We start from the raw sequence: 245,466 nt of genomic DNA, 5'->3' as shown, positions 1-245,466 counted from the left end.
ACTTCTATTTTCGGCCTACAATCTCTTCAACACAACTCAACCCCACCTGAGGACGGGATATAAGGATGACATATGAGAACAGGATATGAGTGTGGGATATGAGTGTGGGATACAAGGTCAGGGATACATGGTCGGGGATATCAGGAAAGGAATACAAGGAAAGGGACACGCAGAAAGGGACATGCGGAAAGGCAAATGAGGACAGAAAGGGAGACGTGGAAAGGGGACACGCGCAAAGGAACACGAGGAGAGGAATATGAGGAAAGGGACATGAGGTCAGGATATGAGGACGGGATATGAGGTCCCTTCCTCCTATGTTTCTTTCCCCCCCCCCCCCCCCCAAGGATTAGGTAGGAAAAACAAGGCAATACCGGGTATTAGCTAGTATATATACTGTTTATACAGTGGGGATCAAAAGTTTGGGCACCTCAGGTAAAAAATTGTATTAATGCGCATAAAGAAGCCAAGGAAAGATGGAAAAATCTCCAAAAAACATCAAATTAAAGATTAGACATTCTTATAATGTGTCAACAAAAGTTAGATTTTATTTCCATAATTTACACTTTCAAAATAACAGAAAACAAAAAAATGGCATCTGCAAAAGTTTGGGCACCCTGCAGAGTTAATATCTTGTACTGCCCCCTTTGGCAAGTATCACAGCTTGTAAATGCTTTTTGTAGCCAGCCAAGTGTCTTTCAATTCTTGTTTGAGGTATCTTTTGCCATTCTTCCTTACAAAAGTCTTCCAGTTCTTTGAGATTTCTGGGCTGTCTGTCACGCACTGCTCTTTTAAGATCTATCCAAAGATTTTCAATTATGTTGAGGTCAGGAGATAGTGAAGGCCATGGCAAAACCTTCAGTTTACGCCTCTTGATGAAATCCCCCGTGGATTTTAAGGTGTGTTTAGGATGATTATCCATTTGTAGAAGACATCCTCTCTTTAACTTCAGCTTTTTCACAGATGGCATCAAGTTAGCATCCAAAATTTGCTGAAATTTTATTGAATCCATTTTTCCTTCTACTCCCTGTGCCACTGGCTGCAATACAACCCCAAAGCATGATTGATCTACCCCCATGCTTAACAGTTGGACAGAGGTTCTTTTCATTAACCTCTTAACGACGCAGGACATATATTTACGTCCTGCGCCGGCTCCCGCGATATGAAGCGGGATCGCGCCGCGATCCCGCATCATATCGCGTGCGTCCCGGCGCTAATCAACGGCCAGGACCCGCGGCTAATACCACACATCGCCGATCGCGGCGATGTGCGGTATTAACCCTTAAGAAGCGGCGGTCAAAGCTGACCGCCGCTTCTAAAGTGAAACTGAAAGTATCCCGGCTGCTCAGTCGGGCTGTTCGGGACCGCCGCGGTGAAATCGCGGCGTCCCGAACAGCTGATCGGACACCGGGAGGGCTCTTACCTGCCTCCTCGGTGTCCGATCGACGAATGACTGCTCCGTGCCTGAGATCCAGGCAGGAGCAGTCAAGCGTCGATAATGCTGATCACAGGCGTGTTAATACACGCCTGTGATCAGGATGAGAGATCAGTGTGTGCAGTGTTATAGGTCCCTATGGGACCTATAACACTGCAAAAAAAAAGTTAAAAAAAAGTGTTAATAAAGGTCATTTAACCCCTTCCCTAATAAAAGTTTGAATCACCCCCCTTTTCCCATAAGAAAAATAAAACAGTGTAAAAAAAAATAAAAATAAACATATGTGGTATCGCCGCGTGCGTAAATGTCCGAACTATAAAAATATATCATTAATTAAGCCGTACGGTCAATGGTGTACGCGCAAAAAAATTCCAAAGTCCAAAAAAGCGTATTTTGGTAACTTTTTATAACATTAAAAAATGAATAAAAAGTGATCAAAAAGTCAGATCAAAACAAAAATCATACCAATAAAAACTTCAGATCACGGCGCAAAAAATGAGTCCTCATACCGCCCCGTACGTGGAAAAATAAAAGTTATAGGGGTCAGAAGATGACATTTTTAAACGTATAAATTTTCCTGCATGTAGTTATGATTTTTTCCAGAAGTGCGACAAAATCAAACCTATATAAGTAGGGTATCATTTTAACCGTATGGACCTACAGAATAATGATAAGGTGTAATTTTTACCAAAATATGCACTGCGTAGAAACGTAAGCCCCTAAAAGTTACAAAATGGCGTTTTTTTTTCGATTTTGTCGCACAATGATTTTTTTTTCCGTTTCGCCGTGCATTTTTGGGTAAAATGACTAATGTCACTGCAAAGTAGAATTGGCGACGCAAAAAATAAGCCATAATATGGATTTTTAGGTGGAAAATTGAAAGGGTTATGATTTTTTAAAGGTAAGGAGGAAAAAACGAAAGTGCAAAAACGGAAAAACCCTGAGTCCTTAAGGGGTTAAATTCTGTTCCCCTTCTTCTCCAAATGTACCTTTGCTCATTGTGGCAAAAAAGTTCAATTTTAACCTCATCGGTCCACAGAACTTGTTTCCAAAATGCATCAGGCTTGTCTATATGTTCATTTGCAAAGTTTAAACGCTGATTTTTGTGGTGAGGACGTAGAAGAGGTTTTCTTCTGATGACTCTTCCATGAAAACCATATTTGTACAAGTATCTCTTTATAGTGGAATAGTGTACCACAACTCCAGTGTCTGCCATATCTTTCTGGAGGGATTGTGCAGTCAAACGTGGGTTTTGAATTGTTTTTCTCACAATCCTGCAAGCTGTTCTGTCTGATATTTTTCTTGGTCTTCCAGATCTTGCTTTAACTTTCACTGTTCATGATGACTGCCATTTCTTAATTATATTCCGAACAGAGGATATTGACATCTGAAAACGTTTTGCTATCTTCCTATAGCCTTCTCCAGCTTTGTGAGCGCCAACTATTTTCAGTTTCAGCTTTCTAGACAACTGCTTAGAAGAACCCATGGTGCTGATTGTTGGGGCAAGGTCAGAAGAGTCTGGGCATTTAAAACCTTTGAGATTGACATCACTTGGTCTTCACAGATGATGATTGTGAACAATCCATGATACTGGCAGGTCTCAGCTTTGCAAAGGGGCAGTGCATGCTATAAATTCTGCAGGGTGCCCAAACTTTTGCAGACACCATTTTTTTTGTTTTCTGTTATTTTGAAAGTGTAAATGATGGAAATAAAATCTAACTTTTGTTGACATATTATAAGAATGTCTAATCTGTAATTTGATGCCTTTTGGATATTTTTCCATCTTTCCTTGGCTTCTTTATGCACATTAATACAAATTTTTACCTGGGGTGCAAAAAACTTTTGATCCCCACTGTAACTCAATGGAGGAGATTCATCAATATCAGTGTATGGTAGAGTTTTTTTTTTTTTACCCCTTTCTGCTGCGTGTATTTGTCATTTTGCTGTGCAGTATTTACTAAAATAGCACACGAGTCTCTGGAAATCATGCGCAGTAATATAATCCATCCCATCTTAGCTCCTTTATACTGGTTTCTATTCCCTGTGTATAGTACGCAATACTTTTGTCACGTGACTGTTTGCCTCCGTGTAGCCCCTGAGTGAACATCTCCTCACAGAACCTTTTTCCTCTGGCTTCCTGATGTACCGCATGTAATTTTCATTATTTCGCTGTCAAAAGGTGGGTTGTCAAATGTATTTTGAAAGTTTATCACCGAACAAGGGTCCGGCTGAGTAACTGCCCCACCACCGCTGCACATTTTAGTCCACAAGGTGGGACAAGCACTACCTAACAAATTAGCAATGAACCCCGCTGGACTCCTCTCAGCAGCATCCTTATATATTTAGTATAACATTTAGCCTGTTATTTCTTGTCCATACTACTGCATTCGTCCGCACCATTGATGAACATGAAAAAATCACCTGGCCACTGTTGTGCACACCAATATTAAATGTATAAAATTTTTGAAAATGTTGAATGTAAAAATAAGTTAGTGAGGTCAGTGCTAGTTAAATGTATTAATGTTAAAGATTTCCTGAACTTGGTGCCTCAAGATGTACTAAAAATAGAACATCCACAATTATACATATAAAAAAATAAAATGCATAACATGATCTTATGTGGAATAAGGCGCACAGAAATGATTAAAGGGTAAACAATAAATGTAATGCATTATTTTTGTGTATTAAAAAAATGCTACATCTGGTGTCTTTTTAATTGACGTCTAAGTAATTATACACTATTATAAACTATAAACTATATTATAAAAAATTTTGGGTTATAAGTTTGGGAACAACTTTTCCCCTCCCATGAGAAAGCCCATAAGCTTAATTAATGTTACATTTATACCTCATTTTTTTTTATATGAGTATGCCCAAGTAATAACATATCAAACCAACAAAAAAAATATTTAGGAAGCATTTCTCACATTTTACCTTGTTTTCTTTAGTTTGTAAGAAAAAAACTAAAATAAAAGCATTTGAAACATGTAATGAAGCTAGAATAAAGGATCAGTGAGGAACATACCATATTTATCGGCGTATAACACGCACTTTTTAGGCTAAAATTTTTAGCCTAAAGTCTATGTGCGTGTTATACGCCGATACACCCCCAGGAAAGGCAGGGGGAGAGAGGCCGTCGCTGCCCGCTTCTCTCCCCCTGCCTTTCCTGGGGTCTAGAGCGCTGCTGCCGGCCCTTCTCACCCCCTGGCTATCGGCGCCGCTGCCCGTTCTGTCCCCCTGACTATCGGCGCCGGCGCCCCATTGCCGGCGCCGATAGCCAGGGGGAGAGAAGCGGCGCCGACAGCCAGGGGGAGAGAAGGGGCAGCGGCACCCATTGCCGGCGCCGCTGCCCCGTTGCCTCCCCCCATCCCCGGTGGCATAATTACCTGGGTCGGGTCCGCGCTGCTGCAGGCCTCCGGCGTGCGTCCCCTTCGTCGTTGCTATGCGCTGCACGGCACATGACGTCAGTGCGCCGCGCCGTGCCCCTTCTCTCCCCCTGGCTGTCGGCGCCGCTTCTCTCCCCCTGGCTATCGGCGCCGGCAATGGGGCGCCGGCACCGATAGTCAGGGGGACAGAACGGGCAGCGGCGCCGATAGCCAGGGGGAGAGAAGGGCCGGCAGCAGGGCTCTAGACCCCAGGAAAGGCAGGGGGAGAGAAGCGGGCAGCGACGGCCTCTCTCCCCCTGCCTTTCCTGGGGGTATACACGCACACACACGCACCCTCATTTTACCATAGATATTTGGGTAAAAAACTTTTTTTACCCAAATATCCTTGGTAAAATGAGGGTGCGTGTTATAGGCAGGTGCGTGGTATACCTCGATAAATAAATGTCAGTCTAATCCAAATTGTTGTCGGTTATAACAGTCAAAAATAATGGCTAAAAAGCTTGAAAAAAATATAAGGCAGGCTTATGAGAGCTCTGTACGTGTGCTTGGAGCTGGTGTATATTTGCGCAAAAAAAATGACATTTGCGTTCTTTTTGTGCGTAAAAAAAAAAAAAAAGCAGTTAGTAAATCGATGTCTACCAGCTAAAGGGCTCTACGGTACACCTGCAGGAAGACTTCGCTAGGAAAAGTTCCACCAAAATAAACGCACACAAAAGAACGCAGAAAATATCATTGCGCAAGATTTTGTGTGAGAAAATACTTAAAATGACTCTATATACGTTGATGAATATCCCCCAATGTGTGTATGTGTATGTATGTATGTGTGTGTATATGTGTATGTATGTATGTGTGTGTGTGTGTGTATGTGTATGTGTGTATGTATGTGTGTGTGTGTGTGTGTATGTGTGTGTGTGTGTGTGTGTGTATGTATGTGTGTGTGTGTGTGTATGTATGTATGTGTGTGTGTGTGTGTGTATGTATGTGTGTGTGTGTGTGTGCGCGTGTGTATGTTCCAGCATCACTTCCAAACCGCTAAAGATATTAACATGAAACTTGGCCATGTGTTACTTATGTCAACAACAAACATAGGATAGGGGATTTAACCCTAACTCACCCCCATTTGTGAGGGTCAGGATTTTTGTTTAAAGTCCAATACAAATATATGGGAAATATACGTTACTGCATAACTTCTGTACGGCTGGAGATATTTTGATAATACTTGGTCACATGTTACTTATATGTCAAATAAAAATATATAAAAGTTAAATGAACCCTAACCTGCAAGTATGTAGGACTTCTGGTACCTTACTCCACAAGCTTTGCTCTGGATCTCCTGGTGAATGCGTCAGTCCGGCTGGCAGGCCAAACCCTCCCCACATTCCATGCCCCATCTTGAAAATACACGCCCACCATTTAAGCCACACCCCTTTTATTTTCTGCTTACAATATCTTCACCACAACTCAGTCCCACCTGAGGACGGGAGATGAGGATTAGAAATGAGGATTAGATATGAGGACAGGATATGGGGACGGGATGAGGTCGGGATATGAGGACGGGATATGAGGATGGAATATGGAGATGGGAAATGGGGACGGGATATGGGGACAGGAAATGAGGACAGGATATGAGGTCAGGATATGGGGAGGGCATATGAGGTTGATTATGGAGACGGGATATCAGAATGGGATATGGGGATGGGATATGAGGAAATTATATGAGGTCGGGATATGGGAACAGGATATGGGGACAGGATATAGGGATGGGATAAGAGGAGGGGATTTGAGGTCAGGATATGAGGACAGCATATAAGGTCTGGATAGGAGGAATGGATTTGGGGTCAGGATATGAGGACGGGATATGGGGTCAGGATTTGAGGATGGGATATGAAGACAAAAGCTTCCTCCTTTGTTACTTTTCCTCCCCTACAAGGATTAGGTAGGAAAAACCAGCTAGTGCCGGGTACTCAGCTAGTATATATGTTACTTATATGTCAACTACAAACATAGTATAGGTAAATTAACCCTAACCAGCCCCCATTTGCGACGGTCAGGGTTTTTGTTTAAAGTCGCATTCAAGCGTATGGAAAATGTAAGTTACAGAATAACTTCCAAATAGCTAAAGATATTTTGATGAAATTTAGTACACGTTACTTTTATGTCAAATAAAAATATATGAAAGTTAAATTAACCCTAACCTACCCCTTATGTGAAGGATGGGGTTGTTGTCTTAAGTCCCATTCAAGCATATAGGACTTCCAGTACCTTTCTCCAAGCTCTGCTCTGCATCTTCTGATGAGTGCATCAGTCCAGCCGCACCCCATCATGCAAAGCCACACCCACCATTTAAGCCACACCCCTTTTATTTTCTACCCTTTTTGTGCATTTCTCCGGCTTGCAAGTCATACCCAATACCACAAAACCACGCCTCCTTTTTTCGGCCTACAATCTCATCATCACAGCCCCACCTGAGGACAGGATATGAGAGCGGTAGATGAGAACGGTATATGAGGTGGAGATATGAGGACGTGTTATGATAAAGGAATATGAGAATAAGTGCTTCCTCCTATGTTAATGTTCCTGCTCCTCAAGGATTAGGTATGAAAAACCGGGAAAAGCCAGGTACTCAGCTAAGATTTTATATATATATATATATATATATATATATATATATACACACACACACTCACTCACACACACTGTCACATACCCCCCCCCCCCTCTGCTCAGACCACCGGGAATGTTCAAAGGACAGTGCACACATGACCATGCATCTGCCGTCCTCTTCAATCGACCCAGCTGAAGTTTGTTCACTTTTTGCAAACAGTTGAGGTGGCAGTCCAGTAGAATGGTTGCCTTAGTGAAACATTCCTTTGTGCCCAGGAATACAAAGGGGGCCACTCCCTTGTCTTGGAAACTCTTCTTATCACTCGCAACTCTAACTCTAATAACCGCTGACTGGTCGACAATCTTCTTAATGTGCCTTCCTTTCTTCCCAGTGACTTTTCCCATCAAGTTTCGGGGAACCCAGATTACCTCCTCGGCAAACTCCAGGTAACTTCTTCACAGCATCTTGGTTATCACCATACACATAACATGTACATGTATCTTTATCAAGAACAACAGCCGTCACCCCAGGGATCCTCCTTGCTTGTTGTATATTTATGCCACAAGTGCCTATTACTAAACCCATCCAGTCTTCTCGTACATCAAATTGCACATGGAGTCTGGACACTGAAGAACATAAGCTTTCCAGATGCTTTCAGGCATCTTTGATTCTTAATATTACAGACAATTTTGTCCGAAGACTTTGGAAATGTATGTCACTCAACATGTTCACCCTCTTAATGGTAACGTTATTGTCAGAAAAGATGACTAGCTGGGCATTCTCTGAGTCATAATACACCAAATAGGACCCCACTGTCTTTGTAAAGTCTTTATGAGTAGATTCCTTTGTGCACATCTGCGGTATGTCTTCATGAACTTTCAGCTTTACTTTTTAGAGAGGGTTCCATGTAACTTGTGTTCCAAAGACTCCCTTGGAGTCTCTCACCTTCTCCCTGTTGCTCGGGGCAATGTCCTGGACACTGGCTGCCAACAAGATGGTCCTTCCAGGCCTCTGCCTTCTCTCACCAATGGCTGGACCGTAGTGTGAGCTTTGCTGGGAAGGACCGTCTAAGTGTGTATAGCTTTTCTTTTCCTGATCACGGACTCTGCATCCAGACTCCAGAGCTTCTTGTGAGTCTCGCTTCAGCTGCCCTGTTTCTTCAGTCCATTGCTAAGAGTCTGCCACTTTTAGAGTAAGCATCTCCGTCATCAGTTTTTTCTCTACAAGCAATTTTGCCTTCAACACGAATGGTTGCTTTTGCCTCAGTTTCACTCTGAGAAACTTTCAACCTTTAGCCAGTTGCTAGCAAACCTCACTGTAATCCTTTACGCGTTCAAGGCGCACTTCCACCTGACTGGACCTGTTGGCACAGTTTTTCCACGTGCTCACTCCCTTTGCGAGTTTGTTTATCTCTTCCTCTCTCTGTAGGAACCTTCATGTCCCCTTCCAGTGTAAAATTTTTCTGCTGCTAACTCTTGAGCTTCACAGAATTCACCTTCTCGCATTCCAGCAATTCTGTCAAGTTTTTGACAGAATCCTCCAGGGACAGCAGTTGTTCTCTCATCTGCGTCTCTCATCTGCGTTTTAGCTGCTTTCCCAATGAGTCCAAGGTAGCTGCGTGAGACTTAATGTGCATTTCCTTCTGCGCTTCCAGGCTCTACACCTTATGAGCCATTACCACTTTCTCCTTCTCCAGCTCTTTCATGGCTACCAATCTAGCCTTGTGATCACTTTGTAGAGCCTGATATGCCTCACACAAAACATCCACTTTTTCCTCCTTGAATGAGATCTGCTTGGCCAGATTCTATAATTCGCTCTCCTGTGCTGGTCACAAGATCCTGGGAGCGGGACAGTTTGTCATGCAGAGCCACAAACTCACTTTTGTGGAGCTCCATATCTTTCTGCAGCTGTAGCTTCGCTTCCTGCTCTTTCTTCAAGTCTGCAAGCGTTTTTTTTCTTTTTCCTCTGACAGGTGATGATTGTTTTGATGTTTTTTTCAGGATTCTGGATCTGCTGCCTTTTCTTACCAAGACCAGCTCATTTTTTCCGAGATCTCTTACTTACAGCGGTCTCCTCATTCTCGCTGCTGGACCTTGAGACATTATCTTGTCCTCTGACAGTCACCTGTCCTTGGCCTGTCTCTTCCTTCAAGCCAACTCGTTCCAACTCTTCTCCACCTTTAGGAGTAGTCTCCCCCTTTGTAAGGGTCTTGGCCACTTGGACTTCAGGGTAGTTCCCAGACAGTCTCTCTGGACTGTGTCTCTGCTCACTCACTGACTTCTCTGTTACTTCAACATGAACTCTCTGCTCACTTGCAGACTTCTATTTCACTTCACCACCATCTCTCCGCTGCCCGGCAAAACATCTAGGGCTCCTTGGTCTGCAACAACATCTGGTCCAGTCGTTCGACCTTCCTGGTCACGATCCATCTCTGTTCCAGACATCACATCTACTTCACTCAGGACTCTGTGACCGTAAGCGCAGCACCCAGCTCCACATGAACTCTCTTCAATACTTCTGAATAATTCACAGACATTTCTGTAGCTTCTTTTCTTGTTACCTCTTCCAGATGACTGTGCAATTTCAACCCCCCCTTTGGGCTCATCTTTATTCACAAGGTTCAGCATACCTTCCTCTTTCTTGGTCTCAGTCAGTTCTTCCAGATGACAGTGCAACTCTAGCCCCACCATGGGCTCATCTTCAGCTGGCGGATGGAACCCATGTTTCTGCGCCTGATCTGTTTCTGGTTTTACTGAAGATTCTGTTTCAGTCAGAGGCACACTTGTCACTAGAGATGAGCGAATCAAAGCTGACAAATCCAAATTCGTAAAAAATTTCATAACAAATTTGATTTGCAACTAATGCGAATATCGCCACGATTCTATCGCTTCATTAAACTCCATTTAGTGCAGTCCAGGCTCCAGGGCATCTAAAATGGCGGATCGACATGTGAGGACATGGGGCAAGGTACTCTGGGAAGGGTGGAACAATGGTAGGCGGGATGATCCTGATTCACATGCAGGATGCAGCCTATCAGCAGCCAGTAACCCCTGCGATGTCACAGCCCTATATCATCAGCAGCCATATTGCGGCCAGTTACTTCATTCATTACACTGCAGAGAGATAGGACGGATAACCTGTGCATGTGTGTTACACAGAAAAGCTTTTTCCAGCAGCGTTTCACCTCCTATTCCCATTAGCGTTCTGGTGGACAGAGAGCAGTGCTTTTTTCATTGAAAAGGATTTTTACTGCAGCCATTAACCTCCCAGTCACTTTCTACAGCATTGTATTACAGACAGTGGAAAAAAGCTGTGTGTTGCCTCATACATTTCAACAAGCTTCCTCAACTTCATGAACCTTAGCAGAGGAGGCAGATATAATTTTTCAGCACAATTTGGTGTCTTTGTTCCACAACAAATCATCTGCTGGTTATACTAGTCAGTAGATGGTATAATGCCCAGCAGTCCATTCATAATAGTCTTTGACAGAACTGTTGTGTACTGCTGTTGTGTACTGCTGGCTTTTTTTTTTAAGCGTAAATTTTTCTGCCCTCATAAGTGCATACCACATACCTACTATTTTGTACCTGTTAATCCGTCATGGGCCTAGATACTGTGAAAGTCCAGACAAAAGTAATCACCGGCTGGTGTTTTACTCCAATAAGTTTTTTTAAGCGTACTGTAGCATACATAACATATACATACATGTAAGTAGTGTACTATTTTGTACCTGTTAATCTGTCAAGGACCTAGATGCTGTGAAAGTCCAGGCAAAAGTACTCACCTGTACTGAAGCACATTTTTCTGCCCTCATAAGTGCATACCACATATCTACATCTAAATAGTCAGGAAAAAGAAGGATCGTCTAGCGCTTGACTTGGGGAACAGGTACTTTATAAGGATATTATGGAGAACAAACAGGTACACGGAGACATCTGATGCGTTTCGGCTCGAGTCACCGAGCCTTAGTCATACAATAAAAATGTCTCAAAGATTGCTTCTTATATGTGGGTTGGACAGGTGAGTCACGCCCACCAAGGCTGTCTCACCTGACCCAAACCACACACAATTACAAAGTGCGACAGAGTCCACAGGTGAATGTGCCTTTCATAATTATAATGCAAAATATGTAAAGGTCTATTAGGACACAGACACTGGGAGAAAAGCGCACTGGATTCCTCTACTGTGGAAAAAGTAGCATTTAAAAATCACACATTAAAATCAATAAGTTATCACTGCATGTAAATATCTTCATAATGCAAAAATATAAGTCACAGTATAAATACACGGTATTTATCGGATACAGTCGAAAGCATATAGTTAAAATACAAAGAAAGCCGATTGTTCTAAAGAGGAGAAACAAGAACACTGGGAGGCATGAGGCTGCAAATGCTTTAAGAGACTACTCCTAATGACCCCTGACAGCACAATATTCTATACATAAGAAATTGGCCTAGTAATGCAGAATGGTATCGAGTAGTGATGTCGCGAACATAAAATTTTTGGTTTGCGAACGGCGAACTTCCACAAAAGTTCGCGAACCGGGCAAACCGCCATTGACTTCAATGGGCAGGCGAATTTTAAAACCCACAGGGACTCTTTCAGGCCACAATAGTGATTTAAAAGTTGTTTCAAGGGGACTAATACCTGGACTGTGGCGTGCTAGAGGGGGATCCATGGCAAAACTCCCATGGAAATTTACATAGATTATGCAGAGTCTGGTTTTAATCCATAAAGGGCATAAATCACCTAACATTCTTAAATTCTTTGGCATAACGTGCTTTAGCCCCCTTTAGGCAGCACATAGAGCCCCCCTTTAGGCATCACATAGTTAGATCCCCCCTTTAGGCAGCACATAGTTAGAGCCCCCCTTTAGGCAGCACATAGGTAGAGCCTCCCTTTAGGCAGCACATAGAGCCCCCTTTAGCCATCACATAGTTAGATCCCCTCTATAGGCAGTACATAGATTCCCCCATGTTAGGCAGCACGTAGTTAGAGCCCCCCTTTAGGCAACACATAGTTAGAGCCCCCCTTTAGGCAGCACATAGTGAGATTTGAAACCAAGGCCCCAGCGCTGCAAGGCAGCAGTGCTAACCTCTGAGCCACCATGCTACCCTTAGCATACATCTAATATGCACGGTTGCTAAAATGGACAGAGATGTCAGCAGAGAGTACCAGAAAAATTAGGCATGTACACATGGCTCAAAAAGTTGGTATTGTTGCAGCCGCTGCTGTAGCAGCGGCCATAAAAATTGCAGCAGCATAAAAAGTGCAGCACCAGAGGCCAGAAAAATTAGGCATGTACACATGGCTGAAAAATAAGAACAAGCACATATCCAAGAGTCCAGAAGACTCTACAATGCAGGACAGAGAAACACACAAAGAAATTATTTTCTAAATAAAATTTTTCATCAAATAAAGAAACAGAGTTCTTCCCTTTCTGTATTTTACTTTTGAAAATTTAAGTAAAAAAATCACACGCAACAAGCGTTCCTTTGTGTAATGGTTAGTACTCTTGAAAATTCAAGTTTAAATTATCATAAAGTCCAGAAGACTCTATAATGCAGGACGGTGAAAAACACAAAGAAATCCTTTTCCAAATAAAAGGGTCCCTCAACAGGTACGACAGCATGAAAGACCCCATTTGCTCAAGGTTGGATGCCGAGCTACTCATGTCCAGTTCCTCGTCCTCAGTGATGTCAGGGAAGGTATCATCTTCTTCTCCCCAGCCACGTACAACACCACGGGAACTAGATAGGTGACAATGAGCACCCTGGGATGCCTGTTGTGGTTGGACATCCTCCTCCTCTTCAAAGCCACATTCCTCCTCTGATTCCTCTTCCTCACAATCCTCTTCCAGTGTTGCCGCAGGTCCAGCAAGCAATGCTGATAAGGCTGTTTCTGGTGGTGATGGTGACCACAACTCTTCCTCTTCATGCTCATCTACTTCCTGATCCAGCACTCTTCGCAGGGCACGCTCCAGGAGGAAAACAAATGGTATGATGTTGCTGATGGTGCCTTCGGTGCGACTGACTAGGTTTGTCACCTCCTCAAAAGGACACATGAGCCTACAGGCATTGCGCATGAGCGTCCAGTAACGTGGCAAAAAAAATTCCCAGCTCCGCAGATGATGTCCTAGCACCTCGGTCATACAAATATTCGTTAACGGCTTTTTCTTGTTTGAGCAGGCGGTCGAATATTAGGAGTGTTGAATTCCAATGTGTTGGGCTGTCGCAAATCAAGCGCCTCACTAGCATGATGGACAGAGATGTCAGCAGAGAGTACCCGAAAAATTAGGCATATACACATGGCTGAAAAACTTGGTATTGTTGCAGCCGCTGCTGTAGCAGCGGCCAGAAAAGTTGCAGCAGCAGAAAAAGTGCAGCACCAGAGGCCAGAAAAATTAGGCATGTACACATAGCTGAAAAATGTGGTATTGTTGCAGCCGCTGCTGTAGCAGCAGCCAAAAAAATTTCTGTTTCCCAGCCAGAAAGTGCCCTAAAACATTGCGGCTTGAACCATAGTTGGTGGCGGATAAGTCATGCAAGTCACCCTTGGTCGCCACCTTACCCAGACGGAACGTGATTGGGCGGATTCTTCAAAAAAGAGTTGCCGCCGATGCCTCTTGGAAATCTCCAAAGAGGAAATACATGTCTCATCCCTTATTGGTCGCCGCCCAGACCTGCCCAGCAGCGATTGGTCTAATTCTTCAAAAAAGATTTGCCGCCGATGCCTCTAGGAATCCCCCAAAGAGGAATTATACGTCTTTAACCTGATTGGTCACCGCCCGGACCTGCCCAGCAGCAATTGGCTGAAAGATTTGAAAGACATTCTGCCGCCACCAGCGGCAAAGACTTGCAACCTGAACTCATACATCCCCTCTCACTCGACATCCTGAACAGCCAATCAGAGTTAAGCCTACCATCCCCATGCCCATGTTTGGATGACATCCCCTCACCGACTTTTTCCTATGACAGCGTAACTGTACACAGCCATGTACGGCACGTTCCTGATTGGTCGCCCCCATACCATCCAGCAGCGAGCGACCAATCAGCTTCAAGAGGCCCGTCTTCATTCAAAATCCACGGCGGCAACCCTGCACAGTGTCACCAGGTTTACCCAATGCGCAGTGTAGGTGATATACCTGCTCTGACCATGCTTTGCAGACCAGGTATCAGTGGTCAGATGGACCCTTGACCCAACACTGTGTGCCAGACATGCCATTACTTCCGGTCGGGGATTGCCTTTTGTGCAAAGAAATTTTGGCCGGGTACCTTCCACTGCGGTGTCCCAAATAGCTAAAAAAAAAAAATTTTAGTAATTTTTTTACATTTTTTTATTTTATTTAATTTAATTTTTTTTAAATACATTTTTTAAAATTTGGCAGGCTATTAGTTCAGACAAGCCAACTGTCAGACGCCAGGCTAGGGGGTGACCTTGTGACATTGGCATCTTATGCTCAAACATGTCCTTGACAGACGTAGACATAGAGTAGACGCTGTAGGCCCGACACACGCTTGCAGACAACTAACCTCTATTCAACGCAATTCAATTTTTTGTTAAATTTACACAACTGTCACACCACATATGATTTGCACTAGTGTGACAATGAGCCCAGCAGGCCCAAAAACTCCCAAGTGTGAAGTGAACTGACTGATTTTATTTCACAGCCAAAAAAAGGATTTTTTTTTTTTCAAATTTACACTATGGTCGGTCACAGCAAAGATGATTTGCACTAGTGTGACAATAAGCCCTAAGGGCCAAAAGACTCCCAAGTGTGAAGTGAAGTGACTGATTTTATTTACCAGCCAAAAAAGGTATTTTTTTTCTAATTTACACAACTGTCAACCCCCATATGATTTGCACTAGTGTGACAATGAGCCCAGCAGGCCCAAAAACTCATAAGTGTAATGTGAACTGACTGGTTTTATTTCACAGCCTAAAAAGGTTTTTTTTTTTTTTATTTGCACAAGTGTCACACCAAATGTGATTTGCACTAGGGTGCCACAATTAGCCCTGCAGGCAAAAAAAAACTCACAACTGACATGAACTGACTGGTTTTATTTCACAGCCCAAAAAGTTTTTTTTTTTTTTTTTTTGAACAACTGTCACACCAAATGTGATTTGCACTAGAGTGACAATGAGCAAAAAAGGTTGCCAGCGGAGTTCCCCTTTTAAGCAGAGGTCCCCAACCAGGGTGCCTCCAGCAGTTGCAAGATACACGGACGGAACTTATAGCCCTTTTAATACTGTAGTTTGCTGCTTGAAGTAACTTAAGTTTTACACTGGAGTACCCCTTTTAACTAGCGATTCCCTCCCAACCAGAGTGCCTCCAGCTGTTGCAAGACACACGGACTGATATTTGAGCCCTAAAAAGGGCTTTTTTTGGGTGCTGTCCTTAAAGCAGATGTTAGACTAGTGCTTTAGGAGTAAAGTGGACTGAATACACCACCTAGCAGCAACCTAGCTATCGCTTTCCCTATTACAGCAGGAGCAGCTTCTCTGTCCCTCCACTTTCTAAGCCTGCAGCATGCCGAATTAAGGTAAAATGGCATCCGTGCAGGAGGTAGGAGGGTCTGGAAGGGAGGGACTACTGCTAATTGGCTGTAATGTGTCTGCTGACTCTGACTCACAGGGTCAAAGTTTACCGCAATGTTAAAGTATAGGGGGGGATCGAACTTCACATATGTTCGCCCGGCAATGCGAACTCGAACATGCTAAGTTGGCCGGGAACTGTTCGCCGGCGAACAATTCGCGACATCTCTAGTATCGAGTCTCCTTTTAAGACCGTGAGGAAATCTGGTATTCAATTTCAGAATCTCAAAGACCTCACGATCCAGGATATTTTGTTTGAGATTGCCACCTTTTGAAGACAGTCTCACTCTCTAGATACCCTGCAACTGTAGGGAGGATGTATTACCACCGTGGACTTCAGCAATGTGTTAGGTACCATAGACACGTGCCTTGACTGAAAATGACCTACATCAGACAGATGCTTGCGTATCCTAACCTTCAATGGAATTGTGGTACATCCCACATATTGAAGGTTACAGTCACGGCACATGAACAGGTCAATTACTCCAGTTGTGCTGCAGTTAATGTATTGTAATGTTATTGTTTCATGGTAAATTTACTATGATTACTGCATGATGAAAAGCTACTGGAGTTTTGTACCACTTAATCTGTCAAGGACCTAGATACTGTGAAAGTCCAGGCAAAAGTACTCACCAGCTGATGTTGTACCCAGATACTTTTTTAAGTGTACTGTAGCGCATTTTTCTGCCCTCATAAGTGCATACCACATACATAGATCTAATTAGTGTACTATTTTGTACCTGTTTATCTGTCAAGGGCCTCAATACTGTAAAAGTCCAGCCAAAAGTACACACCTGCTGCTATTCTATACAAATACTATTTTCAGCGTAGTGAAGCGTATTGTACTCCCGTCATATACGCACTAAGTATGTCAGGCAAGGACGTGCCAGAGTAGTGCCAGGACGTGCACAGAGGGGTGGCAGAGCCCTAAAGTTATCAGGTGCATGCAGAGGTCAAAGCAGAGGGCTGAGCTCCCGGTATCAGCTAGTGGTCGTATCTCGACCAGCTACCCATCTGCCGTAATCGATTGGCTAACACGGTCATCCACTCCATCACAAGTGACATCTAATACCCCCAGTCAACAGTTGGTGGGTTCCTCATACACAATCCTCAGTTGGCATGGCCCGGGAGCAGTCCCTGTCATCCCATTGACTCTGTCCTATGCTGTCCCCTCCCTACAGAAGTATCTTATGCTGTGGGTTCAGCTCCACTATTTACTGAGGATGATCTAATAGAGGACAGTCAGCAGCTACTGCCCAGCCAAGAAGTGAAGGAGACATCCGCCGCTTCCTGCACTAGGTGGGCAAGTAGTGATTATGAGAGTGACATGGGAGGTGGTGTTGTCAGGGTTCAGGACCTGAGGAGGACATCAGTGACGTGCAGACACTTGTTGATGATGATGAAGCCGACCACAATTGGAAGTTGGATGCAGAAGGGGCTTCATCATCATCAGGAGAAGAGGGTTGCAGGTTGCCCTTGAGGCCCCAGCTGAGCCAGCAAGGTGGTAGCATGGTTGGCAGTCAGCATGGTTGCAGAAGTGGAAATTCTGGAGCCAAATGTGCCTGGGGGAGACCACCTGCTTCGTGGCAGCCTACCTTCCCAGGAGGTAGTGGAACAGGGATTCCTGGAGACAGCAGCAGTAGCAGTCTATTAGTGTGGACTGTTGGTGGGAAAATCAGCTACTCAGCGGTGTGGCAGTTTTTCATCAAACATCCGGAGGAGGTTAACATAGCCACATGCAAGATGTGTCGGCAGAAGGTGCAGCGTGGCCAGGATCCAAAAGGTACCACCATAAAGTGGCCTGGGAGAACTGTGGCTCCGATGTAGTGGTCCAGCCTGCTGCACCCAGTGGCGTGCCGCTTCCTCTGTCAGCCAGCAAAGGTTCCATCACCTCAGCCAAAGGGAGCTGTGTGTCATACACATTTTCTGTCGCTCCAGATGCTCCTGCTCCTCCTACTTTTAGTCAGTCATTCCGCCAACAATCCATCGGAGAAGCGATGTCCAAGAGACAACAGTATGCGCCCATTCATTCAACGGTGCAGAAGCTGAATGTGCTCCTATCTAAGTTGCTGGTGTTGCAGTCCCTCCCTTTTCAAGTGGTGGAGAGTGCAGAGCCGTCATTTATTTGCGAAGAAGGCAGTACCAGCCCTGTACAATTTTGGCAAACAGAAGGTGGGCCAGTCCTTGAGCCTGTCGGTGTGTACCAAAGTGCACGGCAGCGTCGATGTCCGGAGCTGTAACTATGGTCAGGGACAATACATGTCCTTTACGGCTCACTGGGTGAATGTGGTTCCTGCACAGCCACAACAGCAACTTGGACAGGTCACGCCGCTTCCTCCTCCATGCTCTCAGGCTGTTGGTCCTGTGACAGTGTGCATCACCACCTCCTCATCTTCCACCGTGTCCTCAGCCTCCACTGCCCAAACAAGTCTAAGTGACCCTTCAGCATACCATGTGTGCAGGGCACAGCGGTGTCACGCTGTTCTTCCCATGGTTTGCCATGGCGAACGGAGTCACACAAGGGAGGAACTGCTAAATGCCATTCATCAAGAAATCGGAGCATGGCTTACTCCACAAAAACTGGAAATGGGAACCATGGTGACTGATAACGGGAAGAACATCTTGTATGCACTGCGTCTGGGAGGGCTGAGCCATGCACCCAGTATGGCACACGTGTTCAATCTGGTTGTGAAGCGGTTCCTGTAGGGTTCCCCCCATTTGCAAGACATCCTATCAATGGGAAGGAAACTTTGCATGCACTTCAGCCTTTCGTACACTGCAAAGCACACCCTCCTTGAGCTGCAGCGTCAGAACGGTATCCCCCAACATAGTCTGATTTGTGATGTTGCCACACGTCGGAATTCCACTCTCCATATGTTGGACCAACTGTACGAACAGAGAAATGCCATCACCGATTTCTTGATGATCCAAGCGGATAGAGGTACTTCACTGTGTAACTTCAATGTAAACAGTGGCAGCTCATAAGAGACACCTGCCGTTTGCTCAGGCCCTTTGAGTAAGCCACATTATTTGTAAGTTGCTAGGATTACGGGATGAACAATGTCATTCCACTGCTTCATTTATTACAACACGTGTTGGAAACGATGACTGGTCAGGGCACTGGAGACGTGGCGCCTACATTTCATGGCCACATGAGCTCTGTGGGGGCTGACCTGGAGGAGGAGGGGCACAGTGGAGCACAGTTTAGGTTTTGCCAAATGGGCGGTTTTTCTAGTAATCTGACAGGAGAGAAGGGGCAGGAGCAGCCAGAGGAGCTACAGGGTTATTAGGAATGTGAGACAGAGGACCCAGACACACACCGTGGCAGTATGCAGAGGAGATGGAGGCAGGGAGTCCCTCCAGTCACTTGCACAAACGGCATGATTCATGTTCACTTGCTTGCGTAGTGACAGCCGAATTGTCACCATTCGGCAGTGGGATACGTTCTACGTAGTCAGTTGGCCGATGCCTATTGGCGCCATCGTCCATCCTCTCGCAGGTCTGAATCGGGAGGCCCTCTGCGCTCAGACGCTGAACAATTTGAGTCCTACCTTGCCCGGATCCGCTGCGCCGTTTGCCCGTTACAAGTCTTTTTCTGTGTATTAAAATTAGCACTTAACTGGCAAAGGCGGGGTTACTGCCTTCAACTGCCACTGTGTTGTAACCGCTGCCCTGCCCGCAGCACCGCCCGGCTAATGAATACTCATATATTGCCTTACTATGTTGTCTCATATCGGCCGAGTCCTGGACGCTACTGTGCATGTGCAGAATTTCTCACTACACCCGGAAGCGGTCTTCAGCGCTGCTTCATTCGTCCGAAGCAGCGCTGAAGTAAGGGTGTAGGCAGTTTGAGACTCGGCCGATATGAGACAACATAGTAAGGCAATATATGAATATTCATTAGCAGGGCGGTGCTGCGGGCAGGGCATCGGTTACAACACAGTGGCAGTTGAAGGCAGTAACCCCGCCTTTGCCAGTTAAGTGCTAATTTTAATACACAGAAAAAGACTTGTAACGGGCAAACGGCGCAGCGGATCCGGGCAAGGTAGAACTCAAATTGTTCAGCGTCTCCCGCACTATCCACAGGTACCTGTGGATAGTGCGGGACAAAACATGTGACAGTTTTCCTTTAACCCCTTAAGGACCAAGGACGTACCGGTACGTCCTTGGTCCTGCTCTCCTGATATAACGTCATATCACGGTGGGCCCGGCGTCATAGTGAAGCCGGGACCCGCCTCTAATAGCGCGCAGCGCCGATCGGCTAAAAGCGAAAGTGAAAGTTGCCGGCTAGCTCAGTCGGGCTGTTCGGGATAGCCGCGGCTAATCGCGGCATCCCGAACAGCTGACAGGACAGCTACCTGCCTCCTCGCTGTCCGATCGCCGAATGACTGCTCAGTGCCTGAGATCCAGGCATGAGCAGTCATGCGGCAAAATCGTTGATCACTGGTTTCTTATGAAAAACCAGTGATCAGCATAGGAGATCAGGGTGTGCAGTGTTATAGGTCCCTATGGGACCTATAACACTGCAAAAAAAAAAAAAAAAAAGTGAATAAAGATCATTCAACTCCTCCCCTATTAAAACTTTCAATCACCCCCCTTTTCCAAGAAAAAAAAAAAAAACAGTGTAAATAAAAATAAAAATAAACATATATGGTATCACCGCATGCAGAAATGTCCGAATTATAAAAATATATCAGTTCGGTCAATGGCGTGCGCCATTCCAAAGTCCAAAATAGTGCATTTTTGGTCACTTTTTATATCATTTAAAAATGAATAAAAAGATCAAAAGGATCAATAAGTCCCATCAATGCAAAAATGGTACAGTTAAAAACTTCAGATCACGGCGCAAAAAATGAGCCCTCATACCGCCCCATACACAGAAAAATAAAAAAGTTATAGGGGTCAGAAGATGACAATTTTAAACGTATTAATTTTCCTGCATGTAGTTATGATTTTTTCCAGAAGTCCGACAAAATCAAACCTATATAAGTAGGGTATCATTTTAATCGTATCGACCTACAGAATAAATATAAGGTGTCATTTTTACCGAAAAATGTACTACGTAGAAACGGAAGCCCCCAAAAGTTACAAAACAGCGGTTTTTTTTTTCAATTTTGTCGCACAATGATTTTTTTTTCCGTTTCACCGTAGATTTTTGGGCAAAATGACTGACGTCATTACAAAGTAAAATTGGTGGCGCAAAAAATAAGCCATCAAATGGATTTTTAGGTGCAAAATTGAGAGTTATGATTTTTTAAAGGCAAGGAGCAAAAAACGAAAATGCAAAAACGGAAAAACCCCCGGTCCTTAAGGGGTTAAATGAAACATTCACACTTTCTTTGTCAGGGGGGCGCTAGCCGCGGGCTGGAACAGGTGGTATCTCGCCTGGCGGAGGACCAAAGCTACATGCTCACTAGAATTGATACTCATAAAATTTAAATAAATTAAAATTAAATTAAAATTACATAAAAAATCTCTTTATTCTCTTCAATTTTGACACCATATGGTCTCCCTGCTTCCACACTGACGCTCTGCAGCAGTGATTCCAATAGCGATGCCTGTAATCTGAATGTCATACTGAATAATTGTATTATTTCACTAACACAGCACACTCTGTATGCGTGTTAGGACAAGCCAAAATGCTCTTCACCCCAATTGAGGCTCTCTGTAGGCCAGAGATAGCCGTTTTTAATAGCGATTTTTCATAAGTTTGCTCATCTTTACTTATCAGTGTCTCTGGATCTTCTTAGACTTGACTTCCAGTCTGTTCTTCAGCTTCCCTAGCAGTCTGGCAGCCCCCTATCTGACATACATCTAGTAACTGCTTACACTCCCTATTAGAGATGAGCAAACTTACAGTAAATTCGATTCGTCACGAACTTCTCGGCTTGGCAGTTGATGACTTATCCTACATAAATTAGTTCAGCTTTCAGGTGCTCCCGTGGGCTGTAAAAGGTGGATACAGTCCTAAGAGACTCTTTCCTAGGACTGTATCCACCTTTTCCAGCCCACCGGAGCACCTGAAAGCTGAACTAATTTATGCAGGATAAGTCATCAACTGCCGAGCCCAGAAGTTCGTGACAAATCAAATTTACTGTAAGTTCGCTCATCTCTACTCCCTATCCTCAGCCTCTTTTGTGTAACTCTCAATTAGTGTGTGGTGCAAGTCAAGTGTTGTGGGCCTATCAGGTGTAACCGCTCTAGTTACCTGACAGTCTTCCCATAATTGCTGAAAAAATTGAAAATCCATCCCCAGTACTACATCATACTCAAAGGAGGGCTCTAATGCAACCTTGTGACTCATGGTACCATAGGGAGTTTAAAAACATACATTAACAGTTTTATAACCCCAAATATCTAAATGTATAGACACCATGACAGGGTCCGGCTTTCTGGTCTTTGCCAGACGTTATAGGACCCAAGGCTCTAGCAAAACAATCATCTATTTACCATCTACTATTAGCTCACACAGGTTTTTGTCCTGTGAGTTGGCAGCAGTACACATTACTTTAGAAAACATAGGCATGCATTTTTCACACAAAACAGTATCACATTGCACATGTTCAACATTTACAGGACAGTTCATAGCAACATGACCGAACTCATGCAAAGTGCCTTTTGTAAAATTTTCTCCCATCCCTGCATTCAACATTTTCTGTTCACCAGACTTTTTTAGTCCAACCTACAGAGTGTGAACAGTCCCATCAGTCTTCAAGAGGGATCCCCCACCCTCACAGGATTTCACAACTAGACATTGGTTGGAGTCGGTTTGAACAGAGTTTACACAGTCAAGTGGTGACACACCACCCATCATTACCTCAGGAACCTTTGTGTGCGGTTTCTCTGGCACACTTTCCACATCCCACAACTGCCAAGAATATGGGAAGTCTCTGCCCAGTAAAATCTCTATCTCAAGCTCGGCACACACCTCCATAACATGGCTCACTGTCCCATAACAGGTTTCAAAGTCAATCAGAACAGTCTTATCAGGCACTGGTCGGGTCTTCAAAAAGGGTATTATGTCCGGCATGACTCTTGATACAGCCTGGTGACAGTCCAAATCCACGAACAGTGGGATACCACCCACCATCAACTCACAGGTCCTCACGTCCATCTTTTCTGGCCTCCTCCTAACCAGAGGATAATAAAGTGCGAAGATGCCCTCTTGCTGGGCTTCAGCCAACTTCATCAAGGTGCTCACCATAGCATCCATCTTGGCAACAACTGGTTGTTGTCCATATCGGTTGCTCCTAGCAAAGGCATTTCGAAGTCGAACCTTCTTTGCAAAACAAATAATCCCACATGGCTTACTGTTGTTCGCTCTGCACAGGTGACCCGTCCACCTGTCTCCTCACCTGAGAGAGCGCTCACTCACTGGATCCCTTGCCCCTAGCAACACTTTCCCCACAGGCTCAGTTCTTCTCTTGTACGCCACAGCTGGGCTTGTCCCACTTGCAACATGCATGGTTGGTTGCTCCTGGCAACAAACCGTTCCGAATGCTGGAGCCGGCAGCTCGTGACGTCAGTGCTCGGCCCCCTCAATGCAAGTCTATGGGAGGGGCTGTGATGGCTGCCATGCCCCTCCCATAGACTTGCATTAAGAGGGCAGGCATGACATCATGAGGGGGGAGGGGCTATGACATCACGCTCTCCCGGCGCCGGCTCCAGCATTTGGAACAGTTTGTTCCAAACGCTGAGCAGCGGAGTACCCCTTTAAAGAGCTAAATCTCTATAGTCTGGAGGAAGGTATGGAAGGGGAGACATGATCAAAATCTTTATGCTAAAGGGTTAAATAAGTGTTTTTGACAAGAAAATAAACATGAAAATCAGGAAAGGACAATCTAATATTATCTTCCTGAAAGAGCAGAAGGATCTTGGTACAAAGACGTGGTTGGTAAATCCATAGTAAGTGAATGTAAACCTGGCCGGGATAAACATATATCTATCCTAAGATAAACATAAAGGAGATAATATGAGGACGGAGGAGATGGAGCAGGAGGTGTTGTTGCTGACAATCTTCCATGTTTCTATGGTTACTATTACTATCACATCTACTGGTTATCACAGCTAAGTACGTTCTTCTGACTGTTCCACCATAGAAGAGGTTGTTGTCTCCTCAGAATGAGGACATTGGGGGCAGTGGTGTAGATATAGGGGCCACAGCTGCCTGTAGGGCCCCTCACCACAATAAGGCTGCCCCTCCTCCATGTATGAGCGGAGCGCCCCCCAGAGGAAGGATCAGAACTGCCACATCAGGCTGTGTGTGAGGAGACTAGAGGAGCTCTGGGGATGTCATGTGATCAGTCACATGGGTGGGAGGAGTCTGACTGCTGTGCTGTGCAGTGTGTGAGGAACCTGTATAGGGAAATGTCATCATAAGAAGGTAACATATTATTATACTGTATACTACACACCTCACTATATACTACACACCTCACTGTATACTACACACCTCACTATATACTACACCTCACTGTATACTACACACCTCACTGTATACTACACCTCACTGTATACTACACACCTCACTATATACTACACACCTCACTATATACTACACACCTCACTGTATACTACACACCTCACTATATACTACACCTCACTGTATACTACACACCTCACTGTATACTACACACACCTCACTGTATACTACACACCTCACTATATACTACACACCTGACTGTATACTACACACCTCACTGTATACTACACACCTCACTGTATACTACACACCTCACTGTATACTACACACCTCACTGTATACTACACACCTCACTGTATACTACACACACCTCACTGTATACTACACACCTCACTATATACTACACACCTGACTGTATACTACACACCTCACTGTATACTACACACCTCACTGTATACTACACACCTCACTGTATACTACACACCTCACTGTATACTACACACCTCACTGTATACTACACACCTCACTGTATACTACACACCTCACTATATACTACACACCTGACTGTATACTACACACCTCACTGTATACTACACACCTCACTGTATACTACACACCTCACTATATACTACACACCTGACTGTATACTACACACCTCACTGTATACTACACACCTCACTGTATACTACACACCTCACTGTATACTACACACCTCACTGTATACTACACACCTCACTGTATACTACACACCTGACTGTATACTACACACCTCACTATATACTACACACCTCACTGTATACTACACACCTCACTATATACTACACCTCACTGTATACTACACACCTCACTGTATACTACACACCTCACTGTATACTACACACCTCACTGTATACTACACACCTCACTATATACTACACACCTCACTGTATACTACACACCTCACTGTATACTACACACCTCACTGTATACTACACACCTCACTGTATACTATACACCTCACTATATACTACACACCTCACTGTATACTACACCTCACTGTATACTACACCTCACTGTATACTACACACCTCACTATATACTACACACCTCACTGTATACTACACACCTCACTATATACTACACACCTCACTGTATACTACACACCTCACTGTATACTACACACCTCACTGTATACTACACACCTCACTGTATACTACACCTCACTGTATACTACACACACCTCACTATATACTACTCACCTCACTGTATACTACTCACCTCACACCTCACTGTATACTACACACACCTCACTGTATACTACACACCTCACTGTATACTACACACACCTCACTATATACTACACACCTCACTGTATACTACACACCTCACTATATACTACACACCTCACTGTATACTACACACCTCACTATATACTACACCTCACTGTATACTACACACCTCACTGTATACTACACACCTCACTGTATACTACACACCTCACTGTATACTACACACCTCACTGTATACTACACACCTCACTGTATACTACACACCTCACTGTATACTACACACCTCACTGTATACTACACACCTCACTGTATACTACACCTCACTGTATACTACACACCTCACTGTATACTACACCTCACTGTATACTACACACCTCACTGTATACTACACACCTCACTGTATACTACACACCTCACTATATACTACACACCTCACTATATACTACACACCTCACTATATACTACACACCTCACTATATACTACACACCTCACTATATACTACACACCTCACTGTATACTACACACCTCACTGTATACTACACACCTCACTGTATACTACACACCTCACTGTATACTACACACCTCACTGTATACTACACACCTCACTGTATACTACACACCTCACTGTATACTACACACCTCACTGTATACTACACACACCTCACTGTATACTACACACACCTCACTGTATACTACACACACCTCACTGTATACTACACACACCTCACTGTATACTACACACCTCACTGTATACTACACACCTCACTATATACTACACACCTCACTGTATACTACACCTCACTGTATGCTACACACCTCACTATATACTACACACCTCACTATATACTACACACCTCACTGTATACTACACACCTCACTGTATGCTACACACCTCACTGTATGCTACACCCATCACTGTATACTACACCTCACTGTATACTACTCACCTCACTGTATGCTACACACCTCACTGTATGCTACACACCTCACTGTATGCTACACACCTCACTATATACTACACCTCACTGTATACTACACACCTCACTATATACTACACACCTCACTGTATACTACACACCTCACTATATACTACTCACCTCACTGTATGCTACACACCTCACTATATACTACTCACCTCACTGTATGCTACACACCTCACTGTATGCTACACACCTCACTGTATGCTACACACCTCACTGTATACTACTCACCTCACTGTATGCTACACACCTCACTGTATACTACACCTCACTGTATGCTACACACCTCACTGTATACTACTCACCTCACTGTATGCTACACACCTCACTGTATACTACACCTCACTGTATACTATACACCTCACTGTATACTACTCACCTCACTGTATGCTACACACCTCACTATATACTACACCTCACTGTATACTACACACCTCACTGTATGCTACACACCTCACTATATACTACACACCTCACTGTATACTACACACCTCACTGTATACTACATACCTCCCTGTATACTACACACCTCAATGTGTCAAATAATTTATGTGCTAGGAAGATAAAGTAATAAACATTATCTCTTAAAAATAAAATATGAGGACTGCGGATAAAAATAAATTAAACTAGTGAGATGCTCATAGGCCGACACAATAAATACCTCTATTATTCATTAATATTTGGAAGATAGGAATATAGTTGCACAAATAAGATCTCAACAATAAAATATGTAAAAATAGATATACAGTTTCTTAATTAAAATATAGAAATATAAAATACAATAAAATATGCAGATCAATATGATGTCATTATACCATAATAAGTCACAGTAATACCTAAATCTGCCCACTAGATGGGAGTATACCGCCCTAGTTCACAATGGTATTCCAAACTGACCACAAGATGGCAGCATGTATATCACAGTATATAGCATATATGCAGTTGGTATACATAATAAATGAGTATATTAAATACAAGATATGTTAATACATACAACAGTGATTTTACCGCTTAGGCTGGGTTCACACCACGTTTTCTTAAATACGGTTCCCGTATACGGTTTGGAGGAGGGGGGCGGGGCTTAATCGCGGCGCCCGCACTCAGCCGTATTCGGGAACCGTATTTAATGCAAGTCTAAGAGCCGACCGGAGTGAACCGCAGCCTCCGGTCGGCTTCGTTTTCGGCCGTATGCGGTTTCCCGACCGCAGGCAAAAACGTGGTGTGAACCGTATTTAAGAAAACGTGGTGTGAACCCAGCCTTAGAAATGCTGCTGAACCTGCAGATTAAAAGAAAAAAATCCTTCTAGAGGAGAGGCACAGTCAGGCGGAGGTGTACCTATCTGTCTACGGTATCTTACCAGATAAGAAAACCAGTCATAGTGGCGACTCAAAAGAGCAAAAAGAAAGTAAGGTATAGCCAGGTTGCTGCATGCTGCCGTGACTTTAACATTAACTGAACCTTAAAGGAAAACTGTCATATGTTTTCTCTCACACTATCCACAGGTACTGGTGGATAGTGCGGGTGACGCTGAACATTTTGAGTCCTACCTTGCCTGGATGCGCTGCGCCGTTCGCCCATTATAGCAGTTTTTCTGTATATGTAAATTAGCTGCTAACTGGCATGGGCGTGGTTACTGCCTTCAACTGGCACTGTGACGTAACCGCGGCCCAGCCTGCAGCACCGCCCGGCTAATGAATATTCATATAATGTCTTACACTCTCCCTCTCATCCCGGCCGATACTGCGCATGCGCGGGATTTCCTATTATACCCGGAAGCGGTCTTCAGCGCTACTTCATTAGTCCGGAGCCGCGCTGGAGTAAATCCCGCACATGCGCAGTATCGGCCGGTATGAGAAGGAGAGTGTCTAAGACATTATATGAATATTCATTAGCCGGGCGGTGCTGCGGGCCGGGGCGGCGGTTATGTCAAAGTGCCAGATGAAGGCAGTGACGCCGCCTGTGCCAGTTAGCAGCTAATTTAAATATACAGAAAAACTGCTATAACGGGCGAACGGCGCAGCGCATCCAGGCAAGGTAGGACTCAAAATGTTCAGCATCTCCCGCACTATCCACCGGTACCTGTGGATAGTGCGGGAGAAAACATATGACAGTTTTCCTTTAAAACCACTTTAAAACTAATTGAACACATTCCTAGGTGACCCTAGCAGTGTTATACAGGGCTTAGGAAGTGTTATACACGTGTTTCAGGCTTATTTTATTGCTGACTTGCAAGGAACTTGTTAGTTGCAAACCAAAAAATTTCCAAAATCTGACACAGGAGTTTATAATACCTCACTGCTCCGTACATGATTCATTTTAACAAACATGAGTTTTTCCACTTGGCTGGCAGACAATCTTATTCTCTTAGGGGTGACAATGCTGCCCCTGCACCAGAAGCTCTTTATGATGCTACACTGGAGAGGGGATAAAGTACATTTTAGACAGTGTTATACATGTGTTTTGAGGCTTATTTCATTGCCAGTTTATGAAGAACCTGTTCAGCTGCTTTATGCTCCACAGGAAGTTCTTTTCTTTTTGAATTTCCTTTCTGTCTGACCACAGTGCTCCCTGCTGACACCTCTGTCCATGTCAGGAACTGTCTAGAGCAGGATAAGTTTGCTATGGGGATTTGCTCCTTCTCTAAACAGTTCCTAAAATGGACAGAGGTGTCAGCAGAGAGCGCTGTGGTCAGACAGAAAAGAAATTTAAAAAAGAAAATAACTTCCTCAGGAGCATACAGCAGCTGACATGTACTGGAAGGATTACGATTTTTAACCCCTTAATGACCACGTATGTAATTGTACATCCTGGGGCGGAGGTACTTAGCGCACCAGGATGTACATTTACGTCCTGTGTATGACCACGAGCATCGGATTGGTGTTCGCGTCATACACTGCAGGTCCTGGCTGCTATCAGCAGCCAGGGACCCGCCGGTAATGGCCGACATCTGTCCGCCATTAACCCCTCAGATGCCGTGATCAATACAGATCACGGCATCTGCTGCAATGCGCATGTTAAAATAGATGATTGGATCAGTTAAATTGGATGATCGGATCGGTGCACTGCCCCGGGGATCCAATCATCTGTAATGGCAGCCTGAGGTTCCCTCACCTGCCTCCGGCCGCCTCCTCGGGTCTTTTGACAGAATCATGAATAACTTAAAGGGGTATTCTAGGCAAAACCTTTTTTTATATACATCAACTGGCTCCGGAGAGTTAAACAGATTTGTAAATTACTTCTATTAAAAAATCTTAATCCTTCCAATAGTTATTAGCATCTGAAGTTTTCTGTCTAACTGCTCAATGATGATGTCACGACCCGGGAGCTGTGCATGATGGGAGAATATCCCCATAGGAACTGGATAGCTCCCGGACCGTGAGTCATCAGAGACCAGTTAGACAGAAAATAACAACTCAACTTCAGAAGCTAATAACTATTGGAAGGATTAAGATTTTTTAATAGAAGTCATCTACAAATCTAAGTCAAATTTATAGCTTTTACCTCAAGCACCTCACCATCTAGGGTGCATTATGATATGTGTGGATTATTAAATAAAAAACAGCATCACTAGTACAAAAATGTAATTGTATATAATTCAATAAAATATAATAAAATAAAATATACTACACATGTACAGGCACTAGTACATACCCCACCGGGCCCTAGTGGGGTAATAATACAGGATGGATGACTAAAATATAATAAGTGTGTACAGTCCCATAATCCGGCACCTGGTTTGTTAGTCCCGTTACAGAGCAGATGGTTAAAATGCACTTGATAAATATTGCAGAATCAGACTCCAGATAGTCAATAGATTAGATGATAAAGATAATGGAGGAACATTAATAGTTGTATTTCTCACCGCCTGTAGCCGCCTGGTTCTCACTGGAGTGGACCTATGGAATGCGGCTGTAGAAAGCTCTCCCGTGTAGCCGCAAGATGGTAAGTGGCAATCTCACGCTAGATTAGCAACCCCGATGGCAGTGGGGAGCGACGCGATGGTCAAAGCCGTTCCTGGCAGCCGCTCTTCCATGGATAGTTGGATGGTGACAACGCCAACACTCTGGCAGGAGTGTCAGCACACACGGGAGCGGCGTCCCACGTGGGGAACTGGAGGTGGGATGCCGACAAACAAAGCGGGAGGCTGGAGCTTGGATCGACTCCTCAAGTGAAGCGGGAGGCTGGAGACTAGGTTAACTCCTCAGGTGCCGGGGTTAAGTGCGGACACTGGTAATTGAATGCGTACCAGTAAATGGTGGTAAGCATTCAATTATGCATTCAATTACCAGTGTCCGCACTTAACCCCGGCACCTGAGGAGTTAACCTAGTCTCCAGCCTACCGCTTCACTTGAGGAGTCGATCCAAGCTCCAGCCTCCCGCTTTGTTTGTCGGCATCCCACCTCCAGTTCCCCACGTGGGACGCCGCTCCCGTGTGTGCTGACACTCCTGCCAGAGTGTCGGCGTTGTCACCATCCAACTATCCATGGAAGAGCGGCTGCCAGGAACGGCTTTGACCATCGCGTCGCTCCCCACTGCCATCGGGGTTGCTAATCTAGCGTGAGATTGCCACTTACCATCTTGCGGCTACACGGGAGAGCTTTCTAAAGCCGCATTCCATAGGTCCACGCCAGTGAGAACCAGGTGGCTACAGTCGGTGAGAAATACAACTATTAATGTTCCTCCATTATCTTTATCATCTAATCTATTGACTATCTGGTGTCTGATTCTGCAATATTTATCAAGTGCATTTTAACCATCTGTTCTGTAACGGGACTAACAAACCAGGTGCCGGATTATTGGACTGTACACGCTTATTATATTTTAGTCATCCATCCAGTATTATTACCCCACTAGGGCCCGGTGGGGTATGTACTAGTGCCTGTACATGTGTAGTATATTTTATTTTATTATATTTTAGTGAATTATATACAATTAAATTTTTGTACTAGTGATACTGTTTTTTATTTATTAATCCACACATATCATAATTCACCCTAGATGGTGAGGTGCTTGAGGTAAAAGCTATAAATTTAACTTCTATTTTCTCTCTGACGCCGGTGGGGACCGGTCATAGCTTTAACTACCTCGCACCTTTTGTTGTGAGCTGCACCTTATTTGTAATTTACAAATCTGTTTAACTTTCCGGAGCCAGTTGATATATAAAAAAAAGTTTTGGCCTGGAATACCCCTTTAAGGTCTTTACTGCGGAAGATGTAGAATTAAAAGCAGCCGAACAACTCTTACCTCATAATCCATCTATTCCTAAATGGTATATACTTCCAAAACTACATAAACCACAAAGAAAACCTCCAGGCCGCCCTATTGTAGCAGGGATAAGATCTCCAACAGCCTTCCTGTCCAGCTACATAGATTGGCTGATTTCACCACTACTCAGTTGCATTCCAACATACCTTGTTGACACAGGAGATTTGATTATGTTTTTGGAACATTAGCAGGACACACATACCGTGGTCTCCATTGATGTCGAGAGCCTGTACACCCGCATCCCCCAGGATGCGGGTGTACAGGCGATTGAGGAATTTCTGGAGAGCACAGAAAAATCCAAGGAATTTGTTAAATTTATTACTGATTCTAAAGCCTTCATCTTACAGAACAATTGTTTTTAATTTAATTTCCAGTGGTATAGGCAGCGACATGGTACAGCCATGGGCTTGCCTATATCTTGTGCATTCGCAAATATTTATTTAGCGATTTTTGAAAAAAGATACATTTTCTCGACATCTTATCCTTACAACAGGTACATTAAAGCCTTCCTCTGTTTCGTAGATGATGTATTTGTGATATGGGATGGGGAGAAGAAAGAATTTATGAATTTTGAAGAACATCTTAACATCATAAGTACAATGAATATGTCCTAACATAACATCATAACATCTGGTTATAGGAAGCCATTAGCGAAAAAACGCGTTACTTCACTACACATCCTCTCACCCAGTTCACACTAAAAACGCGGTCCCTCTGGGACAATTTATGCAGCTTAAAAGAATGAACAACGACCCTGAAAAGTATATACAACAAGCATCTGACTTAGAAAACAGATTTATACAACGAGGATACCCGGTGACAGTTGTAAAGCAAGCCCAATTAAAAGTAAAAGACATACCTAGGAATGAGTTGCTAAGTAAAAAGAAAAGGAAAGGTAACACCAATAGATTTACCTTTGCGTTTAAAAACACCCCAATGAACAATTGTATCAAGAGAGCCATAAATAAACACTGGTATATGTTGCAAAAAGATTCAGACTTAAGAGATGTTGCCAGGGACAACCCCATAGTGACATATTTTTCCTATAACACCATTGCCGATTACTTGAACAAACGAAAAAGAAAAAAAAAATCACATAACTGGTTAACTGATAGCCGCCCAATAGGAAATTATAGATGTGGCACGTGTTCCTTTTGCAAGTATAATGGCAAACAGAAAACTGAACAATTGAGTGGAATTGATATAGAGCTTAAAGGGGTTATCCAGGAAAAAAAAATTTTTTATATATCAACTGGCTCCAGAAAGTTAAACAGATTTGTAAATTACTTCTATTAAAAAATCTTAATCCTCTCAGTACTTATGAACTTCTGAAGTTAAGGTTGTTCTTTACTGTCTAAGTGCTCTCTGAGGATATGTGTCTCGGGAACAGCCCAGTTTAGAAGCAAATCCCCATAGCAAACCTCTTCTAAACTGGGCGGTTCCCGAGACACGTGCCATCAGAGAGCACGTAGACAGAAAAGGACAACCTTAACTTCAGAAGCTCATAAGTACTGAAAGGATTAATATTTTTTAATAGAAGTAATTTACAAATCTGTTTATATTTCTGGAGCCAGTTGATATATCTAAAAAAGTTTTTTCCTGGATAACCCCTTTTAAGCAATTTTTTACATGCAGAACCTCTTATGTGGTCTATTGCCTCAAATGCACTTGCGTTTTTTTCTATATAGGGAGGACAATACGGCCCTTATTTCATAGGGTTAGAGAGCATATGAGATCCCTAAAGAAGGGGATAGGAGCTCCGCGCCTTGTCTCCCATATGGCAGAAACCCATAGCAACAACCCAGAAGCCTTACAATTTTTTGCAATTGAAAGAGTCGAAATCCCTGAAAGAGGTTATATTAAGAACAAGACTTATTGAAAAAGGAAGCTCTTTGGATTCTTCGTACCGAAGCTACAGGCCCACTTGGCCTAAACGATAAGTTTGAAGCTAGCGCTTTGTTATAAGTAAAATTTTCAGTATTAGTAGCGCTACTTTAAGGGATCGAATGGATCCGGTAACAAAGAGCTTCCTTTTCCTTGAAAAGTATATGAAAGATCACTTGCTGGACGAAAAGGCTAGTTAAGTGTTATACATTGATGTATTGTTTTGCACAGTCACTTTGGTTAATAGAGGGTTAAGTTTAACCTGTGTATCCCTCACCTGTTATTTAACACTCCCCTTCCTTTACGTCATCATACACCGGCCTGACGAAGCGCTTTGGCGCACAAACGGCCTGCTGCGGGTGTCACTCCCGCAACCCGCTCCGCCCCTCATCCGGAGGACGTGAGCGGGTGCAGGACGTGCACCCCGGGTGCTGGGGACCCCGATCCCTGGCGTCAATGTTGGGATCGGGGCCCCAGGAGCAGTGGCGGCTGCGACGACGAGGGACTGATGTGATGCGGCTGGATCATTGGAGGTGAGTGACAGCTTCCTGCTGTTGCTTAGCAACAGCTCCCAGCATGCAAAAAGGGCATGCTGGGAGCTGTAGTTATGCAACAGCAGGAGGCAGACCACCACAACTCCCAGCATGCCCTTATGGGCATGCTGGGACTTATAGTTTTGCAACAGCTGGAGGCACATTTTTTCTATGGAAAAGTGTACCTTCAGCTGTTGTTTAACTACAACTCCCAGCTTGCACAAACAGCTAAAGTGCATGCTGGGAGTTGTAGTAGTGCATCTGCTGGTTGCATAACTACAACTCCCAGCATGCCCGTTGGCTGTCGGTGACTGCTGGGAGTTGTAGTTTTGCAACAGCTGAAGGCACACTGAGTTATGTAGCAAACCAGTGTGTCTCCAGCTGTTGCATAACTACAATCTCCAGCATCCCCAGCCAAAGTAGTATGCCTCGAGCTGTTGCATAACTACAAGACCTTCCGCTGTCCGTACATGCTGGGGGTTGTAGCTTTTGCAACAGCTGAAGGCACACTGGTTGCAAAACACTGAGTTTGTTACCAAACTCGGTGTTTCACAACTAGTGTGCCTCCAGCTGTTGCAAAACTACAACTCCCAGCATGCACTGATAGACTGTACATGCTGGCAGTTGTAGTTTTGCAACAGCTGGATGTTTCTCCCCCCCCCCCCCCAATGTGAATGTACAGGGTACACTCACATGGGCGGAGGATTACAGTAAGTATCCGGCTGCAAGTTTGAGCTGCGGCAAATTTTCTGTCGCAGCTCAAACTGCCAGCGAGAAACTACTGTGAACCCCCCGCCCATGCGACTGTACCCTAAAAACACTAGACTAAGACAAAATAAAATAAAAAGTAAAAAACACTACATATACACATACCCCCTCCCCTCCCCAATAAAAATGAAAAACATCTGGTACGCCACTGTTTCCAAAACGGAGCCTCCAGCGGTTGCAAAACTACAACTCCCAGCATGCACTGATAGACCGTACATGCTGGGAGTTGTAGTTTTGCAACAGCTGGATGTCCGTCCGTCCACCCCCCCCCCCCCCCCCAATGTGAACGTACAGGGTACACTCACATGGGCGGAGGATTACAGTAAGTATCCGGCTGCAAGTTTGAGCTGCGGCAAATTTTCTGCCGCAGCTCAAACTGCCAGAGAGAAATTACTGTGAACCCCTGCCCGTGCGACTGTACCCTAAAAACACTACACTACATTAACACAAAATAAAAAGTAAAAAACACTACATATACACATACCCCTACACAGCCCCCCTCCCCAATAAAAATGAAAAACGTCTGGTACGCCACTGTTTCCAAAACGGAGCCTCCAGCTGTTGCAAAACAACTACTCCCAGTATTGCCAGATAGCCACTGAATGACTAGGCATGCTGGGAGTTTTACAACAGCTGTAGGCACCCTGTTTGGGAATCACTGGCGTAGAATACCCCTATGTCCACCCCTATGCAAGTTACATATGCAAAAGTTGTGAAACCCCTGTGGGGTATTAAGGTTCACTTTACCCCTTGTTACGTTCCCCAAGGGGTCTAGTTTCCAAAATGGTATGCCATGTGGGGTTTTTTGCTGTCCTGGCACCATAGGGGCTTCCTAAATGCGGCATGCGCACAGAGCAAAATTTCCTTCAAAAAAGCCAAATGTGACTCCTTCTCTTCTGAGACCTGTAGTGCGCCAGCAGAGCACTTTTCACCCCCATATGGGGTGTTTTCTGAATTGGGAGAAATTGGGCTTCAAATTTTGGGGGATATTTTCTTCTATTACCCTTTTTAAAAATGTTAAACTTTTGGGAAACCAAGCATTTTAGGGAAAAATTTTTTTTTTTTTTTTTTTACATATGCAAAAGTCGTGAATCACCTGTGGGGTATTAAGGCTCACTTTACCCCTTGTTATGTTCCCCGAGGGGTCTAGTTTCCAAAATGGTATGCCATGTGTTTTTTTTTTGCTGTTCTGGCACCCCAAAAACCATTTGTCGCTCCTTCCCTTCTGAGCCCTCTACTGCGTCCGCCGAACAATTAACATAGACATATGAGGTATGTCCTTACTCGAGAAAAATTGGGTTTCAAATACAAGTAAACATTTTCTCCTTTTTACCCCTTGAAAAAATTTAAAAATTGGTTCTACAAAAACATGCGAGTGTAAAAAATGAAGATTGTAAATTTTCTCCTTCACTTTGCTGCTATTCCTGTGAAACACCTAAAGGGTTAAAACACTGACTGAATGTCATTTTGAATACTTTGGGGGGGGGTGCAGTTTTTATAATGGGGTCTTTTATGGGGTATTTCTAATATGAAGACCCTTCAAATCCACTTCAAACCTGAACTGGTCCCTGAAAAAAAGCGAGTTTCAAAATTTTGTGAAAAATTGGAAAATTGCTGCTGAACTTTGAAGCCCTCTGATGTCTTCCAAAAGTAAAAACACGTCAATTTTATGATGCAAACATAAAGTAGACATATTGTATATGTGCATAAAATTTTTTTTGGGGGAATATCCATTTTCCTTACAAGCAGAGAGCTTCAAAGTTAGAAAAATGCAAAATTTTCACATTTTTCATAAAATTTTGGGATTTTTCACCAAGAAAGGATGCAAGTTACCACAAAATTTTACCACTATGTTAAAGTAAAATATGTCACGAAAAAACTATCTCGGAATCAGAATGATAACTAAAAGCATTCCAGAGTCCTTAAGGTGAAAAAGGGCTCAGTCCTTAAGGGGTAAAACGGCTCAATATACAGAAAAATGAAAAAGTTATAGGTGGTTAAAATAGGGTGATTTTATATTACTTATTTTGTACAAAAAGTTTGATATTTCTTTAAGCGGTACAAAAATAGAAAAGTATCTAGCCATGGGTATAATTTTTTTTCCCCAACCCACTACCAGCTAGGATGCCTCCCCCCACTTCTTCCACTCAATTTCTATTTTCCGTCCCATCTTTTTTCCACGGTAATAGCCTCAAATCTTCTCATTTGTTCTATTTCCTTCGGCCACTCAACACAAAATGGACCCTCAGGTGCGAACCATCTCCTCAGAATCATTATTCTAGTCATTCTAAAGACCTTGATTATAACACTATTCTTCTCCTGCTCCCTTATTCCTATCCCTAAAATGGCAGTTTTAATATCAAACATTATCTTTATTCCCAATTTCACCTCTATTTTATATACCTCCATCCAAAACGAGCACAGTTTTGGGCATACCCACACCATATGTGACAAGTCTGCTCCTTCCATGTCACACTTTGGGCACTTTGAATCCACTCTTTTTCCTAACCTATGTAGGAACCCCGGTGTATACGGAATCCTATGTATCAATTTTATCATTGAAATTTTATGATTCATATTAAGGGATGATTGTGCGATATTAGAAAACACTTCCCTCCATTCTTCCCCATCTATCTGACCCTACTCTTGCTTCCATTTATCCCTACTTTTTGGAGGCGATTTTTCCAGGGAAAATCTAACCAATATACAATACCCAGAACCTTTATAGAAGAGGACCGAAGCCCGAATATATAATCCATTAACTCATGTCTATTTATTACCCATCTGGGATTATTTTTCTCCTTTTCAAATGCGCTTCTAATTTGTAAGTACAAAACATTATTATTCTGATTTATATTAAATTCGCATTTAAGTGTTCTCCACTCTTTTATACTAAATCTTTAACTCTAATTACCTCTAAATAACTCTTTAACTCTAATTACTAATTATCTTTCAATTTCAACATTTCTGGAAAATATCCATTACCCCACAATAGTGTATAGTACACACTCCCCTTAATACCCAGTAATCGTCTCGTGAATCTCCATACTTTGTTAAACATATTACAGGTGGGAATTCTTCCCCAGTCAGTGTGCATATATCTTCCACTTTCAATTAATTCTACTGTGCTACCTCCCTTGCTTCCCAATTTAGAGAAAAAAAACTTTTAATACATCATCTTCCTTAATGAAATATTCGATTTGTGCCGCTATATAATACAATTGCATATTTGGTATACCAAAGCCTCCACTAATCAAGGGAGGACTCAAAAATGTGTGTTTTATATGTGTCTGTTTCCCCTCCCATAAAAAAACATTGATCTCACTCTGTATTTTATTAAAGTGATGTTCCCCTAACTATTTAGGTGCTGCTCTTACCACATGCAAGACCATGGGAAAAATAATAATTTTTATCAGAATAATCCTTTCAGCCATATTCATGCGCAGTTTTTTCCATATTTGGATTTTATTTCTTACTTTCTGTCTCAATGGAACAATATTCAGCTGAACAAAATCTTCTATATTTCTAGATATTTTAATTCCTAAATAGTCTAGGGCCTCATTTTCTTGCAGCACATGTATCTCTCCCTGGCAGCCCTGGCTCTCTCCTGACAACATTAGTAGCCCGATTTCTTCCAGTTAATCTGAAAGCCAGAATATTTACCAAAATCCTTAATCAATTCAATAATACTTAATCATTTTCTTTTAGGGTCTGTTACAAATAGTACCACGTCATCCGAATAAAGCAGTAATTTCTCCTCCTCTCCCTCAACACCAAACCCATCAAACAGCCTGGAGCCCCTAATCAGCTGTGCCAGTGGTTCAATGAAGAGGGAGAAGAGGAGCGGCGTCAGGGGGCAGCCCTGCCTAGTTGCCTAGTTCCTCTCTGTAGCCACACCGCCTCCTGAGATAATATTATTAATATTAATTTTGGCTTTAGGGGATTTATATAAGGCCCTCAACCCTTGTAAGAAATATTCTGCAAGATTCATGTGTTCCACTATCTTGAAGAGGAAGCCCAACTCCACCCCGTCAAACGCCTTTTGAGCGTCAAGGGACAGGATGGAGCAGGGACTCTTCTAATGTTATTATAAATGTTTCTGCCCTGCATGAATCCTTTTTGTTCCTTCCCTATTAACTTATCAATCACTTGTTGCAAGCGCCTGGTCCATATTTTAGCTAATATTTTCTGGTCTGTATTTAGGAGCGATATTAGCCTAAAATCATCCATTACACCACTTTCCCTACTTTTATTAGGAATTAATACAATAATGGCTTCAGCCATAGTTGGGGATAACTCCCCCCTACTCAAGGATTCATTATAAACCTCTAAAAGGTATGGCAACAGCGGATCACTAAAACTTTTGTAAACTTCAAAGACCAGACCGTCCGACCCCGGGGCAGAATTATGTGAAAAGGATTTCAGAGCAAATTCCAATTCTGCTATGCTAATATTTTCCCTTATCTTATTCTTTTCTTCCTCATTAAAGGGGTTATCCAGGAAAAAACTTTTTTTTATATATATCAACTGGCTCCAGAAAGTTAAACAGATTTGTAAATTACTTATATTAAAAAATCTTAATCCTTTTAGTACTTATGAGCTTCTGAAGTTAAGGTTGTTCTTTTCTGTCTATGTGCTCTATGATGACACATGTCTTGGGAACCGCCCAGTTTAGAAGCAAATCCCCATAGCAAACCTCTTCTAAACTGGACAGTTCCCGAGGCATGTGTCATCAGAGAGCACTTAGACAGAAAAGAACAATCTTAACTTCAGAAGCTCATAAGTACTGAAAGGATTAAGATTTTTTAATAGAAGTAATTTACAAATCTGTTTAACTTTCTGGAGCCAGTTGATATATAAAAAAAGTTTTTTCCTGGATAACCCCCTTTTAATATTAGAAAGCCCAATCTCATCCAAAAATGTATCAATTTCCCCATCTGTCACATAACTTTCCCTAGAGTATAAATCCTGGTAAAATTGAATTGATACATTTGTTATTTCCTCCTGTTTCGTACATTCCCTTCCTTCTTTGTCTTTTATCCCTACAATTGTTTTTTTTCCCTTTCTGGTTAATAATCCCCATAAGTGTCTTATTTGGTTTACCTGTTTCAACATATTGGGGGAGATTTATCAAAACCTGTGTAGAGGAAAAGTTGCTGAGTTGCCCATAGCAACCAATCAGGTCGCTTCTTTCATTTTGCAGAGGCCTTTTCAAAAATGAAAGAAGCAATCTGATTGGTTGCTATGGGCAACTCAGCAACTTTTTTCTGCACAGGTTTTGATAAATCTCCCCCATTGTCTTTGTTTCCTAAAGAAGATAGTATGTTGGGCCTTTTCTAAGACAATTTAACTATACATATCTTGCGCCTGTTTCACTTGACCCCAATTCTCATCAGTAGGGTTGTTCTCATATACACTTTCAGCTACAGCTATTTTTCCCATTATAACCTTATCCTTCTCCTTACATTTCCTTTTAAACCTAGTGATATTTCTAATAAGTAGCCCCCTCAGAAAAGCTTTTAATGTATCCCAAACTACTAGGATATCTGCTGTCCGTTTATTTATTTCTCAGTGCTTACCCCCTTTGTTACATCCTCAATTTTTAACCAGTGGGGATTTATATACATACTCCTTATTGCTTCTTGTTTCTTAATCTCCTTTTTTATACAACAAACTAACATTGCATGGTCCAATATACACTTGGGTTTGTACGCCATTTTATGAGTAAAAATTATTCCTACGCTATTAACCAAAAAGTGATTGATTCTAGAAGCTGTTTTGTGAGTGGCATTATAACACGAGAATTTCCTCTATTACGGGTATAAACTTCGCCACGCATCCTCCCACCCCACCTCTTGACACCAATTATACAAAAGAGTATTACTAATTCAGATTTCTACCCTGCCAATCCATCTCCTTATTCATGACACAATTCATGTCACCCATTACAACCTAGGTCAATAAACTCCTTATCCTTTTGAAAATCCATTAACACTTGAAGCACTTCAGTTGAAAAGGGAGGAGGAATTTATGTAAATGCTAAAATAGATAACCTGCCCTCCCATTTAACATAAAGAAATACAAATCTACCTCTATAATCAATTTGGGAGTTTAACACTTGCATATTTAATGCCCTATGGATTAAAACTGACACCCCAGATGAGTATTCTGAGAAGGTAGAGTGGAAAACTTCTTTTGCCTATCCCTTACCCAGAATAGTCAGCGAATCCTTAGTTAGGTGGGTCTCTAGAAGGCATACAATTGCAGGAAGATGTCTATTTATTATTATTATTTTTTTTTATAACAATAAGTGTTTATTGATTTTTAACAGATGTACAATAAGTATCAAAGTACTAACATACATGCGATATCAAATGAAGACATGAACAAAATGGCATACGACCTACAGGACGTAACAATCGTCGTAAAAGTACAGTCATCCAATTAGCGAGTCGCCGTACATGGCCATTATCTCATGTGTATTCAGTAGTATAGACATACAGTCATACTAAATCTATGAGACACGAGGCAGCATGGGGACATCAAGGACAACTGACATAGCACTTGAAGGGTCGCTTCAATAACAGGTAAGTAAAGAACGAAAAGAGAAGGGGAAGTTGTGTTAGAGCAACGAGAGAGAAGGAAAGGAAGGGGGGATAGAATAGACAAGTGAAAAGGACAGGCGAGATTAAAGACATACCTTGTGTGGCGAGTAGACACCGGATCTCCGCTACAGCCAGGCGAGCGACGTATGACCTAAGTGACAGTCAAGGGCCACGGTGTACCTGTCGTGAATATGTCTAATGGGGGAAGCTATCGGCTATCAATTGGATAGGTGAACCTCCTCATATAGCCTAGAGGACGTGAATTGTGTCCAGGGATGCCAGATCTTGTGGTATGTGTCTATTTGGCGAAGGGATTCTGCCCTCAACTCCAACATCCTATGTAGATAGGATATCTCCTGAAACCAATTAGATATGGTAGGAGGAGTTTTGGATCTCCACAGTCTCGGTATTATTGTCCTAGCCGCCAGGAGAAGAAATGAAATCAGTTTTAAGGTGTGTTTCGGGATACCACATGGGAGGATGTTCAGTAGGAGAATTTCGGGTGTATTCTGCAGTTTATAAGTTGTGAGGTGTGCAACAACCCTTAGAACTCCGGCCCAGAATGATGTAATTGGGGGGCAGCCGAGCCAGATATGGAGAATAGTGCCTCCAGCCGCACCACATCTCCAGCAAGCATCAGAGACTTCTGGATAAAATTTGGCCAACAAAGCAGGTACTCTGTACCATCTGGTGAGAAGCTTGTAATTAGTCTTTTGCGCCCTGCAGGAGATGGATGTGCGGTGGCATAGAGAGAGAGCTTTGTTCCAATCGCCGTCGTTGATCGGGCGGCCAATGTCCCTCTCCCATCCAGCTCGATAAGCAGGTGGGGAGATAGAGGATGCAGCTAAAACGATGGGATAGAGGACACTGATCGGTCGATGCAACGTAGAGGGGGAGACACACAATGACTCGAATTGAGTGAGGGAGCGGTGAAGGTGTAAACGATTCCTAGCTGATAGATAAAAGTGTCTTAATTGAGCATATTGAAGTGTGTGAGCGGCCGTTGGAGGTGCACCGTCCAGGAGGTCCTGTAGGGGTCTGAGAGATGTGGTAGTCAGGAGAGTGAGAAGGGTAGCTCCGTCCTGGCGATGTAAGGTAAGTAAAGAGCGGGCGTTAGCTGCTGGCGGGAAGTCTGGATTGTTAAAGATGGGTGTCAGTGGTCCGTCAGAAGAAAAAAGCGATAGTCGGTTCATGTAAGTCAGTTTTGATTTAGCTATGGAATGGAGTATTGGTGGGAGGCCCGCAAGTCTCTGTGAGTTGATAGACAGATGGGGCAGCCAGAGAAGATTATGTGGAGCGATATTAGCCATGAAGCCTTCGAAAAGGACCCATTGTTTGTCTTTGGAATGAAAGAAGCAGTCGATGACTCGGGACAGTATTGAAGCCACATAGTGTGATATGTAATCAGGCAAGGCTAAGCCCCCCTCCGTCTTCCTCCTGACAAGGACGCTGCGCGCCAGTCGTGAATGTTTGTGTGCCCATACAAATCCTGATTGGAGTGCACAGAGTTCTTTAAATAAGGTTTTGGGAATGTGACATGGTATACAGGAAAAGAGGTATAGCAGACGTGGGAGAATATTCATTTTTAAAATATTAATCCTGCCAATCCAAGAGAAATCTTTACTATCCCACTTGGTCAGGTCTGATTTGAATTGCTTCAATAGTGGAGGGAAATTAAGACGGAATGTGTTTAACGGGTCAGTCGGGACCTGTATACCTAAGTACTTGATGGAGGTTGTTTGCCAGCGGAAGGGATAAGACGATTGGAGTTGGCCAAGAAGTGTTTGGTTAATGGATATGTTTAAAGCCTCTCATTTTGTGGGGTTGAGTTTGTAATTACTATATCTCGAAAAGGCATGTTTTGTGGACATTAATGAGGGAAGTGAAATGAGTGGGGAGGTTATAAATAGGAGCAGATCGTCGGCAAATGCTGAACATTTGCAATGGCCCAAAGGAGTGGATAATCCCCTAACATCCGTGTTATTACGTATGGCTGTTAGCAAGTGTTCCATACAGAGAACATAGAGGAGCGGAGACAGGGGACATCCCTGCCTTGTGCCATTGCGAATGCTAAATGGTGCAGATAGCCGGCCATTCACTATAATTTGTGCCTGTGGATTAGAATATAGCGCCATTATACGACCCAACATTGACTTACCCAGCCCTATTTGAGCCAAAGATTCCTCAAAAAATTCCCAGTTCAACCAGTCGAAGGCCTTTTCAGCATCTATTGATAATAAGAGGAGGGGAACACCACTTGCTCGAGCGTGATGAATCACTGAGAATGTGCGAAGGGTGTTGTCTCTGGCCTCTCTACCAGTTATAAAACCAACTTGATCCGGGTGGACTAGGAATGGCATATGTGTGGATAGTCTGTTAGCGATTAACTTAGCAAACAATTTGGCATCTGTATTAATAAGGGATATTGGGCGATAGCTGGAACATTGTAGGGGATCTTTGCCCTCTTTTGGGAGCACTGTAATATAGGCCTTGAGAAAGGAGGGAGGGGGGGGGCGAGACATCCAATATGTCATTGAACGCCTCAAGCAATGGAGCAGACAACTCAGGGGAGAGGGATTTAAAAAATCTAGCTGTATATCCATCCGGGCTCTTGCTGGCAGGCAGGGAAGATATGGCTGCTTCTAGTTCGTCCGAAGAGAAGGGTCTTTCCATTGCCTGAATCGTCATATCTGGAAGTCGAGGGAGAGCAGTATCACTAATGTAATGAGCTAAGGAGGGACCACTATGTGGGCGTGACGCCAACCCTGGTGGTTTTGGCAGATTATGAAGGGACGTGTAGTATTGTCTGAATGATTCGAGGATGGTGGGCGTGAGGGAAAACTCCTCTCCAGATGGGGATTTAATGCTAGAAATAAATAGGGAGGACTTTTTAGCTCTCAGAGCCCGGGCCAGCAGTCAGCCCGACTTATTACCCCATTCATAAAACAGCCGACCGGTTATTTGTTTATAGTGTAGATGTTTAGCGTTCAGTAGAGAGAGGATCTCTGTGCAAACTCGATTCAGGTCCCGGAACACAAGGTCTTGTTGTGATCTCTTGTGTAGTGTTTTGAGAGAGTGTAGTTGCTGCAGCAGCGTTTGGAGTTTGGCCGACACTTCCCTCTTGAGTCTCGCCCCATGGCTTATCAATACACCTCTTAGAACACATTTCAGCGCCTCCCATTTAACCATAGAGGAAGACGTATCAGCTATGTGGTCATTTTTGAAGTGCATTATGGTTTCCTTGAGTTCCTGCATGCACATGGTGTCCAGGAGCAAGGATTCATTTAAGCGCCAAGAGGAATGAGGCTTAACCCAAGAGGGGAGTGTGAATGAGCAATTGACAGGTGCATGGTCTGAGAATGTGATGACTTCTATGCGGGAGCTAGTTATCGAGGGAAGAAGATGATGGGAGCAGAAGATGTAATCTATGCGGCTGTACATTTGTTTTGAATGGGAGTAAAAAGAGTAGTCTCTGCCCTGTGGATGGAGGGAGCGCCAGACATCCACCAATTGAAGAGAGTGAAGTTTCCTCCTTAGAGCTCGCAATTTACTGTGTGAGAGGTACGATTTCCCAGAGGACGTGTCAACCTCAGGGAACATGGGCAAGTTTAAGTCTCCACAAAGTAGAATCGGTCCAGTAGCAAAATCAGCTAAGGACTCCAGTGTTCTCAGGAAGAAGGGGACTTGGTTCACATTTGGTGCATAAATGGCAGCAATAGTCACCGCGTGATTTGAAATGGTACAATTAGTAAAAATGTATCTGGCATCAGGGTCTAGTACTGAGGCAGTCATTGCGACTGGCAACGCTTTGTGAAATGCAATAGAGACTCCTTTGGTTCGTGAAACTGGGTTCACACTGTGGAGCCAGGTGGTGTAATATTTATTTTGTAGCTTGGGTACATGTCCTTCTTTGAAATGAGTCTCTTGGAGTGCAAGAATGTGTGTTTTTTGCTTATGCTGTGAGTAGAGAATTTGGGCCCTTTTCTCTGGGGTATTGAAGCCCTTAACATTAAGGGAGGTCAATGTGATATTAGCTGCCATTGTGGCATGTAGTGTTGAGGATCCACTTACCGCCTGGAGTGCAGATCACCGATGTCTCTCGTCCACAAGGTTGTCGTGAATAGCAAGATGATGTCCTAGGGGAGAAAAGAAAAGAAACAGAGGTATGAGCAGAGGAGATAGGGAGAGTAGAGAGCAACCATAAGGGAATGGGTGCGCGGGTACTACAAGGCTGGGCCATATGGGCCAGAAAAGTGATCGGGTCCAGCCCAATCACGCACCTAGGGTGGGTAACATGGAAGAGGCACTGGACGGAGGGTCCAGTAAAAAAAAATGCAAGGAAGGCCTCTAAAAGGGTCAAAAAGAGCCAAAAGCAAGGGCCTAACTGCGAGTGAATGGGTCCCTTCCTACAGTCAGCAGGAGGGAGCTTGTTTAACTAAGGGGTAGTGTACAACTAGCAGCATTAGGCTGCGTGATGGTTACTGAGTGGGAGGCAGTAAGATGCATAGTTAACGAACTCATAGAAAATGTAGGGGAGGGAGGAGGTAGCTAGTGGGTCTTGTGTGTAAGTCATGTCCCCCACTTAGTGTCCAAGTGAAGTGGGAGGTATAGCCACTCCCTTAAGGGGGGAATGTGGGGGGAAGGGTAGAGGGTGAGAGGAAGGGAGGTATACAAACAAGATATATACGTAACACAAGAACAAATTAATCAACAAAATCCTGTTAGATGAAATTAGTTACCCAGGAAGAGGCCACTGGGTCCAGCACCCACACTGATGGCCAAGTTCCTGGGGAACAGGGCATCATAAATTAAGTGAATAGTACATTCAAAGAAGCCAATACTTGTTGAGGCAGGTAAGCGAAAAGAATAATACAAAACCCATCACATCAGGTCTTGCGTTTGGATCTCTGGGGAAGGGGTCCTGGTGTAGGGTCGACTTGTCCTCCAGTCGGGTCACGCTGTCTATTCGGAATAGGGAGTCCAATAGGAGACAGCGGCAGATACTTTTTGTGCCAATCCGGCAGCGGCACATTTGGGAGTCTGAATGTCATTAAGAACTCAGGGAGGTCTTCTGGGCAACGAATAGTAGCAGTCACAGTTCCATGTTTAGCTGTCAGGGAGAATGGAAATCCCCATCTGTAGGTGATCCGGGCATTCTGAAAAAGTTGCAGGAGGGGTTTCAGTGTTGCCCTCAGTCTGAGGGTCCGGAGCGAGAGGTTGGGATAGATTTGAACAGTGGTGCCGTTATATGAAATGTTGGGGAGACGTCTTGCTTTACGCATTATCTCCTCTTTTAGGAGGAAATGATGTACTCTGCAGATATCATCTCTAGGTCTGGAAGGGTCTTGACTTTTAGCCTTCAGGGCTCTATGCACTCTGTCTAGCTCCAGTGGGGAATCTAGGGGCCTTTGCAGAATGGTGTTGAATATTTTTTGGAGGGTACCTGTTATTTCATGCGGAGGAACAGGTTCGGGAAGGCCCTTGAGTCTAATGTTGTTCCTCCTATTGCGGTTGTTAAGGTCGTCTAAGTGTTCGGTAGTAGCTGATTTTTGCAGCTACAGATTTTGAGTAGCTTGTTGCAAGTCTTGGAGTTGAGAGGAGACCGATGTCTGAAAGTCTTCCAATGTTTCAACACGGGTTTGTATGGCAGAGACCGCAGACTTCACCGGTTTGAGATCCTGTCACCAGGCAGATTTTAGGTCAGATGCAAGTGTTAGCATATCAGACTTGGTTGGCAATAAAGCTAACAAGGCTTGTAGTTCCGGGTGATTTTTAAGAGTGGTGGCTGCCATTTCAGGCGACGGTAAAGATGGGCATGCCGGTTGTGGGGCGAGAACAGATGGTGGAGTCGTGGTTCGTTTACCAGGCGTGCGGCATGTTTGGCCGTTAGTTTGGTATGATTTCAGGGTATCATCAGAAGATGAGTGGCCGGGACTGCGGTTAGCAGAGCGGGAGTGCTTCATAGGCGTTTTGAACAGTTTTTTCTTTGCGGGGGGGCTAGCACCCCAATATTCTGGCATGTCGCTTTCAGCGGAAGAGTCAATTGGACCCCCATCAGACTGGGAATTGTCGGAGTCCATGTCAGCTGACCAGTCAGTAACGTCACCAGCAGGTGGACCAGGAACACTTTCAGGAGGTTTGGTATATGTAGACAGACTTGGGTTGGAAGTGAGGGAATTTGGATCAGAATGTGAAGGAAAAGTGGAGTGAGAGGCATTTTCTGTCAGTTGATTCCCTGCAGGGAGCACAGCATGGTTAGTGGAGGATGTGGCTGAAGTCTGAGCAGGCAAACCAGGTAAAGCAGCCCTCTGATGTAACATTTGAGGCAATTTGATGCCAGGGGGGACAGAGAGTGGAGCCTTGACATATTTAGCAGCCTCATCTGGAGTGGGGTACTCGGGTTGTGGGCTCAGGGAAACAGAGTCTGCATAGCTCCCAGTGTGGGGATTCGGCAGTGCGGCCATTGATTTCATTGCAGGAGGCTGCACAGAAGGGGAGAAGGCCGCTGCAGCACGAGGGGGGAGCGCCGCCATTGTTGGTTACCGGTAAGTGGCCTCAGTGGGTGAAGGAGAAAAAAGTTGGCTGACCTTATGTATGCCGGCTTCGGTCCCCAAGTGCTGGGGATCAGCAGCAGTGTGGCACTCCAGAGCCCTGTGTTGTCGCGGTGGGCAGCTGCCGGCAGTCCGTGCGCTCCTGGCTGTGTGAGTGGAGTCGACAGTGTTCCGGCGGTGCAGGGAGAGAAGGCAGCGCTGCAAACTCGGTAAGAGCCGCAGCAGCAGGGACGGGCACTGTAAAAAACTCCTCTATTGTGCGGTGCTTAGCTTCAGAGGTCTTCTTAGAGGGTTTTTTGTATTTTTTCCTGCCTCCCATAGCCCGGAAAAAGCCCCTAAATCACGGCCCTTGCAGGAGCTCTCAACACACGCAGCTCATCTCCAGCGTGCCCAAGCCACGCCCCCGATGTCTATTTATTCTATCGAATATTCTATACAATAAATATTCTTACACAATAAAAATGAAAATCGTCCCTTTTTCCTATTTTACCCCCAAAATGCGTAAAACATTTTTTAATATCATTTTATAAACATATAAGGTATCGCCGCGTGCATAAATGACCAAACTATCAATATATAATGTTAATGATCCAGTACGGTGAACGGCGTAAACGTAAAAAATTTTAAAAAAGTCAAAAAATGCTGCTTTTTTGTCACATTTTATTCCAAAAAAATAAAAAATAAAAAGTGATCTAAAAGTTTTATATATGCACATGTTGTATCGATAAAAAGTACAGATGATGGCGCAAAAAGAAGCCCTTATACCGCTCAATATACAGAAAATATAGGTGGTCAAAATAGGGTGATTTTATATTACTGATTTTGTACAAAAAGTTTGATATATCTTTAAGCGGTACAAAAGTAGAAAAGTATCTAGCCATGGGTATAATTTTAATTGTATTGACCCACAGAATAAAGAACACGTCATTTTTACCATAAAGTGCACAGTGTGAAAATGAAACCCTCCAAAATGTGCAAAATTGTGGTTTTCATTGAAATTCCCTCCCTAAAAAAATAATTATTTGGATTTGCTGTACATTTTTTGGTAAAATGAGAGGTTTCATTGCAAAGTACAATTGGTCACACAAAAAACAGTCCTTAAATGGGTCTGTAGATGGAAATATAAAAGAGTTATGGATTTTAGAAGGCTAGGAGGAAAAAACGAAAACGCAAAAATAAAATTGGCCTGGTCCTTAAGGTTAAAATAGAAGTAATTTATAATTCTGTTTCAATTTCTGGCACCAGTTGATATAAAAAAAATTCCAGCAGAGTTCCCCTTTAAAAAGTTCACTCAACTTTATTTGTAATATTTTAATTTAAAGTTTGATCATATTATTTTAAGGTTACTTTTTATTCATCAAATCAGATAGGAATTGGTTTATTTAAAATGTAAATCCTAGCTGCACTAGTTCAGTGCTCGGTGCTCCCAAGTGGTTGTGACTTTTTTCTTTTGATGTTATGATTTATATCAATGTTCTGTATTTGATTTATTTTAAGGTTAAATTCATTGAATCTGGTTATATAAACCTCTCCCTGCTACAACCTCTGCAGTAGAGCTGCATGAATCCTTGTGTGTCTGTGCTGTTGGTCCTGATACATCTGCTGGGACATCGGAGGGTGCACACTGTATGCATCTTCTCTTGTCTTGTACTAACCATGTTATTATTGTTGTTTGTTCTCTGTGTGACCTTCTGCATCTCTGAGATCCAGGATCCTGCAGCTCAATGTCATCTTACAATAAAGAATTATACATTTGAGTACAAATATTCTCATGAAGGAGATATCATTATCGGAGGGATCTTCACTGTACATTCCTGGGTAAGTCAGTGGAAGCAGAAAGGAAGAACTTTCCGTATAAGGATGTGTACAGGGTAAGTACAAATCAGTATATACATATATATACATATATATAATAAAGAGCAACAGTATAAAAAATAATAATACAAATCACTATTTCTAGTGGACAATCACTCTTCTACACATCTGATAACTATGATCTATGTGTCTTTTATGCTGCTGCTAATATGACTCCAAAAAGGACCTACTGTGTGTCAAGGGTAATTGTCAGGGGGGATGATGAAGCTGTGTGGATAGTAGAGAAACATGTTGGGCTCTGTGTGTTGCTGTTTAGCAAGGTCATATATGGTGGATGCTAATCATGACCCATATTCATGGTTAAACTCTGTATTCTGATGTACCAGTTTGGGTATCATTTTTATTGTTTTTAAAGTTTCTTGTTCATGTACACATTCTCTATGTGCATGGGTTGTTTTTTTCAATTGTGGGGTGTCTGGCCATAAATTCCTCCTGTGGGTTTTTCTTTGTATCCAAAACATTTCTTCGGGCAGATGTGGCTAAAATCCGTTTTTGTCTACTTGACCTTGGCTTGGTTTCAAGAGATCCCTGGATCTTCCACTTGTTCATAAGGTATAAAACAGTACTTACTGGCGTGTTCAAGGATTTGGAAATCATTTTATTCAATAGCAAATGGTTACGCCATCGTATCCACTGTATTATTAAAGGAGTTCTCCAGTGCTTAGACATCTTATCCCCTATGCAAAGGATAGGGGATAAGATGCCTGATCGCGGGAGTCCCGCTGCTGGGGACCCCCGTGATCTTGCACGCGGCACCCCGTTTGTAATCAGTCCCCGGAGCGTGTTCGCTCCGGGTCTGATTACTGGCGACCACAGGGCCGACGGCGTGTGATGGCACGCCTCCGCCCCCGTGTGACGCCACTCTCCACCTCTCAATGCAAGCCTACGGGAGGGGGCGTGATAGCTGTCACGCCCCCTCCCATAGACTTGCCTTGATGGGCGGAGCGTGAGGTCACACGGGGGCAGAGACGTGATGTCACACACCGCCGGCCCCGGGATCGACAGAAATCAGACCCGGAGTGAACACGCTCCAGGGACTGATTATAAACGGGGTGCCGCGTGCAAGATCACGGGAGTCCCCAGCAGCGGGACTCCCGGGATCAGGCAACTTATCCCCTATCCTTTTGGATAGGGATAAGATGTCTAAGCTCTGGAGAACCCCTTTAAAGTTAGAACAAGTCCATCACAGGTAAATGATGCTATCGTTCACCATATATACAAGCTTAGTAAGATCTACCTGCATTGCATGCGGCGAGCACGTGTGTGTGTAGATAAGTATGTATTCATATGGAATTACGACCACTACGTTCAGGTCTTTTTTGCAGAATTCTTGCTTTATTTGCATGATATTCCTTACGATCACATATGATAGGTACATAATATCTATAATGGGGTACGATGGTTTACATCCCAAAAGGTAAGATGACAAATACCTCTGCTTCAGCCTACCGTGCTACGTTGCGGGGAACAACCCCTTAATCATGTACACAGGTGTGGAGCAGGAATGTGGTTAAATATGCTGGTAGGTAACTCATTCTTAACTCTTTCTGCACTGGTTATTTTTAAATGCACTACATGCATAACAACCAACATTTTTCTATAACCACAGCTACTATAAAAATGCCTTATAACTGCACACTTCATTAAGTCCTTTTCGGTTTGATTGTTTCTAGCTCTGTTATCCAATATGCCTCATGCCTCAATAATGCTTTTTTATTTTCTTCCTTATTGTTTCTTTTTTTCTACTTCTTCAACTACTTGCCATCTGAGATCTGTTACTGTGGGGGAGATTCTCGAAGAATTTTGCGCCCAAAAATAATACATTTATTAGAGTAGAGTTGTCGCTTGTCTGGGCACTACATGTTTCTGCCAGAATTTTCTGGGATGTAAAATTTGGCCAAAAAAAAACCCTGCAATTTTGGCACAAAAAAAATCCAATATGGCTGCAACAAAAAAAAATTGGGGGCGGGAAAAAAGACTAAAGAGGCACAGAAATGGATTTTCACATATTTTCAAAACAGCACAAAAGACCTTTGAAAATGTGAGGAGAAAAAAAAAGGTGTGAATAATATCGCTGGAATAGAAGTTACAGTAGTTTTGGAGAATCTCCCCCTGTGTGTCCAAACTGTTTTAAAATGACGTGCTACACTTTTTTCCCCATATTGCGTTTCTTTCATTTCCTCTTGATCCAAATGTGAATACCTTCTCATCATGGATTTATGTTCACCAAGCCTTATTTAATTTGTCCGGAAGTTTGACCCACATATGCTTTGCCGCAAGGGCATTTTAGGAGGTAAATCACATTTGAACTTAGACAGGAATAGAAACCTTTATTTTTTATTTTTGTGCCCTTTGTAGGATGATGAATACAATCACTTTGTTTTATACTATGGCATTGGGAACATGAAATTCTTGGTTTATTTTTAGGTTTTACATCGCTCCTTATCAATGTGTCACCAATAGATTTACCTTTTTTTTTAAAGGCAAACAGCGGAGGATCTTTAACCCCTTAAGGACCAAGCCATTTTACACCTTAGGACCAGAGCGTTTTTTGAACATTTGACTACTGTCACTTTAAACATTAATAACTATGGAATGCTTTTACATATCATTCTGATTCCGAGATTGTTTTTTCGTGACATATTCTACTTTAACAAAGTGGTAATTTTTTGTGATAAATTGCATTCTTTCTTGGTGAAAAATTTCAAAATTTGATGAAAAAATTGAAAATTTTGCATTTTTCTAACTTTGAAGCTCTCTGCTTGTAAGAAAAATGGATATTCCAAATACATTTTATTTTTATTCACAAATACAATATGTCTACTTTATGTTTGCATCATAAAATTTAAATGTTTTTACTTTTGGAAGATACCAGAGGGCTTCAAAGTTCAGCTGCAATTTTTACATTTTTCACCAAATTTTCAAACTCACTATTTTTCAGTGACCAGTTCAGTTTTGAAGTGGATTTGAAGGGTCTTCATATTAGAAATACCCCACAAATGACCCCATTATAAAAACTTCACCCTCCAAAGTATTCAAAATGACATTCAGTAGGTGTTTTAACCCTTTAGGTGTTTCACAGGAATAGCAGCAAAGTGAAGGAGATAATTCAAAATCTTCATTTTTTACACTCGCATGTTCTAGTAGACCCAATTTTTGAATTTTTACAAGGGGTGAAAAGGAGAAAATTTTTACTGGTATGTGAAACCCAATTTCTCTCGAGTAAGAGCATACCTCATATGTCTATGTTAATTGTTCGGCGGGCGCAGTAGAGGGCTCAGAAGGGAAGGAGCGACAAATGGTTTTTGCTGGGCATGTCACCTTTAGGAAGCCCCTATAGTGCCAGAACAGCAAAAAAAAAAAAAAAACACGTCATACCATTTTGGAAACTAGACCCCTCGGGGAATACCCCACAGGTGATTCACGACTTTTGCATATGTAAAAAAAAAAATGTTACATTTTAAAAAAGGATAATAACAGAAAATAACTCCCAAAATTTGAAGCCCAATTTCTCCCGATTCAGAAAACACCCCATATGGGGGTGAAAAGGGCTCTGCTGGCGCACTACAGGTCTCAGAAGAGAAGGAGTCACATTTGGCTTTTTGAAAGCAAATTTTGCTCTGGGGGCATGCCGCATTTAGGAAGCCCCTATGGTGCCAGAACAGCAAAAAAAACACATGGCATACCATTTTGGAAACTAGACCCCTTGGGGAACGTAACAAGGGGTAAAGTGAACCTTAATACCCAACAGGTGTTTCACGACTTTTGCATATGTAAAGAAAAAATTTTTTTTTTTCCCTAAAATGCTTGGTTTCCCAAAAATTTTTCATTTTTAAAAAGGGTAATAGCAGAAAATACCCCCCAAAGTTTGAAGCCCAATTTTTCCCGATTCGGAAAACGCGCTATATGGGGGTGGAAAGTGCTCTGCTGGCGCACTACAGGTCTCAGAAGAGAAGGAGTTACATTTGGCTTTTTTAAAGCAAATTTTGCTCTGGGGGCATGCCGCATTTAGGAAGCCCCTATGGTGCCAGAACAGCAAAAAAAAAACCACATGGCATACCATTTTGGAAACTAGACCCCTCAGGGAACGTAACAAGGGGTAAAGTGAACCTTAATACCCCACAGGTGTTTCACGACTTTTGCATATGTAAAAAATAAATAAAAATGTTTTACCTAAAATGCTTGGTTTCCCAAAAATTTTACATTTTTAAGAACGGTAAAAGCAGAAAATACCCCCCAAAATTTGTAACACAATTTCTCCCGAGTACGGCGATACCCCATATGTGACCCTAAACTGTTGCCTTGAAATACGACAGGGCTCCAAAGTGAGAGCGCCATGTGCATTTGAGGCCTAAATTAGGGACTTGCATAGGGGTGGACATAGGGGTATTCTACGCCAGTGATTCCCAAACAGGGTGCCTCCAGCTGTTGTAAAACTCCCAGCATGCCTGGACAGTCAGTGGCTGTATGGCAATACTGGCAATACTTTTGCAACAGCTGGAGGCTCCGTTTTGGAAACCAGACTTTTTTCATTTTTATTGGGGAGGGGGGCTGTGTAGGGGTATGTGTATATGTAGTGTTTTTTACTTTTTATTTTATTTTGTGGTAGTGTAGTGTTTTTAGAGTACAGTCGCACGGGCGGGGGTTCACAGCAGCTCAAACTTGCAGCCGGATACTTACTGTAAACCTCCGCCCATGTGAGTGTACCCTGTACATTCACATTGGGGGGGGGAACATCCAGCTGTTGCAAAACTACAACTCCCAGCATGTACGGTCTATCAGTGCATGCTGGGAGTTGTAGTTTTGCAACAGCTGGAGGCATACTACTTTGGCTGGGAATGCTGGGGATAGTAGTTATGCAACAGCTGGAGACACACTGGTTTGCTACTTAACTCAGTGTTTCACAACCAGTGTGCCTCCAGCTGTTGCAAAACAACTTTCAGCATGTCCGGTGCATGCTGGGAGTTGTAGTTTGCAACAGCTGGAGGCACACAGGTCGTGAAAAACTGAGTTAAGAAAAAAAAAAAAACTCTGTTTCACAACCAGTGTGCCTTCAGCTGTTGCAAAACTACAACTCTCAGCAGTCACCGACAGCCAACGGGCATGCTGGGAGTTGTAGTTATGCAACCAGCAGATGCACCACTACAACTCCCATCATGCACTTTAGCTGATTGTGCAAGCTGGGAGTTGTAGTTATACAACAGCTGAAGGTACACTTTTCCATAGAAAAAAAGTGCCTCCAGCTGTTGCAAAACTATAAGTCCCAGCATGCCCATAAGGGAATGCTGGGAGTTGTGGTGGTCTGCCTCCTGCTGTTGCGTAACTACAGCTCCCAGCATGCCCTTTTTGCATGCTGGGAGCTGTTGCTAAGCAACAGCAGGAGTCTGTCACTCACGTCCAACGATCCACGCTGCAGGTCAGTCCCTCGTCACCGCCGCCGCTCCTGGGGCCCCGATCCCAACAGGGACGCCGGGGATCGGGGTCCCCAGCTGCCGGGGTCCACGTCCCGCACCCGCTCACGTCCTCCGGAAGAGGGGCGGAGCGGGTTGCGGGAGTGACCCGCAGCAGGTGCCCTGATTGGTCGGCCGGTAAACCGGCCGACGAATCAGGGCGATCGTGAGGTGGTACCAGTGCCACCTCTCCCCTGCTGACTATGGCTGTTTGGGGCCATCAGAGAAGGCCCGATCAGCCAGTAATTCCGGGTCACTGGAGACCCGATTGACCCGGAATCCGCCTCAGATCGCTGGGCTGAATTGTCCAGCGATCTGCGCCCATCTCCGACATGGGGGGTCATCAAGACCCCCCTGGGCGATATGCCGCGATGCCTGCTGAACGATTTCAGCAGACATCGGGCACCGGCTCCGCTCCGGATTGCTGCGGGGGGCCGGGAAAGCGCATGACGTTCTCATACGTCATGTGTCCTTAAGGACTCGTAAATGGAGACATATGAGAACGTCATGTGTCCTTAAGTGGTTAAACAGTTTGCCATATCTAGTGGATTGTTAGAACCTAAAGGAACTGGGACAGAAATCCCAGCCGCTCAACGAAAAACTCCAACATTTGATCCTGAAGTAAAAATGGCTTTAGAAGCATTTACCCAAGTTGTGTTAAATGAAATAGAAGAGAAATGGGGCCAGGGTATGTTTGTTAAATCTAATCTCACAAAAGAGGAAAAAAATGCTCTTGATTCTGTCTGCAATGACCACTCCCTTATAGTAAAGAGTAGAAAAAGACAAAAAAGGAGCGCTCCATAGTGTAATAACGCCAAATCATGCAAGACGCTCAATGTAAATTTGCGCTTACCAAAGCAGTTTGTGCAAGAGCCAGCACAACATAGATAAAGGTATGTAGTAATGATCCACTGCTGCCACTCCACAAATAGGGCACTGGAAAAACAATCATCTCCAAGGAAGGGTGGAACTCAGGCGCTGAAGGACCAGGCAAATCTCAGGACAACATAACATTTATTCCCAGTATGCAACGCGTTTCGCGCATAAGCGCTTCATCAGGCATATGGACAGGGGAACAGGAAACACTATTTATACACTCCAGACAATATTAACCCTTCATTGTCAGACACAATCATCCAATGGGGGAGTAACAACATACAACAAAAATTAACCATTCACTATGTCTGGTTAACCATATACAACATACAATGGTAACATATAATGGTTAACCAGACATAGTGAATGGTTAATTTTTGTTGTATGTTGTTACTTCCCCATTGGATGATTGTGTCTGACAATGAGGGGTTAAACTTGTCTGGAGTGTATAAATAGTATTTCCTGTTCCCCTGTCCATATGCCTGATGAAGCGCTTATCCGCGAAACGCATTGCATACTGGGAATAAATGTTATGTTTTCCTGAGATTTGTCTGGTCCTTCAGCGCCTGAGTTCCACCCTTCCTTGGAGGTGATTGTTTTTCCTTATAGTAAAGAGGGCTGATAAGGTGGGGGGGGGGGGCATTGTAGTTATGTGTCCAGAGTATTACATGGAAGAGGCTTTGCTTCAATTATCAGATTCTAAAACGTATATAAAACTTAGGGGGATCCAACATGGACATTTAAACGAGAGATAGATGATTATGTGAAAGGAAGTGTATTGGAAGGTATTATTTCTGAAAAATTAGCAAAAACATTAATAAATGATAATCCGAGAGTGACTTTTTTTTACACCTTGCCGAAGATCCACAAGAATCAAGAGAGGCCTCCTGGACGTCCGAGCATGTCAGGATCGGTGACCCTGTTGCAGCCTCTATGGATTGTTATTTACAACCTGAAATTGAGTAGATGTTTATTAGATACTAATCATTTCTTGGATAAATTGGAAAAATTTTAGTTTTGAAAATGTCACTTTCCTTTGTACATTAGATGTACAAGCTTGTACACAAACATTCCCCAATATGAGGGCAAGCAATGTGTGCAAGACCTTTTGGCAAGGAACGCAAGTAAAAGTACCGTATATACTCGAGTATAGGCCGAGTTTTTCAGCACGATTTTTCGTGCTGAAAACACCCCCCTCGGCTTATACTCGAGTGAACTCCCCCACCCGCAGTGGTCTTCAACCTGCGGACCTCCAGAGGTTTCAAAACTACAACTCCCAGCAAGCCCGGGCAGCCATCGGCTGTCCGGGCTTGCTGGGAGTTGTAGTTTTGAAACCTCCGGAGGTCCGCAGGTTGAAGACCACTGCGGCCTTCAACATCATCCAGCCCCCTCTCACCCCCTTTAGTTCTGAGTACTCACCTCCGCTCGGCGCTGGTCCGGTCCTGCAGGACTGTCCGGTGAGGAGGTGGTCCGGTGAGGAGGTGGTCCGGTGGGATACTGGTACCGGGCTGCTATCTTCACCGGGGAGGCCTCTTCTAAGCGCTTCGGGCCCGGCCTCAGAATAGTCACGTTGCCGTGACAACGACGCATAGGTGCGTTCATTGCCAACGTACTTCTGCGTCATTGTCAAGGCAACGCCTCTATTCCGGGCCGGAAGCGCGGAGAAGAGGCGCCCCCGGTGAAGATAGCAGCCCGGACCACCTCCCCACCGGACCACCTCCTCACCGGACAGCCCTGCAGGACATGACCAGCGCCGAGCGGAGGTGAGTACTCAGAACTAAAGGGGGGTGAGAGGGGGCTGGATGATGTTGAAGGCCGCAGTGGTCTTCAACCTGCGGACCTCCGGAGGTTTCAAAACTACAACTCCCAGCAAGCCCGGACAGCCGATGGCTGCCCGGGCTTGCTGGGAGTTGTAGTTTTGAAACCTCTGGAGGTCCGCAGGTTGAAGACCACTGAGGGCGAATGATGAGAAGAGGATGATGAAGGGGGGGTGTGGGGATGATGAAGGGGGGTGGGGATGATGAAGGGGGGGGGTGTGGGATGATAAGGGGATGATGAAGGGGGGATGTGTGGGATGATAAGGGGATGATGAAGGGGGGATGTGCGGGATGATAAGGGGATGATGAAGGGGGGATGTGTGGGATGATGACAAGGGGATGATGAAGGGGGGATGTGTGGGATGATAAGGGGATGATGAAGGGGGGATGTGTGGGATGATAAGAGGATGATGAAGGGGGATGTGTGGGATGATGACAAGGGGATGATGATGAGGATGTTAATGACGGGTCTGGATGATGACAGGGGGGGATGAGGTATTTCCCACCCTAGGCTTATACTCGAGTCAATAACTTTTCCTGGGATTTTGGGTTGAAATTAGGGGTCTCGGCTTATACTCGGGTCGGCTTATACTCGAGTATATACGGTAACTAAAAATTTAATTTCTTGATGTCCCTGTTGTATCTAGCGCTGTCTAAAAATTACTTTCCGTTCCATGATGACTTTTTCCTCCAAATAGGAGGCATTTCTGTTGTCTCGTCAGTAGCCCCCAGTTTGGCTAATACCTGTATGGCAAATTATGAAGATGTGCATGTTTTTGGTACATATAGCCTGGAGACATCGCACAGAGATATATATATATATATATATATATATATATATATATATATATATATATATATGTGTGTGTGTGTATATATAAATACAGGACGATACGATAAACGTTCTAAAATCATACAAAATGTGATTAAAAAATTTTGGAAAATTTTGAGAGCAGATACTAAATATGACAAACTGTTTAAAGATCCTCCGCTGTTTGCCTTTAAAAAGGTAAAACTTTTGGTGACAGATTGATAAGGAGTGATTTAAAACCTAAAAAAAAACTAAAAAACATGGATTTTTTTGCTACCAAAATGAAAGGCACATATCCTTGTCTATCATGTTCCCAATGCCATGGTATTATGAGAAGTGATTGTATTCACCATTCTACAAAGGGCACAAAAATAAAAAAATCAAGGTTTCTATTCCTGTCTAAGTTCAAATGTGATTTACCTCCTAAAATGCCCTTGCAGCAAAGCCTCTGTGGGTCAAATTCCAGACAAATCAAAACATGGCTTGGTGAACATAAATCCATGATAAGAAGGTATTCATATTTGGACCAAGAGGGTATGAAAGAAACGCAATATGGGGAAACAATAATAGCACCTCAATTTAAACAATTTGGACACACAGTAACAGATCTCAGATGGCAAGTAGTTGAAGAAGTAGAAAAAATAAAAAAGCATTACTGAGGTGTGAGGCATATTGGATAACCGAGCTAGAAACAATCGAACGGAAAGGACTTAATAAAGTGTGCAGTTATAAGGCATTTTTATAGTAGCTGTGGTTATAGAAAAATGTTCGTTGTTATGCATGCAGGGCATTTAAAAATAACCAGCGCAGAAAGAGTTAAGAATGAGTTACCTACCAGCATATTTAACCACATTCCTGCTCCACACCTGTGTACATGATTAAGGGGTTGTTCCCCTTAACGTAGCGCGGCAGGCTGAAGCAGAGGTATTTGTACTCTGTAATGTACTGAACTGGCTTAATGTAGAGATGGTACAAGGTAAGTTAAGTAAAGTAAATGTAAGCAAATCTCCAGGGCCGGATGGACTACACCCAAGAGTTCTTAGAGAGGTAAGTTCAGTAATATCTGTACCCTTGTTCATGATATTTAGAGATTCTGTGGTGTCTGGTATTGTGCCAAGGGACTTACATAGTTACATAGTTACATAGTTAGTACGGTCGAAAAAAGACATATGTCCATCAAGTTCAACCAGGGAATTAAGGGGTAGGGGTGTGGCGCGATATTGGGGAAGGGATGAGATTTTATATTTCTTCATAAGCATTAATCTTATTTTGTTCCAGGAATGTATCTAATCCTGTTTTAAAGCTGTTAATTGTTCCTGCTGTGACCAGTTCCTGAGGTAGACTGTTCCATAAGTTCACAGTTCTCATGGTAAAGAAGGCGTGTCGCCCCTTGAGACTAAACTTTTTCTTCTCCAGACGGAGGGAGTGCCCCCTCGTCCTTTGGGGGGGTTTAACCTGGAACAGTTTTTCTCCATATTTTTTGTATGGGCCATTAATATACTTATATATGTTTATCATATCCCCCCTTAAACGTCTCTTCTCAAGACTAAACAATTGTAACTCCTTTAATCGCTCCTCATAGCTAAGATGTTCCATTCCCCATATTAGTTTAGTCGCGCGTCTCTGCACCCTTTCCAACTCCGCAGTGTCCCTTTTATGGACAGGTGCCCAAAACTGAACAGCATATTCCAGGTAAGGCCGTACCAATGATTTATAAAGAGGGAGTATTATGTCCCTGTCCCTTGAGTCCATGCCTCTTTTGATACATGACAATATCCTGCCGGCTTTGGATGCAGCAGCCTGACATTGCATGCTATTCTGTAGTCTGTGATCCACAAGTACACCCAGATCCTTCTCTACCAGTGACTCTGCCAGTTTAATCCCCTCTAAGACATACGATGCATGCAGGTTATTAGTACCCAGATGCATAACTTTACATTTATCCACATTGAACCTCATTTGCCAAGTGGATGCCCAGACACTTAGTCTATCCAAGTCATCTTGTAACCTATACACATCCTCTATAGACTGTACTGTGCCACAAAGCTTGGTGTCATCTGCAAAGATAGAAACAGAGCTGTTAATACCATCCTCTATATCATTAATAAATAAATTAAACAACAGCGGGCCCAGTACAGAACCTTGGGGTACACCACTAATAACCGGGGACCAATCAGAGTACGAATCATTGACCACCACTCTCTGGGTACGATCCATGAGCCAGTGTTCAATCCAGTTACAAACTAAAATTTCCAAACCCAAAGACCTTAACTTACCTGTCAGACGTCTATGAGGGACAGTATCAAATGCTTTAGCAAAATCCAGAAACACTATATCCACAGCCATTCCTCTGTCAAGGCTTCTACTCACCTCTTCATAAAAGCAAATTAGATTGGTTTGACAACTTCTATCCTTAGTAAACCCATGCTGGCTATCACTTATAATACAATTATCCCCTATGTATTCCTGTATGTAATCCCTTATAAGTCCTTCAAACAATTTACCCACAATGCACGTTAAACTTACCGGTCTATAGTTTCCTGGGGAAGACCTAGAGCCCTTTTTGAAGATTGGCACCACATTCGCCTTGCGCCAGTCCCTTGGCACAATACCAGACACCAGAGAATCTCTAAATATCATGAACAGGGGTACAGATATTACTGAACTTACCTCTCTAAGAACTCTTGGGTGTAGTCCATCCGGTCCTGGGGATTTGCTTACATTTATATCACTTAACTTACCTTGTACCATCTCTACATTAAGCCAGTTCAGTACATTACATGATGTGTTACCAACACTGACCTGGCCAATGTCAGCTCCTTCTTCCATAGTGTATACAGAACTAAAGAACCCATTCAGTAGCTCCGCCTTCTCTTGATCGCCTGTGACAACCTCCCCATTATCATTATTAAGGGGTCCTACATGCTCTGTCCTTGGTTTTTTTGCATTTATATGTCTAAAAAAATATTTAGGATTAGTTTTGCTTTCTTTGGCCACCTGTCTCTCATTTTGAATTTTTGCTGTTTTTATTACATTTTTACAGATTTTATTAAGCTCCTTGTACTGTTTAAATGTTATAGCTGACCCATCAGATTTGTATTTTTTGAAGGCTATTTTTTTGTTGTTTATTGCTCTTTTAACATCATGTGTCAGCCATGTAGGATTTAGTTTTAATCGTTTATATTTGTTCCCCTTTGGTATATATTTAGCTGTATAGTTATTTAGAGTTGATTTAAAGATGTCCCATTTACCTTCTGTATCAGTATTTGACAACACCTCCCCCAGTCTATGTCCTGTAGTGCAGATCTCAGCCCAGGGAAATTTGCCTTTTTAAAGTTATATGTTTTTGCCTTCCCCGCCTGTCTTTGTTTTCTACATTTTAAGTCAAAAGTAACTATATTGTGGTCGCTATTCCCAAGGTTTTCCCGCACAGTTACATTACCAACCAGCTCTGCGTTGTTGGAAATGATCAGATCCAACAAGGCATCACTTCTTGTTGGGTCCTCCACAAACTGGCCCATAAAATTATCCTGCAATAAATTTAGGAATTGTCGCCCCTTTGTAGTTTTAGCCAACCCCGGACCCCAATCTATATCTGGATAGTTAAAATCTCCCATTATTACCACTGTACCTGCCCGGGCGGCCCTCTCTATTTGTTTATGAAGCTGAACTTCTATCTCTTCAGTGATATTAGGGGGTCTGTAGATTACCCCAAATATTATTTTTTCAGTATTTCCCTCCTTTTGTAATTCTACCCACAGTGATTCCACATCCTCAGAATCATCACACACTATGGCATCGTTCACACTGACTTTCATACCACATCTTACATACAGACAGACTCCACCACCTTTTCTGTTCATTCTATCCTTGCGAAACAATGTAAACCCCTGCAGATTGACAGCCCAGTCATGCGAGGAGTCCAGCCATGTCTCAGTGACCCCAACTATATCAATATGTTCCTCCAGTATCAAGGCCTCAAGCTCCCCCATTTTATTTGCTAGGCTTCTGGCATTTGTGAACATACACTTTACATTTCCAACCTTTATGTTATTGGGGTTAATGGGATTCAAGGGTGTAAGTTTTATTTTCCTATGAAGCTTATTCCTATTAACTATTCTAACCCCTCCCTCCGCTCCACCCCCAGGTACATTTATAATTCCCACCTCTCTATCTACACTATCTTCCCCCTCTTTGCTGTAGGTTCCCTCCCCCCAAGTCCCTAGTTTAAACACTCCTCCACCCTTCTAGCCATCTTCTCCCCAAGCAAAGCTGCACCCTCCCCATTGAGGTGCAGCCCGTCCCTACGGTAGAGCCGGTAACCGACAGCGAAGTCAGCCCAGTTCTCCATGAACCCAAACCCTTCCTTCCTACACCAGCTTCTGAGCCACTTGTTTACCTCCCTGATCTCCCGCTGCCTCTCTGGTGCGGCTCGTGGTACTGGTAGTATTTCAGAAAAGACTACCTTGGAGGTCCTTGCCTTAAGCTTGCGGCCTAAGTCCCTGAAATCATTTTTAAGGACACTCCACCTACCTCTTACTTTGTCATTGGTGCCAATATGTACCATGACTGCTGGGTCCTCTCCAGCCCCGCCCAACAACCTGTCAACCCGATCCGCGATGTGCCGAACTCGTGCGCCAGGCAGACAACACACTGTTCGGCGATCCCGGTCTTTGTGACAGATTGCCCTGTCTGTCCCCCTAATAATTGAGTCCCCCACCACTAGTACCTGTCTGGCCTGACCTTTACTCCTCCCTCCCTCCTTACTGGAGCAGACACCCCCCTGGCGGTCAGAGGTGGTATCCTGCTGCAGTTCTGCTAGCTCTGTAATGGCATCCCCCTCATCTGCCAAGCGGGCAAACTTGTTGGGGTGTGCCAGTTCAGGACTAGCCTCCCTGACACTTTTTCCCCTACCCCTCTTTCTAACTGTAACCCAGCTAACTGCCTGACTGTCCTGCAACTCCATCCCACTGTCCTCCCCCACCTCTACTCCCGAGAGTGCCTGCTCAGTGAGCAGGAGACTCCTCTCCATGTTGTTAATGCTTCTCATTGTTGCCAGTCGCCCCTCTAGATGCAGGATCTGGGCTTCCAAACGGACAACTAGCACACATCTCGCATAACAATATGCACCCTCAAACTGTTGTTCAAGGATTGCATACATTGAACAGGATGTACATTGGACTGCCTTTTCCAACATGGAGGCCATCTAGTAATGGGGATTTCACAAATGTATAGGAAAAAACAGACAGTCAAAATTACACTCAAAAATTTTTTGTAGACCTTGTGGGTTCAGAATTTAGCACTCACAGCGATCTCAACCTCCTGCTTTCAAACTCCAGTTTTTGAAACTCCTCTTTCACGCCCCCTCTTACACAGCAACACTCAGAAAGCGCAAGCTCTCAATAAGAGTCCCAAGCTAAGATTTATACACCTGTGCCCAATCTACTCCTCCTCCCCCTAGAGGTGGAACAGAGAAAAAAAAAAAAAAAAAAGGGTGTTTAAACTCTAACAGTTATCCCACTATGTGCAAAAGAGAAAAACTTACCCAAAATATGAATGTGGGCTATAGGCAGTCGCACCCACTCCACAGATTCACTCCGCACAACAGATAATCACAGTTTTTGAAACTCCTCTTTCACGCCCCCTCTTACACAGCAACACTCAGAAAGAGCAAGCTCTTGCGCAAGTCTAATGTGGTATCAATCTTCAAGAAGGGCTCTAGGTCTTCGCCAGGAAACTATAGACCGGTAAGTCTAACGTGCATTGTGGGTAAATTGTTTGAAGGACTTATAAGGGATTACATACAGGAATACATAGGGGATAATTGTATTATAAGTGATAGTCAGCATGGGTTTACTAAGGATAGAAGTTGTCAAACCAATCTAATTTGCTTTTATGAAGAGGTGAGTAGAAGCCTTGACAGAGGAATGGCTGTGGATATAGTGTTTCTGGATTTTGCCAAAGCGTTTGATACTGTCCCTCACAGACGTCTGACATGTAAGTTAAGGTCTTTGGGCTTGGAAACTTTAGTTTGTAACTGGATTGAACACTGGCTCATGGATCGTACCCAGAGAGTGGTGGTCAATGATTCGTACTCTGATTGGTCCCCGGTTATTAGTGGTGTACCCCAAGGTTCAGTACTGGGCCCGCTGTTGTTTAATTTATTTATCAATGATATAGAGGATGGTATTAACAGCTCTGTTTCTATCTTTACAGATGACACCAAGCTTTGTAGCACAGTACAGTCTATAGAGGATGTGCATAAGTTACAAGATGACTTGGATAGACTAAGTGTCTGGGCATCCACTTGGCAAATGAGGTTCAATGTGGATAAATGTAAAGTTATGCATCTGGGTACTAATAACCTGCATGCATCGTATGTCTTAGGGGGGATTAAACTGGCAGAGTCACTGGTAGAGAAGGATCTGGGTGTACTTGTAGATCACAGACTACAGAATAGCATGCAATGTCAGGCTGCTGCTTCCAAAGCCGGCAGGATATTGCCATGTATAAAAAGAGGCATGGACTCAAGGGACAGGGACATAATACTCCCCCTTTATAAAGCATTGGTACGGCCTCACCTGGAATATGCTGTTCAGTTTTGGTCGCCTGTTCATAAAAGGGACACTGCGGAGTTGGAAAGGGTGCAGAGACGCGCGACTAAACTAATATGGGGCATGGAACATCTTAGCTATGAGGAGCGATTAAAGGAGTTACAATTGTTTAGTCTTGAGAAGAGACGTTTAAGGGGGGATATGATAAACGTATATAAGTATATAAATGGCCCATACAAAAAATATGGAGAAAAACTGTTCCAGGTTAAACCTCCCCAAAGGACGAGGGGGCACTCCCTCCGTCTGGAGAAGAAAAGGTTTAGTCTAAAGGGGCGACACGCCTTCTTTACCGTGAGGACTGTGAATTTATGGAACGGTCTACCTCAGGAACTGGTCACAGCAGGAACAATTAACAGCTTTAAAACAGGGTTAGATACATTCCTGGAACAAAATAACATTAATGCTAAAGCAACATTTGATCAGAGCCATTTGATTTCTGTTATCATTATGATTTAATGAACTAACCAAATATATGAAAAGAAATGGCTTCATATGTTTATATTTCTTTATATAAAATGCAGGTTTTATGATATTGTTTAAATCAATGGCCAAATGTCACAATTTCTTCCTTAGACAAACTTTTAAGCACAACTGTACCGCAGACTGATTGAATCACAGAGAGAGCTTAAGAGAATGATAGAGTCAGTTGCTTTCATGACTTTTAATGTTTCTACACTTCAGTGGAGATCCTGGAGATCACTGGTTTAAAGGGGTACTCCGTCCGTAGACATCTTATCCCCTACCTAAAGGATAAGGAATAAGATGTCTGATCACGGGAGTCCCCAGCGGCTGGAACCCCGCAATCAGACATCTTATTCCCTATCCTTTTAGATAGGGAATAACATGTCTAGGGACGGAGTACCCCTTTAAACCAGTGATCTCCAGGATCTCCACTGAAGTTTAGACACATTAAAAGTTCTCAGTAGCGGCACCCAACCATCATCATAGCACAGAGTAAAATCTCTGTGCGTGATGACGGGGCAGTACAGGGCCGGAGCACCGTGACGTCAGGAACGGACTGACTGGCCGGTCTGATCGGACGTCGTCCAAGGGCCTGGCAAGGTAAGGGGTCCGCTGCCGCCGCTACTGAGGATCCAGGACACTTTTCCCGGATCCCCAGCAGACAGCGCTACCTTCTCCTGTATGTGCGGTACACGCACATGCAGGAGAAGACGTCCCCTCTGCGTGAGCCGCATCTTAACCTACACAGAGGAGACGTGACTTCCACCTCCACACAATGCAGGCGCCGATGACGTCACTCATCGGCGCCTGCACTGTAGAAGAAGACAGACGCGGGCCCCTACTGCTCAGGAGATCGCTGCGTGGAACACATACAGTTGAGCATCTGCCTGCTACACTTACTGGGGGGGGGGGACTCTAACTCTGCTGTCTACACCTACTAGGGAGAATTCTAACTATGCTGCCTGCAGCTACTTGGGGGGGGATCTAACTCTGCTGTCTATAGCTACTGTGGGGGCTCTAACCCTGCTGTCTACACCTACTGGGGGAACTCTATCTCTGCAGTCTACACCTACTGGTGGAGACTTTAACTCTGCTGTCTACATGTACTGGGGGGGGGGGGTCTCTAACTCTGCTGTCTACATCTACTGGGGGGAACTCTAACTCTGCTGCCTACATCTACTGGGGGGGGGGAGAATAACTCTGCTGCCTTCACCTACGGGGGGTGACTCTAACTCTACTGTCTACGCCTACTGAGGAGGGACTCTAACTCTGCTGTCTATACCTACAGGGGCCGGAGAACCGTGACATCATTGGCGGACTGACCGGTCGGTCCGATCGGATGTCGTCCGAGGGCTTGGCCGGGTAAGGGGCCAGCTGCCGCCGCTACTGGGGATCAAAGACACTTGTCCCGGATCCCCAGCAGGTACACGCACGTACAGAAGAAGGCATCCCCTCTGCATGAGCAGCATCTTCGCCTACAGAGGAGACGTGACTTCCGCCCCACGCAGTGCAGTCGCCGATGATTTCACTCATCTGCGCCTGCACTGTGGAGGAAGACAGACGCGGGCCCCTGCTGCTGAGGAGATCGCAGTGTGGGACACATACAGGTGAGCATCTGCCGGCACCTACTGGGGGAGGGGGGACTCTAACTCTGCTGTCTACACCTACTGTGTGGGGTGGGGGGACTCTAACTCTGCCACTTGCACCTACTAGGGGGAACTCTAACACTGCTGCCTGCACCTAATTGGGGGGGGGGATCTAACTATGCGGTCTACACCTACTGGGGGTTGGGCTCTAACTCTGCTGCCTACACCTACTGGGGGGGGGGGGGAGAGACTAACTCTGCAATCTACACCTACTGGGGGAGACTATCTCTGCTGTCTACACCTGCTGGGGGGGGGGACTCAAACTCTGCTGTCTATACCTACTGGGGGGGGCCTCTAACTCTGCTGTCTACACCTATTAGGGGGGTCTTTAACTTTGCTGTCTACACCTACTGGAGGGGGGTCTCTAACTCTGCTGCCTTCATCTACTGGGGGGGGGGAACCCCAACTCTGCTGTCTACACCTACGGGGGGGCGGGAACTATAACTCTGCTGTCTACACCTACTGGGGGCATCTAACTCTGCTATCTACACATACTAGGGGGGGGGGGACTCTAACTCTGCTGTCTAAACCTACTGGGGGATTCTAACTCTGTTGTCTACACCTACTAGGGGGGGGACTCAAACTCTGCTGTCTACACCTACTGGGATGTCTCTATCTCTGCTGTCTACACTTACTGAGGGGGGAACTCTAACTCTGCTGTCTACACCTACTGGGGGGGCTCTAACTCTGCTGTCTACACCGACTCGGGGGGGGGACTCTAACTCTGCTGTCTACACCTACTGGGGGGTCTCTAACTCTGCTGTCTACACCTTTTGGCAGGGACTCTAACTCTGCTGTCTACACCGACTGGGGGGGACTCTAACTCTGCTGCCTACACCTACTGGGGGGGGGGCTCTATCTCTGCTGCCTACACCTACTGGGGGAGTGAGAGACTAACTGCTGTCTACACCTACTGGGGGGGGCTCTAACTCTGCTGTCTACACCTACTGGGGGGTCTCTAACTCTGCTGCCTTCACCTACTGGGGGGACCCCAACTCTGCTGTCTACACCTACAGGGGGGCGGGAACTATAACTCTGCTGTCTACACCTACTGGGGGCCTCTAACTCTGCTGTCTACACCTACTGGGGGGACTCTAACTCTGTTGTCTACACCTACTAGGGGGGGACTCAAACTCTGCTGTCTACACTTACTGAGGGGGAACTCTAACTCTGCTGTCTACACCTACTGGGGGATTCTAACTCTGCTGTCTACATCTACTGGGGGGACTCTAACTCTGCTGTCTACACCTACTAGGGGGGACTCAAACTCTGCTGTCTACACTTACTGAGGGAGAACTCTAACTGTTGTCTACACCTACTGGGGTGTCTCTATCTCTGCTGTCTACACCTACTGGGGGGCTCTAACTCTGCTGTCTACACCGACTCGGGGGGGGGGACTCTAACTCTGCTGCCTACACCTACTGGGGGGGGGACTCTATCTCTGCTGCCTACACCTACTGGGGGAGTGAGAGACTAACTGCTGTCTACACCTACTGGGGGGGGGGCTCTAACTCTGCTGTCTACACCCACTGGGGGGTCTCTAACTCTGCTGTCTACACCTTTTGGCAGGGACTCTAACTCTGCTGCCTACACCTACTGGGGGGGGACTCTATCTCTGCTGCCTACACCTACTGGGGGAGTGAGAGACTAACTGCTGTCTACACCTACTGGGGGGGGCTCTAACTCTGCTGTCTACACCGACTGGGGGGGGGGGGCTCTATCTCTGCTGCCTACACCTACTGGGGGAGCGAGAGACTAACTGCTGTCTACACCTACTGGGGGGGGGGGGGGGGCTCTAACTCTGCTGTCTACACCTACTGGGGGGTCTCTAACTCTGCTGTTTACACCTACTGGGGAGGACTCAAACTCTGCTGTCTACACCTACTGGGGTGTCTCTAACTCTGATGTCTACACCTACTGAGGGGGGAACTCTAACTCTGCTGTCTACACCTACTGGGGGGGACTCTAACTCTGCTGTCTACACCCATGGGGGGGGGACTCAAACTCTGCTGTCTACACCTACTGGGGGGCCTCTAACTCTGCTGTCTACACCTACTGGGGGTATCTAACTCTGCTGTCTACACCTACTTGGTGGGGACTCCATCTCTGCTGCCTACACCTTCTGGGGGAGGGGTAACACTAACACTGCTGCCTACACCTACTGGGGGGGGGACTCTAACTCTGCTACACCCACTGAGGGGGAACTCTGCTGCCTACACCCACTATGGGGGAACTCTGCCGCCTATACCTACTATGGGGAACTCTGCTGCCCACACCTACTGTGAGGGAACTCTGTTGCCTACACCTAATGTGAAGGACTATCTACTATGTTCCTGCCTAGCTAATATGGGGACAAACTACTAAACTAATAGGAGGGCTACCTTCTACTTACATAGGGGGTTTTCATAGTGCCCCTCCCGAGACTGGATTCAGGATCCGCCACTGGGTGGAGAGGGTGCTGGCTACCTACTTGACTAACACCCTGGCTACCTAACTTTGCACCTGGATGCCTAACTACTTACCTACAAACCTGGCTATCTAACTACCTACATACCTGGCTGCCTAAATACCTACCTACATATCTTGCTACCTTATTAAATACCTGGCTACCTAGCTATGTACTTACCTGGCCTTAATAAATGGCTGCCTAACCACCTAGCTAGCAACCTACCTGGCTAGTCACCTACCTACATATCTGGCTTCCTGATCTACCTACCTAGTTATCTATTTACCTGACTACCTACCTACTTACCTACCTTACTGTGCAGAACACCAAGGAGGGCATTATTACAGTTTGTGGGCCTATGGATGGGCAGATTGTGCAGAGGATGGGAAGACACTGGAAAAATGTAAAGTCTGACATGTTTGTCCTGCAGATATTGAGAGATGGACATGGCGGTCTGATCCAGACGGAGAAGAAAAGGAAAGAGGACGTTGCCGATGAGAAAAGATGTAATTGCGAGTCCCTAGATGTAACTGTAAGCACTTATATGGTAAACACATCCTGTGTACAGCTGATATCTACCGCCATATAGTCCTGTATATAATCACTTATATTGTATACAGTCTGGTCTGTGTATAGTGGTTTTATCCAGTACAGTATGGCGGTATTATCCAGTTATTGTGTGGTGGTAAATATTTACTTATTGTATACTGGTATTATTGGTCATGGAAAATTATTTTACCTACCTTAAAGTGTTTCTTATATATACAATTTAGTTTATATTCTGTGTAGGGGTGGTGGAGGGATTTGGGTATAATAGGGCAGAATTGTGACCAGCAGCAGAGCATCGCAGGGGGCCCTTACTTATTTTGGTCCGGGGGCCCTGAGTGTTGTCAGTCTGCCTCTGCATGACGTCACAGTGCTCCGGCCCCTGTATCGCCCCGTCATCACGCACAGACATTTTCCTCTGTGCTTGTGATGACAGCAATGGGCCACTGCTGAGAACGTGGGGGTCCCCAGCTGCGGGACCCTTGCGATCAGACATCTTATCGCCTATCCTTTGGGGTGGAGTACCCTTTAGGGGTGGAGTACCTTTTTAAGTTTATTGCTTGGTGTCATACAAAGCTTTACAAGGGTGGAAGAGTTTTCTAACAGCAGATTAGACCAAGGTTATGAGTTCTTCTGCTGTTTTTTTTATCATACAGATTTACTCTCTAGCTCAAATAACAAATTTCCCCCCTATAGTTTATTCTTCCTTCTTATAACACAATTGCTGCTGTATATATCTAGTAACACAGTTGTCTTGTATTGTTCCATAGTGCTCACCCCAGAGAATATACACATCTGAGGGCTTTTCTCTCTGCTATAGAAGAAATTAACAATAGTTCAGATACCCTTCCCAATGTCACCCTGGGATATCACATATATGACTCTTGTGGACATGAGAATAAAGTTATAAAAGATGTTCTGCAGATACTGTCTGGACACACAGTGACAGCTCCAAACTATTCCTGTATGAAGAATTATGCATTGGTCGGTTTTATTGGAGATTTACAGTCTGGTACTACTCTCCCTATGGCCCAGCTGTTAAACTTATATGGATATACACATGTAAGTAGAGAAAATATCTAAGTGTAAAAATGTACATACTGTCTCTGTATCTAATTACTCTGTGGTTCGTGGTCGTTCACATCCACGAATAGTGTCCTAAGCCTTCCCGATTTACCTAGGCTCCTTTTTGGAATCCATTTACAACTTGTAACTTATTATTGATACACATGCTATGTCTATCTGAGGTAGTTTACTTGGTGAGATAATCAGACCATTGGTAATAGAGATGAGCGAACTTTTGAAAAATTAACTTTGGCCGATTTGCCGAATTTTTTGAAAACATTTGTTTCGATCCTAATTTAGTCGCGGTAAATCTATATTATCCCCTTAAGGACTCAGCCCATTTGGTCCTAAACCCCTTAAGGACCCAGCCCATTTTCACCTTAAAGGGGTACTCCGGTGAAAACCTTTTTTCTTGTAAATCAACTGCTGGCAGAAAGTTAAACATATTTGTAAATTATATAAAATAGAGAAAGATAGTGGCGATGGCACCTAATGGTCTATTAAAAGGATGCAATAAATTCAATAATAGAGGTCCCACAAATATCCGAAAAAAATTGGTGGTAGTCCATGTATATAAGAAATGTCCTGCGTAACAGTTGTGCCTGGACAGAAACAATGCAATTCAATAAATACTAGTAACAAAGAAAAAGGGTCCGGCAACTCACAGTAAGACGCTAGCTGCTAATCAACACAAGGTCCGTCCATGGGGCAGGGAAGAGTGAGGGAAGCTCAGGAGGTGATTAACCGTTTGATTTCGTGCACATGCACTTCATCCGGCCTCATGAAGTGCATGTGCACGAAATCAACCGGTTAATCGCCTCCTGAGCTTCCCTCACTCTTCCCTGCCCCATGGACAGACCTCGTGTCGATTAGCAGCTAGCTTCTTACTGTGAGTTGCCGGACATATTTGTAAATGACTTCTATTAAAAAAATATCTTAATCCTTCCTATACTTATTAGCTGCTGAATACTACAGAGGAAATTATTTTCTTTTTGGAATGCTCTCTGATGACATCAAGAGCATAGTTCTCTCTGCTGACGTTATAATAATAATAATAATAATAACGCTTTATTATTTATTGTTGTCCTTAGTGGGATTTGAACCCAAGTCCCCAGCACTGCAAAACAGCAGTGCTAACCACTGAGCCACCATGCTGCCCTTAGCATACATCTGCTTGGTTGCTAAAATGGAAAGAGATGTCAGCAGAGAGCACTGTGCTCGTGATGTCATCAGTGTTCCAAAAAGAAAGGAATTTCCTCTGTAGCATTCAGCAGCTAATAAGTACTGGAAGGATTAAGATTTTTTAATAGAAGTAATTTACAAATATGTTTAACTTTCTGCTACCAGTTGATTTAAAAGAAAAAAGGTTTTCACCGGAGTACCCCTTTAAGGACCCGGCCATTTTTTGCACATCTGACCACTGTCACTTTAAGCATTAATAACTCTGGGATGCTTTTACTTTTCATTCTGATTCCGAGATTGTTTTTTCGTGACATATTCTACTTCATTTCTTGGTGAAAAATTCAAAAATTTGATGAAAAAATTGAAACATTTGCATTTTTCTAACTTTGAAGGTCTCGGCTTGTAAGGAAAACAGACATTCCAAATAAATTATATATTGATTCACAAATACAATATGTCTAATTTATATTTTCCGCGGACAGTGACCGCACGTGAAACTACACCATATTATCACTAGGGTGGGATCACGCCATTGGGGTCGCCTCTACAATCAGCTGGAACCAACACCAAGATATCATTCTAAGATACACGCCCACGTCTCCTCACCTCTCCGAGGGATATACCTCAGTACCCCATACTACACCCACTAGATTCCAACTCACCCTATTTTTACGGATGACTACAAACTTGGGACATACGGACTCTTGATGTACATTAGCTATAAGATTCCCGAGTCCACAACTAGAGGCAACTGTCCAATCACATACTACAGCCCTCTCCTCTAACCACAGTGAGGACCATTTCTCCCGTATTGGTTGAACCATTACTTCACACATGTGTAGGCACACACATTTTGGTGCCAGGGTCAATATAGGACCAGTACCCTGAGTATTCTTATGTATCCCTGATAAGCTACTTGTACTGTCTTAAGCTAGCGAAACGCATTGGATATACATTGTTATTTATTGATGCATATATGTACAACGTTTCTGATGCATGTCTATTATGACTCTTGTATAACGTTTATGAATACTGAATATTTCCCCTGGGGCACACCCACGGATGTTTTCTGCTTTGATTAAAAACACGTGTCAAATATCATGCCATTGCGGTTTGTTTGTAATTAGTGGAATGTTAATCATGCAGCTAGTGATAACTACTTGTTTATCTGCCCGTTTTTCTGAATTGCCTGCCCTAGCATAGGGACAATCAGGAGGTTCCGGAGTAGACCCATGTCACAAGGACAGGGGACCTACTATACCTAGGCAGGACCACCAGACCAGGGCATTTCTTGTTCGCTAATCTCTGTTTATCAATTGGAGCTGCTTCACTATATCTGTATACAATGTTCTTTGCATTTATATCTTGAACGGTTTGTTTTGAATACTAATAAACATCTCAATTGATATGTTTTTCAAGATTTTTCTCTGATTAACTAAACATATTCCCTCTTACCCTAGACTGGTTGTTACGCCGAGCGCTCCGGGTCCCCGCTCCTCCCCGGAGCGCTCGCTTCACTCTCCCCGCGGCAGCGCTCCGGTCACGTCCTCTGACCCGGGGCGCTGCGATTCCGCTGCCAGCCGGGATGCGATTCGCGATGCGGGTAGCGCCCGCTCGCGATGCGCACCCCGGCTCCCCTACCTGACTCGCTCTCCGTCTGTTCTGTCCCGGCGCGCGCGGCCCCGCTCCCTAGGGCGCGCGCGCGCCGGGTCTCTGCGATTTAAAGGGCCACTGCGCCGCTGATTGGCGCAGTGGTTCCAATTAGTGGTTACACCTGTGCACTTCCCTATATCACCTCACTTCCCCTTCACTCCCTCGCCGGATCTTGTTGCCTTAGTGCCAGTGAAAGCGTTCCTTGTGTGTTCCTTGCCTGTGTTTCCAGACCTTCTGCCGTTGCCCCTGACTACGATCCTTGCTGCCTGCCCCGACCTTCTGCTACGTCCGACCTTGCTTCTGTCTACTCCCTTGTACCGCGCCTATCTTCAGCAGCCAGAGAGGTGAGCCGTTGCTAGTAGATACGACCTGGTCACTACCGCCGCAGCAAGACCATCCCGCTTTGCGGCGGGCTCTGGTGAAAACCAGTAGTGGCTTAGAACCGGTCCACTAGCACGGTCCACGCCAATCCCTCTCTGGCACAGAGGATCCACTACCTGCCAGCCGGCATCGTGACAGTAGATCCGGCCATGGATCCCGCTGAAGTTCCTCTGCCAGTTGTCGCTGACCTCACCACGGTGGTCGCCCAGCAGTCACAACAGATAGCGCAACAAGGCCAACAGCTGTCTCAACTGACCGTTATGCTACAACAGTTACTACCACAGCTTCAGCAGTCATCTCCTCCGCCAGCTCCTGCACCTCCTCCGCAGCGAGTGGCCGCTCCTGGGATACGCTTATCCTTGCCGGATAAATTTGATGGGGACTCTAAGTTTTGCCGTGGCTTTCTTTCCCAATGTTCCCTGCATCTGGAGATGATGTCGGACCTGTTTCCCACTGAAAGGTCTAAGGTGGCTTTCGTAGTCAGCCTTCTGTCCGGAAAAGCCCTGTCATGGGCCACACCGCTCTGGGACCGCAATGACCCCGTCACTGCCTCTGTACACTCCTTCTTCTCGGAAATCCGAAGTGTCTTTGAGGAACCTGCCCGAGCCTCTTCTGCTGAGACTGCCCTGTTGAACCTGGTCCAGGGTAATTCTTCCGTTGGCGAGTATGCCGTACAATTCCGTACTCTTGCTTCAGAATTGTCCTGGAATAATGAGGCCCTCTGCGCGACCTTCAAAAAAGGCCTATCCAGCAACATTAAAGATGTTCTGGCCGCACGAGAAATTCCTGCTAATCTACATGAACTTATTCACCTAGCCAATCGCATTGACATACGTTTTTCCAAAAGGCGTCAGGAACTCCGCCAAGATATGGACTCTGTTCGCACGAGGCGTTTCTTCTCCTCGGCTCCTCTCTCCTCTGGTCCCCTGCAATCTGTTCCTGTGCCTCCCGCCGTGGAGGCTATGCAGGTCGACCGGTCTCGCCTGACACCTCAAGAGAGGACACGACGCCGTATGGAGAACCTCTGCCTGTACTGTGCTAGTACCGAACACTTCCTGAGAGATTGTCCTATCCGTCCTCCCCGCCTGGAAAGACGTACGCTGACTCCGCACAAAGGTGAGACAGTCCTTGATGTCTACTCTGCTTCTCCACGTCTTACTGTGCCTGTGCGGATGTCTGCCTCTGCCTTCTCCTTCTCTACAGTGGCTTTCTTGGACTCTGGATCTGCAGGAAATTTTATTTTGGCCTCTCTCGTCAACAAGTTCAACATCCCGGTGACCAGTCTCGCCAGACCCCTCTACATCAATTGTGTAAATAATGAAAGATTGGACTGTACCATACGTTTCCGCACGGAGCCCCTTCTTATGAGCATCGGATCTCATCATGAGAGGATTGAACTTTTGGTCCTCCCCAATTGCACCTCGGAAATTCTCCTTGGACTTCCCTGGCTTCAACTTCATTCCCCTACCCTGGATTGGTCCACTGGGGAGATCAAGAGTTGGGGGTCCTCTTGTTCCAAGAACTGTCTAAAACCGGTTCCCAGTAACCCTTGCCGTAACTCTGTGGTTCCTCCAGTAACCGGTCTCCCTAAGGCCTATATGGACTTCGCGGATGTTTTCTGCAAAAAACAAGCTGAGACTCTACCTCCTCACAGGCCTTATGATTGCCCTATCGACCTCCTCCCGGGCACTACTCCACCCCGGGGCAGAATTTATCCTCTCTCTGCCCCAGAGACTCTTGCCATGTCCGAATACGTCCAGGAGAATCTAAAAAAGGGCTTTATCCGTAAATCCTCCTCTCCTGCCGGAGCCGGATTTTTCTTTGTCTCCAAAAAGGATGGCTCCCTACGTCCTTGCATTGACTACCGCGGTCTTAATAAAATCACGGTTAAGAACCGCTACCCCTTACCCCTCATCTCTGAACTCTTTGATCGCCTCCAAGGTGCCCACATCTTCACTAAATTGGACTTAAGAGGCGCCTATAACCTCATCCGCATCAGAGAGGGGGACGAGTGGAAAACGGCATTTAACACCAGAGATGGACACTTTGAGTATCTGGTCATGCCCTTTGGACTGTGCAACGCCCCTGCCGTCTTCCAAGACTTTGTCAATGAAATTTTTCGTGATCTGTTATACTCCTGTGTTGTTGTATATCTGGACGATATCCTAATTTTTTCTGCCAATCTAGAAGAACACCGCCAGCATGTCCGTATGGTTCTTCAGAGACTTCGTGACAACCAACTCTATGCCAAAATTGAGAAATGTCTGTTTGAATGCCAATCTCTTCCTTTTCTAGGATATTTGGTCTCTGGCCAGGGACTACAGATGGATCCAGACAAACTCTCTGCCGTCTTAGATTGGCCACGCCCCTCCGGACTCCGTGCTATCCAACGCTTTTTGGGGTTCGCCAATTATTACAGGCAATTTATTCCACATTTTTCTACCATTGTGGCTCCTATCGTGGCTTTAACCAAAAAAAATGCTGATCCCAAGTCCTGGCCTCCTCAAGCAGAAGACGCCTTTAAACGACTCAAGTCTGCCTTTTCTTCGGCTCCCGTCCTCTCCAGACCTGACCCTTCCAAACCCTTCCTATTGGAGGTTGATGCCTCCTCAGTGGGAGCTGGAGCTGTTCTTCTACAAAAAAATTCTTCCGGGCATGCTGTCACTTGTGGTTTTTTCTCTAGGACCTTCTCTCCAGCGGAGAGGAACTACTCCATCGGGGATCGAGAGCTTCTAGCCATTAAATTAGCACTTGAGGAATGGAGACATCTGCTGGAGGGATCAAGTTCTCCTGTTATTATCTACACCGACCACAAGAACCTCTCCTACCTCCAGTCTGCCCAACGGCTGAATCCTCGCCAGGCCCGGTGGTCTCTGTTCTTTGCCCGATTTAATTTTGAGATTCACTTTCGTCCTGCCGATAAGAACATTAGGGCCGATGCTCTCTCTCGTTCCTCGGATGCCTCAGAAGTTGAACTCTCTCCGCAACACATCATTCCACCTGATCGCCTGATCTCCACTTCTCCTGCCTCCATCAGGCAGACTCCTCCAGGAAAGACCTTTGTTTCTCCTCGCCAACGCCTCGGAATCCTCAAATGGGGTCACTCCTCCCATCTCGCAGGTCATGCGGGTATCAAGAAATCTGTGCAACTCATCTCCCGCTTCTATTGGTGGCCGACTTTGGAGACGGATGTTGTGGACTTTGTGCGTGCCTGCACTATCTGTGCCCGGGATAAGACTCCTCGCCAGAAGCCCGCTGGTTTTCTTCATCCTCTGCCTGTCCCCGAACAGCCTTGGTCTCTGATTGGTATGGATTTTATTACTGATTTACCCCCTTCCCGTGGCAACACTGTTATTTGGGTGGTCGTTGATCGATTCTCCAAAATGGCACATTTCATCCCTCTTCCTGGTCTTCCTTCTGCGCCTCAGTTGGCTAAACAATTTTTTGTACACATTTTTCGTCTTCACGGATTGCCTACGCAGATTGTCTCGGATAGAGGCGTCCAATTCGTGTCTAAATTCTGGAGGGCTCTCTGTAAACAACTCAAGATTAAATTAAATTTTTCTTCTGCATATCATCCCCAGTCCAATGGACAAGTAGAAAGGATTAACCAGATCTTGGGTGATTATTTGCGACATTTTGTTTCCTCCCGCCAGGATGACTGGGCAGATCTCCTCCCATGGGCCGAATTCTCGTATAACTTCAGGGTCTCTGAGTCTTCCTCCAAATCCCCATTTTTCGTGGTGTACGGCCGTCACCCTCTTCCCCCCCTCCCTACTCCCTTGCCCTCTGGTCTGCCCGCTGTGGATGAAATTTCTCGTGACCTTTCCATCATATGGAGAGAGACCCAAAATTCTCTCTTACAGGCTTCATCACGCATGAAGAAGTTCGCGGATAAGAAAAGAAGAGCTCCCCCCGTTTTTTCCCCTGGAGACAAGGTATGGCTCTCCGCTAAATATGTCCGCTTCCGTGTCCCTAGCTACAAGTTGGGACCACGCTATCTTGGTCCTTTCAAAATTTTGTGTCAAATTAATCCTGTCTCTTATAAACTTCTTCTTCCTCCCTCTCTTCGTATCCCTAATGCCTTTCACGTCTCTCTTCTCAAACCACTCATCCTCAACCGTTTTTCTCCCAAGTCTGTTCCTCCCACTCCTGTTTCCGGCTCCTCGGACATCTTCTCGGTCAAAGAAATCTTAGCTGCCAAAAAGGTCAGAGGGAAAAATTTTTTTTTAGTGGACTGGGAGGGTTGTGGTCCTGAAGAGAGATCCTGGGAACCTGAGGACAACATCCTAGACAAAAGTCTGCTCCTCAGGTTCTCAGGCTCTAAGAAGAGGGGGAGACCCAAGGGGGGGGGTACTGTTACGCCGAGCGCTCCGGGTCCCCGCTCCTCCCCGGAGCGCTCGCTTCACTCTCCCCGCGGCAGCGCTCCGGTCACTTCCTCTGACCCGGGGCGCTGCGATTCCGCTGCCAGCCGGGATGCGATTCGCGATGCGGGTAGCGCCCGCTCGCGATGCGCACCCCGGCTCCCCTACCTGACTCGCTCTCCGTCTGTTCTGTCCCGGCGCGCGCGGCCCCGCTCCCTAGGGCGCGCGCGCGCCGGGTCTCTGCGATTTAAAGGGCCACTGCGCCGCTGATTGGCGCAGTGGTTCCAATTAGTGGTTACACCTGTGCACTTCCCTATATCACCTCACTTCCCCTTCACTCCCTCGCCGGATCTTGTTGCCTTAGTGCCAGTGAAAGCGTTCCTTGTGTGTTCCTTGCCTGTGTTTCCAGACCTTCTGCCGTTGCACCTGACTACGATCCTTGCTGCCTGCCCCGACCTTCTGCTACGTCCGACCTTGCTTCTGTCTACTCCCTTGTACCGCGCCTATCTTCAGCAGCCAGAGAGGTGAGCCGTTGCTAGTAGATACGACCTGGTCACTACCGCCGCAGCAAGACCATCCCGCTTTGCGGCGGGCTCTGGTGAAAACCAGTAGTGGCTTAGAACCGGTCCACTAGCACGGTCCACGCCAATCCCTCTCTGGCACAGAGGATCCACTACCTGCCAGCCGGCATCGTGACACTGGTACATCTACATTAAGTACTTCTATGCACTTACTTTATATTTTCATCATAAAGTTGACATGTTTTTACTTTTGGAAGACATTAGGGGGCTTCAAAGTTCAGCGGCAATTTTCAAATTTTTCACAAAATTTTCTAAATCTGAATTTTTCAGGGACCAGTTCAGATTTGAAGTGTATTTGAAGGGCCTATATATTAGAAACCCCCCACAAATGACCCCATTATAAAAACTGCACCCCTCAAAGTATCCAAAATGAAATTCAGGAAGTGTGTTAACCCTTTAGGTGTTTCACAGGAATAGCAGCAAACTGAAGGAGAAAATTCAAAATCTTAATTTCTCTATCGGCTACACGTGGGTGTATGCTGCTGTCTCTAGGAGGTATGACACTATGGCAACAAAAAAGTCGGCTCCTCCCAGCAGGATATACCCGCCTCCAGGCCCTGAGCTAATCAGTTTTAAGCTTAGTGTCTAAGGAGGTGGACATGGTCTGGAGTTCTCTCCAGACCAGGTCTTATGTTTTATTATTTTCCTAGATTTAAGGATGTGTTAGATTTTTTATTCCATTTTCTTTCCTGTTATCAGGTGGGAATTCAGGAACTGCGGCTCACTGTTTCTCCTTTGCGAGTAAGGGGCACAGACATTGCGTATATGCGCTGTTCACCCCCTCTCGCCAACGGTCAGCGCCTGGGTTGTACCTCATGGGTCCGGGTCCCCCTATTCTCTGCTTGCCTCGCTCGCACATGGTAGCCCGGCATGATGCAGGTGACAAAAGCTGCCTGAAGACTTCATAGGAAGATTTCATGAGGTAAGTTCTTCTGACTGAGGTGAGTATATTTCCCTTTCTCCTTAGGTGCAGATTTGCAACATCTGGAGACCCTCAGTTTTTGGCCCACCTTTCTCATGGGTCTAATGGGGCTGGCCTGGACAGGGGGTCCTTTATTACTGGGGTGAGCAGTGGCAGTTTGGATGGAGCACAGCTTTCTTCACTTTATTCATATATATATATATGTGTGTGTGTGTGTGTGTGTGTGTGTGTGTGTGTGTGTGTGTAAACGACTGCATGTCTGTCTTTTACATTGAAGCGGCTGCTAGCCGCGGCGTTCTTCTATGCAGGCGCTCTGAGCGCCGGCTTACTTTCACTTTCAGCAGCGGCTGCTTCCGGCGGCGTCTAGTCCACTCAATTCCCCATTTGCATGTGCGCTCGTGACAAGGAGGGGGCTCCATCACTTCTTGTTAATACTTCTCAGGGCGCGAACTGAACACCAATCAGCGCTGTGCGCACGATTATGGTGGCAGGGGCCAATCAGCGGTGCCCCCTGCTCCTAACACGCCCCTCCCTTGCTATTGGCCGGCATCTCTCCTCTCTGACAGCCTGGAGACCACCACAGGTTCGAGTCCCAGGGTGGGACAGAGTGTTACAGTGTTGTGGTTTAATTTTAAAATAGGTCCATTGTGGTCTATGGGATCTCAAGGCGTCAGCAGACTGTATCAGCAACACAGTGGAATGGAACACAGTCTTGGGTGAGAGAGGCCCAGAACGGCCTCCCTCTAAACAGTTAACTGGAGTGTTAGCCACTCCTTTAATCTGTTAATACTGTAACTTTAAACTGTCTGGTTCTGCTGAACCACTTGTTCTGACTGCTCCCCCAGACCCCCCTGCTACTCTACCCCGGTTGTTCTTCCAGACCCGGTGGGTTCGGCCGCTCCTCCACCCTGGGTTCCCTCCCTCTCCCAGTCTATATCCAGGTCTCCCGTTATGTGGTGACTGCCTTGGAGAGACCTTCCCTACACCGGCCCTCCGGAGGGTACCGCTCTCCCCCTGTTCTGATGCTCTCGCAGCATCATAGGGGTGTGTCATCTGACTCATCCCCCGAGTCTTCTGGCAGGCACGAGCGTTCCCCTCATGGGCATCGCCCCGTTACTCCGACCTGTAGCAAGCATCGCTCCTCTAGAGAATGCTCCCAGGCTCACCGCTCTGGCTCTCCAGACCCGCGTACCAGGTCTGTCTCTCTCTCTTCCAGGGCCGCCTCACACTTTCCCATTCACCTGGAGAACTTGTGGAAGAAGTTTCTGATTCGGCATCCGACACAGAGGACCGCACGGATGTGCCTAATGTGGTGTACTCATTGGTTGCGGCCATAAGAGACCCCTTCCAGCTAAAGGACCCAGGAACTTCGGACATGGTCCAGAAGTTTCCTTTCATCGTATCCGACCTCTTCCAGGACTGCCTCACCTCGTTCCCATTCACCTGGAGAACTTGTGGATGAGGTTTCTGAATCGGCCTTCTACTCAGAGTACCGCACGGATGTTTCCCGAATGTGGTGTACTCAGTGGTTGCGGCCATAAGAGACACCTTCCATTTAAAGGACCCAGGAACTTCGGACGTGGCTCCAGAAGTCTCCTTTCTTTGTGCCCGACCGGCACTCAAGACTTTCAGCTCTCACGCTGAATTTTACACCCTGTGGGTATCCGCCTGAAGTCACCCTGACAAAAGTTTCAGGAAACGAAGAATGTTCAAGTGCAGTATTCCTTTGCCAAGGACCTCATAGCTCGGTGGACCTCCTCTCCAACTGTGGATCCGCCGGTCTCCTGCCTCTCTAAGGCGCCTACATGGCCGTTGGCTGATGCAGCTGCATTCAAGAATCCAGCAGACATGAAGGTTGATACTTTGGCAATCTCTGCCTTTGAGGCAGCAGGTTCTTCCTGCTTTTGCTTCTGCCTGGGTGTCAAAGGCCCTTTTAGTATGGTCTTCCAACTCCGCCAGGGTAGTGTTCAAGATCCCTCTGGAGGATTTATTTAATCTAGCTCTCCGATGCTCCGCAGCCGGAGATTTTTCTGTGTTCTGTACAGTGCAGTCACTGTGCTGCCTTTACCACAAGCTACCTGGTAGCCACCATCCCTTCATGTGGCTTTAAGCCTGGAATGCGGACGCCACCTTCAGGAAGTGAGGCGAGTGGCGGGGAAAAAGAGTTATTTATTACCTCTGGTAAGACTCAGAACCGCTTTCCATCGTAAGTCCTCCTTCCGGTTTTTCGGACCTTTGGTACCAACAAAGGGTACCAACAAAGGGTCCAGCCAGGCGCCTTCATGGGAAGACGGCTCCTCTTTCCGATCCCATTCCTCCCGGAGGTCGGCTATCCGTCCCGGCCATTTGGCGGTCCCATCAGGCACCCGTAGGCCTTCCTCGGCCTGAAGGGTCGCCCCCACCCGCCGACTTCTCTCGGGTGGTTGGTCGCCTCTTACCCTTCGGGATGCCTGGACATGCAGCTTCAGGGGAACGTTTTCAAGGTTTATTCCAACCTCTTTGTGGTCTCCAAGAAAGGCGTTTCTGTTCGCCCAGTCTTGGTTCTTGAGTATCTCAGCCATCATCTTGCGTTTTCATCCCGAATGGAGTCTCTCCGTTCGGTGCATGGTTCAAGGGGAGTTTTCGTTCCTCGGTGGACATCAAGGATGCCTGCCTCCACATCTCATTGTTTTCCGGTCATCAGCGGTACATCCGCTCTGCATTTCCGGATGGTCATTTTCTAATGTGGCTATCCATTTCGGTCTGGCCACTTCTCCGCGGACCTTTACCAAAGTCCTGGTACCTGTGATGGCCTTTTTACGGACAACAGTTGTTTCCGTGATTCCTTATTTGGACTACCTCCTGATCTGAGCTCCAGCCAGGACCCAGATCCTGGAGAGTCTTAGTCTCAACCTCTAGACCTTGTCTCACTTCGGTTGGGTGGTCAATTGGGACAAGCCTAACCGCTCTCTTGGGGCTCCAGTTCGATGCGGCCTCTGCCCGCTTTCGACTCCGCCGACTCTTTTCAAGAGTCTGATGACTTCGGCTCCCTGCTCCAGTTTCCATTCGCTTTTGCATGGATGTCTTGGGTCGGTTGGCGACGGCCGTGGAGGCCGTGCCATTTGCCCAGTTTCATCACCGACCTCTTCTTCCGGTGGGACAGGTCTCCATTGTCTCTCGACCGCAAGATCATTCTCTCTCGTCAGTCTTGTCGGTCCTTTCTATGGTGGCTTTGTTTTCCCCCTCATTTTTTTCGGGGGTGCTCCTTCCTGTCCATCCCTGCCAGTCTGTCAGGCTGGGGAGGTGTTTTCAGGGACCGCCCGTTCTGGGGTCTTGGCCCCCCCGAGAAGCTTTTCCCCTTCAACATTTTTGGGGCCTAGGGCAATTCTTTCTTTGCTTGCTTCTTGGGAATTTCCCTCCTGGGCGGAACTCAGGTTTCCGGCCATCTCAGTTATCTTCAGTCTGGCCGTCCCTGGGGTGTGGTCTTCTTGGCCGGTCCTCAGTCATCCAAGGCCACTGGTCCCTACATCCAGGGGTGTTTGCTGTGATCTGCAACCCCTGGGGCGCTCCAGGCGTGGACCTCTGCTTGTCCCGCCACAACCGAAGCGTTCCTCTCTTGGTCGAGCCTTGCCCTATCTTGTCTGTTTGGTGGTCGAGCTTTGCCCTACCTTATCGGTTTTCTCCCTTTCTCTTCTTTTCGGGGTCCTGAGGAAACTCTCAGTGGGGCGTTTCCGCCATTCTAATGGCCCAAACTGGGCTCGGCAGGCGTGATTCATCGTCATTGGCAGGCTCCTGAACGACTTAACATTGCGCCTTCCCTATCATCCAGACCTCCTATCTCAGGTCTCCTGTGCCACCCCTATTACCATCTCTGCTTTTGACGGCGTGGCTGTTGAGACCGCGGTTTTGAGAGCCACGGTTTCTCTTCCCAAATCATTCGCACCATGCTCAGGGCTCGTAAGTCCTCCTCGGCAAAAATTTACCACCGTACCTGGCGGTCTTATTTTAGTTGGTGTGAAGCTCAGGTCTTGTGTCCTGTTACTTTTTTGGTTTCTTTTCTTCTCTCTTTCTTGCAGTCAGGATTGGAACTGGGGTTGTCTCTCAGTTCCCTTAAGGGTCAGGTTTCGGCCCTTTCTATTCTTTTCCAGCGTCCTCTGGCTTCTAATTCTCATGTCCGGACCTTTCTTCAAGGAGTAGCACATGCTGCCCCTCCTTATCGGTTCCATTCTCCCCCGTGGGACTTAAATCTGGTTCTGGGTGTCCTCCAAGGTCCCCCTTTTGAACCTCTTAGGGAATTGTCCTTGCGCATTCTTTCTTGGAAAGTGGTGTTTCGTATAGCTATCACCTCTATTCGGAGAGTGTCCGAATTGGCAGCTCTTTCCTGCCATTCTCCATTTCTGGTGATTCACCAGGACAAGGTTGTTTTCCGGCCAGTTCCTTCTTTTTTGCCTAAGGTCGTTTTGGCTTTTCATCTCAATGAGGACTTCGTCCTTCTATCCTTTTTTTACGATCCTTCTCATCCCAAGGAGCGTTTACTCCACAATCTGGCTGTGGTGCGGGCCGTTTGGTCCTACCTCTCTGTCACCGCTTCCTTTCATCAGTGCGATTCCTTTTTCGTCCTTACGGAAGGTCGTTGCAAGGGACAACCTGCTTCCAAGGTTTTGACCATTTTTTGGTGGATCCGGTCTGCTATTTCAGAAGCCTATCACTGTAGGGGGAAGATCCCTCCCTTCAGGGTTTTGGCTCATTCTACCCGTTCTGTTGGGGCATCTTGGGTTCTCCAGAACAAGGCCAGATCTGCAAGCGGCTACCTGGTCATCTTTGCATACTTTCTCGAGGTTGTTACCGGGTTCATACCTTCGCATCGGCTGATGCTAGTCTGGGCCGGAAGGTCCGGCAGGCGGCGGTGGTTCAGCCGTCCGCCTAAGCGGGTGTTCTTCTTCCCACCCAAGGGACGGCTTTGGTACGTCCCATGGTCTGTGTCCCCCAATTGAGCCGATAGAGAAAAGGAGATTTTTATTACTTACCGTAAAATATCTTTCTCGAAGGATCCATTGGGGGACACAGCTCCCGCCCTTTTGGGTTTCTCTTTGGTTCTCTGTCCGAGGGTGAGTTCAGTTATATATTTTATCTGGTTCTGGGACAGTTTGTGTTTTCTTCTTGACCTGTCGGTCCTCTCCTTTTGCTCTGGAACTAAAACTGATTAGCTCAGGGCCTGGAGGCGGGTATATCCTGCTGGGAGGAGCCAACGTTTTTTGTTGCCATAGTGTCATACCTCCTAGAGACAGCAGCATACACCCATGGTCTGTGTCCCCCAATGGATCCTTCGAGAAAGAGATTTTATGGTAAGTAATACAAAATCTTATTTTTTTACACTCGCATGTTCTTGTAAACCCCAGTTTTTGAATTTTTACAAGGGGTAATAGAAGAAAAGTCCCCCAAAATTTGTAACCCAATTTCTCTCGAGTAAGGAAATACCTCATGTGTATGTCAAGTGTTCGGCGGGCGCAGTAGAGGGCTCAGAAGGGAAGGAGCAACAATGGGATTTTGGAGAGTGACTTTTGCTGAAATGGTATTTTGGGGGCAGGTCACATTTAGGAATGTGCCAGAACAGCAGAAAACCCCGACATAGCATCCCATTTTGGAAACTACACCCCTCAAGGCAGGTTAAAAGGGGTCCAGTGAGCCTTAACACCCCACAGGTGTTTGAAACTTTTCGTTAAAGTCGAATGTGTAAATGAAAAAAAATGTTTTTCACTAAAATGCAGTTTCCCCCCCAAATTTTACATTTTTACAAGGGGTTATAGGAGAAAATGACCCCCAAAATTTGTAACCCCATTTCTTCTGATTATGGAAATACCCCATGTGTGGACGTCAAGTGCTCTGCTGGCACACTACAATGCTCAGAAGAGGAGGAGCGCCATTGAGCTTTTGGAAAGAGAATTTGTTTGGAACAGAAGTCATGGGCCATGTGCGTTTACAACCCCCCCCCCCCCCGTGGTGCCAGAACAGTAGACCCCCCCCCACATGTGACCTCATTTTGTAAACTACACCCCTCACAGAATTTAATAAGGGGTGCAGTGAGTATTTATGTCCCACTGGCATTTGACAGATCTTTGGAACAGTGGGCTGTGCAAATGGAAAATTACATTTTTCATTTTCACGGACTACTGTTCCAAAAATCTGTCAGACACCGGTGGGGCATAAATACTCACTGTACCCCTTATTACATTCCGTGCGGGGTGTAGTTTCCAAAATGGGGTCACATGTGGGTGGGGTCCATTGTTCTGGCACTATGGGGAATTTGTAAACACGCGGCCTTAAATTCAGGAGAAATTTTCTCTTCAAAATCCCAATGGAGCTCCTTCTCTTCTGAGCATTGTAGTGCGCCCGCAGAGCACTTGACATCCACATATGGGGTATGTTCTTACTCAGAAGAAATGGGGTTACAAATTTTGGGGGGCTTTTTTCCTATTTTCCCTTGTGAAAATGAAAAATTTAGGGTAACACCAGCATTTTAGTAAAAAATTTTTTTTTTTTCCCATCCAACTTTAAAGAAAATTTGTCAAACACCTGTGGGGTGTAAAGGCTCCCTATACCCCTTGTTACTTTCAGTGAGGTGTGTAGTTTCCAAAATGGGGTCACATGTGGGTATTTATTTTTTTTGCGTTTATGTCAGAACCACTGTAAAATCAGCCACCCCTGTGCAAATCACCAATTTAGGCCTCATATGTACATAGTGCACTCTCTCACTTCTGAGCCTTGTTGTGCGCCCGCAGAGCATTTTACGCCCACATTTAGGGTACTTCCGTACTCGGGAGAAATTGCTTTACAAATTTTGGGGGTCATTTTTTGCTTTTACCGCTTCTGAAAATAAAAAGTATGGGGCAACGCCAGCATGTTAGTGTAAAACTTTTTTTTTTCTTTTTTTACATTAACAGGCTGGTGTAGCCCCCAACATTTTCTTTTCATAAGGGTTAAAAGGATAAAAAGACCCCAAAATTTGTAGTGCAATTTCTCCCTAGTACGTAAGTACCCCATATGTGGCCCTAAACTATTTCCTTGAAATACGACAGGGCTCCGAAGTGAGAGAGCGCCATGCACATTTGAGGACTAAATTAGGGATTGTGTAGGGGTGGACATAGGGGTATTCTATGCCAGTGATTCCCAAACATGGTGCCTCCAGCTGTTGCTAAACTCCCAGCATGCCTGGACAGTCAATGGCTGTCTGGAAATTCTGGGAGTTGTTGTTTTGCAACAGCTGGAGGCTCCGTTTTGGAAACACTACCGTACGATACGTTTTTCATTTTTATGGGGGGGGGGGGACAGTGTAAGGGGTGTATATGTTGTATTTTACTCTTTATTAGGTGGTAGTGTAGTGTAGTGTTTTTAGGGTACATTCGCACTGGTGGGCGTTTACAGTGAATTTCCCGCTAGGAGTGTGCGCTGTGGCGAAAAATTTGCCGCAGCCCAAACTTGAAGCAGAAATCTCACTGTAAACTCGCCTGTGTGATTGTACCCTGTACATTCACATGGGGGGGGGGGGGGGGCAAACCTCCAGCTGTTTCAAAACTACAACTCCCAGCATGTACTGCTGGGAGTTGTACTTTTGCAACAGCTGGAGGCACACTGGTTGGAAAACTTCCAGTTAGGTTCTGTTACCTAACTCAGTATTTTCCAACCAGCGTGCCTCCGGCAACAGCTGAAGGTATGCAACTACAACTCCCATCATGCAGAGACAGCTGTTTGCTGTTTGGGCATGCTGGGATTTGCAGTTTTGCAACATCTGGAGGGCTACAGTTTAGAGACCACTGCACAGTGATCTCCAAACTGTAGCCCTCCAGCTGTTGCAAAACTACAAATCCCAACATGCCCACAATGCAAACAGCTGTCTGGGTATGCTGGGAGTTGTAGTTTTGCAACATCTGGAGGGCTACAGTTTAGAGACCACTGTATAGTGGTCTCAGCCTGTAGCCCTCTAGATGTTGCTGGTCAACTCACCGGCTTCTGTAGGATCCAGGGAGCCGCACCGCTGTCTTCTTCTTCCGTCGATCCCCATCGCCGATCGCTGCCTGCTGCCGCCGTCGATGGGTAAGTGGACTTCGGCGCCGATCCCCTTCAGTTTCTCCGTTCTGCCCGGCCTATTGTAGGTGGGCAGAACGGAGAAACCGAAAGTTAACCCCCCCGCCCCCGATCTTGACGACCAATAGCAGGGATAGGAAGGGTGGCGCTCCTGTCACCTCACTCCTATCCCTTCAGGGGGATCATGGGTGTCTTGGACATCTGTGATCCCCCTTATATTCTGGGTCACCGGGTCACGATAGACCCGTATGACCCGGAATCGGCTCAAATCGCCGGTGTGAATTCACCAGCTATTTGTGGCGATCGCCGATATGGGGGGTCTGGTGACCCCCCTGGGCATTTGCGCGAGGTGCCTGCTGATAGATATCAGCAGTCACCCCGGTCTGGTCCCTGCCCCGTGCCCCATGTCGGCGATCGCCGCAAATAGCTGGTGAATTCCCACCGGCGATTTGAGCCGATTCAGGGATACGCCCTGGGTCCTTAACGATCTAAAACCCAGGGCGTATCCATACGTCCTGGGTCCTTAAGGGGTTAAGGACTCAGACAATTTTATTTTTACGTTTTCGATTTTTTCCTCCTTGCCTTCTAAAAATCATAACTCTTCTATATTTTCTTCCACAGACTAGTATGAAGGCTTTCTTTTGCACTACCAGTTCTCCTTTGTAATGACATCACTCATTTTACCATGAAATGTATGGCACAACCAAAAAAATACTATTTGTGTGGGGAAATTGATAAGAAAACCACAATTTAGCAAATTTTGGAAGGTTTTGTTTTCATTCTGTACACTTTACGGTAAAATAGACATGTTTTCTTTATTCTGTGGGTCAATATGATTAAAATGATACCCATGATTACATACTTTTCTATTATTATACCGCTTAAAAAAAGATTGCAAGCTTTTTAACCAAATTAGTGCCTTTAAAACCCCTCCATTTCGATAATTTTTTGCGCCATGATCTGTAATTTTTTTGATACCACATTTGCATCAATAAAACTTTTTATAAATTTTTTTATCAATTTTTTTTGGGATTAAAATGTTATAAAAAAAACAGCAATTTTTTACTTTTTTCATGACGTTCATCGTATTGGATAATTAACATTATATTTTAATAGTTAGGATATTTACGCACCTGTTGATACCAAATATATTTATAAAAAAAACATTTTTACACTTTTTGGGGGTAAAATGGGGAAAAACTGACAATTTACATTTTTATTGGGGGAGGGAATTTTTCACATTTTTTTTTTACTTTTATTTTTTACTTTTTTTACATTTATTATTACACTTTAATAGTCCCCATAGGGGACTATTTATAGCAATCATTTGATTGCTAATACTGTTCAGTGCTATGCAAAGGACATATCACTGATCAGTATTATCGGCTATCTTCTGCTCTGGTCTGTTCGATCACAGACTAGAGCAGAAGACGCCGGGAGACAGACAGAGGCAGGTGAGGGGACCTCCGTCCACCATTACAGATGATCGGATTGCTGTGGCAGCGCTGCGGGCGATCCGATCATCCACATTAAATGCTGCACTTCTGCAGATGCCGTGATCTGTATTGATCACGGCATCTGAGGGGTTAATGGCAGACATCAGCACAATTGCGGATGTCCGCTATTACGGGCGGGTCCCTGGCTGCTATCGGAAGCCGGGACCTGCCGCAAACGACCCGAGCATCGCTCCGATGCTCGCGGTTATGTATAGGACGTAAATGTACGTCGTTTTGCGTTAAGTACTACGTTACTAGGATGTATATTTACGACCTGCATCATTAAGGGGTTAAAAACAGCTGTTTCTGGTCTACAGAGAGCCTCAATAGGGGTGTAGAACACTTTGCTGTGTTCCAACACGCATATACAGAGTGCTAGGGTAGTGAAAGAATACTGTTATTCACAAAAACATCCAGATTACTGGCATTGCTTTTAGAATTACTGCCGCAGAGCGGCACAATGACAAAGCCTGGAGGTGGCATCAGTATGAGGAGACCATATAGTGGCTCAATGACACAGCGTGGAGGTTTTGGCAGCATGAGGAGACCATATAGTGGCTGAATGACACAGCGTGGTGGTGTTTGCAGCATGAGGACACCATATAGTGGCTGGATGACACAGCTTGGATGAGGCTGACGCATGAGGAGACCATATAGTGAATGAATGACACAACGTGGAGGTGTTGGCAGCATGAGGAGACCATTTAGTGGCTGGATGACAAAGCTTGGATGAGGCTGACGCATGAGGAGACCATATAGTGGCTGAATGACACAACGTGGAGGTGTTGGCAGCATGAGGAGACCATATAGTGGCTGAATGACACAGCGTGGAGGTGTTGGCAGCATGAGGAGACCATATAGTGGCTGAATGATACAGCCAGGAGTTGGCAGCAGCATGAGTAGATACTAGGCCTTCACAATCCCTAAAATTATAAAATGATTTCCGAATTTTAAACCAAAGATTTTGGGTAGCTTGTGCTACCATAACTACATTTATATACCCAGGCCCAGCAGCATCAGTAAACCATATATTGCCTGAATAGCACAGCCTGGAGTTGGCTGAAGCATGAAGAGACCATATAGTGTCTGAATGGCACAGCCTGGAGTTGGCGGCAGATGAGGAGACAATAGGGCCTCACAATCTCTAATAATAAAAGATGAATTTTGAAATTTCAATTGAAGATGTATGGTACCTAGTGCTACCATAAATATATATAGGTAATGTCCTAGGCTCAGCAGCATCACTTAACCATGTAGTTGCTATATGACACATACAGGAGTAGGCAGCAGCATGAGTACACAAGAGGGATTCACAACCCCTAACATTAAAAGATGAATGTTAAAATCTCTATTGAAGATGCATGTTAGCTAGTGCTACCATCCAAAAATGTAAGGCCCAAGCCCAGCAGCATCAGTAAGCAAAGTAGTTCCTTAAACACACAATCAGGAGCAGGCATCAGCAGTACACCCAAGGGTTTCATACCCCCTTACATTTAAAGATCAATGTTGAAATTTATATTAAGCATGTATTTAGCTTGTGCTAAACATCCAAAAATGTAAGGCCCAAGCCCAGAAGCATCAGTAAGCCAAGTAATTCCTGAAAGACACAGGAGCAGGCATCAGCAGTACACCAGAGGGTTTCATAACCCCCTACATTGAAAGATCAATGTTAAAATTTCTCTTACGCATGTATTTAGCTATTGCTAAACCTCTAAAAATGTACGGCCCAAGCCCAGAAGCATCAATAAGCCAAGTAGTTCCTTAAAAACACAGGAGCTGTGTCGTACTCCTGCATTTCTGCATAAGATTGGGGTACGGCCAGACTCCTGCTGTCCCCGATGAGCCTTGCCCGACGCCCATTTGCTCCATGTGATGTGGGACTGTGCTGCACTTACACGGTTGTGGGTTGAAGTGGGGCAACTGATGAGTAAAGTGTATGGCTGCCCGTTTGAATTATCTAGAGCGGTTGGATGAAAGCGGTGGATTATTTATAGGTATTAGTAGAATCTTATACCAGGCTCGTAAGTTAATCGCACAACACTGGCTGAGGGCCTCCCTTCCTACTATTTCTGATCTTATCACTAAATTAAACCATGTCATCAGACTAGAGAAAGGGGTGTACATTATAATTCTCCGATAGAAATGTTCTACAAAAATAGTAGAATGTGGTGCATATATAGTCACCAACACCTATTAGTACTCAAATGCACCACACACTGAATATATCAGCAATGAATAGAAAAAATCTTTATTATACATATACAAGGTAAAAGAATATTAAAAATATTACACATAATCACATAAGACAGCACCAGTACATACAAGATATAAGTAGGGAGGCACAAGGAAAACTAGTATATTGATATGATAATATGCAGGTTACAACAAAGCAGCAATAACACTGGATACAGTACCAGAGACGTGTGCGAGTAAAGTGCAAAAAGCACATAAACCTGATAGCAGCAAATAAAACAAGCAGTAACAATAGACTAGAGAAAGGGGTGTACATGAAGCGAAAAGCCATGCGTAGATTTGAACTTATCTGGGGCCCTTGCATTGATACTCCTGTTTGCCATCCACGTAACAGGACTCCTTTAGAAGTGTTGTTTCTGGGCTCGGGGGGGGTCTGTCCACTAATGTAGTTTGCTGTCTCACCTCTGCATTTTCTGTCTCTTGACTCTCTCTCTGTGTTGCTGTGTTCTACGGTTTGACAGCTGATCCTTTGTATGAGAGATATTTCTGTACCTGATCTTTGTCTGTACTGCTTCTAGGAAAATGCCTTTTCTCTGCAGTTATTTGTTTATGTGGATCTTGTTTTTGGAGTGTACTGCATGTTTGTTAAGGAGGTTGTATTCTCTGTCATGTATACATTTCGTGTATGCGGGAAATTTTTTTTTTTTTTCCATTTTCACATCCAACTTTAACGCAAATTTGTCAAACACCTGTGGGGTGTAAAAGCTCAATACTCCACTTGTTACATTTCTTATAGGGTGTAGTTTCCGAAATGGGGTCAAATATGGGGTGTGCACGGTTTTGGCAGCATGGGGGCTTTGTAAACACACATGGCCCTCAATTCCAGCCAAATTCTCTCTCCAAAAAACACATTTTGCCTCTTCTTTTCTGAGCCCTGTAGTGCGCCAGCAGAGCCCTTTGGGGTCCTCATATGGGGTATTTCCTTACTCAGAAGAAATAGTGTTACAAACTTTTCATTTTCATAAGAAATAAAAGGAGAAAAAGCCCCCCAAAATTTGTAACACAAACTGTTTCCTTGAAATCCGACAGGGCTCCGGAGTGAAAGAGTGCCATGCGCATTTGAGGTCTAAATTAGGAATTTGCATAGAAACAGATCCGGATGCAAGTGTTTCACTTGCCTCCACCACTAAAAACACCCTACGGCAGAGTTTCCCAGACAGGGTGCCTCCAACTGTTGTAAACATGCCTGCATGCCTGGACAGTCAATTGCTGCCCAGCAATGCTGGAAGTTGTTGTTTTGCAACAGCTGGAGGCTCCGTTTAGGAAACAGTGCTGTACGAGAAGTTTTTCATTTTTACTGGGGGGGTGTAAGTGTTTTAGGGTACAGTCACATGGGGCGGGGGTTCACTGCGATTTTCCCACAGGGAGCATGAGCTGCGACGGAAAATTTGCAGCAGAGGGAAACTCATTTTAAACCCCTGCCCATGTAAATGAACCCTATACATTCACATTGGGGGAGGGGGGGGGGGACATGTGCAAAGCTACAGCTGTTGCAAAACTACAACTTCCTGCATGCACTGACAGACCATACAACTGGGAGTTGTAGTTCTGCCACAGCTGGAGGCACCCTGGTGGGGAGACAGCGAGTTAGAAAAGAGAACCTATGGCTCATGTCCTGTTAACTTTTAATTTTTTTCACTTTTTTTTGTTAATATTTCATGTGCTGCAAGGTATTATAGTACATAGTACAGGCAATCAGACTCAGGCAGCGTCTGATCAGCTTAGGCAGCCATGACAACAGAGGCCATTTTCAGACCTCTGGTTGCCATGGCTACCATCGATGCCCCACAATCGTTTTTCAGGATGCTGATGAAGAGCAGAGTGAGCCTCCTTCCTCTGTCACACTATAGAAGCTGCGGTCAGTGTGACCGCATCATCTATAGCACCTATTCTACGAGACTTGGATGCATTGGCAGAGCGGGTGCCGATCAGGGGGCACTAGTGGCACCGGCACTAGTGATGTCACCTTACTGTCACAGCATGTTTACATCCTGTGACAGTTTATCTCTAGGATGAGATATGCAAATTTATGTAGCAGTAAGTTTTTGGGCCTTCATTATACGGTAAAACTGATAGGCTAATTTTCTTCTTTAGATCAGTAAGATTCCAATGAGACCAAACTTGGATTATTTATGTTTCGCTTTATAGTAAAAAAAAATAAAATAATTGAAAACAAAAAATCTGTTAATTTCCCTGTTCTGACCACAATAACTTTGTGTGCTGTGTTAGGGTACATTTTTTTGTGCCATGAGCTGTAGTGTTTTAACCACTTAAGGACACAGCCCATTTTCACCTCTAGGACGCAGCCCTTTTTTGCACATCTGACCACTGTCACTTTAAACATTAATAACTCTGGAATGCTTTTACTTATCAATCTGATTCCGAGATTGTTTTTTCGTGACATATTCTACTTTAACATAGTGGTAAATTTTTGTGGTAACTTGCATCCTTTCTTGGTGAAAAATCCCAAAATTTGATGAAAAAATTGAAAATTTAGCATTTTTCTAACTTTGAAGCTCTCTGCTTGTAAGGAAAATGGATATTCCAAATTTTTTTTTTTTTGGATTCACATATACAATATGTCTACTTTATATTTTCATCATAAAATTGACATGTTTTTACTATTGGAAGACACCAGAGGGCTTCAAAGTTCAGCAGCAATTTTACAATTTTTCACAAAATTTCAAACTCGCTATTTTTCATGGACCAGTTCAGGTTTGAAGTGGATTTGAAGGGTCTTCATATTAGAAATACCCCATAAATGACCCCATTACAAAAACTGCACCCCCAAAGTATTCAAAATGACATTCAGTAAGTGTTTTAACCCTTTAGGTGTTTCACAGGAAAAGCAGCAAAGTGAAGGAGAAAATTCAAAATCTTCATTTTTTACACTTGCATGTTCTTGTAGACCCAATTTTTGAATTTTTACAAGGGGTAAAAGGATAAAATTTATACTTGAATTTGTAGCCCAATTTCTCTCGAGTAAGCACATACCTCATATGTCTATGTAAATTGTTCGGCGGGCGCAGTAGAGGGCTCAGAAGCGAAGGAGCGACAAGGGGATTTTGGAGAGTACGTTTTTCTGAAATGGTTTTTGGGGGGCATGTTGCATTTAGGAAGCCCCTATGGTGCCAAAACAGCAAAAAAAAAACACATGGCATGCCATTTTGGAAACCAGACCCCTTGAGGAATGTAACAAGGAATTAAGTGAGCCTTAATACCCACAGGTGTTTCATGACTTTTGCATATGTAAAAAAAAAAAAAAATGTTTCACTAAAATGTGTTTCCCCCCAAATTTAACATTTTTGCAAGGGTTAATAGCAGAAAATACCCCCCAAAATTTGTAACCCCATCTCTTCTGAGTATGGAGGTACCCCATAAGTTGACCTGAAGTGCACTATGGGCGAAATACAATGCTCAGAAGAGAAGGAGTCATATTTGGCTTTTTGAGAGCAAATTTTGCTCGGGGGGCATGTCGCATTTAGGAAGCCCCTATGGTGCCAGGACAGCAAAAAAAAAAAACACATGGCATACCATTTTGGAAACTAGACAAGGGATAAAGTGAACCTTAATACCCCACAGGTGTTTCACGACTTTTGCATATGTAAAAAAAAAATTTTTTTTTTTTACCAAAAATGCTTGGTTTAGCAAAAATGTTACATTTTTAAAAAAGGTAATAGCAGAAAATACCCCCCAAAATTTGAAGCCCAATTTCTCCCGATTCAGAAAACACCCAATATGGGGATGAAAAGTGCTCTGCTGGCACATTACAGGTCTCAGAAGAGAAGGAGTCACATTTGGCTTTTTGGAAGCAAATTTTGCTCTGGGGGCATGCCGCATTTAGGAAGCCCCTATGGTGCCAGGACAGCAAAAAAAACACATGGCATACCATTTTGGAAACTAGACCCCTTGGGGAACGTAACAAGGGGTAAAGTGAACCTTAATACCCCACATGTGTTTCATGACTTTTGCATATGTAAAAAAAAAAAATATTTTCTTTACACTAAAATGCTTGTTTTCCCCCAAACTTAACATTTTTACAAGGGATAAAAGCAGAAAATACCCTCCAAATTTTGTAACCCCATCTCTTCTGAGTATGGAAGGACGTGAAGGGCACTGGGGGCGAACTACAATGCTCAGAAGAGAAGGAGCATCATTGAGCTTTTGGAGAGAGAATTTGGCCATGTGCATTTCCAAAGCCCCCCGTGGTGCCAGAACAGTGGACCCCCCCACATGTGACCCCATTTTTAAAACTACACCCCTCACGGAAGGTAATAAGGGGTGCAGGGAGAATTTACACCCCACTGGCATTTGACGGATCTTTGGAACAGTGGGCTGTGCAAATAAAAAATTTTATTTTTCATTTTCACAGACCCCTGTTTCAAAGATCTGTCAGACACCTGTGGGGTGTAAATGCTCACTGTACCCCTTATTACATTCCGTGAGGGGTGTAGTTTCCAAAATGGGGTCACATTTGGGTATTTATTATTTTGCACTTATGTCAGAACCGCTGTAAAATCAGCCACCCCTGTGCAAATCACCAATTTAGACCTCAAATTTACATGGCGCACTCTCCCTTCTGAGCCTTGTTGTGCGTCCCCAGAACACTTTGCGCCCACATATGGGGTATCTCCGTACTCAGGAGAAATTGCGTTACAAATTTCGGAGGCTTTCTTTCTTTTACCGCTTGTGAAATTTTAAAGTATGGGGCAACACCAGTATGTTAGTGTACAAAAATGATTTTTTTTTACACTAACATGCTGGTGTAGACCCTAACTTTACCTTTTCATAAGGGGTAAAAGGAGAAAAAGCCCCCCAAAATTTGTTAGGCAATTTCTCCCGAGTACAGCGATACCCCATATGTGGCCCTAAACTGTTGCCTTGAAATACGACAGGGCTCCAAAGTGAGAGCGCCATGCGAATTTGAGGCCTAAATTAGGGATTTGCATAGGGGTGGACATAGGAGTATTCTACACCAGTGATTCCCAAACAGGATGCCTCCAGCTGTTGCTAAACTCCCAGAATGCTTGGACAGTCAATGGCTGTCCGGAAATGCTGGGAGTTTTTGTTTTGCAACAGCTGGAGGCTCCGTTTTGGAAACACCGCTGTAGGATACGTTTTTCATTTTTATTGGGGGGGGGAAGGGGGGGTGGTAGGGGGGGGCAGTGTACGTGTGTATATATAGTGTTTTACTCTTTATTTTATGTTAGTGTAGTGTTTTTAGGTTACATTCACACTGACGGCGGATTACACTGAGTCTTCCGCTAGGAGTTTGAGCTGCGGCTGCAGCTCAAACTTGAAGCAGGGAATTCACTGTAATCCGCCGCCAGTGTGAATGTAACCTGTACGTTCACATGGGAGGGGGGGGGGGGGGCAAAACTACAACTCCCAGCATGCACTGACAGAACGTGCATGCTGGGAGTTGTAGTTTTGCAACAGCTGGATGCACACTGGTTGGAAAATACTGAGTTAGGTAATAGAACCTATTGCCTAACTCGGTATTTCCCAACCAGTGTGCCTCCAGCTGTTGCAAAACTACAACTCCCAGCATGCACATCCTGTCAGTGCATGCTGGGAGTTGTAGTTATGCAACAGCTGGAGGCACGCAAGTACAACTCCCAGCATGCCGAGATAGCCATTTGCTGTTCCTGAATGCTGGGAGTTGTAGTTTTGCAAGATTTAGAGGGGTTCAGGCTGGAGATCACTGACAGTGGTCTCTAAACTGTGGCCCTCCAGATGTTGCAAAACTACAAATCTCAGCATGCTAAGATAGCAAACTGCTGTCTGGGCATGCTGGGAGTTGTAGTTTTGTAACATCTGGAGGGCTACAGTTTAGAGACCACTGTTAGTGATCTCTAGCCTGAACCCCTCTAAATCTTGCAAAACTACAACTCCCAGCATGCCAACACAGCAAACAGCTGTCAAGGCATGGTGGGAGTTGTAGTTTTGCAACATCTGGAGGGCCACAGTTTAGAGACTACTCTCCAAACTGTCGCCCTGCAGATGTTGCTAGGCAACAGACCCCAGACACGCGGCACCATACTCACCTCCACCGCCGCCATGATTACAGCCGCCACCGGGTAAGTGGCCGCCGCCGCTACTACGCGGTTCCCCCCGCTGTGCCCGGACACCGATGGGTGGGCATAGCGGGGGGAACCGAACTTTAACCCCCCCCGCCCCCAGTCTGCTATTGGTCGGTCGCTCCGCCGATCAATAGCAGGGATAGGAGGGGTGGCAACCCTGCCACCTCACTCCTATCTCTTCAAGGGGGATCGAGGGTGTCTTGGACACCCTCGATCCCCCTTATTTTATCGCGGCGCCGCTGTTGATGGGCAGGGGGAGAGCGCTCCCCCTGCAAACACCATAGATGCCGTGATCAGAACTGCGATCTACGCGGCCCCGGCAGCTGCGTTGGGACTCCGGCTGTGATTGACAGCTGAGTCCCACCCGCGATCTCCTGCGCTGCCCGCGGCAGAGCAGGAGATCGCTTGGACGTATGCATACGTCCATTTGCGCGAACGTGTAGTTCGCCTGGACGTATGCATACGTCCAATAGCGGGAAGGGGTTAAAGGTACCACATATATGTAGTTTTGACTTTTTGATCACTTTTTTATAAAAATAATTTCTAGAATGTAATGTAACAAAAATGTTACTGTAGTTTTGCTTGGATTTTATTTGTGTTTATGCCATTGGCTGTGCGGAATCAAGTATGTGATAAATTAATAGTTCAGACAATAGCACACACGGTGATACCTATTACGTATATATATATATATATATATATATATATATATATATATATATGTGTATGTATATATATATATATATATATATATATATATATATATATAATTTTTTTTTTTTTTTTTGTTTTTTTTTTTTTACTTTTTCTAAAGTGTTTTATTTGAAAAATTGGAAAAGGGGGGAGATTTTATTTTTTATTGAGGGTTTTTTTTTTCTCAAAACATTTTTGTAACTTTTTTTTTACACATTTCTGGCCCTCCTAGGGGCCTATCATAAGCCTTCATTGGCTTATATAGATATATGTAATGCTATTGCTTTACATTGATCTATGCTCTCAGCGCTCAATTGCTACAGCCTGTTAAAGGCCATAGAAGACACAAAGGGACAGGTAAGGCCTCAGGCTTCCCCAGAAACCTATCTGCACCCTGCAAATACATTAAGGGAGTGCTGAAGGGACCAGTAGACACCAGGGATTACCAGCATTTGAAAGGGTACTCTGGTGGAAAACATTTATGTATTTTTATTTTTTTTTTTCAAATCAGCTGGTGCCATAAAGTTTAACAGATTTGTAAATTACTTCTATTAAAAAATCGTAACCCTTCCAGTCCCTCCCATCAGCTGCTGTATACTACAGAGGAGGTTGAGTTGTTTTTTGCAATCTGACCACAGTGCTCTCTGCTGACACCTCTGTCCATATAAAGAACTGTCCAGAGAAGGAGAGGTTCCTGACACGGACAGAGGTGTCAGCAGAGAGCACTGTGGTCAGACAGAAATGTGCACCTCAATTTCCTCTCCAGTATACAGCATCTGATAAGTACAGGAAGGATTAAGATTTTTTAATAGAAGAAATGTACACATCTGTTTAACTTTCTGGAGCCAGTTGATATGAAAAAAAAAGGTTTATATGAAAAACAAAAACAAAAATTCCACTGGAGTAACCCTTTATGTTATCCTTCCATTTTAATGTTTAACCCCTAAACGACGAAGGGCGTATATTTACGTCCTGCGCCGGCTCCCACGATATGCCGCAGGGTCATGCGGTAACCCGCGTCTAATACAGGACATCACCGATCGCGGTGATGCCCTGTATTAACTCTTCAGACGCGGTGATCAAAGCTGACCGCTGCATCTGAAGCGAAAGTGAAACTATCCTGGATTCTCAGTCGGGCTGTTCGGGACCACCACGGTGAAATTGCGGTGTCCCGAACAGCTTACAGGATACCGGGAGGGACCCTACCTGCCTCCTCTGTGTCCGATCGGCGAATGACTGCTCCGTGCCTGAGATCCAGGCAGGAGCAGTCAAGCGCTGATAACACTGATCACAGGCATGATAATACATGCCAGTGAACTGTGTAAAAGATCAGTGTATGTAATGTTATAGGCCCCTATGGGAGCTATAACATTGCAAAAATAAAGTGTTAATAAAGATCATTTAACCCCTTCCTTAATAGAAGTTTGAATCACCCCCCTTTTCCCATTAAAAAAATAAAACAGTGTAAATAAAAATAAACATATGTGGTATCACCGTGTGCGTAATTGTCCGATATATAAAAACATATCCTTAATTAAACCGCACGGTCAATGGCGTACACGTAAAACAATTCAAAAGTCCAAAAAAACCTCTTTTTGGTCACTTTTTATACCATTAAAATTAATGAATACAAAGTGATCAAAAAGTCAAAAGTCAAAACAAAAAGGGTACTGATAAAAACTTCAGATCACAGTGCAAAAAATTAGATCTCAAACCGCCCTGTTCGTGGAAAAATAAAAAAGTTATAGGGGTCAGAAGAGGACATTTTTAAAACTAAAAATTTTCCTGCATGTAGTTAAGATTTTTTCCAGAAGTACGACAAAATCAAACCTACATAAGTAGGGTACCATTTTAACCATATGGACCTACAGAATAATGATAAGTTGTCATTTTTACCGACATATGCACAACGTAGAAACGGAAGCTCCCAAAAGTTACAAAATTGTGTTTTTTCTTCGATTTTTCTTTTGATTTTTTTCCGTTTCGCTGTGGATTTTTGGGTAAAATGACTAATGTGACTGCAAAGTAGAATTGGTGACGCAAAAATTAAGCCATAATATGGATTTTTAGGTGGAAAATTGAAGGGTTATGATTTTTAATAGGTAAGGAGGAAAAAACGAAAATGCAAAAACGGAAGAACCCTGCGTCCTTAAGGGGTTAAATGAAACCATCTGTACTAATTGCCTTTAAATGTTAAAATTAAAGGATCACATGACCTCAGGGAATCCCATAATGTTTTTCAAACAGCTGTCCCAGTCAAATAGGAGGCAGAATAGGAGTCACTATATAAAAACCTATGCACATAGTTTCGGCAGCCATTTTAGAGATGGCAGGTGTTAGGTGAAGATCTCTGTGAGGGACTCTAAGCAGTGACCAACACAGATAGGAGTAAAGGGCAGGGCATCTGTCCCTTGAGTACATACCAGTGTACCTACTGCTATTTGTTCACAGTGATGCAATATAATTTCCCCTTCCCTTTCCTTTTAGCTTCCAAGCAGCAGTTCACACCTTAGTACAGTGTTTCCCAAAGTGGGCAATATTGCCCCCTGGCGGTTCTGGAACAATTAAGGGTGGTGTGCGTGTGTGTGTGTAGGGGGGGGGGGGGGTAATAGTAGAGTTGAGTGCAAAAGGGGAGTGTTAAATTAAAAAGGTGGCAATGGAAGTATAAAGGTACCCGACACATCAAACCAAACTGCGACTCAGCTAATCTCCAGCCACAACAACGTCCCATCTCGGCGTTAAAACAAAAAAAAATAAAGAATATCCAAGTTTAGTATAAATATATCATGTCAGATTTACCATATTGTGAACCCTAAAAAAGTATTTCTACACAAAATTTTGCAATTTCTTATTTTTTTTCTATTTTGTCTTCCATATATTTTTGGGTTTTAGAATGTAAGGAGCAAATAAAACATAAGCCAAAATAAATAAATAAATAAATAAAAAATGCTGGGTCATGGAGTCCAAGCTCTTAAAGGGGTATTCCAGGCAAAAAAAAACTTTTATATATCAACTGGCTCCAGAAACAGAGATGTAAATTACAGATATGTAAATTACTTCTATTAAAAAAATCTTAATCCTTCCAATACTTATCAGTTGCTGAAGTTGAGTTGTTCTTTTCTTTACGACAAGAGTGCTCTCTACTGACACCCTGCTTGTCTCAGGAACTGTCTGAAGAATTAGAAGTTTGCTATGGGGATTTGCTCCTACTCTGGGCAGTTCATGAGACAAGCAGAGGTGTCAGCAGAGAGCACTGTTGTCAGACAGAAAAGAACAACTCAACTTCAGCTGCTGATAACTACTGGAAAGATTAAGATTTTTTAATAGAAGTAATCTACAATTCTTTTTAACTATCTGGAGCCACCTTTTAAAAATCATAACCCTTTAAATTTTGCACCTAAAATTCCATATTTTGGCTTATTTTTTGCGCCACCAATTCTACTTTGCAGTGACATTAGTCATTTTACCAGAAAATCCATGCCAAAACAGAAAAAAAATATTATGCAAGAAAATTTCAGAAAAAAATGCAATTCTTTAACTTTTGGTGGCTTCCGTTTCTACTAAAAATAACCTTTTCTTTATTCTGTAGGTCTATACGTTTAAAATGATACTTAACTTATATAGATTTGATTTTGTCTTACTTCTGGAAAAAAATCATAACTACATGCACAAAAATGAATATGTTTAAAATTGTCATCTTTTGACCCCTGTAACTTTTTTTACCGGGGCGGTAAGGCTCATTTTTTGCGCCGTGATCTGAAGTTTTTAGCGGTACCATTTTTGTGTTGATCAGATTTTTTTTACATCCCTTTTTATAAATTTTTTCATGATATAAAAAGTGACAAAAAAATGCTATTTTGGACTTTGGAAATTTTTTCCTCATACGCCATTTACCATGTGGTTTAACCCCTTAAGGACCAAGCCCATTTTCACCTTAAGGACCAGAGCGTTTTTTGCACATCTGACCACTGTCACTCTAAGCATTAATAACTCTGGGATGCTTTTACTCATGAATTTGATTCCGAGATTGTTTTTTCGTGACATATTCTACTTTAACATAGCGGTAAAATTTCGTCGATACTTGCATCCTTTCTTGGTGAAAAATTCCAAAATTTCAGGAAAAATTAGAAAATTTAGCAATTTTCAAACTTTGAAGCTCTCTGCTTGTAAGGGAAATAGGCATTCCAAATAAATGAGATTTTGATTCACAAATACAATATGTCTACTTTATGCTTGCATCATAAAGTTGACATGTTTTTACTTTTGGAAGACATCAGAGGGCTTCAAAGTATAGCAGCAATTTTCTAATTTTTCACAAAATTTTCTAAATCTGAATATTTCAGGGACCAGTTCAGTTTTGAAGTGGATTTGAAGGCCTTCCTATTAGAAATACCCCATAAATTACCCCATTATAAAAACTGCACCTCTCAACGTATTCAAAATGACATCAGTAAGGAAGTTAACCATTTAGGTATTTCACAGGAATAGCAGCAAAGTGAAGGAGAAAATTCAAAATCTGCATTTTTTACACTCTTATGTTCTTGTAGACCCAGTTTTGGAATCTTTATAAGGGGTAAAAGTAGAGAAATCCCCCCAAAATGTGTAACCCTATTGCTCTCGAGTAAGGAAATACCTCATATGTGTATGTCAAGTGTTCGGCGGGCACAGTAGGGGGCTCAGAAGGGAAGGAGCGACTATGGGATTTTGGAGAGTGAATTTTTCTGAAATTGTTTTTGGGGGGCATGTCACATTTAGGAAGCCCCTATGGTGCCAGAACAGCAAAAAAATTCACATGGCATACTATTTTGGAAACTACACCCCTCAAGGAATGTAACAAGGGGTCCAGTGAGCCTAACACCCCACAGATGTTTGATGACTTTTCGTTAAAGTCGGATGTGTAAATTAAAAAAATATATATTTTTCACTGAAATGCAGTTTTTTTCCCCCCAAACTTACCATTTTTACAAGAGGTAATAGGAGACAATGCCCCCCAAAATTTGTAACCCCGTTTCTTCTGTGTATGGAAATACTCCATATGTGGATGTAAAGTGCTCTGTGGGCAAACTACAATGCTCAGAAGAGAAGGAGCGCCATTGGGATTTTGGAGAGAGAATTTGTTTGGAATGAAGGTCGGGGGTCATGTGCTTTACAAAGCCCCCCGTGGTGCCAGAACAGTGGACCCCCCCCCCCCACATGTGACCCTATTTTGGAAACTGCACCCTTCAAGGAATGTAATAGGGGTGCAGTGAGCATTTACACCCCACTGGCCTTTGACAGATCTTTGGAACAGTGGGCTGTGCAAATGAAAAATTAGATTTTTCATTTTTGCGGACAACTGTTCAAAAAAATCGGTCAGACACCTGTGGGGCGTAAATGCTCACTGTACCCCTTATTACATTACGTGAGGGGTGTAGTTTTCAAAATGGGGTCACACATGGGTTTTTTTGTTTTGTTTTGTGTTTATGTCAGAACCGCTGTAACGATCAGCCACCCCTGTGCAAATCACCTGAAATGTACATGGCGCTCTCACTCCTGAGCCTTGTTGTGCGCCCGCAGTGCATTTTATGTCCACATATGGGGTATTTCCATACTCAGGAGAAATTGCGTTACAAATTTTGGGGGTCTTTTTTTCCTTTTACCTTACCTCTTGTGAAAAGGAAAAGTATGGGGCAACCCCAGCATGTTAGTGTAAAAAATGTAAAAACATTTTTACAATGACAGCTGGTATAGACCCCAACTTCACCTTTTCATAAGGGGTAAAAGGAGAAAAAGCCCCCCAAAATTTGTTAGGCAATTTCTCCTGAGTACGAAAATACCCCATATGTGGACCTAAACTGTTTCCTTGAAATACGACAGGGCTCCGAAGTGAGAGAGCGCCATGCACATTTGAGGACTAAATAAGGGATTTGCATGAGGACGGAACCGGATGCAAGAATTACACTTGCCTCCGATACCAAAAATACCCTATGGCAGGGTTTCCCAAACAGGGTGATTCCAGCTGTTGCAAAACTTCCAGCATGCCTGGAAAGTCAATCGCTGTCCGGCAATACTGAGAGTTGTCTTGCAACAGCTGGATTCTCCGTTTTGGAAACAGTGTCATACGAGAATTTTTTTTTCCTAATTTGGGGGGGGGGGGGGGGGTGAAGGGGGGCTGTGTAGGGGTATGTGTATATGTAGTGTTTTACTTTTTATTTTATGTAATGTAGTATAGTGTGGTGTTTTTAGGGTACACTCACACGGCTGGGGTCTACAGCGAGCTTTCCGCTGAGAGTTTGAGCTGCGGCGGAAAACTTGCTGCATCTCAAACTTGTATCATGAAGTTTGCTGTAGACCCCTGCCCGTGTGAATGTACCCTGTACATTCACATGGGGGGGTGTCAAACCTCCAGCTGTTGCAAAACTACCACTACCAGCATGCCCTTTGGTTGTCCGTGCATGCTGGGGGTTGAAGTTATGCAACAGCTGAAGGCACACTGGTTGCAAAACACAGTTTGTTACTTATCTCAGTGTTTCGCAACCAGTTTGCCTCCAGCTGTTGCAGAACTACAACTCCCTGCATGTACAGTCTATCAGTGCATGCTGGGAGTTGTAGTTTGAAACAGCTGGAGACGCACTGGTTGCGAAACACTGAGTTAGGTAACAAACTTCGCAACCAGTATATGCTTCAGCCGTTGCAAAAACTACAACTCTCAGCATGCAGTGACAACTGAGGGCATGCTGGGACTTGTAGTTATGCAACAGCTGGAGGCATACTACTAACATTCCCAGCATGTCCTCTGGCTGTCCGTGCATGCTGGGGGTTGTAGTTATGCAACAGCTGAAGGCACACTGGTTGCAAAACACAGTTTGTTACTTATCTCAGTGTTTCGCAACCAGTTTGCCTCCAGCTGTTGCAGAACTACAACTCCCTGCATGTACAGTCTATCAGTGCATGCTGGGAGTTGTAGTTTGAAACAGCTGGAGACGCACTGGTTGCGAAACACTGAGTTAGGTAACAAACTTCGCAACCAGTATATGCTTCAGCCGTTGCAAAAACTACAACTCTCAGCATGCAGTGACAACTGAGGGCATGCTGGGACTTGTAGTTATGCAACAGCTGGAGGCATACTACTAACATTCCCAGCATGCCCTCTGGCTGTCCGTGCATGCTGGGGGTTGTAGTTATGCAACAGCTGGAGGCACACTGGTGGCAAAACACTGAGTTTGTTACTTAACTCAGTGTTTCCCAAAAAGGGTGCCTCCAGCTGTTGCAAAACTACAACTCCCAGCATGCCCAGACTACCGAAAGACATGTTGGGAGTTAGTTTTGCAACATCTGGAGGGTCACAGTTTGGTGACCACTGTGCAGTGGTGTCCAAGCTGTAGCCCTCCAAATGTTGCAAAACTTCAACTCCAAGCATGCCCAGACTGTCCAGGCATGCTGGGAGTTGTAGTGCTGCAAAATCTGAAGGGCCACATGTTACAGCACTACAACTCCCAGCATGCCTGGACTGTCTGGGCATGCTGGGAGTTGTAGTTTTGCAACATCTGTAAGAGCACAGTTTGGACACCACTGCACAGTGGTCTCCAAACTGTGGGCCTCCAGATGTTGCAAAACTACAACTCCCAGCATGCCCAGACAGCCTTTGGCTGTCTGGGCTTGCTGGGAGTTGCAGTTTGGCAACTTCTGGAACGCAGCAGTGAAGATCACTTACCGTTGATCTTCACAGCTCCATCCGCCGCTGCCTCCACCGGTACCGCCACGTGTCCCGCTGCGATCGCTGGCCCCGGGACACGATCGCTGGTCCCGGGACACGATCGCTGGTCCTGGGACCCTCCGCCATCTTCCCCCCGCTCTGCCCCGACATCCAGGGGTGGGGCAGAGCGGGGATTTCACCTTTAACCCCCCTGCCCCCTCCTGCCATTGGTCGCTAGTCCTGACGACCAATGGCAGGGGTTTAGGAGCGAGGTGGCATCTGCCACCTCGGTCCTATCCCTTCAGGATGATCGGAGCGGTCTCTGACTGCTCCGATCATCATTATATTACGGGCAATCGGGTCACCAGAGACCCGATCAGCCCGGAACCCCGCAAGTCCTTGTCATTAGTCAGTCACTAACTGACTGACTAATGACAATGATCTGCAGCAGGGGACCAGTCTGATTGGTCCCCAGCTGCATAGTGTCATCGGTCAGCTGTCCAGGACAGCTGAGATGACGTTTCTATCACCATGCCAACGGACATGGTGATAGAAAATGTATTGGACGTGTATACACGTCCATTTGCGTTAAGTCACAGAAAAAATGGACGTGTATACACGTCCATTTGCGGGAAGGGGTTAATTAATGATATATTTTTATAGTTTGGACATTTCTGCACGCTGCAATACCTCATATGTTTATTTTTATTTACACAGTTTTTTTTATGGGAAAAGGGGGGTGATTGTTACTTTTATTAGGGAAGGTGTTAAATGATCTTTACTAATATTTTCTTCACACTTTTTTTGCAGTGTTATACCCCCCTCTAGTGGCTATAGCACTGCACACACTGATCTGCTACACAGATCACTGCCATGCATTAACATGGTAATGATCAGTGTTATCGGTGGTTAATTGCTCAAGCCTGGATTTAAGGCTTGGAGAAATCAACCAGCGATCGGATGCGCCGGAGGCAGGTAAGGCATTCTCCATTCTAGCTGATCTAGGGACATAGTGATCAGCCCGACTGAGCTGCCGGGAGTGTATTTTTGTTACCTTAGGCGCTGCGATCAACTTTGAATGCCGTGTCTAAAGGGTTAATAGCACGCGGCACAACGATCAGTGCCGCACACTATTTGCCCAGGGTCCCGGCTTTCATTATCTGCCGGGGCCGACCTGCTATGACGCGGGGTCACGTCGTGACCGGGGGTTAATAGCGCACGGCAGCGATCGCGGTGCCACGCGCTATTAACCCTTTAAACGTGGCGTTCAGTGAAAATGCGGTGTCCCGATCAGCTGGAACACGAGTGGAGATCCTCTTACCTGCCTCCGGCGTGTCCCCTCGGCGATTGATTGCTCCAAGCCTGAGATGCAGGCTTGAGCAATCCACCATCGATAACGCTGATCATTGCAAGGCTATGGCTTTGCAGTGAACAGTGCTGGCAATCAGTGTGTGCAGTGTTATAGCCCCCAATGGGAGCTATAACACTCCCATAATAAACCCTTTCCTTAATAAATTTTCTAATCACCCCCCTTTTCCCATAAAAAAACACCATGTAAATTAATATAAACATATGTGGTATTGCCGCGTGTGTAAATGTCCGAACTATAAAAAATATATCATTAATTAAACCGCACGGTCAATGGCGTACGCGCAAAAAAATTCCAAAGTCCAAAATAACGTATTTTTGGTCGCTTTTTATATCATGAAAAAATGAATAAAAAGCGATCAAAAAGTCCGATCAATACAAAAATTGTACCACTAAAAAATTCAGATCAAGGCACAAAAAATGAGCCCTCATACCGCCCCATATGCGGAAAAATAAAAAAGTTGTAGGGGTCAGAAGACGGCAATTTTAAACGTATAAATTTTTCTGCATGTAGTTATGATTTTTTTTTACAGAAGTACAACAAAATCAAACCTATATAAGTAGGGTATCATTTTAATTGTATGGATCTACAGAATAAATATAAGGTGTCATTTTTACCAAAAAATGTATTGCGTAGAAACGGTAGCCCCCAAAATTTACAAAATTGCGTTTTTTCTTCAATTTCGTTGCACAATGATTTGTTTTCCCCTTTCGCTGTAGATTTTTGGGTAAAATGACTGATGTAACTGCAAAGTAGAATTGGTGGCGCAAAAAATAAGCCATGATATGGATTTTTAGGTGCAAAATTGGAAGGGTTATGATTTTTAAAAGGTGAGGAGGAAAAAACAAAAGTGCAAAAAGCGGAAAAACCCTAACCTTAAGGGGTTAACAAGTGAAGAAAGGGTTTTGTAAACTTTTCCAACCAGGTGAACATCAAGAAATCTTCTTCTAAAGGTCCTCGGAAATCTTTTTTTTTTGCCATTATTCTCTTTCATGTGATGATCAGACTAAATCCCTGATCTTTTAATAAAACAGGTCCTATCTGATGGTAATTCCAATGATTGAAAACTCCAGTCTCGAATTTTATCTTTGAATTATCTGCTAATTGCTTTTGAGGACTTGTGTGGAAATCTGATTTAGTTTTAAAGTCACTTTTATGCATAAATAATTAAAATAATGAAGCAGCTCCTTAGACAATAAATGAATGATGGTTCTCTTGTATGACTCTCTGCTCCATGTAAAGCTGAATCCAGAGTATATGTCAAAAAAAGAAGAGAAAAAAGACGCTATCTAGTGCAGCTACCCTTCAGGATGTAGAAATGGGTAGTAGAGGTAAGAGGTGTGCTTATCTGGTGAAGTTGTGCCACAGGCATAGCACTGTTATGGGCATGTAGATACATATGTATACAGTGACCCCCCGACCTACGATGGCCCCGACATATGATCAAATCGACATACGATGGCCTCTCAGAGGCCTTCGCATGTCGATGTCAGCATCGACATACGATGCTTTTTTATGTCGGGGCCATCGCATTAAGTGCTATCCGGCAGCGCAAAATGCTTAAGCTGCTGCCGGATAGTAGCTTAATGTTCTCTGTGTGGTGCGGTAAGTATTACTTACCCCTCCACGATGCTCCGGGGTGCGCTCCGGCTCCAGCGCTGGTCTTCCGGTGTCTTCTCGGCCCTCTCCGATGACGTCAATACGCTGCTGCGCACGTCATCCAATAGGAACGATGTACGCAGCGGCGTAATGACGTTGTTACGCAGGCCCAGTAAGGCCTTGCGGAAGACAGCAGAGGACCGGAGAAGACAGCGGAGGTGGGGTCACCATCGGGAGCGGCGGGGACAGGTGAGTACAGCTTCCTATACTTTACATTGCACGAATCCCTCAACATACGATGGATTCGACAAACGATGGCTCGTACCATCGTATGTTGAGGGACCACTGTATATCCGTCTTCACCAGCTGGGAGCAGCCACCTTCCAATATCAAAATGCTGAATAGTATAGACGGTGGATGTTATCAGTTAGACTACCCATTTCTCATTGTTTACTGAGATAACAAAGTTAACTAAGATTTGCTATTTGGAGATATTTTGAGTCATCTACCCATTATAATCCCTTGTCGAAGCCCCCAGGGTCTTTATGGTTGCCATTTTTTCTGCTTTCCACACATTAGTTTTAAGAATTGGCTGCCCACTTGCTGCCTTATATATCTGGCGATAGTGGCCATTTAATGTTGATCGGTATTGGTTGATTTCTTGGGGTTATGAATTACTGGTTAGAGTGAACTTTATTTTTATTTGTTCAGCTTAATGTTGGTTGTTTTACATATTATTGTAATGTTAAGTCTCTCATTCCTTTTTTTTATGTGAATAATTTAACATTTACGGACACAGTATGGATACTGCTGTTTTTTCTTTATCTTAGATCAGTTATGGGGCAAGAGATCCTCTTCTTAGTAATAAAAGGCTTTACCCAAACTTTTTTCGTACTGTACCTGATGACAAGATACAATATGCAGCATTTGTAAAGCTCCTGGAGAGATTCCAGTGGAATTGGGTTGGGATCATCACATCAGATGATGACTATGGACGGCGAGAGTTACAGGCGTTGATCAAACTATTTACATCTCATCAGATTTGTATAGAATTTACTTTTCTTGTATCTATAAATAATATGGATCATGTCCCTCCAGCTTTACAGGCTTCATCTACTGATGTTATTATTATCTGTGGCTCCTATACGATGACTTACATCAGGTTTTTATACAATGTAGCTCATTTTCTAAAGAACAAGACTCTTATACTTCCAAATTCATGGTCACTGGCGACAGACCTTGTACTTCCTGTAGTTGTAATTCCTGGTAATTGCAGTTTAGTGTTCTCAATTCCCACATACAATATCACTGGAAAAGAGTTTTTCAATATTGTTCAGTTATCCAGTCAACCTTCTGATCCATTGTTGGAAGATCTTTGGATGACTTTATTCCATTGCTATACAGGAAATAAATTAAAAGATTTTCTTATGCCATTGGCAGATCAAAATCCATATCATCATTGTTCTGAGGAGATGAAACTTAATATAGAGTATAATTTTTCTGGAGACACAACTCCTTACCAAGTGTATATTGCCGTCTATATTATGGCTCAGGCTTTGCACAAACTGAACATTTTTATTGATGACCAAAAAAAAACAAATGCTTCTAACATATATAACTATAAAAGAAGGGTGAGTATTATAATGTCTCTATATTCCATCATTTTTATATGAGCTTTAACTGGAAGGAGAAAAATATCACAAAAATGTTAAAGCGATGATTAAAGGGGTATTCAGGAGCTGTAGATAAAATAATACAGTATTGAAGCCCTTGGAAAATAGAAAAAATAAATTTATGTGTTTACCTACCCCTGGACGTCCACTAATCCCACCACAGATGTGGTGCTTCTTCTTCTGGTCCCCCACCACTTGCCTCATCTACCAGCTTATAAGATAAGCACTAGGAGCAAGACCTTTCTACTTAGCCAACCACTGATCGAGATGAAACACCACTACAGTTACTAGCCGAGGTGCTGGAAGATGCTGCCCCAGTGCTAGGAAGCCTGTTAAAGAGATGAGTGGTGGGGGCTGAAGAAAGAATAACCAGAACAGTGGCAAGACCAGCTAGGGACCAGGGGGGACATGTATCATTATTTGTGTATGGTAGAAGCATTTTACCCCTTTTCCCGAATTCTAAATTATGTGCAGAAGCGCTAAATTTATCAATCAAGCGCAATGAGCTTCATAAATTGCGGGTAAATATAGTAATCTCCTCAATCCACTCTTTGGAAAATAGAATCGATGATTTAGAGCATCTTGCTATGTTAAGTCCAAGATGGCTTCTATTTGCGCAAAAAAAACAGCTCTTGCGGCAACATTTTTGGTGTAAAGGAAAAGTACGCAGTTAATAAATCCATGTGTACTATAAATGTCACTCCAAGGTACCCTGATTCAGCCACATCTGGAGGACATGCTCTACCAAAACGTGCGCAAAAAAAATGCGCAAAAAAAGGGCTTGCGCAAAATTTTGCGCAAAAAAATACACACAAAACAGGGGTAAAATATTTGATACATGTCCCCCCAGGAGTAGATAGAAATATACACTGCTCAAAAAAATAAAGGGAACACTTAAACAACACAATGTAACTCCAAGTCAATCACACTGTCCAATCAGGAAGCAACACTGATTGACAATCAATTTCACATGCTGTTCAAATGGAACAGACAACAGGTGGAACTTATAGGCAATTAGCAAGACACCCCAATAAAGGAGTGGTTCTGCAGGTGGTGACCACAGACCGCTTTTCAGTTCCTATGCTTCCTGACTGATGTTTTGGTCACTTTTGAATGCTGGCAGTGCTTTCACTCTAGTAGTAGCATGAGACGGAGTCTACAACCCACAAAAGTGGCTCAGGTAGTGCAGCTCATCCAGGACAGCACATCAATGCAAGCTGTGGTAAGAAGGTTTGCTGTGTCTGTCAGCGTAGTGTCCAGAGCATGGAGGCGCTACCAGGAGACAGGCCAAAACATCAGGAGACATGGAGGAGGCAGTAGGAGGGCAACAACCCAGCATCAGTACTGCTACCTCCGCCTTTGTGCAAAGAGGAGCAGGAGGAGCACTGCCAGAGCCCTGCAAAATGACCTCCAGCAGGTCACAAATGTGCATGTGTCCACTCAGTCAGTCAGAAACAGACTGTATGAGGGCCCGACGTTCACAGGTGGGGGTTGTTCTTACAGCCCAACACAGTGCAGGACGTTTGGCATATGCCAGAGAACACCAAGATTTGCTAATTTGCCACTGGTGCCCTTTCCTTTTCACAGATGAAAGCAGGTTCACACTGAGCACATGTGACAGACGTGACAGAGTCTGGAAATGCCGTGGAGAACATTCTGCTGCCTGCAACATCCTCCAGCATGACCGGTTTGGCGGTGGGTCAGTAATGGTGTGGGGTGGGATTTCTTTGGGGCGCCGCACAGCCCTCCATGTGCTTGCCGCAGGTAGCCTGACTGCCATTAGGTACAGAGATGGAATCCTCAGACCCCGTGAGACCATATGCTGGTGCGGTTGGCCCTGGGTTCCTCTTAATGCAAGACAATGCTAGACCTCATGTGGCTGGAGTGGGTCAGCAGTTCCTGCAAGAGGACATTATATCAAAGTTGGATCAGCCTGTAGTGTGTTTTTCCACTTTTTAATTTTGAGTATGGTTCCATATCCACACCTCCATGGGTTGATACATTTTGTGTAATTTTGTTGTCAGCACATTCAACTATGTAATGGGATTTTTTCTTACTATTAGTCCATTCATTCAGATCTAGGATGTGATATCTTAGTGTTCTCTTTATTTTTATGAGCAGTGTACATATATGTGGAGTTCCCTTTTCCTTTGCTATCTGGCTCATACTGCCATAAAGAATTCTCCCGGCCAAGACTTGTCACTGCAAAATTGGCCAGACAAACATTTTAGGTTCCTTTTTATAGCACCATCCCCAGGTCTTTACAAACTCCCCGTGTGTATTGCCCTATGTACTGTGACATCACTGTGTGTATTATCCCTGTACTGTGAGTGACATCACTGTGTATTTTCCATGTACTTTGACATTACTGTGTGCATTATCCTTGTACTGTGACATCATAGTGTATTATCCCTGCACTGTGACATGACTGTGTGCATTATCCCTGTACTGTGACACAACTGTATGTATCATTACTGTACTGTGACATCACTGTGTGAAATATACCTGTACCGTAACAACGCTCTGTGTAGACAGCACTCTTCCTCGTGCTCCCAAACACTAGCGCACGGACATGCCGGCAGCGTCCCCAGACTGGATCAGCAGGAACAGAAAGAAATGTCCAGTGCTGGATGCGGTAATACACAGGTACTTTATTGTAGGATCATGGGATACAAACTTGCATCAGGGCAGAAGCCCTGATGCAAGTTTGTATCCGATGATCCTCCAATAAAGTACCTGTGTTTTACCGCATCCAGCGCTGGACATTTCTTTCTGTTCCTGCTATACCTGTACTGTGAGGCCGATGTACATGTCAACCCTGTACTGTGACATCACTGTGTATATTCACCCTGTACTGTAATATCACTGCACATATTAACTCTGTACTGCACAGGGATAGTGTGCACAGTGACAATACACTACATGGTTAATATGCGCAGTGACATTAAAGTACAGGGATAATATGCACAGTGATGTAGCAATACAGCACGTACTATGTCACTGTTCACATAGTGGTTACATGGCAGGGTAGGGGATAGTAAGACATAGTATGGGCTAGGGCATAGTATTTACACAGCTGCCCGGTAATCTTCTCTTCACCGGCAGCCACAGCAGATACAATGGAAGCTGGAGATGAGGCCAAGCACGAATGCACCGACATACCGAAACGGGTAACCCCTCCTTCCTCCCCTGCGCACCTCTCTGGTGGGCAGAAGTAGACATGCCTGAATGAAGCACATGTCTTAAAGCAGCAGAGGGGCTGATACTTGAAGGGTTGGGGGCTGGAGCGAGGCACCACCAGCAGGAGGCCTTAGGCGGTGGCCTAAGTGGCCTGATGGAAGAGCCGCTTCTGTAAATCAGATTAGAATATAGTTTGGGAGAGGATAGACAGATGCAACAAGCTGTTTCTTTAACAAAATGGGACAGTACTACAAAAAGGTTTTAGTAGAGAAACTAAACTGCACTTTTAAGAAGATTTAAAGAGAAAAATGTTTTCTATAACATAATGGGGGAGATTTATCAAAACTTGTGCAGGGAAAAAGTGTTGTTGCCCATAGTAACCATTCAAATTGCTTCTTCAATGCAAAAATCAACCTGATTAGTTGTCACAGGCAACTGCACCACTTTTCCTATACACACGTTTTGATAAACTTTTCTCCCAATACATAAGAAAGAACAAAATGTAAACATAATTAATAATTAAATTAAGAAAAAACTGATATCTCAAAGTTGTATTTATTTTTGTTCTGAAGTAGGAAAGGTCCTAAAGTGGACCTGTCAGCAGGTATTTCCAGCGTATAAACTAAGGCCATAGCTGTATAGGGATTATGGGGGGGGGGGGATTTATCAAAGTTGTCTTTTTTCCGGATCAATATTGACCAACCTACATAGGGTAAGACCGGTCTATTGTGTGCCTAATTTATCAAAGTCGGGCGGCTCTTGATAAATTATGCGCACGGACTTCGGGATCTATGGTTTAGACTGTATTTAAACCTGCTTCAATATGGTCTTACATTTCAGCGTACTTTCGCCCGATGCGAATTTTCGCCAAGTAATCGCTATTGATAAATTCAGCATTAATTCATTTTTCTCTAAAATAGCCTAGAATGCAGCATGGAATAAAAATCCTCTAAAGAAAAAGTTGCACGTATTTAGACTGCAACTTTCTGTACCACAATTTTAGACTAAAAAAAAAAAAACAGTTTAAGGCTTAAAAACTGCCACTGTTATTCCCTGCGTTTTGGCATTTTTTATTGCGTTTATTTTTCTGGCTTTTTTTACCCTTGTGTGGAATTTGTCTTTTTTGGCCCCTTTGGCGTTCTTTTTGTTTTTGTTTTTTAAATGTTTTGGGTACAAAAAAAAAAAAAGGATGCAGTAGGGATGGAAAAAAATGTATTTAACAATTTTTATTTTTTATCACAAAATTTTTATGAATTTTTTATAAAGTATGTGTGTGTTTCCCTTTTTTAATCTGTTTTAAATTTTTTTAGGTAGTACTACTACTCCCAGCATGTAACAGACTGTTCCATGATGGGAGTAGTAGTACCTGTACTAATAGACATATCGCCCGGGGTGTCGCTCCAGACACCCGATGCGATCGTCTATAACATAGTAGAGATGCGGGGCGGCTCTATACAGCGCTCACATCTCTGCACTATACTCCGGGCCGGCCAGTGTGGTGAAAAGAAATTCACATCACTCATTCATACTTTCCGCCCAGAGAGGGGATTGGCCGGATGGTTGCAGCTAATCCCCGCTCTCAGTGGGAAATATGAATGGTGAGTGGCTGGCCGGAGTACAGAGCAGAGATGCGGAGCACAGGAGAAAGCCGTTCCATCTCTGCAATAGATAGGATGATTGCATGGGGTGTCAGGAGTGACACTGCTGTGATCTGTCCTTAGGTGCAGGTACTACTACTCCCGACATGGAGCACACTCTGTTCCATGCTGGGAGCTGTAGTACCTGCATTAATAGACAGATCGCAGCAAGTGTAAATTCTGACACCTGTTGCGATCTGTCTATTAATGCAGGGATTGCAGAGTGTGCTCCATGTTGGGAGTACTAGTATCTGCAGTTAAGGAAAGATCACAGCGGATGTCACTCCTGACACCCGCTGTGATCTTCCTGTATAATGTATAGATGCGGTTGGACGCTCTTCTATGGTCCCCTGCACTTAAGTATATGTACACCTATTCATATTTCCCACAGAGAGTTGTGATTGGCTAGAACTATTTGGCCAATTACAGCTCTCTGCGGGAAATATGAATAGGTGTATATATACGGCAGTGCTGGGGACCATAGAGGAGCGGCCGGCCGAATCTATACATTATGCAGGAGGATCCCAGCGGACCCGGAGCGATCTGTCAGTTAGTTCAGGTACTACTACTCCCATCATGGAACAGTATGTTTCATGCTGGGAGTAGTAGTACTACCCAAAAAATGTAAGAAAAAAAGTGAAAAACACACACTACATTTTTATTTTCATAAATTTTTTTCCATCACTACTGTATCTTTTTTTATTTTTAATGGTACCCACAAAATTTTATTAAAAAAGGTATCTCCATCACTTTTTTTGGATCGCTAGAATAAAAGAATAAAAACCGCCGGCAAAAACACCAAAGTTAAAACCCACATGGATTTTTTTCTTGGCGTTTTTACACTTCCATAGACTTCTATGGGAGGAAAACACTAAGATTTTCCTGATAAAAACGCCAAACTAGGATTTGGAAGGCGTTTTTGAAAACCAGCCTCTGAGCCCAAAATAGCTGAAGAACACCCAAAGGATATAAAAAAAAAAAAAAAAAGCCAAACTTAAAAACGCCAAGTGGATCTGGCATTTTGCAGTTTACTATTGACTTGCAGCTAACATCTGGATACAGCATTTTTTCGCAGAAAGAACGCCGTGCAGCAAAATGGGCGTTTTTTTAATGGCGTTTTTGCGTGAAAATCCTCAGTGGAATTCTAGCCTAAATCCTTTGATAAATCTCCCCCTATGACTCTGAATCCGTGCATACATTGGTTTTTTTCTTGCCCCTCTAGTGCTGAGTAGAGATGTCGCGAATTGTTCGCCGGCGAACAGTTCCCGGCGAATTTCGCATGTTCGACTTCGCATCGCCGGGCGAACATATGTTAATTTCGATCCGCCCCCTATACTTTAACATTGCAGTAAACTTTGACCCTGTGAGTCAGAGTCAGCAGACACATTACAGCCAATCAGCAGCAGTCCCTACCTTCCAGACCCTCCTACCTCTTGCACAGACGCCATTTTAGCCTCATTCAGCATGCTGCAGGAAGTGGAGGGTTAGAGAAGCTGCTCCTGCTGTATAGGGAAAGCGATAGCTAGGTTGCTGTTAGGTGGTGTATTCAGGGTCCAGTTTACTCCTAAAGCACTAGTGTAACATCTGCTTTAAGGACAGCACCCAAAAAAGCCCTTTTTAGGGCTGAAAGATATCAGTCCTGGTTGAGAGGGACCCGCTGGTTAAAAAGGGGTACTCCAGAATCAAACATAAGTTCCTTCAAGCAACTAACTACTGCAGCATTCAAAGGGCTGAAAGATATCAGTCAGTGTGTTTTGCAACAGCTGTAGGCACCCTGGTTGGGGACCACTGCCTAAAAGGGGAACTCCGCTGGCAAGCTTTTTTTTCTTTAAAGCAACTAACTACTACAGTATTCAAAGGGCTGAAATAGATCAGTCCGTGTGTTTTGCAACAGCTGGAGGCACCCTGGTTGGGGACCACTGCATAAAAGGGGGAACTCCGCTGGCAAGTTTTTTTGCTCATTGTCACACTAGTGCAAATCACATTAGGTGTGACAGTTGTGCAAATTAAAAAAAATACCTTTTTTGGCTATTAAATAAAATCAGTCATCACTGTTAGTTCACGTCACAGTTGCCATTTTTCCTGCCTGCAGGGCAAATTGTGTCACCTTAGTGCAAATCACATTAGGTGTGACAGTTGTGCAAATTAAAAAAAATACCTTTTTTGGCTGTTAAATAAAATCAGTTGTCACTGTTAGTTCACGTCACAGTTGCCATTTTTCTTGCCTGCAGGGCAAATTGTGTCACCCTAGTGCAAATCACATTAGGTGTGACACTTGTGCAAATTTAACCAAAAAAATTACAGGCAGAGGAAGGTCTAGCTGGATGTGGATCCACTGTGTCAGCGAGGGATTGGCGTGGACCGTTTCGGTGGACTGGTTCTAGGGTTGCTACTGGTTTTCACCAGAGCCCGGCGCAAACCGGGATGGTCTTGCTGCGGCGGTAGCAACCAGGTCGTATCCACTGGCAACGGCACAACCTCGCTGATTGCTGAGAAGGCGTGGGACAGAAGGACTAGACAGAGGCAAGGTCAGACAAAGCAGAAGGTCGGGGCAGGCGGCAAGGTTCGTAGTCAATGAGGATAGCAGAAGATCTGGAACACAGGCTTTGGACAACACTAACGCTTTCTCTGGCACAAGGCAACAAGATCCGGCCAGGAAGGGAAGGGGAAGTGAGGTTATATGGACAGGGAGCAGGTGTGTCACGGTGCCGGCTGGCAGGAGGTGGATCCTCTGTGCCAGAGAGGGATTGGCGTGGACCGTGCTAGTGGACCGGTTCTAAGACACTACTGGTTTTCACCAGAGCCCGCCGCAAAGCGGGATGGTCTTGTTGCGGCGGTAGTGACCAGGTCGTATCCACTAGCAACGGCTCAACCTCTCTGACTGCTGAAGATAGGCGCGGTACAAGGAAGTAGACAGAAGCAAGGTCGGACGTAGCAGAAGGTCGGGGGCAGGCGGCAAGGTTCGTAGTCAGGGTGGATAGCAGAAGTTCTGGTACACAGGCTTTGGACACACAAAACGCTTTCACTAGGCACAAGGGCAACAAGATCCGGCAAGGGAGTGCAAGGGAGGAGATCAGATATAGCCAGGGAGCAGGTGGAAGCCAATTAAGCTAATTGGGCCAGGCACCAATCATTGGTGCACTGGCCCTTTAAGTCTCAGGGAGCTGGCGCGCGCGCGCCCTAGAGAGCGGAGCCGCGCGCGCCAGCACATGACAGCAGGGGACGGGAACGGGTAAGTGACCTGGGATGCGATTCGCGAGCGGGCGCGTCCCGCTGTGCGAATCGCATCCCCGACGGCCATGACAGTGCAGCCCTCCCGGTCAGCGGGACCGACCGGGGCGCTGCGGAGAGAGAGACGCCGTACGCGCTCCGGGGAGGAGCGGAGGCCCGGAGCGCTAGGCGTAACAGTACCCCCCCCTTAGGTCTCCCCTTCTCTCCGGTAACTGCCTCCCCTGGGATGAGGACACCGGGAAAGGATGGAGGGATTCCTCAACGGAAGGCAGAACAGCAGGAGTGGGAATGGGGAGGGAGGGCAGAGGGCGAGGCCTGGCACGGGGCAGTGTGACACCAGGACGAGGGCCATGAGGAGGCACCGAGGCTTGCCTGACTGGACTGGGAGGGGGAGAGAGGCACTTCTTAAGGCAGGCAGAGTCCATAACGACCTTAGGGAGACCGGATACAGGAGGAACCACAGGGTCACGGCAGGGAGTACTGGGAACCGGTTTAAGGCAGTCCTTGAAGCAAGAGGTACCCCAGCTCTTGATCTCCCCTGTGGACCAATCCAGGGTTGGGGAATGGTGTTGAAGCCAGGGTAGTCCAAGGAGAATTTCGGAAGTGCAATTGGAGAGAACCAAAAACTCAATTTTTTCGTGATGATTTCCGATGCACATTAGGAGGGGCTCGGTGCGGTAACGCACGGTGCAATCCAACCTGGCTCCGTTGACCGCGGAAATGTGGAGTGGCTTGACAAGACGGGTCACCGGGATGCGGAATTTATTCACCAAGGACTCCCGAATAAAATTCCCAGAGGCACCAGAGTCCAGGCAGGCCACGGCTGAGAGGAAAGAGCTGGCTGAAGTAGAAATCCGTACAGGCACCGTGAGACGTGGAGAAGCCGACTTAGCATCAAGAGACGCCACACCCACGAGAGCTGGGTGCGAGCGTGCGTTTCCCAGATGTGGAGGACGGACAGGGCAATCCACCAAAAAATGTTCGGTACTGGCACAGTACAGACAAAGATTCTCTTCCTTACGGCGATTCCTCTCTTCCAGGGTCAGGCGAGACCGATCCACTTGCATGGCCTCCTCGGCGGGAGGCCTAGGCGCAGATTGCAATGGAGACTGTGGGAGAGGTGTCCAGAGATCTAAGTCTTTTTCCTGGCGGAGTTCTTGATGCCTCTCAGAAAAACGCATGTCAATGCGAGTGGCTAGATGAATGAGTTCATGCAGGTTAGCAGGAGTTTCTCGTGCGGCCAGAACATCTTTAATGTTGCTGGATAGGCCTTTTTTAAAGGTCGCGCAGAGGGCCTCATTATTCCAGGATAGTTCAGAAGCAAGAGTACGGAATTGTATGGCGTACTCGCCAACGGAAGAATTACCCTGGACCAGGTTCAGCAGGGCAGTCTCAGCAGAAGAGGCTCGGGCAGGTTCCTCAAAGACACTTCGAATTTCCGAGAAGAAGGAGTGTACAGAGGCAGTGACGGGGTCATTGCGGTCCCAGAGCGGTGTGGCCCATGACAGGGCTTTTCCAGACAGAAGGCTGACTACGAAAGCCACCTTAGACCTTTCAGTAGGAAACTGGTCCGACATCATCTCCAAGTGCAGGGAACATTGCGAAAGAAAGCCACGGCAAAACTTAAGAGTCCCCATTAAATTTGTCCGGCAAGGACAGGCGGAGGCTAGGAGTGGCCACTCGCTGCGGAAGGGGTGCAGGAGCTGGCGGAGGAGATGATTGCTGCTGAAGTTGCGACTGAAGTTGGTGCAAAATGGTGGACACTTCCGACAGCTGGTGGGTTAGATGGGCGATCTGTCGGGATTGCTGGGCGACCACCGTGGTGATATCAGAGATATAAGGCAGAGGGACCTCAGCGGGATCCATGGCCGGATCTACTGTCACGGTGCCGGCTGGCAGGAGGTGGATCCTCTGTGCCAGAGAGGGATTGGCGTGGACCGTGCTAGTGGACCGGTTCTAAGACACTACTGGTTTTCACCAGAGCCCGCCGCAAAGCGGGATGGTCTTGTTGCGGCGGTAGTGACCAGGTCGTATCCACTAGCAACGGCTCAACCTCTCTGACTGCTGAAGATAGGCGCGGTACAAGGGAGTAGACAGAAGCAAGGTCGGACGTAGCAGAAGGTCGGGGGCAGGCGGCAAGGTTCGTAGTCAGGGTGGATAGCAGAAGTTCTGGTACACAGGCTTTGGACACACAAAACGCTTTCACTAGGCACAAGGGCAACAAGATCCGGCAAGGGAGTGCAAGGGAGGAGATCAGATATAGCCAGGGAGCAGGTGGAAGCCAATTAAGCTAATTGGGCCAGGCACCAATCATTGGTGCACTGGCCCTTTAAGTCTCAGGGAGCTGGCGCGCGCGCGCCCTAGAGAGCGGAGCCGCGCGCGCCAGCACATGACAGCAGGGGACGGGAACGGGTAAGTGACCTGGGATGCGATTCGCGAGCGGGCGCGTCCCGCTGTGCGAATCGCATCCCCGACGGCCATGACAGTGCAGCGCTCCCGGTCAGCGGGACCGACCGGGGCGCTGCGGAGAGAGAGACGCCGTACGCGCTCCGGGGAGGAGCGGGGGCCCGGAGCGCTAGGCGTAACAAGGTGGAAGCTAATTAGACTATAAATCTTAGAGAGCTGGCGCGCGCGCGCCCTAGAGAGCGGAGCCGCGCGCGCCAGAACATGACAGCCGGGGACCAGGACGGGTAAGTGGCTTGGGATGCGATTCGCGAGCGGGCGCGTCCCGCTATGCGAATTGCATCCCCATCGTGACTGTCAGTGCAGCGCTCCCGGTCAGCGGGTCTGGGGAGGAGCAGGGACCCGGAGCGCTCGGCGTAACAGTCGTGGTGCTGGGATTCCCTTAGACCCTAGAATGGCCAGTGTTCAGAGGCCATGTACCCTGAACCCCCAAAGTTCTGATGACTTAGTTGACTGGCTATCACAAGACACCCAATCTACTACTAAAGCTTCCGCTCGGAACATTGACGCACCGTCTTTCTCCTCCTCTAGCTTAGCTTCGGGCACCTCTTAGGCTACCACTTGCCCACCTGCCGCCACCACCAACACTAGCACCACAGCAGCTTTACTTGATCCGTCAGAGGAGTTATTTACACATTAGTTTGAAGACATGAGTGATGCACAACCATTATTGCCAGAGGATGTAGTTAACAGGGATATGTCTCACTCAGGCAGCATTACACACATGGATGTACGGTGTGATGAGGATGTTGTACCCGCTGCTGCTTCCTTTCTTGAGGTGTCAGATAGCGGTAAATGTGTTGATGATGACGATGTGTCCGTGGATGCCATGTAGGTGCCTGCTAGAAGAGAAGAAGAGGGGGAAAGTTCAGATAGGGAGACAGAGAGGAGGAGGAGACGAGTTGGAAGCAGGGTGAGGTCGTCGCAAGGAGCTAGTGGTACAGTCAGACAGAATGCATCGGCACCCGGGGTCAGCCAGACGGGACGCCAATCAACGCATGCTGTTGCCATCACCAGAATGCCGTCATCGCAGAGCTCAGCAGTGTGGCATTTTTTTTGTGTGTCTGCCTCTGACAACAGCGAGGCCATTTGCAACCTGTGCCAGAAGAAACTGAGTCGTGGGAAGTCCAGCACCCACCTAGGCACAACTGCTTTGCGAAGGCACATGATGTCACATCACACACACCTATGGGAGCAACACGTCAGTACAAGCAGCACACAAAGTCAAAGCCGCCATCCTCCTCCTGGTCCAGCATCTTCAGCCAGGTCAACCACTGCTGCCCTCCTTGCCACCTATCAACCACCTCTCCGTCTCTCGCCTTGAGCAGTTCCTGCTCATCTGCCCACAGTCAGGTGTCTGTCAAGGAGATGTTTGAGCGCAAGAAGACAATGTCTCAAAGTCACCCCCTAGCCCAGCGTCTAACAGCTGGCTTGTCGGAACTGCTAGCTCGCCAGCTTTTACCATACAAGCTGGTGGAGTCTGAGGCCTTTAAAAAATTTGCCATTGGGACACCGCAGTGGAAGGTACCCGGACGAAATTTTTTTGCAGAAAAGGCAATCCCCAACTTTTACTCCATTGTGCAAAAGGAAATTATGGCATGTCTGGCACACAGTGTAGGGGCAAGGGTCCATCTGACCACTGATACTTGGTCTGCAAAGCATGGTCAGGGCAGGTATATCGCCTACACTGCTCATTGGGTAAACTACTCCATCCTCCTACACCATCCTCTTCCATAACATCGTCTTGCTCCACATCACCGGCACCCCCCAGCTCCCCAGGTGCTATAACGCATCCCGGATACGGCAGTGTCACGCCATCTTGGGGTTGACTTGCCTCAAAGCGGAGAGTCACACCGCACCAGCGCTCCTGTCGGCCCTGACACAATCCCCTCCAAAAAACAACAACATTTTAGAATTTTTTTAAAGAAATACCTTTGTGTAAGAGCAAGTGCATATCAAACAGTTCACAAGACTCTATAATGCAGGACGGTGGACCACCCAAAGACATTCTTCTCAGAAATAATAAACCACACAATGTTTGAAATTTTTTTACAAAAACTAATTCAATATGTGTGTAAGCGCATCTGTCTCCAAAAGATCAGATCACCAAAGGACTTTTTTCGCCCAAAATCATGAAGCAGAGTTAATCCCTGTCCGTAATTTTTTATTTATTTTTTTCATTAAAAAATCCCACGCAACAAGCGTTCCATTGTGTAACGATTAGCATTCTGGAAAATTCAATTTTATTACCGATAAAATTATCAGTAAATTAAAAAAAACACTACCCAAGAGTGTTTAATTACCCCATACATTACACCAGGAGCAGTCAGGAGTAGGCCTCAGCAGTACTCAAGAGGCTTTAACCCCTTAAGGACCAAGGACGTACCGGTACGTCCTTGGTCCTGCTCTTCTGATATAACGTGGGGTTACACAGTAACCCCGCGTCATATCACGGCGGGCCCGGCGTCATAGTGAAGCCGGGACCCACCTCTAATAGCGCGCAGCACTGATCGCGGCGCCGCGCGCTATTAAGCCTTTAGCCGCGCGCTCAGATTCAAAGTGAAAGTTGCCGGCTAGCTCAGTCGGGCTGTTCGGGATAGCCGCGGCTAATCGCGGCATCCCGAACAGCTGACAGGACAGCGGGAAGGCCCCTTCCTGCCTCCTCACTGTCCGATCACCGAATGACTGCTCAGTTCCTGAGATCCAGGCCTGAGCAGTCATGCGGCAGAATCGTTGATCACTGGTTTCTTATGAGAAACCAGTGATCAGCATAGGAGATCAGTGTGTGGAGTGTTATAGGTCCCTATGGGACCTATAACACTGCAAAAAAAAAGTTAAAAAAAAAAAAGTGAATAAAGATCATTTAACTCCTCCCCTATTAAAAGTTTGAATCACCCCCCTTTTCCAATAAAAAAAAAAAACCACAGTGTAAATAAGAATAAAAATAAACATATATGGTATCACCGCGTGCGGAAATGTCCGAATTATAAAAATATATCATTAATTAAACCGCTCGATCAATGGTGTGCGCGCAAAAAAATTCCAAAGTCCAAAATAGTGCATTTTTGGTCACTTTTTATATAATTTAAAAATGAATAAAAAACGATCAATAAGTCCTATCAATGCAAAAATGGTACCGTTAAAAACTTCAGATCACGGTGCAAAAAATGAGTCCTCATACCGCCCCATACACAGAAAAATAAAAAAGTTATAGGGGTCAGAAGATGACAATTTTAAACATATTAATTTTCCTGCATGTAGTTATGATTTTTTGAAGAAGTCCGACAAAATCAAACCTATATAAGTAGGATATCATTTTAATCGTATGGACCTACAGAATAAATATCAGGTGTCATTTTTACCGAACAATGTACTACGTAGAAACGGAAGCCCCCAAAAATTACAAAACAGCGTTTTTTTTTCAATTTTGTCGCACAATGATTTTTTTTTCCTGTTTCACCGTCAATTTTTGGGCAAAATGACTAACGTCATTACAAAGTAGAATTGGTGGCGCAAAAAATAAGCCATCATATGGATCTTTAGGTGCAAAATTGAAAGAGTTATGATTTTTTAAAGGCAAGGAGCAAAAAACGGAAATGCAAAAACGGAAACCCCCCCGGCCCTTAAGGGGTTAATAACCCCTACCTTTGCACGATCAATTGCAAGATCGAGCAATACCAGGTGTGTTATGCCCTCAGATCTCCGGGGCCGCAGGCGCTCTCTACTGAACGGATTAGCGTGTCTCTATCTTTCATCGACCGGTGCTGGTAACCCGCTAACTCCCGGAAAGGTAAGCTGCCGCGAAGCAGGTGGTCTTCCCCGGGCACGTTTGGCTCCAGAATTTCCACTACTGTCACACCACGCTGACTGCCAACCATGCTACCGCCTTGCTGACTCAAGGGCAACCTGCAACTCTCTTCTCCCGATGATGAACCCCCCTTCTCCTGAGATCGAGCAATAACAGGTGTGTTATGCCCTCAGATGTCCGGGGCCGCAGGCGCGCTCCACCAAACGGATTAGGGTGTATCCATCTTTTTTGGTAGCATCCGCAATCCAAAAATGTTTAATTCCCAGACCCAGGCCCCCCCTCTGCAGCATCAGGAACCCATAGATTGCCTGAAAGACAGGAGTTGGCTGATGCACGAGTACACACCCGGGCTTCACAATCCACCCCAAAAAAACGCAAAATTTTACTGAAATTGTCTGACAAAATACCTGTTTTTTAAAAACAAGCGCATATACAGCAGTTCAGAAGACTGTATAATGCAGGACGGTGGACCACCAAAAGACATTCTTCTCAAAAATAATAAACCTTACAATCTTTGAAATTTGGTTAAAAAAAATTATTACATGTGTGTAAGCGCATCTGTCTCCAAAAGATCAGATCACAAAAGGATTCTAATTGCAAAAAATGATTAAGCAGAGTTAATCCCTCTCCACATATATATATTTTTTTTTCATTAAATAATCACACGCGACAAGTGTTCCGTTGTGTAACGGTTAGCATTCTGCAAAATTCTATTTTATTACTGATAAAATTATCAGTAAATTTAACAATAACACTACCCAAGAGTGTTTAATTACCCCATACATTGCACCAGGAGCAGTCAGAAGTAGGCCTCAGCAATACCCAAGAGGCTTTAATAACCCCTTACCTTGCCCGATCAATTGCGACAGGTGTGTTATGGCCTCAGATGTCCTGGGCCGCACAAGCGCTCCACTGAACGGTTTAGCGTGTCTCTATCTTTCAAGGACAGGTGCGTGTTGCACGCTGAAACCAGTTCGTGATAGGGATCTGGGATTGCAATTATTTAACCTTAAACGAGCAATTACCAGTAAGTGAGGGTCATAAACTGGCGTTGATTAAGTCCCTGCCCTTTGTACACACAGCCCGTAGCTATAAGCGATTGGATTAATTAGTGAGTTGGTTAGTGAGGTCCTCAGATCGGCCCAGGCGGGGTAGGAGAAGGCCCTGGCAGAGCGCCGAGAATTTAACGATCATTGTTGAAATTTGCATTAAGCATGTATTTAGCTACTGCTAAACATCCAAAAATGTAAGGCCCAAGGCCAGAGGCACCAGGGAGGCAAGTAGTTCCTGAAAGACACAGAATGAGTCTGGATCATGCATTTGCAGTACCCAAGAGGTTTTCATAACCCCTTACATTTAAAGATCAATGTTGACATTTGCATCAAGCATGTATTTAGCTACTGCTAAACTTCAAAAAAATTATAGGCCCAAGGCCAGAAGCATCAGTTTTCCTCATATTAGAAGCATAGTTGTCCCCCAGATTAGGCAGCATAGATGTCACCCAGATTAGGCAGCATAGATGTCCTCAGATTAGGCAGCATAGATGTCCCCCAGATTAGGAGCATAGTTGTCCCCCAGATTAGGCAGCATAGATGTCACCCAGATTAGGCAGAATAGATATCCCCCAGATTAGGAGCATACTTGTCCCCCAGAGTAGGCAGCATAGATGTCCCCCAGATTAGGAGCATACTTGTCCCCCAGATTAGGCTGCATAGATGTCCACCAGATTAGGAGTTTAGTTGTCCCCCATATTAGGAGCATAGTTGTCCCCCAGATTAGGCTGCATAGATGTCCCCTAGAGTAGGCAGCATAGATGTCCCCCAGATTAGGAGCATACTTGTCCCCCAGAGTAGGCAGCATAAATGTCCCCCAGATTAGGAGCATACTTGTCCCCCAGATTAGGCAGAATAGATGTCCACCAGATTAGGAATTTAGTTGTCCCCCAGATTAGGATCATAGTTGTCCCCCAGATTAGGAGCATAGTTGTCCCCCAGATTAGGAGCATAGTTGTCCCCCAGAATAGGAGCATAGTTGTCCCCCAAATAAGGAGCATAGTTGTCCCCCAGATTAGGCAGCATAGATGTCCCCCAGTTTAGGCAGCATAGATGTCCCCCAGATTAGGCAGCATAGATGCCCCCAGATTAGGAGCATAGTTGTCCCCCAGATTGGGCAGCATAGTTGTCCCCCAATCAGCGCGGGCCGGTCAGAGCCAATCAAAGGGCCATATGTGGCCATAAATCGAGTTTGGCTGCCCAGAAGTCCAGCGGATCTTCAATGGTTGTTGGCAGGGTCATGTCGAGGTAAGCCACCACTTGATGGTTCAGGTCCTGCTCCATGTCCACCTGCTGCTGATGAGTAGCTTCACTATGCGGCTGAAGGAAGCTACTCATCAGTTACTGTAGACTCAGGCTGCTGCTGATTGAGCCAATACTGCTCCTGCCACCTTCCCTCCCCAGCAGCCGTGGCAGTGGAAGGTGAGCGCAGAGGGCCCCCTGAGTCAGACCTGCGAGTGGATGGACCATGTGGCCGATAGGCATCAGCCAACCAGCTACGTAGAAGCTCCCTGAAGTAGGTCAGTTTGTCCTCCCTCTCAGTGGGTGTAAAAAAGGCCCCCATTCTGGGCCGGTTGCAAGGGTCTAATAAGGTGGAGATCCAGAAGTCATCGCGCTGACGAATTTTGACAATTCGGGGGTCACTACGCAAGCAACTCAGCATGCATCGTGCCATTTGTGACAGTGACTCGCTGGGACTACCTGCCTCCATCTCCACTGCATACTGCCACGGTGTGTCTGGGTCCTCTGTCTCGCCTCCCTCGTAATAACCCTCCAGCTCCTCTGGCTGCTCCTGCTCCTCCTCTCCTGTCCAATGACCAGAAACACCGGCCATCTCATCTACCGTAAACTGTGCTCCGCTTTGCCCCTCATCATCCTCCTCCAGTTCATCCCCCACAGGACTCATGTAGCCTTCTGATGTAGGCGCAACGTCTCCATTGCCGTGACCAGCCATGTTTTCATGTGGAATTACGTCGTTCATGGCGTAATTCGAGCGACTAACAAAAAATGTGGCTTCCTCAAAGGGCCTCAGCAAACGGCAGGTGTCATGTATGAGCTGCCACTCGTTCACATTGAAGTTACACAGGGGAGTACTCCTATCTGCTTGTATCATCAAAAAATCTGTGATGGCTTTTCTTTGTTCGTATAGTCTGTCCAACATATTCAGGGTGGAATTCCAACGTGTGGCAACATCACAAATGAGACTATGTTGTGGGATACCGTTCTGACGCTGCAGCTCAAGCAAAGTGTGCTTGGCGATGTACGAGTGGCTGAAGTGCATGCACAGTTTCCTTGCCATTTTCAGGACGCCTTGCAAATGGGGTGAAGACTTGATGAACTTCTTGGCAGCCAGATTCAACACATGTGCCATGCAGGGTGAATGGTTCACACTTCCTTGTCGCAGCGTAGCCACAGTGTTCTTCCCATTGTCGGTCACCATGGTTCCTATTTCCAGATTTTGTGGAGTAAGCCATACTTGGATTTCTTCCCTAATGAACTTTAGCAGTTCCTCCCCTGTGTGACTCCGTTCGCCAAGGCAAACCATGTGAAGGACGGCTTGACACCGCTGTGCCCTACACACGTGGTACGATGAAGGGCCACCGAGATTTGGACGTGCAGTGGAGGCCGAGGACACAGGGGAGGAGGAGGTGCACACTGTAAAAGGACCAACTGCCTGGGAACGAGAGCGTGGAGGAGGAAGCGGTGTGACCTGTCCAAGATGCTGTTGTGGCTGTGCAGGAACAACATTTACCCAGTGGGCCGTAAAAGACATGTATTGTCCCTGCCCGCAGTTACAGCTCCACACATCGGCGCTGCCGTGCACTTTTGAACACACCGACAGGCTCAAGGACTGGCCCACCTTCTCTTGTACAAACTTATGCAGGGCTGGTACTGCCTTCTTCGCAAAGAAATGAAGGCATGGGACTCTCCACCTCGGCTCGGCAAAAGCCATCAATTCCCTGAAAGCTGCAGAGTCCACCAGTTGGAAAGGGAGGGACTGCAACACCAGCAACTTGGACAGGAGCACATTCAACTTCTGTGCCGTTGGATGAGTGGGCGCATCCTGTTGTCTCTTGGACATGGCTTCGCCGATCGATTGTTGGCGGAATGGCTGACAAAAAGTGGAAGAAGCAGGAGCGCCAGAAGGAGGGTTTGACACAATGCTCCCTTCGGCTGAGGTGGTGGAGCCTTGGCTGGATGACGGAGGGAGCGGATGGCCACTGGGTGATGCGGCAGGCTGGACCACTACATCGGAGCCACGGTTATCCCAGGCCGCTTTATGGTGGCGAATCATGTGTTGACGCAGGGCCGAGATTTGGACCCTGGCCACGCTTCACTTTCTGCCGACAGATTTTGCATGTGACTACGCTAAGGTCCTCCGGATTCTTTATGAAGAACAACCACACCGCAGAGTAGCTGATTTTCCCACCCGCAGTCCGCACTATTTCACTGCTATTGGCGCCGTCTCCAGGAACCCCTTTTCCACTACCTCCCTGATTGGTAGCTTGCCGCGAAGCAGGTGGTCTCCCCCTGGCACGTTTGGCTCCTGAATTTCCACTACTGCCACCACCACGCTGATTGTCAACCGTGCTACCGCCTTGCTGCCTCATAGACAAAGAGCAAATCTCTTCTCCTGATAAAGCCCCGGTTTCTGCACCCGGCTCCCAATTGCAATCGGCTTCATCATCATCAAAAGATGCGTGCACGTCACTGATGTCCTCCTCGTGTTCCACAACAGTGCCTCAGGACCCTGAACAATTGAAACACCGCCTCCCACGTCACTCTCCGCATCACTACTTGTCCACCTTGCGGAGCAAGCGACGCATGTCTCCTCACATTCTTGGCTGCCCATTAGCTGATGACTGTCCTCTATTACATCGTCCTCACTAAATAGTGGAGCTGAACCCAAAGCATGAGATACTTCTTTGGGAGAGGGAACAGCATAGGACAAAGGCAATGGGATTATGGGGACTGCTCCCGGGCCATGCCAACTGAGGGATGTGTCTGAGGAACCCACCGACACTTGACTGGGGTTGTGAGATGTCACTTCTGATGATGGGGATGAGTGTGCAAACCAATTGACGAGGAGAGATGGGTCGACGACACGACCGCTGGGTGTTAACGTGAGCTCAGGCCTATTGCTGCGACTCCTGCTGCCACTAGCCCCAAGTCTGCTGCCAACTCTGCCTGACGTATGTAGGCCTCTGCCCCTTCTCTGTGCACATCCTGGCACTTCCCTGCCTGACATACTTAGTGTGTTCATGAGGGTATAGAACAGCAGCAGGCGATTACTTACGGCTGTCCTTTCAAAGTATATAGGCCCTAGACAGAATAACAGTTACTAAATAGTACACTCCTTTGTTGTATGTATGCCCTTTGCAATGATGAGCGCACTGCTATGTGTATTTCTACCCAGAAAAAACACTTTTTTTTGTTGCATACACCAGCCGGTGTATACTAATGTGTGGAATAGCACTGAATTTAGCACAGAGACAGAAATACAGGTACTAAATAGTACACTACAATAGTTAAGCGTATTTGTACGCAGGAAAACCTTTTTTTTTCTTTAACCCCTTCACGACGAACGACGTACATGTACGGCGCCGCAAAGTTTCACTTGGCGTGCGGCGACGAACATGTACGTCGCGGGGTTCCGGGAGCGCCGCATCACCGGTAGCGGTGATCGGGCGGGGATGACTGCTGTTATCTAACAGCAGGCATCCCGGCACATCGCCGAGGGGGGTCCTGAGACCCCCCCATGACCGCGATGCGTGCAAATCGCAGGTCAATTCAGACCTGTGATCTGCGCGATTCCAGGTCATACGGGTCACTGGTGACCCGGTGACCCGGAAAATAAGAGGGATCGAGGGTGTCATAGACACCCTCGATCCCCCTGAAGGGATAGGAGTTTGGTGGCAGAGGTGCCACCTCTCCTCTCCCTGCTATTGGTCGGCTGAGCGACCGACTGATAGCAGACCGGGGGAGGGGGGGTTAAAGTTCGGTTCCCCCGCTTTGCCCACCTATCGGTGTCCGGGCAAAACGGGGGAACTGTCCAGGGAAGGTCGGCGCCGAAGGTCCCTTACCTGGATCCTGGAGCGCGATCCTTCCGCACGTGCGGCGGCGGCGGCAGCAATACTTACGGGTCCTGCTAGGTGAGTTGTTGCCTAGCAACATCCAGAAGGCCACAGTTTACAGTGGTCTCTAAACCGTGGCCCTCCAGATGTTGCAAAACTACAACTCCCAGCATGCCCAGAGAGCTGTTTGCTGTGTGGGCATGCTGGGACTTGTAGTTTTGCAATATTTAGAGGGGTTCAGGTTGTAGATCACTAAGTGGTCTCAAACTGTAGCCCTCCAGATGTTGCAAAACTACAACTCTCAGCATGCCCAGACAGCAGTTTGCTGTCTGGGCATTCTGAGAGTTGTAGTTTTGCAACATCTGGAGGGCCACAGTTTTGAGACCACTGGGCAGTGATTTACAACCTGAACCCCTCTAAATCTTGCAAAACTACAACTCCCAGCATTCAGGATCAGCATAAGGCTGTCTTGGCATGCTGGGAGTTTTACTTGTGTGCCTCCAGCTGTTGCATAACTACATCTCCCAGCATGCCCTTCCGCAATCAGTACATGCTGGGAGTTGTAGTTTTGCAACAGCTGGAGGCACACTGGTTGGAAAATACTGAGTTAGGTCATAGAACCTAACTCAAGGTTTTCCAACCAGTGTGCCTCCAGCTGTTGCAAAACTACAACTCCCAGCATGCATGGTCTGTCAGTGCATGCTGGGAGTTGTAGTTTTCACCCCCCCTCCCATGTGAATGTACAGGCTACATTCACACTGGCGGCAGATTACAGCGAGTTCCCCGCTACAAATTTGAGCTGCGGCAAATTTTCCGCCGCAGCTCAAATTCCTAGTGGGAGACTCAGTGTAATCTGCCTCGAGTGTGAATGTAACCTAAAAACACTACACTAACATAAAATAAAGAGTAAAACACTACATATACACACGTACACTGACCCCCCACCACCCCCCTCCCCAATAAAAATGAAAAACGTATTGTACGGCAGTGTTTCTAAGATGGAGCCTCCAGCTGTTGCAAAACAAAAACTTCCAGCATTTCTGAACAGCAATTGACTGTCCAAGCATGCTGGGAGTTTTGCAACAGCTGGAGGCACTCTGTTTGGGAATCACTGGCATAGAATACCCCTATGTCCACCCCTATGCAAGTCCCTAATTCAGGCCTCAAATGCTCATGGTACTCTCACTTTGGAGCCCTGTCGTATTTCAAGACAACAGAATAGGGTCACATATGGGTTATCGCCGTACTCGGGAGAAATTGGGTTACAAATTTTGGGGGGCTTTTTCTCCTTTTACCCCCTATGAAAATGAACAGTTGGGGTCTACACCAGCATGTTAATGTAAAAAAATAAAATTTTTACACTAACATGCTGGTGTTGCCCTATACTTTTCATTTTCACAAGAGGTAAAAGGGAAGAACGCCCCCCAAAATTTGTAACAAAATTTCTCCTGAGTACGGAGATACCCCATATGTGGGCGCAAAGTGCTCTGGGAGCGCACAACAAGGCCCAGAAGGGAGAGTGCGCCATGTACATTTGAGGTGCTTTGCACAGGGGTGGCTGATTGTTACAGCGGTTCTGACAAACGCAAAAAAAAACCACACACCCACATGTGACCCCATTTTGGAAACTACACCTCTCACGGAATGTAATAAGGGGTGCAGTGAGAATTTACACCCCACAGGTGTCTGACCGATCTTTGGAACAGTGGTCCGTGAAAATGAAAAATTTTGCACAGCCCACTGTTCCAAAGATCTGTCAGACACCAGTGGGGGGTAAATGCTCAATGTACCCCTCATTACATTCTGTGAGGGGTCTAGTTTCCAAAATGGCATGCCATGTGGTTTTTTTTTTTGCTGTCCTGGCACCATAGGGGCTTCCTAAATGCGACATGCCCCCCGAGCAAAATTTGCTCTCAAAAAGCCAAATATGACCACTTCTCTTCTGAGCATTGTAGTGCACTTCAGGTCCACTTATGGGGTACCTCCATACTCAGAAGAGATGGGGTTACAAATTTTGGGGGGTCTTTTCTGCTATTAACCCTTACAAAAATGTCTAATTTGGGGGGAAACACACATTTTAGTGAAAAAAAATATATATTTTTTTACATATCCAAAAGTCGTGAAACACCTGTGGGGTATTAAGGCTCACTTTATCCCTTGTTTGTTACGTTCCTCAAGGGGTCTAGTTTTCAAAATGGTATGCCATGTGTTTTTTTTTTTGCTGTCCTGGCACCATAGGGGCTTCCTAAATGCAACATGCCCCCCGAGCAAAATTTGCTCTCAAAAAGCCAAATATGACTCCTTCTCTTCTGAGCATTTTAGTTCGTCCGCAGTGCACTTCAGGTCCACTTATGGGGTACCTCCATACTTAGAAGAGATGGGGTTACAAATTTTGGGGGGTCTTTTCTGCTATTAACCCTTTAAAAAAATTGAAATTTGGGGGAAAACCAACATTTTAGTGAAAGTTTTTTTGTTTTTTTTACATATGCAAAAGTCGTGAAACACCTGTGGGATATTAAGGCTCACTTTATTCCTTGTTATGTTCCTCAAGGGGTCTAGTTTCCAAAATGGTATGCCATGTGTTTATTTTTTGCTGTTCTGGCACCAGAGGGGCTTCCTAAATGCGACATGCCCCACAAAAACCATTTCAGAAAAACGTACTCTCTAAAATCCCCTTGTCGCTCCTTCGCTTCTGAGCCCTCTACTGCGCCGCCGAACACTTTACATAGACATATGAGGTATGTCCTTACTCGAGAGAAATTGGGTTACACATACAAGTATACATTTTCTCCTTTTACCCCTTGTAAAAATTCAAAAATTGCGTCTACAAGAACATGCGAGTGTAAAAAATTAAGATTTAGAATTTTCTCCTTCACTTTGCTGCTTTTCCTGTGAAACATCTAAAGGGTTAAAACATTTACTGAATGTCATTTTGAATACTTTGGGGGGTGCAGTTTTTATAATGGGGTCATTTATGGGGTATTTCTGATAGGAAGACCCTTCAAATCCACGTCAAACCTGAACTGGTCCCTGAAAAATTGTGAGTTTGAAAATTTTGTGAAAAATTGGAAAATTGCTGCTGAACTTTGAAGCCCTCTGGTGTCTTGCCAACGGGCATGCTGGGAGTTGTAGTTATGCAACCAGCAGATGCACCACTACAACTCCCAGCATGTACTTTAGCTGTTTGTGCAAGCTGGGAGTTGTAGTTATACAACAGCTGAAGGTACACTTTTCCATAGAAAGAATATGCCTCCAGCTGTTGCAAAACCATAAGTCCCAGCATGCCCATAAGGGAATGCTGGGAGTTGTGGTGGTCTGCCTCCTGCTGTTGCATAACTACAGCTCCCAGCATGCCCTTTTTGCATGCTGGGAGCTGTTGCTAAGCAACAGCAGGAGGCTGTCACTCACCTCCAACGATCCAGACGCTGCAGGTCAGTCCCGTCGCCGCCGCTGCTCCTGGGGCCCCGATCCCAACATTAATGCCGGGGATCGGGGTCCCCAGCACCCGGGGTGCACGTCCCGCACCCGCTCACGTCCTCCAGAAGAGGGGCGGTGCGGGAGTGACACCCGCAACAGGCGCCCTGATTGGTCGGCCAGTAATCCGGCCGACGAATCAGGGCGATCGTGAGATGGCACCAGTGCCACCTCACCCCTGCAGGCTCTGGCTGTTCGGGGCCGTCAGAGACGGCCCCGAACAGCCAGTAATTCCGGGTCATCGGGTCACTGGAGACCCGATTGACCCGGAATTGCCGCAGATCGCTGGACTGAATTGTCCAGCGATCTGCGGCGATCGCCGACATGGGGGGGCATAATGACCCCCCTGGGCGATATGCCGGGATGCCTGCTGAACGATTTCAGCAGGCATCCGGCTCCAGTCCCCAACCGGCTAGCGGTGGGGGCCGGAATTCCCACGGGCGTATGGATACGCCCTCGGTCCTTAAGGACTCGGGATGCAGGGCGTATCCATATGCCCTATGTCCTGAAGAGGTTAAGCGTATTTGTATGCAGGAAAAACTTTTTTTATTTTCTTTCATAACGTGTGGTATAACACTGAATTTAGCACAGAGTAACAGGTGAAAAATGGGAAAAAGGCACTAAAGCCCACACTATTGTGACTTATTTCTGAACAGCAGCAGGACCCAACTGGGCAGCGCCACAGAAAAACATTTTTTACAGGAATTAAAATCTAAATAGCTTTCTGTCACACAATTGTGAGAATCAGATTTGTGGAGCAACAGAAAAAACTCAATTGGGCTGAAAAAAGAGGAGATTAGATGCTCCATACAGGTAAAACAGCTGTGAGATCTATGACGCAGGTGACTGCTATGCAGCACCTCTATGCCTGCTATATTGAGTAAGGAGAATACAAGGTTTTGCTAGAATCGTTTTCGGTCAGAACTGCAGCAACACTGTGCCCTGTGTCTTTCCCTAATGCTTATGTCACCGCTGCATATATGCTGTATAACGCTGTTGTATGCGATCAGCACACAGACGTGCAGTCACTTCCTTTCCCTATCTCGTGCATAGGAGAAATGACCAGAGGGAAGATGGCCGCCGATTATATAGGGCTGTTACATCACAGGGGTCAGTGAGCACTGATAGGCTGCATCTCACATGTGATTCAGGGTCAGCCCAGCTACCTTCATTCCCGCCGCTGTTTCCCGCCCTCCCATAATCCCCTGCCCCATGTACTCACATGTGGATCCGCCATCTTAGGTCTCCAATAGCCTGGAACGCTGTAAAATGGAGTTTAATGAAGCGATTCCCGTGATAGAATCGCGGCGATATTCATTGTGAATCGAATTTTTCATGAAATTCGTAACGAATTCGGGTCCGTCAACTTCGATTTGCTCATCTCTATTTGTGACAACGGAACGGAGGATTGTGAGGAAGAGGAGTCAGAGGAGGAATGTGGCTTTGAAGAAGAGGAGGAAGACCAACCACAGCAGGCATCCCAGGGTGCTCCTTGTCACCTATCTGGTTCCCGTGGTGTTGTACGTGGCTGGGGGGAAGAAGATTATACCTTCCCTGACATCACTGAGGACGAGAAACGGGACATGAGTAGCTCGGCATCCATCCTTGTGCAAATGGGGTCTTTCATGCTGTCGTGCCTGTTGAAGGACCCTCGTATAAAAAGGATGAAGGAGAACGACCTGTACTGGGTGTCCACGCTACTAGACCCCCGGTATAAACATAAAGTGCCTGACATGTTACCGCATTACAGCAAGGCAGAAAGGATTCAGCAGGTCCAAAATAAATTAAGAAGTATGCTGTAAAAGTAATCCTCCTCCTCCTCCCACGAACACGCCGGCAAGGACAGGAAGCTGTACAGACATGCCGTTGATGGAGGACATGCGGAGCTTTTTAAGTCCTACGCATCGCCACAGCCCTTCGGAGTCCACCATCAGAGAGCGACTTGACCGACAGGTAGCAGACTACCTGGCCTTAACCGCAGATATCGACACTCTGAGGAGCGATGAATCCCTTGACTACTGGGTGTGCCGGCATTTGACTGAACAAGGCATGATCAGATGAGCTGCCTTGGCCTAAAAATGGTCCACACTCGGCTGTATTTGAACTCTGAATGCTGGATGACTTGCGTGACTTATCCGCCACCAACTAGGGTTCAAGCCAAAATGTTTTAGGGCACTTTCTGCCTGGCAAAACAAACAGAAAATTTTCAGGACGCTGCTACAGCAGCGGCTGCGACAATACCAAATTTTCCAGCCAGGTGTACATGCCTAATTTTCTGGCCTCTGCTGCTGCACTTGTTATGGTGCTGCAATTTTTATGGCCGCTGCTACAGCTGCAGCTGCGACAATACCAAATTTTCCAGCCAGGTGTACATGCCTAATTTTCTGGCCTCTGCTGCTGCACTTGTTATGGTGCTGCAATTTTTATGGCCGCTGCTACAGCTGCAGCTGCGACAATACCCAATTTTTCATCCATGTGTACATGCCTAATTTTTCTGGCCTCTGCTGCTGCACTTGTTATGGTGCTGCAATTTTTCTGGCTGTTGCTACAGCTGCAGCTGCGACAATACCCAATTTTTCATCCATGTGTACATGCCTAATTTTTCTGGCCTCTGCTGCTGCACTTGTTATGGTGCTGCAATTTTTAAGGCCGTTGCTACAGCTGCGACAATACCAAATTTTCCAGCCAGGTGTACATGCCTGTTACGCCGAGCGCTCCGGGTCCCTGCTCCTCCCTGGAGCGCTCACGGCGTTCTCCTCTCTGCAGCGCCCCGGTCAGACCCGCTGACCGGGAGCGCTGCACTGACACTGACGACGGGGATGCGATTCGCATAGCGGGACGCGCCCGCTCGCGAATCGCATCCCAAGCTACTTACCCGTCCCGGCCCCCGGCTGTCACGTTCTGGCGCGCGCGGCTCCGCTCCTTAGGGCGCGCGCGCGCCAGCTCTCTAAAATTTAAAGGGCCAGTGCACCAACGATTGGTGCCTGGACCAATCAGTCTAATTAGCCTCCACCTGCTCCCTGCTCATATAACCTCACTTCCCCTTCACTGCCTGGCCGGATCTTGTTTTCTTGTGCCAGAGAAAGCGTTAGTGTATGTCCAAAGCCCGTGTTCCAGTTCTTCTGCTGTTGCCCCTGACTACGACCCTTGCTGCCTACCCTGACCTTCTGCTACGTCCGACCTTGCTCTTGCCTTGTCCTTTTGTACCGCGCCTGTCTCAGCAGTCAGAGAGGTTGAGCCGTTACCGGTGGATACGATCTGGTTGCTACCGCCGCAGCAAGACCATCCCGCTTTGCGGCGGGCTCTGGCGAATACCAGTAGCCACTTAGAACCGGTCCACCGGTACGGTCCACGCCAATCCCTCTCTGACAGAGAGGATCCACTAATAAGCTGTTCCTCGTTTCCCTTGGTACCTGCTAAGTTGCAAGCCCCTTTACTGCTGCGTCCTGCCTTATACTGCTACAATTAATTCTTCCTCTTCCCTTGCATCCTATCCAAGAGTGTTCCTGTGGTTCCTGACTGTATTTCCGTGTATAGCCTTGGCCTTGCTGACATTCACTCTGGTTCCTGATCCTGGTTCTAACTTCTGATATCCTGACTTCAGTTATTCCTGAGTATCCACTTTGACTCCTGACCATTGGCTGTGATAGACAAAGACCCTGGATTATGTCATCGCTTGTTATTTTATGATTTTTTTTTATTACTTTAATAAAGGTTGGATTTGTAATGTCTCCACCTGGTTCTGTGGTTCCTGACACTAACAAGTGGATGGCACGAACTGCTGGTGTTTTGGTGCCAAGGGAACGCACCAACCCCCCCACACCTGGGCTTATAAGGCTAATTTGCACATTAATTTAAAGTGTGATATTTAGGCGCTGTTCATTGTCACTGGTAAAAAGCAGTTATTACTGGCAGTAACCCAGCAATAGGTACAAACAGATAAACTAGATACATTTCGGCTATGAAAATGTAAATGTGTTTAAGGGTGCATTCACACCAAGTTTGTGCAATACTTACACTGGGGCAGTTAAATAAATAAAATTTACCGCTGCCATATCCCTGCCACATTCCATCAATTTGAATGAGCCCAGAGGGAGTCTGTCACTCCGGTTAGCTCATTTTTGGACCATACCCGGTTTTGTTGCCGGACTGAAAACGGTGTTTTGGCATGGTTTTAGTCCAGCAATAAAACTGATATGTCTGTCACTCCGGTTAGCTCGTTTTTGGACCATACCCGGTTTTGTTGCCGGACTGAAAACGGTGGTTTGGCATGGTTTTAGTCCAGCAATAAAACTGATATGGCGGCTGTATAGCACAAAAGTGGTATGACTGCCCCCTAAGGCTCGGTTCATACTTAGTATTTTGGTCAGTATTTTTAGGAAAAACCAGGAATGGGATCAACACACAGAAAAAGCTACAATTCGTTCCATCATAGTTTTTCTCTGTATCACTTTCACTCCTGGTTTTGGCTAAAAACATATTGATATCCTGTGTGTGAACCCAGCCTAAAGGTGAGTATTAGTATTCATACCCTGTGTGATCAATAGATTGGATTATTCATTGTTACTAATATCACAACCCTGGTTTATTTTTCAAAGCTATCACGATATATAAAAGAAGAAAATGAAGACTGGATAACATGACTAGATATTCAGAATTGGGTAACAAGAGAATATAAAGAATATGCAAAAACGTCTAAAATGGTTGTCGGAAGATTTGATGCATCTTTTCTTGAAGATAAACAGCTGGATATTAATCCCCAGATAATAACATGGAGACAGAACTCAGTAAGTTACTATGAAGCCATTTACCAGTATATAACATGTTTTATGATCATTTAAAGGGGTTCTCTAGTGGTAATCATTTTGTTTTATTTATTTATTTTCAAAGTAAAAGTTTATTACATTTTTATAATACACAAGAACAGGAAAAGTCACCAAATTGAAAAAGGACTCAGTGTGTTACAAAGGTTATGGCTAAAAACAAATACCAAACCCCAAGGAGATAGCAGTGAGGGGCCCGTCTGTGAGTGGGTAAGAAAATTATCAATAAAGGCACAACACAGTTCTTAGGCAAAGTACGAAAAAGAAAAAATAAGGAAGAGCAAAAGTGAAGAAAGGGATAATCAAAACATAAGAGAAGAAAGAGCAAGATAAAAGGAGAGAGGGTAGAAAAGGAGGTAGAACTGACAGGAGAGGGGGCACAACAGACGTACATCCTCGCAGGTACCTTGCAAGCTGGAGAACTCTTATATGGAAGAAATCACTGGGATACACTCAAGGGCAACAAAATAAGGGTGGAAGCAAAAAGAGGGGCAGAATTCTCAATAGTAGGGGGGGGGGGGGGGCTTAGGTGAAAAGGTGTAAGAATCGGAAGTATTCAGACCAGAGAAATTTGAGCCATGGACGGCAGATTTCTAGAGTTTGCCATGAGCTCCTCCATCCTATGCAAATATATCCATTCCTGAAGCCAGTTCGAAAGGGTCGGTAGGTGTGAGGACTGCCACAGATGGGGGATAAACATTTTCACCTTAAGTTTAGGACAGGTCAGCCAAATATGTGACATGGTACCACCTGTGTTTCAGCATCGCTAGCAGGCATCCGTCATAGACGCAATGAAGGGCTTTCAAGGTATTGCCCTCAGGATTACATGAGTGTCACAGCTCTCTAAGTGGACCCATAGATTATGCACATACTGTAAAGGTAGAAACAATTGAATACACATGACAAAACCGCCGCTAAGTCATACAAAAGACATTCTGGGTGAGACAAGACTCCATCAGTCTTCCGTCTAATAAGGACATGTCTAACAAGGCAAGGATGTCTATGAAAACAAAGCCAGAGAAGAGTGTAGAGACTCTATGGCAGAAGGAGAGAGAGATACACATTCAAATACTAAAGAACAAATACAATAAGTGAGGGAGAACATTCATTTTTAGGATATTTTTAGGAATAATTCTCCGTAACCATGAGAAACCTCTGCGCTCCCATCTGGCTAGGTCCGATTTAATACAATGTAAGAGTGGAGGGAAATAGTCTGGAAAATGTTGGGAAAATGGGAAGCGACTCAATTATTTGAGAGAATTAGGCACATAAAGGGGTAATTATGTCATAACTGCATCTCAGTCTCCTGAAATAGGGTAATGTTAAGGGCTGCACTTTTAGAAAGATTCAGCTTGTAATTGTTATAAGAGGAAAAACACTGTAAGGTGGCCATATGAGAAGAAAGGGAGATTAATGGTGAAGAAAGAAAAAGAAGCAGGATGTCAGCGAATACAGAACATTTGTAATGATGTCCAGGTTCTGCTTGATGGCATCAAGGACATATTCCATACAGACAGCAAAAAGGAAAGATGACAAAGGACAGCCCTGCCAAGTACCATTACAAATGTTATAGAGGGATGATAACTGAAAATTGATTCTGATCTGCTTCTAGGGCTGAAAATATAAAGTCCTAATACAAGTCTCAGCAGGGCACCTAAAACTATTTGTGATAGGGTAGCCTCTAAGAACCCCCCCAGCGTACCTAATCAAAGGCCTTTTTCACATCAAGCAATAATAGAAAGAGAGAATATGTTGACGGGCATAATTCATAGTCGAATAGACATGGAGTGTACACAAGCCTCTCCTTGTGGGATGAAGCCAACTTGATCAGGATGGACCAGGGACCTCATGAAGGCCGACAGTCTATTTATTTTTTTTTTTTTTGGGGGGGGGGGGGGGAATGCACAAAAAAGAAAATAAGTAGAAACTTAGTCTTAGGTGATTACCTTTAATCTCCTTCTCTAATAAATACTTTTCTTTCTTATTAATAGAGGGTTCTTCTTCCCCTCTCCACTTGTAAATTTGTTTTTTTTACTCTCCTACAAAATCCAGAAGTTTTGTCATTGGTTTCTTCTTAATTGACTAGCAAATTTGGTTACTATTGTATACTATGAAAATGATTTAACTTTTGGGATGTTTATGAGCCATTTTATTATAGACATTTTGGGGAGTTATACTGTAGGTGGTAAAAATCCATCTACTCAGACTTATTGGTGTCTTAGAATCCTTTACTCTGGAGCAGAGGATCACTGAAGAGAACAACCCCGCTCTGATAACACAAATATATTTACATAGTTCCCCATTCATTATTATATAATACATTACCCTTGAAGCAGCAAATAAGTTTCCTATGGGTGCTTCATACTATGAAGGGGATTTTAGTTGGACCATTGTTTAATGTTTTCACTTTTATATAATACATTTGTACATAAAATGTTAAATAAGAAAATTTACATTCAATTCATACCTATCTATTTACTTATACTTAGATCCCTAAAGGTCGGTGCAGTGAGTCCTGTCTGCCAGGAACCCGAAAAGTTCTCAGAGAAGGATATTACATCTGTTGCTATGACTGTATTCCATGTCCAGAAGGGGAATTTACAATACATTCAGGTAGATATATTATTATTAAAAAATGTTTCCCTTAGTGCTATAAAAGCAGAACTATAGGCAGGAAGCACTTAACTCAGCACATATAGGGTGTTAAAGTTTAGTTTAAAGTTTCTCATCAGGTCACATTACTGTAGTGGGATATGAAAAAGAAAAAACAAAAAAGTTGCACACCTAGTGCCGATCATCAAAGATGGAAAACCAGGAAAAAGGTGAGATGGATGGCACCTTACCTAGATATGTTATGCTAAATACATAACATCTGAATTCACATTCATGTAGTAAGAGAATGCGGCCACCTGGTCCCTCCTGTGTTCGGAAGCTTGATCACCAGCAGAAATTGCAGTCAAAAGCAGAACAGTAGAGTATATTGAACCAAGGAAAAAACGGGACTTCACTCAAAGCGCTGAACTGACAGGATCCAAATTCATGAAAATGGAGTTTTATTAGTAGAAGGATGCTACACATACAATAAGGTATTTCTAGCCAGGACAGGGCTCTTCATCAGGCAGGTAGTGGCATGATCAAATTGTATGCTAAGAACCTCAATTTTTCTATAGCAGTATTATAATTTAATATAGTCATCTTTAGTAGTTAAAACTGTCAAGTCCCATATTCCAACTGCAATAACCATTAACCCCTTCATGACCCAGCTAGTTTTGGCCGTTATGATCCAGCCCATTTTTTCAAATCTTACATGTGTCTCTTTATGTGGTAATAACTTTGGAATGCTTTTACTGAGCAATGCACTTTTGAGATTGTTTTTTCGTGACTTATTGCACTTTATATGTTACGCCGAGCGCTCCAGGTCCCCGCTCCTCCCCGGAGCGCTCGCAGCGTTTTCCTGTTCGCAGCGCCCCGGTCAGACCCGAGCGCTGCGATAATGTCCCTAGCAGGGATGCGATCCGCGATGCGGGACGCGCCCACTCGCGGTTCGCATCCCAGCCCGCTTACCAGACTCGTTCCACGTCTGTACTGTCCCGGCGCGCGCGGCCCCGCTCCCTAGGGCACACGCGCGCCGGCTCTCTGCGATTTAAAGGGCCAGTGCGCCGCTGATTGGCGCCTGGTTCTAATTAGTGTATTCACCTGTGCACTTCCCTATATAACCTCACTTCCCCTTCCCTTCCTTGCCGGATCTTGTTGCCATTGTGCCAGTGAAAGCGTTCTTTGTATGTCCCAAGCCAGTGTTCCAGACCTCTTGCCGTTGCCCCTGACTACGACCCTTGCTGCCTGCCCTGACCTTCTGCTACGTCCGACCTTGCTCTTGCCTAATCCCTTGTACCGCGCCTATCTCAGCAGTCAGAGAGGTTGAGCCGTTACCGGTGGATATGACCTGGTTGCTACCGCCGCTGCAAGACCATCCCGCTTTGCGGCGGGCTCTGGTGAATACCAGTAGCAACTTAGAACCGGTCCACCGGTACGGTCCACGCCAATCCCTCTCTGACACAGAGGATCCACCTCCAGCCTGCCGAATCCTGACATTATATTAGTAGTACATTTTTGTTGATAAATTCAGCGTTTTTTGTGAAAAACTCAAAAATATCGTGAAAAATTTGCATTTTTCTAGATTGTAAACTATCTACGTGTAAGAGAAATTGTTATGCAAAATAAATGTAGTTAGTTATTCACATCTACAATATGTCTTCTTTATGTTTGCATAATTTTTTATACATTCTTTTACTTTTTTAGGGCATTAGAAGGCTTATAATACTATGAGCATTTTTTTCACATTTTCATGGTAATTTCATAATAACTTTTTTTTAGTGACCACTTCAATTATGAAGTGGATTTGAGGAGCCTGTATGCTAGAAACCCCCCAAAAATCACCCCATTTAAAAAACTTAACCCTTCAAAGCATTCACAATGACACTTACAAAGTTTATTAACCCTTTAAGCAAAGTATAAATAATAAAGAATAAAGCAAAGTAAAGGGGCATTTTTTAATTAAAAATTTTCTTTTGCATTTTTCTTGTTTCAACAATTTTTTGTTTGGTGATATGGAAGGTATTAAAAAAAAAAACTCAAATGTTTATGTATTACCCCAATTCTAAAGATTTTAGAAATATCTCATATGTCGTTCTAGTGTGCTCCCTGACTCACACACAGGCCTAAGACATGATGCAGCACACATTGGATTCTGACACCTCCTTTTTCTTAGGATATTTAGCAGTGCCCACCATGGTACAAGTACAGTGGAAAAACCCCACAAGTTACCCCATTTTGGAAACTACACCCCTCAGAGAATTCATTTAGGGGGGTAATGAACATTTTGACCCCACAGGTGACTGAGGATAGTTTTTAACATTAGGCCATGAAAATAAAATTTGTCATTTTTATGCCCAAATGGCACATTTAGCACAAGTTGGCTCATTTTCACAAGGAATAAGGGAATAATAGCACCCCAAATTTTATTACCCAACTTCTCCTGAACATGGCGGTACCCCATATGTGGTCAAACCACTTTTTGGGCACACAGCAGGGCACAAAAGGAATGCAGCGCCTTTTGGCATTTTGGATGCAGATTTTGCAGAATGTGTTTTCTCACATCAGCTGTATGCTCACTGTGGTACCAGTACAGTTGAAAACCACAACAATTAACCCAATTTTGGAAATTACACCCCTCAGAGAATTCATTTAGGGGGTAGTGAGCATTTTGACCCCACAGGGGATTGAGGACAGTTTTTAACATTAGGCCATGAAAATAATATTTTTAATTTTTACGCACAAATTGCACATTTAGCACAAGTTGGCTCATTTTCCCAAGGAACGCAGGAATAACAGCACCCCAAACTTTGTTACTCAACTTCTCCTGAACATGACAGTACCCCATTTTCAGTATGTTATCTTCTGACTGGGCAGACGGCAGGGCTCAGGAAAGAGATAGCACCAAGCCCAAGTTCAGGTCTACTGTGGTCACATTTATTGCATTGTGCTTTTATTGCAGAGGTTTAGAGGTGTAAACATTGTGGAAACAGCAGAGAAATTACCCCATTTTAAAATCTACACCCTTCAAGGAATTCATTAAAGGGGGTATTGAGCATTTTGATCCAACAGAGGTTTTCCAAAAGCTAATGCTCTTAGGGATTGTGCAAAAGGAAAATTTTGATTGCGTCACAGATATGCCATTTAAGTTCCAAATACGTTGTGCTTAGCTTACACAGATTTTGCTGGAATGGTTTTGGGGTACAATGAAAAAATATGCAGCATAGTGTCCTGCAGGTTTTGCTGGAATGGTTTTGGGGTAAAATGAAAAAAATTGTGGCATACTGTACCACAGATTTTTGTGGAATGGTTTTAGGGTAAAATGAGAAAATTTGCGGCATATTGTACCGCAGATTTTGCTGGAATGGTTTTGGGGTAAACTCTTTAAAAATTAAGGCATAACAGTCCCACTATTCATCAGGCATCATGGGCACATGGGAACAGTCTGGTATGATGTCTAAAAAACCTGGACCTTTCTGATAATTGGGCAATGTTAAGTGGACCTGCCTGACTCTCTACCATGCATTTCCTCACTCTATCAGGCATTTTTAAGCTGTAAATTGCCCGGTGTCTGAAGGGATCATCACTTCTTCAACTTCAAGTCCATCATAAAGTATGGGCTTTCCCTGAAGGAGTGTAGATCCCTCAAAATTTCCAAAAGCAACAACTGGTTAGAAGCAAATGAATCATCAAGAAGAATTCTAGTTAGACAAATCGAGATCCGGACAAGCAATATTAAGGTAGACACAGGTAGATGAGCGCACACAATGGAGCAGTATATTGACTGACATTTCATGGGTCTCCTGTGCACTGTTTTATATAAAACTGGAAAACCACACATGATACTAGAGCAACAGGTTCCAGCAGGAAGTAACATCAGGGAGTACTGACCAGACTATGAGGCTGATCCAGCAAATAAACCCAGGAGGAGAGAATGATAACTACATTTCTTTTTATCCATAGATAGTGAAAATTGCCAGAAATGTCCTGAAGATGAATGGCCAAATGAGGGAAGAAACACTTGTGTTGTGAGGTATTATGAGTTTCTCTCATATGAATCTGATGTTGTTTCTTCAGTCTTCTCCATCATCTCCATATTATTTATTCTTATAACTGTATTTATAATCAGAATATTCACTTTATTCTGGAAATCTCCCATTGTCAGAGCCAATAACCGGAACCTAAGCTTCATTCTCCTGACCGCTCTCATGTTCAGCTTACTCTGTGTGTTTCTATTCATCGGTCGTCCAGTGGATATAACCTGCATGCTGAGACAAATCTTCTTTGGGATCTTCTTCACAGTAGCCGTGTCTTCTGTCCTGGCCAAGACCATCATAGTCTGCATAGCATTCAAGGCCACCAGACCAGACAGCTCCTGGAGAAAGTGTGTGGGGGTTAAGCTTCCTTATTCTGTAGTGTTGGTCTGTTCATCTCTTCAGATCCTGAATGCAGTTATCTGGTTGTCATTGTCTCCTCCATATCAAGAACTTAACCTGGATTATCCTGGGAAGATCATCATTCAGTGTAATGAAGGGTCTGTCTTGGCCTTTTACCTCATGTTGGGTTATATGGGGTTTCTGGCAGCTGTGAGTTTTGTTCTAGCTTTCATGGTGAGGACATTACCTGATATCTATAATGAAGCCAAGTACATCACCTTCAGCATGCTGGTGTTCTGCAGTGTCTGGATCGCTGCCATCCCGGCCTATCTGAGCAGTACAGGGAAACACATGGTCACTGTAGAGATATTTGCCATATTGGCCTCAGGGGGAGGAATATTGATCTGCATGTTTCTACCTAAATGTTACAATATCCTGATGGAGCCTGAAGTGATCAGTAAAGGACCCTTGTCCCAGAGATGTGTTATGTAAATTATTCTCTGAGCTGAATTTGTATATTTTGAGGAATTATCTGGAAACATATAAAGCCCATATATTATTCTGCAAATAATCTGTTCTTTTGTCATCTCTTGTTCTAATGATAACATTTCTATTTTAAAGATATACTGTAGTAAAGATTAACATGTTAGTGTCAATGTAACGTAATGTTCTGTTTTAAGGTACATTTTTACAGTTTAAAGGGGTACTCCGCTCCCTAGCATCCGGAACATTTAGTTCTGAATGCTGGGTGCGGACTTCCACAGTTGTCCTGCCCCCTCCTGATGTCATGCCCTGCCCCCTCAATGCAAGTCTATGGGAATCACGCCCCCTCCCATAGACAAGGGGGCGGGGTGACCACGGAAGCTGCACCCAGCATTCAGAACTAAGTTTTCCAGATGCTGGGGAGCGGAGTACCCCTTTAATGTTTCTGTAGATCACACACCTAGTAGGAATACTATTACTACTAGTGATATCTACATTGAAGTGAAGACTTCTCATATGATTCCCAAAAAACATCTGAGAAAAATTGGACATAATTCTTGGATATTTTCATGGATTTGCAGTTATCATAAGGATAGATATCAGAGGGTTGTTGGTTTTTTGTTCTAGATCCTTTTCTTTTTAACCCCTTAAGGACCCATCATGTACCGGTACGTCATGAGTCTGCTCCCGTTCTATAACGCGGGGCCACGGCGTGGCCCCGCATCACAGCGGGTCGAGCCCGGCCTCTAACAATGGCCGGGACCCATGGCTAATAGTGCGCAGCACTGATCGCGGTGCCACGCTATTAAACCTTTAGACGCGGCGTTCAAAGTTGATCGCCACGTCTAAAGTGAAAGTAAAACAATGCCGTTTAGCTCAGGGAGCTGTTCGGGATAGCCGCAGCGAAATTGCGGCATCCCATACAGCTTACATGACAGCCGGAGGATCCCTACCTGCCTCCATGCTGTCCGATCACCGAATGACTGCTCAGTGCCTGAGATCCAGGCATGAGCAGTCATGCGGTAGAATCATCGATCAGTGGTTTCCTATGAGAAACCACTGATCAATGTAAAAGTTCAGTGTGTGCAGTGTTATAGGTCCCTATGGGAGCTATAACATTGCAAAAAAGGTCCAAAAAAAGTGAATAAAGATCATTTAGCACCTTCCCTAATAAAAGTTAGAATCACCCCCCTTTTCCCATAAAAAAAAAAACTGTGTAAATAAAAATAAACATATGTGGTATCGCCACGGTCAATGCCGTATGCGCAAAAAAAAATTCCAAAGTCCCAAATAGTGCATTTTTGGTCACTTTTTTTTATCATGAAAAAATTTATAAAAAGTAATCAAAAAGTCCGATCAATACAAAATGGTACCACTAAAAACTTCAGATCACGGCGCAGAAAAAGAGCCCTCATATCGCCCTGTACGCAGAAAAATAAAAAAGTTATAAGAGTCAGAATATGACAATTTTAAACGTATACATTTTCCTGCATGTAGTTATGATTTTTTCCAGAAGTACGACAAAATCAAACCTATATAAGTAGAGTATCATTTTTATCTTTTTTTTTTTTTTTTTAAACTTAGAATTTTATTGAGATTTTCATATTGAAGATACATATGCAATTCACAATGCTTGTAAGTATTATAGTAATTGTATAGAAATGTACAATCATGGTAAGTAAAATATTACCCTATTGCGGGCAAAAACTTTAAGGTAGAACATACCAGATAGGATAGAAAACAACAGCTAACATAAGAAGGAAAGAGAAGGAAAAAGAAGGCTCCACGGAGTTATCTGGGTATAAGTGGGAGTATAAGAAAGGACATATTTGGTATCATGCAAAGAAGTCTAAAGCTGGACGGTATTATATTTACTTCGCCTCCAAACATCCCATCTGTACAAGAAGTGTGTCACTCTAAGGATTCTGCTATTTTATATTCATACCAACAGTTGTTATTGACACCTCTAATTATTTCTTTGATAGACGGTATCTTAGGTGAGTTCCAGTTTTGTGCAATTTTCTGTCTTACCACTAATAATGTATGAAGAATCACTGTTCTCTGGTGGTGAGAATATACATTAATGTCTATATTAAGAATGGCTAAATAATGAGTCAATATGATCGGGAAACCACATATATGCGATAAAAATCTACCTATCTTCCTCCATAATTGTGTAATAACTGGGCATTGCCACCAGATATGAGACAGGGAACCCTCCCCATTACATCTCCAACAACAATCAGGAACGTCAGAAAATTTAGATACTCTCTGAGGTGTCAAATACCAACGATATAAAAGTTTCTTAGAGTTCTCTAGATGAGTTATACATTTAGAAAGTGACGGAACCACATAATGGGCTTGGCACCATTGTTGGTCGGAGAATGTAGTTCCCAGTTCTTCTTCCCACTTTAGTTTATGCATATCTGGTGTAGTGGTGTAGGAATCAAGCAAAATAGAGTAGCAATAGGAAATTCCTTTTTTAGGGAAGGATGGAGAGTTTAACCATTTATCTATCAGGGATGATGGGGTATCATTTGGGGGGTTTACAGAAGTTAATAAATGTCTGATTTGGAGGAACTTATAAAAATCCTTGTTATTAAGATTATATTTTTCCCTAAGATAGTCAAAAGACACAAATGCATCCTCAGACCAAAAGTCCGAAAGTGCTGTCAAGCCCTTCCCCATCCACAACGAGATATTTAAATCAGCAATAGTCGTTTCTAATATTGAGCTATGCAATGGGAAGAATTTGGTGGTGAATAGTTGTTTAGGAAGAACAAATGTGCGCCACATGTGTATAATGGCGGCAATAGTGGGATGGGAACATCTTGGATTGTGATTAAAAAAATGTGCTGCTGTGAGAATATTCTTAATCGTGTTTCTTCCCAAGACTACTGACTCTATATGTACCCAATGTTTGGAAGTGTCGCCAAGCCAGAGGCTACGGAGTTGATCTAAAATTACTGATCTGTAATATTGGAGTACAGATGGACACCCTATTCCCCCTTTGCGAAGAGGTTGATATAAGGTTTCTGCTTTTACTCTGGGGGGTTTATTACACCAAATATATTTCATTAAAATTGTTTGGATATTTTTTAAGTATGATATTGGGAGTAAAATAGGCACGTTTCGAAAAACATATATCTTTGAAAGGATCATCATTTTTATAGCCGCCAAGCGTCCCAGCCATGATATACCCGCTGTTTTTAGATGTGAGACTGTTTTGTTAATGTCTTTCAATAGTGGGACATAATTATCATTAAAGAGCTGTGATGTAGGGTAGGAAAGTTTAATTCCAAGGTACTGTAAAGAAGATGCGGACCAACTAAATGGAAATCTAGATTGAAGAGTATTAACTTGTTTAGTAGGGATGCCCAAATTTAAAATTAGAGATTTAGTTTCATTTATTTTGTAGTAGGAGACATTTTTGAATTCCTCAAGTATTCTACATATAGAGGAGAGAGACTTTTCGGGATCAGAGCAAACAACAATCACGTCGTCCGCAAATAGGCCTATACGGTGTTCTCTATCCCCTATTTTTAAGCCTGAAATATCGGGATCCCTTCTTATTTTTTCCGCTAAAGGTTCCATTATCATGGCAAATATCAAGGGGGAGAGGGGGCAACCCTGTCTTGTTCCATTCGATATGGAGAATTTCTGTGAAAGGAATCCAGACGTGTACACTGATGCCTCGGGAGAAGAATATAACGCAGCGATACCAGTATGGATTTGGCCTATCAATCCAAATTTGGTTAGGACAGACCCCAGAAATCCCCAGTGGACCCTATCGAACGCCTTCTCTGCGTCAAGAGACAACAGCAAAGAAGGCCGGCCGCTTGTCTCCGCTGCATATATCAGATCAATAAATCTGCGTGTCCCATCTACTGTTTGTCTATTTTTAACAAAGCCAACTTGATCGTTATTAATCAAATTGGGGAGGATTTCGTTAAGTCTGTTCGCTAAGATTTTAGAATACAGTTTCAGGTCGTTGTTAAGTAGGGATATCGGCCTAAAATTTTCAGGTTTATCTGGGGATTTGCCAGGTTTTGGTAGTGTTACTATTAATGCTTTTAACATCTCAGAAGGGATCTTACCACTACTAAATATGTGGTTGAAAGTTTGGAGTAAATGAGGGGATAAGATATGTGCAAATTTTTGGTAGTATTCTCCAGTGAAGCCATCAGGTCCAGGGGACTTGTATGGCCTAAGGGATGAGATAGCCGAAGTAACTTCTTCAAGCGTAATAGGTTGATTTAGAATTGCTAAATCGTCGGTATCCACTGAAGGCAGGGGCAAAGAGGACAAATATGACTGGATAATGCGGTCAGCAGGTTGAGGGGTGAAGGGATCTGTTTTTAAATTGTAAAGATTTTTGTAATATTCTGCAAATGTATCTGCGATTTTTTGAGGATTAATAATTTTTTCCTTGTGAATATTGTAAAGGAAAGGTATTTTTGATTTAGCCGCAATATTTCTGAATTTATTCGCTAACATCTTGCCTGCTCTATTGCCCTGCCAATAAAATTTAGTTTTAGTCTTTTTGAGTAAGTAGTCGAATTTATAATGTAAGACTTGGTACAATTGAAAGCGAAGGGATTTAAGTTTAGTTAAGAGGCTGGGTTCGTTAGTTTGTTTATGTAAATCCTCCGTACTTTTAATGTCTTGTATTCGTTTTTGTGTTTTGTGAAGTCTATCTTTCCTGATGGTAGCTGCCAATCTAATAAGCGTCCCCCTTACAACAGCTTTGTGTGCGCACCAATTTGTGAGCACATTTGTATCATTGGGGTCGTTCATTGTGAAAAATTCATTCAAGTCTTTTTCTATAGTTAGCTTGTGGTTTGGATCATTGAGGAGAGAATTATTTAAACGCCAGGGGGAATATGACGGCGAGTTAAATTGTTCCTTAACAGTAATAGATACTGGGGCGTGATCGGACCAACTAATTATACCTATCTCCGCAGATACCACCTTCTGGAGTAACCACTTATCTGAAATAATAAGGTCTATTCTAGAGTATACCTTATGAGGGTGAGAAAAAAAGGTATAGTCCCTGTCATTAGCGTTAAGGACTCTCCATGCGTCATACAGATCCTCTTTAAATAAGGTGTTATACGTCGTGGTATTTTTTGCAGTGCGCTTCGAGCTGGATTTATCTATCGTGGGAGACATCACCTGATTAAAGTCACCAACCAATAAGATCGCTCCATATTTGTGTTGATTGACAACCTTTATGACATGTGTAAGAAATTTCCCTTGTTTTTTGTTAGGGGCGTATAATGTAACTAAAGTGAATTTCTCATTATTTATAATACAATTTAGAAGTATATACCTGTTATAAATATCATATATTACCTTGATTAATTGAAACGCTACAGTATTTTTTACAGCAATTAATACCCCTTTCTTTTTAGTTTTGTTAGGAGTACAAAATATAAAAGGAAACCTTTTCTTTTTAAGTCTCACAGTCTCGGACTCAAGCAAATGCGTTTCTTGTGCGCATATAATGTCGCACTTTAAACGAGAGCATTCGTTCAAAAATAACGATCTTTTGAAAGGGCTATTTAATCCCTTAACATTTAAAGTAGAGATTTTAATCACCATCTAAGTATTGCATGAGAATTTGGTTGAGCCGATCACTTACCCAAGTCCGAGACCCAGTAATCCCTTTTCGGTGCGCTACAGAAGAGAAAAAAAAGATGTCCGTGGAGCCACATATAAAGAAAGTAGTGGGGAAAAACAAAAGGAGTAAAACAGAAGAACAATTAAACATTATAAACATTTGTTCAAAGTGAACACGCCTGTTACCTATCGTAAAAAACAGGATAGGCTTGAGGGTAGGAGACTGTCAATAAGACAGAATGTAGTTAGTGAGTAAAACCAACTAGTAATGTACTATAAAGAGAGATCTCTAAGGACCTAACCCGATGGCACAAAACACACTGTGTCTCAGATAATAAACAAAATGATACCTAAGGATACATTAATGTAAAACTATAGCATTCAATAGAATAACAGAGTAGAGCAGGCCCTAAACGTAAGTGTCTATAACATTAAGTGACCATGTGAGTGTTCAAGTCGGAGACTCATCCCTAGGTCCGGAGCCTGAAGAGTGGGAAGGTGAATGGGAAGTAGGTTGAGCGTCCATAACAGATGAGGAGCCTATTTTTTTCCATTCCGGACGGATAGTATTTGCTTTCCTTTTTGGAGGGGTTCTTTCTTTAGCAGGAATGGAGTCAGGGAACCATTTTTCTATGAGTTGAAGAGCCTGTTCAGGGGTTCTCAGTTCATGTGCAGATCCATTTCTGGAAACCAGAAGTTTAACCGGGAAGCCCCAGCGGTACATAATTCCGTGTTCCCTGAGGATAGATGTTGATGTGGAAAATGCTTTCCTTCTTTTCAATGTAGTTGCAGATAAATCAGCAAATAGAGTTATTTGGGAGAAACGCTCTGGTAATATGGGTGGTTTTTTAGCCTTGCGCAGTATTTCTTTGAAATGGTAAAAATGAAGTTGTGCAAGAATGTCTCTTGGGATCGTAGTAGGTAAGTGAGAAGGCTTAGGGATTCTATGGGCCCTGTCAATAATCATGTCTCTCTGATCTGCGTCAGGAACTAAAATAGTGAAGTAGTCAAGCAGAAATTCCTTGATGTCTGAAGGTTGAATGGATTCGGGAATGCCACGAAAGCGAATATTGTTTCGCCGCGATCTGTCTTCTAGATCAGCTAGTTTAAGTTTAACAGTAAACATATCTTCATTCAACTCATTTTGGTCATCCACTAGAGCGTTGTGGGCTTCTGTGAATTCTCCCATTTTATTTTCAAGGTGATTCGTTCTTTCTCCTATATCTTTAACTTCTGATGTAAGGGCGCTTAATGATGTCATGAAGTCTTTTTGGAGGTTTTCTCTGAACTCTTGGAATAGAGATCTCATGGCATTTTCCATGTTAGGTGGGAGGCTGGGAGCCTCTAGGTGCTTTTGTGATGCCATTGGTGATGGATTTATTAGGTGAGGTAAAGAGTTGGGTGAAGATGAGGTATCTTTGACTGGAGGTGAAGTATGAGAGGCACTAGTAGTTGCAGGTACAGTTTTAGTTGCGCCTGTTTTGGGTGAATAGAATTTAGTTAGTTTGGCAGAAGACGTTTTTCTCCCACGCCTAGCAGGCATAACTTGACAAAGGGCAGCCTGTTGGAACAAGTCTTGTGTAGGTATCAGGTGAGTTAACAGAGGAATTCTGTATTGACTGAAACTGCAATAGATATTATTTGTTGAACACTAGCACCATCTAGGCGTGAGTTAGAGCAATTGCACTTCTTTTTATGTAGTGTAGACTATATTCCAATATTTCTTATCAATGTAGAGAGAAGAGAGTCACAAAGGAGTGATGTAAAATATAGGCAATTCAGGTATGGTAAGTAGCTATCTTGGGTGAGAATAAAGTCTCTTTAGGCAGAGTGGTCCTCCTTTTATAGCAGAGATGATACAGTAATTAGGAACAATGCAGGTGAAATGCCTTAGTGCAGATCCAACTTTCAATTAATATTCAGCCAGTTCTGTGAATGCAAACTGTGCTTGCTCCATAGTACAATAAGTTGTAGACCCGTATTCAGAGTTGCTGAGGAGTTGTATGGGCAGTGAGGGGCAGGCAGAAGATGGCGGCCTGCCACTCTGTCGCAGTAAAGCACAGCTCTCACGTTTTGTATTCCAGTGGTGTGGTGTAGTAGGTTTATGCAATTGACCTCACCACTAGAATTCCCCCCAGCTCGCTTGGTCCAGGTTACATATATTGGGGGCTAATAAGCTACCCCCTGGGCTCTGAATCTAAGTCCAGGGTCAGTGAGGAGAGTGATGAGGGAGACAGCAGACAGCTGCAGTATGTAGCCGCTTAGTTATGGGGCCCTTCGTCCTCCCCTGTACCTGTGTTGCAGGCTCTCAGGTCCTCCGTGTCCCTCTTTGCAGCACGTCGGGAACCTCCGGTTTGTCACGAGAGACAGTAGATGGCTGTAGAAGCTAGTCAGTCTCTCGCTCCGGGTCCGTCCAGCGCAGGCAGGCAAAGCGCTCCCAGGGGAAAATGGCGCCCTCCCGCATCGCCGTTTCGGCCCCAAAACAGCTGTTTGGATCTGGCAAAATTATAAGAACCAGCCTCCAGGCAGTCCGGACCTCCTCAGGGTGCAGAATTCCTCAGGTTTGAACGTGTGGAGCCGATTTTAGCCGGTTTTTATCGGGTTATATGCAGGAGCTATTCACTCCTGCATCTTCTCTCCTCAGCAGTTGGCCACGCCCATATTTTTATCTTATGGACCTACAGAATAAAGATAAGGTGCCATTTTTACCGAAAAATTTACTGGCGTAAATGGCGTTTTTGTTTTTTTTTTCAATTTTGTCTCACAATTTTTTTTCGTTTCCCTGTAGATTTTTGGGTAAAATGACTGATGTCATTAAAAAGTAGAATTGGTGGCGCAAAAAATAAGCAATCATATGGATTTTTAGGTGAAAAATTGAAAGAGTTATGATTTTCTAAAGGGAAGGAGGAGAAAAGGAAAATGGAAAAACCCCAGGTCCTTAAGGGGTTAATATGTTTGTAAGTCTTTAACTGGTCAAAACAATGGAAACTGCAGTTTAATGTTTCCAAATGTAAGATAATACACCAGGCACTAGGGGAGAAGGAATCCTCTTTCTGAGCTTTATGTCAGCAGTTCTGTTAAAGACTGAAGACGAAAATGATTTAGGAGTAGTGATTTCTGATAATTTAACGATGTAGCCAGGTGGTGGGGAAAGGCCGTCAGATGCTTGGGTTCATAGCTATACATATAACAAAGAGCGAGAGGGTGACCCCGCTGTATAGAGATCTGATGGGAACACAACTGGAAAACCTAATCTGGTTCTGGATGCCTCCGCCACAAAAAGATATACAGAGACCCCCCGACCTACGATGGCCCCGACATACGATCATTTCAAGATACGATGGCCTCTCAGAGGCCATCGCATGTTGAAGGATACTTTTGTATGTCGGGGCCATCTCATAAACGGCTATCCGACAGCGCAGACTGCTTCAGCTGCCACCAGATAGCCGTTTACGGTGCCCCGTGTGGTCCGCTGACGATCACTTACCTGTCCTCGGGGCTCTGGCACGTCCTCTTCGGGATCCCTGCATCGTCGGTCCTCTCTTCCAACGTCATCACGTCGCTGCACACGCCGTCCCGTCATACAATAGGAGCGTCGTGTGTAACGTCATGATGGCAGCGACGGAGAGTGAGGATACCGGGGAAGCAGAGGCTTTGCCGGAGCGTTGGGGACACCCCGGGGATGGGGCGACAGCAAGGGATGGCGACATCCAGGGCAGCGGTGACATGCGGTGACGGTCCGGAGCAGCTGGGACAGGTGAGTACAACCTTTAATACCAGTGGTCTTCAACCTGCGGACCTCCAGATGTTGCAAAAATACAACTCCCAGCATGCCCGGACAGCCGTTAGCTGTCCGGGCATGCTGGGTGTTGTAGTTTTGCAACATCTGGAGGTCCGCAGATTGTAGACAAACGATGGTCCATTTGGAACGGATTACCATCGTATGTTGAGGGACCACTGTAGAAAAAATAGGATTGGTCTAAAGACAGGCTAAAAAAAACGGTGGAAGGTCTTCAGCATAGAACTTATCAGGAAAAACCTAACGATTAAAATCTTTACATATGCTAAAGGGTTAAATAAGTTTGAGAAGGAAGAGGAGCAGAATCTAAGGTTAGTGGAAAATCATCTTCCTGAAAGAGCAGAAGGATCTTGGAACAAAGACGTGGTTGGTAAATCCATAGTAAGTGAATGTAAACCTGCCCGGGATAAACATATATCTATCCTAAGATAAACATACAGGAGATAATATGAGGACGGAGGAGATGGAGCAGGAGGTGTTGTTGCTGACAATCTTCCATGTTTCTATGGTTACTATCACTATCACATCTACTGGTTATAGGGTTGCCACCTTTCCCTCAGAAAAATACCGGTCATGAGTGTGGCTATGTGGGGGTGGAGCTACAAAAGGGGAGGGGCCAGATTGCACAGGGGCTGAGGGATCAGGGGTTTAAGAAATGGCATGGGGGATGGGAGGGGGGTTTAAGAAATGGCATAGGGGATTGGAGGGATACAATATATATGTGGGGGGAATTTTCCTATATCGCACAAAAAATTTACATTTAGAGAATACCTACCAAAACCCAATTTATGCCAGCGGCGGCGGTAGTGGTGGTGCGCAACAGCAACGCTGGCTCTCTTTGATGACGAGTGACGTCCCCTGCGCAACGTCAGATAAACAGGCTAATCAGACAGTATCACACATGACAGGATTAGATACACAGGCTAATCAGACAATATCACACATGACAGATTTAGATGCATAGGCTCAGCAGATAGTATCCCACATGACAGGATTAGATACACAGGCTCAGCATACAGTATCACACATGGCAGGATTAGATACACAAGCTCAGCAGATAGTATCCCACATGACAGATGTGGATATACAGGCTCAGCAGACAGTATCACACATGACAGGATTAGATACACAGGCTCAGCAGACAGTATCGCATATGACAGGATTAGATACACAGGCTCAGCAGACAGTATCGCATATGACAGGATTAGATACAGAGCGCAGCAGATAGTTTCACACATTAAAACATTAAATCAGTGTTTCCCAACCAGGGTGCCTCCAGCTATTGCAAAACTACAACTCCCAGCATGCCCGGACAGCCAAAGGCTGTCTGGGCATGCTGGGAGTAATAGTTTTGCAACAGCTGGAGGCACCCTGGTTGGGAAACACTGCATTAAATACACAATTTTGCAGAGAGGTCTCACCAGTCTCTTGTCTTCACTTTCTCCTTTCCCTGGGCGGCTCCAGGTCCAGGAATGTCCGGGGTTGAGGAGGAATGGGGGGGCAATTATTTATCCCATGGGGCCACATGAGAAACTAAAAATATTGTGGAGGGCCGGGTAGTTTTTCCCCAGATCAGGCAGCATAGTTGTCCCCCAGATTAGGCAGCATAGTTGTCCCCCAGATTAGGCAGCATAGTTGTCCCCCAGATTAGGCAGCATAGTTGTCCCCCAGATTAGGAGCATAGTTGTCCCCCAGATTAGGCAGCATAGTTGTCCCCCAGATTAGGAGCATAGATGTCCCCCAGATTAGGCAGCATAGTTGTCCCCCAGATTAGGCAGCATAGTTGTCCCCCAGATTAGGCAGCATAGTTGTCCCCCAGATTAGGCAGCATAGTTGTCCCCCAGATTAGGCAGCATAGTTGTCCCCCAGATTAGGCAGCATAGTTGTCCCCCAGATTAGGCAGCATAGTTGTCCCCCAGATTAGGCAGCATAGTTGTCCCCCAGATTAGGCAGCATAGTTGTCCCCCAGATTAGGAGCATAGTTGTCCCCCAGATTAGGCAGCATAGATGTCCCCCAGATTAGGCAGCATAGATGTCCCCCAGATTAGGCAGCATAGTTGTCCCCCAGATTAGGCAGCATAGTTGTCCCCCAGATTAGGCAGCATAGTTGTCCCCCAGATTAGGCAGCATAGTTGTCCCCCAGATTAGGCAGCATAGTTGTCCCCCAGATTAGGCAGCATAGTTGTCCCCCAGATTAGGCAGCATAGATGTCCCCAGATTAGGCAGCATAGATGTCCCCCAGATTAGGCAGCATAGTTGTCCCTCAGATTAGGCAGCATAGTTGTCCCCCAGATTAGGCAGCATAGTTGTCCCCCAGATTAGGCAGCATAGTTGTCCCCCAGATTAGGCAGCATAGTTGTCCCCCAGATTAGGCAGCATAGTTGTCCCCCAGATTAGGCAGCATAGTTGTCCCCCAGATTAGGCAGCATAGTTGTCCCCCAGATTAGGAGCATAGTTGTCCCCCAGATTAGGAGCATAGTTGTCCCCCAGATTAGGCAGCATAGTTGTCCCCCAGATTAGGAGCATAGTTGTCCCCCAGATTAGGCAGCATAGTTGTCCCCCAGATTAGGCAGCATAGTTGTCCCCCAGATTAGGCAGCATAGTTGTCCCCCAGATTAGGCAGCATAGTTGTCCCCCAGATTAGGAGCATAGTTGTCCCCCAGATTAGGCAGCATAGTTGTCCCCCAGATTAGGCAGCATAGTTGTCCCCCAGATTAGGCAGCATAGTTGTCCCCCAGATTAGGCAGTTTACCCCCCCCCCCCACACACACACACACACATACACACACACATATATATACACAGACACATAGAGACACATACACATACACACACACATATATATATACACAGACACATATATACACAGACACTCACCCAGAGGGAGACAGGATACACGGCCTCTTCTCCTCTCCCCTCCCTGCTCTGCCTATGGAGGGTTGTAAGACTGCACGGGGCAGAGAGAAGGAGGGGGAGGGGGAGAGAGGAGACAGGAGGTCACGCCCCCTCCCCAGCACTGTACAATCTCTTCCTGTCATCGCACGGAGCTCTCCCTGTCACAGGCTGGTGGTGTCAGACCTGGGCATTGTACGGCCGGTCATGAAAGCAGTGCTGTTCTGGGGATGCTGCTCCGTCCGCCCCTGTCAGTGAATGAAAAATACCGGCCATTGCATGGCCAGTATTTTTCATCCAAACTTACCGGCACAGCCACGGAATGTAGATGAAAATGCCGGCTGTGCCGGTAAAATACCGGCAGGGTGGCAACCCTAACTGGTTATCACAGCTAAGTACGTTCTTCTGAATGTTCCACCATAGAAGAGGTTGTTGTCTCCTCAGAATGAGGACATTGGGGGCAGTGGTGTAGATATAGGGGCCACAGCTGCCTGTAGGGCCCCTCACCACAATAAGGCTGCCCCTCCTCCCTGTATGAGCGGAGCGCCCCCCAGAGGAAGGATCAGAACTGCCACATCAGGCTGTGTGTGAGGAGACTAGAGGAGCTCTGGGGATGTCATGTGATCAGTCACATGGGTGGGAGGAGTCTGACTGAACTGTCATCATAAGAAGGTAACATATTATTATACTGTATACTACACACCTCACTGTATACTACACACCTCACTGTATACTACACACCTCACTGTATACTACACACCTCACTGTATACTACACTTCACTGTATACTACACACCTCACTGTATACTACACACCTCACTGTATACTACACCCCTCACTGTATACTACACACCTCACTGTATACTACACTTCACTGTATACTACACCTCACTGTATACTACACCTCACTGTATACTACACACCTCACTGTATACTACACTTCACTGTATACTACACCTCACTGTATACTACACCTCACTGTATATTACACCTCACTGTATACTACACCTCACTATATACTACACACCTCACTGTATACTACACACCTCACTGTATACTACACCCCTCACTATATACTACACACCTCACTATATACTACACACCTCACTATATACTACACACCTCACTGTATACTACACCTCACTGTATGCTACACACCTCACTGTATACTACACACCTCACTATATACTATACACCTCACTATATACTACACACCTCACTGTATACTACACACACCTCACTGTATACTATACACACCTCACTGTATACTACACACACCTCACTGTATACTACACACACCTCACTGTATACTACACACACCTCACTGTATACTACACACCTCACTGTATACTACACACCTCACTGTATACTACACACCTCACTATATACTATACACCTCACTATATACTACACACCTCTGTATACTACACACCTCACTGTATACTACACACTTCACTATATACTACACCTCACTATATACTACACACCTCACTATATACTACACACCTCACTGTATACTACACACCTGACTGTATACTACTCACCTCACTATATACTACACACCACTGTATACTACACACCTCACTATATACTACACACCTCACTGTATACTACACACCTCACTGTATACTACACACACCTCACTGTATACTACATACCTCCCTGTATACTACACACCTCACTGTATACTACACACCTCACGGTATACTATACACCTCACTATATACTACACCTCACTGTATACTACACCTCACTGTATACTACACACCTCACTGTATACTACACCTCACTGTATACTACACCTCACTATATACTACACACCTCACTGTATACTACACACCTCACTGTATACTACACCTCACTATATACTACACACCTCACTATATACTACACACCTCACTGTATACTACACACCTCACTGTATACTACTCACCTCACTATATACTACACACCTCACTGTATACTACACACCTCACTGTATACTACACCTCACTATATACTACACACCTCACTATATACTACACACCTCACTGTATACTACACACCTCACTGTATACTACTCACCTCACTATATACTACACACCTCACTGTATACTACACACCTCACTGTATACTACACACCTCACTGTATACTACACACACCTCACTGTATACTACATACCTCCCTGTATACTACACACCTCACTGTATACTACACACCTCACTGTATACTATACACCTCACTATATACTACACCTCACTGTATACTACACCTCACTATATACTACACACCTCACTGTATACTACACACACCTCACTATATACTACATACCTCCCTGTATACTACACACCTCACTGTATACTACACACCTCACTGTATACTACACACACCTCACTGTATACTACATACCTCCCTGTATACTACACACCTCACTGTATACTACACACCTCACTGTATACTATACACCTCACTATATACTACACCTCACTGTATACTACACCTCACTATATACTACACCTCACTGTATACTACACCTCACTATATACTACACACCTCACTATATACTACACACACCTCACTATATACTACACACACCTCACTGTATACTACACACACCTCACTGTATACCACACACCTCACTGTATACTACTCACCTCACTGTATACTACACACCTCACTGTATACTACACACCTCACTATATACTACACACACCTCACTGTATACTACACACACCTCACTGTATACCACACACCTCACTGTATACTACTCACCTCACTGTATACTACACACCTCACTGTATACTACACCTCACTATATACTACACACCTCTCTATATACTACACACCTCACTGTATGCTACACACCTCACTGTATACTACACACCTCACTGTATGCTACACACCTCACTGTATACTACACACCTCACTATATACTACACACCTCACTGTATACTACACACCTCACTGTATACTACTCACACCTCACTGTATACTACACACACCTCACTGTATACTACACACACCTCACTGTATACTACACACCTCACTGTATGCTACACACCTCACTATATACTACACACCTCACTGTATACTGCACACACCTCACTGTATACTACACACACCTCACTGTATACTACACACACCTCACTGTATACTACACACACCTCACTGTATACTACACACCTCACTGTATACTACACACCTCACTATATACTACACACCTCACTGTATACTACACACATCACTGTATACTACACATCACTGTATACTACACACACCTCACTGTATACTACACACACCTCACTATATACTATACACCTCACTGTATACTACACACCTCACTGTATACTACACACCTCACTGTATACTACACCTCACTATATACTACACACCTCACTGTATACTACACACCTCACTGTATACTAAAACTCACTATATACTACACCTCACTGTATACTACACACCTCACTATATACTACACCTCACTATATACTACACACCTCACTATATACTACACACCTCACTGTATACTACACACCTCACTGTATACTACTCACCTCACTGTATACTACACACCTCACTGTATACTACACACCTCACTGTATACTACACCTCACTATATACTACACCTCACTGTATACTACACAACTCACTATATACTACACACCTTACTGTATACTATACACCTCACTATATAATACAAAGCATGTCCCGGGCATCAGGAGATGCAAGTTGCACATTTTGTCAGCCTGATCTGACACGGAGGCGGCGCTCTGGATGTATGGAGCGGGCTCCGACTCATGCCCGCTCCATACTAGTTTTGGCGCATCTGCGCCGTCCTCAGGAGGAATATGCGGTTTTGCAGCATATTCCTCCTGAGGACGGCGCAGATGCGCCGAAACTAGTAGAGGAGGCAAATTTCAGATTTTAATCAATTTCACAGATTCCATTTGTTTGGGTACTGCAGACCCATAAGACAGGAAACTACTGGATTGATCCCAGAATTTATTACCTATCTGGAACTGTGAAATTTGTGGTTTTAATCACTTGTCATCATTTTATATGATAATACAATAAAAGTTATATTTTATTTTGGGGGGTTCACCTTAAAGGGATTTGTGTCATGGGCTTAGGCCCCGGGTTTGTGTGATATACCATATGATCAGGAGACTATCGGGATTAGACAGACATAGTACCATGTGTAACTGAAATAACCTGACTGAGGACCTAGAAAGGGCTGACCATTATTTACAGTGTGTGCGCGCATAGCACATGCCCAAAATCTACTTAAACAACAAGCTACTTACTTACCGATACCTGGTCCTTACTCATGGTCCTTACCTGGTCCTTAAGACCGAGTGATGAACCAAATACCTTCCCTAGAAGTAGACAACTGCTTTACCTCTACCTGAAATTTAAGTGGCAAAATACACTTGAGTGGGTAGGTAAAATAAAGGCTTCCTTGACGACCTGGTGCCATCCTGACATACCTTAATTGATGAGTCATAGAATGAAACATATACTGGTATGAATTGGTTTAGTGTATTCTGGAGCAAAGAATTCTTACAATACTCGATAGTAACCGCGACATGACTTGTAAAACCATTGTACCCAACAAAGCGACAAGTCTTAACGCGACCATTATGCCTGTAGTCTTGACAGAACATAGAATGACCATACTTGCCCGTAGTTGTGACTAGACATTTATGTAATCATTGTGCCTGTAGTCATGGCAGGTCTACCGTATATATATATATATATATATATATATATATATATAGTGCCTGTAATCATGATTGAACTTTGCGTAACCATCATGCCTGTAGTCATGACAAGTCTGGCGTAACCGTCGCACCTGTAGTCGTGAGAGAACATTGCATAAACATCGTGCTTGTAGTCGTGATCGAACTTTGTAAGTCTCATACCCGTAATGATGATAGGTTGCCTAGATATTGTGTAACGTGCCTATTTACAGCAATCATATAGTGATAAGTCTATGCATGCGAAGCATGTGTATTTGGAACATATAACAGGTCTTGCGAGTGCACAAGAACATTGCCTGATGATGAGCAGCGCACCAAACTGACTACGGTGACAGCTTGAAAGGCGTGACAGGCCTAAAACGTGTGCAACCTACTAGTGATGATCTTCATGTGAGTCTGAAAACACAACCTGAGAACATGAAAAATGCGGACATACTACCGTAGCAACCTGAAAACATGGCTGACCCTAACCCTAGCAGACCCCACCAGACCAGAGTGCACTAACGTGATTTTACTAATATCGTGACAGCCTAAGAAACATGACAAGACTGAATACCTGAGGAAACATAACCGTAGTAATGACAACAGCCTAAAACGTAGCAACCTATGAAATGTATCAGTGCCGCCTGCCCTTTGATGCTATATAAAATGAATATATAAACAGGACATCTACCCGGCATACCCATGATGGAACGCATACATTGCACCTGTATGATGGGATGACGCAATCTATACCTTCGTTGTGAGGACGTTGCATACTTTGCCTACATGTGAACTAGCAATGTGTACATAGCTGGTAAAGTGTGCATGGTACCAACTAGAGAAGCAAATGCATTGTGTCTCTGCTATGGTGACGTATGCTTAGTGTATGAACTTATAGTGCCGTGTATATGGAATTAAGCTATAGTAAGGGAAGCGATGGTATCTATACTATTGTACATATACATAGTGTAAGAGCTGTGATGACTCCTATAACCAAGCTGTGTACACTCTCCACCCACGGGCTCAGTAACCCCACTGGGGCCAGCAAGAGGTTGTTCCATCAGTATTTGTATAGCTTGGCCTTCTTAGCTGCTGCCACAAAAGGAACTCCCCTTCTGTGCAACTCCTCCATGATTTTAGGAATTGTCCAAATGCGCTATGAAGAGACACTGCCTCTGTCCAAAACCCTTGACAGAGTCTCTGGAATCGACAAGCATCATATCTGAATCATGAGACATGCTTACCGACATCCTGTTACTGACTTTAGTAAAACTCAAAAGCATTGTCACCAAGAGCTATGCCCTGAAATAAATGAACTGAAGATTACTAAAATATGACGTATTTTGAATTTATGTACAAATTATTGTTGTGTAAAATAACTACCCTTGTCAGAATTTAGATCAAAATAGGGCTGTGACTAAAGTTGAGTGCCATGCTAAGAAGGTTTGCTCAGAACAAATGTCGAGTAAATATGTGTTTTTAATAAAAAAAAAAAAATTCTAACTACATGAGGATATATACAGAATATGGGCGGAGATGGTAAACCTAAAAGCGGACCTGACTGCGTGCTGACACGTACCAACAGATGTGTGTAGTTTAAGAGTCGACCGTGATCCATACCACTTAATCTGTACCTGACACCCGCAAACAGAAATTACAATAATTACCTTGAACTGATTTATCTATGAATGTATGCATCAATATGTATATCAATGAAAATATATATATATATATATTTTACACACTTGTATTAGGTAACACGTTGGCAATGTATACCCTCCCAGAACACTCTGAACCAACAAACAAACTCCCCCCCCCCCTTACAGGCACTGTATGAAGGGCAGACCTATCCCTTTCCAGAGATTCAGTCTGCTCTGAAATCCTGCCATAGAAGACAGTATGAAGCTCATTGTCTGCAGGACCTGAGCTATAACTACCAATATAATCTTAAACTTCTTGTGACAAACTGAGCGCCAAAGAATTGCAAAGAGGGAAACGAAAACCCAGCAGTAATGAGAGAATGATGTACGCCCAACACCTGTGATTCCCAACTAGCACCAATTAGTTGTTTCCTGCATGCTGACCCAGTGCTGCATTCTGATGAGCCCTCTCCCCTGGGATGAATACCTCAGCTGTGCCCAGCAAAGCTCTGCATACAGCCAGCTCAGGCTAACAACCTGTTTGAAATTCCCTCCGCTCTGAAACTGCATAAGCGAAAGGGAATACATCACACTGACATTTTATGCCTCTGCTATGCAGCAAGTGCAGGCTGACCTGTGATCATGGCATACCTGTGGCCAGACCCCCGCCCAACGTGCAGACAACAAACATAACAGAAATATAAATGATGATATAACGTTTTCCAGTGCAGTGGCTAGCCAGCACTGAATTGCCCGTGTAAGCAGTATTAACCCCACTGATCACCGTGTATAAGCATGATAGTATACAGTAATGCCATTGCGGGCAGACAAACCCCATGGCAGGCTGAAATAAACCAAGCCATTACCCCGTATTTACAGGGTACCAGCACTCACGTATCCTGGCCGACTGGACAATTTTGTACCAAACACCGAGACCTCCTGACCTCTGAGCTAGTAGCAGTGCTTCTGGTAACAGAGAACTGCACAAACGAAACACACGCCCTGAGGTAGGGGATTCTGGGTGTTATATATCCCACGCCCCTCCCACAAACCCAGCCCTGCGGGCTTAATTACTTATTTACATTTTTTGAGTACCCATTCTGGTGAGCATCGAGCTGGCGGACCGCTGTAAGGCGAGCTACCACCTGTTCCAGCCCCTGTCTCTCAGCACCCCTTACCCCCCCACTGTCTTACTCTTTGTGGAACTGCAAATCTTTCATTTAATCAGTTATGGTTCATTGTTATCGCTCCAACCTGTTTCATTGGATTCTTGTGCTAATACCACAGCTAATATATGACGTTGACAACCATAGGGCCTCAGTATTGAAAAGATTACATTGATTTTTTGAAATTTAAATTTAAGATTTTGAAATTTTAATTTAATATTACACTCCCAAGTTTAATGTCCTGGGCCCCGACATTTACTTTGAATAAATAGTGTTGTTACAAAAGACCAAATCTAACAAGGAGTCACATAGCGGTACAATGACAGTGCCTAGAGGTGGCATCAGTAAGAGGAGACCATATAGTGGCTGAATGACACAGCCTGGAGTTGGCTGCAGCATGAGGAGAACATATAGTGGCTGTATGACAGAGCGTGGAGGTGGCAGCAGATGGGGAAAACATATAGTGGCTGAATGACACAGCGTGGAGGTGGCCGCAGCATGAGGAGAACATATAGTGGCTAAATGACACAGCCTGGAGTTTGCGGCAGCATGAGGAGAATATATAGTGGCTGAATGACACAGCGTGGGGGTTGCAGCAGCTTGAGGAGATCAGATAGTGGCTGAATGACACAGCCTGGAATGGGCGGCAGCATGAGGAGAACATATAGTGGCTGAATGACACAGCCTGGAGGTGGCAGCCGCATAAGGATAACATATGGTGGCAGTATGAGACAGCTTGGAGCTGGCATCAGCATGAGGAGAACATATGGTAACAGAATGAGACGGTCTGGAGGTGGCAGCAGCAGCATCAGGAGTCCTGAAAGTGACCCGGTGACAGAGTGGTGCAGTTGGTGGCCATACCAGAACCCGGTGACAAAGGTGGGGGAAAAAAGGAGAACTTGGCATCAGATGTGTGGCATCAGGTGGGTGGCAAGATCAGAATAGTAGCTGAGGCAAATAGGCAGAAGAAAATGGTCTCTTTAGTAAAAATGTTAGTGTGCACACGTAAGTATTGAGGATATGCATTACGTAAAACGTAACTTTTAATAATATGCTTAGGATAAAATATATGGTCCCAAATTATTATTTTTTTTTTTATGAAACCAAAGGAATGGTGTGCAAAAAACACCATGTGCCACCTACACCACCAAGTATTGAAGTGAGGAAAAGACCTCTAAAAGGTGGAAGGGAACAACGTAAGGTCCGTTGTAACCGGTGGTGGCAAAAACTTCCCCTGTAAGGCCCTACTCTCGCATTATTAATTCCCTTCTTGGCAAGTGTTACTTGCCCTAAAAAGGGTGGCCCCACACAGGAACCTCTCCCTATTTCTACCTACAAACACTGCCATTTACCAGGGTTTTTAGGTGGAAATAGGGATTGGTTCCTATGTGGGGCTGCCCTTTTTAAGACGAGTAATACTTTCTTTGAAAAGTTGGAAGGGAACAACATATTATCCATTGTAGCAGGTAGACGTAAAAAACTTCCCCTGTAAGGCCCTACTCTCGCCCTATTAATTCCCTTCTTGGCAAGTTTTACTCACCTTAAAAAGGGCGGCCCCACAAAAGAATCTCTATTTCCACCTAAAACCCGTGGAAAATGGCAGTGTTTGTAGGGGGAAATAGGGAGAGGTACCTGTGTGGGGGCTGCCCTTTTTAGGGCGAGTAACACTTGCCAAGAAGGGAATTAATAAGGCAAGAGTAGGGCCTTACAGAGGGAAGTTTGGTTCCCATTTCCAATTTTCGTGGAGTAAGCCATGATTCGATTTCTTGATGAATGACTTTTAGAAGTTCCTCCCCTGTGTGACTCCATTCGCCAAGGCAAACCATGCGAAGAACAGCATGACACCGCCGTGCCCTGCACACATGGTATGCTGGAGGGGCACTGAGACTTGTCCATGCAGTGGAGGCTGAGGACATGGTGGAGGATGAGGAGGCGGAGTCACACACTGTCACAGAACCAACAGCCTGAGAGCGTGGAGGCGGAAGCGGCGTGACCTGTCCAAGTTGTTGTTGTGGCTGTGCGCGAACCACATTTACCCAGTGGGCTGTAAAGAACATGTATTGTCCCTGATTGTAGCTACAGCTCCACACGTCGGCACTGCCATGCACTTTGGTACACATTGAAAGGCTCAAGGATTGGCCCACCTTCTGTTCCAAAAAATTGTGCAGGGCTGGTACTGCCTTCTTCGCAAAGAAATGACGGCTTGGGACTCTCCACCTCGGCTCGGCACAAACCATCAGTTCTCTGAAAGAGTCCACCATTTGATAAGGGAGGGACTGCAGCACCAGCAACTTGGACAGGAGCGCATTTAGCTTCTGCGCTGTTGGATGAGTGGGCGCATGCTCTTGTCTCTTGGACTTGGCTTCACCGATGGCTTGCTGGCGGAATGACTGACTCGAAGTAGGAGGAGCAGGAGAACAGAAGATGGTTATGACACACAGCTTCCTTCGGCTAAGGTGGTGGAGCCTTGGCTGGCTGAAACAGGAGCGGTGTGCTACTGGGTTATGCAGCAGGTGGACCACCACATCGGAGCCACTGTTCTCCCAGGCCGCTTTATAGTGATGCTGCATATGTTGACGCAGGGCAGTGGTGCCAACATTGGGACCCTGGCCATGCTTCACCTTCTGCTGACACCTTGCATGTGGCCAGGTTAACATCTTCCAGATGCTTGATGAAAAACTGCCACATTGCCGAGTAGCTGATTTTCCCACCAACAGTCCGCACTGATTGACTGCTTTTGGATCCAGACTTCTGTCATCATGCTGACTGCCAACTATGCTACCACCTTGCTGGCTCAGCTGCTGCCTCACGGGCAACCTGCAACCCTCTTCTCCTGATGATAATGAAGCCCCTTCTGCATCCGACTCCCAAGTGTGATCGGCTTCATCATCATCGAGTTGTGTCTGCACGTCACTGATGTCCTCCTCAGGTTCCTCAACAGTGTCTGCTTCAGGAGCTCGCAACACCACCTCCCACGCCACTCTCCACATCACTACTTGCCCGCCTAGCGGAGAAAGCGGTGGATGTCCTCTAATATATTGTCCTCACTAAATAGTGGAGCTGAACCCACAGCATAAGATACTTCTGTGGGGGAAGGAACAGCATAGGCCAGAGGAAGTGGAAGGACAGGGACTGCTCCCGGGCCATGCCAACTGAGGGTTGTGTCTGAGGAACCCACCTACTGTTGACTGGTAGTGTCAGATGTTAATTGTGATCAAGTTGATGATTGTGTTAACCAATTGACAAAGGCAGATGGGTTGCTGGTCGAGACACGACTGCTAGCTGATGCCGGGAGCTCAGGCCTCTCAAGCTCAGGCCACCTGCTGCCACTCGCCCCTAGTCTGCTGCTACATCTGCCTGATGAATTTAGGCCTCTGCCACTCCTCTGTGCATGTCCTGGCACTTCTTTGCCTGACATACTTAGTGTGTATATGAGGGGAGTACAATACACTCCACTATGTGTACTTTTGCCTGGCCTTTTACAGTATCTAGGTCCTTTAGATTTTAACAGGAACAAAATTGTACACCACTTAGATGTACGTATGGGGTATGCACTTTTGAAGGGAGGACAAAGCGCTTGAGTACGCTTAAAACAGTATTTGTCTACACCAGCAGGTGTGTACTTTTGCCTTGCCTTTCACAGTATTTAGGCCCTTAAGACTTTAACAGGAACAAAATGGTACACCACTTAGATGTACACACAGGTTACACTTAATAAAGGACAATACACTTTTAGTGCTCTGCTCACCCTAACTGGCTGGCTACTATTAGCTTTTCAGTTGTTGTACACACCAGTGCTACATTACACAGTTGCTGTATACTACACCCAAAACTGCACTTTTTCTCTCAATTTCACTCCCTTCCCTATCAGTGCTTCTAGGCTGCATTCTGGCTTAAGGTTAATCGCTGTTGTAAATAATCTTTTCTGTGCAACACACTTGTCAGGGTCCGGACTGGTATGCGGAGAGGACACGTGAGTGGATCCTCTGTGTCAGTGAGGCGATGGCATGGGCCGTACCAGGGGAATGGAATCTAAGAGGGTACTGGTTTTCACCAGAGCCCGCCACAAAGCGGGATGGACTTGCTGCGGCAGGTAACCCCCCAGGTCGTTCCACCCGATAGCGACTCAACCTCACTGACAGCTGAGACAGGCGCGGTACACAAGGACAAGGCTAGGCGAGGTCAGACGTAGCAGAAGGTCAAGGCAGGTGGCAAGGTTCATAGTCAGGGGCAACAGCAGGGGTCTGGATACACAGGCTAGGCATACACACAAAACACTTTCTCAGGGCACTAGGGTAACAAGAACGGCGAGGACAGGAAGGGGAAGGGGGCTTATATAGTGCTTGGATGTAAAACACTGATTAAGCCAGGCACCAATTAGTGGTGCACTGGCCCTTTAATTTTCATAGAGCCGGTGCACGCGCCCTAGAGTGCAGGGCCGCGCGCCCCGGGATGGAGCCAAAGGAGGACGGGGCAGGTGAGAGGATCGGGATGCGACCCGCTGGCGGGCACGTCCTGCCACGCGGATCACATCCCCGCCGGGGACACCTGAGCAGCGCTCCCGGACAGCGGGACTGCCCAGGGTGCTGCAGGCAGAAAAATGCCACGAGCGGTCCAGGGAGGGACAGGGACCCGGAGTGCTCGGTATTACAACACTGCTCTCTGTCCCTCTCTGCAGTATAACACTGATGTGACTGGGAGGGGAATCGCTGCTGTAAAAATGCTTTTCTGTGCAACACACACTGCTCTCTGCAATAGAATTCTGATGTGACTGGGAGGTGAATCGCTGCGGTAAAAATGCTTTTCTGTGCAACACTGCTGTCTGTCCTTCTCTCTCTCTCTGTAATAAAAGGCTGACATCACAGGGGTGGCTAGCTGCTGATAGGCTGCATGCTTCATATGATTCACGGTCATCCCGCTGATCCTTGTTCCCACCTTTCCAGGATTCCTTGCCCCATGTCCTCACATATGGATCCACTATTTTAGATGCCCTGGAGCCTGGACCGCACTAAATGGAGTTTAATGAAGCAATAGCATCTCTACGATATTCACATTCGTTGTGAATCAAATTTTTCCTGAAATTCGTAACAAATTTGGATTTGTCAGATTCGATTAGCTCATCCCTAGTCCGAACTATTCAAATATAATGTTAATCATCCTGTACAGTAAAATATGTAAACATAAATAAAAGGTAATACAATTATTGGCACTCAGGATCAAGGATATTAGGATCTCCACATAGTTATGATAAATGTTTAATTATGGAAATAAAACTTACAATGCAAATAAAAATAAGGGTCACAGGGCCTTTGGGTTCAGCTTGAGTAAAAGTTTACAACTATAGTTCGATAGAATATCAAATGACCACCCTTATAAAATACATAATAATCACCCCTCTGAATGATCACAAATGCCATGATAAAGAAAGGACAATTGCTAAATGATTAATAGTTAATGAATTATAATTTTCAAACAAAAATGTATGCCAAATGTGTATGGTTGAAATCCAATGGTAGCCATCTTACTGTGGGATAGGATACATGTATGAATTGTTCCGTAGATGGATACAGTCTAGATGTAGCAAACTGTTTTGTAAATAAATGATATCAGTAAGTTCTCATCTACACAGCTGTAGATGTAAGTTCATATACAATATCGCCCGATATTGGTATCCTGTACAAACAGATTAGCCAATGTGCTATGCACCACCCTTCCATGGGAGCATTCTGGACGAGGTGTCTTCTATGAGGAAAATTATAGTTGTGCCGGTACCAGGCACCCATTGCCTCAATGTTTGACTTCTCTATAACACACTTCCCCTCTCTGCTGGGCATCTGGAGGCCTCAGTCCCCAGGAGAAGGTTTATCCCAGATCAGTTAGGGAAAAACACCCTTTCCCTGCCTCACCATCACAATATATATGATGAATTCGGGTAGAAAACAGACATGGTGCACATCTACAATCTTGTATAATGATCTGATTGCTTCACAGCATAATATCAAAAACTAACAGGTTGATATAGTTGGGGTCACTGAGACATGGCTGGACTCCTCGCATGACTGGGCTGTCAATCTGCAGGGGTTTACATTGTTTTGCAAGGATAGAATGAACAGAAAAGGTGGTGGAGTCTGTCTGTATGTAAGAAGTGGTATGAAAGTCAGTGTGAACGATGCCATAGTGTGTGATGATTTTGAGGAGGTGGAATCACTGTGGGTAGAATTACAAAAGGAGGGAAATACTGAAAAAATAATATTTGGGGTAATCTACAGACCCCCTAATATCACTGAAGAGATAGAAGTTCGGCTTCATAAACAAATAGAGAGGGCCGCCCGGGCAGGTACAGTGGTAATAATGGGAGATTTTAACTATCCAGATATAGATTGGGGTCCGGGGTTGGCTAAAACTACAAAGGGGCGACAATTCCTAAATTTATTGCAGGATAATTTTATGGGCCAGTTTGTGGAGGACCCAACAAGAAGTGATGCCTTGTTGGATCTGATCATTTCCAACAACGCAGAGCTGGTTGGTAATGTAACTGTGCGGGAAAACCTTGGTAACAGCGACCACAATATAGTTACTTTTGACTTAAAATGTAGAAAACAAAGACAGGCGGGGAAGGCAAAAACATATAACTTTAAAAAGGCAAACTTCCCTGGGCTGAGGGCTGCACTACAGGACATAGACTGGGGGGAGGTGTTGTCAAATACTGATACAAATGGGACATCTTTAAATCAACTCTAAATAACTATACATCTAAATATATACCAAAGGGGAACAAATATAAACGATTAAAGCTAAATCCTACATGGCTGACAAATCAGGTTAAAAGAGCAATAAACAACAAAAATTAGCCTTCAAAAAATACAAATCTGATGGGTCAGCGATAACATTTAAACAGTACAAGGAGCTTAATAAAATCTGTAAAAATTTAATAAAAACAGCAAAAATTCAAAACGAGAGACAGGTGGCCAAAGAAAGCAAAACTAATCCTAAATATTTTTTTAGATATATAAATGCAAAATAACCTAGGACAGAGCATGTAGGACCCCTTAATAATGATAATGGGGAGGTTGTCACAGGCGATCAAGAGAAGGCGGAGCTACTGAATGGGTTCTTTAGTTCTGTATACACTATGGAAAAAGGAGCTGACATTGGCCAGGTCAGTGCTGGTAACACATCATGTAATGTACTGAACTGGCTTAATGTAGAGATGGTACAAGGTAAGTTAAGTGATATAAATGTAAGCAAATCCCCAGGGCCGGATGGACTACACCCAAGAGTTCTTAGAGAGGTAAGTTCAGTAATATCTGTACCCCTGTTCATGATATTTAGAGATTCTCTGGTGTCTGGTATTGTGCCAAGGGACTGGCGCAAGGCGAATGTGGTGCCAATCTTCAAAAAGGGCTCTAGGTCTTCCCCAGGAAACTATAGACCGGTAAGTTTAACATGCATTGTGGGTAAATTGTTTGAAGGACTTATAAGGGATTACATGCAGGAATACATAGGGGATAATTGTATTATAAGTGATAGCCAGCATGGGTTTACTAAGGATAGAAGTTGTCAAACCAATCTAATTTGCTTTTATGAAGAGGTGAGTAGAAGCCTTGACAGAGGAATGGCTGTGTATATAGAGGGGGGCTCTGTATATAGAGGAATGGCTGTGTATATAGTGTTTCTGGATTTTGCTAAAGCGTTTGATACTGTCCCTCATAGACGTCTGACAGGTAAGTTAAGGTCTTTGGGTTTGGAAATTTTAGTTTGTAACTGGATTGAACACTGGCTCATGGATCGTACCCAGAGAGTGGTGGTCAATGATTCGTACTCTGATTGGTCCCCAGTTATTAGTGGTGTACCCCAAGGTTCAGTACTGGGCCCGCTGTTGTTTAATTTATTTATCAATTATATAGAGGATGGTATTAACAGCTCTGTTTCTATCTTTGCAGATGACACCAAGCTTTGTAGCACGGTACAGTCTACAGAGGATGTGCATAAGTTACAGGATGACTTGGATAGACTAAGTGTCTGGGCATCCACTTGGCAAATGAGGTTCAATGTGGATAAATGTAAAGTTATGCATCTGGGTACTAATAACCTGCATGCATCGTATGTCTTAGGGGGGATTAAACTGTCAGAGTCACTGGTAGAGAAGGATCTGGGTGTACTTGTAGATCACAGACTACAGAATAGCATGCAATGTCAGGCTGCTGCTTCCAAAGCCGGCAGGATATTGTCATGTATCAAAAGAGGCATGGACTCAAGGGACAGGGACATAATACTCCCCCTTTATAAAGCATTGGTACGGCCTCACCTGGAATATGCTGTTCAGTTTTGGGCACTTGTCCATAAAAGGGACACTGCGGAGTTGGAAAGGGTGCAGAGACGCGCGACTAAACTAATATGGGGCATGGAACATCTTAGCTATGAGGAGCGATTAAAGGAGTTACAATTGTTTAGTCTTGAGAAGAGACGTTTAAGGGGGGATATGATAAACGTATATAAGTATATTAATGGCCCATACAAAAAATATGGAGAAAAACTGTTCCAAGTTAAACCCCCCCCCCCCCCCCAAAGGGCAAGGGGGCACTCCCTCCGTCTGGAGAAGAAAAAGTTTAGTCTTAAGGGGCGACACGCCTTCTTTACCGTGAGGACTGTGAATTTATGGAACGGTCTACCTCAGGAACTGGTCACAGCAGGAACAATTAACAGCTTTAAAACAGGATTAGATACATTCATGGAACAAAATAACATTAATGCTTATGAAGAAATATAAAATCCCATCCCTTCCCCAATATCGCGCCACACCACTACCCCTTAATTCCCTGGTTGAACTTGATGGTCATATGTCTTTTTTCGACCGTACTAACTATGTAACTATGTAACATTTTTGATCAAAAAGTACAAGCCCACTCGCCACATCAAGGCCACCAATTTAGAGTGGGTCCCTAACGTCCCTAGCATAAAATGGTGTAGCACCGGGCAGCGACCACCACCGCCGCAACACCAGTGCCCACAGGGGGGGGAACGACCCACTGGCAGAGCGGCCCCAATGCCACTCAAACCAATCTATGGGCCGCACCCCCCCACAGACACGGCGCCTGGGCAGCAACGGACTCCGCACAGCACCACACCAGTGTGAACAAGGTGTAATAGCTCACTTACCATGCTCTCCCAGTCAGACTGGGAGGCTGCTAGGAAAGAAATGGCCCATGTGTAGCTAACTACTACTTATATAGGGTTGGGCTGAGGGGGTGGGGAAGAATGAAGCACATGTTCAAACAAAAAAAAAAGGAGGAGATAGAAAACACAGTGTGAATTCGGGTAGAAAACAGATATGGTGCACATCTACAATCTTGTATAATGATCTGATTGCTTCTCAGCATAATATCAAAAACTAACAGGTTGTTAGTATACATTTTTGATCAAAAAGTACAAGCCCACTCGCCACGTCAAGGCCACCTATTTATAGTGGGTCCCTAACGTCCCTAGCATAAAATGGCGCAGCACCGGGCGGCGACCACCACCGCCACGACACCAGTGCCCACAGGGGTTGGAACGACTCACTGGCAGAGCGGCCCCAATACCACTCAAACCTGTCTATGGGCCCCCCCCCCCCCCCCGCAGACATGGCACCACGGCAGCAACGGACGCCGCACAGCACTATATATATATATATATATATATATATATATATATGTTTTAAGGCTAATTTATTAGCCTGTATTTGTGGGAGGGGCGGGATTTCGCTATAAGAACACGCGACACTACCTGTGCTTGACGCCGCAGGTTGGTCACGGTCACGTTCACGTTGGTCATCTGACTGCACGTGTCAGCTGTCCGGAAGTTCGCTCCAGCCAGCAGGGTATGGGTAAGTGGCCGCTGCTGACCGGGGGTAACGCTAGCTGTTCCCGGACTCTGGAGGTAAGCCAGAGTTCGGGGAATCCCTTGGTCAGCCCGGCCCCTGGTTATTTCATCATTCGGGCATTGTTGTCAGACCTGCCATCTCGGGACACGCTTATCTTCCGGTCAGTAACCTTACAGGGGTGGATGGGGGCTTGCTCACTGGGCGGTGTTATTCCCGTCTTCCTCCCCATCCTTCTCTCCCCTCCCCCCTGCAGTTACACATACGGGCCTCATAGTTGCTGTACACACGTTTGTAGTATTCATACTATACACACGTTTGTAGGGTTTATGCTGTACACACAATTGTAGGATTTGTGCTGTACACATGCTTGTAGGTTTTATGCTGTATACACACTTGTAGGTTTTATAGTACATACGCTTGTACGGTTTATACTGTATACACGCTTGTAGTGGTTACACTGTACACTCGCTTGTAGCGTTTATACTATACATACGCTTGTAGGGTTTATGCTGTGCACTTGCTTGTAGGATTTATACTGTACACACTTGTAGGGTTTATACGGTACACACGCTTGTAGGGTTTATACGGTACACACGCTTGTAGTATTTATACTGTACACACGCATGTAGGATTAATGTTGTACACACGCTTGTAGGATTTATACTGTTCACACGCATGTAGGGTTTATGCTATACACGCTTGTAGGATTTATACTGTACACTTATAGGATTTATACTGTTCATTTGCTTGTAGTGTTTATACTGTACACACACTTATGCACGCAGGATTCATATTACACACTTGTTTGTAGGATTCATGCTGTACACACGCTCGTAGGAATTATACTGTACACACGTTTGTAGATATATACGGTTCTCACGCTCAAAGGATTTATACTGTACATGCTTGTAGGGTTGGATTATATTTGTGTTCGTGGGAATCATGCTGTGCGTGTGCTCGTGACATGTGTGCGGTGCTTGCGGGTTGTGTGGCCCTGTGCGCAGGTATGTGGTCATAATAGTTACTACATGCATGCATATTCTTTGTCCTCGGTTGTGATTGGCCACATGTGCGTTCGCTTTGGTGGTGCATACGTGCATATAGTTGGCCTGAGTATAGGGTCATCAAGTTGGTGGTACAGCCACGCATAGCTGTAATAGACAGTTTCGCACATAGTTGTTCTATACACATCTGTATAGGCAGGGAGATACATGGTGTAGTTACTGACACGTCTTTAGTACGACAATAACTCGACGCACAAGTGTTGTATACCCATTATATCTGCCACGCCTGCAGGGAGGGGGACATTGCATTATTGTTACTGACACGCCTTCAGCACAACAATAACTCAACACATAGGTGGTGTATACCCATTACACCTGCCACGTCTGCAGGGGGATACATTGCATAGTTGTTGTTACTGACACATCTTCAGAGCAATGACATTACAGCACATAGGTGGCGTATACCCGTTATGCCCGCCACGTCTGCAGGGGGGGGGGTACGTCACATAATTGTTGTTACTGACACGCCTTCAGAACAACAAGACACATAGGTGGTGTATACCCATTATACCTGCCACGTCTGCAGGGGGATACATTGCATAGTTGTTGTTACTGACACGTCTTCAGATCAATGACATTACGACACATAGGTGGTGTATACCCATTATACCTGCCACGTCTGCAGGGGGATACATTGCATAGTTGTTGTTACTGACACGTCTTCAGAGCAACAATAACACGACACATAGGTGGTGTATACCCATTATGCCTGCCACGTCTGCAGGGCGTTACATTGCACAATTGTTGTTACTGACACGCCTTCAGCGCAATGACGTTTCGACACACAGGTGGTCTATACCCATTATACCTGCCACGTCTGCAGGGGGATACATGGCCTAATTGTTGTTACTGACATGTCTTCTGAGCAACTATATTACGACATATAGGTGGTGTATACTCACTGTGCCTGCCACGTCTACAGGGGTGTATGTTGCATAATTGTTGTTGCTGACACGCCTTCAGAGCAACAACATTACGACACATAGGCGGTGATATAATCATTATTCCTGACTGTGTGGATAAGTTCCTCTGTGTATCTGTTCATATAGTTTGTTCAGTGCATATGCTTGTTTATGCAGTTCTTTCTAGCCACACGTTCATAGTCTGTCCGGTGTACGCGCTCAAAGCTTTATACATACGCCCATATAGTTTTGACTGTGTATACGGTCGTGAGTTGTTTGAGCATGTGATTGTGGTGTTAGTGAGGTGCATCTGGCCTTGATGATTATGCCGGGCTCACGTTTATATTTTTATGGTCGGCGTGTGGATCAAGAAGTCATGCTAGGCATATATTCTTGGGGCAGGATTGTTCTATTCGGTATAGATTCATAGGTTCATTAGGTACACGTTTCATGATATTTTGTTGTGCTATGTTACGGTATTTAGACCATACACCCGTGTCTATGATACTGCGCGGGTTTCATGACTTTGGGCGAATCTGCACGGATAATTCCATGGGTTACCATTTTATTAAAATTGAGTCGTACATAGGAAAATATAGCTGAGGTTTGGTTTATTACTTGCAACGTCGACGGGTCAAGCAGGGTTACCACCTGTCTCAGCTTCAGGTTGACGTTGATACTAGTAGTCACATATGTTGGTTCGGCTAGATCAGTCACATCTGCAGGTCAGTCTGGATACAACCTTGCACGACTTTGGGTTGGCAATAATGTTGGCAACGTCGTTATGTGTCCATATGTTTACTTAGCATTAGAGACATAGCTTGTTTCTGTGTGGTTGGTTTTGTTTGTTTTGACTTAGGTTGACCATGATAGTTATCACATGTTGGTTGTGTCTCATCATCATGTTGCTGCGTAAGTGGTTTCATTGCCGTTAACGTTCACAGGTTGGTTACAGTGGTAACCTGACACAGGTTTAGGTTGGTGGTTACGTAGTCTTTTGTGTATACATGTTGTTAGCACTTGGAGTAGTGTATACGGGGATAGGGTTGTTCTCTGTTGGGACTTTTCACATTCGCAGCTCACTGAGAGCTTCCAACGTGTAGCCTAGAATACTTTCACGATATTTTACATTAGATACTTAGAGGATATCTCATGTACCATTTTATTCCTATTTGCATTCATCGGGTTTTGCCACTCTTCTTTGCATCCATCATAATATTATCAAAGTATATCTTTCAGGTATCCAGCATAATATCATGTGGTCTTGCTCGGACAGGGCGTCATCGTTTGCATTCCATGCCATCAAATCTGCCCTGGTGAGTGCGCAAGAGGGAGGTTCGAAGCTCTCTAGCCATCAGCTCTAGCAGCTGGCTTAGTTAGTTGGTTGGTTAGTTGACGCTTTAGGTAATTCCCCATGGCGACATCAGGACAGCTTAACATTGGAGGCTGCGTTGTCCTTCAGTTGTCATGGTTTCCTAAGGTTTAGGGGGATTACATGCAGATGCATGGCTGTAGTTACAATAACTTTGCAGGGATGCAAATAGTTACGCATTGATATTGTATAGCAGATGAATGTTATTGTCAGGTTATCATCATACGGTATTCTCCCGAGTCCCACGAGTGATGCTCAGCTCGGGTGTGGCAAGCTTCGCTTCCACATGTCAAGGATCCAACGGGATCAGCCGCTGCCATTTTTAGGGGGCGGCACTCACTGCTAAGTTGTTTGTCAAACAGGTAGGTATTCTTGTTAAATTCTTTATAGCGATCTGTCCACTATATCCAGACATTCCCTTAGCATTGGGGCTGCTGCACCGACCTCACATCATGGTGTGCCTGCATACGTGGTTAGGAAATTGGGGTGCTGGGAATTCAGTACTACGTGCACTATACCCCCATTCCATAGTCGGTAATGCACGATGCATTTCAGTCTTTGGTCACGGGGTTATTGCGCTTGTTAATAGCGCTTTGTTCTCATTATGAGTTTTGACCTCTATTTATCAGGTGTACTCCTACGCGGCAGTATATGGCATAACTCTGACTGCCTAGATAGGTTACAGGAGGTAGTAGGGAATAGGTTTTTAGTTAGAGGTTTAGTGAGGTAGGCTCGCTCCCTCAATATCATTTTCACTTCATGACTATCATTACACATCAGGGTATACCCTCTATTTATCAGGTGTACTCCTACGCGGCAGTATATGGCATAACTCTGACTGCCTAGATAGGTTACAGGAGGTAGTAGGGAATAGGAGTTTAGCTAGAGGTTTAGTTAGGTAGGCTCACTATACGATTGAGCACCGACCACAAATAAATATATAAATATATATATATATATATATATATATACACACATACATGCTTTGAGGGTATTTTCCCATGTGCCGTATTTTGCTGCGTATTTGCTGCTGTGTATTTTCTTTCCCATTGAAGTCAATGCTTAGCAAAATCAGCTGCGCATTTTGCTACCCATTTATTTCAATGGGAAAGAAAATACACAGGAGCAAAATACGGCATGTGGGAACATACCTTGAAAGTTGATGTAAAGGCCAGGAGGACAGTCTTTAAGGTATGTGCACAATGATGAATTGGAGACTAATTTAATTACCGTATTTATCGGGGTATACCACGCACCGGCCTATAACACGCGCCCTCATTTTACCAAGGATATTTGGGTAAAAAAAGTTTTTTACCCAAATTTCCATGGTAAAATGAGGGTGCGTGTGTGCGCGTGTATACCCCGATATACCCCCAGGAAAGGCAGGGGGAGAGAGGCCGTCGCTGCCCGCTTCTTTCCCCCTGCCTTTCCTGGGGTCTAGAGCGCTGCTGTCGGTCCTTTTCACCCCCTGGTTATCGGCGCTCCAGGCCTCCGTCGTGCGTCCCCAGCGTCGTTGCTATGCACGGCGCGGCGCTCTGACGTCATGCGCCGCACCGTGCATAGCAACGACGCCGGGGACGCACGACAGAGGCCTGGAGCAGCGCGGACCCGACTCAGGTAATTATGCCACCTGGGATGGGGGGAGGCAACGGGGCAGCGGCGCCGGCAATGGGTGCCGCTGCCCCTTCTCTCCCCCTGGCTGTCGGCGCCGCTTCTCTCTCCCTGGCCATCGGCGCCGGCACCGATAGTCAGGGGGACAGAACGGGCAGCGGCGCCGATAACCAGGGGGTGAAAAGGGCCGACAGCAGCGCTCTAGACCCCAGGAAAGGCAGGGGGAGAGAAGCGGGCAGCGACGGCCTCTCTCCCCCTGCCTTTCCTGGGGGTGTATCGGCGTATAACACGCACACAGACTTTAGGCTAAAAATTTTAGCCTGAAAAGTGCGTGTTATACGCCGATAAATACGGTAATTAATTCCACTTGTATTCCATTTAAATTTCCATTGACTTTAATGGACTTTCCACATCCCTGTTCACAGGAATTTCTGCTAGTAGAATTCATATGCTGAATTCTGTTCAGCCTTAAAATAAAACATGTTCGTTCTTCAGGCGCAGTCCTCGTTTTTTTTTTTTTTATGCTGACAAAATGAGTTCAAATTAGTAAAATCATGCAGAATTTGCGGAGAAATTTCATGCAGAAATTTCATGCAGAAATTCCTCGCAAATTCCCCACAATTTCCTCACAAATTAGCACAATTTCCACACGAATTCCGTGCAAGGGGGGAAATGGCAAAAAAAATGAAAAATAATAAGATTTTCCTCACCAAAATTATTCCTCGTCAATTCTGCTCCAATTCCTCAGCATGAACATACCCTTAGGGCTCCTAGGGCTTTATGCATCTTTTTTCAGGAACCTGGAAAGTAGAGCTAATTTATTCTGACTAAATCAATCAACAGCCAATCCATCAGGTTCAGCCATTTACTGTAAGTTAACTTAACACTATTCCTGGTCTCTGTATGAGAATCTCAGTGATTCTCTGAAAGAGTCCCAATGTAGTATTTTTGAACAAGAAAAGCCCATCATTTTCTTTATTTTCTAAATATTTTTTACATGCATGTATTGGCTCATATATTGTAACCTCCTTAGTGGTGGTTATCAGTTTATTGTCCTATATGTACACGGGATTTTGTATTCAATTGAGGCCTGACCAAAATTATATAACATTTTGGGAAAAATATAAAGCTTAAAAGTCCAGCACTCGAAGCCAAGATGGAGAAAATTTCTACAGCCACCATGTTTTTCCCTTTGGTGCTCAGATAGGAAGGTACCATAGTAATCCAGACACTACAGAACACCAGCATACTGAATGTGATGTACTTGGCTTCATTAAATCGATCTGGTAATGTTCTTGCCAAATAAGCTAAAGTAAAGCTAATTGCTGTCAGGAAAAATAAATAACCTAGAATAGCAAAAAAGGCTACTTGGGATCCCTCATTGCACTGAATGATGATCCTTCTCTGATAGGAATGTGTGTCATGCTCCAGATATGGGGGAGAGAAGTATAGCCAAATAATGCTGATAATAACCTCAATGGCTGAGGCCAATACAACTATAGAGTTGGACATCTTAATTCCAATCAGTTTTCTCCATCGATTTCCAGGTCTGGATATTTTAAAAGCTGTATAGACAGTGATGGTTTTGGCCAAAATAGAAGACACGGAGATGGAGAAGATGATGCCAAAAACTATTTGTCGTAATTTGCAGGTTCTATCAACAGGACGACCAATAAATAAAAACACACAGAGAAAGCACAATGACAGCGAGATGAGAAGGATGAAGCTCAGGTCCTTGTTATTTGCCTTCACAATTGGTGAATTTTTATGTGAGACAAATATTCCTAATATCAGAACAGATATTGTCCAAAAGAGAAGAGCAATAGATGATAAAGCTATGGAGAGTCCATCAGAAAAGGAAAGGAAGTCTTCAAGTTTGGGAAAACATTGATCTCTTTTACTGTTTGAAAATTCAGTATCCAAACACTTCAGGCAATTTTCACTATCTGGAAGGACAAAATAAAATTTTAATATGTGTTATTTTTAGAAACATATAAGTTAAACTCATTTTGCTGTAATGCACTGTATAATATACTTACCTGGTCACTCTCCATTGGCAAACTCTTCCTCCTAGCCTCTACAGCACCGATAGTGTTCCTCAGCAGCTTTACTAGATAAGTGATCAAGACAATGAAAACTTACCCAGGCTAGCCCTTCATCTCTGCCACAGTCCTCTTCTTTATTACTGTTGCTGATGTGCAATACAGACACGAAATGTCCACTCAGCAGCTGATCTCTATGCTGTCTAGAGATCAGCAAGCTTTTGAAAAGTTCAACCCGCCAGACTCACCATACTTTCATGAAATGTGCAGTTCTGGGTTAACTAGTTTGATGTAAACGGCAATAAAATAAACTCCTAAACTGGTGTATAACACAGCCTATGAGCTCTAAAGCCCTGTATAACACTGTTAGGAGAGTATTCAAGTTTAAGGCTCAGTTATCACAACATGCAGTAACCCATAGCAACTAACAATACTGTAGTTTTTTTTCCCGCTACAATAAAGCCGCATAATGTGTTCCTGGTGGTTGGCAGATGTTTGGCAGTGTTAAAATGCACATGGAGGTATCGGAAGATGTCTTTTTCCAATCCATTTCTAAAAATTACTCCTTTTTGGCAGTAGCAACAGGTTTTGAGTCTGGCAAGTGAAGAAGTTATGGATTTTTCCAATCATTCCAAAAAGTATCCCTTTTTTGGAGCAGCAACAGGATTGGTGTCCCAAAATAGTGAAGAAAAAATAGCTTTTAAATAAAAAGTCAAAACATTTTCCAATTTTTATGGATGTATGTGTAGGCCTGGCTGGAAGTAGCAGTAGCAAGCGTAATGGCGGACTGGTTGAGGTTTTAGTTAGGCATGAGCGAATCGAATCTGTGCAATCCGAATTAGTTACGAATTTCAGGAAAAAATTTGATTTGTAACTAATGCGAATATCGCCGCGATTCGATAGGGACAGAGAGCAGTGTGTTGCACAGAAAAGCTTTCTTTAAAGCAGCGATTCTCCTCAAGCCCGAATCCAGCCTAGAAGCACTGATAAGGAAAGGAGTGAAATTGAGAGAGAGAGTGCAATTTTGGGTGTAGTACACAGCGACTTTGTGATGCAGCACTGGTGTGTACAAAAATTGAAAAGCTAATAGTAGCCAGCAAGTTAGGGTGAGCGGAGCACTAAAAGCGCATTGTCCTCTATTAAGTGTAACCTGTGCGTACATCTAAGTGGTGTACCATTTTGTTCCTATTAAAGTCTTAAGGACCTAGATACTGTGAAAGGTCAGGCAAAAGTACACACCTGCTGGTGTTGTAGACAAATATTGTTTTAAGCGTACTGTAGCGCATTGTCCTCCCCTCATAAGTGCATACAACATATGTACATCTAAGTTGTGTACCATTTAGTTCCTGTTAAAGTCTTAAGGACCTAGATTCTGTGAAAGGCCAGGCAAAAGTACACACCTGCTGCTGTTGTAGGCAAATACTGTTTTAAGCATAGTGGAGCGTATTGTACTTCCCTCATATACGCACTAAGTATGTCAGGCCGAGAAGTGCGCAGAGGATTGGTAGAGGCCTAAATTCATCAGGCAGAGGTCACAGCAAACTAGGGGCAAGTGGAAGCAGGAGTCACAGCGAGAGGCCTGAGCTCTCAGTATCAGCTAGCGGTCGTGTCTCGACCAGCAATCCATCTGCCATCATCAATTGGTTAACACAGTCATCCACTTCATCACAAGTGACATCTGACACACCCAATCAACAGTCAGTGAGTTCTTCAGAAACAATCCTCAGTTGGCATGGCCTGGGAGCAGTCCCTGTCCTCCCATTGCCTCTGTCCTATGCTGTTCCCTCCCCACAGAAGTATCTTGTGGGTTCAGCTCCACTATTTACTGAGGACTATATAGAGGACAGTCAGTAGCTACTGCCCACCCAAGAAGTGGAGGAGACATCTGCCGCTTCCTCCACTAGGTGGGCAAGTAGTGAGGAGGAGAGTGGTGTGGGAGGTGGTGTTCCGAGCATTCTGGCACCTGAAGCAGACACTGTTGAGGAACCTGAGGAGGAATCAGTGAAGTGCAGACAGAACTCGGAGCCAAGTCTGGAGCCAAACATTCCAGGGGAAGACCACCTGCTTCTCGGCAGCTTACCTTCACGGGAGGTAGTGAAACAGGGGTTCCTGGAGTTTGCTACAAAAGCAGTCATTCAGTATGGACTATTGATGGGAAAATCAGCTACTCGGCTGTGTGGCAACTTTTCATCAAGCATCCGGAGGATGTTAACCTGTCCACATGCAAGATGTGTTGGCAGAAGATGAGGCGTGGCCAGGGTCTCAATGTTGACTCCACAGCCCAGCATCTACATAAGAAACGTCACGATAAAGAAGCCTGGAGAAAGAACCGTGGGTCCGATGTGGTTGTCCAGCCTGCTGCATCACCCAGTGGAATGCCGCATAGTGTTTCAGCCAGCCAAAGCTCCACCACCTCAGCCGAAGGGAGCTGTGTGTCATACCCATCTTCTGTCACTCTAGATACTTCTGCTCCTCCTACTTCGAGTCAGTCATTCCACCAGCAATCTATCGGTGAAGCTATGTCCAGGAGACACCAGTATCCGCCCACTCATCCAACATCACAGAAGCTGAATGTGCTCCTGTCCAGGTTGCTGGTGCTGCAGTCCCTCCTTTTTCAAGTGGTGGACTCTGCACCTTTCAGAGAACTCATGGCTTGTGTCGAGCCGAGGTGGAGAGTCCCAAGCCTTCATTAGTTTGCAAAGAAGGCAGTACTAGCCCTGCACAATTTTGTGGAACAGAAGGTGGACTGGTCCTTGAGCCTGTCAATGTTTACCAAAGTGCACGGCAGCGCCGACGTCTGGAGCTGTAACTATGGTCAGGGACAATACATGTCCTTCACTGCCCACTGGGTAAATGTGGTTCCTGCACAACCACAATAGCAACTTGGACAGGTCACGCTGCTTCTGCCTCCACACTCTCAGGCCGTTGGTCTTGTGACAGTGTGTGACTCCTCCTCATCATCCACCACGTCCTCAGCCTCCACTGCATGGACAAGTCTCAGTGCCCCTCCAGCATACCATGTGTGCAGGGCTCGGCATTGTCACAATGTTCTTCACATGGTTTGCCTTGGCAACCAGATTCACACAGAGGAGGAGCTGCTGAGTCATTTATCAAGAAATTGAATCATGGCTTACTCCACGAAAACTGGAAATGGGAACCATGGTGACCAACAACGGGAAGAACATCTTGTCTACATTGCGACAAGAAAGGCTGAGCCTTACGCCCTGCATGGCACACGTGTTCAATCTGGTCAAGCAGTTCCTGAAGTGTTCCCCCATCTGCAAGACATCTTAACAATGGGAAGGAAACTTTGCATGCAGTTCAGCCACTCGTACACTGCAAAGCACATCCTCCTTGAGCTGCAGCGTCAGAACGTTATGCCCCAACATAGTCTGATTTGCAATGTTTCCACACATTGGAATTCCACCCTCCATATGTTGGACCGACTATACGAACAGAGAAAAGCCATCACCAATTTCTTGATGATCCAAGCGGATCAGGGGACTCCCCTGTGTAACTTCAATGTCAACCAGTGGCAGCTCATACGTGACACCTGCCGTTTGCTCAGGCCCTTTGAGGAAGCCACATTATTAGTCAGTCGACAGGGTTATGGGATGAACAATGTCATTCCACTTCTTCATTTACTACAAAAGTGTATTGAAAATGATGGCTGGTCTGGGACCAGCACAACCAGGGTGGTGTAACTACAATTTCCTGGCGGTGGAGCCTTTTTCTGCAGAATGTTGACCCAGTGTGCCATAAAAGACATTTAGCTACTACTCCAAGTAGATTCGTGACAGAGAACCGCACTCCCTTATAGCATGTCCAGGTGCAGGCTGGTCTGGCCGAGGTAGGGCTCCCAAAATTACCAAAAAATGCAGCACTCCGTTTCAGATGAAGATGGTGTTAGGCTTTATTCATCAAGTGAAAACACGCGACGTTTCAACCGTCTCACACGCTTGACAAAGACCGTGTGAGACGGTTGAAACGTAGCGTTTTCACTTGATGAATAAAGCCTAACACCATTCTCATCTGAACCGGAGTGGTGCTGCATTTTTTGGTACTACTCCAAGTATCTACCGTGGCATGCACTGTGCTGCCCACCAACAACCGCACAGAGTGAACCACCCTCTCTGCCACATGATTGCGCTTTCTTCACAAAATAATAGTGTCTAGGTATAAGGCCCATTTGTTGCCTAAAGTCCTTGAAGTCAACAAAGGCCTAAAGGCCTTGGAGTCAACAAAATGGTATGGCAGCACCTGCCCAACTAACAATTTTGCCAGGTGTGAATTAAGGTGCACTACAACATGGTGACTGGGAGAAAACAATATTCTGTAAGACATAAATTCCCCCATAGATAATTGATGGGATTGAGGAGGAGGACTCGACGCTGATGAGGACAAGACATATAATGTGCTTCCTGTGTGCTATACAGTTGGAAGGGATCTGGAGGAACGCAAGTAACAGCAGCAAGGTTTTCCTCACATTGTGGGGCATCTCTACTGTCCCATGCCGCTCCATATGCCTACCTGGAGACATAGTTCCTATACTCGGACCCTGGCCACAGCTTATGTTTCACAGGTGTTCTTCCTACCTCGGGTACGCTCTTATCCGCTGACATTACCAATACCCTCCTGCTCTAAACATGTCACCTCTATCTCACCGGGTTCCTACGTCCTATCCAACATGACATCATCATCAAACTCCTCATCGTCACTGCCACTACTCTCTGCATGAACTTCTTGGGCTCCCTTCTCCTCCTCTGACAGAGGGCCCGAGGAAGCGCTAAGGCATGATACGGTCCGTCACCCGGTGTACCTATCACTTTACAGTATCCTGCCATGTGGAAATTCTTTACTATCTTACCAGATGCAGGAAACCAGGCACAGTTCCATATCTACAGAAAGAAAGTAAGTCGTCGCCAGGGTCCGACTTTAGGAATTAGGCCTTTATGTAATCAAATGGAAAGGCATCACAAGGCCTGGCTACAAATATCAGTAGTCCACCAATGCCTGTTATCTGCTGGCTACCGCTAACCTTAGTTAACCACTGTCTGCTGTCCACTGGCTACAGCTACAACTAGTCCCCGCTTTGCACAATCATGTGATGGAAAGGGTGGGCAAAAAGTAATAAAAGTTATATCTCGTCGGCAAAAATTAATAAAAGTAATATCTCGTTTGTATAGTATTTTATAAATGTATTTTATAAATGTATTTAAAATGTGCAAAATTTTAAAAAGCTATTTGTTTACGGTCTACTGTTTTTCACAGAGCTATTCCATCTCTCCTAAAGGGAGAATTTTTTATGATTATTTAAAAATAATAATAATAATAATAATAATAACAAAAAAAAAAACAGAGAGAGAGAGAGTCTTCAGCACAGCAGGCAGCATTGTCACCCCTAAGCAAACAAGATTGTCTGCCAGCACCGTGGAAAAGCATTTTTTAAAATAAATATGGTAAAAATGATTGTTGAATTTAAACCTCCTGTGCCTGATGCCTCTAATTAGACAGCACCACCACCCTCACTGTCCGCTGTCTACTTCAATTCCCACCTGCTGCTGTACACTGTTTACTACAACCCCCACCAGTCCACCACATCGTTTTGTACACTGACTACTACAACTCTAACCAGTCAGCCATATCCTGAAGTACGCCGGATACTACAACTCCTTTTATTCTTCCATTTTCTGCTGTATTCTGGCTACGACAACTTCCATTAGTCCACCATCTCCAGCTGTATTCTGGAAACTACTTCTCCCACCAGTTCACCGCTGCCTGCTGTATGCCATATACATCTACCACCAGTTCAGGCCTACACATACGCAACCCATGAGCCACAAAAAGGATGAATTTTTTGAGCTTTTCTTACAAAAGCTATTTCTTCTTTCACCAATATTGTTGCTATTCCCAAAAAAAGGATCATTTTTGAAATGCTTGATAAAAGCCATTCCAATACCTCTGTGTGAATTTAACACCAGCAGGCATCTATCAACTACCAGGAATACTTTATGCAGCTTTATGTGTTTTAATAATGCTGTTCGTTACCATGGGTTACCACATGTTGCCATAACTTAGCCTTTAAACCATTTTAAAACTACTAAAATACATTCTTAGCAGTGTTATATATGGCTTTAGAGCTCTTGGGCAAATTTTGAGGCTTCTTTCATTAGTTTGAACAAAACCAAATGTTTTCCAAAAGTACTGCAAGACCTGCGAATCAAACTTTTTGATTTACGTATGCTCATCTCTAGTTGAGACCGGGCACTAGGAAAATTTCTAGAGGTCTGGGAGAAGGCTAGATATACAGTTTTGTTATGGTTCCTGTAGACCAGGCAACATACTAATAAAAAAGTTCCTGGTCGGATAAACCATTTTTTCTAAAACAGGGAAGTCTCATGAGACCTTAAAGCGCAACTGTCACACATTTTTATCCCCTCAAACTAATAGGATGGTAAAGTTAATTAGAATTGCAACCCATACCTTTTGGGCTGCTGTTTAGCATTCTTGATCTGCCTGAAAAATAAACTTTCTTGTGGGGTCAGCAACAGTCATATAGGTGTGGCCATGGGTTATTATACCAATAATATATAATTTCTATATAATGAATGATTACCGGTTGTGTTTGATATTTCTCCTTCTGGACAGATAACACAGTCATAACAGCAGATCGGCTTCACGTCATTCTTCACCTTTCTGCTACCAGGTGGACAATTTTCTGAACACTGAGAACTTGGGATCTGTAGAAACAATAACATTTCCTTTAGTCAAAAGAGATTTTCTGCTGCTGCAAAATTATTATACATTCTATATTAACCCCTTAAGGACAATGCACATAAATGTACGTTCAAGTGCCCTGCTTTAAAACGCACCAAGATTTACATTTACATCCTGTGCGGCACTCTGTTTATCACCGGCTTGCAGTCACAGTCAATGATGGACTTTAGCAATCCCACCAATGTTTGTCATTAACCCCTTAAGTGCCCTGATCAATTGTGATCACTGCAATTATTAGCCGAAATCACTATTTCCCTGACCCATTGGCATCTCTGCAACATAAATATGTGGGTTCAAAGATTTAACAGCATTGCTGGAGGTCCCTGTCACCTCAATATTTACGATTGGTGATAAGAAGGGTTGTGAAGACTGTGAAGACATATAACTATTTTTATTTTACTATAGTTAACACTACTTCTTTACATATAAAATAATCCATAGGACTAATGGAATTGTCATGTACATGATTAAATATTGTTAAGTGGCATCACACAAGATATTATTATATGTTATACAGTGCATATAATTCTGGAATGTGTGTATGTATATATATATATATATATATATATATATATATATATATTTATATTTATATATAATATTTATATTGGTGTCATTTTATTAAAGGGGTATATTCCCGCCATAGACATCTTATTCCCCATCCAAAGCATAGGGCATAAGATGTCTGATCGTGGGGGGCCTGGCATCCTGTGCCAGGCTGCTGCTCCAATCTCGGAAACCTCTAAGTTTACAGGATTGGAGATGTGATGTCAGGCAACACCCCCTCATGGCGTCAAACCACGCCTCCTCCATTCATGTCATGTCTAAATACCCCTTTAAATGTGTTGTACCATTATAAGTGTCTATGAGAAGACTAAGATTCCAAGGGTGAACTTTGACATTACGTCCTAGGCCATGTCTAGAAGTGTATGAGAAGGGATATTACATTCTAACATTAATTGGTATTTAACAATGGGACTGCGTCTCTATATTGGGGAGTGTTATCTTATCTCTAAGCCTAAACACAGGAAGTGACAACACATTTACTATGCAATTAGTGCTATGATGTCTGGTAAACTAGGTTTTTAATTGATAATGCAATGGACTCAGCTTTCCCTCATGCAGAAGTTAGATCTCACATTATCTCAATAAGATACAAATGGCTCCTTATTTGATTAAAGGGGTACTCCGCTTGAAAACTTTTTTTTTTATCAATGGGTGCCAGATAATTAAACAGATTTGTAAATCACTTATATTAAAAAAAATCTTAATCCTTCCAGTACTTTTTAGCTGCTGTATGTTCCAAAGGAACCTTTCTGTCTGACCACAGTGCTCTCTGCTGAAACCTCTGTCCATTTAGTAACTGTCCAGAGTAGAAGCAAATCCCCAAATTCAAAAAGAAAAGGACTTCCTCTGTAGTATATAGCAGCTGATAAGTACTGGAAGGATTAAGATTTTTTAATAGAAGTAATTAACAAATCTGTTTAACTTTTGGGCATTAGTTGATTTAAAACTAAATGTTTTCCAGTGGAGGACCCCTTTAACCCCTTAAGGACTCAGGGTTTTTCCATTTTTGCCCTTTCGTTTTTTCCTCCTTACCTTTTAAAAATCATAACCCTTTCAGTTTTCCACCTAAAAATCCATATTACGGCTTATTTTTTGCGTCACCAATTCTACTTTGCAGTGACATTAGTCATTTTACCCAAAAATTCACGGCGAAAAGAAAAAAAATCATTGTGCGACAAAATCGAAGTAAAAACGCCATTTTGTAACTTTTAGTTGCTTCCGTTTCTACGCAGTGCATATATCGGTAAAAATGACACCTTATCATTATTCTGTAGGTCCATACGGTTAAAATGATACCCTACTTAAATAGGTTTGATTTTGTCGTACTTCTGGAAAAAATCATAACTACATGCAGGAAAATTTATACGTTTAAAAATGTCATCTTCTGACCCCTATAACTTTTTTATTTTTCCACCTACAGGGCGGTATGAGGACTCATATTTTGCGCCGTGATCTGAAGTTTTTATCGGTGTGATTCTTTTTGATTACTTTTTATTCATTTCTTAATGGTATAAAAAGTGACCAAAATACGCTTTTTTGGACTTTGGATTTTTTTACGTGTACGCCATTGGCCATGCGGTTTAATTAATTATATATTTTTATAGTTAGGACATTTATGCACACGGCGATACCACATATGTTTATTTTTATTTACACAGTTTTATTTTTTTCGTGGGAAAAGGGGGGTGATTCAAACTTTTATTAGGGAAGGGGTTAAATGACCTTTATTAACACTTTTTTTTTACTTTTTTTTTTGCAGTGTTATAGCTCCCATAGGGACCTATAACACTGCACACACTGATCTCTTATACTGATCATTATTATCCCATAGGGACCTATAACACTGCACACACTGATCTGTCATACTGATCATTGGCGTGTATTAACACACCTGTGATCAGTGTTATCGGCGCTTGACTGCTCCTGCCTGGATCTCAGGCACGCAGCAGTCATTCGTCGATCGGACACCGAGGAGGCAGGTAGGGGCCCTCCCGGTGTCTTGTAAGCTGTTCGGGATGCCGCGATTTCACCGCGGTGGTCCCAAACAGCCCGACTGACTAGCCGGGATACTTTCACTTTAGAAGCGGCGGTCAGCTTTGACTGCCGCTTCTAAAGGGTTATTACCGCACATTGCCGCAATCGGCGATGTGTAGTATTAGCCGCGGGTCCCGGCCGTTGATGAGCGCCGGGACTTACGCGATGTGATGCGGGGTCGCAGCACAACCCCACTTCATATCGCGGGATCCGGCGCAGGACGTAAATATACATCCTGCGTCGTTAAGGACTCAGGATTTTTCCGTTTTTGCTTTTTCATTTTTTCCTCATCACCTTCTAAAAATCATAATGTTTTCAATTTTGCACATAAAATTCCATATCATGGCTTTTTTTGCACCACCAATTCTACTTTGCAGTGACATTAGTCATTTTACCAAAAAATTCAAGGTGAAAGGGGAAAAAAAATCATTGTGCGACAAAATGCAAATGCAATTTTGTAACTTTTGGGGGCTTCCGTTTCTACGCAGTGCATTTTTCGGTAAAAAAATGACACCTTATCTTTATTCTGTAGGTCCATACAATTAAAATCATATCCTACATATATAGGTTTGATTTTGTCGTACTTCTGAAAAAAATCATAACTACATGAAGGAAAATTTATACGTTAAAAATTCTCATCCGCTGACCCCTATAACTTCATTTTTGCGCAATGATCTGAAGTTTTTATTGGTACCATTTTTGTATTGATCAGACTTTTTGATTGCTCTTTAGTCATTTTTTCATGATGTAAAAAGTGACCAAAAATACGCAATTTTGTACTTTTGAATTTTTTATGCATGTACGCTATTGACCGTGCGGTTTAATTAATGATATATCTTTATAAATCAGACATTTCCGCACGTGGCGATATTACATATGTTTATTTTTATTTTTATATACACTTTTTTTTTTTTTTCATGGGAAAAGGGGGGTGATTCAAACTTTTATTAGGGAAGGGGTTAAATGACCTTTATTAACTTTTTTTTTCACTGCACATAACACTGCACACACTGATCTTTTACACTGATCCCTGCAAAGCCATAGCTTTGCATTGATCAGTGTTATAGGCGGTTGATTGCTCAAGCCTGTATCTCAGGCTTGGATCAATCAATCGCTGATCGGATGTGATGGAGACAGGTGAGGGGACCTCTGCTTGCGTGCTAGCTGATAGGGACATCGCGATTTTATCACAATGGTCCTGATCAGCCCGACTGAGCTGCCGGGAAGCTTTCATTTTTGATGCGGCGATCAAAGGGTTAATAGCGTGCGGCACAACGATCGATGCCGCGCGCTTTTAGCCCAGGGTCCCGGCTATCTTTAGCCGCCGGGACCGACCTGGTATTATTTACAGGGACTGGGCGCAGGGTTTACAGGTACGCACTGCGTCCTTAAGAGGACTAATTGTATCATTTGGCTAAAATTATACCATTTAGTCTGATGAATAGATTTACTAAATATTATCACTACATTGAGATTGTAGCCTTAGTTTGCTTTGGATCTTGTATTTTAACTGCAGAAGAATCTGTGAATCAGATCCATATTAAAGCGCTGAACTGTTGTTTATAGACCTTCATCCTTCGCCAGCTAATTGTTATAAACAATATTCCCACAAACAAGGAAACATAAGTATTCCCTCCAAATTAAGTGTAAAGTAAATCATATACGTACTGTATGTATATATATATATATACATATATATATATATATATATATATATATATATATAAATCTGCATATCATTATATTACCTGTGTATTATTTTTTTATATAGCCAAACTACCTCCCTAGCTTTACTGATCATCATAACCACTTAAAGGCGTACTCTACCTCTAGACATCTTATCCTTTATCCAAAGGGGATAAGATGTCTGATCGTGGGGGTCCTGCTGCTGGGGACCCCTGCAATCTCTCCTGCAGCACCTGCTTGTCATCAGCTGCAGACCGCTCCGTGCTGATGACTCACGATACAGGGGCTGGTATATCCTCGTGACATCATGACCTGCCCCCTCAATGCAAGCCCATGGAAGGGGGCGCGATGGCCACCACGCCACCTCCCATAGACTTGCATTGAAGGGGTGGGGCCATTACGCCAAGATACTCCAGCCCCTGTATCGTAAGTCATCAGCGATCACGAAGATCGCTCCGTGCAGCTGATGACAAGTGGGTGCGGCAGGAGAGATAACGGAGGTCTCCAGCGGCAGGACACCAGCGATCAGACATCTTATCCCCTATGCTTTGGATAGGGGATATGATGTCTAGGGGCCGGAGTACCCCTTTAACACATCTGAGAAATTGTCAACTCAGATGTGAATTGCATTGATTATATTTTCTGCAGTTATGCAAATGGGGACTTAAAAAGTGTAAATAAAATAAAACATTTTTTTTAAATATAAAAAAAACACCTACCCTAAAAGAAAATTTTAATAACCCACCTTTTCCCATTTTTCAAATAAAACAATAAACTTAAAAAATAAAAATAAAACATATTTGATATTGCCACTGCTGATATGTCTAAAGTATTAACCCCTTAAGGATGCAGGGTGTAAATGCAGGGTATAAGCCCTGCACCTGATCCCTTTCCATGAAGTCCGCTGAGAGCGCTTCATACTGGGGTGGTCCCATCTGCTATAAGAAGAGGACAATTTTAAGCAAGCTAATTTGAGTACAAAAATTTATAATTTTATGGTGGTCTTTCCCAGCAGATTAGAGCCTATTTTTATCTTTTCAGCTCAAATAAATGTTTATGGTCTTGTTATAAAAAATATGGAAAAGAAAGAAAATTCTAATATTTGTGTAAATAATTTTTTTTTAAATACAACCATAATTTTAAAACAACAATAACAGGCATTTATATAGCACTTTTCTCCAAGCAGGACCCAAATATTTCAATACCTCCAAATTATTTTGAACATACCCTAGTTTATAATAGTAATGAGACGGGAAAGGAGAGAGCACACAACATGCAACTTCACCTTAGTTAGGATGCAGCACAGTATCAGCAACCTATAGTCACATCTCCTGCAAGGGTGCACGTACGAAAGTATGAAGTATCAAATATGTACAAAGAAAGGAGCATGTACGTGCACTCACCGCTTAGTGAAGACAGCTCGTGTAGGAGTCGGGTTCATGGGGAGCTGGATCACAGCATCAGCGCAGGTGTAGTGGGGCTCAGAGGCTACACTGGCAGTTTCACACGTGAATGCGTGCTTCTTCCGGCCTCCTAGGTCGGAAGAAGCACGCATTCATTTGTGGAACTGCCGGCTTAGCCTCTGAGCACCACTACACTTGCGCTGATGCTTTGATCCAGCTCCACGTGAACCGGACTCCTACACGAGCTGTCTCCACTAAGCGCTGAGTGCACGTACGTGCTCCTTTCTTTGTACATACCCTTGTTTATATTTACTAAAAAATAATTTGATCCATTTTCAATCTGCTGAAGTCTCTCCTTACCTTCCTATTCTTCCAGATTATTTTAGATGCATTGATGGTAAGCTGCTCATTTGCTGGAGCCCAGGGTGTAAAGGAGCCCACAAGTTTGTATATGGAATATTTATTTTTTACCGATATCCAGTTATAAATATGAAATATAGAATTTAATTCTCCTCCTTCATCATAATATTTTCTCTTTCCTGACTTATCCATGTATTCAAATCCTTTTAAATATTTGTTCAGCTTTCAATGAAAAAAATGAGGAACATGTGTTACTACTTTTTTCTGTTTACCATTTGCCCCATAGCCGATATATATTGCTAATGCTGTCTGGGCATTATGGAGCTTGAAGGGGGTTGGTTACAGTCATAGGAGACATCAGAGTGTCATACGTGACTTTTCTGTCGGGCACTATATTTTTTTAAATTAGAAAAATGTCCTAATCTCTATATATAACGGTACAATATTGCTTCTGGGCCAGTACATTTCCCGTTTGGTATCAGCAGATGCCACAATACAAATATAATAAAATTGTATACAAATAAGACAACATCCTCTCCTGTGACAATCCTCACTGCTTTATGTCTTGGTCAACAGAGCTAATGCACATTTCATGTGACGTACTTGGGGCGTCTTCATGTAAAGCTAAATAAAAGTTAGTTCCTTTTTATAGACTTTTAGAAATCTATACCATAGTTTCCCCTTTAGATGGAGATATATCATAGGGAAGGGCTATTACCTAAAATGTGCACTACAATTCCTTACCCATAAGGAGAATAATCTTATCTTTTACTGAAAGGTCCATCTGGTCACTGGTATCTTTGTCATACTATAGCTATGGTTTTGTGTCATATGGAAATTCCATAGTTTGGATAGGTTTAGCTCAAGTGGTTTAAAAACTTGATGCACATGTGGAGACCATGTGTCACGTAGCTTAGTAAATGCAACCCATTGTCCCCCGGTGGACCCCGCAATGTCCATTTTCCAATGAAGCTGTTCCCCTACACAAACCCCAGAAATGAGACAATTGAAAACCATAGTTTAATGAAACTTAAACTTTACTACTGATACAATCTATTAAGTTATTTAATTAGCTTTATTCACAGAACTCTACTCTACTTACTTTTGTAGCAAACTGTGACACGCTCCCGCCCGTTTGCTGGAATTTCTATAGCTCACACACTGATCCAAACAACTGAACCAAACAGTTTGGTTTAGACAAATGTAAAGCAGACATGACAGTAAGCAAAGCGCTGTGTGATAGGAGGGGTGACATGGGAGCAGCTCCGTGCACAGTATACGCCCCTTATGGAAATCACTGTCTCTCACAGTACTAGAATAAAGCATATGCCCATCCTGTGGACTCACTGACAGTCAGATTAAGTACAAAAACCTTCATATCTACGGAATTAAGGGGGGGCTAATGAATAAACTATAAACACCCCTAAACTTAGGGCGCCCTAAGCTATCAGGGTATATTAAAAAAAACTGCAATGTCTGGAGAGGCTACAGATTTCCTTTTAAGATATACTTCTATTCCCATGCTACGTGGTGAAATTGGGAATTATTGATCCGGCAGTACTACACTGAGCACATTCACTTATTTATTTATTTTTTTGTCACTGTGTCCACATTTTGTGTATTCAATGCAAGGATTGGTCAGGGTGTTTGGGTGAACACTTGTACTTGGGTAACTTGAGAGCATGTACCTTGGCTCTTAATAAAAAAAATGAGACTGGCTCCTGCATTCATTGGCTAATAGTCGAACATGTGACTAGTTTCTGGTTTCAGCTGTACAGAAATGAAGTGAAATGTGCAGTTGTTAACCCGTTGCACTTTAAAGAACTCAGAGTATGCAAATAACGACAGAAAAGTCTAGAAAGACACATTTGCAATGTAGAAAACAAAGTTACTTAGGTTCTCAGCACCTGAAATAAATACTTTTCTGTCTAGCAAATCTTTTCTATCCTCAGCCACCTGAATAGACTCAGAGTAGCAGCTGGTACAGCTAGTGCTGAGCCACCACATACATCATCATCAAGGAGCCGTTTGGGAATGTGTTTGGACCTGGTGCTCCACCAGATTGTGTAAGCTCACTGTAATTCCAGTGCTTCTTTGTATCTTGTTGCTTTATTCATTATCAATGAGGTAAACAATATGTCTTCACTTCGCTATTGTGTGTGAACCTAACTATTTTCTCAATCTATTAATGCACCATAAAACCTCCACTTGGTTTCAGTGAGAGGAAATCTTAATGTTTAGCATACCAAGTAATTTTTACTTTCAACTTTGTGGGAATAGTTTGGATAATGTAATTTCTGTTTCTAGAACAAATAGTTAGGGATTGACTAACACATAGCCTGGACCTCAGTCTCATCAAACACCTTTGGGATGAACTACAATGTAGATTGTGAGCCAGACTGTTTTATCTAACATCAGTATCTGACCTCCTATCAGTGTTTTCATAGACACCTCAAGAAAATCTTGTAAAAAGTTGTTCCAGAAGAGTGGAAGTTGTTATACCGCCAAAGGGGGGGTCAACTCATGGTTTTAGAATGGGATATTCTAAAAGTTTTTGAATGTGTAGTATGTAGGTGTCCCAATACTTTTGTCTACATAGCAAATATATTAACACTAGAGGCTTAAGTTTAGCTGATGATTTTTCCACAAAATCAAAAAGTGCATAAATCCCTTCCTAATGGTCTGACATCTGACAGCAGTCAAAGGAAACGCTATGTGAATTTTTTTTCTTTAGTGTTTTAATTTGAGCACTGCTATTTGTATTGTACCTTATGTCTATATGAAAATTTTGTCATATACTTGGCAGAAACTTTTCTTCCAAGAGACTTATGTAAAGCATTAAGTGCATAAGCCATGGATATTAATGCATTGTATGCAACAGTAGCTCCATCATTGTTTAGAATGAGAGGTAATACTGTGATATTCTCTTTTCCTGAACACTTGTGCAATTTCATACAAAATATAGCCTGAAAGGCTTTGTTTTTATCATGATTTGGTGACAAGCACCTAAAACCAAAAATCCAAATATCTTCAAGCCATTTATCATCCGGATAATTTGAAGGATGGATGTTACAAAGAAATTCTTTCATATTGTTTGTATTGTAAGGATCTCTCAAAAGTTCTTGACTACTGTTCTGCTCTAGATCATCATTCATAAGGACCTCAAAGCCCAAGGAACAGTTAACAGCTTTATAAGAATGGTGAAGTATTTCACCATTCGCAAACCAGTTAGGTGGCAGAAGAAAAGTTTTTGTATTCAGAACATTATCAGGCAAGACAAAAATATCCAGTATAGAGAGAGAATAAGTTCCACAAATAATAATGATTTTAGCGGATGAGCGTGAAATAATGTCCCGGCTTTTTTTATTCATGGTTATCATTTTTGTGTCTTCAGCATTTGCCACTGTAACAAGGAAGGCTTTCACAGTAAACTCTATGCAGATACCTTGACTATTAAGAATTGAGGAGACACTTTTGCTCTCTTTTTCTCCACTGTCATCAGCAGTAGCGATAATCCCAACCCAGTTCCATGAGAAATGCTTCAGTACTGCTAACAATGCAGAAACATAGACATGGTCACTACGTGCTGTACGGAAGAGGTATGGATACACAACTCTGTCATTGAACATTGGATCTGTTGCTCCATAACTGATCTAGAGAGAAAGTTACATCAATGTCAACATTGCTTTAAATAAATCATTATTTCACTCCAATCAAACAATGACCTATCTTTATTATTGTCCGTCATGATAACCTTACATTTCCATGACTTTATTCACATAACCATATATCAGAGATTTGGCACTCGCATGCGTAAATGAAGTGTTTTTATTATTTGCAATCCTATACTTAGAGCATGTTTCGGTTAAAAAAGACCTTCAGTAGATCAGGATTGATGCAGAGGAACAAATACTGCGGCCTATAGCTGTTTAATTTGGCACGGAAGTTTCAAACATTTATCCATATAACACCTACAGATTTACAATTGGAGACACTGTTTATTGATATTGAAGTCCATCAAGATCAACTGATTATGTTACCGAGTTAATAAAAAAGTGAGGTTACCAACAAAGGTGGTATGGTAGGCATAGGTCTACATATCTTATGGGAATGCCCCTTAATCACATAATTTTTGCATTGCAACTAATCATATAATTCATAACCTCACCAGAACTTCTCAACACTTATGGCCACATAAGGCTTTATTACCTAAAGGGTTACAAAAGTATCCAACCAGCAGTGAAGTGTTTATTACCTGTCACATCAGGTAGGGAACAGTGAAGCACTGAACTGATTCCAGGCACTGTCCCTACTTGCTTGGAAAATCTTCCCTAATTGGCATCTCCCAACTGGGCAATAATTCCTACACCATAATAACTGCTCTAGGATATAGAAAAGGTCAGACAAGCCAGGTCAATATCAAATGGACTCATAAAAGACAAAATCAGAGCACTAAACAGGAAAACAAGAGAACAGGCCAAGGAGAGAAACACAGTACAAAATCAGAACCAGAGACAGAACAGAGAAAAGGCAGGGGTCTAACAAAAAGACTAACAGGTCTGTCAGGATTCGGCAGGCTGGAGGTGGATCCTCTGTGTCAGAGAGGGATTGGCGTGGACCGTGTCGCTGGACCGGTTCTAAGTTGCTACTGGTTTTCACCAGAGCCCGCCGCAAAGCGGGATGGTCTTGCAGCAGCGGTAGCAACCAGGTCGTATCCACCCGCAACGGCTCAACCTCTCTGACTGCTGAGATAGGCGCGGTACAAGGGATTAGACAAGAGCAGGGTAGGACGTAGCAGAAGGTCAGGGCAGGCAGCAAGGATCGTAGTCAGGGGCAACGGCAAAAGGTCTGGAACACAGGCTAGGAACACACAAGGAACGCTTTCACTGGCACAATGGCAACAAGATTCGTTAAGGAAGGGAAGGGGAAGTGAGGTAATATAGGGAAGTGCACAGGTGAAGACACTAATTAAAACCCATGCGCCAATCAGTGGCGCACCGGCCCTTTAAATCGCAAAGACCCGGCGCGCGCGTGCCCTAGGGAGCGTGGCCGGTCACGCCGGGACAGCACAGATGGGGAGCGAGTCTGGTAAGCGGGTCAGGATGCGCACCATGAGCGAGCTCGTCCCGCATCGCGAATCGCATCCCGGCTAGGGACATTATCGCAGCGCACCCGGTCAGCGGGTCTGACCGGGGCGCGGCAAACAGGAGGACGCTGTGAGCGCTCCGGGGAGGAGCGGGGACCCGGAGCGCTCGGCGTAACAAGGTCCAAATCTAATGACAAAATAAGAATCAGGGAACAGTCAAACAGTCAAGATCCAGGGAAAGCTTAGTATAAGGTAATGCTAGTGGAGGCTTGAATAGACCAATTATGCTGGCCACAGACACCCTTTTAAATACACACCATGGGGAGGCATGTGACACAGACTCTGGTTGGCCTAGAATTACATTCCCCTGATTGTAGTGCTCCCCCTGCCCATCACAGGAGTGGTGGCAACATGTCATGTGGCACTCATTCTCCAGGCAGAAGACAGGAGACCCGCAAGGACATGGCCAGGTAAAATCCTGACTTTGCCTTTTTTTATCACTGTCCATAAAATTGTTCATAGCACGCTATTGTAAAAATCCTACACGTAGTAACTTTAGTTAACTATGGCTGAATAGCTTGTATAACTGTAGCTAATGCGTTGAATTGTACTTGTGGAATATTTTATGCAGAAGACGATTCTTTGTTTCTGTGTCACCTACACAAGCCTGCTGGCACTGCCTGATCACAAGGGGGTTTTTTCGGTGTGGCCAAGTGAGGCCATGTTCACACGGAAGAATTTCCAAGCAGAATTCCGCTGAAATATTCTGCTCGAAAGTTCTGCTGCGGCCTAGAATCCTAATCCTGATTTTAATAGGATTATGCTGCACCATGCACAAATAATGAACCTGTTGATTGTTTCTGCAGATTCTGCTCGGAAATGCATTGGCGTCTATGGAGTGCTGCCGTAATATGCAAATGTGTGGACTGTCTGCCCATGTTTTCTGGGTGGACAGTCTGCATATTTTGTGCTTTGTGAACAAAGCCTTATAGGTAAAAATAGTAACATGTAAATTAGGTCATTTGGTGCACTGGGGGCATTCCCTAACTCATGGAAAAAAGCAAATGGTCCAGCTTCTCTTGGTGTAAATCGGGAACTCTTTATTAGAGTGATAAAATCACATCAGAGACAGGGAACAAAAGCCGACCCGTTTTGGATCATGCAACATCCTTAGTCATGGCATTTCAAATGACCTAGCTTGCCACGGTATGGAGGGGTAGAGTGCGGTGACATCACATGTTGTCCAAGAATAGTCCTCCGACCATTCCATTTGTTCCATAATTTGCAGTACGTGTCTAGTGTCTCTTAGAAAAGTCGGGGTAACCTTAATCAAAGGCTGTAGGTATGAATCTATCCAGTCTCACAGTCTCTCTCCATGTGAGCCTATTCCGGCCATGATGGGTCTTAAGGGGGGTGGAAACACCCCTTTATGTAACTTGGGAAGAGAATGGAAGACTGGCGTGATGGGATTATCCACAAACAGATATTCTTTACACTTATTATCAATTTCCCCCATGGCATAGCCATTATCTAATAATTTATGGAGGGACATTTTTAGTGCTTTAGTGGGGTCACTAGACAACTTTTTATATGTGGAATTATCATTTAGCAGATCCATATTGAGCTTGGAGTAGAGACCGACCAGCATTCACTTAGGACAACTGCATTCACTTAGGACAACTGCATCTTCTGAGTGTTCACCTCATTATGTAGAGTAACCAACTTTTTCTCTACTAGCTTCTGGAATTTATCCAGGGCTGGAGTCCTAGACATAAGCGGTTAAAACTATGGATTGGGAATATGAAACTCATTACCATTGTCTGAATTATCACCAGACTCCACACTTAAAGTTTGCAAAGGATGTATTGATCAACAAAGTCAAAGTTACATGCAAGAACAAAGCCAAGTCCACGATTCAAAACAACTTCTTGAGCAGGAGTAGTGGTGTAACTGGACAAATTGACAACACAGAGACTTAGGCTGCATTCATACTTCGTTTTTACATTACGGGTGCCGAATCCGGATGGGGAAGGGGCAAACCAGGCTCTCCTGTACCCCAGCCAATCCAGCGCTGAACTACATTTACTTAAATGAACCAACCGGAGTCAAACGGTGACTCTGGTCGTCTCATTTTTTACCGTTATGCGGTTTCCTGACCGTCCCTAAAACTGTAGTATACTACGGTTTTAGGTCCGGTCACAAAACCAGATACGGGTCAAAAATGAGCCGACCGGAGTTACCGTTTGACTCCGGTTGACTCTTTAAAGTAAATGGAGTTCAGCGCTGGGCCGGCTGGGGTACGGGAGAACCCGGTTTGCCCCTCCCCCAGCCGGATATGGCACCCGTAATGTAAAAACAAAGTGTGAATGCAGCCTTACCTGATATTTTTAGAGATCTCAGATGGTATTTTTTGTCGTCTGTGTTTGCGGCCAGTTCATCTCCTGCGTGCGGACAAAGAGCTCACTCTCTCCATCGTCTGACCGGTTATATTTTAGCTTTCCAGTTATATTTAACCTCTTTAGGACACAGGGCGTATGGATACGCCCTGCATTCCGAGTCCTTAAGGACACAGGGCATATCCATACGCCCGTGGGAAATCCGGTCCCCACCGCTAGCCGGCTGGGGATCGGAGGCGGATGCCTGCTGAAATCATTCAGCAGGCACTCCGGCACATCGCCCAGGGGTTCCTGAGACCCCCCCATGTCGGCGATCGGAGAAAATCGCATGTCAATTCAGACATGCGATTTTCTCCAATTCCGGGCTGATCGGGTCTCTGGTGACCCGATCACCCGGAAAATAGGGCTGATCGGAGTTGTCAGCAACAGCCCCGATCAGCCTAAGGGATAGGAGTGAGGTCGCAGAGCTGCAATCTCCTCCTATCCCCTTCCATCAGTCAGCCATGGCAACCCCCCGTTCTGCCCGCCCCTGGATGTCGAGGGGATCTGGGAAGAAGATGGAGGCTGTACCTGCAGGAGAAGATGCCTGGGGACCTGGGATCTTCACTGGAGCCTGCTGGATCCTTGCTCAGGTAGGGAATCGACGGTGGGGGGTGGGGGGGGGGGACTGAAAGTGAAAGTAGAATGATCTTTACAGTGGCAACCACTAGGAAGGCAAAACTGCAACTCCCAGCATGTCCAGACAGCCAAAGGCAGTCTGGGCATGCTGGGAGTTGTAGTTTTGTAACATCTGGAGGGTCACAGTTTGGAGACCACTGTTACAGTGGTGCCCAAACAGTAGCCCTCCAGATGTTCCCAAACTACAACTCTCAGCATGCCTCGACTGCCAAGGCATGCCGGGAGTTGTAGTTCTGTAACATCTGTCCCTTCAGATTTAGCAATTTTCATGACATTTTTGAAAATTGCTGCTCTACTTTGAAGCCCTCAAATTTTTTCAAAAAGCAAAAATATGTCCATTTTATGATGCCAACATAAAGTGGACCTATTGAATTTGGGAAGAAAAATAAAATTTATTGTGAATATCCATTTTCCTTGCAAGTAGAGAGCTTCAAAGTTAGAAAAATAAAACATTTTCATGAAATTTGGGGATTTTTCACCAAAAAAGGATGCAAGTAACGCCGAAAATTTACCACCAAAATAAAGTAGAATATGTCACGAAAAAACTATCTCAGAATCAGAATATTCAGTAAAAGCGTTTTCGCGTTATTAATTTGTAAATTGACGGTGGTCAGAATTGCGAAAAAGAGCTCAGTCCTTAAGGTGAAAAAGGGCTGCGTCCTTAAGGGGTTAACAAACACATAGACACATATAAAATCTGGCGATCTGGAGTTAGCATTAAAAAAAAGGGGACATGCTAGAGTGAAAACCAAGGAAACAAAAAGGGGGCCCCACATATGTATACACTACAGTAGAAAGAAAAAGAAAAGGCCACAAGAATTATTATAAGAATTTTATATGGTGATATCAAAATGTGCATATTAGATCATGTGAGATTAATCAGTGACATTTATTATTGTTGTTTTGGCAAACGAGCTTTGTAGGAATTTTTTTCTTGCTTTTGGGTTTGCTTATGTGTGATATATTTATCATACTATCACAGGAGGTTGATAAATTTGGCTCACATAAGCAAAAAGCAATAAATCGCTTTTGAATACCATTTATTTAGCACACATATGCAAAAACCATTAACCCCTTAATGACGCAGGACGTAAATGTATGTCCTGGTGAGCTGGTACTTAATGCACCAGGACGTACATTTACGTCCTATGCATAACCGCAATCATCGGAGCGGTGCTCGCGTCATGCGCGGCAGGTCCCGGCTGCTGATAGCAGCCAAGGACCCGCCCATAATGGCGGACATCCGCGATCACTGCATCTGCAGCATCAAAGTACTTTGAATGGATGAGCACTGCACTCACAGCACTGCCGCGGCCGTCTCCCGGGGTCACCTCGCTCCGGCCGTCTCCTGGGGTCTTCTACTCTGGTCTGCAATTGAGCAGACCGGAGCAGAAGATCACCGATAATACTGATCAGTGCTATGTCCTATGCATAGCACTGAACAGTATTAGCAATCAAATGATTTCTATAAATAGTCCCCTATAGAGACTATTAAAGTGTAAAAATAAAAGTAAAAAAAGTAAAAAATAAAAGTAAAAAATATGTGAATAACCCCCTCCCCCAATAAAAATGTAAATTGTCCCATTTTCCCTATTTCACCCCCAAAAAGTGTAAACAAAAATATTTTATATACATATTTGGTATCACCACGTGCGTAAATATCCCTACTATTAAAATAAAATGTGAATTATGCCGTACGGTGAACGGCGGGAACGTAAAAAAAAAAGTCCAAAATAGCTGCTTTTTTCTTAACATTTTATTCCCAAAAAAATTTATAAAAAAAGTATTAAAAGTTTTATATAAGCAAGTATGGTATCAATAAAAGGTACATATCAACTGGCTCCAAAATGTTCTACAGATTTGTAAATTACTTCCATTAAAAAATCTTAATCCTTCCAATAATTATCAGCTGCTGAAGTGAACGCTGGAGCCGGCGCCAGGAGCTTGTGATGTCATAGCCCCACCCCCTAATGACATCACTCCCCACCCCCTCAATGCAAGTCTATGGGAGGAGGCGTGATGGAGTACCCCTTTAAGTTGTTCTTTTCTGTCTGGCAACAGTGCTCTCTGCTGACATCTCTGCTTGTCTCGGGAACTGCACAGAGTAGAAGAGGTTTTCTAAGGGGATTTGCTTTTTAATCTGGACAGTTCCCGAGACAGGTGTCATCAGAGAGCCCTTAGACAGAAAAGAACAACTCGACTTCAGCAGCTCATAAGTACTGAAAGGATTAAGATTTTTTAATAGAAGTCATTTACAAATCTGCTTAACCTTCTGGAGCCAGTTGATATATAAAAAAAAGTTTTTTCCTGGATAACCCCTTAAACGACGCAGGACGTATATTTACGTCCTGCGCCGGCTCCCGCGATATGAAGCTGGGTCGCGCTGCGACCCCGCATCACATCGCGTCGGTCCCGGCGCTCATCAACGGCCGGGACCCACGGCTAATACCACACATAGCTGACCGCCGCTTCTAAAGCGAAAGTGAAAGTATCCCGGCTAGTCAGTCGGGCTGTTCGGGATCGCCGCGGTGAAATCGCGGCGTCCCGAACAGCTTACAGGACACCGGGAGGGCCCTTACCTGCCTCCTCGGTGTCCGATCGACGGATGACTGCTCCGTGCCTGAGATCCAGGCAGGAGCAGTCAAGCGCCGATAACGCTGATCACAGGCGTGTTAATACACGCCAGTGATCAGCGTAGGAGATCAGTGTGTGCAGTGTTATAGGTCCCTATGGAGTTAATAAAGGTCATTTAACCCCTTCCCTAATAAAAGTTTGAATCACCCCCCTTTTCCCATAAAAAAAATAAAACAGTGTAAATAAAAATAAACATATGAGCGGAAGAGAGGCGAGGGATAATACACTCCGGACCTTTTCTGTAGTTTCTTATGCTAGACAAAATAAAGTCCCTCTATTTCTGCTGTCGTTAGATGCGGAAAAGGCTTTTGACCGGGTGGACTGGGACTTCTTATATGCGTCGCTGGCTCAAATTGGTATAGGTTCCCGTATGCTGGCCCGTATACAGGCATTATATTTCCACCCACAGGCTCAGATAAGAATAAATGGCCAATTGTCGACCCCATTCAATATTTGTAATGGCACCCGGCAGGGATGCCCGTTATCCCCTTTATTATATGTCCTGTGTATGGAACATCTTCTGGTTGCCATTCGCAATAATGAGGACATTAAGGGTCTGAATGTCCCCCCGGGCCATTACAAATGTTCGGCCTTCGCCGATGATCTGCTGTTGTTTCTTTCCTCCCCTTTAACTACCTTACCTTCCCTATTGTCCACAATACGCCAGTTCTCTAACTATAGCAATTACAAACTCAATACTTCCAAATGTGAAGCTTTAAACATCACACTCCCTGCCCACACCCTACAACAGTTACAGGAATGTTATCCCTTCCGATGGCAGGCTAAATCAATTAAATACTTAGGTGTCCATGTTCCCGCTGACCCGTCTGAAACCTTTTGCATCAACTTTCCACCACTCTTACACTCTCTCAAATCCGACTTGTCCAGATGGGAGCGGAGAGACTTTTCTTGGCTGGGGAGGGTAAATATCCTGAAAATGAATATGCTACCTCGTCTCTTATATCTTTTCTCCTGTATTCCCTGCCTAATACCCAGATCCTATTTCAAGGAACTCTCTGCTCTCAGCTCTGGATTTGTATGGATGCACAAACCGTCAAGACTGGCCCGCACCACATTGATTAGAAGGAAAACAGAGGGGGGTTTGGCGATGCCTGACCCCCTCTCATATTACCTGGCTGCAGTCCTCTCCCGCCTACTAGATTGCTTTCACCATTATACAGACAAACAATGGGTACAATTTGAGGGTACTATATTGAATCAAAACCCCAAATTCTTACTTTGGCTCCCGCAAAACATCTCTTCCACTAATGTTGTGGCCAGTCTCCCGGCTGTCCTTAACTCAAATGTTCGCACTCGCAATACATATCTTAGTCATCTTTCGCTCTTCTCCCCAGACGGCCCCATTACCCCATTATTTGACAACCCGGCTTTTCCCCCGGCCTTATCTACGAGCCCCTTCCTCACCTTCCAAAGGGGAGATGGCACTTGTTTTTCCAAATTAATATCTCAGACATCGTTGAAGTGCCTACCTGATCTCTTACAGGAGACCGAGGTGACTACCCACTTACTCTTTCAATACGCACAACTCACTCACTTTTACCTGTCTAACAAAAGGAAGCTATCACTTCATCGTCCACTCACCAACTTTGAAAACCTCTGTGTTTCCTCGCATAAAATCAACCATAAAATCAGTGTCCTTTACTCTCTCCTCATACATGAATTTACAACCGATCCGCTCCCATTCCGGTTAGGCTGGGAAAAAGAAATAGGTCATCAACTCACGGAGGAAGACTGGACCAGGGCTCTGAATCGATGCCACCACACCTTCATCTCTTGTAAAGCACAAGAAATCAACTATAAAGTTCTAACGAGATTGTACAGAGTGCCATCCCTACTCGCCAAATTCTATCCCGATGTTCCAGATACGTGCTGGAGATGTGGAGGTGTAGGTGGCACTATGCTTCATGTTTGGCTGACCTGCCCCCACTTATCTACATACTGGACTCAAGTTATAGATATAATACATCGTATCACATTGACCCAGCTCCCCCCCACGCCAGAAGTCATCCTACTCACCATCCTTCCTGCTCACATACCCAAGCATACGGCCAAACTAATATTGTTTCTGTTGCTTGTGGCCAGAATGGTAATTCCAAGACTTTGGAAATCGCAACTTCCCCCCTCCATTACTTCTTGGCTCCAAGAATCCTCCCATCTACACAGGATGGAAGAATTGCTAGCCGACTCCAAAAATCAGATAGACAAATACAACACCGTCTGGCACCCTTGGACACATTTTACATCCTCTAGGGACTATACATCCATGCATCTTTCACTCGGAAACATATGTCCCCCAAGCCCTACAGCACGCCCGGTTTCCGGTGCTCCCTCTACCTAAACAGCCCATTTTTCACAAATAGCCACCATGCCTCGTTGCTTTGCCATGTTGTTCTGAAGTCTTACAACCTCTTTCTTACGAACCTAGTAGTCTTCCTCGTTCCCATTCCCTTCTGTCCCTTTGGAACCCTTTCCTGTCTCTTCTTCCTCCTTCTTTCTGTCCTCATCTCCTCTTCTTCTCATATGTTGCTTACACCAACCACATTGTTGTTGATTGTACCTACCCTGATCGCATAGAAGCTCGGACCATGTACCTTGAGTTGACTAATTGATGTTTGAATTGTCATGTCTTTAACTATTCACTTTAATGTATTCAACATCCTGTCTTGTTACTGAATACCAGACTTTATATAGTGATGGTACGCATCATATGTGTGTACCCTATCGACAACCGCGTTTCTTACGATGCCTGTTTATTGATGGTGTTTTTGTACTTTACTTGAATTTTGTACTTTGAATAAAATTAATAAAACGTTAATATAAAAAAAATAAAAATAAAAAAAAATAAACATATGTGGTATGGCCGCGTTTTTAAATGTCCGAACTATAAAAATATATCATTAATTAACCCCTTAAGGACGCAGGACGTAAATGTACGTCCTGGTGAGGTGGTACTTAACGCACCAGGACGTACATTTACGTCCTAAGCATAACCGCGGGCATCGGAGCGATGCCCGTGTCATGCGCGGCTGATCCCGGCTGCTGATCGCAGCCAGGGACCCGCCGGCAATGGCTGACGCCCGCGATCTCGCGGGCGTCCGCCATTAACCCCTCAGGTGCCGGGATCAATACAGATCCCGGCATCTGCGGCAGTTCGCGATTTAAATGAACGATCGGATCGCCCGCAGCGCTGCTGCGGGGATCCGATCATTCAGAACGCCGGACGGAGGTCCCCTCTCCTTCCTCCGTCCGGCTCCCGGCGTCTCCTGCTCTGGTCTGTGATCGAGCAGACCAGAGCAGGAGATCACCGAAAACACTGATCTGTTCTATGTCCTATACATAGAACAGATCAGTATTAGCAATCATGGTATTGCTATGAATAGTCCCCTATGGGGACTATTCAAGTGTAAAAAATTTTTTTTCAAAATGTAAAAGTAAAAAAAAAGTGAAAAATCCCCTCCCCTAATAAAAAAGTTAAACGTCCGTTTTTTCCTATTTTACCCCCAAAAAGCGTAAAAAACATTTTTTATAGACATATTTGGTATCGCCGCGTGCGTAAATATCCGAAATATTAAAATAAAATGTTAATGATCCCTTACGGTGAACGGCGTGAACGAAAAAAAAAAAAAAAGTCCAAAATTCCTACTTTTTTAATACATTTTATTAAAAAAAATTATAAAAAATGTATTAAAAGTTTTTTATATGCAAATGTGGTGTCAAAAAAAAGTACAGATCATGGCGCAAAAAATGAGCCCCCATACCGCCACTTATACGGAAAAATAAAAAAGTTAGAGGTCATTAAAATAAAGGGATTATAAACGTACTAATTTGGTTAAAAAGTTTGTGATTTTTTTTAAGCGCAACAATAATATAAGAGTATATAATAATGGGTATCATTTTAATCGTATTGACCCTCAGAATAAAGAACACATGTAATTTTTACCATAAATTGTACGGCGTGAAAACAAAACCTTCCAAAATTAGCAAAATTGCGTTTTTCGTTTTCATTTCCCCACAAAATAGTGTTTTTTGGTTGCGCCATACATTTTATGATATAATGAGTTATGTCATTACAAAGGACAACTGGTCACGCAAAAAACAAGCCCTCATACTAGTCTGTGGATGAAAATATAAAAGAGTTATGATTTTTAGAAGGCGAGGAGGAAAAAATGAAAACGTAAAAATTAAATTGTCTGAGTCCTTAAGGCCAAAATGGGCTGAGTCCTTAAGGGGTTAAACCGCACAGTCAATGGCGTACGCGCAAAAAATTTCCAAAGTCCAAAAAAGCGTATTTTGGTCACTTTTTATACCATTAAAAAATGAATAAAAAGTGATAAAAAAGTCCAATCAAAACAAAAATCATACCGATAAAAACTTCAGATCAAAAAATGAGCCCTCATACCGCCCTGTACGTGGAAAAATAAAAAACTTTGAGTCCTTAAGGGGTTAAATTACTTCACAAACCATCTCTCCTGTGTGACTTTTCTGCTCTAAAATCGCAGTTTTGAAAAAATGTGCAAAATATTAACATTTTTTTAACCCCTTTTGGACACAGGTTTTTTAGTTTTTTTTCTCCTCACCTTCTAAAAATCATAATGCTTTCAATTTTATACCTTACATATAAAGCCTTGTTTTTTGCACCACCAATTTTACTTTGTAATGACATTAATAATTTCACCACAAGATCTACGACGAAACAAAAAAAAAATTTTTTTGTGGGACAAAATTGGGTAAGAAAATGCCATTTTGTAACTTTTAGGACCTTCCGTTTCTACCCAGTGCACTTTTCTGTAAAAATTACACATGTATTTTGCAGGTCAATACAATTGAAATGATATCTGACTAGGCTTCTTTCACACTGCCTTTGTGACACGGCAGTGTGACGTCCGTCGGGGCACCCGGGGAGAATAGTAGGAGATAGAGTACATCATGCAACGTTTTTTCCTCCCGCTACTCCCGTCAAAAAACAACGTTGCCCAACAGGCCCCATAATAGTGAATGACATCTGTCGGGATCCATTGTTTCCTTCTGAGCCCTGTCAAAAATAAAGTGTATTAAGGCACAAAAAAAAAAATGCCTGATGGCGCTTGTGGCAGTGTGAAAGAGGCCTTAGAAAGGTTTGATTTTGTTTTGCTTTTTCAAAACATTATAACTATTTATATGAATATTTGCATGTTTAAAATTGTCCTCTTTTTTATTTTTATTTTTTTTCAAGATTTGTTTTTATTATATTTTCAAATACAAACCGAGTATCACTCGGGAAACACAGTATTACATATTAGTATAACAACAGTAAACAAAGAACAGTAAACAAATGTTGTCCATAATTGTTTGGAAAGATATAAAATATCTCATGCATAGACTAGGTAAAGTTAACAAAGTCAATTCCCTTGCCTGTGCCTATGTACTCGTTCCGGCCTTGACATACAGCCAATGGGATTGTTGTGAGGGAAGGGCATGGTGTGGATGGGTAAAGAAGGAAGGATATAGGGGGGGTAGAGAGTAGTGTCAATAGCAGTCTCCGTAGGAGAATGAGTTACGTTGGTGTTTTATTATACTTCGAATTAAGCCACAGTGTCCATTTGTTCAGGAATGTCTGATGAGTGCTGTTTCCCAGTGATATAATCTTTTCAAATGAGCAAGTAAGGTTTATCGCAGCTATAGCATCTAGGGTGTCAGGAGTATTGGTAGTTTTCCATTGCCTCACTATTGTGGTCTTCATTACCGCGCACATTGCACATGCTAAACCTCTATATATCTGCGGGAGCCGCTCTATTCCTAGTAGGAGGAGTACAAATTGCGGAGACCATAAGCCGAAATTAGGCATAACCTCACTAAAGATATGCTTGCATTTAGACCACTATGGAAGGAGTAAACGGCAACTCCACAAAGTGTGTAGCAATGTACCCCTATAACCACAACCTCGCCAACACTGATTCGATACTGTAGGGTAGATGAGAGCAAGTCGGTCAGGTGTAAAGTACCATCTCAGAGTGGTTTTGGTTACTGTCTCTATATGGGAAGTGCATTTGAGGTATTTGTTAGTTGCTGTGAAAGCAGCTATCCATTCTTCAGCAGTGAAATTCATGTCAAGATCCCTTTCCCAGCAACGTAGAGGGTGAGTTTTGTGAAATTGTGCCGCATGTTGTAGGATATTATATAGGATCCTAAGGCCCTTCATCTCACTAGACATCTGGACATAGGCTATGGGGTCCCTGTGTAGGTCTGAGGGATATAGAGTGCTGACAAGATGGCACAGTTGGTGGAGTCCAACAGGTCATTTAGGGTAGAGATTCCCCGTTGAGTCCAAGGGGTAAAATCAGTGTCTGGAATTAATGCTTGTAGGAAGGTCAAAGGTATGTATGTTTTAAAAGTGGCGTGGTGGCCCCCGCTAACCGGTGAAATTTTATCCATGCATTTACTGAGGCTGACACCACCGGACCCAAATCTCTAGGTATAGGTAGCTGCCAAAAGGGCAGCAGCAAAAGATTTGGTAGCGAAAATGGCTTGGCCATAGTGCATTCTATTTGGATCCACGGGGTAGTGTCCGTTAAGCGAAACCAACCCTTCATTGTAGACACCATAGTTGACAAATAGTAACACTTCAGGTCAGGCAGGGCCAGCCCCCCCATATTCTTAGCCCTGGAGAGTATGCATCGAGCTACTCTAGGTTTGTGGCTAGCCCAAACAAAATTAGTCAGCAAACTGTGTGCTTGGTGGAAAAAGGAGTCTGGAAGTTGAATCGGTAGGGTGCAAAAGAGGTACAAAAATTTCGGGAGTTGAAGCATTTTAAACGAAGCAATTCTCCCTGTCTATGATATATCGGATTTAGTAAGGTGTGATGTCTCATTTTGTATAGAGTCAAGAAGGGGAACAAAGTTATGTTTGTATAAGAGGGAGAGAGAGTGGGTGAGAAACGTTCCAAGATATTTGATGCCTTGTGTCTGCCAGTCAGACCTTTTGGGCCATTAATATACATTTATCATATCCCCCTTAAACGTCTCTTCTCAAGACTAAACAATTGTAACTCCTTTAATCGCTCCTCATAACTAAGATGTTCCATGCCCCATATTAGTTTAGTCGCGCGTCTCTGCACCCTTTCCAGCTCCACAGCGTCCCTTGTATGGACTGGTACATCACTAATAACCGGGGACCAATCAGAGTACGAATCATTGACCACCACTCTCTGGGTACGATCCATGAGCCAGTGTTCAATCCAGTTACAAACTAAAATTTCCAAACCCAAAGACCTTAACTTACCTGTCAGACGTCTATGAGGGACAGTATTAAACGCTTTAGCGAGAGTATTTAATAAAGTTAGAGGTGGTGATCTAAAACGGAAACTCTTTAATAGAGAGTCTTATTGGATTTTTGTCTTAGAGACTAGAGAACCTAAAGGTTTTAATCTCACATGATCTAATATGCACATATTGATATCACCATATATAATTCTTATAATAATTCTTGTGGCCTTTTTCTTTCTGCTGTAGCGTATACATATGTGGGGCCCCCTTTTTTGTTTCCTTGGTTTTCATTCCAGCATGTCACCTTTTTTTTTGTTAACTCAAATCCAGTCACCAGACTTTATATGTGTCTATGTAAATTTAGCTTGAGATGTCATGTGTCATGTGACCGATAATACTGCTATAACTGTGTTCCTAAGTCATTTGTAATGCCATGACTAAGGATCTTGTATGATCTGAAACACGTCAGATGGGAATTTATCGATCTTATAAAGAGTTCCCGGACCATTTGCCTTTTTCCATTGTATCCATGTTGCCAAGCATGTTGCTGGCTGGTCCGGGCGCAGGTGTGTGGAGAAGTAGAGCCGTCAGTGTACCTACCTATTTGAATTGTTCCCTAACTTATGCTCTGACCTGTCACATCCTGTCTGCTCTTAACCCCTTAAGGACCAAGGGCGTACAGGTACGCCTTTGCTCCCTGGTACTTAAAGACCAAGGGCGTACCTGTACGCCTGTGGGAATTTCGGTCCCCGCCGCGCGCCGGGCGGGGACCGGACCGGGGTGACAGCTGATATCAGCAGGCACCCCACGCAAATGCCCAGGGGGTTCATCAGAAGAGATAGGAGTGAGGTGGCAGGGGTGCAACCCCTCCTATCCCTGCTATTGGTGGTCTAGACGCGACCACCAATAGCAGATCGGGCGGGGGGGGTTAACTTTTGTTTTCCCCGTTCTGCCCACCCACAATAGGCGGGGCAGAACGGGGAAATGACAGGGGAGGACCGGCGCCGGAGTCCACTTACCGATCTGCGGAGGATGGGGGCGACGATCAGCGTCGGAGATCGGCGGGCGGCGATGTCATGCAGCGAAGCCGGTAAGTTGCCCAGCAACATCTGGAGGGCTGCAGTCAGAGACCACTGTATAGTGGTCTCTATACTGTAGCACTCCAGATGTTGCAAAACTACAACTCCCAGCATGCCCAGACAGCTGTTTGGGCATGCTGGGAGTTGTAGCTTTGCAACAGCTGGAGGGCTACAGTTTGAGAACACTATATGGTAGTCTCTGAACTATAGCCCTCCAGATCTTGCAAAACTACAACTCCTAGCATGCCCAGACAACTGTTTGCTGTTCGGGCATGCTGAGATTTGTAGTTTTGCAGCATCTGGAGGGCCACAGTTTGCAGTGGTCTCTATACTGTAGCTCTCCAGATGTTCCAAACTGCAACTCCCAGCATGTATTGATCAGAGTTGAAGTTTTGAAACAGCTGGAGGCACACTGGTTGGAAAATATTGAGTTAGATAACAGAACCTAACTGAAGGTTTTCCAACCAGTGTGCCTCCAGCTGTTGCAAAAGTACAACTTCCAGGATGCACGGTCTATCAGTACATGCTGGGAGTTGTAGTTTTGAAACAGCTGGAGGTTTGCCCCCCCATGTGAATGTACAGGGTACATTTACACGGGCAGGCTTATAGTAAGTTTTCTGCTTCAAGTTTGAGCTGAGGCAAATTTTTCGCCGCAGCGTAAGCTCCTAGCAGGGAACTCGCTGTAAACCTCCGCCAGTGTATATGTACCCTAAAAACACTACACTACACTAACACAAAATAAAGGGTAAAACACTACATATACACCCCCTTACACTGTCCCCCCCCACCAATAAAAATTAAAAACGTATTTTACAGCAGTGTTTCCAAAACGGAGCCTCCAGCTGTTGCAAAACAACAACTCCCAGCATTTCTGGACAGTCACTGACTGTCCAGGCATGCTGGGAGTTTAGCAACAGCTGGAGGCACCCTGTTAGGGGTATTCTACATCAGTGATTCCCTATGTCCAACCCTATGCAATCCTAATGCAACCCTAATTTAGTCCTCAAATGCGCATGGCGCTCTCTCACTTTGGAGCCCTGTCGTATTTCAAGGAAACAGTTTAGGGCCACATATGGGGTATCTCCGTACTCGGGAGAAATTACACTACAAATTTTGGGGGGCTTTTTCTCCTTATACCCCTTATGAAAAGGAAAAGTTGGGGTCTACACCAGCCTGTTAGTGTAAAAAAAAAAAAATTTACACTAACATGCTGGTGTTGCCCTTTACTTTTTATTTTCACAAGAGCTAGAAGGAAAAAAAGACCCCCAAAATTTGTAACACAATTTCTCCTGAGTACGGAAATACCCCATATGTGGGCGTAAAATGCTCTGCGGACGCACAACAAGGCTCAGGAGTGAGAGCGCATTATGTACATTTGAAGCCTAAATTGGTGATTTGCACAGGGGTGGCTAATTTTACAGCGGTTCTGACATAAACGCAAAAAAATAAATACTGACATGTGACCCCATTTAGGAAACTACACCCCTCACGGAATGTAACAAGGGGCATAGTGAGCATTAACACCCCACAGGTGTTTGACAAATTTTCGTTAAAGTTGGATGGGAAAATGAAAAAATAAATTTTTTTTTCACTAAAATGCTGGTGTTACCCTAAATTTTTCATTTTCACAAGGGAAAATAGGAAAAAAGCCCCCCAAAATTTGTAACCCCATTTCTTCTGAGTAAAAAAATACCCCAAATGTGGATGTAAAGTGCTCGGCGGGCGAACTACAATGTTCAGAACAGAAGGAGCGCCATTGGGATTTTGAAGAGAAAATGTGTCCGGAATTGAAGGCCACGTGTGTTTACAAAGCCCCCATAGTGCCAGAACAATGGACCCCCCCAACATGTGACCCCATTTTGGAAACTACACCCCTCTGGTAATGTAATAAGGGGTGCAGTGAGCATTTATGCCCCACAGGTGTCTGACAGATTTTTGGAACAGTGGTCCGTGAAAATGAAAAATGTAATTTTTTCTACTTCTTTCCACCGGAGTTCCCCTTTAAGGTCAAATTGGTTTGGTCCTTAAGGGGTTAAAGGAAAACTGTCAGCTTCTTCCCTACTAACCAGCGTTACTGGCTGAACCAGCGGTACTGGCTGGCTGTGTGTAGGACGCTGATTGGTTTGCTGTGCCCAGATATATGCTAATGAAGTGCTAACTGGCACAGGCAGGGTAACTGTCACCGCCGCCGGCCACAGCGCCGCCCAGCTAATCAATATTCCTCCCTCCGCCTCACCCTCTTAATTACAGAGCGGGGAGAAGAGGGAGGGGAGGAATATTGATGAGCTGAGTGGCGCTGCGGCCGGCGGTGGTGGCGTCAGAGTGCCAGTTAATGCCTCCTGTGCCAGTTAGCACTTAATTAGCATATAGGGAAAAATGAAGATATCGGCAGAACGGCCGGGCGGAGACGGGCACAGTAGGTATCAAACTGATTAGCGTCCCCCACAGCCAGTACCACTGGTTAGTGCGGGGGGAGCAAGCTGACACTTTTAGTTTAACCCCTTAAGGACCAGGCCATTTTACACCTTAGGACCAGAGCGTTTTTTGAACATCTGACCACTGTCTCATTAATAACTCTGGAATGCTTTTAATTATCATTCTGATTTTTTTGGGAATAAAATGTGACAAAAAGGCAGCATTTTTGGACTTTTTTTTTTATGTTTACGCCGTTCACCGTATGGAATCATTAACATTATATTTTGATAGTACGGAAATTTACGCATGCGGCATTACCACATATGTTTATTAAGTATTATCGGCTATCTCCTGCTCAGACCAGAGCAGGAGACGCTGGGAGACAGACGGAGGCAGGTGAGGGCACCTCTGTCCGCCATTACAGATGATCGGATCGCCGCGGCAGCGCTGCGGGCGATCCGATCATCTATTTTATCATGCGCATTGCCACAGATGCCGTGATCTGTACTGATCACGGCATCTGAGGGGTTAATGGCGGACATCTGCAGAAAAGCAATAAACACCTTAAATACACACACACACATTTGCCCTGTTGGCAGACTTTTCATGCATGGTAGTGGTTTACTGAAACACATATGATATCTTCCTAGTTGTGTCATAGCTGAAAAGCAATAAACGCCTTTAAGACACACACATCTGCTCTGTAAACAGAGTGTTTGTGAATATTATTGGTTTCATCAAACAAAATATTTAACAATAGCCAAAAAATAAGTCAGGTCAAGAAATTGTTGGTTCTAGTTGCTCTGTTTCTTTATCTCTGTCTTTGCTTTCCCCCTATTCCTATGCAGATGGATTGAATGAGCCACAAGGAAGAGTTGTGTCACGGTCAGCCTTTGGAGAGTGTAGCTGAGGTGGGGGAGGGGGGTGCAGTGGCCGAGCACAGTACTAGTGAGATTGGTGGTAGTATGCTAGGTGGGGATACAGGGGTGTAGTCGGGTGGTGATGTACCTAGCTGTTTATGGTATCCTGCAGTGTGAAATTTCTTTACTAAGTTACCAGATGCAGTAAAGCAGGGACAGTGCCATATCTGCAGAGAGAAAGTAAGGCACAGGCAGGGTCTACATTTTTAGGAATTAGGCCTCCACTTCAGCACATGGAGAGGAATTACATAAGCCTGGCTAGAAGTATATCTACTTCACCAATGCCTGCTACCTGGTGGCTACTGCTAACACTACCTCACCACCGCCTGCTGTCCGGTGACAGAAAATCCCAGAAAAAAAGGCCAAACCTAATGGTTAAATGTTACTTATACAAGGGCAGGCAAGGCCCCTATTCCCATTATGATGCAGATCAGCCCCAATGCTATATAGGAGGTATGCACATGTGCAAAATACTTATGAACAACCACTCACACGCTTTCTATTCATGAGGGGGGTAGTTGCCTAGTATTATAGTTGCACACAGATAAGGCATATACAGGGTGTAAGTAATAAGATCTTGGGCACCATGCTGGCTTACAACCCTGCTGTGCACAATCATGTGGATTTGAGTGTGGACCACTCCATGCAGTTATCGGTGTGCAGAACAATCCGTGCTCTGCAGAATTTGACTACCTCCAGCCAGGCCCCTGCAAACCCCTTGGTGCTTCCAGACCTTCTTATCCGCCATCACCCTTTCTGCTGCTGCTACCGCCTTGTCTGCCTGGTCAAATTTAACAAAAAACTAATTTTTCTACCTCCTGCAGTCCACTGGTTACTACCAGTCCCTCTAGTCCACCATCACCTTTGCTGCTGGTAGTTTTAACCAGGTCTACACATTCAAAACCCATGATTCCCAAAAAAAGGAAACACTCTGTTGACTATTTTTGGCTAAAAAGCTGTTGATATTCACAAAAAGGGGAAATGTTTTTATCCTGGACAAAATCTTTGACACCTTCTTTGCTTTGCAGGCTAAACAGCTGTTTTTACTCCCAAAAAGGGGATAATTTTGGAACCCTTGACAAAATCCAGACCATCTTCATCACTTTGAAACTTGCCCTCCTTCACCTACAGCACAAAAACAGTCTACCTCCACAATGCCTCATTTGCTTCATTCCAGCATGTTGAAACAACATTACACATGTTGGACTGCCTGTACCACCTTTCTAAAGCAACAGACTAACGATTTTTCCAGCCAGTATGACTTTCAGCTGAGGGATTGGCAGCTAATCAGGGTCACCTGTTGAATGTTCAGGCCTTTCCAGGAGGTTACCAGGTTTTCGGCAAGTACAACTGGGAATTAGTGAAGTAATGCCACTGATTTTCCTTTGACAGCAAACGCTAATGGTGAATATGGAGGAAAGAGATGAAGGAGAGTTCCCATCAGATGTATGCTGACTACTACTAGTAACATCAATCTACCACCACCTGCTGTACCCTGGCTAATGACAATCCGCCATCTCCTGCTTTATGAGGGCTAATGCCAGTCCACCACCTCCTGCTGTGTGCTGGATAATGACAGCCTGCCACCTCCTGCTGTATGCTGGCTAATGACATTCCACCAATTATGTTGCTACTCCCAAAAAGGGATAATTTTTTGAATGCCTAACACAATCCGTGAGGTGGCGGCATCCTAGTGCACACAGCTTTCAGAATTCAGTGTGTTTAGCATCCATTTTATGATGGTTCATTTCTTCAGGTGGCTAGGCATAATGCAGTAGTATACTTATGTTGCATTTGTACTTTTTAAATATATCTACCATTTTGCAATATTGCACAAGTTCATAGGACTTTGCCAGTTATAATTCATGTATTTTTCTGTGCATTAGCTATATGCCCCTTTGATATGATACATTTCCAATAATAGTATCCACATTATCTAATACTTGTAGTTATCTATTCAAATATGTTCCAGGCTGCAGCCTCTTGTTGTTGTAGTCCTCCCTGTTTTTAATATGAATTTGTAATATGAATTTTCATTGTATGTCATATATCATGTATTAATAAAGATTGTCTACTCTTTGCATACATTTTTGTGTAAATAGCTCTGTTTCTCTTGGGTGTACATTATTAATTGGAGTCTATAATATAGGCATTTCTGCCTGCGCATTGGAAAGGTATTAGTATTTGGGGTATTGACACTGAGTATTTATGGGTAGCCAGATCTTAGGCACCTTTTGAGTTTTGCCCCTGTCATTACTTCTTACCCTCTTTGGTTGCGCAGGCTGCACATGGTTGTTTTGTCTATCTACTCCCAAAAAGGGGTACATTTTGGAACACCTGGAATAAGTCACTTTAGCTTCTGATACCCTTCATGTGCATTTTAACACCGGCAGGCATCTATTGACAAGCAGGGATTTATGCTGCTTTATTTTAGTGTGAATAAGACTCAATAATGCACAAAGCTGTTGGTTACCACATATTGCCATAAATAAAACCTTAAAACACTTAAAGGGGAACTCCGGGGGAAACAAGTGGAAAATTAAAATTTTCAAATCAACTGGTGGCAGAAAGTTAGATTTGTAAATTACTTCTATTTCAAAATCTTAATCCTTCCAATACTTATCAGATGCTGTATATTACAAATATTTGTGAAGTTATTTTCAGTCTGACAACAGGGCTCTTTGCTGACACCTCTGTCCATGTCGGGAACTGTCCAGATTAGAAGCATATCCACATAGAAAACCTCTCCTGCTCTGGACAGCTCCTGACACAGAGGTATCATCATTCAACAAACTTCAGTCAAACGTTTCAAAAGTTCTCTCATCTCTAATCATGTTCATAAACTGTACAAATATATTCAAGCACCTGTAAAATTTGCTGGGAAACCAAGTCCAGTCCAGATAGCACAGGACACTTTCAAAGGTTTTGTGTAGTTTTTGTGTAGGTATGCTGAGACCTGTGCTTCTACTATAATAATATCACTGGTGGTGTAAGTGGTAAGACAGTCCTATGCAAGTTCTCCGTTTGCACACACAGCCTTTGCCAATGGAAGGCCTACTGATGACTCTAAAGGAGTTACTGTTATGAACGGGAGGGCAGGGAAAAGTGAACTCTAAGCTGTCCCTAGAAACCACTCTCCCTGCCTACCTGCCCATCCGCCCTAAATGACAGATCGTCAACTTGGAGCTGGTCCCTTCCCAGCGGAAAAGTGCATTGACGTAGAAGTCAACAAAAGAAACGGAACTATACATGGTGGGGGAGCATGTCAGGAAAATAACGGGGATACAATAACCAGAGCAGAAATCTAAATACCAACTTGGCAGGATATAGCATACTAACATAAAACAGGTCAGGAAATGAAAAACACAGTTCACACTGGACACAGAACAAAGAACACACTAGACACCCCACTCCAAACATGGAGGGACATCAATACCAAAGCCAAATAGACTCCTAGCCAGTGAGCACCCTCCACCAAGTGATCAAGATACTGGCCTAGGAGGAAACAGAAATAATAATTAAAAGCAAACACGGGTACAGGCACAAGACTCACTCACTCCTTGATAGACCAATTAGCCCAAGACTCAGAACAAGATTCTATCCTTGGAATTGCAGGAACAAAAGGTCCAAACAGGACTGACATAACGCACAATGTGAATAAGGACTAAGAACAAACATACGAAATACTGAAACCCGACAAATGTACTAATACAAGGCAGATAACCATGATTAAAACTCAGTCAGGATATGTGCACAAACAGACATAGTGAAGGTGCACAATAAACCAGACATTGTCATAGTACAGATCTAATTACAAGCCGAGAGTTCCAGCAGAGCTCGGGTCTAAATAACTACACCACGAGATGCCATAGGCTAAAAGCACTAACTCTACCCAAACAAGGGAGAATTAGCACAGAAACTGTTCAGACACAAACCTAATGTCTGAACAGGACCAAAAACAGAAAAATGCAAAAACACAGAAATGGATATCACCGTTACCCACGTGTAGGCAGAAAAATGCTGCAACAATCTAATTTTTGACAAATTCCTTGGGAATGTACTTCTCTTATTCTTGATGCATGGACTCTGGGATGTGTACATCCTTCACAGGCAAGTCAGTAAACAACCACAGGGAGTAAAACAATTTACAATATTATTTGCACATAAATCTAAACACATCTGACACTCAACCCCTTAACCTGTGGTGCGACACCACACATTCCCTTAAGAATTCACAGCTATTTTTGCAGCAAAAGGGCGACCTTTCCAATATTAGGCCCATGGTTTTAATGTAATGTCTGACTATGTGGCGTACATAGATTAAAAAAAGAGCAAATATCAAAATGGACCTCCTCTTTAGTGTCTGATTTTTCCCCAGGACAGAAAGGTTTGGTGTTTATTTCCCATTTTTTTCATGACCCATTGGTCTATACGCTTTCTTACCATTACTTTGCTGGCAATGCAGTTTCCTTGCTGTGTCACCAATAGAAAATAGAATAGGACAGATCAGGGCAGAGCTCACTCTCTCTGAGGGCCCCATAGCAATGGCATGGTCTTCTTCTCTGGTATGTACGCCCTTGATCTGACTGATATACATACATATTAGTTACCTGTGTATACCGGTATACATTCAGTATTTGGGCTATGGGAACAGTTGTTACAGATACCAGATCTCCAATAAAACCCGCAATGTCCTCTTCTCCTGTACAGTAGTAGTTGGGTACAGTAGCTCCAGGTCCTGATAATATTTTTATTGTACTTTTTACAGCTTTATTAGCATTGGAACAAGAATCATATATGTGAAATCCCAAAGTCACATTGGGTAAAATATTTGGATTTTTATTGACTTCTTCAATAGCAAATAGGAAGTTCAAAAAGTATTTATAATTGAATGTAAAATGTCTGCAAATAATAATAATGATAATAATAATATTAAAATGAAAAGCAAAGTAAAGTTCTAAATCAAAAACGTAAAGGGGTATTCCAGGATTTTTTATTTTTTTTATTTGACTATGCTACAGAGGCTGTAAAGTTAATGTAGTTCATACTATAGTGTCTGTACTTATATTTCATGGTGGTCTCTCAAGTCTTATGTGATTTTTGCCCCAAGGTTTATTTTTAACATCATACAAAATGAGTGTCGTCTCAGTATTTCCCAGGTTGTTGTGTGGCCCAAGACATTTCATCACTAATCAGGTGCTGACAGGGAGCCTGTCTGCTTCAATGGGTGGAGCGACCGCTGGGTGGGAAGAAGATCATTCTGCAGTAAATTGTAGTTTTGCAATAGCACAGCACAGCAAAATATGGAAGGCAGCACACCTGTGCTTCAATGGGTTGGGCTGATGTGTGGGATGGAGAAAAGTGACCTCATACTTACAAACAAGGTGTTATGGGACTACAGCCCAATATTTTGTGTATAACCTGCAAACGTAAATTTCCAGCGCCCCTTCTCCTTCCCTTACCTCTTCTCATAACACAGACACTGAAGGTGGGTGACTGCAGCTGCACCTACCTCCTCTATTTATTTTGTACTGAATTACTCAAGATAGGAATCTTGGCTGCTGCATGATATTAGCGTTCTGCAATGGTTTTATTTTAACCCCTTAAGGACTCAGGGTTTTTCCGTTTTTGCACTTTCGTATTTTCCTCCTTACCTTCAATTTTGCACCTAAAATTCCATATAATGGCTTATTTTTTTCTTTGCTACCAATTCTACTTTGTAATGACATCAGAAATTTTACCCAAAAATGTACGGCAAAATGAAAATAAAATTGTGCAACAAAATTGAAGAAAAAAAACGCCATTTCTGCTTGCAGCGATACCACATATGTTTATTTTTATTTACACAGTTTTTTTTTAAATGGGAAAAGGGGGGTGATTCAAACTTTTATTAGGGAAGGGGTTAAATGATCTTTAGGGGGCTATAACACTGCACACACTGATCTTTTACATTGATCAATGGTTTCTCATAGGAAACCATTGATCAATAATTCTGCAGCTTGACTGCTCATTCCTGGATCTCAGGCACTTAGCAGTTATTCGACGATCGGACACCAAGGGGAAGGTAAGGGCCCTCCTTGTGTGTCCCAGCTGTTCGGGACGCTGCGATTTCGCTGCGGCGATGCCGAACAACCAACTGAGCTAACCGGGAGCAGTTTACTTTTCCCTTTAGATGTGGTGTACCAGCTATAGATTATTTACACTGTTCCTTAAAGGTAAATTAAAGACTCCTGACCATATCTAAATACCAGGGTGGTTATGCCTTCAGTAAATCCAAGTGTACCTACTGCTGTATGTCCACAGTGCTGTAGAGTAATCTCCCCCTTCCTTTAGTTTTGCAGCACAACCAGTAACAGTTCAGTTAGTAACCTCTTTCCCCTCCATATATCATCTAGTTCTATACTGCAGGACTTCTTAAACTTCTTCCACTGGGGCTTCACCCAATGGACCAAAGTGATGCCTTGGCCTCAGTGGACAGATTGATAGGATGCCTGAGCCCCACCATTTGTGATGGAAGTCCAATTATTAAGTATTGCTTAGTCTACATTAACCCCTTAAGAACTGAGCCCGTTTTCACCTTAAAGGGGAACTCTGCTCATAGACATCTTATCCCCTATCCAAAGGATAGGGGATAAGATGTCAGATCGCTGTGGTCCCGCTGCTGGGGACTCCCAGGATCTCCGTTGTGGCACTCAGCTGTCATTACTGCATAGAGCAGACTCACTCCGTGCATAATGACGGGCAATACAGGGGCCGGAGCATCGTTACATCACGGCTGCGCCTACCTAGTGAAGTAACAGCATGCCCCGTCAATACAAGTCTATGGGAGGGGGCATGGCGGCCGCCACGCCCCCTCCCATAGACTTGCATTAACGGGGCGGGCCGTGACATCACCCCTCTGTCATTACTGCACAGAACAGACTCGCTCCGTGCGTAATGACCAGCGATACAGGGGCCGGAGCATCGTGATGTCATGGCTCCGCCCCCTGTATCGCTGGTCATTACGCACGGAGCAAGTCTGTTCTGTGCAGTAATGACAGAGGGGTGCTGCAGTGGAGATCCCGGGGGTCCCCAGCATCGGGACCCCGGCGATCTGACATCTTATTTCCTATCCTTTGGATAGGGGATAAGATGTCTAGGGGCGGAGTACCCCTTTAAGGACTGACCCCTTTTTTGCAATTCTGATCACTGTCACTTTATGCATTAATAACTCTGGAATGCTTTTACCGATTATTCTGATTCCAAGAAAGTTTTTTCGAGACATATTCTAATTTAACACCGTGGTACATTTTCGTCGTTACTTGCATCCTATCTTGGGGAAAAATCCCCAAATTTCATGCAAATTTTGAAAATTTTGCATTTTTCTAACTTTGAAACTCTCTGCTTGTAAGAAAAATAGATATTTCAAATTAATTATATATTGATTCACATACACAATATGTCTACTTTATATCTGCATCATAAAGTTTACATGTTTTTACTGTTGGAAGACATCAGAAGGCTTCAAAGTTCAGCAGCAATTTTCAAATTTTTCACAAAATTTAAAAAATCTGAATTTTTCAGTGACCAGTTCAGTTTTGAAGTGGATTTGAGGGGTCTCCATATTAGAAATAACCCATAAATGACCCCATTACAAAAACTGCACCCCCCAAAGTATTCAAAATGACATACAGTAAGTGTGTTAACCCTTTAGGTGTTTCACAGGAATAGCAGCAAGGTGAAGGAGAAAATTCAAAATCTTTATTTTTTACTCTCACATGTTCTTGTAGACCCAGTTTTTAAAATTTTACAAGGGGTAAAAGGAGAAAAATACCCCCAAAATTTGTAACACAATTTCTCTCAAGTAAGAAAATACCTCATATTTGGATGTCAAGTGCTCTGTGTATGCACTACAGGGCTCAGAAGGGAAGGAGCGACAATGGGATTTTGGAGAGTGAGTTTTTCTGTAATGGTTTTTGGGTGGCATGTCGCATTCAGGAAGCTCCTATGGTGCCAGAACAGCAAAAAAACAACATGGTATACTATTTTGAAAACTACACTCCTCAAGGAATGTTACAAGGGGTCCAGTGAGCCTTAACACCCCAATGGCGTTTGACAACTTTTCGTGAAATTCGGATGTATTTGTTTTTTTTTCACAAAAATGCTGGTTTTCCCCAAAATTTAACATTTTTACAAGGGGTTATAGGAGAAAATGCCCCCCATAATTTGTAGCCCCATCCCCACATGGCATACTATTTTGGAAACTACACCCCTCAAGGAACGTAACAAGGGTACAGTGAGCCTTAACACCCCACACGTGCTTGACAAATTTCCACTAAAGTTGGCGATGAAAATGAAAAATTTGATTTTTTTCACTAAAATGCTGGTGTGATCCCAAATTTTTCATTTTCACAAGGGGTAATTGGAGAAAAGGCCTCCTAAAATTTGTAACCCCATTTCTTCTGAGTATGGAAATAACCCATATGTTGATGTAAAGTGCTCTGCAGGCGAACTACAATGCTGAGAAGAGAAGGAGCGCTATTGAGCTTTTGGAGAGAATTTGGTTGGAATTTAAATATTTCATTTTCACGCACCACTGTTCCAAAAATCTCTCAAATCTGTGCGGGGTCTAGTTTTCAAAATGGGGTTACATGTGGGGGGGGGGGTCCACTGTTCTGGCACTATGGGGGCTTTGTAAGACACATTCTCTCTCCAAAAGCCCAACGGTGCTCCTTCTCTTCTGAGCATTGTAGGTCGCCCACAGAGCACTTTACATCCACATATGGGGTATGACCTTACTCAGAAGAAATGGGGCTACAAATTTTGGGGAGCTTTTTTCCTATTCTCCCTTGTGAAAATGGTAATACCAGCATTTTAGTGAAAAAATTATTTTTTTCATTTTCACATCCAACTTTAACGGAAATTTATCAAACAACTGTGAGGTGTTCAGGCTCACTATATGCCTTGTTACATTCCGTAAGGGGTGTAGTTTCCAAAATGGGCTCATATTTGGGTATTTATTGTTTTGTGTTTATGTCAGATCTGCTGTAAAATCAGCCACCCCTGTGCAAATCCCCAATTTAGACCCCAAATGTACATGGCACCCTCTCACTCCTGAGCCTTGTTGTGCGTCCGCAGAGCATTTTACGCCCACATATGGGGTAGTTCTGTACTCAGGAGAAATTGCGTTACAAATTTTGGGGGTCTTTTTTTCCTTTTACCGCTTGTGGAAAGTATGGTGCAACACCAGCATGTTAGTGCAAAAAAATTTTTTTTACACTAACATGCTAGTGTAGACCCCAACTTTAACTTTTCATAAGGGGTAAAAGGAGAAAAATCCCCCAAACTTTGTAACGCAATTTCTCCCGAGTACGGAGATACCCTATATGTGGCCCTAAACTGTTTCCTTGAAATATGACAGGGCTCCAAAGCGAGAGAGCGCCATGCGCATTTGAGGCCTAAATTGGGGATTTGAATCTGCCACAAAAATACCCTATGGCAGTGTTTCCCAAACGGGGTGTCTCCAGCTGTTGCAAAACTCCCAGCATGCCTGGACAGTCAGTGGCTGTCCGGCAATACTGGGAGTCATTGTTTTTTAACAGCTGGAGGCTCCGTTTTGGAAACAGTGCCGTACAAGAAGTTATTATTTTTTTTCTGGGGGGGGGGACTGGGTATGTGTATATGTAGTGTTTTATTTTTTATTTTGTGTAGGTGTAGTGTAGTGTTTGTAGGGTAGATTCACACGGGCGGGTTTACAGTGAGTTTCTCACTGGGAGTTTGAGCTGCGGTGGAAAATTTCTCAAACTTGCAGCAGAAATTTCGCTGTAAACCTGCCCGTGTGAATGTACCCTGTACATTCACACGGGGAGGGCAAACCTCCAGCTGTTGCAAAACTGCAGCTCCCAGCATGCACTGACAAACCATACATGCTGGGAGTTGTAGTTATGCAACAGCTGGAGGCACATTGGTTGCGAAACATGGAGAGTTTGTTACTTAACTCAGCGTTTTGCAACAAGTGTGCCTCCAGCTGTTGCAGAACTAGAACTCCCAGAATGTACTGTGGCATGTGTACATGCTGGGAGTTAGGTAACAAACTGGGTTTCACAACCAATGTGTCTCCAGCTGTTGCAAAACAATCAGCATGCATTGACAGTCGAAGGACATGCTGAGAGTTGTAGTTTTGCAACAGCTGGAGTCACACTGCTACAACTCCCAGCATGCTCTTTGCTAGTCTGTTCATGTTGGGAGTTGTAGTTATGCAACAGCTGGATGCACACTTTTTCATAGAAAAATGTGCCTCCAGCTGTTGCATAGCTACAACCCCAGCATGCACAGATTACCAAAGGGCATGCTGGGAGTTGTAGTTGGAACTCCAGCTGTTGTAAAATTACAACTACCAGCATGCCATTTAGCTTTGCATGCTGAGGGTTGTTGCTAAGCAACAGCAGGAAGTGAACAGGCCTCACCTCCTGCTGTATCCTGCCGCCGGGACCGCCGCCGCTGCTGCCACCGGTCCTGCTGCTCCTGTTGCCGCCACCGCACCAGAGGGGACCCCTGCCGGACCAGGGAGAGGTAGGAGACCCCGCCAGCCCGATCGCTGCCATGATCGTCATCCCAGTCACCACTCAGCAGGGTCATGATTGGTCGGTCCTATCTCGGACAACCCCATTCACCCTTTTCTTCTGGGTCACCAGACCCGATTGACCTGGAATAGCCGCAAGTCTCCGGTCTGAATTGACCAGCGATATGCAGTGATCGCTGACATGGGGGGGGGGGGTCTCAGGACCCCACCAGGGGTTTGAACGGGGTGCCTGCTGATAGATGTCAGCAGTCACCCCGGTCTGGTTCCCGCCAGGCGGGCTGCGGGGACCGAAATTCCCATGGGCGTAACCCATACGCCCTCAGTCCTTAAGGACTTTAAAACGGGGGCTTATGGATACGCCCGGCCTCCTTAAGGGGTTAAAAATAAGTACAAAATGAGTCAATAATGTTGCTAAACCAAAGATTATTGCAGCCAGGGAAAAGATTGTGTGGCCTATAGTCCCATATTTGAGAATTGTCTTCCCGGCTGAGCCTCACCTTCAAATAGGGATCAATCCCCTGGTACAACATGTCTCGCAGTTGGAGAAGCTCTCCTGTACTGTATGAATTTTCTGCTCAGCACAATGCTAGCCTGCTTAGTCCAGTGCACTTTTTACAGCACCATGTCATGGAATAGCAGATAGCAATATGTGATTGGCTAGAGAAGTGAGGGAAACTAAGCCCTGTCTATGTATTACTGCTGGTAAACAGCCCTGCTCTGGTCCCACTCTATGAAATGTAGAGAATGAGAAATACTGTATGTAAGCACCATGGTGGAGAATCTCAGAGGCTCAATAACAGCAGTGAAAGCTATAATTGCCCTTATCACCACTTGTGCAGGTTTAAAACAGAATAAATGACACCTACACTTCAACAAAAAAGAAAAAGAAGTGGGTCCAAATTACAGGAAAAAGGTGCAAATCTTTCCATTTGTTTCCCTCTGTGTTAGATCCTTTTCCCAATTTTGGATAAAAGTACTACATGTGACCTGGCTAAATATGCAGCACAATTTTTTTCCAGTTTCTAGGTTAAATGTGCACATGACATGCCATTGCAGGGGGCAAATATACAGAGGCTGGTGCAAGGGACAAGGCAGGCATCAACATGGTAGTATACTGTTTATTTGTTAGGTTATGAGGACGGGATATGAGGACGGGATATGAGGATGAGAAATATATGAAAGAACAGAAAAAGAGAGGACAGTGACTCATGTAATTCCATGGAATCAATGGGTCCCTAGGTCTTAGGGTTGTGGTATGCTCACCTTGTGTGAAGATTGGGTTCATGCGTATAACCCCTCCATGTTGGGGTACAGATGTGGGATCTGGAGCTGCAGTCTGCTGGTGTGGCCGATGTCCTCGAAGGGGTCGGCATGTAGGCAGGAGTAAAGCTGAAGAAAAAGGATGGCGATGGCGCTGCTTGATCAGGCAAACTTCACAGGAGTCCAAATGTAAAGACTATCAAATTTTATTGACACAAAATACAACAGGATATGATATTTACAAAGTACAAGACGCGTTTCAGGTGTAAATTCCCCCTTTTTTCAATTGTGAGAAAAGGCTGTCTGATGAGTTGGGGCCAAATACAGGAATATGTACAGTTAAATTTGGCATCAGAGTTCAAATAGGTGGTCGTATGGGTGAGTATTAAAAAGGTTGTGATAGATCTTTTACAGAAAATTTCATAGAAATAACCATGTATTAGGATGAACTACATGTGGAGGGACAAAACTGAGTGTTTTTGTGTTAATCCATGTGCAGAGAAAAGAAATAGAAGCCGGACACTCACCAACAAAATCCTTCTTCAAGCTATTGCAGCGACATAATACTCACACATTATGAGGGGGGGGGGAGAAAAAGGAAGAGCAGGGGGGTACAGAGGCGACAAGCTCCATTTCGCACACTCTATTGCTTTGGCCGGCCATTTGTGTTTGTTCCATGCAGTCTTCACATTCAGTTCAGTGGAGAAATGAAAGTGAGGCTTGGTTCCCCTCAGGATGGAGCGAGATCTCGGTGGTCTGGGTGTGTATACCGAGGACGGACGCTTTTCATTCGTAAATAAGGTTGCAGGGCTGGATGGACGTATAAGGTTGTGTAATACGGCATCTGCCCGCCTAATTCATTCATACAGTGCGACCAGTGGGGATGCCGTATTCAAGTGACTTCATGTAGTGTGGGGACTACTATTCAGCATAATTGTGTGGCGACCAATCAGGGGGCTGGCTGAGCGGACGTACAGCCAATCACAAGACGTTGTGTGTGGCGTATGGAAGGGAGGCTGGCGGTAACCTGTATTTTCAAAGTATGAGTCTTCGACAGTTATAGGTTTGAAGCACGTCAGTTAGTGGGGTATATAGGGTAAAGGAATGGAGGTATGTGGGGTAAAGGAATGGAGGTATATGGGATAAAGGAACATAGTGTAGTCCTGTGTGTGATAGGTGATGTCTTGATGCGTATTCAACCAATCAGGGCTTATGAGGTCTGGCGTATTATTTTGGTAGAGGTGGCACTGTGGAATATAGTAACGTACAGCTACTCTGTGACTACGGTGTGATGTAGTCCGAGCCAATCAGGACGGCTCCTACTTGGGTTGCGATGTATAGTGTGGCTTGTTATACCGTGTTCTCAATACATTAATTTAACCCTTGCGGGATTAAAGTTTTTAATTTAAACATCCTGAAATTTTCCCTCCTACCCAGTTTTTTGTACCGGCGACTACATGTTACCAGGATCTGTTTAATGGGGGTCACAGTGAATTTGGAAAAATTGCAGTTGTGTTGGGTGAAGGTGTTTCGTGATACGCAATGCAGTTGGTACCCAGTCTTGACATTGAAGCAGTGTTTATTTAGTGTTGCGTTCAAAGACAGTGTGGTATGTCCTATGTAATGGAGGCAACAGGAGCATTCAAGGAGGCAGATGACAAATTGTGATTTGCAAGTTAAAAGGTTTTTTATCTGATATGTGTCACCTGTGGTTTTGGAGGTAAATGTTTTACAGCGATTTTTTATTGTAGAGCAGCACTTGCAAGTGGAAGTTCTGCATCTGAAGGAGCCGACTAGTCCTTTACTTAGAAACATATCCTTTTTGGGATGTTTCAGTTTGCTAGGGGCAAGGATGCTTTTGAGGGATTTATTTTTCCTAAAAGTCACTTGAGGAAAGCGTCCAACATTAAAATCTTCCAATTCTCTTGTAGGATTTTTCTGATGGTTTTGTGATCTGTGGAGTAAGTGGTAAGAAAATTGTAGGTGTATTGTTGGTCTTTGAGTTCTGGTTGATGCGGTGTATTCGTTTTGGGATGAAAGCATGTCTTTTGGTCCAGTTTTCTGGCTTTTATTTTGCTGTTTTTAATTAGTGATTTGGGGTAACCTTTTGCTGTAAATCTTGTATCCAATATCCTTCTTTGGGTTTGGAAGTCTTTTGTGGATGTGCATTTGCGGCGGATGTGCTTGTATTGTTCGAATGGGACATTGAGATTCAATTTTTGAAAGTGGCAGCTTTAGTAGTCCAGGAAACTTTCCATCTACTGTCTTGAAAAAAAGTTTTTGTTTTGATTTTCATGTCTTCGTCGTGTGATGCAATGACGTCCAATAATTCAGCATTATTTGTGTAATGATGATGGGTAAAATGTACATTCCAGGTATTTTTATTTAGGGAGGTGATGAATTTGGTGGGATCAATGGTGGAACAGTCCCAGGTGATGAATAAATCATCAATGTACCTCAATAAAATGTAATACTCTTTACATTTGGACTGTGAATTTTGACTGATCGAGCAGGGACATGAGGATGGGATATGAGGATGAGATTTGAGGATGGGATATGAGAACGGGATATGAGGACCAGATATAAGGTCTGGATATGAGGACCTGATATAAGGTCGGGATATGAGGATGGGAAATGAGGAATAGATAGGAGGACGGGATATGAGGATGAGATATAAGAACGGGATATTAGGATGGGATATGAGGTCAAGATATGAGAATGAGACATGAGGACGGGATATTAGGATGGGATATGAGGACACCATATGAGGTTGGGATGTGAGGATGGGATACAAGGATGAAATATGAGGACGGCATATGAGGACAGGATATGAGGACGGGATATGAGGATGAGATATGAGGACGGGATATTAGGATTGGATATGAGGTTAAGATATGAGGATGAGATGAGGACAGGATATTAGGATGGGATATGAGGACAGCATATGAGGTTGGGATATGAGGACGGAAAATGAGGAATAGATAGGAGGACAGGATATGAGAATGAGATATAAGAACGGGATATTAGGATGGCATATGAGGTAAAGATATGAGGATGAGATGAGGACAGGATATTAGGATGGGATATGAGGACCTGATATAAGGTCGGGATATGAGGACGGAAAATGATGAATAGATAGGAGGACGGGATATGAGGATGAGATATAAGAACGGGATATTAGGATGGGATATGAGATAAAGATATGAGGATGAGACATGAGGACGGGATATTAGGATGGGATATGAGGATACCATATGAGGTTGGGATGTGAGGATGGGATACAAGGATGAAATATGAGGACGGCATATGAGGACAGGATATGAGGACGGGATATGAGGATGAGATATGAGGACGGGATATTAGGATTGGATATGAGGTTAAGATATGAGGATGAGATGAGGACAGGATATTAGGATGGGATATGAGGACAGCATATGAGGTTGGGATATGAGGACGGAAAATGAGGAATAGATAGGAGGACAGGATATGAGAATGAGATATAAGAACGGGATATTAGGATGGGATATGAGGTAAAGATATGAGGATGAGACATGAGGACAGGATATTAGGATGGGATATGAGAATGGGATATGAGGATGAGGTATGAGGCAGGGATATTAGGATTGGATATGAGGACAGCATATGAGGTTGGGATATGAGAACGGGATACGAGGATGGGATATGAGGACAAGATATAAGGTCAGGATATAAGGATGAGATATGAGGACGGGATATTAGGATGGGAAATGAGGACAGCATATAAGGTTGGCATATGAGGACAGGATACGAGGATGGAATATGAGGACGGAATATGAGGACAGGATATGAGGATGGAATATGAGGACAGGATATGAGGACGGAATATGAGGACAGGATATGAGAACAGGAGTGCCACTGTTGCTTTTTCTCTCATAAGGTTTAGGAAGAGCAACAAAAATGTTCTATAGCTTTAGACTTTTTTTTCTGTCATATGTTTGATGACTTACCGAGCACAAAACATTATTTTCTCATGTGTCTCTGTCTGAAATTCATCCATGTTAACATTTACTGTAAAAATCCCTCCGATAATAATGTCTCCATGTTTATAATACTTATAATCATCAAATGAGGGTTTCAGGCTCAGCTTACACACAGGTGACAGCGCCAAAGTCATAGACAGTGTAAGGGAGGAGAGGATCATACCCATCATTACTGGAGAGAAGGCTGCTCCGAATTTCATCATTTTTATATGGTTGGAGAAACATCTCATGGAGTAACTTAGCACAGGACCCTTTGTATATAAGTTATACAGCTTCCTGACACATCCAAATCATTTCCAGCAATGCCTGAACCTGCAGAATCTCAGCCCTTATATATATATATATACGCTGGTAGAAGCTTCCTGGAGAATATACAATTTAGTCACAATCTAATCTTATTGTCACCAGATGCTTCCAAGTCATGAATACAAACTGAAGTTTTATTTATTTTTTCTTATCTGTATTAGTTTATTTCTCTTGTGATTTCTTTAAATAATGTAGTTACGAAAAAATAAAACTACAAGCACCAAAACTTCTTAAAGACTTGGCATTGCTTACACCAGCACGAAAGAAAGATAAAACTAAAAGGGACATTAGAAGCCTTGGGAGCACATGTGCGGCCATTTTATGGGGTCAGTCAATCAAAAACATTGAGACAATTGACTTTAAGAGAACCTGTGGCCTATTCAAAACAATTGGAGATTTTCCTAGTCTGGATGACGGAAAATATGGATTTTATTAACGACAGGAGATGAACATTATGCTATTCTTCTTTACTGTCAAGATTATAGCAGCTAAGTACAATAAAGCTTTTTAAAAGAAAAAACAGGTAATAAGCAAAACAAGTATGCCTCAACAACCAATCAGAAGTCAGCATAGGTGATATAAGTTGTATACAGGTACAATACATCCTCTTCTTTGATACGAAGAGAAAATATACCGTATTTTTCGCCGTATAGGACGCACTTTTTCTTCCCCAAAACTGGATACCCGAGCGAGGATACCCGGCCGGCAGCAGAGACGTTCCGGAGCGATGGGGACACGGCGACAGCGATGGAGCGACATCCAGGGCAGAGGGGACGGGTCCGGAGCGGCGGGGACACGTGAGTATTACCTACTATGCAGTGGTCTTCAATCTGCGGACCTCCAGATCTTGCAAAACTACAACTCCCAGCATAAAAAAATACGGTAAATAACAATAAATAACAAAATATACCCTAAAATTGAAAGTGAAACTAACATCATGAAAATTATACCATGTAGTATATTCAACAAAGCAAAAAAAAACAGGGCCATCCAGGCACAAAAGAGGCGGTGTACCCCTAATAATAATAAAACATAACTTTTATTAATTAACAAAAAAAAAAACTGACGGGAATTAAAAATACCTATATTGTCATGGTTTCGTAACAAATCCTCGGACATCACAATGCAAACTTGTATTGGGAAATGTCTTTCATCCAATACTATGGCGGATGCCCTGATACTGTGGAAATATATATATATATATATATATATATATATCATCAAGTATATAATGTTGGCCTAAGGCTGCAGTCCATTAGGCTATAACCGTGACAACACTGTATTTTAAAACCAGACAGACACTGCCACTTAACTAGTTTCAATCAAATACATGAGCTTCTTCAGAGGTACAGGCAAGTGACTGGCAAAATGACGGTTGTTTGTACTTTTATATTCTCTGTTAATGAACGCACATCATTGACCTGATGGCAATCTAACCAATCACCAAGTCGATACCCAATGGACAATACATTCTACCTATCAGATCCATTTTCAGGATATATCACAGACCAATCATCTGTTTTGTATATTATGCTCCCATGGCAACCCCTATCCAGGGGTGCCACGTGAATAAATTGTCTCCACCTGTCTAGACATAACAGCCAGTGATATGGCTGCAAATCTGGCCAATCCCCTTACCTCTCCTATGTGCCAATCCATGTCCCTCACACTTCATTGCGGAACAACTCGTTCCGGGTTCGATTGCCGTCACTTCCTATCCCTGCGCAAGTGCACGGACTAGCAAATGCCGTGTCTGCCGGCGGCAACCAAGCGCATGCGAAGGGACTTAGCCTCCGAAGCGAAACTGCTTGGAGGTAAACAGCACCTGCGCTAACACTCAGCTGCAGATCTGGGTTTCCGGGGTCAATGCCATGCATTAGTGGTGAGTCCTGGCTGCTAACAGCTTAATGTGATCGCTTCATAGACCGTTAATGCTTCACTGGGTGAATATACGTCATTTCATGTTAACAAATTCCCACTAGTGTTGAGCGCGAATATTCAAAGTGCAAATTTTTATAGCGAATATCGGAACTTCGCAATTTCGGGAATGTTTAGAATATAGCGCTATATATTCGTAATGATGGAAAAAGTGATCATCCCTCCTTCCAGCTTGTGGTCCAAAGGCATGGAGCGCGATTATTTTGTATATGCAAATATCGGCACTTCCAGACACTGATCCCTCCCTTCTTTTAGCTTTAGACAGGGTAGGTTAGTTTAGCAGATAGGTTCCAGTGTAGGGTGTAGTGTAGTTAAAATATATAATCGTGCATGCGCACTATAAGAATTTCATTACAATTTTTGCATAAAAAAGTGAACGAACAAAGTGAACATGCGTATTTCACGAACAAAGGACGAATATTCTCTCCATATATTTGTGAAATATTCTAATATGGCCCCTGCTTCTCATCGCTTATTCCCACCCATGACGTTCATATCATAGTGCTGTTGCCATAAAAAAAGAGAATAGTTATACTTTCCTACCCCCCCCCCCTTCCTTCTCCTGCAGATCTTGCTGCAGCTCCTGTTTCCTCCGCTTCTGGTCCCTTCAGCTTATCTCTTCTGCCTGCTGCCAAGATGAGAGATGGGTTTGGACACAGGTCTTCAGGGCCAGTGATAGTGTAGAAAATGAGAATAATAGTTGCCCTCTACCGTATGATAATGAGATTTAGGTATTCCTTGGGGTGTTCTGAATCCTTGGGCGTTGACCAGGTTCCGGGTTGTATTAACTTTTACTCCTGTCCAAAAATCTCCGACATCACTTCTCTCCTCCCTCGGTCTGCTGAATCTTGTGCTAGTCCAGAAGCCGCTTAATGCCTAGGGATAGTGCTGCTTCTGGGACTGTGCAAGATTTTGGGTAAGCTCCTCTAGCAGATCAGACAGTACCAGCACCAGCACTGCCCCAATATCCAGCATTAAAGGGGTACTCCACTGAAAAACATTTTCTTTTAAATCGACTGGTGACAGAAAATTAAACAGCTTTGTAAATTACTTCTATTAAAAAAATCTTAATCCTTCCAGTACTTATCAGCTGCTGTATACTGCAGAGGAAGTTCTTTTGTTTTTGAATTTCCTTTCTGTCTGACCACAGTGCTCTCTGCTGAAACCTCTGTCCATGTCAGGAACTGTCCAGAGCAAGAGAGGTTTGCTATGGAGATTTGCTTCTACTCTGGACAGTTGCACAGAGGTGTCAGCAGAGAGCACTGTGGTCAGACAGAAAATAAATTCAAAAATAAAAGAAATTCCTCTATAGTATACAGCAGCTGATAAGTACTGGAACAATTAAGATTTTTAAATAGAAGTAATTTAAAAATCTGTTTAACTTTCTGACACCAGTTGATTTTTGATTTAAAAAAAAAAAAAAATGTTTTCCAGCCGAGTACACCTTTTACCCCTTAAGGACTCAGGGTTTTTCCGTTTTTGCACTTTCGTTTTTTCCTCCTTACCTTTTAAAAGTCATAACCCTTTCAATTTTCCACCTAAAAATCCTTACTATGGCTTACTTTTTGCGTCACCAATTCTACTTTGCAGTGACATCAGTCATTTTACCCAAAAATTCACGACGAAAAGGAAAAAAAAAATTGTGCGACAAAATCGGAGAAAAAACGCCATTTTGTAACTTTTGGGGGCTTCCGTTTCTACGCAGTGCATATTTCGGTAAAAATGACACCTTATCATTATTCTGTAGGTCCATACGGTTAAAATTATACCCTACTTATATAGGTTTGATTTTGTCGTACTTCTGGAAAAAATCATAACTACAAAATTTATACGTTTAACCCCTTAAGGACCAGGCCATTTTACACCTCAGGACCAGAGCGTTTTTTGCACATCTGACCACTGTCACTTTAAACATTAATAACTCTGGAATGCTTTTAGTTATCATTCTGATTCCGAGATTGTTTTTTCGTGACATATTCTACTTTAACATAGTGATAACATTTTATGGTAACTTGCATCTTTTCTTGGTGAAAAATCCCAAAATTTTATGAAAAAATTGAAAATTTTGTATTTTTCGAACTTTGAAGCTCTCTGCTTGTAAGGTAAATGGATATTCCAAATAAAAAAAAATGTATTCATATTTCCAATATGTCTACTTTATGTTTGCATCATAAAATTGGCGTGTTTTTAATTTTGGAAGACACCAGAGGGCTTCAAAGTTCAGCAGCAATTTTCCAATTTTTCACAAAATTTTAAAACTCAGTATTTTTCAGGGACCAGTTCAGGTTTGAAGTGGATTTGAAGGGTCTTCATATTAGAAATACCCCACAAATTACCCCATTATAAAAATTGCACACCCCAAAGTATTCAAAATGACATTCAGTCAGCATTATAACCCTTTAGGTGTTTCACAGGAATAGCAGCAAAGTGAAGGAGAAAATTCACAATCTTCATTTTTTACACTCGCATATTCTTGTAGACCCAATTTTTTTATTTTTACAAGGGGTAAAAGGAGAAAATTTATACTTATATTTGTAGCCCAATTTCTCTTGAGTAAGCACATACCTCATATGTCTATTTAAAGTGTTCGGCGGGCGCAGTAGAGGGCTCAGAAGCGATGGAGCGACAAGGGGATTTTGGAGAGTACGTTTTTCTGTAATGGTTTTTGGGGGGCTTGTCGTATTTAGGAAGCCCCTATGGGGCCAGAACAGCAAAAAAAACACATGGCATACCATTTTGGAAACTAGACCCCTTGAGGAACGTAACAAGGAATAAAGTGAGGGGGCGTGGCTTGGCACGCTGGCTGACGGTCGCACTCTGTGAGAGCTCCTGCCTGGGCCTTGCTTAAGGAGACGATTTAGCCTTAATGGGGAAGAGAAACAAGAACAAAAAGAAGACAGAAGCCACTACTAACATCGCTGCAGCCTCCCAGCAGATCACCTCCTTCTTCTGCCCGCAGTCCGGTCCCGCCGCTCCTCCGGCGCCGCTGCGGCCTGTGCCTGCTCGCTCCCGGCCGCCATTACCAGCCTCCTCTTCACTAGCAGCTCTGGGGGAGCTGCGCGAAGTGAGTGAACCGGGACCCGTGAGATCCATGAGGAAGGTGTCCCTGTCTGCCGCGGACACCCCTGACCATCACACAGTGAGTGTAATTGCAGCGGACTTACCCCAGCCTCATACCCCCGACCAGTCTGCCTCTGCTACCGCCATTTTACCTGGGAAGGTGGGCGATTCTTCCATCCACGCCATGTCAGCCTCCCACAGGCCTCAAAGCCCCCACTCACCTGCCTACCCTGCCCTGACTGCCCCTGGAACGCAGCCAGCCTCGCAACAGCTGCAGTCCCCGGCCTCAGAGCCCATTACTGCTGCAGCTTCTACCACCATTACAGGGACAGTAACTCCCATAGGGCTTGGGCAACCTTTCCTGTCTCAGAGACACTCTCCACCTCCTCCTCAGCAGCATGTCTCTGATGCACCCAGGAATGGCGACCCTTTAGTTGCGCCCTATGGGCCACCACTTTACCAACCTATCCAAGCTCCCTCCACAGAGTGCCAGCCTATGGACTCCGATGGGTCCCTCTCTGATGAGGACTCCTCTGGCCGTGACAGTACCCCTGACTACTGGGGGGAAAGCCCTCCAGCGAAGAAAAAGCTGTTTAAATCTCCTCAGAAATCTCGCCTGCCTACAACGGAACGTACAGACTACTCCTCTTCTGAAGAGTCCTGTATCTCTCCCAGAGACCGTGACCCTAACTCTAGCCTTTCTGCCTCTCACTCCCAACCCTCTGCCTGTCGGGTCACATCCCAACCATCTCTTGCTGCTGCAGCTTCGATGCTCCCTAATCCGGCGGATGCTGCCCGCATCCTGAAAAATCATCCAGAGTTGCAAGCTCTCTTAGCTTTTCTTCCTACCAAGATGGACTTATTGTCCCTGGCAGAGGACATGAAAAAGGCGTGGAAACAGGACCTTGCCCCTGTTCAGGCTGAAGTATCTCACCTAGTGACACGAGTCACTGACCTGGAGTCATTCCGTTCCTCTATTGCTTCTGAAGTCCACACATTACGGACTGCAACTACGTCCCTCCTGGCTCAGCATGATAGTTGACCATATGGATGACTTAGACAACAGAAACAGGAGGAACAATATCCGAATAAAGGGCCTTCCCGAATCTGTTGCCCCACAAGATCTCTCTCCTACTCTGCAAAAAGTGTTCCACGACATCCTACAGAGACCAGCTGACACCCCTGTTGAGTTGGATCGAGCCCATCGGGCTCTTAAAGCCAAGAGCCCTGACCCTGCCAAACCGAGGGACGTAATATGCAGAGTCCACCACTACCTCTTGAAAGAAGATGTCATGAGATGCTCCAGGCAATTGAAATCCGTGCATTTTCAAGGGACTGAGATCCGCCTTTTCCCGGACTTGTTGCTCCGTACCCTACGCCTGAGAGCCACCCTGAAACCTCTCCTTACCACACTCCAAAATGCTAAAATACTATACCGCTGGGGTTATCCGTTCTCGCTTACGGCTCGGCACGGCTCCACTTTTGCTACCCTGAGAAGACCCGAAGATCTCCCAGAGTTCTTGGCTGCCTTTAAGCTGCCGAAAATACAGTTGCCGGACTGGGAACTACTCTACTCCCCGGCTACCTTGCCGGCTGGACACTCTGTGGAGGTCCGCTCAGCCTTGCGAAGATCAGGTGGGGAGAAGACCCCCTACTCCCAAGCCACAGAGAAGAGGACTTCTTACATGACTGTGATGTATTTGCCTTTATTCTAGCCTTTATGTGGCATGGTTTTCTTCCTGTCCTGTCTTCTATGGGCTACGTTTGGTCCTAGATGAAAATTGTCTGTTTTTCTCATTGATCTTCTTAACTTCATAATGTTGCTCTGCCTGATGACATGTGTTCACAACCCCTTTCTTTCCTGTGCCACTGGTGGTTAATCACCACCCCTGTTGTCAGTAGTCTCCTTAATTTTTCAGCGTTCCCCCTGCTCTGCAGTGGGGAAACTCTATTGATTTACACCCGGCCCTAGGCCGTAGTTACTTCTTTTTTGTTGCTTACCTCCTTCCACAGCAGTGTTACCTGCTACTGATTTGCCTTCTGCGTTACCTCACTAGTCTAGCACTCAGACCGGTTCTGTTTGTGCTTCACTGTGGCCCTTATGGCCTTCCTTTATAGTCCCTATGTACCCGTGCTCTTACGGATGCTTTTTCTCTCTTCTCTCCAGACCTCGCTTTCTTCTCCATCTCACTCTTTCCCCTTCCTTCCCCTTAGATGGAGACATCCTCCCTTCGAACGACTTTGGTGGATGATGGCGCGGGTGTGGCCCGAGTGGGGCGGTGAGTACTATCCACATCTATACCATTGCTATGGCAGCTGACATTAATGTTGCTACTCTTAACGTCAAAGGTTTCAACACACCTGAGAAACGCGCACAGATCACATACTCCTTTCACAAACAACGCATACACATCCTAGCCCTACAAGAGACACATTTTAAAGAGGGCCACATCCCCCCTCTTCCCTCTAGATACTACCCGACATGGCTCCACAGCCCCAATCCTGAATCCCGAACCAAAGGGGTCTCCCTGGCGTTCCATAGATCCCTACCCGTCTCTGTATTAGACACGGCCACTGACCCGAATGCCCGCTACCTCTTTGCCAATTGTGACGTCTCGGGCCATCGCCTTACCATAGCCACCATCTATGCTCCTAATCACAACCAAATAGCTTTCCTTGTCAAGACCCTAGACGCCCTGTCTACCTTTGCGACTGGACACATACTACTATGCGGTGACTTCAACGTCCCCATCTCTCCACTGTTAGACACCTCCTCAAGTCGCTCCCTTATCTCCTACCGCAAACTGAGAGTCCTCCGGACCCGCTTACATGCCCTACAACTTAGTGACGTGTGGCGGACCTTACATCCTCAAACGCGTGACTACACTTTCTACTCCCACCCCCGTAACTCTTATAGTGGAATCGATTATGTCTTCTGTTCACATTACCTCCTACCGTCAGTGACACGCTCCTCTATAGGATCGATCACCTTCTCCGACCATGCGCCCGTCCAGTTTGCCTTCTCCCTTCCCTCGTTCTCCAAACCCCACTCCACTTGGAAATTGAACGAATCCCTCCTCCTTGACGCACTCTGCATCCAGGAATTACAGACCACAATCTCTCATTTCCAGACAGACCACGAATCAGATCCTTCCCCACCCCTTATTAAATGGGAGGCGCTGAAATGCGTGCTCCGTGGGGTCCTTGTGAAACATGGGGCGAGGCTGAAGAGGGAGGCGAAGGCCAAACTTATATCCCTGCAACGCGAATTGCACACCTTAGAATCCCTTCATAAACAATCTCAACAGGAACAGGTCCTCCGGGATATTATTTCAGTCCGCCACGAACTCCTGGCCCTGTTGAACGTAAAACACAGATATTACAGACAGCTAACTGGAAAACTCTTTTACGAATGGGGCAACAAATCTGGCAAACTGCTTGCGAAAGCCCTCAGGGAGAAGAGATCCTCTCTCTATATCCCTGCAATTCGGGATCCAACGGGATCCCTCTCCCATCTCACACCTGATATCCTTGAGGCTTTCCGCTCATACTACTTAGCTCTCTATAACCTACCGCCCCCAGGCACATGTTCTCCTACCATCCCCCTTCCTTCACTACAATCCTACATCGACTCTACCCCCCTCCCCAAACTGTCTGACGAGACTATCTCCTCCCTGGAGACACGGTTCACGTTGGACGAGCTATACTCGACCATATCGTCCTTGCCTGCGGGCAAAAGCCCGGGACCAGACGGCTACACCGCCAAGTTCTATAAGCTCCTCAGATGTGAACTGTCCTCTCCTCTCCTCTCTGCCCTCAATGACATCTCCACCTCCTCCCCCCCTCCACCATCCTTTCTGCGTGCCATCATTACGGTGATCCCGAAAGAGGGTAAAGACCCTTCATTGTGACAGAGCTACCGCCCCATTTCCCTGCTCAATACTGATGCCAAGCTCTTTGCTAAACTCATAGCTAATAGACTGGCGGCCAATATGCCAGCCCTAGTCCACGTTGATCAGGTTGGTTTTATCCGAGGCAGAGAGGCTAGGGATAATACGCTTAGGACCTTCTCTGTTATTCACCATGCTCGTAAACTTAAAATTCCTCTATGCCTTCTCTCACTGGATGCTGAGAAGACCTTTGCTCGCGTGGACTGGGGCTTCCTTGCAGCCACTTTGTCTCAGGTGGGACTTGGTTCACAGATGATGGCACGCATAATGGCTCTTTACTCACGCCCTCAAGCCC

At 44.3% G+C, this 245,466-nt stretch overlaps 2 protein-coding genes across 8 annotated transcripts; one reads left to right on the top strand and one right to left on the bottom strand.

Annotated features, from left to right (window-relative positions):
• Positions 1–24,340: 24,340 nt before the first annotated feature.
• LOC130319686 (vomeronasal type-2 receptor 26-like) lies at positions 24,341–148,156 on the top strand. Of its 7 annotated transcripts, XM_056553022.1 has the most exons (8): positions 50,096–50,167; positions 67,490–67,808; positions 70,724–70,825; positions 71,610–71,901; positions 140,408–140,596; positions 143,122–143,245; positions 147,188–147,257; positions 147,354–148,156. In XM_056553022.1, exons 5-8 carry the CDS (start codon positions 140,510–140,512, stop codon positions 148,090–148,092), a joined length of 1,020 nt encoding a protein of 339 aa, XP_056408997.1. In that variant the 5' UTR covers positions 50,096–50,167; positions 67,490–67,808; positions 70,724–70,825; positions 71,610–71,901; positions 140,408–140,509; the 3' UTR covers positions 148,093–148,156. The 7 variants fall into 7 exon arrangements, with proteins under 7 accessions (XP_056408989.1, XP_056408988.1, XP_056408997.1 ...); XM_056553001.1 differs by having other exon boundaries at positions 67,490–67,624; positions 147,188–148,156; XM_056552970.1 differs by having other exon boundaries at positions 147,188–148,156.
• A 35,629-nt stretch (positions 148,157–183,785) lies between these two features.
• LOC130360139 (vomeronasal type-2 receptor 26-like) lies at positions 183,786–236,084 on the bottom strand. The gene is made up of 7 exons (XM_056563069.1): positions 235,885–236,084; positions 224,688–224,979; positions 200,376–201,260; positions 197,608–197,829; positions 196,726–196,782; positions 191,397–191,520; positions 183,786–184,684 (listed from the first exon to the last, which is right to left on the bottom strand). Exons 1-7 carry the CDS (start codon positions 236,082–236,084, stop codon positions 183,786–183,788), a joined length of 2,679 nt encoding a protein of 892 aa, XP_056419044.1.
• Positions 236,085–245,466: the final 9,382 nt, after the last annotated feature.

Source organism: Hyla sarda, chromosome 1, assembly GCF_029499605.1.
Source record: "Hyla sarda isolate aHylSar1 chromosome 1, aHylSar1.hap1, whole genome shotgun sequence".
Taxonomy (NCBI): domain Eukaryota; kingdom Metazoa; phylum Chordata; class Amphibia; order Anura; family Hylidae; genus Hyla; species Hyla sarda.
This window is presented reverse-complemented; position numbering and strand designations above follow the sequence as displayed.

Coding starts and splice junctions, on each gene's coding strand:
- LOC130319686 (XM_056553014.1), top strand. CDS start 140,510: ATGGTTGTCGGAAGATTTGATGCATCTTTTCTTGAAGATAAACAGCTG. Junction 140,597..143,121: donor TAACATGGAGACAGAACTCA/GTAAGTTACTAT, acceptor ACTTATACTTAG/ATCCCTAAAGGTCGGTGCAG. Junction 143,246..147,187: donor GGAATTTACAATACATTCAG/GTAGATATATTA, acceptor TTTTATCCATAG/ATAGTGAAAATTGCCAGAAA.
- LOC130360139 (XM_056563069.1), bottom strand. CDS start 236,084: ATGGGTATGATCCTCTCCTCCCTTACACTGTCTATGACTTTGGCGCTG. Junction 224,980..235,884: donor AAAATAATGTTTTGTGCTCG/GTAAGTCATCAA, acceptor TATTATTTGCAG/ACATTTTACATTCAATTATA. Junction 196,783..197,607: donor TAATCTGGAAGAATAGGAAG/GTAAGGAGAGAC, acceptor CTCTTCTTATAG/CAGATGGGACCACCCCAGTA.